Source organism: Peromyscus californicus, unplaced genomic scaffold, assembly GCF_007827085.1.
Source record: "Peromyscus californicus insignis strain IS unplaced genomic scaffold, ASM782708v3 Scaffold_20__1_contigs__length_68692818, whole genome shotgun sequence".
Classification (NCBI taxonomy): Eukaryota; Metazoa; Chordata; class Mammalia; order Rodentia; family Cricetidae; genus Peromyscus; species Peromyscus californicus.
Genome location: NW_026294503.1, coordinates 23710410 through 23953961, shown reverse-complemented (window position 1 = coordinate 23953961; position 243552 = coordinate 23710410). Strand labels below are relative to the sequence as shown.

The window sequence follows — 243552 nt, the reverse complement described above, 5'->3', positions numbered from 1 at the left end:
TTACAATCCCGGTGCTGGAGAGGTAGAGACTGGCAGATCCCCGAGGGGCCCCACAGCCAGTTAGCCTAGCCTACTTCTTGAGTTTGAGAGAAGCTGCCTCAAAATAAAAAAAATTGAAGTGGATGGCTTCTGAGGAAGGACAGCTAATGTTGACCTCTGACCTCCACATGCACACATGTGCACATACCCACACATACAAAGTACACCCACCTAGCTAGTACTCTGTTCCTCTTATGAACCCTCAGCTCCATCCAGACAAAGGTGCCTTTTCACACTTCACATGTCAAAACCACCAAGGAGCCTGGTGGCAGTGGCACACACCTTTAATTTAATCCCAGCACTCAGAGGCAGAGGCAGGCGGATCTCTGTGAGTTCGAGGCGAACCTGGTCTACAGAGCGAGATCCAGGACAGGCACCAAAACTACACAGAGAAACTCTGTCTCCAAAAACCAAAAACAAACAAACAAAAAACCCAAGGACAGCAACAATTGTTACTATTGAGTAAATGGCAGAATGAAGCAGGATTACCGGCCCAAGTCAGAAAGTAGAAGCCTGCAGGCTGCCATTTAATGATGTTCAATCTGACACTGAAAGCAGCTCATGGCAATCCCTGTTTCTAGATGCACTTTGGTCTGCAGTGGAGACGACACTTAATAGAATTTGAGGGTGGGACTGGGGAGATGGCTCAGCTGGCAAACCTTTTGCTATGCAAGGGTGAGGACCTTAGCTTGGATGCCCAAAACCAACAGAAAAGCTGGGCACGGCAGCATGAGTTTCTCCTATGGTGAAGCGGGAAGAGGAGACCAGAGAATACCCAGAAACTCATGGGCTTACTTAGCAGTGAACAAGAAGGAGACCTTGTCCCAAACAAGATAGAAGGCAGAGACTGACTCCTGAGGTCGTCCTCTGACCTACATACACATACTGTGGCACACATATACCCACACTCATACACATGAACAAGAACACACACATATGTGTGCATACATCACACACACACACACATATACACAAAAGTAAAAGTAAAGAGTTCGAGGCTTTGAGATAGGAAAAGGTGGGGGAGGGGAGGAACTGTGGTTCCCAGTTAAGTCCAAAGGGGATAGGGAGTTGGCCCAGGCAGCCACTGAACAGGGACTGTAATCAGGCAACAACCAGATGACATTGATATATTGTTTAGGAAGGCTGACGTTGCAAAATAAACAGTTGTGTTTCATCAGTACAAGGCCTAGGTCCTGCTGCCAGCTGATGCAAACCCAGGCAATGCTTTGCATCCGGTTGATGACTCAGCTATGTGACCTTGGGAGAGGGAGGGAAAAGGCAGAAGCCATTGTAGGTAAACTATGACGTGGGGCATTTCCTCACTTCTTTTATATGAGTCAGAACAGGAGAAAAGAGAAATATACTCCAAGCTGCTTGAATAAATATCCATGCCTAGGTGTTCTCATAAAACATACATGAAGCAAGCAAGGGTGACATTTCATGTAGAATGGGAAGGATTTGGCCCTTACAGCTGAAACAGTCCAATGTCCCAGGAGGGGGCAGAAATGTGACGCTGATCTCCACAGGCAGCAAGTTCATGTTCACACACAATAAAAAAACAATAATTAAAAAAAATCTATGCTGACATAGATTGGGTTTTTTGTGGTTGTTTGTTCTGTTTTCCAGAGCAGGCTTTGTTTCTCTGCACAGCCCTAGCTGTCCTGGAACTTGCCCTGTAGACCAGGCTGGCCATGAACTCAGAGATCTACTTGTCTCTGTCTCCCAAGTGTTGCGATTCAAGGCATGTGCCACCACGTTCAGTTGATTGGGGTTTTTAAAAGGACCCCTGACCAAAAAAAAGGGGGGGGGGGAGGGGAGAAGACCAGAGAGTGAAGCCTCCTAGTCTATGAAAGAATGAGCTGTGCCTGAAGTTTCCAGTCTTCACAGCCTTTCCCAGAGCCAGAGAGAAGGAGTGTCTGGAGTTACTAGCCTCTGTCACATTTAAAGCTGTTCTAAATGCCAGGACAGCCTAGTGACAGGAGCTTTAGCCACACTGCATAATACTCCATCATAAGGGGGCATAATTTTAGGATTCCCCAGTTATTGGCAGGGGGATTTAAAAAGCTGTTTGCAAGTCAGAGGAATGACCCTCTAACTGTGTTACTGCAGGCGTTAGTATGCACCAACCAGCTCAGGAAAATTCTATCGGTCAAACCCAAACCTTCAACATTATATTCTGCAGTAGCAGCCTATTTGAAGACTTCCTCGGGCACGTGGCTATGAAGCCAGGATGCTGGGACTGTTTCCTACAGCACTGAATAATTAGCCTGATTCACAGGCTTCTAAGTGCATCTGTGGGCTCAGAAGGGCAAGCCATCAATCAAGCGTGACAGGACGCTAGTAAACCAGAAGTGGGGCTCCTGTAATTGCTGTGAGGAAGGAAGACGCGCTGATTGAGGGAAACATTTATTACCGAGGAAACTGCTCTGGGGTGGTACAGCATCTTTCCTCTGGTGCCCAAGTCAGAGGACTGTGTGCAGAGGAGCCATCTGCCCACATCAGGATGGCCTAGAAGAAAGCTCGACCCATCACCCCTTCTCAAATGTTGTCACATCTCAACTGCTTTTCGGGATCTCTCATTTTCTATGTGGCCTTCCTCAGTGGTCAAATTCATCTTCCTGAAGGACTGAGGGAAGGTGTCCGTGTGTGTGTGTGTGTGTGTGTGTGTGTGTGTGTGTGTGTGTGTGCGCGCGCGCGTGCATTCATGCTTGCACATGCACGTGGTGGGGGGTAGAGATCAACCTCAAGCGTGTATCACTGTGCTCAGCTTTTCTGCACGGGTCCTGGGGACTGGAAGCAGGTCAACATCCTGGCGAGGCAAGTGCTTTATAGACTGAGCCGCCTCCCTGGTTCTATTTTTCTTTCTTTTTTTCTTATGTACTGCTGAGTGTGGGAAATACTGCAAACACTTTCGAGTGAGGAAAGTGAAAGATAGGCTATACGATGAAGTATTTGATTTAACTGACTGACCTTAGGAGGGTGTGGTCTTTGTCAGCGGAGTCCAATTCCAGCAGCTGAGACCCCCTAACTAACCCTGCAAGAGAATCCTATGCAAAGAAATAGGTATGAGGGCAAGGATGGGCTAATGGAATCTACATTGACAGACATCTGTGCCCGGTGTGGATTTTCTCTTTTTCATTTCCTTAGGGCTTTTTTTTTAAATTAAATCCCATGGAATCTCGTATTTACACCATATGTTAAGTAGAAATCTCTCATTCATTCTCCCCTCTGCCCAGTTCTTCTACCAGTAAACTTACACTGACTAGAGCTTACACCTCAAGCAGATATTTTGAAAATATGGATTAGAAACTGAAAGACATGGGACTCAGGATACCCATATTCTTTGAGTCCACTGTTTATAAGGACTCTAACATTGGGCAAAGAATTTAATGTCTCTGTGTCTTGATTATTTCATCTGTAAAATTAAGATAACAGTATTTAACTTGGAATTGGGAATGATTCAGAACAGTGTCTAGCATATGGGCATTATTAAAGTCCTTCTAAAGAGGGTACCACGCTGAAAATGTTCAGCAGCTGGCTCTCTGGGCTAAAGAAAAAACCCACACTATGGCATCTATAGTTTGGCAATTCTGTGGTGTAAATACTCCTACCTTGACCAGTTAGCGAAATGGTCCCTGACTACAGAGTTGCACTGCAAAAAAGATAATGTCGTACATAAGATAACCTCAAGCTTACAGATAATGAAATGTGGCATACTAATCGAGACATATTTGTTACCTCCAAAACCTACATTTTAATGTAATCTTGTGTCATTTGGTTTTTAATAACAGTTATGTTTAATCACTGACTCGGAGCATCCCTGAGAATATGGTATTAGCTCTCACAAGCTGGTAGGAGCGGTCTCACACACTGCTTTCCTCACTCACTGAGGCATTTGGTCACTTTGTTCAGCTGTTTCCTACTCTATAACAAACCACCTCAAAACTTAGTGCCTCAAAAAACAATAATTTTCTGTTCCTCACCCTTTCGTGTATCTGTGCTTAGCCGAACACTTCTGATCTACATGGTACAGCCATGGTCATTCACGACTGCATTTCATTTGAAGCTCAGCTGGGGCTAGAACATCGGAGATGGTTTTTTTTTTTTTTTTTTTTTAATCCACCCATGCCTCTCTTCATGGGGCCTTTCACCATTCAGCAGTCTACCCTTAGCATTTTTGTGTGGTACTGGCTTCTAAGAAAGGGACGTTACAATAGGTAATGCTGCAGAAGCCCATGGTCAAGGTAACGATGAACTGAGGAAGCGCAAGAATTCAAGGAGATGCTTTCTTTGGGACTGGGTCTTGCTCTGGGTGTTTCTCCTGCCTTAGCCCCTAGGTCCTAGGATTAGAGATGTGAGCCACCAGGCCTGGCCAAGATACACTTGATTAAAGTTTCTTCATACAGCAGTTTTCCACGTGTGGCAGCAGGAAATTCCAGGGGGCACATCTGGAAGGAGTATGCAAAGGAATGAGTCATCTTGTATTGGATGGGGGATGTCTTAGGGGTGTGTGTGTGTGTGTGTGTGTGGGTGTGTGTGTGTGCTGAAATAAATACGCAGCTGCAAAAGGAGGAGAGGAGCGGATAAGCATCAACAGTGTCACATAGAATCCAGGGCTTCTCAGTTGGGGTGATTTTTACCCCATCCACTCACAGGACATTTGACAAAGACCTGCGACACTCCAGTTGTCAGAATTGGGGAAAGGTGTTGTTTGTGGTGGTCTGGGGATGCTGCTAACCAAGTGGAGGCCCCAGTGCATCGGTCAGAGCCTCCCAAAGAACAAGCCAAGCCAAACTGTCAGCAGCGACCCCACTGAGGCACTCTGGGTGCAACCTCACACAGGCACAGCACTGACTGTTGCTTATATACACGTTTTCTTCCCAACACATTTCCCCCTATCGCTTCTGACAGCATGGACCAAACATAAAACCATCTCCGAGCTCTCTAAATGTGCGTTCGGCCTATTTGGATTGCGTTCAAACAAACACGACAGATGTGGCATTCTGAGCTCAGATGCCTTGCCAGTCAGGCATATGCACGTTTGCACATCAACAGCAATAAGATCCTGTGACTAAACGAGTCTGTGCTTGGAGTGTTCACTACAACATCTCCAATTACCTCATTTCCCCTAACCCTGACTTTCTTAGTGCTACGCTTTTCTCTCTTCTCCACTTGAACAAGCTGATTCCTTATGGTACGAAGGTTACCTGTGCTGGGCTTTGACGGAGTGGATATTCATTCATTAGCTAATAGTTGTTCATTGAGCTGCTGCTGTGTACAAGAGCTGCTCACTGGGCTGTAGCAGTGAATGAAACAATGATGCACTTGCATAGAGCTTACTTTCTAGTTAGACTGACAATAAACAAGTGGGGTTTTTTGTTTTGTTTTGAGGCCAACTCCTTATATATCCCTGACTGTCCTGGAACTTTGTGTATGGGCCAGCCTAGTCCCATTTCCTGGTTTGATACTATGTCCATTTAGCGAATGGACATAGTGTATGTGTATGTTCATCCCTTGGGGCTGGGAGCTCCCCAATCATGGATTCTTGGCCTGAATCTAGTACCAGGCTTGTGTTTCTTTTTCTTATTATTATTATTTTATTTTACTTATATTTTTCTTCTCTTTTTTATCCTACAGGTCCTTTGCACACATATTATGTTTTCCAGTTTAGTGTTTTCATGGGATTCCTGAGTATATAAATGGGTGGGTCTCTGTTTCTTGTGCCTTCTCTTGGGCTCTTTTCCTTGTGTTTGTTTTGTCCAATTACAATGTGGTTTTTGTTTTATCTCACTATATTTTATTTTGTTTTATTATTATCCCTTAGAAACTGAGAGTACCGAACAGATGCCATAACAGGCTGCTCAGTCTTCTCTTAGATATAAGGCCTCAATTTTAGTTTCCTGAGACTGAGCAAGCAGTTTCTGAGAGAGCCACAAACAAAGGACAATCAGTCTCCAACACCCCCGACAGCGAGGATAAGGAGGCCTGGTACATGTAGTACCAGGCCTGAGCCACAGCAGCTCAAGGTGATAGGTGATAACCAAATAAGGACAGAGTGTGGGACTTGTTCAGGCCTGCCCCAAAACGAAAAAGCTGTAGCCTTAACTAGACCCTGACTAGCACTATCCAATTAGAATGTACGAATATGATTGCCACTTGCTTAAGCCAATCATATATGAAATGACCTAACTGCCCCTTAGGAACTCCCCTTAGCTGTGCTTAAAAGAAGCCTGCAAGGCCTCTTGGGGTCATCACCGTTTTACCATTGTGTGGGATGGTCAACCCTAGCATACTGGAATAATAAACGATCTTGTCGATTGCATACATAGATGGCGGTCTTTGTGGGACTTTTTCAGGACCCAAACAGAAACCTGTTTGTTTTCTTATTATTTATTTATATTTTTACATGCATTGGTGTTTCGCTTGCATGTATGTCTGTGTAATAGTGTCAGATCACCTGGAACTGGAGTTACAGACAGTTGTGAGCTGCCATGTGGTTGCTGGTAATTGAACCTGGTTCCTTTGGAAGAATATCTAGTACTCTTAACTGCTGAGCCATCTCTCAAGCCCCACGGACTTGTGTTTCTTTCAGTGAAGTGGTCATTGAATCCAACCAGAAAGCATTGGCTACTCCTTTAACAGTCTTGCCACTGTTGTATCCGTGGGTAATATTTTGCTACACTGGTTGTTGCAGGTCACAGAGGTCACAGCTCGGTAAGATTGTTGATGGCTGCTTTCCCTCACCATCCTTGCACAGCACCTTCCAGTACTTTGAAATCTTTGTGCATACTCTTTTTTCTCTATTTCTTTGCATGAAAAGTAAAGTTTATAATTTGAACCTTTTTCTTCTAACTTGCCAGGACTATTGGCAGTCACATGTACTCACAAAAGAAGTCCCCTTCATCTTTGTTTGCAGCTGCATGCTATCCCAAATATTAGTTGATTCAACCAATCATCTTCTACACATGCACGTTTAGTTTCTGTATGTTGCAATTATGAATAATGCAACAATAAATAACTTTGTATCTGATTCCTTGTACAGTATTTATTTGTATACTGTTATGGTTTTGTTTCTAATATCCAGACAGGGTTTCCTTACACAGCTCATGCTATTCTGAACTGTCTATATGGCCCTTCCTGACTCTTATTCCCTCTCCTCATCTGCTCAGCCACTTTGGTCATGTTAATGGCTTTCAAGAAAGACTCCCTTCCTCATGTTCCTGCCAGCCTTTGCTATTCCTCTAACAGATCTGCTTTCCCCCAGATATCCAGGCAGTCTGTTCTTTCACCATCTTGAGGTTTTGCTACAATATCTCCGTGAAGTCTTTTCTTTCTTTTACTTTTTTTTTTTTTTTTTTTTTTTTTGGTTTTTCAAGACAGGGTTTCTCTGAGTAGTTTTGGTGCCTGTCCTGGATCTTGCTCTGTAGACCAGGCTGGCTTCAAACTCACAGAGATCCGCCTGGCTCTGCCTCTCGAGTGCTGGGATTAAAGGTGTGCGCCACCACCACCCAGCCCGTGAAGCCTTTTCTGATGAGTGAAAACCTCCTCCTATTTGTCTTTTTCTCAGCTTCATCCATCACTTCATCTGTTAAACACTTTTATCCCTTTCAATTACCTCTGCCTGTTGTAGAAAGGAAGCTCCGAAGGATAGAAGTAATTGTCAAGTTGGTTAACTACCCAGAGGAGTGCTTTGTACACAGCACACTTTGAAAGAAAATTATTAAATGAATAAATGAATGAATGAGTACCACCATTGGCTTTAATAGATCATGGTTTAAGTATTGTGTATGTTCTCAATAGCACATGGCAGTTTAAATATGTGGGTTGTTTTTTTTTTGAGATAGGGTGATGGATTTGAGCTGTGGGGCCAGGGATTGGGGGTCTGGAGGAGCTGGAAAATGTAAGAATGTATGGAGATGGAGCAGAAGCCTCTCCACTGCATTACTTCCTGCAGAAAAGGGACCCCCTCATCATCTACACATTTATCTCAAGGACATGTTTATACAGAACTAAAATGAGAGTGGCATGTTGCAAAAAATTTTTCTATAACAGAATCCATCACTGTCTAGTCTTGGGATTCCCCAGATATCTGGTGTCAGCCGTTCTGTGCTGACTCATAACCCCTGATGCTCACCATTCCCTCTTGGCATTGCTGAATATCCATATCAGCATCACGTTGTCTAAGCATGAAGTCGTACACTTCCCTGTTCCACACACAGGGCCTCAGTATGTTTGTAGTGTAGGTTGGCCTTGAACTCGCTGTATATCCTACATTAGTTTAACCTCAAACTCCACCTCTTTCATCTCACCCTCTTGACTGTTGTGACCACGGGTGTGCATCACCACACCCAACTGCTGCTTAACTTCTCTGCAACTCCTTCTGCATTTATGAATGAAATTAAAGTACCTGGCTGCTGTGAAGACTCACTGAGACCAGGCCCAGGAGGGGCATAGCTCAGTGCCAATCAAAAGACGCAATGAATTCTAGCTGTTAGTAAAAAGTTATTGGTGTGCAAAAATGTATATAAAGATACTCATTGTAGAGTCATTCATAGTATTGAAAAATAAGTTTCAAAAGTCGAAAAATGGTCACAGATCATACCACATCAGCAGTAGAAAATTAGCCATCAAAATGATAGATATAACTAGTAAGACTTTGTAGAAACAGAAAAAGACTCTATGTAAGTTAAATGAAAATAAAAAACAACACTGTGTGTGTGTGTGTGTGTGTGTGTGTGTGTGTGTGTGTGTGTGTGTGCTACAAGATAATATAATTTTTGTTATTTGTCCCTTCTCGGGAGTCCTCCTCTGCCAGCTCTTCTTCAAATCCACTGTTCCTTCCCAATAAATCTCTCCCCTTACCATCCCTTTTGAGGCAGGGTCTCACAATATAGTCCAGACTGGTCTTGAATTCTTCTATTTCAGCTTCTTCAGTACCGGAATTCTAAATCCACACCGAACATACTCTCTCACCCCTATAGTTTTAAACCACAAAATCTCATAGTCTTATTTCCGTTTTTGTTCATAGCTGGTTCCTGATGGAGATGGGAAGAGGCATCAAATCTTTGCAAGGATCAGAACTTTGTCTAATGTTCCTTTCTTCAAGTGTGTTTCCAACTTCCAACTGAAGGGCTTAAGTCTAAATGAATCTCTATATCACAGTTAATCATTTAAATCCAAGCAAGGCCCATAGAGTCCTCTGCCTTCAAATCCACCTCACATTCTAAGTCTCACAGTAGCTTGAATAGTTTTTGACTTGATAGAGACACTTCAGATACACATAGGACTTCTCCAGTACATACCTGAAGAGTGTTGGTAATTGTTGTTTTAATTAGGAATGCAAACTATGGGTTGATGAGTATCAGTAATTATTGCTTAGATTGGTGTTATTCTGATTCTTTTGACTTGCAGGGATTGTTTAAAAGAAGTCAAATGTTAAGCTTATTTATTTTTGCTTTTTTTTTCTTTGAGACAGGGTCTGACTGTGCAGCCCTAGCTGATCTGGACCCTGGTACTAGACCAGGCTGGCTTCAAACTCACAGAGAGCTCTCTGCCTCTGCCTTTTGAGTGCTGGGATTAAAAGTTTACACCAACATACCCCACTCTTTTTCTTTTCTTTTTCTTTTTTTTCATTTGAGATAGATTTTCACTCTATAGTCCAGGCTGTTCTCACACTTGTGATCCTCCTGCCTCAGCATCCGGAGTACTGGAATTACAGTTGTATCCTGCCAAACTCAGCTTATTTTCTTCCCAATACTTTCTACATACTCTTTGTTCCAGACAGTCCGGCCCATTGATCTGCTAAGCACCGAATGCCTCCTGTATCCAGGTCTTTTGCCTAGCAGAACAAACCTAGGACCTGTCAGATACTTTGTACTTTATTGAGTCTTTCCATTTATCTTGGAGGAAAGGCACAGTAGTGAGAAAATGGGCTGTCTAGTTGGATTTAAGTGGATTTTTAAATTTTTCATTTACATTTAAAATTTTTATGTTTATTTGTGCATATGTCTGTGTGTGCGTGTGCGTAAGCCATGACACACACATGAGGTCAGAAGACAACTGGTAGGTGTCAGTTCTCTCCTTTTACCACATGGGGTTCCAGGGGTCCAACTCAGGCCGTCGACTTGGCAGCAAGTGATTTTAACCCCTGAGCCACCTCGATGGCTCCCTGTTTTGGGCCTTTTGAGATAAGGTTTCAGGGTAGCCTTGAACTCACACAGTTCTTCTGCCTCAGCCTCTCAATGGTTGAGTTTATAAGTGTAAGTTGCTGTGCCTCCCTTTATGGATTTGATGACAACTGAGCTGTATGTGACTTTGAAGAACTTTCACCTGCTTTTCAGTTTGCATAATTATAGTACCCATCTATGGGCTTTAATATGTTAAGTGAGATGCTCTATGCAAAGTGCAAGCACAGAACTTGGTATACAGTAGGCTCTCAGAGCAAACAACCCTAGTGTAGGTGCCGTTAGGATGAGTCAGTTTCGTGAATTGTCCACACCACACAATTAGCAAACAACAGAAGAAAGAATGGAATTCAGGCTGCTTTTTAACAGGTTTTTACAATACATTGCATGCATGCATGCATGCACAAGTTTATGTGCATGCACACAATTCACTGGCATCAAGAATAATAAATACATACTTCATATACTGCTCAGTAGATCCTTTTCCCCCTAGTCCAGAGTGTCAAAGTTTGGAAATTTTCCAAAGCTGTGACTAAAAGACAGGACTGGTTCTGCTGGGAATGGCAGTGATATGTCCCGATTCTTGCCACAGATTCTTCCTTTGCAAGGTGAGGCTAGTCAACCTGTTATTTAACACGGGGGTTAATTCCATGCTGGCAATATGCCGTGAACTTCTTAAAGAAACATGCCATTATGTGTCAGGCATCCTGCTGGGACAGTGTTCCTATATGTGACAGAATCTTTGAGTCACCAGCCCCCTGTCTGCCAGCACCAGAGAGCTGCACAATACAGAACTTCAGTTCTGTCCAGTCTTGTGCTCTTGACTGTTGGCCTCTCCATTTTTTTTTTTTCCTGATTTTTGGTTTTGAGAGAAACAATAGGAAATGGATTTTTATTTTAAAAGTGCTTCTAAAATGACTTTTATGCACATGAGGGTTTTGCCTGCACAGGTGTGTGGGCACCATATGCATGTCCAGTGCCTGGAGAAGGGAGAAAGTGGCAGTAGACCACTGGAGCCAGGGTCATGGGTGGTTCTAAGTCACCGTGTGCGTGCTGGAATAGAACCCAGGTCCTCTGCAGGGGCAACAGTGTTCTTAACTGAGCCATCTCCCCAGCCTCTTCTTCTCTTTTATCCTTCTGAGTTTTTGAGACAGAGTCTTGCTACGCAGCTCAGGGTGGCCTGAAACTCTTGCTCTCAAGCTTCCCGAGTGTTGGGATTGCACACCCATCCCACCACACCTCCCTTGGACTCTCGGGCTTTTATGTGGATGCTGGAGCTTGAGGAGTCTGATGACTGGTGCCATTACAGGTGAGGAAGTCAAAGGCCTGAGAGGCTAAGTGCTTTCCACATGATGATATTGCTAAGAAGTGGTTTTGTCACAGTATAAACTTAGGTGTTTCTAAGTCAGGCGGTGGTGGCGCACGCCTTTGATCCCAGCACTCGGGAGGTACAGGAAGGTGGACCTCTGTGAGTCTGAAGCCAGCCTGGGCTACAGAGTGAGTTCCAGGACAGCCAGAGCTACACAGAGATACCCTGTCTTGAAACAAACAAACAAACAAACAAATAAACAAACAAACATCAACAAAAACCTTCTAGTGTTTCTAAAGCCAGCAGTCAAGTCCAGCTCACTTACTCAGTGAGTCAGGGAACACAGCCTGGATTTTGGCTACATGACATTTTTGTCCTTTTCTCGTGTACATGTATTGATGATTAGTGGAATTTTCCATAGCCATGTTGGATAACCAGTTTTCCTTATTCCTTAATTCCTTATACCTTATTTAAAACGACAGTGCTGGGGATAGGAAGAGGCAGGGACAGTGATTTTTCTTGCAAGGTTGTGCCATTTGAACTCTCCTGACTATGTATGAAGAAGTTTCTCCACAGACTTTTCTTACTTGAGATTCTTTAGAATTCCAAATTTTGTATCCTCTCATTAAACTGTGAAATACTTAGCACCTTTCTGTCTTGTAAAATGTGTTGTTTTTTGGTTTTTCGAGACAGGGCTTCTCTATGTAGCTTTGGAGCCTGTCCTGGAGCTCACTCTGCAGACCAGGTTGGCCTCGAACTCACAGAGATCCGCCTGCCTCTGCCTCCCAAGGGCTGGGACTAAAGGCGTGCGCCACCACCGCCTGGCTAATGCACATTTCTTAACACTCAAAAGAGTAGTGACCAAAACAATTTTAAATAATGTAACAATGGAAACTGTGGAAATGCATCAATGTACATCTTTGTCTGGAGGATGTGAGCCATCTGGGCCACTTGGACCTAAGATTTTCAATTAATTTACAAAGTTAAATAATAATTTTTCACACCCCAAATTCCACATTTATTTTAAGTTTGAGGATTTTTTTCCCCCCCTTACTGAGTCTGCTTCTTATTTTAGGTCCAGGCCTGATGCTAATCAAACATTACACCCAGCTCTGTTCTGAGTTGTTTTGAATCTACAAAGCACTGCTTCTTCTAGTTTTTGCCAACACTCCCCTCTTTTTCTACCATCCAATAATGATGCTTTTGTTTAGTGAGATGGGTCCAGGTTTCTTTGGTGAGCAATCTCTCTTGTTGCAGTAAGTTCAAATATTTTGTTCCCTACAGGTCAGTTTACAGCTGTGTTCTCTATGGAAGGTTTTTACCGACCCTAAAGCTCCAAAACAACAGCAACAAAACAGAATAAAAGTTCCAGTGAAATCGCTATCTTTCCACCGATTGTTTTTTCAAAGCAATCATCTTTATCTGTAGCTAATTTGAAGCCCGTCAACGAACCAGATTAAAAGTCAAGGCCAAACCCCCTTCCAGTTCCCTTTGCACTCCTGTTAAAAGCAGTCTTTTCTCTTTATGAAAAATCCTTTCCCTAGATTTTTGTCCAACCACTCCACTCAGAAGGCCACCTCTTGGATATGCCCATTCTTAAATCGGTCTCAAATCGTCTCAAGATTTTCCAGTCCTCCGCTGCCCTCTACACCAGCATCTTAATATTTTTTTTTTCCATATCCTTCTCTGAAATTCTTTTCATTACTCAACTGTCTACCCTGAGACTGTAACGTCCAGGTACCACGACCGTGTGACAGCCGCACTCTGCAATGTCCAGACACCTGCCTGAAGTTGTGAGCAAATTGCCCACGGTGTGACCAAACGGGAACTCTCCACTTTACCTCCTCCTTTCCCTTTAAATAAACACTCTCCAAGAGACACCCACTCGGATTACAACCAGCGAGAACTAGGTGAAGGGCATGTGACCTCCCCACTGGCTCGAAATTCTTGCCGTTGCTCTGGGCAACCACTGTTTCCCACTGGACACGTCGTCGCCGCCCCGCCTGTCCCAGTTGGCCCCACCCCAGGACGTCGAGCGCTTAAAAAAACGACACTGGCCCTTTAAGCCGCGAGGGCATTTCTGGTCACGTGGTCCGCGGCCACCGGAAGGGGAAGTTTTTCTGGCGAGCGCTGCCTCGCTTGTCCGAATTCGGTGGCGCCACGTCCGTCGGTCTCCGCCTCCTGCACCGCGGCTGCGTCCCTACTTTCCCTGGCCGAGCCGGCCGAGGAGCGCGGGGTGGGCACGGGAGGACGCGCGGCGCTGCGCAGCCGACCACCTGACGGGTGACCATGTCGGACATCGGGGACTGGTTCAGGAGCATCCCGGCCATCACGCGCTACTGGTTTGCTGCCACCGTCGCGGTCCCTTTGATCGGCAAGCTCGGTATTATCAGCCCGGCCTACTTCTTCCTCTGGCCCGAAGCCTTCCTCTATCGCTTCCAGGTAGTTAACTGGCGTCGGGCAGTGGGGACTACAGCCCCCAGGTGTCCCCGCGGCGGCAGGGCTGGTTCGGTGGGCTGCGGGGCGCGCTAGGGCTGGTGGGATCTGTAGTGCGTCCGGCTCCAGGGGTTTAAGGCGGGGTCCTTTGGGTCTCGGGAGGTCCTGAGGTTCTGAGCTAAGGCCTGGATAACTTAAGAGTCGCATTTTGGTGTGCTGGGAAAGTGACTCACGATACCTGTCTGGCAAGATTGTGCTTCCCGCCTTCCGCACTCTGAAGGAAATAGTGAAAAGGTAAGTTAGTGATGTTACCATGCTGTTGGCAGATTGGGCCCACCTGCCTTAATGTCCTCTGCTCTCCCTCCATCCCCAACGTGGTGATGCCATCTTAATCCGTGGTGTCTACTTGACAGACTTCTAGATGGGTGGTTTGCATGTTTACAGCTTTTCTCTCCGCCTTATAGGAGTGGTTTAAGGCCAGAGATTTAAAACAAAAAGTGTGAATTTATCTGTATTTTCTGCGGGTCCTAATCCAGCACCTGGCATAGACTAGTTAAATGTATCAGTGAATGAGGAAACTACTCAGGAGACGGGAGGTGTCAGTTTTCTTAAGCATTCAGGAAAACACTCAAGATTATCATTCTAGGCCAAAGAATATTAATTTCCTAGAGGTTATTTTTATCGTTTCTGTGATATAAATCAGGGGAAGCTCAGATTCCAGGATTAGATAAGAATCTCACCACATTCCTTGGCCTTCTCTTTCTGCTCTTCTCTGGCTGTTATTTTGTAGTCTCCTTTGCTGATTTCTCATTTTCCTGACCTATAGGATCCCTCTGTAGTCACTCCCTAAACATGGGAGTCAGATCTTACCAGTCAAGGGCATAAATACGTGAATGGGAGATTGTCAGATCCACAGGTATCTCTAGTGTAGTGGTGGAAATCACCACTTGGTGACCAGTAGACATCTAATCAAATCTCCTTTTTGTCTTTGCCCAAGAAGTAAATAGCAAATGCGTTGCTAGAGGAGTTTAAACTGACAGTCATAGAGACATCCCTGAGGGTTTTTTGCCTTTACTTTCTTTTCTAGTGCTGGAACTCAAATCCAGGGCATAGCATGTGCTAGGCGCGTGCTCTGCCATTGAGATACATACCTTGTACAGCCCCTTGACAATCTATTAAGAAGGCCCTTTTGATCCTACCTCAACTGTATATCCAGAATACAGACAGGTCTTTCTCTTTCTCCATTGCAAGCTGTTACCATGCCAGCTTTGCTCTTTCTGTTCTCAGTGGGCAGGCTAGAGTGGTCCTGTTAAAACGTGGGTCACGTCCTGTCAGTCTCCCTGGAATCCTCCAGTATCTGAAATTTGATGAGGAAAATCCTTGCCTGCTTGCTGTTGACCCAAGTCTACCCCGGGGCTTTTGTACATGTTCTTCCTCTACTGAGGAAGATAATCATGGCTCACTCATTTACCTCTGTGTCTCCTTCATGACTCTGCCCAAATGCCAGTTTACTTAAGGCCTTCTCTGATTGCTCTCCATCTGATTGAATCTCCATCCTCCTTTGCTCTGTTTCCCTTGCCTTCTCTTCTCCCTGCTCTATGCCATCTGTTGGTAGGGTCTTTACCACCTGCCTTTGATACCTAGACCAGTGCTGGGCCCATTGCAGCTGCTTATATGTTGCTCGAGTTCATGGAAGTAAGTGGAGGCTTGCTATTTTCTGGGCACTTACTACAATAGTGAATTAGACAGAGGTTCTGATCCTATAAAAAAAAACAGAGGGAGGCACGTGGTTAAGGAGAATGATTTAAGGTACCGGTGTTTCTGAAAAGTCTAAGAGGACACTTCGAGAATGTCTTTGGTTGGATCTGGCTTTGGACCTCACCTTCCAGAAAGTAGGAATAATAAACTTGGAAGATGGGGCAAAAACTGGGAATAGAAAGAGCCAACTGAAGTTGTGAAGCCTGGTAGATGAAGACAGGGAGTTAACCAGGGGTGCACACTGGAGAGCAAAGCGGGGAAGGTAGATTAGGGCTGGATCATAGAGGGCCTTGTAGTTCATGGTAAGAGGCTGAAATTTGAATTTTTTGCGCTGCTAAGGATCGATCCAACCTAGGGCCCTAGGGCATTGCACATGCTTGGCAAATGCTCTCTACCTTTGAACTTTTCTTTGAGAGCACCAGTGACACCTGGGAGGATTTGAACCAGACACTGAAAGATGACTGCCTACTCTGAGGAGTGGAGTTGGTTTGTTGGGAAGTGCTGGGTACTGGAATCAGAGAGAGAGAAATTAGGAGGCCAGAAAGATGATGGTTTGGATCGAGGTGGCTGTGATAGGTTTGGCAGTTAGTGTGGACAGGATTGTCACTAAATGGACTCAGAAGGTGAGCTGATAAAGGAAAGTGGACTCAAGGATAGCATTGTTTTGCAGGAGTGACTGACAGAGGCCTTTATGAAAGTGGGAATGTTTAGAGGGGCTTGCCGTATGGTTTGAGGTGTAGATTGTGGTTGTTAAATCTTGAGGTGCTTTTCAGGCATCCTAGTAGAGACAACCTGCAGCAGTTGGTTGTAAGAACATGGTTCTAGAGCACAGCCTGAATTGCATACTGTTTTCAATTACTTGCTTTGATAATTATGTTTTGGCAGAGTGCTGTTGTGCACCTTGTACCTTGTGGCATGTTGGGTAATGTGTGTGCATGAGGAGTGTTGGCTGTAAATCATTTTATGAGAACGCGTTTGAAACAGACTCTTTGAGCCGTCTTGTGAAATCTTGCTCACTTGTAGCCAGATTGGTAGAATAATCAACATCAAAAGCCTTTCTAATAAGCTACAGATACAGCAATATTAAAAGCAGGGAACTGACTAGAGACATCATTTGTGTCACACCTCAAGTATGGATGCCTCAGCCCCCTCGGATGCAGATTTGTGGCAAACCTAGTAGAAACCATGCAGAAAGATGGAAAAGCACAGAAGGTGTGCTCTCACAGTTTCTGCAGGAGCCGCCTCTCCTTAGGCACTCCATCTGTGTCAGCTCAGAGAAATTGTGGGATAATTGATTTAGAATTGTACATTCACAATTTGAAGTAACTAAAGATATATTCCTCCTCCTTTGTAGATCACTTTTGTGTGATGGGATGCTTTAAAACTAGAAACTTTAAAGTGCTGTTTCTCTAGTTTGGATAACAGAACACAGCAAGTGTGCTAAGACTCACTACTTGGCTGTCCATAGTTTCTCCCTATCAGGTACTTCCCAGTGATGGAGTGTCTTCATATTTGCCCCTGATTACAAGAGAGGTGTCTGTTTCCTGATGCCTTAGTATTTGCTGAAATTATATGCCCCTGTGGAGCCTGCATTAAATTTCATTTTTTTTTTTTTTTTTTTTTCGAGACAGGGTTTCTCTGTGTAGCTTTGCGCCTTTCCTGGAACTCACTTGGTAGTCCAAGCTGGGCCTCGAACTCACAGAGATCCGCCTGGCTCTGCCTCCCGAGTGCTGGGATTAAAGGCGTGTACCACCACCGCCCCGGCAAGTTTCATTTTTTAAAAACAAAATAGCATCATTCCCTTTGATCAGTATTGTGCTTTTCTATATGTATGTTATCTCAGCTTCCACACTGTCTTGAGATAGTGCTGGCTCGTTTATGAACACCTACAGCTGGCTTCTGTCTCAGCTAGTTAAGAGTGGTCTAAGTTGTCTTAAATTCCTTGCTAGCCCCTCACTCCCAAGTGTTTAGCAGAACATTTTGAAAAGTGATTTCTTCCAAATTAATTATAGAAAATGATTTTTCCTTTTTCCCTAGAAGGCCATAAGGTGTCGTGTACTTGAGTCATTTAGGATAGGAAGATTGCAGGCTTTCAAGTAGTTGGGTTTTGACATCAACTCAACTACTTACAACTCAGACTCTTACAGGTTGTGTGCCATGAACCAAGTTATTTATCTGTCTGGACCTCCACTATCCTTACTGAAAAGCAGAAATATTATAATGACGTGCAAACTCACCAGTTACAGGACTATTGACTACAGGGCTCTTCAGTTTAATGCTGGTTTTTAATGTAGAAATTACAGTAAATGAATATATTAATTATAAGATAAGTCCTAATTTCAGAAACACAAACAAAAGTGCCTTCAAATCAAGGGAACTATATTAGTTGTTTCATACCTCTCAAGTATAGCACACAAAATATTGTTTGTATAATAACCAACAAATAGTCTTAATAAGTAAACTATTGAAATAGTTTACTATTTTTATTTATTAGTAGTAATAAGAGACTTTAATATTAATTTAAATCAGAAGTATAAACCCCACTGGGGAAGCAGAGGCCAGGCTGGGCTGTACAGCAGGTTTCAGGCTCGCTTTGCTAGAGAGTGAGACCCTATTCCAATAAAGTGAAAAATAAACAACGGCAAAAATAAAGAAGGTCACTGGGGGCTAGGGATGTGGCTCAGTTGGTGTGGTGCCTGCCTAGAATTCCCAAAGCCTTGGGTTTGATCCCTGATACCACATAAACACCACATAGGCATGGTGACATGTAATGTAATCCCAGCACTCCAGGGTGGAGGCAGGAGGATCCAAATTCACAATCATCCTTGCCTATACAATAGCTTCAAGGATAGTCTATCTTAGAAAAAAATAGAAAGAACTAGTAAACAACAACAAAAGGCCCCTAACTTAAAGTGGGAAGACGTGAGCGCTCAGCTTCTCTAACTTGTTTCCCAGAGTCAGAAGTGGCACCAGCCACATCTGTGCTGCAGACAGGTGCTTCCATTTCCCAGCTTCTGCTTATCTTGTCGCATTTAACCCAGTGACTTCAGGTTGATTTAAGTGTATTTAAGAGTATGCTTTATATACAGCTGGGAGGAGAGTAAACTTGGACTGTAAGCTGACATGTAGCAGCAGCAAGAGGGCTAACACCATCATTCAGCACACACATATATGATCATCTTGCTTGGAGACCCATGTGTGTGCGTGTGCGTGCGCGTGTGCGTTCGTGTGTGCGCGAGTGTGTGCGTGCACATGTGCATGCTCAAGTATACAAGTTCTTGAAGGCCAGAGAACCTTGGGTGTCATTCCTCGGGAGCTGTAAGCCTTGTTTTTTGAGACCAGCTTTTTCACTGGGACCTGGGCTCACTGATTAGGCTAGGCTGGTTTCCATCCTCCCAGCACTGGACTGACAGGTATTTACCACTGTGCCTGGCTTTTTACATGCCTTCTAGGTACTGAGCTCATGCCCTCATCCCCTTTCCCTGCCCCCCCCCCCCAATGTTGACATTCTTAACTTCAAAATAACCCTTTTGTTTCAGACAAATCTTATTTTCACTTTACTATTCCGCTTTGATTCTGGATGGCATTTGCAATTATCTCATTAGCAAGTTATTTGAGAAGTTTTAGTTAAATGATGGACACTGTTGGAAGAGTAACTAAAGAATAACAGGTCTTTTTGAAGGGTTTATAAGGCAGTGAACGTGTAGGCTAACGTCATCCTTCTGTGAGGAGCTCTGGTTCCTCAGATTACCTAAGTTCTAGTTAGGGCCTAGCTTTTCTCTTGAAGAACACACACACACACACACACACACACACACACACACACACACACACACACACACATTTGTAGCTGGGCATGGTGACACAGACTGTAATTTGAACACCTGGTAGGTTGAGTACCAGGGCCAGTCAGGATTACATAGCAAGACCCTGTCTCAAAAAAAAAAAAAAAAAAAAAAAAAGAAAGCACAACCTTCCCCCCAAAGAACCTCATCCCCAGCAGGGCCAAGAAAACCCTCTGTATGTTAAGGGTCTGGCCTTGGGATGCTGGTGGTGCACAGTTCCCTCCACCAAGTCCTCCCAGTGGGAGTGAGACGCCCAGCTCTGTCTGCCAGTCTTGGTTCCTGCGCTGTGCCTGGCTGCTCCCTTGGCCTTCCAGAGTTGAGAATGTACCCGTCTACTCGTGGCCTGCAAGTAAAGCCTGTTTCCTTATCCTGTTTACATGTCAGATAGAGGAGAGAAGGGGCTGTTGGGATTGCAGAAGTAAACACTGTAGCCTTCTGAAAAGACCCAGTGCTTAGTGATTTCAAATTATAATTTTAAAGTAATACAAAAATAATAAGTCTCGTAGATGAATGAAAGCAAGAATAACTCAAGGGTAAGCTTAATGAACAGGGAAGAGAAGTGAGGTATTTTGACAGACACTGATTTCTAAAGAACAGGTGCACACAGTGGCTAAAAATAGTGTTGTGTCATCAGCGTTAGAGAAAATGTAGTCAGGGAAAAAACCCAAGGTTTCTGTTCTAAGAGCAGGCGTTGAGTAATTTAAAGGAATATGGCAGTAGGTGAAATGTGAATTTTTAAAAACCAGGTCAGTGGGTGTTTTTTGAAAGGTTGTAATAGTAGCACACCTCCATATATTCTTTACTTTTTTTTTTTTAAACAGCACATTTTCAATCTACTTTCTTGATTCTAACCTTTCCAGCCCTGTGAGATAAAGGATGAGGGCAGGTGTTCCAGGACAAATGTCACTAGGTAAACAACGAAAGCCAGCTCCAAAGTCTAGCCATACAAGACTCCAAGGCTTAGGCACTTGCTTCTGCCCTGTATTGCAGGACTTTTTGAAGGCAGGGCTGGCGGGGGGGGGGGGGGGGGGGGGGGAGGCGTGGACAGGTTTACTCTTAGTTTCTTTCTGGGTCATACAAGGATAGCAGTAGTGGAAATGTTTATTAATTGTATTTGTAATACTGATGTCTCTTCTGAGAGGCATTGTAAAGATGAGGGGTTAGTCTTACAAATTCTAGTCATGCTAGGACAGAATTCTATCTCTACTAGTTATTAGTTATTATGTAACTTTTTATCACGCTGTTTCCTCATCTATAAAACTCACCTTTTGAGTCATTTCATGTAAATATACCAAGTAGCGTACTAATTCATTAATTTTTAAAAAAGCTACTAATCAAGGTCTGAGGATGTATACAGCTTAGTTGATAAAGCATTTGCCCAGCATATTCAGGTCCTGGGTTCCACTTCCAGGACTCCCTAACAAAACACAGTAACCAAAAAGTCATTAAGCAATTGGAGGCTGTATATGATTCTCCCCTTATACTTGGAAATTGAGGCTGAGAAATGCTAACTTTACAGCAGCTTGTGTTCAGGGCCTCCCATGTCTTCTGCAGTGCCATTTTTATGAGACAGTGCTGTTTCTGTTGTCAAGCTGTGAATGGAGATGATTGAACTGGTTGCCTCACTGCTTTAGTACGGGTTCTTGGGAGGTCACATTGACTCCATACAGAGCGTTAAGCTCTGGGGGTTGCATTTCTGTCCATGGAGAATGGACTTGGCAGCTCTGTCTTGCAGGTCTCTGACTCTTACCTTCCATTCTAGCAGCCCTGGCTCGTCAGCAACTCTCTTCTATTTATTGTGTGATTGCAGTTCTTGGGGGCTTTGTGCCAAGAGTGTATTCTCCCTTCCTCGTGCCAGCTCTTGCTCATTTTGACTGTCTTCCCATGATTGATCCAGTCATGCTTTTTGTGCTTGGCACATGATAGTGTGCCTTCAGACACATAGCTTGTAAGCCAAAGGTCAGCGTTATGCTGTTTACCAAAGTCTAGGAGGCCATCACTTCATTATTGTTGTTGTTTAGTAATGTTTTGGAGAAGTGAGCCAGTGAATGGTAAAGTGAAAGAAGATATACAATTTGATTTGTGTATAGGCTTGTGTGCTTGGGAGGGCCAAGAGGTTCAATTTTCAAATGCTACCTGCTTTAATGGTTGATTATGAAAGGAAAAAGAGAAAGTTCTGGAGAAAACTGTAGAAGTTAGGCAAGCCTATGTCAGTGTCACATTGATAAAAAAGATGTTGGGCCAGTGGTGGTAGCACACGTCTTTAATCCCAGCACTCGGGAGGCAGAGCCAGGCGGATCTCTGTGAGTTCGAGGCCAGCCTGGGCTACAGAGCGAGATCCAGGACAGGCACCAAAATTACACAGAGAAACCCTGTCTCAAAAAAACAAACAAAAAGATGTTGAGTCTGCCTGACTTTAGAATAGTAGTGAGCCTAGCCAAGAAAAGAATTTGTGAAAGAAAAGGGGGAAGGAGGTTCTATTTCCTTAGATATGAAAAATAGATTATTAAATCAGAAATTAAAATAACTTAGCATAGGCACGCATTCTAAATGAGCTAATCTAAAAGTAGGCCTTAAAATGAATTAGCCTTTCGTACAATTGGAGAAAGTACAGTTGCTTTAATGGAGACCAGAAAGCTAAATGACCATCTAGAAAAGTAAGTTGTGTCTTTTCCTCATTCTATATGAACTGTGAAGGTGTTGCACTAAAATTGAACATGTTTCTATCCTTAGAAAAAAATCTTAGAAAAAATTTGTAAGCATGGTAGTGATGGGTGCACTTGCCTGTGTATTAAACTTTTATGTTGATCTCACAACAACAGTCCTATAGAAGTCAGGGTATTTAAAGACAAGGATAGATCCTGCTGTGTAAACTATAGCCAAGTACCATAACAGCATGAGTCTACTGACAGAAGAGAAGTGACTGTAACAAGACACTTCCATAATACATAAAGAAATGCCAGTCTATCGGGGAAGTGGATGTTTTGAAAATATAGAAAAGATAGGAAGAAAATAGAGTTAGAAAATATAGAAAGATGCTCAGCTGAGGCAGAGGCAGGCGGATCTCTGAGAGTTCAAAGTTACCCTGGTTTACAGAGTGAGTTTCAGGACAGCTAGGGCGGTTACTTAGAGAAACCCAGTCTTGGAAAAAAAAAAGAAAGAAAGAAAGAAAGATGCTCAGCTTTCTCAAAGCAAATAAAAATTAGTTTTCAGGTTTGTGATTGTAAAATACTCTCTGTGTGAATAAGTGTAGAAAGATGGCACTCATCTACATTTTAGAAGGAGGTATAAATTAATTAAACATTTCTGTAGACATTTGGCAATATCTACCAAAATAAGTGCATATGTCTGTTGATCTAACAGATTGATTCACAGGCATTTACTCTCTCTCTGTAAGAGTGTGTGTGTGTGTGTGTGTGTGTGTGTGTGTGTGTGTGTGTATGTATGTGTGTGTGTGTGTTTGTAGAGGATATATAAAAATATTCATCATGGCATCATAACAGTTTAAACGAAGTTTGGATATCCACATAAAGAAAGACTGTGAAGCCAACAGAAATATTTTGTCAAGGGAATGAAGATATAAAACTGCAATTTAAAGTATGGTGAAGAAAGAAGAATCTGATAGAACATAGAAGGAAATAGGCTGTGCATGGTAGTGTGCTCTTAGAATCTTAGCACTCAGGAGGCTGAGACAGGCAGATTGAGTGTTCCAGCATAGCCTGGGCTTTGTGACCCTGTTTCAAAAGCAAAGCAAAGGCCAGGTATGGTGGCACATGCCTTTGATCCCAGCACTTGAGAAGCAGAGCCAGGCAGATCTCTGAGTTTAAGGTTAGCCTAGTCTACATTATGAGTTCCAGGAGAGCCAGGGCTACACAGAGACACCCTTTCTCAACAAATCAAAAACAGAAGCTGGGCCTTGTGGTGCAGGCAACTCTTGATGCAGAGGCAGGAGGATTGAAAGTTGAAGAACTATCTGCTATAGTCAGAGCCAGCCTAGGCAATGTAGTGAGTCCCTCTCTCAAAATAAAATGTGAAAAGAGGGCTGAGATGTATCTCAGTGATAGAGCACTTAACCCATCATGTATGAGGCCTTGGGTTCAGTTCACAGTATTGCCCCCAAAAGGAAACCGGTCAGTTGTTGCTGGAAATAACATTTGGAGATTGAAATCAGGACTTCCCCCTTCATGTTGATTCGCGTGTGTGTGCGCGTGCGCGCGTGTGTGTCTATATTGCCTATTTAGCACATTGGCCTGCTAACCTCTAGCATTTGAGTGTGATACTTTTACCTTAGGATTATCTGTAAGCCTGATCTCAGGCAAGACTAGCCATACATTTACATAGTTTTGATTTTGTTAACTTGTTTAAAAATGTGTATTGATCATTTTTGATGTCCTTTTATTTCATTGATCTGTGAATTGATGTTATATAAGCTGGCGGGAGCTCTGTTTTCACAAATTGTATTGATGATGTCACTTTAGCTCTCATTGAAAGATAGTTAGATTTTGTTTTGTTAAAAGGAAAAAAATGTTCACTCTAGCTCAGAGAAACTGACAGCTGTTTGTTTCGATCTGTTCAGATATGGAGGCCATTCACTGCCACCTTTTATTTCCCCGTGGGTCCAGGAACTGGATTTCTTTATTTGGTCAATTTATATTTCTTATATCAGTATTCTACACGGCTTGAAGCAGGTAAGTTATCCATTACTGTTTGAAGTATTGTTTCATTCTACGTTTACTTGCATTTGAGGGTCATTAGCATTATATAAAGGAATGGATAATGATGGGTTCTTACGTGCACACTTGGTCAGGACTGTATTAGGCACTTAGGCTGCATTTTGTGTTTTGTTTTGTTTTTCCCCCTTTGGAGATGGGGTCTTACTATTTATCCCTGGCTAGATCCAGATGGCCTCCAACTCAGAGATCTACCTGCTCTGCCTCTTGAGTCCTGGGATTAAAGGTGTGCTCTACCACCCCCGGCCTGGCTGAGTTTTTAGTCGCAGAGTGAGTTGTAAAGTAGCAGTGTTATAGAAGGGAATAACAGCAGATGAGAACTTCACATATCTTCCTCATCTGAAAGCCTGGGCTGTGTTCTCTGCAGGGTGTTTACCCACCAGCTCCACAGTTCTTCAGAATTTTCTTGAGTGAGAGCAGCAGGAAATATTAGATAGAAGGATTTAGATTATGGAGATAAACAGAAAATACAGGATAACTTTGAGAGAGCCTGGAACCTATTCCACCGGCCCTGACTGTCTCTGCCCCAGGGTTTTTATAGAGACGCCAAGGGGTGGAGCAAAAGACCTCCTCCCCCAGCACACCCAAGTGCAGACCATCCCAGACACCTGCACTCAGGCCCGTGGTCCTAATCATCCTCTATGCGGACCTGCTGGGTAAAGCCACAAGGAACCTGAAAATGGGCTCCCACAGTTCTCAAACTTATTCCAGGCATTGTCCTGCTAGAGTAAAGCTGGGCTAGAGTGTAAGCATCTCTTAGACTTAGGGTGAAAGGCCTACTTCAAACAGGTCAGAGCCTAGTCTCGTTCTCAGTGGTTAAAGCACCCAACTAGGGGTTGGAGAGGACGGCTCGGTGCGAGTAAAGTGCAAGACTGAGGATTTGATTTCAGCTCCTTTGAGCTATGGAAATAAGCTGGGTGTGGCTCTGCACCTGCAGTTCAGTGCGAGGAGACTAAGACCCAAGCATCCTGGGGGCTCTCTGGCCACCTAGTGGAGTCAGTTGTTAAGTCCAGTTTCAGTGCCTTGCTTAAAAAATAAGGTGGTGAACAGTAGAGAAGATACTATTGACCTTTGACCTTCACACATGCACCATGAGTACCTGCATGTACACACATGCATATACTACACATACACTTCATGTAGTCAGTATTTGGTACTCTGGTAGTTTTTCAAATATAACTTCTTGTATGATATAACGAGAAACAATACAATGTTTTAAAAGTGTCTTGTTGAATTATATATTTCCTACAATATTTTATATGCTGTTTTGAGTTGCTTATACAAAGAAGCTGAATTGATACTCTTTCAAAATACAAATGTACTTTTGTTGAGTATAAACGATTTGCAAAGGTTGGCTGACTTCGGAGATTTTATAAAACCACTGGCTCTTACTTAGGTCAGGTTTCTGAAGCATCCTTGAATCTCCCCAAGACTTGGAAATTATGGCGGTCTTAACAGCTGCAGGGCAGAGTGGGATGGACATGTGCTGTGAAATACAACTTTTCCTTAAGGTGACATTGCTGGCTTTTAAAAAGAAGTCACGGTTTTAATACACAGCATAGGGTGGAGTCCCGGACTTTCTTTGCAGAAAAACAGAAGACTGAGGTCAGTAAGGTAGCTTGCCTGGTAAAGCTGCTCGCCACCAAGGCTGACGGCCTGAGTTTGATTCCCTGAAGGCCACACAGTAGAAGGATAGAACTGACTCCCAGCAAGTTATCCTCTGACCTCTACTTACATGTATACTGATGTATCTGCACGCCCCACACACACACACACACACACGTACACACACACACACAGTGTGCCAGGCCTCACCCCCATACCAGGGCTCTCCTCCTGTCCCCCCGAACCTATGGTTTTCACTCCCCCTTGTTCAGTTCTTGTAGGAGTACGGCTAGCTTAGCACACTCTTGTGATTCACCTGAGGGTGATGAAGGTGTTGGAGCAGCTCTTATTTTAAATACCAGTATCATAAATTTAAGGTCAAGTGTGGAGGATCGATGACAAGTAAGTGAAGCTTTTATTATGGAAAAAATTCAAACATATACAAAATTAGAGAAAAAGTTCAGTGAACCTTTATCTTCTTATTGAGAAGAATTCATCGCACATCACATTGGTTTTTTTTTTGGTTTTCTTTTTTTTTTTTTGGTTTTTCGAGACAGGCTTTCTCTGTGTAGCTTTGCACCTTTCCTGGAACTCACTTGGTAGCCCAGGCTGGCCTTGAATTCACAGAGATCCACCTGCCTCTGCCTCCCGAGTGCTGGGATTAAAGGTGTGCACCACCACCGCCCGGCCACATTGGTTTTTTGAGACAAGGTTTCACTGTGTAACAGCCGTGGCTGTCCTGGAACTAGCTCTGTAGACCAGGTTGGCCTCAAATTCAGAGATACATCTGCCTGCCTCTGCCTCCCAAGTGCTGGGATTAAGGCATGTGCCACCACTGCCTGGTTCATTCTTAACAATTTAGCCAGGCAGGAAAATATGCAAGTAGTCTATTAACTTAAAGCTGTGTGGAGTGCAGCTGTGTTATCTCAAATAGCTGTGACTTTTGGGATATAGGATCACTGCTCAGGACAACTGTTTTCCCGTCTACAAAACAGAGAGTTAAATAGGACATTATCAAAGATTCCTGTCCACAGTAATGTTCACAGCAGCATTAGTCATAGAGGCCACAGAAGGAACTGAAGTCAAGTGCCCATCAATTTACTGGATGAACAGAATGCAACATTATCTATATAATTGACAGTAATGAGGAATAAACTATAACTACATGCTATTCAGAAGAACCTTCAAAATATGACACTGAGTAGAAGAAAACAGTCACGAAAGACCATACATGATATGATCCCATCACAATCACTACAAGAAACACTAGTACAGGCAAATCTAAAGAGCCAGAAAGGAAACTGCTAGTTTCCTATGGCTTGTATGGAAGGGAAATGGGCAACAGTAACAGGTATACTCAGGGCAAAGAAATGGTATAGACTGATTATGATAATGGCCGTACAATTCTACTACATACTAACTGACTTGTGCACTTGACACTCAAGTGAGGAAGCTGGGAGCCAAGAGCTTCCTTGCATGCTAAAACCTACCAATGTTCACAATCCTTGGATACAATGATAGTATTTGCATAGAAACTACACACTGACATACACTGTAAAGTAGATCAGATTACTTATGGTCCCTTTTACAGTGTAAATTGTATGAAATAGCTGCTACAATATGTTGTTTGGGAAATAATGAGAAGAAAGCTGTACAATTCAGTAGACTCATTTTCAATTTTTCAGGCAGTTGACTCAGGACACAGAACCTATAGATACAGAGAGCAACTTTTCATCTCAAAGAAACTGTTTCAAAAATGACTCTCAGCTTGAGCATTTCAAAAATGCTCTGACTCGAAAGAAAGGGAAGCCACTTCTAAGAATAAAAGCAAACAAAAGCAACCAGTAGTCTAATAACTCACAGGTTTCTCTTACCAGGTACTCATAGACAAAATATTAGAGACCAGTTTGCGTTACCTGACCAGGTTAATAAAGCGGGTAAATGGATGTAAGATCCTAAGGAAACAAGAGCAGAAGGTGGTCACATAACCATCGCAGTTCAGATCTAGCTTCTATTATCAAAGTGAGTCCTTAAGGCTTGACATCAGAGGTTTACTGACAAATGAAATGGGATCACACGTGACGTTCTGCTTCACATAACTGAGGGAAGGGCACCGACACAGACAAAACAAGACACGCTAGGAGAGAACTGTGGTTGGCGGATGACAGTCAACAGAGAGTCACACCAACACACACACAACACGAGTACTGACGATGCTGACACCGAGTGAAGGAAGTCAGTTACAGTCTGACCTAACAAATGGCCTACACAGGCAAGTCCACACACAAAGTAGATGAGTGACAGCCAGAAGCTGGGGTGTGGGGATGGGGGCTTAGGAGTGGAGAGCAACTGCTTTGGGTCCACTAAAGGGTTGGTAATGAAACACTGTGAAATTAAACTACTGGGATGGTTACAAATACACTAAAAACTGCTGAATCACATGCTTACAAAGGGTTAAAAATGAACAAAGGAAAGAAATAAATAAAAGCCCCCCCCCCCAAAAAAAAAAAAAAAAAACAACCCAGAAACAAAATACCTTAGCCAGGCGGGGTGGTGGCAGATGCCTTTAATCCCAGCACTTAGCACTCAGGAGGCAGAGGCAAGTGAATCTCTGTGAGTTCAAGTATAGCCTGGTTCTAGGACAGCCAGGGCTGTTACACAGAGAAACCGTGTCTTAAAAAACAAAAGCAGCCGGGTGTTGGTGGTGCACGCCTTTAATCCCAGCACTCGGGAGGCAGAGGCAGGCGGATCTCTGTGAGTTCGAGGCCAGCCTGGGCTACCAAGTGAGTTCCAGGAAAGGCGCAAAGCTACACAGAGAAACGCTGTCTCGAAAAAACAAAAAACAAAAAACAAAAGCAAAACAAAAGAACAAAAAAGAATGAAGCAGTGTTGGCTTAAGAGGTTTTTGATTTGCACTGAAAGACTACAATTTAAGACCAATTAATTGTCTTAAATTGTACACCAAACAATACAGCACTACAGTTTATGTGATCACAGTATCTTAAGTACTTGATCTAAAGAATCCTTAGAAGTCACAGAGCCAGAACCACACCAGCAAAGCATGGCTCTTCTTCACATTCAGAAGTCTTGTTGGAATCTCAGCTGTACTTCATTACAGTGAGCCTTGAGCGCATAAGCACCCTCAACGCCGTGGTTGAAGCGTGCCTTCGAGGGAGTGAACTGGCCCCTCCTCCTTACCCTTCCCTCCTTTTCCATCTTTTGTCTTGAGAACAGGGCCTTTCTATATATAGCCCAGGCTGGCCCAGGCTGGCCCAGACTGGCTTTGGGCCCTGCAGTCCTCAGCTTCCTGAATACTGGGATTATAGGTGCACACTACAAAACCTGCCATTCTGTTTTCTTTCTCCTTCAGATCCGTCCTGCTGTCTTTCTGATACTTGTTCAGGGGTTTGAAGAATTGACTACAAGTGTCTTGTAATCATAGTGGAGTGTGGAGGGGGAAGATAGCTTGTGAGCTAGAGTGACTTTCTAATCATTTTTCCATCTTCCCTCTGCTGCTCTTAAAATGGCCTGACTAAGGCGTTAGGAATTGTCCCTAGACTATAGCACTGGACTGTTTTTCTTTTCCTCCCTTGGAATGAAGCACTCTTAGCAGTGATGGAATGACAAAACGCTAGCCCTTCCCTCGACTTTGGTCGTGTGACTTGATTTTCTCCCTTTTAAGTGAGGGCTCATAGACCTGTCCCTTGCACCTCACAGACACCTTATGGAGAAAATCACATGTGGAGAGGTCTGGCCATTCCTTTGCCCAGTCCTCTTCACATTGTTTTCCCTTGTTGCAGAATGTAAGGGCCTGTAGTAGAGGCCGAATCCACTCAGAACGTCAGCTCAGGACTGGACAAGTGGTAGTCCATCCGTCTAGTATTGATAGTGACAACAGCAGCAGCTGATGTCCCTGTCATAATAATGGGCTTCTAACAGTCACGCTGCAGGGACAACGGTGGTAGCCAGAATGGACGAGGCTTCTGACAAGCTTTCATCTGTAAGTGAGAGACAGGAATTAACCAAGTCTCAAAAGTGTGCCCATCAGATATGTTAGGACTGTGAAGGAAAAGCCAGCAGGTCATAGGAAAGTGAAAGGGCCTCACTGGTGTCTGAGATGAAGCTTTGTATTTCTGGAATTGACTGTCCCCCTTGGGTCTGTTTTAGCCCATGGCAGCCAGAGTGTGTAGCTTTCTGGAAGTCAGTCAGTAGAGCATAAATTGACGGTAGTCAGGTGCCTGTGGTTCAATTTTATTGCCATGGTATAGACTTCAGAAAAAAATTCACTTTTTAAAGAAGTGATTTTTAAATGTTTTCAGTATAATTTTTCAAAGTATTTTTCTCCGTAGATGCTACTTTCTCCCACAGTTCTGAACTCTGATGTTTGCCTTGTGTTTGTTTCTAGGAGCTTTTGATGGGAGGCCAGCAGACTATTTATTCATGCTTCTCTTTAACTGGATTTGCATCGTGGTATCCTTCAGTGCTATTTTAGGCCAGAAATGAGCTCCTCCGCCCCCTCTTTTAAGGTTTTGGGAAATATAACTTGATAAAAATATTTAAATCAGTTTTTATATAGTTTAAAAAACTGTAGTTAATGAAAAATAACAGATTCTTTTTTAAAGCTAGGTTAAATTGTAGGTTTTGGGGATGCCTCCTCTTAGTCTTGCCTCTGGGATTTTTCCTTATTCAATTGAATTTTATTGCTGTCTCCTTGAGCCTGGTTCTCTGTGTTCTCTGGAATGACAGTTTGTTGCTGAAGTACAGTCCATGCTGCAGACAGCTTTTGAAATCTGTGGTGCTTACCAGAAAATTAATTTATAACCAGCTTTATTTTCTGACTTCATTGCTGTCCATCTTTTGAGTCCTAAATAATAATCTAGTCCCTCCATAAGGTCCCTATTGTGGGCATAGTCCATCTTTCTATGAGGCACAGTCGATAGCAAACGGTTGGACCTGACTGCCATTTATAGTTGGCCAAGAGCCAGAAAAATATAGGGCATGGGATACACCCCCTCCTTAAGAGAATACAAGGGGGAAAAAGGTTATGGACTTATTCATGCTGTAAGTCCCTGTGTGTGAGCAGGATCATCCTTTGTTTCAAATGCACAGCCATCTCATCTCCATCCTGTACTTGAAGGAGAGATGCTAAAACGGTAGCAGGGCACCAGAAGAAGATATCAGGTGGCCAAGTTGTGCCGAGGTTGTTCATTTCTGTGTCTCCTGCTCTGCTGGGTGTACAGGCTAATGGGACATTTATGCAGAGTTACCACAACTTTTGTGTGTTCCCTCATCTTAAGTAATCTGATTGATAGACAAATGTTCTTCTTTGGAACAGTGTAATGAAATTCTACTGGAGGGAAATAATCAGATCAACCTTGATATCTATTGAATACTTTCTGCATATGATCTTTAACTTTACAAACCAAGATTACTGGTTTAGCAATGGATATGCAGGTAAGTCTTTCAACTATTTGCCCTTCTGTATGTTTTGGAAGTTAAGATTACATTGAACATATAAAATGATAACTGCTATTATTTTGAATATACTCTTAGCTAAACCTTTGAGGCTCTTGTAGGCATTATATAAATAAATAAATCATTGACTTTTCTGGTTATTTCTGGCTAATGCTTGAGCACTCAGTATGTTCTGGGCATGTGTGAGGTTATGCACTCCTTGAAAATATTATATGGTTAAGGAAAAACTTTATTTTCAAATAACAGCTTGAACTGATGTTTCTGACTTCATGTAAAAACATAATTATATTGATTATAGATTTTTATAGAACTCATTGTATGATAAATGATGCAATTAGTTCATAATTCTAATCATTAGTTTCATTTGCAGATTTTTGGAGAGTAGGTGATGTAGACAGTTCATATTAAATCCTTGTTGCGTGCTCCTGGAGCAGAGGTTCATATGTTGACTTTTTTTGTAGTTGCTGATGATTCCTCTGATCATGTCAGTACTTTATGTCTGGGCCCAGCTGAACAGAGACCTGATTGTATCATTTTGGTTTGGAACACGATTTAAGGTACTTTACCTAGGTGGAGCAAAAACTTAATTTTTATCTTTGTAGTAATCCCCCCTAAGCTGTAATGTGTACCTATCTGACACTTCCAGAAGGGGTCACTGCAGAGTAGTATAGCATAGGCTGGTACCTTCCTCCCCCTCCTCAGTCCTGTTCTAGCCATCCCAGCATCCCTTGCTGATACTGCTTCCAATCCCTCTGACCTTGAGGCTCCTCAGGATATGTCCTTCAGTGACCTTGTGTGTGTGTGTGTGTGTGTGTGTGTGTGTGTGTGTGTGTGTGTGTGTGTGTGTGTGTGTGTTAGTCAGAGAGATAGAGAGAGAGAACCCAAGAGAAATTGCAAGAGAGACAACATAAGGAATCCTGCTATTTCTAATCTTTTTGTCCTTCTGCACACTCTCTTTTAGGTTCTAAATACTTTACCTAGAATCTCACCCTCAAATGCTACCCGAGCTTACTGTTCTCTGTCTGTAATGTCCTACTCATTACAGAACTGAACATCCTTGTCTCCTACCTAGAGTTAGACTTGTCTGGTCTGTGAGATTTTGTTGTACTTACCTCAGTTAGCCTTACAGCCATTTATGTATAACCTTCTTTTTACTAGTTTGTGAAGTTCCCTTGAAGTTCACTAAGCCTTTGGAATGAGGTCTTAAGTTTGCCCAAGGGCTCAAATGTTAGATCTGGAAAGCTAAAGCCTTGTTAGGAGAGTGTTAGTTCAAGACATCCACACACAATGTTAGATAAAAATTCAAGTTAATTATTTGTGACCATTTGCTGGTTGGAGTCTTAGAATTTGGGGTGGTTTTACTGTGTCATCCGTAGACACTTATTTATTTCTTTGTTAATATTAACTCAGCAGGGTATATACTGTATTTGAAAGGACTCCTTCCATGCAGTTACAAGTATACAGATAAGTATAGTTTTAGATAGGAAGATGTAAGTATGATAGGGATGGTGTTAGATTTGAGAAATTTTGTAGTGACCTAGTGATTTCTTTAAAGCCCTAGTTAGTATTTTATTCCCCATTTTTAGTTCCCATAGTGCCATGGTGTCCTCAGACATGGCTGTTCACATCCATGTCCTCTTTCCTAGGCCTGTTACTTACCTTGGGTTATCCTTGGATTCAACTATATCATTGGAGGCTCGTAAGTATTCTTAGATTTATTTAACTGGAAACCAATCCTTGGGAAACTTAATTCATTTTTATCTTCCTTTCCTAGTTTTTTAAAGACTTTAAAGAATCTCAATGTTGATTATGTTAGAACCTTTGAAAGATATTTGGTTATAATTGGTTGCACAGCAGGACTTTAAGCTCCTTTGACATTGGATAGCTATCATTTTGTTAGCTTGTCACTAGATACATTGTGTTTCTAGACATATTTTTTTTAATACATCTGCCTTTCTGTATTCATATTCATACTGAGCAAATAACAGAACTAATTTGCCATGATTCCTCTTAGGAACCTATCCATAAGATTACTCTGTTGTGTATTTTTAAGGCACTTCCATAATGCCTTGAAAATGGCGTACTGCCATAGAAATGGAGAGTCTCAGATAAGTAGTTTTGTGCACAGTTTGATGGCATAGAACTTTGGCCAGGCAGGGTCACATTTCTACTCTCTTGCTGGAGTTAGCACTGAGAGGTAGGAAAACCTTTCATAGTTCTAGTCCAAGTTCACAGAGAGGCCGTCTGTATGGCACTCACTGTCCTGGGCCGGAGGGACAGCACAGTGGTCAAGAGCAGGTACTGACTGCTCTTGCAGAGGACCCAAGTTTGGTTCCCAGCACCCTTGTCAGGCAGCACACAACTGCCTGTAACGTTAGCTCCATGGGTGTCTGATATTTCTGGCCTGCTTGGGGACTTATATCCATGTGCACACATACATAGGCATGCACATACAATTACAAATAAGTTTTAAAGTTTCTTCTGCCTGGTGTGGTGGTGCATGCCTTTAATGCCAATACTTGGGAGGCAGAGGCAGGCTCTCTGAGTTCAAGGCCAGCCTTGTCCACATAGTGATTTCCAGGAAGCCAGAGGTACAGAGAGAAAAATACCTGTCTTGAAAAAAAACAAAAGAAAAAAGAATGAAAATGTTCTTCTTAAAAACAAAACACAGGCTAGAGATATTTTAAGAGCTCCCATTTCTTACATTACCAAATATTTTCAAAAGATAGTAGATTTTTAAAGTGCTAATCCTTCATATAGCTGATGTATTTGCCCTCTGTGAATGTAACTACTCCTCCTGTGTATTTACAGAGAGAAGTGAATGGACTAGAAAGGACTATGTAGATCATAGCACATTTCAAGACTGCTAAATCCCCTCTCCCCTCCCCAACCCACAAGGGCAGAGTGGAGAAGTTACAGGTTTGCTCAGGCAAGATCTCATTGTGGGTAAAGATGAACAGTGGCGTGTGATAGCAGCAGTGGATCGTGAGGTGACTGAGTCCTGGGAAACCTGGAGATGTCAGTCTTAGTTTAGGATGCAGGGCAAAGCTCAACTGTCCTGGGTGCTCTCTGTGTCTCATCTTACTGTCAGGAATGCAAGAGAAACGTGAATCACGGCTCCAGAAACCAGGGCAGTCATTTGTTGTCCATCTTTCTCTTTTCCCAGGCTCTTCTCTTGGCAGTCTGTTTTTACAAACATTGTGTGGTTCAGGAATTCAGAAACTAACTGGCTTTGCGCCTTCCCCAGCTCCTGAAATAGGCTCGAACAAGTTAATATTTTGAGGATGGGCTGGGGGCTTGGAGGCGATTTCAGAGGTGCTGTTGGTCTTGAAGAGCTGTGGGCCTCATTAGTTCTTCGGGCCTGATTTCCCTCTCCCTCAGAATACATTTGTCACTCACACTGTAAAAGGGCCCATTGTGGAGCTGTCACTGACTCCCAGGGACTCTCATGGAGTACAGTGAAGGCTGGCTCTCTTTCCCATGCTCTTAGTTACAACTTGGTGCAGCTCACTGTCTTGCCTGGATGTCTTTGCACTGACTTGACTCTCTTTGCAGGGTGATCAATGAGCTCATTGGAAACCTTGTTGGACATCTTTATTTCTTCCTGATGTTCAGATACCCAATGGACTTGGGAGGAAGGAATTTTCTGTCTACGCCTCAGTTTTTGTAAGTTTTTTCTCCTCTTATTGAATGTTGTGCTGTTCTGTGGTTTTAAGTATCCTGATTGGAGTTTTGTGAGGAGATACCTTACTTTCCTTCCTAAGGGAGAAGAAATGTGAGCCAATAAAGTTCTTACTGTGGCCACGGTCAGGACACCAGGGATTGCTGCCACATCCCTGTCTTTTTCATGACAGCTTCTAGTTAAGGATCACTGACTAGATTAAACCATTGCAAAGAGAGATCAGCTGTGCTGAGCAGGCTGAGGTCCTTGATTGTACTGTAGAGTGCCACACAGTAGGCTGAGAGGCAGGCATCATAAAGGATGACACCACAATTTCTCTTGGAACATCAGTTTTACCCATGATGATGGTTGAGTAAGTTAGCCCATTATTTGCAGTTTTCTAAAATGTGTTTTTATTTGTTTTTATTTTTGTTTTAGGGATAGGGTTCCTGCTGTATAGTTCAGACTAGCCTCAAACACTCCACCCTCTGCCTCAGTCTCCCAAGGGCTGGAACTACAGGTGTGCCACCACCCTGCCTGGTTTAAACTTTTATCTATAAAATATTATAGACTAGAAATCTTGTAGATTGTTTAGAGTTAAAATGAGAGAGGGACTTCAGATTTGTGTAGCAGTTCCAACTCCTCGGAACTATGTGCTTTGTTGTTTTCTTCTTTTAGAATTAATTAAGAAGAGGCCAAGGACAATAGCTTTTGTGGGTTCGATGCCATTCCCTTTGTGTACTACTTTGATACTGGTCAAGTTACTTATTAAAACCTCCAACCTTTGCTTCTTAAGTCTGAGTTGAGAGGCTGCCCCTGTCTCACAGGACTGGATAAAGCAAGGCTCATTGTTGAAGGCAAAGTGGTGGGTTGTGGATTAATGGCATAGTGCTGGAGTCTGAGTTAACTAAAGCCATGTACCTAATGTCGAGGAATGGTGGCTGGGATGAGATGCTCAAACAGTGTGTAAGTAGCATGACCGTTCTGTCAGTGAAGCAGAAGGCTGTTAAAGAGGGACCAGTTAATCACCATCTGAGTGTCACAGCCTGCCTGACACCTAATTTTGTGCAGGGATAGGAAATAATTACTGGCATTTAAGAGTTAAAAAATTGAACCCCATTGAATCAAGACATTATTTTTATGTATGCAGTTCTGTCTTTTTTCCTTGGTTTTCTTTTTTTTTTTTTTTGGTTTTTCGAGACAGGGTTTCTCTGTGTAGCTTTGCGCCTTTCCTGGAACTCGCTTTGGAGACCAGGCTGGCCTCGAACTCACAGAGATCCGCCTGGCTCTGCCTCCCGAGTGCTGGGATTAAAGGCGTGCGCCACCACCGCCCGGCCTGTCTTTTTTCCAAGTGGTAGGTGAGGGGCAGTAACACCTGAGTGGTCTTCACCACCAGCTCTGTGCAGGTTAGGGTATGTTTGTGGAAGACATTTGATTGCAGACTGTAATAGTCAGAAAAATTCAGTGGCTTGTTTGTTTTTAAAAGAGAATAAGAAGACATTTGTTTCTCTCGTTGCCTTTGGGTTGCCTTCAGGCTGAGAAAACAAATGACCAATCTGTTTCTAATCTCCGAAGGCCACAGCAGGGCCAGGTTTGGATCTCTGAGCTGGGTTATCAAGGAGGTTTGGCAGATGCATAGCTTAAACAGGCTGTGCTCTGGGAGTCACCAGCATGACTTTACCTTCAGTGGCTGCTTTCTGACTGAACAGCTTATAGAGAGTTTTTTTTTTTTTTTTTTTTTTTTTTTGGTTTTTCGAGACAGGGTTTCTCTGTGTAGCTTTGCGCCTTTCCTGGAACTCACTTGGTAGTCCAGGCTGGCCTCGAACTCACAGAGATCCGCCTGGCTCTGCCTCCCGAGTGCTGGGATTAAAGGCGTGCGCCACCACCGCCCGGCTAGCGCCACCACCGCCCGGCTGAGAGTTTTGAGTAGTGGACAAAGTGTAGAAAATCCTAACAGCAAAGTCGGCAGGCAGCACACTGGAGCCTGCCTTCCGCTTGAGCTTTCTCTGTTGGTGGATGCCCTTCTGTTCAATTTTGCATAAAGATCAGATGGCAAAATGTAGCTCCTTGCAAAAGCAGTAACTGCTTTGGAATTACCATAAATTTTTGTTGATTATGTATAATTGGGTGTCTTTTTATTCTAATTACTGGCGTTTAATTTCACTCTCAGCTTAAGCAGTGGAGCCGGCTTCGGTATTGTCTTGAGTACACAGTGGAGTGAGACAGCCTACTGCCTTTCTCAAGGGCTGGTCTAGTGTGGACTTCAGAGGAATAGTGTGCAGGATGTCATAGATGTTGACAATTTGGCACCTGGAAATGACACTTCAATTTAATGATAAAACTGTATTTTCTTTTATTTATTAGTTTTTTAAAGACAGAGTTTTGCTATGGACTTCTTGATAGCTGGAGATTTGTCATCCTGCCTCAGCCTCCCAAGTGCTGGGATTATAGGCGTGTGTAACCGTGTCTGTGTGTTTAAGAGAGAGGAACTGACTTATAGAATTCTAAGATAATCCATATTCTGTACTCCATTTAAAAAAAACAGCTATATCTTTTCTTCTATACAGATTTCTTCCAACAGTTAATTTTCTGTTTAAAAGAGGTCATTCTCTTTTTTTGGGAAGGAGTGTGAAGGTATTAAGAATGTTTCAACAGTAGTACTCACTGTTGTAGCAAAAAGCTTCAGTGCATATGAAGGCGTATATATAGATATTAGCTTAGAGTCAGGGGATCTGAGTTTCAATACTATTATTCCTGAAGAACCTCACTCAGTTTTTGCCTCCTTTTTCTTGATTTAATAAATTTTATAGCTGGGAACTCTGGCACATGCCTGTAATCTCAGATACTTGAGAGGATGAGACCAGAGGTTCTGGAGTTCAAGGCTAGCCTGGGCAACTTAGTAGACCTTGTTACAAACAAACAAACAAACAAAATTTTACAAAAGAGGCCATGAACATAGCACAGTTGTAGAGAGCTTGCCTAGCACTCCTGAGGTTTTAGATTCAACCCCCCAGAACAGCCAAAAAGGAAAAGAAGGGAGGGGGGGGGAGGGAGGGAGGGAGGGAGGGAGGAAGGAAGGAAGGAAGGAAGGAAGGAAGGAAGGAAGTGTGTGTGTGTATGTGTTTAATATCCTTACAGGGTTATTGTGACAGTCCAGTGAATTTCTAAATATGACATAACACAGGAACTCTTTGAACAGTAAGCTGCTTTCCTGTAAGGTGTAAGTAAGCTTGATGAAGTTGGGTGTTGATGTGAATAGTCACTTGTCATGACTTACTCTGGGTGCAGAGGGTTTAAAACCAGGGTATCAGTTTATACTTCCTGCCTTCCAGCAACAGTTTAAGCTTTAGAACCCAATAACTCAAAGAGGTCCAAACACATTGTCAATTTACTAATAACGCAGACAATGAAGAAAAATGCTGGAAAATATTACTGAGAACAGAGACATAGGTTGAAGTTTTGTTAGCTGTCCTGTGATGTCTGGTTTATTAATTTGTAAGGTGAGAGATCATGTGACCTTTTGGGGCCTTGGCGTTGGCACTATCTGAGATGGGAAGGGTACAGTTGATGTACAGATGAGGGGTAAACTAGAAATAAAACCACAGCTTTAAGACAGAAAGCATCATGGCTCAGACATCTCCAGAGCTTTGGAGATGCTGTGCAGGGCCCACACATGCTGCCTGTGGGTTTGTCCTCTGAAAGTGACGTGAGTTCATTTTGAATTCTTTGATCCAGTCTGACCCATATGCTTACACACCAAGAAGCCATCGGTGGTTCTTCTGCCTTTTGGGCTTGTGTGTGTAATCTTTTTGTTTCCATATTGCTCTGCATGAATTACTTTTATAATCGGTGAAAAAAATCTGGAGAGCGTGAATTTAACTGAAAGCTTGATGAAGTTAAGAAACGTGAAAAGCAATTGCCATCTGTGGTCAGGGCATTGCACTGGGTGCTAAAAAGGAAAGCTAAGTAAGACAGTACCCCTGGCCTCTGTCATCATGTGACAGATGTTTTGGAACACCCGGGAGGGAGATGGTCCAAGTGGCCGGAGATGGTGCACAAGTGACTCTGTTCTGTCTGTCTTTTTCCTTCTCTCTACTCCAGGTACCGCTGGCTACCCAGCAGGAGAGGAGGGGTGTCAGGCTTTGGTGTGCCCCCAGCCAGCATGAGGCGAGCTGCTGACCAGAATGGCGGAGGCGGGAGACACAACTGGGGCCAGGGCTTCCGACTTGGAGACCAGTGAGGAGCAGCCCTGGCCTACTCACCAGCCATGCTAAGCAGATGACAGTTTCCTCCCAGTGCTGGGCACGCTTAATGGCCAAGTTCTTGCTGCCGTTCTTGGACCTGACCCACGCTGAATGTAGTCTTTCCGTACAAGACGACATTTTTAAATCCTGAAGGAAAATACAAGTGTTCTTCAAGTTTCATGATGTTCATTCAAGTCCTTACTGCTCTGAAGAACAAATATCAGCTGTGCAGATTTCAAAACCAACTCCTTTTCTGGTGTCTTCTTCCTCCCTTTCCATCTGAATAATGGGCTGGGCAAGTGGGGTTGGTTAGCCAAGCCCTGTGAAAGGATCCCTTCCTCTTTCTCACACACATGTCCCCAGAGTTGCAGCTAGAGTTGTCCACAAAATGGTTTTGCCTTTGACAAACTCTGATTTATTGACTTTTGCCAAAGCTTGGTCACAGAGAGCTTGTTGCCACCTCGTTCTCGGCTGTTACTGGCAGGACTGTGACAGTAGGGAGAAGAGTGGAGCAGCGGCTGAAGGGCTTTCTCAGCTGTGGGGACTGGAGCAGCCTGACAGCAGTGCAGCCACTGGCCGCCGCTGCCACCGCCGCCGCCGCCGCCGCCTCAGTTATTTATATACAGAAGCACCACTGAGTCAGTGAGGGCCCAGACTGGGAGTGGTGACGTTTAGGAGTTGTTGCTAGGCACTTTTCTCTCCCTAAGCCAAGTGATCAAAACCATAGTGGAGTGCTTCTAACATAGAGAATGGGTTTAAACATGCTGTCTGTGTTTCTTCATGGGGTGTACTAGCTTTGTGTACCCTGAGCAGTTGTGCTGTGCTGTGTTGTGTTAGGAGCTTCCAGATCACACTGGCCAGACATGTCCTGGAGGCAAACTTCGGGGCACCGATTCCGTTTCCTCCTCATTGTGGGTGGGCGTTGATTGAGTCAGTGGAGGAGAGAGCTTCAGACTCTTTAAATTTTTCTTTCATTGTTTTCTGTCCCTTAACTTTTTGGTCAAGTGTTTTGGTTCCTGGTGAGGGAAGTACAGCTCTTTGGATGTGTGTCAGTCAGTCTTTAAGGCTAACAGAAGCAGACCTGAGTAAGGCACACATAATTAGAGGTTCCAATAGCTTTAGAATTATTCATCTTTATTATCTTGGGTCATGCATGTATACACTTTGTGAATCAGACCTACTCCCTTTTTATAGGTGGGCTTTTGCCAGCCGAGCTCGGCTCATCACTAAATAAAGTTTTCTGAAGGCTACAGTGCTTTATATAGTTACTTTATGTTTTGATTCTGAAACCAGACTGCTGGGAGCAGTGTGGTGTGGCCGCTGTACTTTGAATGTTGTCACAGGTTTCCAGTACTTTGGTTCCTTTCAGGAAATGTGCCCTAACAGTATGACTTGTCTTTCTCTGCTCAACTGTGATGTGTGTTGTATTAGGAAGTGGGAGTCTGAAAGTTTGTGTACCTCTCCATATTTAATGTATATGATAAACTATTGGGTGGAGAGAGGCTGACCCTAAACTCTGGTTCTCCTGCTGACCTGAGGCTGTGATAAAAGGTGTTTTTGTAAAATTCCAGAGGCCACTCTTCCTATGGCATTGCACATGCGCTCCCTGGGCAAGGTGGAGGCTCGAACGCGAAAAGAACTCTGCCAGGGAGAGAGCAAGAGACTCTATACTCTCCCACCAGGCTGGTTCCTGAGAGCGCTTTTTCTAAGGGTCTGCAAGTATGTAGAACTTCTGTTCAAGGCGCAATGTTCACTAAATTGTTTCTCTTGAACATGGTTAGGAAGCTGATAATTTTATTATCTTGCCTGGATTACCAGTCCTTCCGGGATAGTTTTACCAAAGCAAGCTGTTTCAGTTTTGACTTCACAAGGTAAGACATCACAGTGGGTTCTCTTTATGAATGTGAAAAAACCTTATTTTGTACAGACAGCTTTCCTTTTTGTAACTAATCCTTTTTACTGGTAAATATTGTAAATTAAAATGTGCAACTTGAAGGCTGTCTATGTTAAGTTTCCATACCTCTGCTGTGCTGTGTTATACAATGTAACTTATGTTATTGTCTTCACTGGATCAGTTTTCTGTGATCTCCAGTAGTTTTTGATTAGCAGGACACAGCAAGCCTTTTTGTATATGGTTGTTCATATATTAGAGAATGTTGGAACTCCTGGAAGAATTAGTGCTGAGTTTTCCTTTGTGTGTGTGTGTGTGTGTGTGTGTGTGTGTGTGTATGTGTATGAGAGAGAGAAAGTGAGAGTGTGAGTGTGTATATGAGAGAAAGTGTGTATGTGTGTGCAAGTGTGTATATATGTGTGAGAGTATGAGTATGTGTGAATGTGTAAGAAAGGGTATGTGTGAATTTGTGAGAAAAAGTGAATGTATGTGAGAGTGATTTGTGTGTGTGTGTGTGTGTGTGTTATGTATGTATTGATTGGGTCTTGGTATGTAGCCCAGTCTGTCTGTCTAAACTTGGAATACTCCTGCCTCAGCCTCCCAAGTTCTGGGATTAGGCATATACCACCACCTCTAGCTTGGGTTTTTGTTTAATGAAGCAGGGTGCTTCAAGTTTGAGGCTTTCACCCATGGACGTGAGTGTTGTAGTTCTGGAATTATATAAACCTTCCTTATGGAAGAGCCCCAGACTAGAACACACATGCTTGTTTTTTTATCTTAAAGGTGAACAGTTTGAGTATGGCTTCCTGGCCTTGCAGTGCATTTATTCCAAGATAGCAACATGAAGAAGCCGAGCCATGCACCTCCTTTCTCGCAATAGACAGATATGGAGCAAGAAGAAGAACGGTCCTGTTGATTTGTAACAACAGGACGTTGCCAGTCTCGCGATGTTCTGAGCCCCCTTTGGAATGGACCAATGGCAGGCGATGTTGCAGTTGCCGGCATCTTCCTTGCCGTGGTGTGAGGTCCTTGCCATTGTACATTTGCAGTGGTGGCAATACTGGATAATGAAACTTGCTAACCCGTGGGAAAAGGCACACATCCTTCTGGACTTCTCACTGGCAGTATCTTGGAAGCCTGGCCTGGGCAAGCGTGATTGTTGGCAGTTGATTTGTTTGCTTTCCTGAGTGACTCTGGGTTGGGATTGGGTGATGCTGTGTCCTGTGGTTCCTTGGGTGTGTGGTTTAAGCCCAGGGCTCTTGCCCAGGTGTTTTCCTTCTTCCACATGGTTCTGTTCTCTCCCATCTGTCCTGACATGCTAATGTCTGCATTCAGGTGTATCCATTATGAATATTTTAGGACTCCATGGCTTTTTTTTCTGACATGAAACTCATTTGGGATTGGGGGTAGGGAGTAATTATCTTGTGTCATTCTCTTCCTACATATTTTTAAAGTTCCTGGTGATTCTGATACTCAGTTGGCTTTGGGAACCAATGTTTAAACCAACGTTTTTCTTTCATTAAATGTGTTCTTTTGATAATTTCATACATGTGTCTATATAGTACATTTTAATTACTGTCACACTCATCCTCTCTTATCCCTCTCACATCTATTACCAGCTCTCTACAAGACTCTTCCTCACATTTATAGAGTTGGGTTTCGTGACACAGAGTGTAACCAGGACTGTTTGTGTGTTTATAGGTTTGCTACTATTCACTGGAGCATGGTGAACTCATCAGTAGTTACACAATTGAAGACAATGTCTACTCGCCCCCAGAATGCATCAGTAGCTCATAGTTCAGCAGGGAAAGTAGAGTCTCATGGGCCCCTTTGTGATCTATGATTGACTGTTGACAAGCCCAGTCTAGTGCAGGCCCATTGCTGGCAGCCACTGCTGTTGTGAGATCATGATTGAAATGGCTGTGCCATACCTACACAGTTTCATAGCTCTCCCTTTCTTCCAGCTCTTACATTCTTCCTGTTCCTTCTGCATTGTTCCTGCAACTTTAGAGGGAGTAGTAGAGATGACCTGTTGAGAGCTAAGCCATCAACTGTAACTTAGTATCTTGAACAATTCTTTCTTCATCTGCTACCTTTCTTAGAGGGCAGCTTGATACTGTGTCAGTTTAGCTAAACAATAATAGTAAGTTTCCACTAGGACCTAAGGCTTCAGCCATGAGTTTTTAACTGTTTATAGTGCCAGGCATGGGTTTCTTTTTGTGGAATGGACCTCAAAACCAATCAGAGTGCTTGGTTGCCCCCATAACAGTTGTACCATAATCGCACTAGTGGGAATATCTTGCTTTGCATGTTGGTATTGTAGTTTGTAGGGTTTTTAGCTGGGTAAGGCCACTCTCTCATCACATTACATTGCATCTTTAGGTCCTATGAAAGCTAGCTGTCCAGGAGGAAACATCCAGCTCAAATCCAGTTTGATTTCTCTGTCTCTTATACCCAATGTATATGGTGTCTTCAGCCATAAAGTCTTAACAACTAGTTCTGGAGGGCAGCCAAGGGGAATTTCAAGGACTTATATTGTTCTGAAAACTTCTGGAGCCTCTGATCAATAGCTCATAAGGAGGTATCCCATACTGGGCACTAGGGTTTGAGTTTAATAACGCCTGGCTTGTTAGTTTCAGCATTATTCAGCCTCACAGGCTTATCACCCTCATAACTCTCAGATTTTTTTTTTTTCAAGACAGGGTTTCTTTATGTAGTTTTGGTGCCTATCCTGGAGCTCACCCTGTAGACCAGGCTGGCCTTGAACTCACACCAGATCCACTTGGCTCTGCCCCCCTGAGTGCTGGGGTTAAAGGCGTGCGCCACCACTGCCTGGCATCTCGCAGATTTTTTTACTCAACTAACAAAGTAGTAGGTTTCCATTTGGCTTTTTCCTGCACTCATCATTTTGTAAACCAAATTTTGAAGTTTTTTGTTTTTTTTTTCCAGATAAGGAAAGACTCAAAGTAAGTTATGCAGCTAAGTGCCAAAGACAAGACCCTAACTTCATGCTGTTTTTTATTGAGACCAAAGCGGATGCTTGCAGAACACTGTCTGCCTTCAGTACCTGTGCTTTCTACTGAGGCACTGTACTTGGCCCGCTGTAGGTGATCTCATATTTGTTATGGAAGCAAACACAGTTACAGTTCAGCAAGCCTCCAGAATGGAAATGGTAGGCAAGAGGAGTCTGGTGTTGAGGACCTGAGGAATTGGTAGGCAGTTGTAGGCTAAGCTAGAGAGAAGCCGTTTGTTCTGGGGAGAGGACTAGCCAGAGTAGCAACAAAGGTAAGATAATTCAGAAATCTGACAGCTAGGTGTAGCAGCTTGTGCCTGTAATCCCGTCTCCGCATGGGGATATGGAGTAAGTGCATCCTTGAAGCTCATGGACCTGAATTGTGCTCCAGGTTCCATGAGAAACCCTTTCTCAAAAGACGAAGGTGGAGTGTGATCGAGGAAAGACACCTGATGTCCACCTCTGGCCTCCACACACATGTGCACAGCTGTGTGCACAAGTGCACATATACTAACAAGTATAGTACAACTCACACAAGAGCAATCTTGGAGCTGAGAGGGCTTTTTTATGGCTGGACCTGCAGAAAACAGGTACAGTGCGGCTGGGGAAAGGCTGAGAAGGGAGATGGGGACCAAATTCAGTGGAGGGAGTTAGGAGAGAAGGACAGGGCAAGAAGCAAAAGACAAACTAGCCAGAGTTTTGTGTTGGTGGCTATGGTGCAGTTTATGATAAGGCTTGCTCTGACCCAAGGTACTGGGATGGAGGTGGGGGCGGGGGCAGGGGACCACAATGACTGGGTTGAGAGAAACTACAGAACTGCTAGGACTTAACGAGGAAGAGGATTGCTATGCTAAATGGTTTCTACTGGCACTTGGGCTCAGGGTACTTTACAGGTAGGAAGAGGCCCGGTAGACTGTATTTACAGGCAGTGTTGGTGCTGTACATTGTCAATAACTAGGTGCTGGATGACTGGCACCCATACTCAGTTATCATTTGCACACATCTTTTTCTGTGGAAAAAGGCATCATGAACTCCAAACCCATCAAAATTTAAAAACGAGCATTTTTACAACATAATCTCTTGCTGGCAAGGGGACAGCTCTGTAGGTCCAGGTGAGGGAGAAGCAGTTCTGATTCTGTGTCGTCCATCCTTCAGGGCCCAGCTTAAGCAGTATGTCATCAAGGAGAGACTGAGACCTACAGGAAAATTTAATGCCATCCCATGTGTTCCATTGGAACCCTGGTCTGTGCTTTGTGACCAACATTTTGTCACGTGCTTTTTTTTCCATGGTCGGGAATTGTCATTCCACATTCAAGACTGTTCAGGAACAGTAAAGGCACACCAAATAAAATGGAGGTAGTTTGTGGGATTTTTGTTTGTTTTGTGTTTTAGTTGGTTGGTTTCTGAGACAAGATCTCCTGTAGACTCATATTGGTCCCACTGGGTAGCTGAGGATGGCCTTGAACTTCTGATCCTTCTTTTCTGTCTCCTAAATGCTTGGATTATAGGCATGTACCAACCCGGCCTGGTTTGTGCAATACTAGGGACCAAACGCAGGGTTTTGCGCAAGCCAGGAAAGCACTCTATCCACTGACCTGGATCTCCAGCCTTGTCATTTGTCTTTTGAATTGAGTAGAGATTTTGGCCTGCTTTAGGAGAGAGCTAAGGACCTGGTCTCCCAAGAGCATTAAAAGATTTTGTTGTTCATGTAAAAAGTCATAGTCCTCTGATACAAGGTAAAAGAGATTGGAATAATGGGAGGAATGCACTCAGAATGTATCTTTTCAAAACAACAGAACAGCCCCCTGTCTACAGTGTGTGGTTACAGATTAATGAGCCTCATACTTGGGGTGGTTTGAGTAAAGGCTGGTACAGACTGAAGACAAGCAAGAGCCTCTGGGAGTTAATTGAAGGTGTCAATTTAGTTGCTCTCTGAGAAATTCCCCTGGGGTCAGTGCAGATGTCAGCGTACTAGGGAGAAGAAAGCCTTGCTATGTCATGGGACCACACAGACCTCATGGAGTACAGAATTGAATTTAGGTACAGGACATGAGGATCGCTTTGGCAGAATAGTAGGGCTCCTTGGAAGCCTTCACCTGACCCAGATGAATCTGATTTCTCCTCGGTGTGCTGGCCTTTCCCCAAGGGCTGGCATGGACACAGTGGGTCCTTGTTAATTAAGGACAATCACTATTGGCATAAGGGAGCCTGTGGCTTTGGGCTGTACTTGTCTTGATAAAGAAGTAGTAACCCAGCTCTGAGGATGTAATGCATCCGAGCCAGGGCCTGGTTCTCTCCTGGAGGTGCCTGGACCCATTCCTGGAGAGGAGATTGAGACTTTGTGGTCATATAGGCTCTCTGTTTAAGAAGAACCTTAGCTAAGGTAAGCTCGAAGAGAGTCTTGGAGGGATATGGAAGAACTCGTGACCGGAAGACCTGCTGAGAACTCTTACATTGGCAGGACACCCGGGATCCAGGAGGCAACCACTGGGCTCATTCATTTCACCATTGATTCTATTCTTGTGTTCCTTTTAGGATTCGACTCCCGAGTCTTGTTGGCCCAGATGAGATATTTTGCTCCTAGCTTTCAATTCAGGGGAAAACATTTGACTGTCAGTTCCATTACAACTATCCACAGTAGGAGGAGAGGTCATTGTCTGAAAGCACATCAGAGTACTCTTGCCGGAAGGAGGAAGAAGTGGGTGCTGGGTAGGCAGCACACCCTGACTGGGTATGGATGCCACACATCTGGCCTCCTGGGAGAAGGCTGTGTTTCATTCTAGCCTGGAAATGAGACAGTATCTCTGCCCTTGAGCTTTGCTACCAAGAATTGAGCAGGGAGTGTACAGTTTGCTGATTATTTGGGGGACGGACAGAAATGGTGGAGTTGACATTAACATCAGGGGCTGAGTGGCTGCTGCACTTGAGGGTAGGTACTGTGTCTCTGGCTCTCTATCACATCTCCAACAGAGCTTTCCCTGGGTAGGCTTTTTGGGAGAGTTATCGTCTTAGTTAGGGTTTCTGTTGCTGAGACAAAACACCATGACCAAAAGGCAAGTTGAGGAGGAAAGGGTTTATTTGGCTTACACTTCAGCATTGCTGTTCATCACTGAAGGAAGTCAGGACAGGAAGACAAACAGGGCAGGATCCAGGAGGCAGGAGCTGATGCAGAGGCCGTGGAGGGGAGCTGCTTACTAGCTTGCTTCTCATGGCTTGCTCAGCTTGTTTTCTTACAGAACCCAGGACTAACAGACAGCCCAGGGATGGTACCACCCACCATGGGCTGGGCCCTCCTCCATTGATCACTCAATAAGAAAATGCCTTACAGCTGGGTCTTGAGGAGGTATTTCCTCAGCTGAGGCTCCTTCCTCTGATGACTCTAAGCTTGTGTCAAGTTGACACATAAAACCACCCAGTACAGTTACTGAAAGAATAAATAGATTTCATAACCTAAATTCTTTGTTGGGACTGGCTCTCCTTTTCTCTCTATCCTTGCTTCATGTCTAGGCCCTTCCAAAGTCCTGGTTAATCCAGCTCTTGCTTCAAGCCTCTACCCAACAAAACAAAAGTTTTGTAGACCCATCTATCTCAGAACCGTATAACAAAGCTATTCACCAGGTACAAAGGTAGGTGAGGGAAGCAGATGAATTCTGTTAAAGAAATGAAGGTTATTCCCTATGGACTATTCTGCAAGATTTTACTATACCCTGCGTAGTGGGTTGAACAGGGGTGCCAGAGTTATATGTACACATCCTGGTTTCCAAAAAAAGGAGTGTGACCTCATTTGGAAAAGTAGGTCTTTGCAATTGTAATTAAATGCTGTTGAGATGAGGTCATCTTATATTATCTGGGTGATTCTGAATCCAGTGGCAAGTGTCTTAGGAGACACATGGGAAAAGGTGATATATATAAAAATGGAGGTAGAGATTGGAGTGATCAGGCCACAAACCAAGGGATGCCTTTTAGAAGCTGAAAGGCAACAGACCATATTTTTAGGACTTTGGAAGGAAAGTTGGTCCTGCCAACACCTTGCTCTTAGATTTCTGGCCTCCAGAACTGAGAGAATTATTGTCTTATTTATATCATAAAGTCTGTGATTATTTGTCACAGCAATTCTAAAAAGCTTGAGTGCTGTCTTCTCAGCTCCTTCGATACAAGGAGCCCTCTTCCTTTCATCTCTGGAACTTTCTGTCTCTGGACTCTCAGGAACATTGGTCATCTGATTTTTTTTCTTCAACTGAGTCACATTCCAGGTCCACCCAACACACCAGTGGTTGGTCAGCATTGCCAAAGTTTGTCTGCATGTGTCTGGATCCTAGTGTCGGCCTTCTGTGTTACAGAGCACTGTTCTGGGCAGAGGGTACCTCCATCAGGTTCTCAGACTTTTTATACATAGACTCTGCTCTAATGAAACCTCAGTTCTTACTGTGTGAAAGGCAAGTGGAGCCGATCTAAACTGTTCGAGATGGTCATCAACTGGACTTGCAGGTATGTGCCACTATGCTTTCCTGGGTGAGGGAGATGGCTCAGTAAGGAAAATGCTTACTGTGTATGCATGAGGATCTGTGTTCAGATCCCAGCATTCATGTTAAAAGCCAGGTGTTGGCAGTACATGCCCATAACCCCAACTCCTGAGGGGGAGACACAGATGAATCCCTGGAGGCTACCTGGCTAGGCTGCCTAGCCAATTGGTGAAGCACCAAGTTCAGTGAGAAATCCTGCTCAAATACAGTAGAGACTGGTAGAGACAATTTTTATCCTCCACATGTGTACACACAGGTTAGCACTTGCTGAGGAATACATGTGTACATGTGTGTGAATGCATGCATACACATACATATTCTAATCTGGCTTCATTTCTGGGCCATTGTTGTAGAGGATATCTTCTTAGCCTCAGATTTCTCAGGGAGCTAATAAATAGCTCACCCTTCCCTCCTTAGTTTGGTAGCAAGAATAAGCACTGCTCTTCAATCTACAGCAAATATTAGTATCATTGTAGAGAAGCTGTTGCCTAAGGGTGTGACTGTGTGGAGGTCCTAAAACTGAACCTCAAACTTTGAAAGGCTCCACTGGCCACTGGCATAGCTGGGTAAGGACAGTTGGTCGCCGCCTGCTTACATGGGGGGAAAACAGAGGGCAGTTCCTGGGGGTCCAGCTGTGTCTCAGAGCTACACTCAGTTTCTTACCAATTACTGAATCTTTCAGGGAAGAAAAATTAGAGGTTTCTTATTTACTTTTTCATTTTGGGAAATTACTTTCTCTTCCCTGGAAATCCAGAGGAAGAATACTAAATACATCCTAAGAGGATTCCTTTCGATTCCCTTTCATATGACAGAAAGTGCCTCTTGGGGGACTCAGGGCTTAGGTAATGTTTATGTGCGTTGATAGCTGTGACAGCCCCTAAATTTCCATTTCTTATCACACTAGAGATTTAATTCCTATTCAAATTACAGTCCAGTGTGGGTAAGCAAGCAGGACAGTGGGGGTGAAGAGGCAGGACGGGAGTATGGGGCTCAGCTCACTGCAGGTGTTTGGAAACCTGTGGTCCCTTCCTCTGCTGCAGGGATTTTAGATACTGTTTTGTGCCATGCTAAGAACTCTTAGCCACTCCATCTTCCAAGACCTGAGTCCACCATTGCATTCTTTGCAGGTAAGGGTCCAGGCCAAGGAAGAGAACCTGAGCAGAGAAATGCGCAAGGATATCTTTCATAATGGCCAGGCTGAAAGCAGCACATATCGCTCTGCCCACACACCCACACATCATCTGTTGGCCAGAGCACCTCACAGGGTCCCAGCCAACCACAAGAAAACTCAGAAATGTAATCCGTGGCGCACAGAGGGAAATCAACTGAAGGCTGGAGACAAAAACCAAGCACTGTCTGCCTTGATACAGTGTCACATTCCAGTAACCGTGACCCAGCTAGTAGAACAATGAGACAGACACCGTACTTGAACCTGCTACAGAGTGACTTTTTAAACAAAGCAGGTGCTGTCTGGGTTTTAGGAAGTTTATATACTGCATATTCAGAAAATAGTATGTATAGCTTGATGGATTTTTATAGGCTGAAAGTCTTTGCTACTTCTCTATGCTGTAGCCGAATACCTGACAGAAACAGCTTAGGGGAGTACAGGTTCACTTGGGCTCACGGGTGGAGAGGAAGTCCATCATGGCGGGGAAGGCATGATGCAGGAGTATGAAGCAGCAGGTCACATTGTGTCCACAGTCAGGAATCCCCAGAGGTGACAGCTGGCACTCAGCTGACTTTCTCCTTTCTGTGCATCCAGGGCCTAAGGCCATGGAATGGTGCCATTCATATTTCAGGTGAATCTTTCCACCCCATTGTAGTCTAGAAACTCCTCATAGACACGAACAAGGCCTTGCCTCTGTTGATTCTACATGTTGTCAATCTGACACTCAACCTTAGCCATTGCATTGGTCATGCCTGAGTAAGTAGTAACCCCATTGGAGTAGGCAGACATCACTAGTCCTCCAGGAAGTCCCCTTGAACCTTCTTTCTCCAACAACGCCCAAGGGAGCTATTGTCCTGGCTTGTAACCTCATAGACTGGTGTTGGTCCAGTTTTGAGTACTGTGTAAATGGGATCATGCCATGTGTTCTTTTGTATGTAACTTTATTGATTTAACAGTGTGTTGGTGGGAGTTCCATATTTCTGGTGCTTTCATTTTTGTTACTATGTGATAATCCATGGCATGAATAAAGCATGCTTTGTCCATTCCATTGTGGGTCGCGTCTGGATAGACTTATGATAGTGCATAGTGCCTGCATGAGCAGTCTTTCACATATCTTGGTGAACATGTGGATGCATGTCTCATTGGTCTACACTATATTTAGTTCCTAGGAGTGGGATTGCAGAGTTCAAGGTATGAGCATGTTCAGCCATAGGAGCAACTATCGGAAGCTAACAGGTTCCTCAGACTGGTGAGATAGCTCAGAGGGTAGAAGTACTTGTGCAGGGTGCAAGAGAAAACCAACTCAGGCAAGTTGTCTCTGACTTCCACATATGTACCATGGCATGTGTCTGCATGTGCATGTGTGCTCATGAACACACACACGGCATAAATAAAATTGTTTGAAAAGAGAAACTTGAGTATGGAGAGATGGCTCAGTGTAGCTGAAGTTTTTTCCAGTCCTGCTCAGGCCCGCAGCTGCTAAGACCCAATTAAACACACAGAGACTTATTTACTTATAAACTGTATGGCTGTGGCAGGCTTCTTGCTATCTAGTTCTTATGTCTTAAATTAACCCATTTCTATTAATCTATAAGTTGCCACGTGGCTTGTGGCTTACTGGTACTTTACATCTTGCTTCTTATGGCTGTGGCGGCTGGCAGCATCTCCTGACTCAGCCTTCCACTTCCCAGAATTCTCCTCCTTATCCCGCCTATACTATACTTCCTCCCTGGCTACTGGCCAATCAGTGTTTTATTTATCAACCAGAGCAACACATTCACAGCAGCTCAGCAGTTTAGAGCACTTGTTGCTCTTTCAGAGGACCTGGGTTCAAGTTCCAGCACCCACATGGTGGCTCACAACCATCTGTAAATTTAGTTCCAGCAGATCCAACACCCTCTTCTGACATCTGCAGGCACCAGGCATGTATGTGGTACACATATATTCATGCTGGTGAAACATTCATCACATACAATAAATCAATCTAAAAGTAAAATAAGCAGCTTAACAGGTTTCTAACTGAATAGGCTGATTCTAGTGGTGTGGTGAGAGTGCCATGTGTTGTCCGCCCTCTGCGGCTCCCTAAGGCCATCTCTCTAGCCTGCTTTCTCACCTTGCCTCCTGAGACCCTGCTAGAAGCCTTGACTGCTTCCATCTAAGAAGCACCTACAGCCTAAGCTCTGGAACCCCAACCCCCTCCCTTTTTGTCACTCTTCCTGTCTTCCAGTCTGTTGTCTTTTCCATCATTTCTTCCCTGTACGCAGCCTCCTCCGTGTCGAAGAACAGGCCTCGTGCAAGGAAGAACACGGAGGCCATGAAGGCCCAAAAAGGCAAAGATAAATTCCCTTTAGGGATCATGGTGAGGAGGGAAGCTGAGATCAGTCGTGCATTAATGATTTTTGTATCTGCCACACAGAGAAGGGGAGTTACAGAAAAGCCCTTAAAGACCATTAAGATGAAATACCTGAGGAGAGTAGATTCTTATTAATATTCAACCCCCCAGGGCTGTGATCAGAGGGAGCAGGGCTGACATGAGGAGGCAGAGGGCCCACCAGAGAGGCAGAGAGGGCATTGGGGGAGGAGCCTGCTGCAGGGGTTGTTAGACACCCCGGCAGGGAACCTAGCATGACCCCTGGGCGGGGCCCCGGAGGTTCCTGTGGGTGGGTTAATGGCCAAGGTCCTAACTTCACCGGAGCCTGCCTGGCCTTGATTAATGTGCACCTAGGGAGGTGCGGAGGCTTGAGCGTTCCCATCTCTCACGAGAAATACATAATCATTAATCAACATTACTGGGTCCCACTCAGACTAAGTGGCCTCTTGTGATTAGGAGGGGGCTCTTGAAAAAAAAAAGGCAATCTTTTTAGCATTTTGATATTTTGAGCATGTGCATTTGACAATGGCTTTCTTGATGGGGGGGGTGGGAGGAGCTCTTATCCAGGGTGTGCTCTCTGTGTGTGTGTGTGTGTGTGTGTGTGTGAATACACTCACCTGAGAAACAAAGGCAGAAGGAGGATTGTGGGAGTGTGCTTAGGCAGCAGGCCATGCTCTTCTCTCTAGTGTGCAGGCTGGATTCCCACTGGGCGCCTTTCTCCGAGCAGGAGCTGCAGCCTGCAGGGAGCGAGGGCAGCTGAGGCGGGCCCTTTCTTCTTTCTTAGTTATACATTCTCCAACCCCAGGGTGCCAGAATTAGGCTACAATCCAGCCTTACTTCAAAATGAGAAGGCCAGTGTGAGATTAGATCAGATTTTGTGAATACACCCTTCGACTAGCCTGAGAAACTTCACTCCCCGCTCTTCACCATGTGTCTGTCCACAGTCCTTGCTGGTCACCCTGGAAGAGTCTGTGGCCCTGAGTTGTTGGGGATACCAGACTCAGAGGCAGCCAGTGACCACTCTGTAAGTATTTTCTGACCCGCCCCTTGGAGACCTGCCCAGCGGTCTGACCTAAAATCCCTTTTAAAAAAGAAAACTCTCCCCTCCCCCATCCTCACGAGGTGTTCACCCTCTCCTACTCTCCTCCCCCCCCCATTTCTTTCTATCAAATAAACTCATTTCCACGTGGATACAGTGCCTGGGGTGGGGTGTGAGTGACTGTCCACATGCCGGCCTCATCTGCCTGGCAGTTTCCGTCACCTGTGGGACACCTTGGCCTGGGCAGCCAGGCCAACCCTCCCACCCCACCCACCCATTAACCACATTAACTAGTCAGTTGCGGAGCCCAAGTCCTTGCCTTCTGTCATCATCAGCATGGCTTGGGGTGCCTGGCAGGCTTCCTTAGAGCTGATGCTGCCCTTGGTCAGCTTGATGACTTTGAGCCTGTTGGTAAACCTGAGTCTGAGCTTCTCAGCTTTATAAAGAGAAAGGTCGAGCCCCAGTGCCTCAGCTGATTGCAAGAACTCATCGAGCTAATGTTGGGAAGGAACGCGCTGTCCACAGCAAGCATCTGCCCCTGCCGCCTTCCTATGCTCTTCAGGCCTGACATCAGTTCGATCCTCAGAAGAGCCTATCAGGATGGTGTTGTTACAAGTAGGGAAACATAGGGTCAGAGAATCAGGGAGCCTGCTCATCCTGCCATGATCTGCTGCAGGGAAATAGCAGTGGCCTCACTTAGCTCCAGACTCACATTGATGTCAGCTTGGGGAACATAAGTTAAAAAAAAACAAAAAAACAAAGAACAACAACAAAAACAAAATGAAACAAAACATAAGTTAAAAAAAAAATCACCTCGCTGTCGCTGTAAAAATCTGAGAAGCCTCAAATCTGCTTCTCCTCATATGACTAACTCACACTCCGGTAGTCAAAAAGGACACGTGTAAGAATGCCAACAGCAGCATTCCTGTAATAAAGCCAGACAGAAACAACCCAATGTCTAGCAATACCGGAGTGGCTGAGTTCTTGTTTACCGTACAGTGAAAGCCCGTACTTGGAGGAGTCGGATCAGTGTGCTGCCTTGGGAAGCAACACTGACAGATCTGAGACAAACGAAGTGAAAGAAGCGGTACACAAACCAGTATATGTTGCGTGGGCCCATTGCTGTGAAGTTCCAGGTTACGATGTTAGGAGTTACCCTAGTGACTATACTTAGTGAGGGAATAGTTGCTGGAAAGGCCAATGGGGACCCATATAGGGCTACTGACCTACTTATTGGTATGGGTGGTGATTCAGTTTACGACACTTTATTGAGCTGTATATTCATAATTAGTATACTTTTCTGTGAGGCTATCCTTTGGTTTTGCTTGTTGAAAAGATTGTTGGGTAGCTAAGAGAGTCATTGGGAAAGCTGGGGAATCAGGCTGGAGGCTAATATCAACTCTGCTACAGAACTGATTGAATGAGGGAACTGCCATCACTCCAAGTGTATAAGCTTTATGCTGCCCAGCCCTACCTGCCTAGGGATGGCACCTACACAATGGGATGGGCCCTCCTACGTCAATGAATGATCAAGAAATGTTCCATAGACATGCTCACAGGCCAATCTGATAAAGGCAATTCTTAGGCTGAGGTTCCTCTTTCTTAGGTGTGTCAAGATGACAGCCAAGATTAGCTATCACACCACCCCAGCATCAAGGCTTCCTTCTTCAACAAGAGCTCAGCGAATTTTGCCACCTTCTCAAAACATGGACATTGACTGGTGCCTCTATTCCAATAGTTCCTATGTTGTGGAGTCAGTGTTCATTCTTAGCTGCAAGAGAGGCAGGCAAAGTAAGACCATCTTCTATTTGGATATAGAAGGCAGGAATTCTTCAAATGTAAGAGGGCTGTAAACAGGTACAACAGAGCCATAAAACATGGTAGAGGGCCACACTACTGTATTTATTCCAAAAAGGACCCTTGGGGAGTGACCACTTTATTCTTTCATGGCTCTAATGGTGTAATAGATGTCTGTTGGCATCTAGCTCCATACCTACTCTTTGATATATTTTCCTCTACCACAAAGACTGAGAAACTATATTTCTTTCTGATTCTCCTGTCAGCCGGATTCCTATAGGCTTTTCTTTCTTTTTGTAAAGGGCACCAATGTGATATAAGATCAAAAGGCAGAAAAAAGTAGAAGTCACGTTCCCCCGGCAATAGTGTCACTGGGGCTTAGGTGCATGGACTCTCGCTCATATTTCCATGCACATCTCTAGCTTTCCCAATATGAATGCTCCGTAGTTACCCACTTAATTTTGCTGATGGATAGGTCTGAACACACAGGCATCTCAGAACTGTAGGGTGGAGGTTTTACATATTTGTAAAGGCTAGGAGAATTGAGCTTTCCACTCCATACAGAAGGGAGGATCAAGTCGTTCCTAGGATCATCGGTAGAATGACTCATCTGTCACTGGAGGATTGCAGGCTAGCAACCCTAGAGGCCTGGAGCATGTAGTGGCAGAACAAAAGAGCTATCAGAACGGCCAATTTAGAGAAGGTAGCCCTGGGCTCCCATCCTTTGCCATGCTCCAAGGTACAGTCTAGGCACTCACATGTCTCTGGCCTCAGTTTCCTCACAGCTTCATAGTTAATAGGTTAACACTGGGAGAGCCATGAGGACGTAAGTTAAGAAGGCAGGTGTTTGTGAACACCCTTTGGTTTTCCACGCAGAAGGCATTTTCAGACCCCCTAGAGAAAAGCTCTGAAACCATATCAGTGGCTCACATGAGGGAGGACACTTTTTCATTTGACTGGGCATACTCTTTTAGGCCTGGGATTGTGTTAGGTGCTGGGCATATGGATAAAAGACGTGATTTAGTAGGAGCTGGGGGATGTGCTGAGGTTATTATGATCCTTTATGACAGAGGCATTTATGGAGATGTCGAGGCAGCAATCAATGGCTCCTTGAAGAAGAGAGCTTCTCCAGACCTGGAGGTGGAACACTGGAAATTTCTAGAAGCAGGATTTCTAGGCTGAGGTTTGAGAGAGGAGCAAGAGTTAGGTAGATAAAAGAGCAGGGATGGAAGACTACCTAAGACGGTGTGTGTAAAGGTCAGGAAATGAGAACCATGGGGGATTTGAGGGAGCTATAGGGGAGCACAAAACAGGAAAGGGAGGGAGGGAGGGAGGGAGGGAGGGAGGGAGGGAGGGAGGGAGGGAGAGAGAGAGAGAGAGAGAGAGAGAGAGAGAGAGAGAGAGAGAGAGAGAGAGAGAGAGAAAGAGACTGGGCTGGGCTGCCGGGGAGAGATTTGTCCCTATCAGGGTGGAGGACACATTCTCTGCCCCAGGAGAGAGGTGGCTGGCCTGGAGCCCAGCTCCAGGCTGATTTACAGGCATCTAGTGCCAAGAGTGGCCATGCCACCTGCTATTAAATCCAAGGCACGTAAGGCTCTGTGCCTTTGTCCAATGTTAACAGGAGCCAGGAAGAGAAGCCTCCCCTGGGATGAGTGCTCTCTGCCCCAGCCCTGCGCGCCACGGCACACCCAGAGACGTTGCAGGCATGGAAGCTGTTCTTGCCAGCACCTATCCACCCTCTTCTTGCCTTCGGGTCCTGGCACCTGTCACAATCCGATGTCCTTTCTCTTCTGGGTTTGTCAGGCTAGCAGGTGCCTGCTGTAATTCCCCACCTGCCTTTAGATAGGTGCTCTTTTGAGGAGGCGGAAAGACAATCTATGGGATTCTCAGGAAAGCTGTTTACCCAGGAGAGAGTGAAACCCCTTCTACTGCTCAGGGAGGGGCGGGTTGACGTCAATTAGCAGAGAAAGGCAGAAGAGAAAATGCTAGGCTCCGATCAGCTCACTCGTGTCAGACCCTGTGCCCTTCCACCTTTTCTCCTTCCTTGTTTCTGTCTCTGACTTCTGGCAGGCATCCCCTTCTCTGGGGACATACCTGTGACCACCAGTTTCACGTCTTTTCAGTTCTGTCTTGTGTCCAGCTGCGGTTGTTGATTGGCGTGTCTGCCTCCCCCCATCACATCAAGTCGAAGTTCAACGGCAGTGAATGGAACCAATGTGCTGGTCCCGTGCCAGGTTCTGAATGGGCGGGGAGGGACTGGACAAAGTCCTGGGGTGGCCTACAATTTACTGAGGCACAGACTGACAGAGGTCTCCCTCCCAGCTGGTGGGAGAAAGGGGCCGGCCGGCACTGGTTCAGTTTAGTTTGCCCGGAAATTATAGTGCTTGTCACAAAGGAAGTCCCTCAGTAAGTAAATGTTGACCAAATAGTTTTGCACTGTGGATGTATTTCTCAAGCTTCAAAAAAAAGAAACGCAAGAGCGCTCAGAAAGTGACTCAGCAGTGAGGCTCTGCCAGCTGCACTTGTGTGTGCCCCTCCTGGGAATCTCCCATTCCCCACAGGCGCAGGCACTGCAGAATAGGACAGGGAATTGAACAGTGGGAAAGGGAAAGTGTGGGATAGGAGGCTTCCTCTAGTCTAGGGAGCAGGGATGCCGTTTGGAATAGCAAAGCTTAGCATGGAAGACATGATGTTCCCACCTTGTGGACACTGACCAGATGACAAGTACTCTCCCTATCCTTCATCAGTTGTGACAAAGCACAGTTGTGTACATGGCGCCTTATCCCAATGGCTGCCAGTTTGCAGAGCACTGGCTGCTGCTTTATTGTCTCTTAAAATACAGAGAGCATGGGCAGGGGGCTGGGGGTGGGGTAGAAGGGAGGTGGAGGGGAGGGCATGGGAGGAGAGGAGGGAGGGAAACTGGTCGGTATGTAAAATAAATGTAATTAAAAAAAATGTACAGAGACCATGACCCAGAGAGTCTAGGAATTTGTTTAAGCCACACCCAACTACTAGGTAAAAATGGACATAGAACTGTGGCCTTGGATTCTATATTGGCTACCCCCACGCCCAACACACTATGTAGTTAGAATTGTAGCCTCTTACTTAGTGTGTTATTATCATAAAGGGTAGATAGGATACCTTGAATCTACAGGAAAGGCAGATATCTTTTTAATCATTTAGTCCTCTGTACTAGTTACTTTTCTTGTTGGCTTACAGTTCGAGGGGTTACCATCCACCCATCACAGCAAGGATGGCCTGGCAAGTCAATCTGCATACGTAGTCAGGAAGCAGAGAATAGACCGGAAGTCCTGCCCTCAATGACTCACCTCTTCCAGCAAGGCTCTAGCTCCTAAACATTCCACAGCCTTTCAAAATAGCACCACTAGCTGGGGACCAGGTTTTCAAACACAGAAGCCCAAGGAGGAAATTTCACGTTAAAACCACAACACCATACCTTCATTTTTTTTTGACGACTCATTGCCTACTTGTCCATCAGAACATTCAACTGTCTATTTATCCATCTACTCAACATTCACCTAAACACTCACTCAAATATCACTATCTATTGCTCCACACAAGTATCGATGCATCTTCTCATTTACCTACTGTAGTGGGTGGCTGTTTGAGCCATGCTGTAAAGCACTGCTCCTAGTGAGGTAGCAGGTAGCTGTTACACCTGCATACGACCTTGAGGTACATGCCCCTGGGGCGTGGCCTCTGGGGGACCCTTAAGACCTGGGATTCACGCAAGCACTCTCTCTTGGCTGGAACAGACCAGGGCAGAGCTAGCCAGAGAACAGCATTGGACTGTGCTTCACCCTTTCGAGATCCTGCAACAAATTCCTTTATTCTGTCTTGTGAGTTAACCTCCAAATAAATTCCTTTGCTCATTAAATAGACTCCGTGGATTGCTGGAGATATAATCCCAATAACCTACTTGTCTATCTATTCACTAATCCACTCATATCTTCACAATTTATTCATTCAGTCCATCCATCCATCCATACACCCACCCACCATTCATTCATCCATCCACCCATCCATCCATCCATCCATCCATCCTTCACATAGTTTATTAACATATATTGAATATCTATTACATGCCACACAGTGCATGAGGAACAGGGGCTACAAAGGAGATTGGGCTGTCTTTTTCCCTTGAGGAACTCTATCTGGTATAGCCAGGGCATGAATGCAATAACAGTAATCTGTATAAAGGACCATAGGAAACCTCCCTTCCACGGCCAAGGTAGGGACACACATTTGACTCTACAGATGAAAACTATAAAAGTAGCTGAGTGTGATGTGAACTCATGCCAGTGATCCCATTCTGGGACGAAAGGGTGATTTTTGTCATCAGTTGCAAGATGTATGTGTTTGTTGAGGTGAACGGGAGATGTCTTGGGGTGGGGGGAGGTTAAAGAATAGCGAGATAAAGGCTCAAAGACAATTTTGTATTGTCTTATTTGGCATTCACAGCGTATAAAGCAGTGCTGAATAAATGTTAAGAAACATGACTACCGTCTTCAGCAAGACAAAAATCAAACGAGTAGATCAGTAATGACATCAACAAGTGCCCCGTCCCTTGGCTTGTGATTTGAATGTGGAGGAAGGGCTGTTTCTCATTATTGTCATCCAGTGCCTAGTCTAAGTTCTACCACTGAGTTACACCCCAGCCTTTCATTATTCTTGGAGTTCTGAAGACTGTTTGTCCTCTCTTCTTGCTTGAACTCATAGAAGTGATGATCCCAGTTTCTCAGAGCTGAGGTTGGGCAATCAGTGTTTTGTGGCTTAGCAACTTCAAGGGTCTTTGTATCTACCAAAGACAACTTGGATGAATAGTTGCAAGAAATATTTGTTGAAAACTATCTTGTGTGGGGGTGGGTGAGTGGACTGGAGTGATGGAACTTATTGTGCATGCGGAGGACCCGGGTTCAGTTCTCAGCACCCACATGGTAGTCTACAACTCCACTTCCTGGGATCTGACACCTTTTGACTTTCTCTAGGTTTCTAAGCATGCACATAGTGCACATACATACATGTAGGCCAACACTCACATACACAAAATAAATATAATTTTTTTTTTAAAGATCTTGAGCCTAGAGGAGTGTGCTGGTTGGTTTTTGTCAACTTGACATAAACCTATATGTAACTGTCAAGAGGGACTCTCAGTTGAAGAATTACCTTCATCAAACTGGCATGTGGGTGTGTCTGTGGGACATTTTCTTGACTGCTAATCAATAACAGGAGGGCCTAGTCTACTGTGGGTGGTCCCATCCCTAGAGAGCTGAGCCTGAGCTGTATAAGAAAAGCAGCTAAGCAAGCCATGGGGAACAAACCAGTAAGCAGTTTTCTGTAGTGCGAATTCTAATTGGTCTTAATAATAAAACCCAGAGTCAGATATTGAGGTAAATGCTTAAAGATCAGAAAAGTAAAGGAGTCAACCTCTAGAGAGACTTCTTACCCCTACTGAATCCTCAGACTGAAATGGGGTGAGATCCTGTCTCCTCCCATCTTATGTTCCTGTCTCCACCTCCCTAGTGCTGGGATCAAAGGTGGGTGCCACCACTGCCTGGCCTCTATGGTTAACTAGTGGCTAGCTCCGCACTCTGATCTCCAGGCAAGCTTCATCTGTTAGAGCACAAACAAAATACCACCACAGTTTTCCTCCATGGTTCCTGTCTCTGCTCCCGCTTGAGTTCTTGTCCTGCCGCCCCTCAAGGCTGGACCGTGATGGGGACTCGTGTGCCAAATAAACCCTTTCCTCCCCCAGATTGTTTTTGGTCAGTGTTTTATCCCGGCAGCAGGGCGCAAACTAGAACAGGGAGAGAGCTCAGTGGGGAAGAGCACGTGCTATGTAAACATGAGGATCTGAGTTCGAACCTCCAGACTCCATGTAAAAACTGGGCTAGGTCATGTATGTGTGCAACTCCAGCATTGAGGGGTAGAAACAGGCAGATCCTGGGAGCTCCCTGGCCAGCCAGCCTAGCTAAACCAGCGAGCTTCCTGTTCAGTGAACGACCCTGTCTCAAGGGAAAAGGGCAGGGAGTGACAGAGCAGGACACCCAGTGTCCTCTTCTGACCTCCTCAAGCGCTCACAGGCACGAGAAGCTGCACATTTAAATGCACACACACGTGCACACTACATACCACAGCGCGCACACACACACACACATTTTATTTTGTATTTTAAAGAAAAAGTCACAACAGTTAAAAATAAAAATCTAGTTCTGAAGAAAAAGAATTTGCTCTGGTCCCAAATTAGTAAAATGAGCCTTAAAGTTAATTGCCATGTTGGGTGGCCCTTTTCTCATGCCTCAGAGAAGGGCGGGAGCTGGGTTAGAGGAATCTCAACCCTTTGCATTGGGGTGCTGCTGATTGATAGCTGCTTCATCGGAGTTCTTGTCAAAAACATTACTATTGTATGTTTGTGCATACATATTTAAAAACCACTAATAATTATTGCATGTGTGCATGCATGTGCCACGGTGCGTGTATGGAGGACGCAGGGCAACTATGGAGTTAAGTTCTGTCCGTTTTTATGTCGGTTCCCGGGACTGAACTCAGGTCGCCAGGCATGCAGAGCTAGATCTTTACCCACTGAACCATCTCACCAGCCCTTACCGGGGTTTCCTGCCAATGGCAATCCACTTGAGTTCATGTGAGCGGTTGCCTTCCTGTGGCTGCTTCTTGGATTGGGGACTCTGTTCCCCTGTGGTCTGGCTGGACCAACACTTTCTGCGGTGTGTGTGCTGTTGCGGGTGTTTAGTGTTCTTGATGCTGTGACAATCCAAATGGAAGCATGAGTCTGAGTGGACCCCTGATCACCTGGCCTCTGGTAGGACTCAAATATGGAAAGCACTGATGGAAGATGGGAAGGCAGGGGGAAAAAGTACCCGGCAATATATTATTTTTTTCATTTATTTTTGGGCAATTTCACATTTATATAGTATATTCTGGTTATGATCATCTCCTTATCTCCCTCCTATGCCTGTCAACTCTCCCCACTCCCAACAAGTCTTACCCACAATGTCATATCTTTGTTTTGTGACCAATGATCCAGGGCTACCTGTATGGGCCTGTGTGTGAAGCTGTGCATCGGAGTGTGGGCAACTCACAGCTGGATACACCACTGAAGACAGCGTATGAACTGTCGATAGCTTCCTGGGGTGAGGCTAGGCCCACTGAACCTCTCCCTGATCCACAACTGAACGTTGACTGGTCCCAGTCTTGTATAGGTCCTGTGCGGGCAAACACAGAAGCTGTGAGTCCATGACAGCAACATCCATAGCATGCCCAGAAGACAGCATCTGATGGCCTTATGTCTTACCATTTGGCACTTAAATTCTCTCGTTCCCTCTTCTGTGACATTCCCTGGCCTCAGAGGGGATGTTATGCATGTGCCTTTGGAGAGTGAGCGCTCCACAGTGACTTTGACCGGTCATGAGTCTCTGCACTAACCACTGTTTCTGTAAGAATCTTCAGTAAGTCAGAGGGCAGCAGTGGATGTAAACATCTCTATTTAGAAAGGAATTTGACAGTAAATAGTAAAATACGCAGTAAGTTCATCCCTAGGGCTTGTGACCTTTCTAGCCGTGGATTTTGCCCAGGCCCACAGTATTAGGCATGAAATACTTCCTGTGGACTGAACCTCAGATCCAAGCAGAACATAGCTGGTTATCCTCAGAACAGTAATAATATTGTAGTAGCCTGGTAAGACTTTTTTTTTTTTTCCTGAGACAAGCTTTCTCTGTGTAACAGCTCTGAATATCCTGGAACTCACTTTGTAGACCAGGCTGGCCTTGAACCCACAGAGATCCGCCTGCCTCTGCCTCAGAGTGCTGGAATTAAAGGCATGCGCCACCACTTGACTGAGCCTGGTAAGGCTATTGATGGCTCTTCTCCAGCTGTTTGCAAAGCAGCTTCTGCCCCTATAAAAGCTACCCTGCTCAACTCCATCCCATTTCTATGTCCTGTACCCAAAGTACATGGTGTCTTCAGTAATGAGATCCTCACCTTCCAGTTTTAGTGGGCAGTAATGAGATCCTCACCTTCCAGTTTTAGTGGGCGGTGGAAGCAATGGCAATAACCCGCATTGTTTGGAGGCCTCTGGTGCCTTTCTGGCCAACAACTCCTAGGGAAGCATCTTACCCTTGGCATTTAGATTTTGGCGAATAGCTCACACCTTCCAGATTGTAAAACCCACTCACACAGGGTACCTCCATTTAATAAAAACAAAACTATTTTATTTTTGAAATTATAATATAATTACAACATTTCTGCCTTCCCTTTCTTCCTTCAAAATTCTCCCATATACTCTCTGCTCTCCTTCAAATTCCTGGTCTTTTTTTTTTCTCACTAATTGTTATCAAATGCATATATGTATGTATGTATGTATGTATGTATGTGTGTGTGGAGGGTGGGTGGGTGTGGGTATATGAATGTATACACATATACATTCCTAAACACAACTTTCTCAGTTCATATAATGTTACTTGTATGTGTGTTTTCAGGGCTGATCATTTGGCACTGGACAACTGATTGGTGTGCTCTTCCCTGGGGAGGACCATCTTCTTCAGTCCCAGCATTCTTCAGTTCCCTGTAGCTCTTTGAGGGTTGAGGCCTCATGGTCTTTTCTCTGTCCACTTCGGCATGTTTATTGGTGTTATTCTTGTTCAGCTCATGTTTAGGCAGTCATATTGGCGAGCCTTTATGGATGTAGCCTCTGATATTACAGAGACAGTCTCACAGCAAACTCCTGGGACACCCCTCCACATCCACCCCCTTGTTTTGCAATCTTTCCACCGCCCTCTTCCACAATATTTCCCGAGTCTTAGGTGCAGGAGTGTTTTTTAGATGTATCCATGGGGGCTGGGGTCCATGACTCTGCATTTCGATGGGTCATGGCTTTCTGTAGGGGTCTCTATCTCTTGCAAAGAGAAGTTTCCTCGATGAGGGGCGAAGACTCCACTTGTCTTTGGGTACAAGGACGGGTGTTTAAATAGTTGTTAGGGATGATGCTGGTTTAGTAAATTAGTGGCTGTAGATTCTTCTCCAATAGCCATGACTTCACTAGAGCGGAGTGGTTAGCTAGGTTTCCAGTACCAGGTAGAGTTTCCCCCTTGGTGAGTGGGTGTTAAGTCCAATGAGAGAGCTGTTGGTTACATCCAAGGCATGTGTGCTGCTACTTCACTTTTAGGGTTGTTCAAACCCTTTTTAAAACATTATATTTCTAATTAGCTTGTGAAGGGGTAAATTTCTTTATTGCTTCTTTCTATATTCTTAGTTTTGGAGGCGATACATTCCCCTCCTGTATCCCATCTTCCTCGGGCAATGTGTTTTCAGTTCTTGTCTGCTTTATCACTGGCAGTAGCTACAGCTACGACTCCAGCTGTGTGACCTGGCCATTCTCTGTGGCTCTCTCTTACTAGGCTCTGTTCATTCTATTTGTTCCTTCAGCTTTAATGGTGATAATGGCTCTCCTATGGCTAATCTCTGCATGCCTGACATCCCTTGAGTATTCTTCCAACTCTGCCTGCATCTGTCTCAGAAAGTCCCTTTGATATAGTATCTTCAGTTGAGTAACCTCTGATGATCAGGGTTCTTCTTGGGATTCTTTATTTAAAAACAGGCTCTCAAGTAGCTCAGGCTGGCTTTCAACTTGCTATGTGGCCAAGGCCTGCCTTGACCACCATATCTTCCTGCCTCCACCTTCCAGATGCTGGGATTACAGGCATGCACTACCTACCACACGTAGCTTCTTGAGAATCTTGAAAGCCCAACACGACACCAGTGTCTCATATTGACATCTAAGTCACAATTCCATGATGTAGACATTAGCTCCCTACTCCACACTTATGGAAACCAAGGCCTGGAGAGGCCAAGTGACCTGTCCCTGTCACAGACTGTGAGCCACCCGGCTTCTAGCAGTGTATGAAGTGCCAAACTGCAATTGCTGAGCTACATACTTTTGCAGCATCTCTAGGCCCATGCCCTTTCCTTTGTCTACGCAGAAGTGGCTTCTAAACCTTTCCACTCTTGGACAGGATAGTAGCCTCCATAAGCTCCAATTTTATGTCCATAAAATGTCAGTGTGGCCGGGCGGTGGTGGCGCACGCCTTTAATCCCAGCACTCGGGAGGCAGAGCCAGGCGGATCTCTGTGAGTTCGAGGCCAGCTGGGCTACCAAGTGAGTTCCAGGAGAGGTGCAAAGCTACACAGAGAAACCCTGTCTCGAAAAACCAAAAAAAAAAAAAAAAAAAAATGTCAGTGTGTACCTGGAGTCTCCAATCACCTGCCTTGGTAATAATGGATGTGTTTAGTAGAAACACTGCTTTCCCGCTTGCTAGGGTCAGCTCAGGCAGGCAGGAAGGAGCTGCCTCGGGAGCTTTTTTTCCCTGTTCAGGGAAAGGGTGTGAATAAGGAAGGACTAGAGGCTTCATAACCCAGTCTGTCACTCAGACAGGCCTCAGAGCCTTCTGGTTGGCTTTGATCCCCAAAGCCAAAGCTTTGTCCACATCCATCCTACGGAAATAATCAGATACGGGAGAGATGGAAAATGAGCAAAGATTACGGCAGCAGAGAAATTGGAAAAAACTCATAGGTCTATTAGTAAGGGGTTGGTTGAGTAAATCAAGGCTTGTTGTGTAGTGATGGCCTCCTGAAGGGAGGCAGGAGGTTCATTTACCATTTTGTGTTTTTGAAACATTTTAAGTATTTAAATTATGTGTATGTACATATAATTACATTTCATCCCTTCATTATACAGTGGTAAACAAAGAGTACATTTCCTTATGTAACTCCATTAATAAATAATGATTAATAATAGTTTCCCAATATCATCAATATTCAGATTTCTCCATTTGCCTCCAAAAGTCTCCTACAGTTAATCTGCTCAAGCCAGACAAAGACCATGCATCCCATAATAAAAACCTAAAATGTATCTCCTATTCTTGGTGGGCTAATTTTACATGAGTTGCACAGATCTTTTTTTATCTCCTCATTAATCTTTCAGTCCTTTCCCTCCCCCTCCGTCTCTCCCTCTCTCCTCCCTCTGTCCCCTCCCTCCCTTTCTTCCCTCCTCAATATTTACTAATAACCTTGTGATGTGTTAGGCTGGACATTGGGGATGTAAAGATGAGCAAAGTCAGATCCTTGCCCCAGGGATTGCACAGGCTAGTGAGTGAAAACAGTTCCTCAGATGAATAATTATAAAGCAGTGTGTGAGCACACTGCCAGAGAGGAAGGCTAGACATCCCGTAACTAGGCAGGTTCTTACAAATGATAAGGAAAAGAAAGAAAAAATCAGCTTGAGAACTCAGACAGAGCCACTAGTTACATAAATCAGAGTTTTGTTGGTCATGACGTAGACTTGAAATTCTTGCAATTTCCTCATTCCTTATGAATCAACAGGAATTGACCCTTAAAATCTTCATCCTCTAGTTGTTTGAGGTCTGATTTTAGTCTTCTTCACAGTTCTTTGAAAGGCTCTGTCCCAGCCATATCCCCCATTCCTGTCAGCTTTCCGTGGCCACAGATGTGATTCTCAGAGCCCTCTGAAGGAGCAACCAGCCTGGGGGTGTGTGGGGGGAAAGGGGTTCAGAACACATCCACCACATGTCAGCCCATTCCGAATGTGCATGCGTCCATGGGCCGCCTTCAGTGTGGTAATCGGTTCCCAGCCGTGACAGTCACTCAACTAAGGACCCGGACTGCTGTGGTTAAAGGCCTGGGCTTTGGTTTCAGAGAAACCTGGCTTGAAATCTTGGCTCTGACACCCATTAACTGTGTGGCTTGGGGATAATTCCCGAATCCAATCTTGAAGAATTCTGAAGTCCAGGCTTTCGTCCTCTAATGTGGAAAATTATGCAATTTCCCAAATGTGGAGGATCAAAACTGTAATGCTCTATGGACATCCTTCCTTCCCAGAGCCCTAGCCATTCTTACACAATATGCAGCCATCCCGCCACACAAGGGGGTTGGAGGCACCGTGCAAAACATCCCTCGGAGCACTTGTGGATTGAGAAAAATCCCTCAGGGAGAAAGTCATTCCGCTAAGCCCAGCTCAGCCTTTAGCTTGGTTCTGGCGATGGTACCTGGAGGGTTCATCCACCTCTTCGGGGTGGAGGTTGCATCCAGACATGGACCAGGGGCAGCTGTCTCTCGGGTGCAGCTGGTTAAATGACCTCAAACAAAGGTCCTCTGTTTTATTGAACAGGCGCCACTGTGGCTGTAGCTTGGCAGAGGAGAGATGCCGAATGACATGTTCCGGGTTTAGATAAATATTCTCCACGGTCCGCTTTTCACTTTCCCAGCCCATCGTCTGCCCGTCTTTAATTATACACTGTGGATTCGAGCTTCTCCAGAGTTCTCCAGGGGACCTTGCTGACACTCTTTGCTCATAAGCTTGAGAGCTATTGCCCAGAAGTACACTCAGCTTCCAATTGTCCTGTGAAACTCCTTGTGAAGGCGTTGGTTGGGGGTAGAGAGAGAGTGCTGGGATCTGTAGCCTCTGCTCATCATGCTGGTCCTGGCTCCCAGAACCATCAAATCTCAGAGTTGGAATGGCAGTTAAAAAGTCTAAACCCCAGCTGGGCGGTGGTGGCGCACACCTTTAATCCTAGCACTCGGGAGGCAGAGGCAGGTGGATCTCTGTGAGTTCGAGGTCAGACTGGTCTACAGAGTGAGATCCAGGACAGGCACCAAAACTACATGGAGAAGCCCTGTCTTGAAAAACTAAGGGGAAAAAAAAAAGGAAGGTCCAAACCCCTCGTTTTCAAGAGAGGAGACAGAGGCTGAAGGGGGAAGAGTGACTGACTTTCCCAGGGTCATGACCCCACTAGTGTTAAAGCCAGGGCCAGAGTTCCGGCACCCCTGACTCCTCGAGGCCGGTGGATGAGCGTTGTCCCAGCTAGCCCGTGTGACACACTCATCCTCTTCCATGCTTCAGTCACGTGCCTACTTCTTCTAGGCCTCATAAGGGTTCCCTCAAGGTGGAAGGCCATACGAGCAAATGTGGAGACATGTAGGGTCCGTGGAAATGGGTAACAAGGCCTGTGCTGGAAACAGGGGTGGGGCTCCAGGTGGTTTTCCACTTCATTTCTCATTTGCTGGAGCGTGTTCATGAGAGTTTATTGAAAATGTGACCACGTGGTCCATCCTGGAGGCACAGGCTAAGCAAGCAAAACCAGGCTAGAATTTATTTTTTCTTGTCTTCCTAAGAGACATTAACCAGGCTTCCATGTTTAGCCCATGGTGACTTGTCTTAAACACTTTGCATGTGTACTCTTTGCGGCCTGGTTTCCTCACACCCTGTTCTCTGAAGCCGTCCTCCCTTCAATGTCTATAAACTTTAACAATGGCTGGCCCAGGTTGCGTCATTTGTGTATCTCTTGGACTGTTGACTGAGGTCAGAGATGCGCTGTTATTGACAAGGCCTGAGTCATATGACCATCCATAGACAGAAGGGTCATGTTCTGCGTCGGTACCCCGCTCTGACATTATATGTGGTAGTTAGAACAGGACTGCAGGGGACTTTCTGAATGGGCGTGTGTGTGTGTGTGTGTGTGTGTGTGTGTGTGTGTGTGTGTGTGTGTGTGTGCTGTTATTAAGGGGGAGCAGCAATACTGGGGAGATGGAAGCCTGCAGGAGCCTCACAAGAGAAGAAGAAGCCAGACAGCTCAGATGTGATTAGACGTAAGTACTGGTCCTGATGATTGCCCAGGAGTTCAAAAGAACAGCGCATCCTGAGAGCCAGTTTGGATGGATGTCATCCTTAAATTCAGTTTCCCCATCATCTCAGATTTTCTTTTATTTGGTCTGGTGGAATTTAGGTTGGGTTTCTAGGAATGGGTAAAATTTAGGCAAGAAAAGGGGAAGCCGTGGACATTCCAAGAGGAGCGATTGTATCAGCCTACGGACCATTCACCATCAGCCCCCTGACAGAGGGACAGACTATGTAAGGAGCCAGGGCACTGATTTGGAGAGAGTGACCTAATTCTAGGACTTGTGATGTAAATTCAGGTATTCTGAAGTAACCTCAAGATAAAAGACTTCAAACACACCTTTCTGTTTGTTTCCTATATACTGATTTACTTATATCAGAAAAATCCTAAACAGTGTTTGTTTTTTAGGTTCGTTCTAAATAAATAATCACTTCTGATTTTTTTTTTTTTTTTTTTTTTTTTTTTTCGGGAAACAGGGTCTCCTGGAAGCCAGGCTGTCTTCAGATTTCCTATGCAGCAGAAGGTGACTTGGAATTTTTGATAATCTCGAATCTACCTCCTGAGTCCTAGGATGACAAATGTGCCCCCCCCCCCCCCACCAATGCCTGGTTGCATGTGGTGCCAGGGATCTATCTAGCCCAGGGCTTTGCATGTTAGATGAGCACTCCATCGCTCAGCTGCATTCCCAGCCCCTCGTCTGGCCTTGAGATACGGTGACTTGATTGTCCAAACTGCTTGTTCAAAATTGTCGGTTTCTTTCTTGGTTACAGTTTCCTGCTTGTTGGAGCCTTACTCCTTAGAATCCTAAATAAACCCTTTCATTTCTGCCTCCTGTGTCTTCCTTTGGTTTATTCACGTGGCAAATACCTACTAGTCCTTCAAACACAGATCAAATTTCCTTTGACTAGGAAACAAACTATGTCGAACTCATCTCCCACTGTGGAACTCCATTCCCAATTAGTGCAGGGGTAGAGGAATCGGCACAGGAATGAAGAGATTTCTATGTCGTGCGGGGATGGTATTCGGGTTTTGTGCTGATTATGAGTTGCAAATATCAGAATGCTCCAATGCAAAGTTAATTAAACAAATAAAGCTTTTTCCTTTCTCACATATAGAGAAGTTTGTAGGCAGGCAGCTGGGGCATGGATTCAGTTAGTTGGTAGGAAGAGAGGAGGGTTAACGGCAGCAGCTATACAATGGTCTTCTGGCCACGTCTCGTAGTCACCTTAGCTGCCAGGGAAGTTGGGGAGTCAAGTAAGTTCCTCGCCTGGGGTTGAATAGAGAGTATAAATTTGTTTGATTGGCAGGGGTGGGAAGGGGTAGGGGATGGGGTGGGAAAGGATGGGGAGGTGAGCAACGGGCATGCAGAATCAAGCAGGATTTGGCAGCCTGCTAGGCGGCAGGTCCAGCTGAAATAGTAGTGAGTTCTAGGTTCACTGAGAGACTCTGTCTTGAAAATTAAGGTGAAGCGCGAGAGAGGAAAATCCCTGCTGTAGACCTCTGACCCATACACACGCGCACGCGCACGCGCACACACAGACACACACAGAGGCAAACGCACCGGCACGTACGTGTACACACAAATTCAAAACCAAACAACAAAGAGAGAGGAAGCAACCGTTAGCTAGGCAGCCAATGGCACCCACTACATGTCTCGTCTCACATTCTAAAGTTGGAGCTGTGATTGGGCTCTATCTTAAGTATTATGAAGCCTGGCAGGTGAAGGTTAGGTTGATTCATTATTGCTCGCTCTAAGTGTGGAATGTGGCACAGTGGCAAAGTCTGGTGTGTATTTGCCATCTTGAGTCCATTTCATTGGCTGATCTGTTTCCTGGACCATTGGAAGGATTTGATCAACAGAGATGTTTGTGGTTGGCTTCTCTTGGGGTTGGCTATTTGGGGGCAGTAGCAGAGGAGCAGAGGGTGGTTTTAGAGTGTTTATTACCTTGCCTCTCTTCCCGCTGGCTCACCATGGCTTATATCTCCTTTCAGGTGGCCTACTCAGTACAACTGTCCGCTTCCAGTCCCTTGCCTTTTCTAGTCAAGCTCCCTTCCTCCCTCCGCCGTGGTTTCCCTAAACCCTACCTACACCTCTGTAAACAGTACTTTGAATAAATGACCCAGGTTACCCAGTGTAAGCTCCACCTCTTTCCTGCAAAGATCCAGACAAGAGTCTACTACTCGAGGTATTTGTTATGGGAGGAGGGTTTAGAGTGGTTGATGGAAAACTTATTTTCCCCGTGAGAGTCTAGGTTCTTCAAAGTCGAGAGGAACTCGAGAGTGCTTCTTCCACGCGGTGGGATATCTGACTCAAATGCTTTCTGGAATGTGCTCGAGTACATTTTTCCTCCTTTGTATTGACCCCTCCCACCGTCACTAGAGCCAGGCTGGGGTCAGCCACGGTTCCTAAGTATGTTCCGCTGTGAGGTGTTTTAGATGGGGAGCTTTCCAGTGTCCGCAGAGGGAGGAGCAGACAGCACTCCTGGTTCAGTCCAGATTGTACTGTCAGGGCCTCTGAGAGCTGTTATTCCCCAGGGCTGTGGCTGGAAGTGGTTGTGCAAGTGTGCTGGAGAGAGAAGTGTGCTAGAGAGAGAGGTGTGCTAGAGAGAGAAGTGTGCTAGAGAGAGAAGTGTGCTAGAGAGAGAAGTGTGCTAGAGAGAGAAGTGTGCGAGAGAGAGAGGTGTGCTAGAGAGAGGTGTGCTAGAGAGAGAGGTGTGCTCATGCCTGCTGGGCCACACTCAATGTCCTTTACTTTGGTCGGCTTCTCTTCTCTCCAGGCCATCGTTCTACACTCTGAAGACAGGGTGATATGTGATTGGGTCAGTTGACCGCTCACCCACTTGAGTGCTGGAGGAGGTGGGGCTAGTTTCTTCACCTTTAAGGAACATGCCAATCACCCGGGGGTGCCCTGTCCAATGGCTGCTGCTGCTGGAGAGCCAGGGACCACATTTGAATCTTGACGACATAGCCTTGCTTCATCCAGCTCGGCAGCTGGATGTCTATGTGTCTATGGACACTAGCTCTATGTGTCTCTTTACATGTATTTTATTCCTTGTTTTTTTTTTTTTTATGTTGCGATCTGATCAACCCATTAGAACTTGGATATTTTAGCGACAGACATCCAACTCCGGAGTTTATTTGTTTAGCTCCTGTCAAAGGGGGAAATGTGTTGGTTTTATAAAAAATGGAAGGCCTGGGAGATGGTCTTAGGAACCGCAGACTTCAGAGACGCAAACCATCTACCATCACCTCTACCCCTTCCTGATGATACTCCCTTCTTGACTCTTTGGGCCATGTGTCATTTTTTTACTTGCACACTGGCTTCCTCTCCTGGCAAGACCTCTGACCTCCGGAGGCTTGCATGGCTGTCTCCTCTGGGTTGAAGTGTTCTCTCCTACAGGGAGGAACAGGGCGGGAGGGGACAAAAGAGGAGGGAGGAAAAAGGCTTGTAAGCCTCAGGAAACTTACAAGGCTAAGGAGGTGAGACTCCCCTTGAGGTAGAAAAGGGGAGGCTGGAGGGACAGGAGGAGGGAAGAGGGGGATCTGGGATTGGTATGTAAAATGAATAAACAGTTTCTTAATAATAATAAAAAAAGAAAAAAGCTGTAAGCAGCTGCCACCAGCCAGTGGCGCAGAGCTCCAATGACTCAGCCCTTGTGAATTGTCATCCATGCCAGGTGATGTACATGCCTGAGATACATAACCCCACGCCCGTAAGCAACCTCTGTTAAACTTATCGGTTCCTCAAGCTAAACTTGGGAGGGGCCATTTGTATAGGTCTGTTGTTGATGACCCAGCTTGGGCGCATAGACATTTGTTCATGTCTCCCAGACCAAGCCACAGAACCATTATCGCACATTACCATAGGAAAAAGCAGCCCTTTCTACCAGAACCTGACTGATCCAGATTGAAGTTTGTGTGTGGCCCTGTACCCTGTCTAGATGCACTAGAGTGTAATGGATCTCCCCTTGCTGGGGGAGGTGAGTCCCCATGATGGGCAGCCCCCACCCTCGACAGAAGGTGAAGAGAAAATACCTTGAAGGAAGCGCTAGGGATGCAAAGAGTCCGCGATAGAGATAGATAGATAGATAGATAGATAGATAGATAGATAGATGATAGATAGATAGATAGATAGATAGATAGATAGATAGATAGATAGATAGACGAAGCCCCTGGCCACTCCACCTGCTGCTCTCTCCCACCGCCTCAAGAACCTTGCCTGCCCCACAGACTCTCTCTCCTAGGTCTGCCACTCTTCAGTCATTCCCACCGGAGAAACACAGCTTGACACATTTTGCTGGGTGGTTAAAAGGCCATCTTCCGTGTTTCTCATTCCCGCCCATTATCAGGGCCCTGTCCTTTGGTTTCCACAGACATTAGGCATTTGATGGTCGCTCCCACTGACTTGCTCGAAGGATTCCTTTAAATGGCAGTGGCAAGCCTAACTGCCAGGGTGGTAAATAGCGGGAGAGAAGTGCAGCCACCTGTGGAGATGGGCTGGAGACACTCATTAACGGGAAGGACAGGACAGCATGGGGGTGATGAGGAGCCAGGTGCTGGGAACACAGGAAGAGAGGCAGTGGGGGACCAGAATGAGTCAGCTATGCCCACCAAGCTAAATCAATCTCTCTCTCTCTCTCTCCTTCTCTTTCTTTCTTTCTCTCTCTCTCTCTCTCCCCCCACCTCCCTCCCTCCCTCTCTCTGCCTCTCTCTTCCTCTCCCTCCCTCCCTCTCTATCTCTCTCTGTCCTTCCCTCCCTCCCTCCCTCCCCCTCTCCCTCCCCCATCTCTTAAATGCTATCATAAGTTGCCTTGGTCATGGTGCTTTATCACATCCATAGACAAGCACCTCAGACAGTAGCAGAACAGAGAGTTGACTTCAGGCATTTTGACCTCCAGAGTGTGCCCTTAAGCACCATAACCATCCCCCCTTCACCTCTTTATACCCCTGGAACTCAGGAGGAAGAAAGATGCATATAGGTCAGCCTCACTCACCTGCTCCCTTCCTTATGGCTGGGCATGAGTCTGGAGCTCCTGTTCTAGATTGTCCGTCCTTTTATCTGGTTGGGCAGACACTCCGAGGAACCCTTCCTTGGGTGTGACTCTCAATGCCCTTCCTGTTTCCTTTCTCAAGAGTCTTCCCTCTTATCAGCCCCCAAAGCCTCTGGCCTCACCAAGCTTGACTTGTGACCACCATATGTCCGAGGCATTTGGCAGGCCTGACCCGGCAGCCAGCCTACCTGGCACACTGCACTTCTAAATAAGAAGCTTGGCACACCATGTCTGAAGTCAAAACCATGGGTTCTGAAGTAGTGTGAGAGGCAGAAGCTAGTCTGAGGACAAATCTGCACTGCCCACATCTTCTCTAAGGTGCTTCCTCTGCATAGAGAGGTGGTATGAGCGCTCACTGTCCAATCCGAGGTAATGTGCTAACCAGCCGTAGTAGATAGACTTCCGCTATATAAATGGTTGCTCGTGTACCATAAAGCAGACGCTGTTCCCTGAAACCATCTCTGGAGTGGTTCATCTCTTGTCTGTCTGGAGGATGCCCGGGTGATGACAGCAACCACAAGTGTGTATGTGACAGAAACTGATGGGTTAGGTGATCTTCCAGACACTAGAGACATCTTACACAATGAGTCAGCGTGGGCTCTGACCTCAGAAAGTCTTGAATCAATTCTAAGTCCAGGATTGGTCATGATTCTTGGATTAACCCAGATGCAATGAAAAGTAGCTGCTGGTGGTTCATCTAGCTAGGGAAGGGGGTTGGCCTTGAGGTCAGATGTAGCTAAATCTCCTTGTGGTTGATTGTCTTGACCGTGATGGTCACTCCACTTTCCTCTTAGGGGTGGGACTCCTCCACTGCTGGCTCTGGGCCACTTGGCCAGCCTCCCTTATAGCCAGGTGTTACCATGAATAGAATTTGGGTCAAGGGATATGAACAGAAGGGATAATTTCTGTTTCATGACTTACACACACACACACACACACACACACACACACACACACATACACACACACACAACCTTAAACAAATAAGGCCACAATGAATTGGCAATGGGAGGTGGCCACGTCAGGAAGGGGTGCGGGCTGAGGCCTCAGGAGCCGGATAGCAATGATGAGCAAGGAGCAGAGGAAAGGTTATAAAAATGTTTAGTCTTTGCTTTATTGAGTTACAACAAATGAGCAACAAGTTAGAAAAACTGCTTTTATTCAAACTCCCTAGCATTTTATTTGTGCAGTGTATCGTGGGGACACGGGGCTGGGGAGGGGGAGGGGGACAAGGACAGCAAACAGAATCCACGTCGAGACATTTATACGAGATAGATCTCTTGGCTTTCCTTCTTTCAAAGTTACAGCTAACTAAAAAAAAGTGCACTCAGGTATCTAAAATTGGCCCAAACACACACACACACACACACACACACACACACACACACACACACACACGAACAAAAATAAAATCAATTGATAGTGAGGCTTCGAGCTGAAATCTTGTCAAATGCCACACCAAGAAAAGGCAGTGAGGATGAGCAAAGAAACCCAGAGATGTTCACCTTTGTACGAGCTGGGCCGAAAGAACACTCTTTTAATTTCCTAAGAGTAATGATGGCATCATCAAGGGTGGGAGCCCTTTCTGCTGGTATTTAAAAAAGATTTGTAAAGAGGGCAGACACCCGTTCCCCAATTATCCAAGCAGTCGAGAAGTCAGACCCACCTCTTGGCATCAGGCTGAGGCAAGGTCCCCAAAAGGCAGCCGGGGGAACTGGGAATGGGCTTGATGCGGAAGGCCTGCTATTTGTGAACCCATCCAATGTTGAGCCAGAGGACCAACCTCAGCCAATTGCCAAACTACCTTAAAAAAAGAAAGAAAGAAATTCTTCCTACCTAAAATCCAGTAGATACAGTGGCACTAATACTAATACCCCCCTCCCCCTTGTTAATAAAGTGAAAAGAAAAAAGAGAAAAGCAATGTAATGTGGTTAGCCCTCCTTCCTGGGGGAGAAAAAAAAAAAAGCAAACACCTTACCACGGAAGTGCTGGAAAAGGAAGTTGCCCTCGATTAAAAAGGTAACAAAATTCCCACATTGTATAAATCGGTTCCAGTATAGCAAGAGGTGGGGTTGGGGCAGAGGCAAGAGACTATGTACAGGGACCCATTGAAAACGCAGTAGTAGGACTTTGGCACTATGAACAATTCCCACCCGGCCTCTGGGAGGGCCACTGAGAGCTTCGATGTTCCCGTGGCCTCCAGGCACGCGCCACTAAAGCACTTCCACTCCGAGTCGCTGGTGAGACGGCCCACAGCCGCTGGGGCAGGCTTTCTTCCTTCTTCAAAGACAGAGAGCATCCCCGTTGCCAGTACGGAAGTTCAGACCGAGTGCCCTGGAGGGATGACATAGACCAAAGAGATGTCAGAGAGAGGACTGTCATTTCTTGGGGTGGAAGGCCTCTTCCTAGTCCTCCTGCAGCTTTGGACTCCTTCCAAAGCTTTCCGTGGGTTTGAAGGAGGGACCGATGCCCTTCAAGTTGGGGCTTTGTCTGAATCTGAAACACCCCCCACAGGCCCACCTGTGTTTGAGTCCTTGGTCCCCAGCTGTGGTGCTATTGTGGGAAGCTAAGAACTAGGATGCCAGGAGAGGAGGGTTCTTGGGGGTATATTATCCCTGCCTGCTTCCTGTTCTCTCTGCTTCCCATCAGTCACAGGCTCCCACTGCCATCATGTTTGGCCGCACCCCAGACCCAGTAAGACAGCTCCCAGTCACCATGGCCTGAACTGCTCTGAACTGTGAGCTAAAATAAACATTTCCAGTTCAGTCATTCTTGTCAGGTACTTCAACTATAGTCATGTCAAGTCGGACGTACAGGGACTCAAGAAATACTGCCTTGCTTTGCCTGATTTAAGTGTAAATTTGGAGCTGTGAATGTAGGCTGACAAGGGGTGTGTGTGTGTGTGTGTGTGTGTGTGTGTGTGTGTGTGTGTGTATGAGAGAGAGAGAGAGAGAGAGAGAGAGAGAGAGAGAGAGAGAGAGAGAGAGAGAGAGGTGCACATGTGTAGGTCATAGGATAACTTATGGGAGTGGTTTCTCTTTTTTCTATCCTGTGTGTGTTCCAGGAATCAAACTCAGGCTTGACAATCACCTTTACCAATTAGAACATCTTACCAACCTTCTTCTTCTTCTTCTTTTTTTTTTCCCCCGAGACAGGGTTTCTCTGTGTAGTTTTGGTGCCTGTCCTGGATCTCGCTCTGTAGACCAGGCTGGCCTTGAACTCACAGAGATCCGCCTGCCTCTGCCTCCCAAGTGCTGGGATTAAAGCCATGCGGCACCGCTGCCCGGCCTTACCAACCTTCTTAATATAGTTTTTAAACATGGGTATAAACATGTATGATCCTCCAACCATTTGTAATAACGATGATGATGAGTATGGATAGTCAAGCAAAATGTCAGATCCAAAAGTAGACAAAGCTTATCTCCACCTCCGCCCCCCCCCCCCCCCCCCCCCCGCGCCCATTTTTCTTTTGCAGTTATCCCAGATATACTAGCGTGGCTCCAGGCTTTAGATCTCTTGGACTATAACTCTCCTCTACCCTTCCGGGAGTATGTGGCCATGGTCAAGGTTCAGGCTGTGGGAGCTGGGCAGAACTCTCAAAATGATTCTGGAAATGGGGCCCCTGTCCAGAGGTGTCTGCTCATGGCCCAAACCTAAAGGCCACCCGGTCAGCAAGCACCTCATCCGACTAGTCTAATTTTCTCCCCAGTGCCAGGGTCCTGCTAGGTGTCAAGCGACGGTGGGCGGTGTCTGGATGACGGCCGTGCCTATGTTTCTCACGGTCCTACCGTGTTCAGATTGAAGGGAGCAAGGGCAGACAAAGCAAGCTCTGACCCCTGTTCCCTCTCGCCACCTGCCACAGTCATTTGTCCCTTGGCATATTCTAGTGTCAGGCCCCTGATCAGAGGTCCTGGCACACTGGGCGTGGCCCTGCTCCCATGTCCCAGTGTGACAGTTCTAAGCCACCGTGGTTACTCCGCTCCTTACCTTCCCTAGCTGCCCTGGGAACAAGGCCCAGTCTTCATCATGCCTCAGGCCCTGCAGGAATACGTTCTGACTTAGCTGGGGGATATTTTCTCTGGCCTTTCTCCTCCATGGCACCTGTTCATAGTGCTTCCGGTCCCTGGCCCTGTCACCCACATGGAGTTATCTCTCAATGACGTAGCCAAGACACCGTCTAGCACGGCTGTCACACACTGCCTTCACTTGTGTAGTTCACTGTTTTGTTAGTATGAGGTAGTACCAATGGCCATCGATGGTACCCACGGTGTTCCTTGCTGGCCCTCGCCACCATCTCCCTGTAGTGTCTGGCCCACATGGGATACTCAACAGGCGCTGGTTAGTGAGTGGAAACGGGGAGTGGGTGCAGAGCTGTTAACCGTGGTGGCTGCTGGAAAGGGGAGGGATGAAGTTCGCCTTTGAGTGTTGGTTGCTTTCTTTACACCCTATCACTGTGCTTTGTCAGTGTGGCCCCTTGCTAACTCCCTAGGGAGTCTTATCACTCGGTCAGATAACACGCAGGCCCAGTGGGTCACCTCACCCTAGAGCTTTGGAGGAAGCTGCAAGGCCACTAGGCACATTTTCTTACGGCCTTCATTGAAAAGGCTTTACCTCTAGGATGTCCAACCTCAACAGAAGCACCTTCTAGGGACAGGAAACCTTCCCACCCCCTACATCTGCTTTGAAGACAATTCGCCATGTTGAAAATACTAATTCTGGCAAAAATCTGCTTCCCTAGTACTCTTCATGTTGGTGAAACATGGAAAAAAAAAAACAAAGAGAACCACACAACAGCTTTCTGTTCTGTTTTTTAATTTTCCCATTAGGATTTTCTCTTGGGCACCTGAGGACTTGGGAGAGAGCAACTCTGCACTACATGAGAGAGATGGTGAATATCTTCCCAAAACATATTGTCTTATTCTCTCTGACTTCCTCTCCCATATAACCCTACTTCGTTACGTCAGATAACTGGGTGACACTGTGAGGTTGAAGATAAAGTTCCTTGTTCTCTGTGGTTTCTGCTTTGCAAATGTCCATTTATGGCCCGTCTTTTTCATCGTTATCCAAGGAGGGGCTGAGGAGCTGCTGGAAGAGGGGATGAAAGCTTTCCTGCATCTGGCTCTGTTTCCTCTGAAAGTCCTCTCCATCACTAGGTCCAGCTTCCTCTGAACAGCGCTGAGTTCTACATGAATGCTCTGGGAGGTCCCTGCGGCAGTCCTCATCTGTGGTGGTTTGAATGAAAATGGTCTGCTTAAGCCCATAGGGAGTGGCACTACTAGGAGGTGTGGCCTTGTTGGAGTGGGTGTGGCCTCATTGAGGGCAGTGGGGCTTTGAGTTTTCAGAAACTCAAGCCAGGCCCAGTGACTCACTTGCTCCTCCTATTGCCTGCCAATCCAGATGCAGAACTCTCAGTTACCTCTCCAGCACCATGTCTGCCTTCATACCTCTATGCTTCCCACCACGATGATAGTGAACTAGACCTCTGAACTGTAAGCTAACCCCCAATTAAAATGTTTTCCCTTATAAGAGTTTCCGTGGTCATGGTGTCTCTTCACAGCAATAGAAACCCTAACTAAGACAGAAGTTGGTCTGGGGTGTTGCTGTGATTGGCTGGCCATGTTTTTATTTGGAGGAATGTGGACTTTGGGACTCTGGGTTAGGAAAACAGTCGAACACTTTAAGTGCAGCTTAATGGGCCATTCTAGTAGGAACAAGAAAGACAGTGGTGCTGAGGGTGATTTGAACTGTGGGGGCCTGGCTCAAGAGGTTTCAGGGGGAGAATATTAACATGTGGCCTAGAGACTGTTCTTGTGATATTTTGGCAAAGAACATGGTTGCTTTCTGCCCTTGTTCCAAAAATCTGCCCGGGGCTAAGTTGAAGAGTTATGGATTAACTCTTTTGGCAGAGGACATTTCAAAACAACCCAGCATTGACTGTGCTGCTTGGTTATTAGTGGGCAGTATTCTGCAGATCTATAATGAAAAGAAGTAAGCTGAGCAAGACAAATTACAAAATACACAGTTTGAGGAGAAAAGGACCACCAGGAAAAAGTTTAAAGAAAAGCCAGATGCTAAATGGAATAAAGGGAGTGGGGGGGCCTCAGGGCAAGACCCCACCAACTAAGCTTCTAATTTGTGAAAAGGAATTAAAGAACAAGTTAGGTCCAGGTGTGGTGGTATATGCCTTTAATCCCAGTACTCAGGAACAGAGGCAAGCAAATCTCTGAGTTCAAGGTCAGCCTGGTCTACAGAGTGAGTTCCAGCACATCCCAGCTTAGGCAGTGAAAGAAAACAGCAAGAAAGGAAGCTGGTGAAGGTTTCATTAAACAAGGGGGTCATATTCCAGCTCCAGCAAGCAGCAGAACTTGGCAGCTTTGGCCACGTGGTTCTGGCTTTAGAGTCAAGGATAGTAGAAAGGGGTTGTGGAACCTCCCTCTGCAGCTAAGGAAAACTGCTGTGAGACCAGGCACCTGGCAGAGGTATCCCTGAGTGGAGGCCTAGAGAGGCCATTGTGTGAAGCTGTGACACTGAAGCCTGGATTGCCTTGGAGAACCCAAGATGTTAGAGATGCCAGAGCAGTAGGATACCTGTTGAGGAGAGCTGCTAACTGGGAGTGGAACCAGCCCAAGAGAGAGAAATGTGTTGCAGTCAACAAAGCTGAAAGGAGCTGGAGATCTGAAGAGCACTTTGACATCAGACAGTGAGGTGCAGAGTTTGGAGTCTGCCCAGATGGTTTTTGGACTCACTTTGGTCCAGTGTTTCCTCACTTTCTTCCTTTTGGAACAGTAAGGTATAGCCTGTGCCACGATATGTTGGAAGTACGTGATCTGCCTTTTCATTTTGATTTCCAGGGCATTACAGTTAAGAGATTTCTGTGAGTCTCAGAAGAGACTTTGGACCTAGGGCTTTTAAACAACTTTGAGACTGTTATAGACTATGGAGATTTTGAAGTTAGACTGAATGCATTTTTGAATTATGATATGGCTACAAGCCTATGGGGGCCAGAGAGTGGAATGTGGTGGTTTGAATGAAAATGGCCCCCTTAGGCTCATAGGGAGTGGCACTATTAGCAGGTATGGTCTTGATGGAGGAAGTGTGTCACTGGGGGCAGGCTTTGAGGTTTTAGAAGCTCAAGCCCGACCCAGTGACTCACTTGCTCTTCCTGCTGCCTGCCAATCCAGATGCAGAACTCTCAGCTCCTTCTCCAACACCATGTCTGCCTGTGTGCCTCCTTGCTTCCTACCATACTGATAATGGACTGAACCTCTGAACTGTAAGCCAGCCCCAATTAAATGTTTTCCTTTATAAGAGTTGCTATGGTCATAGTGTCTCTTCACAGTAATAGAAACCCTAATTAAGCATCATCTAACCCAGTGGCAACCCCATGTCAATGCATTTGTTAAGGCAAGATGCTTTCACAGGAGGAGAGAGGGGACATACAGTCACTGTGCTCTTATCTGAGGCTGAGAGTTACATCTCTTAGACTCCAAAAGACCAACATCTTAGGGCCATGCAGCTATGTATGGTGGGACTCTGCTTCACCAATGAGGTAAATTCAACACACCCAAGGTTCATAAAGTGGAAAGTGTGTCAGATTTGTAGTGGGGCATGTTAAAATGCCTGTCGCACAGATGTGCCACACATCCTGATTCCAGCAGCATGGGGCCCTGGAAATTTTTCATATCACTAGGCTAAGCAAGTGTACTGCTTATTCATGGAGGGCTGGTTCTCTGCTAACCATTTGACCCCGGTCTCTGGGACTGTTGGGAAGAAGCCTGCTTTCAGTTTAACTGCAGTTCCTTTGTAGGTAGTGGTTAGGTTTTGGATGGAGTGGGTTCAAGAGAATGCAGAGATAGAGTCCTGGGGAATAAGGGAATATTAGAAGAGTGTTTTTTTTTTCTTTTACACTTTGTTCTTTTTCATTTTATGTACATTGGTGTGAAAGTGTCAGATTCCCTGGAACTGTGGTTACTGACAGTTGTGAGCTGCCATGTGGGTGCTGGGGATTGAACCGGGGTCCTCTGGAAGAGCAACCGGTACTCTTAACCACTGAGCCATCTCTCCAGCTCTCTAGAAGAGTGTTTAATAGCTGTGGACAGGCAAACAGAAAGGCAACAGTCTTATTTGGAATGGAAGGCATGATCTGACTTGAGGTAGAATTGAGAGAGAGAGAGAGAACTTGAGCTGACAGGAAAAGTATCATTCCGAGTTGACTCCAGACAGACCTGGGTCCACTTTGGCTCAGCTGGCCGAAGCTCTCCATCTTTGTGATGGTTTGAGGAGCTTCTGGGGGAGGAGAACTTGCTGAGACCTACAGACTGGGTAAATCCCACACCTAGACTGATGGGGAGCTCAAGCACAGTTGCCGTCTGAGGGCCAAGGGGCTCCTTCTTCTCCCTACAATTGGTAGGCAGTGTCCAGTGGAGTTCAAGAGTATCTACTTACAGTGGAATCCTATCTCAGTCCTACCAGGGGAACTTAAAAAAAAAACACTTTATTTTTGTTTTATGTGCATTGGTGTTTTGCCTGCATGCATGTCTATGTGAGGGTGCCAGATCTTGGAGTTACAGTTGTGAGCTGTCATGTAGGTTCTTGGAATTGAACCCAAACTACTGGAAGAGCAGCCAGTGCCCTTAACTGCTGAGCCATCTCTCCAGCCCCAATCAGGGAGACTTTCTCTGTGTAACAACCCTAGTTGTCCTGGAACTAACTCTGTAGACCAGGCTGGCCTTGAACTCACAGAGATCCACCTGCCTCTGCCTCCTGAGTGCTGGGATTAGAGGCGTGCACCACTGCTGCCTGTCTGGGGAGACTCTTAAATTGGTGTTCCAGCTTTCTTTCTGTTGCTGTGATGAAACTCCCTTAGGCTCCCCTTAGGCTTATTTTAGCTTGCTAGTCTGTGATGAACCATACTAGTCCATCACTGAGGGAAGTCAAGGCAGAGGCTCAAGGCAGGAACTTGAAAGCAGGTCCCCTTGTTGTTCTATACAGCATTGCCTCTGACCAAGGAACTCACTTCACAGCCAAGGAAGTACAAGCAGGAATCATGGAGAATTGTGGCTTCTGGTTCCTAGGCTGGCTTATAGTCAGTCAGCTTTCTAGTACACTTGGGATCACTTACTGAGGGATGCGCCGCCATCGTGGGCTGGGTCCTCCTATGGCAATTATCAATCAAGACATGCCAATTTGATCTACACCATTACCCAATTCAGGTTCTCAGCTGGATGACTGACAATGGGCTGTGTCAAGTGGACAGTTAAAGCTAACGAGGAGAGGACAGGGGTTCCACATCTAGGTTTGGGTTTGAATCCCAGCTTCACTACTTTCTACCTGGATGACCTTGGGTAAGTCATCTTTCTTGTGTCTTTTCTATGGGCCGTCCATGAAGAAACTGATGCTGATTACAGAGTTACTGTGAGGATGAGTGGGCACAGGTGGGTGCTTGAGCAGTTCCTGGCATGGTACACACTCAGCAAATGTGAGCCCATGTTGCTGCCCTAGGCCTCTCTCACACACTCCTTTTGTTACACAGTGAATGAACGGCATGAGCTTGCACAAGCAGAGCCCAACGGAAAACATCAGTTTGGAAAGGCAGGAAGTAATCAGCCAAGTTCACTATACGGAGAGGCAGGAAAAGGTACACAGGCATCTCTAACGGAACAGGTGCCGATCTTAGTGTCAGCACCTAGGGGCTCTCATTTATTATCTCATTTAATTCCAACAACAACAGACAGCTCTTTAAGCGTTCCGCGGCGAACTGTATGTGTATATTGTAGCCCCGCGTTTGCAGACAAGATTGTTAAATAGGCAAGCAAGCAGTTAAGCCCTAATCTAATAGGACTGGGTAAGCAGAGAAAAAGATGCTGGGGTGTGAACACATAGCGCAGAGTCCACGTGAGGATGGAGTGAGAAGATGGCCTTCTGTAAACCAAGGAATACTACTAGCAATGTTGTTTTGTAAGGCTGTGGAAGCTCTGCTAGGTAGAGCTTTGTTGGAGAGGGGAGCAGCTGGGTCTGGGTCTTGATGTTTTATGTCACGGTCCCATTCCAGTCTCTCTTGGCTTCCTGACTGCTCATGCAAGTGACCAGCTGGCGTCTTGCGTCTGCCACCATGCCTTTCCCACCGTGATAAGATGCATCTCCTTGAACTGTAAGCAAGAAGGAGCCCTGTCTCCCTTAAACTGCTTCGAATTAGGTATTTGGTTACAACAAGAAAGGTAACTGTTACAGTATGCAGCAGTGTTACATCTACAGTACAGAAGTTCTTCAGAAACAGCCAAGAAACAAACAAGCAACAAAAACAGCAACAAAAAATCCAGCTCTCCACACCCCCCCAACTAAAACCTCAAACAAAGAAAAAAGCTAAACATAGAAGTACCATCTGATCTGGCTGTATAGCCAAAGGACCCAAAGGGAGTACATACTAGAGATGTCTGCATAGCCACGCTTACTGCAGCAAGATTGACAAGAGCCAAGACACGCAATTAATCTAGATGCCCGTCAAAAGACAAACAGGCAGAATCCAGTAGGGTGTATACAACACAAAAGAAGGGTGTTTCATCATAAAGGAGAACGGGGTCTCGTCACAGATGGGTCTGGAGCTCACTGTGTTAAGAGAAATAAGCCAGACACAGAAAGACAAACATCACATATTTTCTCTTGTATGTAGAAACAAGAGAAAACAGAACAAAACAGTGCAACACTAGACTTGGAGGCAGAAGCGTGACTGTTAGGGAATAAAGAAGGAGGCCTGGGGAAAAGGGAGAGACTGAGGACGGACATAACCAAAGTACATACAGAGATGCCATGAAGAAACCATAAACGTGTACAGATAACACATTTTAATAATTATAATGAAAACAAGATAGTGAGAGAGATCATATCTCACACACACACACACACACACACACACACACACACACACACACACACACTCCATGCTTCCTGTCTCTGAACTGTTTTGGTATTCTACCAGCAAGAAGAACATCACCAGATGGTCATTCAACCATGGACCTCTGAAAGCGTAGCCAAAATCAACCCCCTTTTCTCTCAAAGCCATCTGGCCTGTGTTACTAGCAATAGCAAATGGAGTGAGAAAACCATGACGGAGCATCTCCTCCAACTCGGCCCCGGGAACTCAGAGACTGATGAGGTGGGGTCCCTGACTTCAAAGATCTGGTGGGGAAGAGAGGCATGCAAACTAATGATTACAGTATATTCATTCATTCACTCATTCATTCATTCATTCATTCATTCATTCATTCATTCATTCATCTTCTATCTATAGACAGCTAATCTGAACAGTGTATGAGGGGTGTACATATTCTGGACTTAAGCTGTAGTCAGCATGCAACAATTAATCAGCCTTAAATATTTTAAGCAAGCTGAGCCATGGCAATTTTTTTTTTTTGACATTTCACAAATTTCACACCTTCCCTGAGCCATCACTAATCATCAGAAGTTGGAAACTGTCAGAAATCTGGAGGCCGTGAAGATAGTGGCTGGAGATCGTGAGCCAAATTTAGACACTTAGCTGAGTGAATGCTGGTGAGTTACTTCAGGTTTCTGCATTTCCTTTGTTTGAACGAGAAGAAGGCTTGCACATGTGGGTGGGTGGTGAGGTTTTTTATTATTTATTTATTATTTATTTTTTAATCCAAAAAAGCCACCTTTCTCCCTCTGGGCTCCTCAATTTCTGTGTGTATAACTCGTATAAAACAGTCCAGATGGTGGGGGCTGGAGACATGGCTGTGTGATTAAGAGTACATAATGTTCTTGCAGAGGACCCAAGTTTGGTTCCCAGAATCCAAGATGGGAAGCTCTTAATTGCCTGTAACTCCAGCTCCAATAGATCCTACGCCCTCTTCTGGCCACCTTGGGTACTGCACTCATGTGCACAGCCCTCCCCCTCTGCATACACATAATTTAAAAAAAAAGTCTTTAAAAGGCACAGTCCAGATGGATTTCTGGTTTATGTATATATCTTACCTTTTTAGGCTGACATCCAGAGAGGGGCTGTATGTTGGCTTTTTTGGCAAAGTCACGCACACATGCACAGTGCTTGGCATGAAGGGGGTTCTCTGAGGCTCTTGCTGAGCAATGTGCTACGGTTTGAATTCTGAAAGAGTTCCCACAGACTTGTGGTCTGAGTGCTTAGTCCCCGTCTTAGGGCACTATTTCAAAGGCTTTGGAGTTTTTGAGAGGCGGGAAATGGCTGGCAGTAGTAGGCCACTTAGGGGCAGGCCTCTGAAGAATATATCTGCTCTGGTTCTGGGCAGTTTTTCTCTGCTTCCTGGTCCACACTGTAAGGAAGCCACTTCTGGGGATGGAGGTGGCCCTGTTCCCATGCTTTTCCTGCCACAATGAACTAAGATTTTTTGAAAGCTGTGAACCAATAATGCATTTCCCATTCGTAAGTTGTTAATTGTCCTAGGCTATGGCAGTGGTACCACCATTGAAGAGGATATTGGCCTCAGTGAGTAGACACTGGGCTGGCAGATGAAAGGTGGTTCCAAGCTTACCAGCTTTTGTGCTCTATAAGGTGGAAGGAAAGCTGTGCCTGCCTCATTAGATGGTGGTGAGGTTCAAAGGATTTAATAGATATGTTTCAGAGAATGCCAAGCAGACAGTATATGACAATAAATGGAAGCTCATCATCATCATCATCATCACCATCATCATCATCATCATCATCACCATCATCACCACCACCACCACCATCATCATCACCACCACCATCATCATCATCATCATGATCATCATCAGCAGCAGCTGCAGCAATAAGACAGGTCATTTGACCGCACATCCAGGCATATGCTTGACAATGTCTTGCCTAAGTAGATTGACTAAGTTTTAGGAAAAAAAAAGTTTCTTTTTCAACCTCTCACTAAGCAATGGCTATCAGCGAGATCAATCAAAATTATTCTAATCAAGAGAGCATCACTTCAGGGCTGGGAAAGATTGCTAATCTTTACGCCTAACCTTAAGGCTGTGGTGAACAGGGTGTGGGGCATTCACGGTCATGAGCCTTGCAGAAGTTAATGCTCAGGGCTTTACTGGTAGAGATACTCAGTCCTATAAGGGAAAATCTGATCCTTGAGCCCTTGGCGCTTCTTGCTTCAGGGATCTCTGCCTTTCTACCATCTTGTGTGTCAGATAGTACCTTCACGAGGTTAAAACCATGAATTATTTTGGGATTACGATATATGTTCCCATTGCACATAGCTGCAATTTCATTCATTCATATATATGTATGTATGTATGTATGTATGTATGTATGTATGTATGTATATGAGGTTGACATTGGGTTTCATTAATCATTCTTCACCTTAGTTTTCGAAATAGATCTCCTGATGAATCTGGAGCTTGCCAATTCGGCTGAACTGGTTGACCAGTAAGTTCTGAGCTCCTCCTGTCTCTGCCTCTCCAGTGTTGGGATTGCAGCTATGTACTACTACTGTGCTCAGCTTTTTACAGGGGCGGTCAACAGTTGTTTTAATCAACCGAGCCGTTTCCTCAGTCCCAATACATGTGTTAGGCATACCCATGGATGCCAAGAGATCCACAATTTAGGGAGATTTTTCTGCTCTCTAAGTTGGAAGACTTGTTTGATGGGTGCTTCTGGTTAGGACTTGGGCCAGGTTTCAGATGCTGTTGCCTGTGTGGCCTGCAGGTCCATCCTCTATAACATGGCCCCCTGAACCATCAGGAGGCTATTGTGAATAGGTGGTAGCACTAGGTACTGAAAAGCTCCAGTATCTTGTTCAGGAATATTCTGAAAGCTCACATTTACCGTCATCATAAAATGGGTATACAGGTACTTCCTACATCTCTGAGTGGTCTGGTGTTAATTTAACAGTCCACTTCCAACTCCCGGGCCATTCTCCACATCCTTAGATGGAAGGTGGAGGTCAGTGAAGAAAGAGTGGGAGGAGGGTGACCAAGAGCAATGGGACCTTTCAGATGGCAGCAGTAAGAGTAGGGGCTTTAGAATCCAGCTGAGCTGACAGATGGAGGAATGTGGGTGAGTTCCCTGCTGTCCGAGGCTCACTTTCTGGATCATAAGAATATAGAGAGTTGCCTCTGCCAGAGAACTAGGTAAGACACGGGCATCCTGAGCAGCGGCTAGGCTGCTGCTCCTCGGGAAACCTTCACCCATCTTTCCTTCCCCTTCCCCCAAACTTCTCCTGGTGATCTTAGCATCCCCCATCTCTGTTTTCTTCAGGCCTCAGGGAATCAGGCAGTCATGCACCTACTCAGATGGTGTATACCTTCAGGGAAGGGATGCCAACAGGTGGCCACGTCTCTCTGGGGGACAGCTCCCCTGGGCTACCTCTCACTCAGCTGTGGGCATGAGGAAACACCATCTGAGCCCACACTGGGGTACTGTGTCCTCACGTCCAATTCAGCCAACACAGCTGGTTCAGAATAGCTTCAGCCTCTTAGAGAAAACAGTTAGGTTTGCTTTCAGCTTGCTTCTTTTAATCATTAACAGAACCCAAACCACTTTCTGTCCATGCCAATCCTCTTCCGGTCCTCACATGTACCATCTCTGGACCTTGGCCCATGCTGCCCTTTCTGCTTGAACAACTCCTTTCTTTGTCTGATTTCTTGGCTCTCCTAAAAGCTACCCCAGAGTCAATATCCCTTCTTCCCTTAACCCCCTGTGATGCCTAGTCTGGGTATGCCTCCAATGAGGACCCACATCTCACATGTCATACTGGCTAGTAATGGGAAGTGCAGTCTCTGTCCTCAGCCCAGCTGAGCTCTGTTGGGAATGGGAACTGCACCGTCTGTCTCCCTCCACTGTCTTTTGGTATTGACTATGGCAACCAGTAGGATACAGGATGCTCAACGTATTGTTGAGTGGAACTGAATCTATTGTCGGCTCTAGGGTGGGAAGAAATAGAAAACATGTAAATTCATACCATGGATCAAGATCAAGAAGAGAAGCTCCAGGCAAGCTAGAGCATTCATGAGGACAAAAAAACCAAGACAAAACCAAATCACTGTTTCAACAGGGGAGGCATAGCTAAATGGCAGGGCTTCCTAAGAAGGTGGCCAGAGAGCGGGAAGACACAAGGTAGCCAGAGAGAGGTGGCCCGTTGATACTCCTGTGGATCTCAGGACTCTCGCCTATCACCAGCACCTCCTCTTTGGGCCATATCCTTTCCCGGACTCACAGGAAGTTCCTCAAGAAGATGTGTTGGTACTCTGGGGTTGACTACTCATTAAACTGTTGCCGCAGCTGGCTAGAGAAAGGCTTCCAGAGGGCTTTGCGGCTTTGCCAGGCACCTCATTTTACCATGCAATAAACGAGTTACTAACGAGCAGCCTGGCTGGCCCAAGTCGTCTACGTTCATCAGCGTGGAAGTGCGGAATCTGTAGGGTTTCCCTCTTGACCATACGAAGAGTCTTCCCTTTGTTTCAAAGGGTATCTTGGGAGGCCCCTTCTGTGGCTTTTGCAGTGATCTCTAGAGCAGCTCACCTGGCCAAACCATGGGCCTTGCAGGCTTAGGTTTCAAGCTGCGCCCCCCCACCACCTCCTCTGCGCCGCACACACAGCCAAATCAGCTGCTGCAGTCGGGTTTTGACTTGCGCTGACCTCTTGGGAAGCACGCACGCACCAAGGGCTTCAAGGCCTGTCCCATTATGTGGATGACATGGCCATTAGTAACCATGGTAACCTCCCTTCCCCGGCTTTTGTGGCTCCACAGGTCTAAATCTGCACAGGTCTTGTCCAGATTTGAAGGGGTTATGGGGACTTAAGCAGAAAGCACCTTCCCTGAGCCACCCAAGGCAAGAAAAGGAGTATTTCCAGTCTTCCAGGTGCAAAGAAACAACCTTCAATCTCCAATTCAGTAAACTTGAAATAAAACAAAAAAAGAACGAAGGAGAAGATAGAATACGCTCCCTTCCTTCTTTTTTCTTTTTTCCCCCAACTGTGACCATAATACACACAGAGGGTGTGTTGGTCTAACCGTTTGAAACGACTCAAGTATGAACAGGCCTGAAGGCTGGTGTCCAAACAGGTCCAGGCAGCGGGGCATCCCCTCTGAGAACAGCCTTACAAATAAAGGCACAGGACTATCAGGCCCTGTTTATTTCATCCCCTTGTCAAAGAACCTTGAAAAAGGACTTACTTGCCACACAAAAGAAACTGACAAGTGTGTGTGAGGTAGTGCATAGGCAAATGAGCTCCACTGAACCATTCCATTATGTATATGTATTTCAAACATACTGTACGTGATAAATATACATGATAAACACAGGTTGAACATTCTTAATCTGAAATTCTAAACTACTAAATGCTTCAAAATCTGAAACTTTCCAATGCCAGCATGATGGGCGGAGGAAATACCACACCATGAAATGATGTTTCAAGCATATATAAAATTATGAAAAATATTGCATTGGAGTTACCTTTGGTCTCTGTGTATAACGCCAACGTGAAACATAAATATTTTCAGATTCAGATTAGGGTCCCAGCCCACAGCACCCTACATTTTGTGTGCAAATGTTCCAAATTCTGGGGAAAAAAAATCTGAAATCTGAAATGCTCTAGTTTCTGATAAGAAATATTTGAATATACCATGCCCATGACATATCTGGTTGATCTGGATGATTTGTGTCAACATATATGGACAATTAACACATTAATGGAAAAAGGTATATTGTCAGAGTCAGCATCTTGGAACCCTCCATCTGTATTAACGTGCCAATAAAAAACGGAAATCTGCATTTCCCCATCCTCTGGAGTCAACAGGCAAGATTACCTGTCTAGGCGTGGCCGGCCTCGGCAGGGGCGCTGTCCGAGTCGGAGTCTGCCCGGTCCGCTGTGCCTTCTGCTACTCTCTGACTCCAGCTCCCCCACTTCTCAGAGATGGCATCCTCCTCTCCCACCGTCACTTCCACAAAGTCCACGATGCCTGACTCCTCGTTGTCCTCACTGCCCTGGCCATCTCGGCTGCTGCCCTCTGACCTGTCCGAGGCGGCCTCTGAGGGCTTGCCTGCCAAACAGTCCTTGGCTTGCTCGACACCCGTTTTCACCCTGGGGACCAGCTTGTCGGAGACCTCCTCACAGAGCGCTCTGGGCTCCTTGGCGTACTGCTGAGCCACCTCGCTTCCATTCTTTGGGCTCTCAGCAACTTGTTTCGCCGCTTTTCTTGAGATGACATCACGGCCGTGGTCATCTGACAGGTGATGCTGTTGGTACTGCTCCAGCCAACTCAAGGTTCCAGTTTTTAGTAAGCATCTGTTCTCCTTGAACCAGCGCACAATCTCAGTTCGGACCAGCCCCGTCTTGGCCGCTAACTGGTCGTACTCCTGAGGCGTGGGCCACTGGGTTCTCGCGAAAGTGCTCCTGAGCAGGTGAATCTGTTCTTGATTTTGTATCATTGCTGATGAAGGGCTGGGCAGAGAACCAGCTAACTGTGCCCCGGAGAGCTGGTCCAGTCGAGATAGAGCACCATTGGGGGCCACCACATCTGATCCTTTTTTGCTGGACCCCATGGAATCCAAGACGGCCTGCTCCATGCTGTCGCGAAGCTTGCGCCTCTCTGAGAACCAGGAGTCGATTTCCCTCCTGCTCAGCTTGGTCTCCACCCTCAACCGCTCCACTTCCGCCTGGGTGGGGAAAGAGCTTTTCAGAAAGCTGTCTTCCAGGGTTTTCAACTGTCCCTGGCTTTTCTCTTTGAACTTCTGGGGGGCAAAGTCTGGGTACACGTGATAGGTACGACCGTGTCGGGTGCCTGCAATGGCCATCTGGTCTTTGGCAAGGGATTCGCTGGTGATATGGACAATGCCCCTCTGACACCGGTAGCGATGGTCACTGAACCACTTCTTGATTTCGCTCCTGGCGAGGCCTGTCACCTCAATGAGGCGGTAGACCTCAGCATCGTCAGGGAACTGGCTCTGTAAAAAGCTTGCCTTGAGGTGCGCAATCTGCAACTTGGTCTTCTTGCGATCGCTAGCTGGGGTGAGGGGGGTGTTGGCCACCTTGGGTGGAGGCTCTGGCACCTGGGCGATGTGTGGACGCTTCGGCTCAGGGGTAGCTTGAGGAGTCACCAGAGGTCTCTTCTGGCCATGGTTGGTCACCCCAGCCACCGCAAGTGTGATGGGGGAGCAAGAGACGGTCGTCGACCCACTCGTCACTTGAGTCAGCACCAGGCTGGGCTGGCCGAGGATCTGGCATGGCAGGGCTGTCTGGAGGATGGGCTGTGACATTTTTGTGGGGGCCAGCTGAGCAGGAAGCACAGTGATAGTCGGGGGTACTGACTGAATGGTACCATTAAACATCTTCTTTCGGGCCTCCTCCACCTCTTCCGGGGACCAGCTGATGCCGTGTTTTAAGCGCTGGGTGGCAAACCAGATTCTGATATGCTCCTCTGGGTGTTTAGAGGCAGCTGTTAGCCAAGAGAGCTCAGCCTGGGTCGGGTAAGGGAACTTGTTGAAGGAGTTGATCATGGTGGCATTTGTGTCCAGGGCAGAGTTGTATTTGGTAGTATTCAGGGGGACGGGGACCTTAGGGACAAGGTTGATATTTGGTGGCAGCTGTACAGAAGGCATGACATGTCCCAGTGAATCTTGAAGGAGCTCCACACTTCCAAGTCTGGACAGGATCTCAGCTGTATCCGTCACCAGGCGGGCAGTCCCTTCCATGTGGTTTTCCGGGGCAGCCTCGTCAGGCTTCTTGGGCACTTTCTTGGCATCTGCCTTCGATTTTCCTGTCTTCATCATGGGGATTTTACCCATCGAGACCCCGGGGTCATTGTCACCACTTCCAGGACCACCGGCCGTGATGGACACAACGTGGTTGGTGGTTTCGATGGACTGTTCCAGGACAGTTTGATTATTACGCTTGATCAATTTCAGCTTGAAGTTGGTCTCCCCCGGATGGAACTTGGCGTTGTGGTCGGATAAGGAGTCATACTTTTTGGTTGTGAAGTTACATTCGGCACACACGTAGAGGGGGTTGAGAATCACGTTGGGGTGCTGCATGTCGACGTGTTCTGTGAACTCGTTCAGATTCTGTGTGGAATAAGGGCAATATTTGCACTCATAACCACCCTGGAGTTTTTTGGACTGGTTTTCCCCCATAGATTTCATCTCTACCACTTCATTTTCTTTGGACGAGTTTTCAGGTTCTGCTGCCCAGCTGTCCTTGGCCACATCAGACGGTGGCATGCCCATTCCTTTGTCTTTGGCCCTGTCTGCCTCCTCCAGCACATCCTGTTCGACTACTTGTGATGTCCGGACCATGCACGGAGTCGTAGATTTCCGCTTGCTTGCCATTGCTGCCTGGCCTGTGGGTAATGACTTCTTTTCGGAGTGGGTGGGGCCAGGACAGTGAAATTCTTGGCTTTTGGCTTTAATTCCCTCTCAAATGCCTTTGGCTTGCCTTGAACACCGAAGTCTTCTGTTGGCGTTTTCAGAACAGTTTCAGCACAGAAAATCGTAACTGTACCAATCTCCGGGCACACCGGGCAGCTTCATGTCTGTGGGACAAGCACAAAGCTGGAGTCAGTGACTCCTCACAATGCAAAAGAAACCAGCATTTTTTTTTTTTTCTTTTTCGGGCTTGTTCCCATGACCCACCCCAACTGGCGCCAAATCAAACACACATGTAAGCACTGATGGCGGGTGGGTGAGGATTGGAAACATGAAAGCCGATGTGCTCTTCTTTTCTCCGGGAAGAAAGAGGAACAACACTAAGCAAACAAGGTTGGGGTCTCCGTGTTCAGAGACACTGTTACAGAAAGAGAACAAAGACACCAGGATCTTCAGAAGTGCAGAGTGGGGGGCGCGGGGCAAGCAAGGTGTTACAAGTTGCTTTTTATTTGGGGAACATCAGAAGCAAGACGCCTGACTAGGGCCTGTAAATGGGTTTCCATGGCGTTAGAAAGTGGATAAGAAAGCCCGGTGTGGTGGCACATGCTTGTAGTCCACACACTCAGGAGGCTGAGGCACTGAGCTCAAAGGTTTGAGTTCAAGGCTAGCCTGGGCTATATAGTAAGATTCTGTTTCCAAAAAACAACCCCCCCCAAAAAAAAAACCAAAACCAAAACCTAAACAAAAACAGGGACATACCACTTCGTATCATAAAAACATAAGCGTAGGGAAAGAAGTATAAAGGATTGTAATGTAAGCCACCAATCCAAACACTGTCCTTTGCTTGTTTCTCTTAAGCAGTACCCCATTTCCGTTTCAAGTGGCAGCATGACATTACATTACAGGGATGTGACACTTGTTTTGTATGTATGTTTGTGACAGGGTCTCTCATATAGTCCAGCCTGGCCTTGCCCTCCCTATGTAGCCTAGGATGGCCTTGAAGTCTTGGTTCTCTTGCCTCAGCCTCCTGAGTGCTGGGATTACAGGCATGTGCCATCATAGTTGGCTCAGTTTGGGCTGGAATGAACTGCCTTTGGACACAGGCCTAGAGATGGTTCTCTTGACTCACATGACTGCATTTTTGCCTCAGATGGCCTTTCCTCTGGCAATGCCTGAGAAAGTGTGACTCCCAACTCAGCTTACATGAAGTACCACCACTAAAAGGCTTTGACAGCTAGATAGGAAAACTGTTTCAATATGCTTCTGTGATTTAGAGCAAAGATTTATTTTATTTATATGTATGTGTTTGGGTGTGGATGTATGTATGGGTACCTGCAGAGGTCAGAAGAGGGTGTTGGATCTCCTGAAGCTGGAGTTATAAGTGATTGGAGTTATAATGTGGTTGCTGGAATCCAAACCCTGGTCTTGTAGAATAGCAGTGGGTGCTCTTAACTGGTGAGCCTTCTCTTCAGCCCTTATGCTTAAACAACAACAACAACAACAAAACTCCCTTTCCTCCCTCTGCTGCCGCCCACCCCGTGTGTGTGTGTGTGTGTGTGTGTGTGTGTGTGTGTGTGTGTGTGTGTGTGTGTAGGTGTGCAATTACCACTGCATTTGTATTGCTATCAGAGGACAATCTCAGATGTCAGTTCCCGACTTCTGCTTTGCTTGAGACAGGGTTTCTTGTTGACTGATACGTATGACAGGCAGCTGGCTGAGAGTTTCTGGCGATTCTCCTGTCTCTGTTTTCCATCTCTCCACAGGAGTGATGAGATGGCAGACATGTACTACCATAAGTGGATTTGTGTGGGTTCTGGGGAATCTGAACCCAGCGAGTGGCCTTACCCACTGAACCATCTCCCTGACCTACTTCTGTGGGTTTGATTGCTACTAAAGCTAAACTGTTTCCAAACGCTTCCTGGCCATTTATAGTCTCTCTTTTGTGAATTTCCTGTTTATGTCACTTTCATATTGTGGTGCTCAGTGGTTTTGTTACTAATTTGTAAAAATGCTTTATTACACCTGCTGCAATTTTTAAAAGTCTACCTTTTAGCTATTTGGAGAGTATTTTTATATGTTTAGCATGTAGAAACCTTACATTTTATTTTTATTTATTTATTTTTTTTTTTGGTTTTTCGAGACAGGGTTTCTCTGTGTAGCTTTGCGCCTTTCCTGGAACTCACTTGGTAGCCCAGGCTGGCCTCGAACTCACAGAGATCCGCCTGGCTCTGCCTCCCGAGTGCTGGGATTAAAGGCGTGCGCCACCACCGCCCGGCCGAAACCTTACATTTTAAATAACCAATGTATAAATTTTTCCTCTGTGGCTTTTTTCATATTTGGAAATTCTGGGTTTTTTTTGGTGAGGTATATTAATCCATGTTTTCTCTTTTTGCATGTAGAGCATTTACTTAAATCATATTGAGTCATAATATTGGATTTATGGTGTCTTTAGAGTCTATTGGCTTAATTTTGTTTGCTTTTGCTTTTTAGGACAGGGCCTTGTTATTAGTCACAGCTGGCCTGGTACGTGCTATGGTGCCCGGGCCTGCCTCAAACTTCTAGCAGTCTCTCTTCCCTGGGTTCCTAAGTGATGGCATTACAGGCTTTGCCCCACCATGTCCTGCCAACTTAATGATTTTGTTTTACATTTAAGTCACCTAGTATTGAATTTATCCTGAGTTAAGTATAGTACTCTCGAGTTAAGTACAGCCATTTTTTCCCTGAGTATTTCCCATTACCTCAGCAGCGTGTGTTATATAACCTATTCTCACCAGGGCGTAAGAAACCACCCTCACCACACACTACATTTTACATTTACTATGGCTTGCTCCCAGTTGCCTAGTCTGCACATCTTGTCTAGCTACTGGGGCTTACTGTTAATTTCTTTTTAGATATTTGGAGTACATGTTAATATCCAGCTGAGTGAGTGGTTCCTCCATGTTCCTCTTTTTTCCCCCCTAGAACGCTTCCTTGGTTATTTTGATTATTTCGTAAATCATAATCAATTGTAAAATACAGCCCTATTAGAGTTTTGATTGGAACCACATTAAACAAATATTAATTTGGGCCACAGGCACAATTTGCTTATTAGGACGCAGGGCATGTCACCAGAACTCTAGGGAACTCCTGGGCTGGGTCACTGTTGACATCCCAATGCCTTTTACTTTGTGGCTACTTTCAGTGTGATTTTATATTTAGAACAGAGAAGAGGGTGTTTAGGGACAAGGATATCTGACATCTAGGAGAAGTGAAGAGATGAGATGACACATTGGCCTTTGAGCCCCACTTAGGACAGGGCTCAAGGGCAGAAGGGAAGAACGCAAGTAAAGGGCAACTCTGAGATGCTGAGGCTCGGGGCCCACACTGAGCAGGACTCAGGAGTGGGCCGGTGCCCCAGGACTCAGGAGAGGGCCGGCACCCCAGGACTCAGGAGAGGGCCGGCGCCCCAGGACTCAGGAGAGGGCCAGCGCCCCAGGACTCAGGAGAAAGCCGGTGCCCCAGGACTCAGGAGAGGGCCGGTGCCCCAGGACTCAGGAGACAGTCAGTGCCCCCTGGTGATCCCCAAAGGCCAATCCCTCTGACACTGGGACACTGGTGTTTTCAGGCTGGAGCACTCTATCAACAGTGGGTACAGGTCCCTCAGGAGCGGCAGCAAGGAGAGGCCATGGGAAAAGCAGAACAGAGGGCGACCACGTCCCTCTGCTGACCATCCTTGCAACAGACACCAAGAAGCTGATTTTGCTGAAAAAACACTGACTCCTCCCTCAGGCATGAGAGGTAATTGGAGCAGGAGGAACTCGGGACACCTCTGCCTTCGTTCTGTGTCCATCTGTCTTCCTTTGACTCAGACTCCCATTTGACTCGGCCAGGCACGACTGTCATTAAGACATGCCTGCCTGTCTGAGCTGTCACAGCTTTCTTTTCGATGAAGGCACCAAGAGTCACTGTCCTAGAGCTGCAGGCACCTTGGATTCCAGCAATGGCAAATCCTCTAGGATGGACCATCCTAAGGTGAGAGCCATGATGTATGATGGAGAGACTGCATGCTGGATAGATTATTCTGAAGGAATTCAGACCATAACAGTAATTAAGAGATGCATTTGTTATTACATCACCTTTCAGACAATGATGGGCGGGACCACACTTTGACCAAGGCTACTTAATTACACACCTTTTGCCCCAGTTCTCCCTCTCTTTAAACCTAAAACTCCTATCAGTTCCTAGAAGATGAACTTGTGGTCACTAGACTCCTTTAATTTTGCTCTTCCCAACACACTAATTAAAACTTCTCTCTGCCTTTTGCCATCACTCATCTCTCTAATTGGCATATCGGGATGGGTGGCCAAGGCCAGCTTCTTGGGGCTGCTGGAGCTGATGCTTAAGTAAGGTCCAGTTGTATACCGACACTGGCTTTTTCCAGCCTCCGCCTCCCTTGGAGTTCCAGTCTCTCAAACATGGGCTGTACACATGAGCATTCAAGTCCATCAAGGGTTCTATTATTGCTCACCGGGGCCTAGAATCTATTGGCCTTCTCCGCACAGCCGATTCACCAGCAATCCTGTTGACTCCAGGGTTCAAAGGCACCTTTTTAGCTCTCAGCTAAGCTGCCATGATCTCTAGCCTGGATTCCTGCCACAGCCACCCGCACAAATCTTCTGCTGGAGCAACAGAGGGATGGATGTATGGGTCAGGATCCGAGTTGGTCCTGGGTGGTTTTTTGCGGCTTCTCTGGTTTCGCCTCACAGTGAGCTCCACTCTTCTGGAACAGCCTGCAAGCTTGGGCATGTTGTGACCCATGCCCTCTCGGCTTTGCTGACACACTCCAGCTGTTCCACCAGGAGTGTCACTTTCATCCCGGAGCCTCTGTCAGAACATTCCACACCCAAAGAGGGATTTCCTGACGCTCGCTTCTTTGCAAGTGAACCTTCTCCTCATTACTGTGTCTCCACTCTGCTTTGCTTTCTTCAAAGCCCTTTCCAACAACTGACATGGTATTGGTCTATTGTGTGGTTAAGGGCATAGCTACCCGTTTGCTTATGGATTGCAACATCACTCTGGATCTGTGTTGTTCGATATGGTAGCCACCAGCCACATGTGGCTCTTTGGACTTAAGTGAGGGGGCTCAGGAACCACATGTGGAGTGGTTGCCATGTTTACCACCACAGGGCATTTTCCATTACCGGGGGACAGTCTCGTGGGCCGTGCCACAACCAACTGTCCTGGAAGGAGTGAAATCAGTCTTAAGAGACAGATGGTATCCATCTGTGGCAGGAGACTCGGGAGGAGAGAGAGGCATCAGGACTGACATGAAAGAAAGCAGCTGGCAGAAGACTACAAACCTCTCCCCATGGGGGGGGGAGGGGCTACATATAAAGGATAGAGCAGGTACAAGAAAAGCACAGGACACAGAATGTGGGGGACGGCACAGCCGCAAAGCCTCACCCATCATGGGGCTGGAATCGAGGGCAACTTTGACCTTGTAACCTTCTCCAGCTCACTGGCCCTCCTTCTAGGCTCAGGGATGTTTTCTATTTCTCAATGACCTGTCCCTGTTTCTACAGTATCCGTGTGTCTCTCTTCTTAGTCTTCATTCTGACACATAAAATTCTACTCCAGTTCGTGCCTGTAACACCTCTCTGGCTAGAGACTATTGAGACAATGGACCCGAAGGAACTGGAATTTTCCTCTAGTACCACGTAAAGGAAGGGGAAGGCTGAGGCCTTGGTGTCAGTTAGAGGCAAGGCCTGTCTCCTAGAAAGAGCTTTCACATAGTGCTGACAACCTGAGGGATAGACCGAAGGCAGGAATCGAACTTGCCATGGTGGGTGGGCCCATACCCTGACCAGGACTGATTAGCTGTGCATAGCTCTTGCCCTCTATTTAAACCTGGACCTCACATTAGTGCTCTGAAGGCAGACTTGGGCAGAGTGGGATGTTGACACTGGACCTCTTGATTTGCTCTTCTTCCCGGTATAGCTGCATCCAATAAATCTCCTTTCTCTCCTTTTCACTCTTCTCTCTTGACTGGGCCTGTTGAGGACAGGTGGTCGAGCCTAGCTTGCTAGGGTTGGCAGGGTCAGGCTTTGACCATAATGACTCCGGTAACAGAATGGGAAGAATGGCAAAAACCTTTTGTGAGGACTGTAGTTCACACAGAATGGTGAGATATGGTAAAAGCTCTCAGGAATGTTCGACAGTGTGTGCATGGGTGTGCATGGGTGTGCATGTGTCTGTGTACATGCAGTGTGTGGGTGCTGGGCTGTGTAAGTGGAAGAACACTGGAAGGGGAAGCCTCCAACATCTCCATGGGCACTGTTGATGCAGCAGGATGTAGCTCAGTTCTTACCCACTGGCCAAGGAGCTTGGAGCATCTGAGTTATAATTTTCCAAGGAGAGGGAGCAAAAGGAGACTTCCTTTATGTAGAACAGAGACAACAGTCAGGAGTGGGTGCAGGGAGGGGTGTGGGGGGACAAAGGACTATTTCTATGGAAAGTACCAGAATGATTCTAATCTGCTAAGTGAGCCTGAGAGATAAGGACAATTGTAATGAAATCGGCACTAGGTTTCTCTCTATTCCAAAACTGTGGTTCAGAGCACACTCTAGCTTCCAAATCTCACTCAGCAAGCAAGCATGGAAGCCAGAGTAGATTAAAAGGAAGGATAAAGAATGAAACAGGAGAGGGCTCCTGATGGATGGAGTCCCTGGGGAATCCTCTCTCAGGTCTCACCGGGAGGCTTGGGAGAAACACTGCTTTGGGGAGCATTATTCTTGCACAGTAAAATCAGGGGGTCTGTAGAGCCAAGACTTTGGGGTATGTGTCTGAACATGTGAGCCATGGTCAACGTTGGGATTTTCACCATGTATCTGGTACTCACTGGCATGGAAGCTGAAGTGTTCTGAGTGGAGCCTGAGATGTTGTGGTCAAAGCTGGGCAAAAATAGAAATGAATGGGGAGGCGGGAGGGATGGCTCAGAGGTTAAGAGTGCTTACTGCTGTTCCAGAGGACCCAGGTTCAGTTTCTATCACCTTCATGGTGGCTCACAAACACCTCTAAACTCCAGTTCCAGGGGATACAACATCCTTTTCTGCCCCTGTGGGCTCTTGTCATGTATATGGTACACATTTACTCATATAGGCTCCCATGCTTACACAAAAATAAAAATGAATCTTAAAAAATAGAAATGAATAAATAAATGGGTAAAATACACATTGAGATACAGAGTCCCATCTAGAATAGGTGGCAAGTGAGCTGTGGGTTTTGATTTTCCTAAGGGCCTGAACTGGGCACAGACATACCCCCCAGCACACTAGCACACTGATGATACTTCAATTCAAAACAGCAGTGAGCTGGCCTTGCCTCTGTGTGTATGTGACATACAGAGAGAGACAGAGACAGAGAGAGAGAGAGACAGAGAGATGGAGATAGTGAGACAGACCCAGAAGAATTTAGGACCAGGGAGTGCGAGCATCTTGACTAAGAACCTATAGCCACTTCTCAGCAGAGCCGGGATTTGAACAGATGCTGTCCAGCCCTAGGGCACTTGGCACTGCACCAAGAGCCTCCCCTAGTGAGTAGGCCTTCAAAGATGGGAGGGTACACTTCCCAGGTGCAGGAAAGGAAAGTGTCAGCTGTCCCAATCTGATGACTGTAATCCTCCTAGGCTGATAAGCGCAAGGAAAAAAAGTAAAGGTCCATGGAGGGGGTGGGCATGACAAGGATAAGCCTCGAGGGTGGAAGGAGCCTTGGGGCTAGCCAGTGACACTAAGGAGCTCGGGGTTGATTCTGTAGGCAATGGAGGGGCACAGCCTTTCAGACAGGGTCCAAGAGGTAGAAGGTTCTCAGAGACAGCTTTGGGGCAGGGCTGGCAGGAAGAGAGGCCTGATCCATGAGGGTAAGACCTTTGAGACCCAGCAGGTGGTCAGTCATCTTAACAAAGCCAAAAGAGACAGTCAAGATCCAGGGTGCTGCGAGACACCTTCCTCCACAGCCTCTATGCTTCTTTGAATACGCTGAGTGTGCTTCATTTTTTTTTCCCTCTAGAACTTTCTCCCATTCAGTGTGGTTTTCCTATGCAGGCGTCACTAGATTCTCCCATATTCATTTCCCCAGCAAGGACAGTCGATGTTCATTACAGGACCATGTAGGCCAAAAACCAAGTTTCACTTCTCTAAAACTTTTTGTGGGCACTAAGGCTCAGAGAGATTAGTTCATGGTCAATGTTGAAGAGCATGAAACAGTAGAACACCGGGACACAAACTTTATCTACAAACTCTTGTGAGGATCTTTCCAAAGGCAGATTACGGTCAGTAAACCTGGACCAGACCTTATGAATCTGTATTTTACTAAGGGTTTGCTGTAGATAATGCTGCTGCTAAGTCAAGTCTCATCTCCAGTAGCAAGGCTGTCTACGACTCCCTGGGCTGGTACACTCCCACGGTTATCCCCACTCTCTTGTCTCGAGTCAAGGTGGTGGCATTTCCCGACTTTTCTCTTATTTGTGGCCTGAAGTTTGTAAGGAAGGAAAAGTGATCTCTAAGCCCCAGATCAGCCCTGGAGACTGCTCTCTGGGGCTGACATGAAGCCTGGATGTCAGCTTGAGAGTCACGTCTAGGTTCTTGACTCCAGAGGAAGACACTCGAGGGAGTGAGAAATCCCTGCTGGAGGCTCCTCTCTGCAGGTCTCCAGTATGGGAGACTCAAGCAGTGGCCAGAGGCTCTGAAAAAGCCCAGCCTGGGGCATCGGTGCTCAGAGGCCAGGGAGAACTCGAGGAAATCGTACCTGGGGCCTTCACGGCAGCCACCTCTCATTTCAGGCTTCGCACTGAGGCTGTCAAAGGAAATAACAGGGCTATCTGGGAGCCCTGACTGGAGCATCTCCTCAAGACATCCAAGTCTGGAAGAATGCTTTTAGCTTTGCTGGGTTTTCAGACAGAGCTGTTAGTGGATTGGGCTACAGTTCGTCAAGGGGAGATCATTCCAGAAGGAGCGGACGTTTCTCCTCTGTGTTCTAAAGTTGCAACATGACTACCTATCCCAAGGCTTTCGGACTGGGTGGGGTCTTGGGTGACAGAGTGCTAGCATGGGGAGGGGAGGGATTGGATGCAGACATCAGTGCTCCTGGATCTGTCTCTAAGCTCCAGCTACCACCTCATCCATCTGTTTCTGTCTTTATTACCATTTCTCTCATCTGCATGGTAGGCATTGATTTTAGGAGGCCAACAGTGACCCCGAGTTCACGTCTAATTTTTCTGACTTTTTTTTCCAGTCTGCCTTAAGTCTAAAGTTGAAATGTACAGGTAGGTCAGCAAAATGGCTGTTGTGCCATCACACAGCACTTGGGGTTTTTTGAAACACCATCAGTTCTTGAGACCTAGCCCAAACTTATCAACCCCAAACATTTGGGAGCATGGCTTCGGAAGCTGCGTTCCTAAACACAGGTCATGTTGAAAGCCTTGGCAAGAGGACATTACTTGGCATCTGCTGTTTGAATAGATGCCAACTCTGTCCTGTGAAAAAGTGATGTTCTTTGATGCAGCTGAGCCTTAGAAGAAGCAGGCCAAGCTCCCCGAGATGACACTAGGTTGGAATACGGTACTACTGAGGGGAGTGATGGGCAGTTGGGAGGAGGGCACAGAAACAGGGAAAGAACGCCATAGTGATCTCACAGGTGAACAGGCGGCAGAATGCTGGGCGTTGGATGACAGGACGAAACATCATGGTTGAGCTCAGCTCCTAAAGCTTGTCTTAAAGCAATAACCTGGGACTGTGGAGATGGCTTGGCCGGCAATGTGCTTCCTGTGAAGCACGAGGACCTGAGAGGGGATCCCCAGCACCCACATTTTAGAGCATGCCTGTAATCCCAGCTCTGGGGAGGCAGACACAGAAAGATCTCTGGGGCTCACTGACCAGCCAAACTAGTCAACTGCTGAGTTCCAGATTCTCAAAAATTAAGGTGGAGATAGGTCAAGAAAGATACCCAGCATTGACCCTTGACCTCTACATGTACACACACACACACACACACACACACACACACATACACACACACATACCACACACACCACACACACACACACACACACACACACACACACACACACACACACACCCCCACACACACATACACACACACATACCACACACACCACACACATACACACACACATACACACACACACACACACACACACACACACACACACACACACGTCCCTGGAAAAGAGCTCACAGCTCATTCCTTCCTCTCAGTCCCTTGTTCACTGTTGCATGTACAATGTCAGTGTCTGCTTCAGACATCAGGAATGGGACCCCAGGTTCCTGCCCTAAGGAGGTCTAATGCATGGAAGAGGGAGAGCCATGCTTGAGATGCGCTGAAGTTGTCAGGGATACTGAAGAAACAAATGCAATCTGTTATGTCTGCTGAATGGAATAACAGAGGCAAGGTCAACCCGAATCCCTGGGGAGAGGTCAAGGTGGCCTTTGATGCCGCCGTCAAAGGAAATCGTCTTGTGTGTCTGCTACTCTTCTACATGGAACCCCTTTACTCTCCCATTTTCTCTGAGCAATAATCTTATTAAAAAACACACACACACACAAAGATGAAGGCCTATTTTGAAACAGTCAATTCCTGATCATCGCCCCCCCACCCCCGTCCCAAGGCAAAGCTACTGTGTAGGAAGAATCCTAGCAGTTCCCATTGTGTCCAAGACCCCTCCAACTCCAGGGCTGAGGGAGGAGTGAGGTGTTTCTAAAGCAGAGGAAAAAAAAATCTCTCTGAGACTGAAAGAAGAGGGAATCAATTCTAGTTTTATGTGTCACATCCATAAATAAATAAGGCACTCTCAAATGTTTAAGATGGGCCTGCTCTGATTTACAGCCCATCAAATTCTGCTATCAAAACATTTAGAGAGGCCGAGACGCTCCTGGGATTTGTTATATTGACAATCCCTGTGTAACCTTTTCATTTCCCTCCTTGTGGGGGATCTGCGCACACTCCATCTTCCCGGAGCCCGACGAGCCTTGTGCATTCTCTGCTCCCCAGGCACGTGTCAGGGTGAGACAGGGCTTTTCGGCAGCTGTTGGATTCTGTCTGTCAGATCTCTCTCTCCCTCCCACCCCAGCCCCCTCCAGCTGATCCTCTGCATTCCTAAACCCACAGCTTTCTCCTGAACACTTTCATCCCCCCCTTCATCTCAAAGACTCAGGATCAAGGCTGAGAGTTTACACTTATTCTTGGATTGAATGTCCTCCACAAAGCCATTCACTCAATAGTAACTCGCGTGCACGCACACGCGTACACTCTCTCTCTCTCTCTCTCTCTCTCTCTCTCTCTCTCTCTCTCTCTCTCTTTCTCTCTCTCTCTCTCTCTCTCTCTCTCTCTCTCTCTCACACACACACACACACACACACACAATTACGCAGATTCAAACTGCATTCACAAGCTGTGTTTTCAGATTTCTTTGCCAAGGACCCACAGGGGTAGGAGGCTGAAAAATGGTCCCCAAAGATATATAGGTTCTTAGCTCTGGAACCTGGGAATCTTGCCGTGTATGGAAAAAGGGACTTGGACAATGTGACTAGGGTTCTTGATATGGACCGGCTATTCTGGACCACCTAGGTGGGTCTCGCATGTGGTCACAAGTGTCCTTCTGAGAAGGACAGAGGGAGGTGCAATAATAATGACCGAGGAGGGCGTAGGAAGGGAGTAGAGGAAGGAGAAGTGGCCATGGGAGCTAATTATGTTCCCATGGTTTGAAACTGCTAACCTAAGGAATACAAGATGGTCACTAGTAGCCGGAAGAGGCAGGAAGAGTTCCCTCCTGGCCCTCAGAAGCCTCACCTTGGTGTGAGTCTAGGGAACCTACCTTCAGCACCTGACTCCCGGAAGGGTTTGAACTACTTCATTTACGGGGATTTTTTTGGTGGCCACAGATGTGAATCCAAGGGTATGCTGAGCTTGGCCAACACCTGTGATGTTCTTGCAGCCTTGCCCACCTTCCCCAGCCTCTAGGAAGAGCAGAGCAGAGGCCAGGCTCCCATCAGCCATGCTGACACAGCCATTGCTTCATAGGATTGAGCAAAGAGCTGGCATTCCCAACCCTGCTTGACCAGAGCCACAGAGCCAAGGACTCTCACTTTCAGCCTCTGCGCACTGCCCTAGTAGGGACAGTGGATGCCTCTGCTTCATATTTTAGGAAGACGGTCTTCACAGAGATGCGCCCTAGCTTGTCCTGTTTCCTCAGTCTCCAAGCCAGCCTCATGACTCATTTCCATCTCTTTCCCCATGCCTGCTGCCTTCCAGGACGCCGTCATCTCAGCCATCTTGGGCTCTGACTTACACCCCATCCTCTCCCATTCATTGATTCCCAGGAAGATCTTTGGGGATTGGAAATCACATCTGAGACATACCCCTTTGCTCAGAACACTCTACATCCACCAGCAGAATCTTGGGTTCAGGATTAGATTTTCGTCTTTGAGGTTCTGCAGGAGATGTGTATGGCAGCTGGGATAGGAACCCCTGGAGACTTCCCATGGTTTAACAGGAAATCAGTGTCTGGGGTGTACAGCAGGAGCCCCTGTGTTAGATGTCTGCTCTGTGAGGTGGAGGATCTTGCCTGGAGGCCTTAGAACCAGATCTGCTTCTATGCTGACCCGACAAATGATTCTTTTTTGTCTCAGGACTTTGGAGAGGAACAAATGAGATACTGGGCGCAATGGTGCTGCCCGCCTCCCCCTGCCCACTCCTTCCCTCCCTCCTTCTCTTTAGTCCTTCCTCAACTCCCATTTCTACATTTAAACACCTTTACTTTCACACGTGTGTGGAGGTCAGAGGTCTCACTTTAAGAAATTTTTTTTTTTTTTTAATGAGGCACGGTTGACTTGACTCAGAGGCCATTTTAAATGAGGAGACTAGAGCCTCTCAAAAAGAAGGCAGAAATAGTTGTTTACAAATGTCGACCTGACAGTCCCCCTAGACACGGAGAAGGAGCCAACACAGGGAGAAGAAGGACTTGCCTTTCATCCAGGCCTGAAGGATGTCACCTGAGAAAGGATGTGCCCAGGCTGCACCGTACCCGAGCACCTGCATCTGACTAGGCATGTGCTAAGGAATCAGGGCTGAGAACAGCAAAGGGATGTCACAGCCCACACAACGTTACACAGGCCAAGAGGCTTTTGGCAGGTGGCCTCTGGTATCTCGGGGAAAGATTGAGTTGGGCCGACCCAACCAAAAGCAGCTATCGGGATGGCAAGCAGGGGGCTACCTATGATTGCACCTTGCTTTGGGCTGGGCGGGTGAGGGCGTTAGCGGACTTTGCTGAATGGATGTCTTGGTGAGTGGACCAGGCCTGGAGGTGCAGCGAGGCCTGGAGGGAGTGAGGGTATATGCATGCTTCTCCATTTGAATGCTCCCACATCCTCTCTATTCCCAAACCGAGGAGAGGTTCCAGGGCTTGGATTCAGCAGAAAGGAGGAAGAAAAAGGCCCTTTTCATGATCACCTGTACCAGAACTCTTCCCCTGCCTGACCATAGGGTGGAAGCATTCTAGAAAGGTACGCTTCGCATTTAAACTTGGAGAAGAACCCCCAGGCAGTCCACTCTTGCGTAATTCTCTTTTTGTATCTCTGAGCAGGTCTGAGAGTCGCTGCTCTCCTGTGGACAATCTCCTGTTCCTTTGGGCCCGTGGGCCCCCATTCCTCTGCACTACCAACAATAATGAATGCTGACAGAAGAGGCGTCCCCCAGGCCTCTGCTGTGAATGCCGGTCACAGAACATATTCACACATATCCGTTTGCACACGGCCCAGGACCCTGCTGCACACAGTAGGAAATGCTAGAACCTCTGTTTTTCTCACAAGGCCCCGAAGGGAGGCTGAAGTGGATTTCTATCAGGATTCATCTCAGAGCCTCCTCACACCCGCTTGGGTAAGCAGTGAACAGGAAGGCTGTTTCCATCCTCCTGCACAGGAGATATAGTGCTGAGCCCACCTGCTGAACTGGAGCAGAGACCGAAGCCAGGCCATGCTTGATGGAACAGACCAGGCAAAATGACCAAGGGCATGGGCTGAGGATGGCACACAGACGGAGAGAGAGCTTCTGTCCCTGTGTCAGTCACAGGAGAGAAGTTAGAAGAGCATTGTGACAGCCAGTTTGTTGGAGGAAAAGAGAAGTCTAGGGACAAAAGGATATCCGAGTTTTCTCATCTGCTTCATGAGGGGAACAAGAAATGAACCTCACAAGATTGCTTTGGGAGTCAATGTGGCTAATGGAGACAAAGCATGCGCCATAGCCTGGCGTGAGACAATAAAGAAGTGTCCTATCTTTAGGACAAGCCCTGTATTTGCTCTAAGTAAAATGGTCACCTGACTTCCTTTTCTTGGGGACCCCAAGCTCTATCACTTAGGATGAAAACACAGAGTCACTTGGAACATTCCCTCCTGTGCTCTGTTATTTGTTCATAACCTTCTAGATGTCTCCACGTGAGGTCAAGCCATCCTCACATCTTGCTGGATTACAGGGATTGAATGACATTGCTTCCTTTCATGGTGGATTAGTCTGGCTTTTATTACCATGACAAAATACCCAAGACACAGTGCTTTTTAAAGAAAAGAGATTTTGGGTCACAGTTCTGGGGATCAAAGGTCAAGGGGCCACATTTGGTGTCAGCATTTTCCTTCTCCCACCTTTCCCTCCCTCTCCCTTTCTCTCACCTTTTCTTCCTTCCTCCTCCCCTCCCTTCCTCCTTGCCTCCCTTCTGTTCTCTCTGTGTGGTTTGAGAGAGGGTCTCATATAGCTCAAGCTGGCTTTGAGCTATATGAGCTCACTATGTAGCTAACATTGGCCTTGAACCCCTGACCTTCCTGCCTCCACCTCCCAAGTGCTAGAATTACAAGTATGCACCACCATGCCCAGCTGCAGTGATGACCTTCTTGCTGGCTGAAGCGATGCAGAGTGCCACCTGGAAAGAGACACAGAGTGCATGTATGGTGTGTGGTTTTTTGGGTCTCTCACCCTCTTATAAACCCGCCAGGATCTAATCCTAAGGATCCTGCCCTAATGTCCTTTCCAATCTGAGCACTGTCCATAGCCCACCTCTAAAGGCCACAGTCAGATTAAGTTTCTACTCCCCCAAATAACCCACAAGGGGGATGTAATTCCAACGTATGACCTTGCATCTAAATCATATAACATGCTTTTCTATTCTGGCTGTCTTGTGCCTGTCACCATGCACCTCTTCTCCAAGTCTCCATGCCCCGCCCCCCTTTTTGGGTAATGACTGCTGGTGGCTCCTTTCTCTGAATCCCATTCCTACCCTTCTCTGGGACCCTCGAACTCCCAAGGCACAGTTCCAGGGCTCTTACCAAACCCCACACTGTCTTTCTTTGTTGCCTCTCTGCACCTTCCTCCTCATGGTCGGACACTTTTGATGACTTGCAGCCAGTCTAGAGACGGCAGACAAGGCAGGGAACAAAGCAGAGCTGTTTCCTCTGAGAAGTCCAGGTTCTCAAAGGCAAGGCCATCTGACGTGCAGCCACCATCTCTGAGGAGCCCCCTTCGCACGTATGGGAACTGCCGCCGAATGCCAGCTTTCTCCTGGGAGATGGGGGGAGGGGGAAGGAGGGGGCAGCAGCCAGATTTAGAGCTAGCTAGGCTCTTGGAGCAGTGAAGGAAAAAGAACATTATGGAGGTGCCGACCGCCCAAGGAAAGGGGTTAAAGGAGAGCTGAGAGAGTCAGGGCCTTTGCTGGGTTTCCTTCTGAGCATGATGGAAGCCATTGGATACGAGGGGCAGAAGTGTGTGTGTGTGTGTGTGTGTGTGTGTGTGTGTGTGTGTGTGTGTGTGTGTAGGAACTTGAGTCTATGCATTCTTTACAGTACGAGGCCAATCTGGCTATGGCATCGGTTATCTTATCAATGGCCAGAGTTTAGTGAGAGGGTCTCATTGGCTTGGTAGAAGTTCCCTTCCTCCCACACCACTCCACTGTGTTCCTCCCGAAACTGAGTGCCAGGCCCAAGGGGGTCCACCTTTCTTGAGAACGGAGAGCTGACCTTCAGTCAAGGGTGTAGTGGGTAGCCATTCCAGCTTTGATCTGGAAGTTCCAACCCCCATTGAGGCTTCGGTAATGGTCACGCCTACAAGGCGGGGCCGAGAGAGGACCCTGAAGACCTGAGATCCGGATGCGCCAGCTCTCTTGGTTCCTGGACCCTGGACGCTGGAGGTAGACCGAGCAGAGTTCTCCAGAAAACACCGCCGGACTGCGCTTCACCTTTCCCAGACCCTGTTACCTATCCCTTCATTTGTGAGTTACCCCACAAAATAAACTTCCCTTTTAACTACGTAGAGTTGCCTTAATAATTTCACCAATACAAGAGTGTACAGGTAGCTGTACCCCCTTGCTTGAATCCTCTAACAAGCTCTCAGAGTTAATTTCTGAACCAGCTGGGACTTGCCCCCCTCCCACCTTTCAAGACTTACTCCAGCGGCTGCCTCTGTCTGGAGCGGTCTCCCCTCTGAGTCTTCCTACCAAAGGCTGATCTACCCTGTACCACCTCACTCAAACCTTTCTCCCATGACAATCTGCCTACATTCACTCTGCCTGACTCTTTATATCCTCCCTTACTCTGGAAGAATTCGACTTTAAGTTTTCAGAGGCCTATCAGAGTCACCTGTAACGGTGTTTCTTTCCCAGTGGGCACAGTCGATGCTTTTTTACCCCCATACTTTCCCCAACCCTGAGCGAGCGCAGTGGCTTGCTCAGCAGGAGCCAGGGCAACACTTGATGAGCATTAACCACACATCACCAGTGCAGCCTCTCCCTAGTGTGTGTCTCCTGGGTGTCTAACACAGTTTACAGAGGACAGGGCCCGGTAAGAATTGGTTTGGCAATGCTCAGACATCAAAAGGGATAAAAGCCGAGTGCTTCATTCCTCAACCATCTACCAAGCTCCATCCAACTCTGTCCAACTTACCCTAAAGTCACCTTCGAATGAATGCCTAGAACGCCCGCCAGTGCTGAGAAGCCAGACAGACACAGCAACTGCCTTTACATGGCTAACTTGGAGGCTTTGACAGGGTCCCTTCTTCTTTCCCTAGGAGTTCTTGTGATGGCTGATGGCAGAGTCCATCACATGATCTCCTCTACATTGTTCTCAATAGCAGGAAGTTGTGGACTCCCTTTCAAAGGAGGGGGTGAGGCCTGCTGATCCTCCTGTATCGTCAGCAGCAGAACAAACACAGACTTAACTGAGACTACAACCCAGAGACCTGCCACTATATGGCTACTTCTGCCTGGGCCATAGGTCTGGATGAAAATGGACGCCATAGACTCATAGGGAGTGGCATTATTGGAGGTGTGGTCTTGATGGAGTAGGTTGACTTTGTTGGAGGAAGTGTGTCCCTGGGGTGGACTTTGAGGTTTCAGAAGCTCAAGGCAGGCCTACTGGTTCACGGTCTCTTCCTGCTGCCTGCTGATCTGGATATAAAACCTCTCCAGCATCATGTCTGTCTGTATGCCACCATGCTTCCCACCATGATGATAATGGACTAAACCTCTGAACTGTAAGCCAGCCCCAATGAAATGCTTTCCTTTATAAGAGTTGCGGTGACCATTGGTGTCTCTTTACAGCAATAGAAACCCTAAGACAGGTTATGTTGGAGCTTCTGCTCTGTCTGGTCACTGGCTGTTCATTGACAGGCTAACTGGTGGGTCCATTCACTCAAGAAATATGTAGTAACATCCAAGGTCAAATCTATTTCTGCACTGTTTTAGGCACTGGGGTACCCCCCTGAGGCTTGAGAGGACCTTTGCTTTCACCCAGGCTTGGGACATGACCCTAGAGAGAACTGTGATGGCAGAGGATCAGAATTTGTTCACCACGTTTTAGGGGTTGAACTGTGTCTTCTCAAAAAGAAAAGCAGACAGATGGCCAGAGTTAAAGTAAGTGGGTTCCCAAACAAAACTGAAAAGTCACGAGTCTGGAAAAGGGACGGGTATCGATGAGGGATGGGTTTGGTAGGGATGAGGGGGAAGAGGAGATAGGGTGTCAGGGACAGAGTAACCAAAATACATTACATGCGTGTACGAAATTGTCAAGAACAAAACTAACATTAAAATGGCTACATGACGAAGTCCTAACCCCCAGTTCCTTAGAATTTGGGTATATTTGAAAATAAGGTTTTCAAAATTGTTCAATGAAGTTCATTCAGGGTGTGCTCTAATCTTGTCCTTTTACAAAGGAGAATTTGGATGCGGAGAAAGACACACAGAGAGGATAAAGCAGTGTGGAGACACGAGAAGATGGCCAGCAACAAGCCAAGGCAGGCTGAGGCCACCGGAAGCTGGGATTTTGCCATGGGACTGTCAGAGAGGCTGCAGATCTGCAAACTTCTTGCCTTCAGAATTGGGAAGCCACACACTCCTTCTACACCACCTACTTTGTGGCACTTCGTCTTGGTGGCCCTAGGGAAATCATCTACCTCCTCCGAGCCTCCTTGGTGAGGAGAAACCTGACCACCCGGTGTCCACTAAGCTGCAAGGGAGCCCAAGCTACCTATGTGGAGCAATGGCCTTCTGGAGAGTAGATGAGCCATGGCACCTTGAAGTTTCTCACAGAAGAACCTCAAGACATAACAATACATTTCAATCTGCAGCATCCAACTTAAAATAGTATTATTTCTATAGTAACTATAATTATGTGTGTATGCGTATCTCTGTGTGGGCATGTGCACATGAACACAGATGCTTGTGGAGCCCTGAAGAAGGGACTGGATAACTTGGAACTAGAATTACAGGTGGTTGTGAGCAGCCTGATGTGAGCACTGGGAACAGGCCTCAGGTCCTCTGCCAGAGCAGTGTGTGTTCCTAACCACTGAGCCGTCTCTCCAGCTCCTCAACATTAAGTTTTGGTGTTAGGTTATCGAGCAGCAATAGTTAATGTGAGCAGAGGCAGAGCCAGGAGGCTGCCCGGAGCATCGAGGATGTGCTACATCTGGACTTGGAGACTGTCAAGGCCGGAGAGCTGCTGCATTAGCCACTGTTCCCATCACTGTGACAAGACTACCTTCATGGAGGAAGGGTTGATTTGGCCCTAAAGTTTAGAGGGTCGAGTCCATCATGGCATGGGAGGCATGGTGGCCAGGGCATCTTTTTGTGGCTGCAGAAGCTTGTCGTGCTGATTTCTCATAACCAGAAAACAGAGATGGGAACTGAAACAGGGCCTAAGACCCACTCCTCCTCCCCGAAGTGATCCACCAACAGCAGTCATGTCTCCTACCCCAAAGGTTCCAAACCTCTCAAAACAGTGCTTCAAACACCAGGGACCAACTGTTAAAACACATGGCTCACAGGAAGCATTTCACACGCAACCTCTCACAGATGCTGAGGAATGGCTGAGGCTGAGTCCACATCTGGTGGGGCTACCTGGCTGGCCTTATCTGTGGGGTGAAAGACAGAGTGACCGTCATAGTCACGAAGCACAGCTATGCTCTGTGCTGGCCACTGTGCTACACAGGTCACATGCCATCCCCAAACTCCACAGCCTTTGAAAGTAGGTGATGCCAACTGAAGCTTAGCAACAGCTACTAATTTTCACAGAGGACCAGAGCTGGCCAAGACTGACTGGTATTTGAACCCGGGCTCTAAGCTGTACTTTCTAAATCAACCCAGAGGTGTTGAAGTTGGGTAAACCAATGTGAGAAGTAGGAAAGGGCACAGGAGGAGACAGATCTGGTTATTGGGAGGTACCCCCAGGAGCTGGGGAAGGAGCTTTGTTGGTACAGTACTTGTCCAGCATGCGATAGTCACCGGGTTTGATCCCTAGCACTGCATAAACTGTGGGTGGAGGCATGTGGTTGAAAACCCATCACTCAGGAAGTGCAGGAGAGACAGACGTTCAAATTCACCTTTGGCTACACAGTGAGTTTGAGGGTAGCCTGGGCTCCGTGAGTCCTGTCTTAAAATAAAACAACAACAAAAAACGGAGATGGGGAGCAGGAACCTATTTCTCAAAATGGCCACTGCATGATCCATTTAGCAAACACACACCCTGAAAATCTAACCGTGTCTCAGAATTGTACGGGAGCAATGGGGACCAAAATGCTCCCTGGAGACGGTCCTGCGGGACAGAGACAAGCCCCGACACTGCTGACTTTGGACAGAGGTGTATGTAGTGGGGGATAGCTTTTCATTTTTCTTCCGCTTCAGTAAGACTTAAGAAGAAATCCTGCCTGTCCTATTTTTTTTTCTTCTTTTCCCTTCCCTTCACCTTCCACACCCCCCTCTTTTTTTTTTTTCACCAGCTCCCAAGTGATGTTGCCATTCTTTCCATAGCAACACACTAGGATACCGGCCCTGCTTTATTGGGAGAATTCTGAGACCAGGGAGGCGGGCGAAGACAGTGTTGGGTGGCCGCCGGGGAAGGTCTTCTCCAACTTCAATGCCCTCAATTAATGCAGAAGAGGCCTTGGACAATTTTAAGAGGAACAGCTGCTGTTACCCCAATTCCCCGCGTCTATTACGTTACGTACTGAGCGTATGCCTTTTATATCCATGGGAGAAAGCTCTCAAAGCCTAGCCTATCACGGAGTTGTTTTTTTCCTGAAGTTAGTTCTCCCTCCCTTCCTCCCACTGTCTTTGAACCCTCTTGAGAGGGCAGGGAGGCAGCTCAACTTGTCTCTCTCTCTCTCTCCTCTGCACCCTAGCTTCCTGGAGATGTACGTGACAAATAAATATTGTATGCATTTGCAGTGTATACTGTGATATTTTTGACACAGACGTGATGCCACGAAGACATTTGGCATATCCAGCCCCTCCCATGGTTACTGGTCCCCCCCCCCCTTTTTGTGGTGGAAGTACTTACAATCTGTGGATCTAGACACCAGAAGGTGGTGGTCGGGGGTAGGGGAAGAGGAGAAAGAAAAATGACCCCTGTGTCTGGTCCCGTGGTCAGCTCTCTCAGCTACCTCCTGTCATGCTCACGGGGGTCCGAAGGGGAGGAGGAGCAGCACCCCTCCACCTCCTTAACAAGAATCTGAACCTCGCCCATGAGTCCAGAAGGTGCCCCATGTCAGCCGGGGCTCCAACAACACGACGACGCTGGGACCGGTCGGTGTCACGCTGAGTTCGCTATTGTCCACTCGGCCTCCGTGTTGCTCATCTACCCTGGCTGGAGGCAGAAGAGCCAGGGCCTCCCACCAAAGGTGATGAGCAGTAATCAGATCAAACCTGCCCTTGTTCTTTCCAACATGACCTCCTGCCTCTCATTTCTATTCTCTGAGAGAGACACACGGCTGTGGGGAGCTGGAGGGCATGCAGCGTGGAGAGAGGCAGGCAGTCATTAAAAAGTAATACCTTTGAAGAATATGTAATGACATGGGGACATATGCACATAATGTCAAGCGAGAACTGAAGCGACAGCACACTGTGACCCCCACTTCCCGTGCCCGAGAGAAAGGCACATCGCAGAGACAAGAGTCGGTGGTTTCCGGAGGCCAAGGGTCAGGCCCGACTGCAAAGCGGAACAAGGGGATGTTGGGGATGGAAGGACAGGAGGTCAGTAGCACTGCGTCTTGATTCTGGCAGTGAGTCTTCAGTAACGTGATTTCTTTAAGTTCATAGGATTGTGCGTGAACAAGCATGCATTTTATTGTCTGCAACTCACATTTTAAGGACAAAAAGAAAAAAAAAACCCTGCAACTACATGTCCTAGGTATATACACACACGCACATACAAACACATAGGATTCCAACTTTTATAAAAGGAGTTATTGAAAGGCAACTGGCAAAATGGTTGGTATTTGTGGGTAATTGGTTCTAGAATCCCTGACAGATACCAAGGAGTGTCAATATCTCAGTCCCTTATATAAAACGGTATTTGCATAGAACCAACAATCCCTTCTTTTTACTTTACAATCATATCTACATTACTTATTAAAACCACATGCCCTATAAAGATTATGTAAAATGTTTCATAACGTATGTTTGGGAAGTGACGAGGAAAACAGATCGGCATATGGTCAGTACAAAGGGTGTTTGTGTTTGTATGTTCTTGATCTGTGGTTAGTTGAACCCACAGACGTTGGCCCCAAGGCTGTGGAGGGCTGTATGTATACGTGTGAGCCACACAACCTGACATTCATCACGTTGAAAGACAAACATGTAAAACCATGCCTGCAGTGACTTGAATACTCCTTGCAGGGCTGGGGGAGGCTGTCTCAGCAGGGACCCTGAGAATCAGAAGAACCTGGTGGTGAAGGGCCCTCCCTGCCAGGACCTCTGTGGTGGGGCCTGGGTGCCACAGTCCAGGAGGCTTTTGACTCTTTCGACAAACTCTGATCCTGTCAGCTGAGCACAGGAGTGCTGGGGAGGGAGGGAGGTCCTTCAAACATACAGGCCCAGGAGGAAATGATGGCTTTTTCTTCAGCGTGCTTTTCTCCTTCCCTGTTCATGCATTCCTTCAATCTCCAGTGTAACGCCCCGCTGTTCAGTTAGTTCCATTTTTCCACCTCTCCATGAAAACGGCCTTCAAAACAAATTCTCTCATATTGGCTACCTCAAGCACGGTGCTCGATTCTACTTTCGTTCCCGGGTCCACAGTGGTTGTCAACAAACAGTTGGAGAAGGGCAGCTAATAAAAACGGTCCCTCCTTGACGGAGACAACAAAGGTAGGTAGGACATAGTCTCTAATATAGTCTCAATTTCCTCATTTGTCACATGGGGACAATGATGGTCACATGACTTCAAAGAGTAAGTGAGCTTAATAAGAAACACAGAATAGGTCCTGGGTCAAGCAAGATCAGAGCTTAAATCTTGGCTATCAGTTTATTATTACAAGCTAGATGAGCTCAGGCAGGAGTAACCGAGTCCTGAGAGCCATGAAACAAGAAAAACAAACAAACAAACAAACAAACAAACAAAACTGTCATCACCACCACCAAAAAAAATTAAAGTCATTTCCAATGAGGGGATCTGGAAGGTCTCATAGTGGAGATAAAGCTTAAGTTGTGTGGATTCCTTGGCTTTAGTAGGCAGAACCTGTACTGTGATTGATTATTGATGTCTGCTCTGGGCAAGGAAAGGACAGAGTGGTGTGTGTGTGTGTGTGTGTGTGTGTGTGTGTGTGTGTGTGTGTGTGTGCGTGTGTGCGTGTGTGTGCCTTCTTGGTCTATGCTATGCTTGTTTCAGGATTCAGACACATCAGGACACCTTGGGAATTGTGGCAGGGTAGGCACAACTGTAATTTTGTGACATCGATGGCCCTGAGGGTTTGTCTGGGGGAAGTAACATATCCTAAGGGGAGACAATAATCTGATTTGAGAACACTGGATTTTTAGTCATCAGATGGAAACACAGTTCTGACAATAGCCTGTTGCCTGATCTTTATCAGATCACCCTTTGGCCCAGGTCCCAAGGTTCCACGTCTGCTTCTGTGAAGAGGAGAGAAAGTAAGTTAGGAAGCTGTCTCAACAGGAGTCTCATGGTAGAATGCAACATGGGGTAGAGATGGAATAAGACAGAAACCGTCTCCACACTATAGCAGAGTCTCCTGGGCTGAGGTAGGCCAAGTGTCATGGGCTGTGTCAGAGCATGGTGTAGATGGTGTGTGGCTTCTGGGGCAGGGACAGGAGTCCAAGTGCCCTTATTTTGGACAGATTAGGAGGTGGTTATTTGCTGCTCTGTAGAATAAAGTAGACCTGGAGAGTTCCCCAAGGACTTCCAGAAATAAGGGCTAGGAATGATCAGAGCCTGGAGGTTTCATCCAGTGAGTGGGGACAAGTTCCAGGTACAGTGACCCAACTTGGAGCCTGAGGCTGGACATTCCTAGAAGCATAGTCCCTAAATATACGTGCTCTTAGTGCAGACCCAGGGTCATTTCTGGCCAGTAGGTACAGAGGCAGAGGCTGCATAGAGGTGAGGGGTGAACCATATGAAGTGGTAGATCTTCAAAGGCTGCCTAGGCTGGAGGAGTGCTGGGGCTGAAGCAGAGAGTCATGAAAGCAGCCGCTGGACTGGGGTGCACAGACTGGGGGAGACGGGGCTAAGGGAACAGCGGTGGAGATGGCGCTGGGGTGTGTGTCCAAAAAGTGTCAGGAAGAGGCATGGGTGCCAAGAGCAGAGATTCTGTCTTGTCGCCGTCCCGTTCTGCTTCTGGTTGCTAGAACTGCATGCCAGCAGAGGGACGCTGCACGGGAAACTGCGAGAAGACAGGCCAGACAGGTGGAAGGAGTGAATTGGGACTTCAGAGAGGGCAGAGCTCCCGGTGTTTCATTGAGAGCAGCATAGGAGGGAAACCCCGTTTGTGCCTCTTTGAAGGCAAGCAAGCTTGCAAAGCAAGAGAATGAACAAACACAGCAAAGAACTAAGGCGGTGCGCATTCACGCACTCAGAAAGCAGGAGCCCAAGAGGTACGTTGTGTTCTCAGCCCCGGCCTTAAAAGAGCCCTTCTAGGGAAGGAAGAAAAAGAGAAAGAAAAGGCCCCAAAGCCGCTTTCCACCGGATTGAAGTGGAAGACACAAAGCAAAGGCATGATCAGAGCATTCCCAGGATGCAATGCAACTTCTTCCTGGTGCTAGGGAAAAGACCCCTCTTAACCCTGTCCTCCGCGCTTCTTCCCAGCTTGCTCTGCTCAAAAGCACATGGCTGGAAGATTCACAGGCCAGGTCGCCATGCCCAGCGGGGACTCTGCTATGAATGAGCATCCCCTCCTTGTTCTTGTCTTTGGAGCCTTGCTAGGAAGGAGGAAAACCGGGCCAAAGCCAAGATGAAAGGGCCTGTAATCTCATAAAAGAGTCAGGCGATGCTCTCAAAGGCTGGGAGCCGGTACCCGCCTTTACACTTCAAGGCAGGCAGTGTGAAAGTCACTGCGGCGAGAGGCCTGTCTGCCCTTCCCCAGGTGTCTGGACCTGGTCAGCAATGCTCTGGGCAGCAGTACCAGCATAACCCAGTGGTTGCAGGTGGACAGCAAGAAGAAGGCCAACCAAGAAATCCTCAGGACCTGGACCCTGCTCTAGGGAAGAGTCAGAGACTTCAGGCTCCACCTTCCCTTTTCCTGTCTGTCGTGGTAATATTTATTCTTTATCAGCATCTTTGGTCTTGGAGACGACTGTATGGTGTATAGACTAGCCAGTACGGCCACTCGCCTTTCCCACTGCCCTCACAAAGTGAGACTCCTCCAGAATTGAGAACACGGGTCCATTTCCAATTGGATGGGCATAAAAGCCTCTTCAGCTTTTATTTACCCACCTGAGACATTGTACAACGCTACAGGACCCCCCCCCCCGAGGGGGGTGTGTCTTGCCTGTCACCCTGCACTAGAAGAGAAAATTTGTCCTGTGGTGTGAACCCAAGAAATCAGGGAACAAACAATTGGATTGTTTTCTGAGTACAATGCCCAAATGATCAGAACAGGATTCTAACAGATTCCTTATGATCTATTTACTGCCCCCCCCCCCCCGCCCCTGTGCCCAAATAGTACAGGTAGAGACCCAGGGAGCTCTCCAAGGGCCAAGAGAGCAAGCTGTGCCTTTGGGTGGTGAAACACCAAGATGGTGAGCAAATCCAGGAGACAGAAGGAAGTGGGAAGCAGCAGTCATTCATTTGCATGGCATGGCCCAACCATGCCTGCAGGGTTGCAGGCTTTTGCTTTTCTGTCTTATTTCTGGAAAGGCATCCATACAGGGCGGCATGCCATCAAAAGGAACTAGAAGGCCCCAATACTGCTCCTGGCACCTACTTAGGAACCACACAAGGCAGGCCTGATCTGCTTTGGACCTGAGGTCTAATTAGATGATGTCTTAGTTGATTCTCTGTTGTTAAAACAAAATACCCAAGGCTGGGTACTTTATAAAGAAAGGGGGTTTATTCACCTCACAGGTTTAGAGTCAGAAGATCCAAGATCAGGTTGTCATACCTGTTGGGCCTCTGGCGAGGGTCTCTCTGGCTGCATTACCACATGTCTGAACAGGATGGGGAAAATGGCTGTGTGTAGAAGGGGTCTAGCTGGTGGGGTTGACTTAGCTTTATAAATGCTTTTGTGAGAACTAATGTGCCCTGCAAGGCCTGCGTTAATTCTTTATGAGGGTAGAGACCTATAACCTAGTTACTTTATACTAGAACTCCATTCCTTAAAGATTCTACTGCCTCAAATCACTGTATCGGGGTCTAAGCTAGGATCCTGGGCCTCTGTGAGACACACTTAAATCATAGCGGGTGGGGTGATCACTAAGCTATATAGGATTCTGAGATGCTTAAGGCCATTTAGAGCAATGGTTCTCAACCTCCCTAATGCTACAACGCTTTAATACAGTTCCTCATGTTGTGGTGATACCCCCCACCCCCAGCCATAAAGTTATTTCGTTGCAACTTCAAAACTGTAATTTTGCTACTGTTAGGAATAGTAGTGTAAATATCTGATATGCGGGATATCTGATAGTTGACCCCTGTGAAAAAGTCGTTTGACCCCCCAGATGGGGTCTCAGCCCACAGGTTGAGAACCATTGATTTAGAGGCAGGTGAACATAATCTTCAGAGCCTCTCAGAGCCAGTGGGAAGAGCAGAGAGTTCCTGGATGCCTCCGCATGGCTGTACAGAACCAGACTGGACCGATCCAGTCAAGATTCAGATTTGGAGAAAGCAAAGAAGGAAGGCAGGATAGTCCCGGTTGAGAAAACACTGAATTACTTACTGCAGCAGTAAGTTTTAGAGGGAGATGCACCATCCCAGAGCAGTTTCTCCAGGAATGACTTAATCATAGAGATGAAAAGACCTAGGATGGTAAAGCGATGGAGAAGGCCTCTTCTGGTGGAAACGTCAGCATGAGCTGTAAGATCTACGGCTGGGTAGAAACCCATTGTTTCAGGAAAGGAAGCAGTTGTAAGCTTTAATTAGCTGGAGTTTGGTTACGTGTGAATCTTGGAGGTGGTAATGTGGGGTAAAAGGCTGGAGAGGGACGGATCCAGTAGCCCAGGGCACCCGTGTTTTGCTCCTGCAAATGGCAGCAGCTTGCCTTGAGGCTGAAAGGAGGCCAGAGCTGCACAGGGCTGAAGGCGTGGCTGAGAAATAACTGGCAAGCCCCTGTGCTTTGTGAGCTGGGGACAAATGCCATCTGCTCCAGCTGTCGCTGGCTGCCGGGTTCTCTCCCCGCTTCCCCATTTGCTGCAGTGACCTCGGCTTGCGGGACTCAAGTGCTTTGAGTGCTCTTCTGTCCCCTCTGGCTGAGTGTATGCTGCCATCTCCACCCTGCCAGGCTGGCAGGGAATTCACTGCCAGGACGAGGCAACCAGGTGAAAACAGAGGCTCCCTGTGCTGCTGGCTGCCCACCTGCTTCCCACTACCCCCTTCTCTGGGCACCTCAGTGGTGCCAAGGACCTTACTTGGCATGTAGCAACAGGCAGGCTCTTCTCCCAAATTCAAGTAGAAGGGCGATAAGAACACAGACAAGAGGAGAGGCATCGGTCTGAGTTCTGTGACAGCAGGCAGGAGAAAGTATTATTCAGCTACTCGAGGATGGAGCATCCCATGGGGCTGGTTCCCAGAGCCAGCTGATGCATAGAACTGAGAGCTCACTGGACTGCTGGGCTCTGGGTAGGTATCTAGTTCTCTACCAACAACTGGTGGTGGCACCACACTTTCTTTGTCCCCAGAGAACCAGGAAAGGAGACATCTGTGTCAGAAAAAAGCCATGAGTGACCTGAAGTATAAGCCCTGTAGTCAAGTCTAAGACTGAAGATGGTCATACTTAAGCTCTTATGGCAGATGCTGCCCAGACTTTTATGTGCATCTCAGAAACCACGGGGTTTGGTCTGCTGAGGTCCAAAGACCTGGGCTTTCTCTTTCTGCATGCTCATGCATGAGGAACAGCAGAAGTGCTGGAGACCATCCCCGGCTTACTCACACTCAGGCCTAGAGACAGTTGCCAGGAAGCCTCTAGGGCAGGATACATGCCTATGAACTCTTTCCCTCACATCTTTGCCAGGCAGGCAGGCAGGCTGCCATAGGACTATCATCTGTGGCATGGGAACTGCTAAGAAGTGCCTAGAGTAGGCTTTGGAAGAAATAGGTTCAAATACAAGTCCCTGCTACACAAATCTCTATATACAATGTTCCTGGCTGCACTCTTCTTAAAAGTCAAAAAGCGTCTGTCAGTGTATAGCTAAAACAAGTATGGTCTATACACACACAGAGAGAGATGTCCTCTTTGGCAAAAGGAACAAAGCACCAATGCGTGTAATCAAGCATACAGATCTTCAGAACGCTGCGATAAGTGAAACAGGCCAGTCACGAAAGGTTCCATACAACCTGGTTCCATTTCTGTGACATCCAGGATGGGCAGGCCTACACAGGCAGAGAGCTCATTGGCCTCTGGGAGCTGACTGAAGCAGTGGGTGTGGGGGGAACCAGGTTGTGATGTTGTTAATGAGGACAGAGTTTCTTTCCGGAGTGATACAATCTTCTAAAATTAGGATGGCGGTCACACAACTCTGTGCATATTAAAATGTGCTCACTAGCACATCTTCAATGGATGGACTTTTAGGGTAGGAATGTGTACTATTAATACATTTCGTAAAGGCGTTATCGTTCTGAAAATCTGAGTTTCTACCATTTCTTGGTCCTCTGGTAAGGGTCCCTTCATTTTGCTCACCATTGTGTTCTCATGGTCTTGATGGGTAGCAGGTAACAGAACATTTGCTAGTAACTGAAAATGTTGCTTTTCTCCACCTCCCATATATCCCAAGATCTCATATATCTCAGGATGCCTCGAACTTGATATTAGCCAAGGATAACCTTCTGATTCTTCTGTCTTCACCCCCAGAGTGCCAGAACTACAGGCTTTACCACCATACTTGGTTTAGGCAGTGCTGGGGAGTGAACCAAGGACCTTGTGCATTCTAGGCAAGCACGCCACCAACTGAGTTACATCCCAAGACCTCCAAATGTGGCCATTTAAAGCCTCACTTTTTGCTTCTATAAAATAGTACCCTGTGCGGAGGGCTTATGTGGTCACCTGGCTTTTTCGTCTTTGGGGGCCTTGTGGATCTGTTCCTTTCTTCTGGAAGACTTGCCCTGTTCTTCCACACTACCCAAAGCAACAGCCGAAATATCCCTTTTCATGGAAGACTCTCTCATCTGCTCAAGTTGAGGTGAAGTCCCCAATGTATGGGCTCACAGCCGTCTTTCCTCATAATTATAATGGTGAACTTATGACTTCTTGACAAGTCACCAGTTTCTTCAGGACAGATCCTGGTATTTTCTATTTCCTACTGTGTCCAGGGCTTAGCATGCAGCCTGGCACTTGACTGACCTTTTTTTTTTTTTTTTTTTTTTATTTTGTTTTTAGTTTTTGTCTTTGTTTTCATTGTCCCAGCAGAAGTGGGTAACTTTCTCTTTTATTTTTAAATATTTATCTTGTTTTATTATTTTTCATTATGTATAGGTATGTGCACATGACTGCAGGTGCCTGTGGAAGCCAGAGGGCTGGATCTCCTAAGAGCTGGGGTGACAGGCAGTTGTGAGCCACCAGATGTGGTTGCTGGGAACTGAACTCAGGTCCTGTGGAAGAGCGGTGCATGCTCTTAACCACTGAGTCATCTCTCCAGTCCTCCGATTGACTTTTATTAACTATTTCTTCAGTGGGATGGTCTTCCCTTCTTCATAGTGTCCTACTCTTGCTGGATGATGGCTGCTTCCTCTTTGGTGCTGCGCCACCAAGGAACCAAAGCAGCATGTTGAGAGAGGATTTGGGAATCTCTTCATGGGCCAGACTTCCTTCTGCTGTGGGAAGTGGAGGTGGAGGATGGAAGAGGAAGTATACTTGAGAGTGAGGTGTGTGTGTGTGTGTGTGTGTGTGTGTGTGTGTGTGTACGCAAACCTATGTATAAAACCCAAAGTGAGCAAAATAAAGCTCATCCTCACCCTGTAGCATCTATAGCATGTTCTAATATCTTCTATTAGCTTTATACCATTTTGATTTATGACTAGGAAGCTACAACCAATCTATTGTCCTGGGCCTGCACTCAGAACGGGTCCTGTGTGGGTTGGAAGCTCTGTGGTCACTGGGAAAAGAAGAGGCATCTTCTCTGCCTTCTCCCTTTGCTCTGGATCCTCATACCACAGAGCCGGCCTTACCCGCCAGCAGATTCCACGGCTCACTAAAGATTCTAACTGGCTTTAGAAAACACATCATGAAGGGCTGAGGAGATGGCCAACGAAGTATTTTCTGAGCATCATGAAATCCAGGGTTCAATTTCTGGAACTTGTGTAAAAAGAGGGGTCTGGTGGCACTGGTCAGTAATCCCAGTCCTGGGAAACTAGAGACAGGGGCCTCTCAGGCTTATTGGTCAGGAAGCCTAGCTTACCTGTCAAGATCCAGATTGGTGAGAGATTCTGTGTCACAATACAAGAAGGCTGACTCCTGAGGGCTGAAACCTGAGTTAACCTGTGGCCTCCACATGCATTATGTTTACACTTATGAATAGCACCTGTGGCACCAGCCAGCATTCACACAAACCGTCGGGGAGATTGAATCTTCCATCCCAATTCTACAGTACATCCTTGTGTGTTCTGAGCCAGCTCACCGAACTCTCAACTTCTGGGTCTGCATCTATAGAACCAGGATAACACAAGGACATCCTTTGCTGGGGACTGAAGGTCACATGGAGTGCCCAGGACAGAGCTCGGAATGGTGACCATTACTAGAGCAGTGTGGCTTTCCCTGGGCACCGCATCTCCCTATTGTGATGAGGGAGATCTGGGCTTTGAGGAGCCCAGGAGAGGCTCTCCACACGGCAGAGAGGACAGAGGTATCGGACAACAAAGGGGGCGAGGCTGGTGTGTTGCAGGGGAGGGAAGGCAGATGATTTTAGGGTGTGCAATTGTGGTGGGAGTGGGGTGCTCCAAGGCTAGTGAGGAGAATTGAGGCAAGACAGGACCCATATCTTTAAAGATCAACCTGGTCACAAGAAGAAGATATATGGAAGGTAGAAATGAAAAACTCCTGGCAGATATATCTGATGGCTCGTATTACAGAGTGACAGTGCCGGGGTGTGGGAGGTAAGAATGCATCACACCTGGGTGCCTCCCAGCTTTTGGCCTTGGGTAAGAGAGGGAACCAGGAGGAAAATCGGGTTGGGGTGGGTGGGGCAAGAGAAAGAGGGAGAGACAGAAACAAGAGAAAGCTCCTGGTGATTAAGTACGATGAATATTAGAATTACTTTTTAGAAACTCCCAACTATACAAACCTGTAAACAGTAACGAGTATTCACAAAATTGCCCCCACCCCCTTTTCCTGTTGTTTTCAACTAAATTTAGTCCCTTTGGTTACTGAGCTCAAATTGGATAAGCTTTATTTAAGCCAGCTCGTAGGTAAGGTTCTAAGCCCCCATTGGCTCCGGGCCACTGATTTCTGGAACCCAAGGGAAGAAGTTTTAAATTATAGAACAAGTTAGAACTAAGTGGGCCGTGAAAGGGAGGGAGTCGTGCAGGAAACTTAAGACTGTAATTCATCTTCCAGCTCAGCCAGGCCAGGCAAGTTCCCAGCTGCCCACAGAGTCCATGGGGGGGGGGGGGGGCTGGGAAGTATACTTGGAGTAAAGCCAAATACACTTGGAACAACACCAGGAACCACCTTCAGTTTTGGAAGGTGTGAGCCAGTCTTCTGATCAGAGGATTCTTAAAAATTAATTTGGGAACCTCAATCTCTGATGCCTGGGTGCAGAGAGGGCATGGGAAACATTCCCTACAGCTTCAGGCCCTACCGAAAGGAAGTCAATGACAGCCAGGGCGTCCCTTCTGGACCACCTTCAGGATTACTCGGAAGAGCTTCCCAGGACTCTCCCATCCCCTTGTGTGTGTCCACAGCTGCCAGCTGAGGAGTCCTTTTGTGTCACTATGGTTGGGAAATGTTCCCCAAAGGCTGTGTGTTAAATTAGGCTTAGTGGCTAGTCGGTGGCGCTAACAGGAGGTGGCACAGTCTTTAGGAGGCGGGGCCTTGTTGGAGGAAGTTAGGTCACTGACCCCTTCTTCCTGTTCGCTCTGAGAGGTGACAGACTACTCTCCTCCACCACAGTCCCCAGGACACTCAGCCTCACCATGGGCTCATAAACAATGAAGCCCAGTGACCGTGGCCTGAAACTTCTGAATTTACAACCACAGGCCTAGCAAGGGTATGGGCAGCTCTTGTATCTCTCTCTCTTTTAAAATTCATTTTTTTTTAACTTTATGTACATTGATGTTTTGCCGTGGGCATTCGGTCCCCAGGAACTAGAGTTACAGACAGTTGTGAGCTGCCAGGTGGGTGCTGGGAATTGAACCCAGGTCCTCTGGAAGAGTAGTCAGTGCTCTTAACCACTGAGCCATCTCTCCAGCCCCAGCTCTTGCACCTCTTGCCATCTGTCCTTCAATCCTATTACGACATCCAAGGCAAACGCCTAAACCATCTGGGGATCATACAGAAACGCAGCACAGGGCATTGAAATCAGTTTGGTTGAGATAAACAAATACAAACAATTCTGCCCACGTTTGCAGTACTGTCACCGGCCTGGAGCTGAGCTCTCCACTGCCTATGCGGCCACCACTAGTCCTTCTGATACAGTACTTATGAACCAGACTGTGATCAATCTGTTTTCTAGATGAGAAGGCCGACTCTGAGCAGACTCAAGAGCTCAGGGCATCCGAACAAAGTGATGGGACAGCCCTGATCTCATGCTGGTTGGGCACCTTCCCTGGAGGTTTGCCTGTCTATCTGTTTTAAGGGGTGTCTCAGTTTGAAGAGACGACATTGTATCTGCTACATCCCATTAGTCACTTAGTGGTCATCATCTGAGTAAGCAGACTGATGTCATGGTGTTATGCTGCTGGTACACATGGTTGAGAATTATCCATGATTTCAGGTGCACAAGGGATCTTGGAACTCATCCCAGCAGGGAAGGCGGCTACTGTAGCTCTCTGAGTGGTTTTTCCACTCTATCATCTCTCCTGTCTGCCTGAAATGATGGTGACAGGGCTGTCAATCTGTGACAGCCCCACAGGGCCCCTGAATCTATTTTCTCAGGTTCTAACCTCTCAATTGCTCAACCTCCAAGTGCGTGGTTGTTTCTGTCTGTACCCTCTGTTTGGGTGATGAGCTCATCTGGTGAGGTTTTTTTTTTTCTTAACTATTTGTTTTGTTTTTCAGTTCTAAAATGTCCACAGGGTTCTTTCTATGATATATTTGATGAGATTTTTGTATTTGTTCACTTGTTGGAAGTGTGCTCATAATTTCTCACTAAAGTATTTTTACAATGGCCACTTCATAACCTATGTCAGTTCTTACCCACTATTGTTCTAGGATTGCATCTATTGTCTCTCTCCAACTCCTGGTGAGAGCTTCCTAGTGAATTACATTGAAATCAAAGCCTTGTTATGAAATATGGGATCTTCTTTAAACCTTTGGTTCAGCTGGCTTTCTTTGACACTCTTCTATAAGAAGAAGGCCAACTCATTACTCCCATGTGAGGCTTGGGGTCCTCAGACGGTCTTCATGGACTCTCAGTGGGCAGCCTCCTCGTTACTCGGAAGGGGTGGGTGGTCCTGTGGTTTCCACTGATTGTCCCCCGTCTGGAGCAGTTGTGCCCATCATGCTTTTCTTCTCATTCAGCCTTCATTTGTGCACCCACTCAATGGGTCTAGCCTTCTGAGAGCTATCCAACATCTCCCTCCCTATCTGGCTTTACATTACCTCATTCTCTCTGTTATCACACTGGTAAAGGAAAGAAGGGCAGGTGGTGATGGTGGTGGTGGTGGTGGTGGGGCTTGCTACAGCTCAGTGAAGGTGAAAGACTGGCCTCCTCCTTCATTTAGCCTTTCTTGGTGGAGTAGGGTTTAGACCATGGTTTTCTCTGGGGTATCTGGAACAAAATGGTGCTGTCTGAAAGTCTTCTCTGTTGCTGGGTCCTTTGGTTGAACACAGAAGACTTCTCCCCCTCCCTTTTGCTTACAAAATCTGTGTATGTGTGTGTGTGTGTGTGTGTGTGTGTGTGTGTGTGTGTGCGCATGTGTGCGCATGTGCATGCGTGCACTCCCGTGTCTGTCTGTCTGTCTGTCTGTCTGTGTGAATTGAGGTGTGAACATGCCACAGTGTGCATGTTCACAGTGTGGCAATCAGAGGATAGCTTCCGGTTGGCTTGCCTTTTTGTTAGCCCTTGCTTTTCAGCTTGTTTGAGACAGCATCTCTTGTTGTTCTTTGCTATGTAGGCCAAGAGACCCGGCCTGAGAGCCATGAATAATTTCTAGTGTAGTGTGCTTCTCACCTCTGGCCTGAGTTTCCGGTCAGTTAGCATGAGCAGGCGGTGGGGGGTGGGGGGGATGGGCAGGAACAAATCCCTTTTCATCACCAGGCATGACAGGGAAGCCGTATCCAAGGGGGATAACGTCATCACCGGCCTATGCCAGTGGGTCCTCAGCAGTGGGTAGTTTTCTCCGTTCGGGGAACACGCCACAGTGTCTGGAGACATGTTCGTTGTCACAAGGTGGGGCTGAGAGTGTGCTATAAGCATCTAGTCAGAAAAGGCCAGGGATGCTGCCGTACCCACAATCAATGTGGTGATAATCCGTGCAATAAAGTATCAGCCAGCCCACAAAGTCAGCAGTGCTGAAGGTGAGAGACCTTGGCTAGCCAGATTGCCCCCACTGGGCATGGACCAGTCTTTGTCAGAGTAAGGCTTATTATTTTAGAAGCACATTCTGCAACAGTGATTTGAGAAGGTCTAAGCCTTCTTCCCACATGGCCAGCTGGGGAGCTAATTAAAATAAAGATGCCCAGGCCTCCCCTCAAACTCATGGAAACAGACTTTCCTGGGTGGAGTAAGTGGGAATCTTCAGGTGATTTCCACAACACTGGCATTTTTCCTCAAGTCTTCCAGAGTAGGACGGTAAGCTGGGAGATAACAGTGAGGTCCTCAGGCTATGGTATGGTAGTTTTTAAAACGTACTCTGAAACTCTGCACATAGTTTATCCAACTTTGTTAACAGACACTAACCCTGACACTTTTTAAAGTTTCTCTGCCTTTCTGTCTCTGTCTGTCTGTTTCTCTGTGTGTGTTTTGTATGTGATATGTGTATCTGTGTGTGAGTATGCGCATGCAAGTGTGTACAAGAATGGGTGCACATGGTGAGCCTGTGGCGGTCAGAGGTCAACTTTGAGTTTTGGTCCTCACCTTCCACCTTTGAGATAGGGTTTCACTTGTTTAGCACTGTGTATGCCAGACCAGCTGGCCTGTGAGCTTTCGGGAATTCTTTTCTCTTTAACTTTGAATCTTACCATAGTAGTGCTGGGCTCACAGGCTCACTCTTTATATGGGTCTGGGGATCCAAACTTAGTGCTTTACCCATTGAGCTATCTCTTAGTATTTAAAAGAAAACACCAAATCTAAATGGATGGAACTAGAAGAAAAAAAATCATCCCGAGTAAAGTATCCCAGACCCAGAAAGAGAAATATGGTATGTGTTCGCTTATGTGGATATTAGCTGTTAAGTAAATGATAACAAAGCTACAATCCATAAAACCACAGAAGTTAGGTATAGAGTAGGGGACTAGAGGGTACATATAGATCTCATTAGGAAAGAGAAATAGGATAGTTATGGATAGATGTGGGGGCTGGGTCAGGTGGGGAGGGGAAGGAAAGAGAGGGTCTAGGGAAGGAATATGGAGAGAGACAGCTAAAATTAAGGGCCATATGAGCAGCAGTATGGAAATCTAATACAGTAGAACCTTCTTAAAATATATACATATATGAAGGTGATCTAACTGAAACTGCCAAGTAATGGGGGGACAGAGCCCCGACTGGACATCTCTTGTCACCAAATGAAGCTTCCAATCCTTGGACTGGGTTACCTCTAATTGAGATGTTGGCCAAATGAGTCCCATGGGAATCTCCAAACACCCAGGCTGTTGCCAAGACAATAGGTTGCTCTCCACAAGGACTTCAAGGCCCTATTGCTGAAGACAACACCGACGTAACTCATTGAACATGAAGAAGTCGGGCAGGTGCCTGCCTACATTGGACCATCACTCCTATGTTCTAGTGTCTTTGGTACAGGAATGTGCTGTGTACCTTGCCAAAAGAGAAGCATAAACACCAACCCAGCCACAAGTCCTCAGATTGACAATGATGTCCTGCCTGTGAGATATGCTAGTGCCATGGTGGCACAAAGCTGTTGTGGGACAATTGTTCGCACTGCCAATCTGCTGTGCCAATAAAGCCACCTTGAATCAAGGACAGAGTCAGCGATTGGCTGACTGGGATTAGCCATAGAGATGCTGGAGGACTGATAAAGTCAGATAGAGAGGGACAGGAAGGGAGGAGGGATTAAGGGAGATTTCTGGGGTGTTTAGATTGGAAAATGTGGAGAATAGGGTCAGACAATCACCCCTCCACTGTTCCTTGGATTTACCAGGTTTTTAATCTCAATTTCTGACTCCTGAGTTTTTATTAATGCTAGAATAATTTAGGTCAATATTATATCTGGCATTCAGTGTGTGGTCTTAGATCACGCCTAGGCAGCAAAGCCACCATAGCTGGGCTGGCCCTCAACCCCCAGTGCCAGCCAGCTCTGTCCTTTGGCCTGCCCCATGTCCTAGCATACCATCTCCCCTCAGCCCCTCTGCTGTGTGAGCAGGTGTCTTTGGCTGGCCGTGCACCACTTGTCCTGCAGCTCAGTGATAGCCAGTAGCAGTTTCCTTGCACTCCCTGGCAGCCACCGGCCATCACTACCCAGCAGGTGGCTTGGTCCTCTCTCATGCTGTGTCCCAGCTGCATGAGTTTCTCCTACAGCTTACCCTTCCTTCCCACACTGCACATGAGCAGCCACAGTGGCCCTTGGTGCAGACATGCACCCCCCCATGCCCACCCTCCCTGCTAGAATGGTTGAACATCATCACTGAGCTTACCCCTACACAACTCCACCTACACTGTCAGTGTCAGCAGATCTGATGACATACCTGACAATTCTTAAGGGGGAAATTAGGTTTTTTTAAAAAAGGGAGGTGGATCTTTCCCTTGTTAAGAATCAGAAATATCACAATGGAGGGAGTTAAGACCCTGTTTAGTGCTACTATGGATGGTTTGCAAATGGAAAAAAACAAATGAGGGGATAAACCACTTAGCTGGGATTGACATAGTACTAATTTTAATTACTATCAGTTTGGTAATTCGTGTTTTATCTTTAAAAATGGTTTGATAACTGTGCCAAATATGAAAAACTGACTGATAAGATACAAACCTTGGAAAGACTTACTATTTATAAGATGCAAGCTTTAGAAAGACTTACTACTGATAAGATATAAGCCTGAGAAAGACCTACTAATGAAAATAAGAAAAATATTCAGACACAGACAGAGGAATTTAGAGCAGAACCTACCATACCATTGCATTATGAAATTGAAGAAGAGAAGCCCAAGGTTATTAGAAAATCAACTTTAGTTTATCCAGTTACCATATAAGAATGACCTCCAGATAATAGGTATCCTCAAGGCTATGCAGAAGTTGACTGGAATCCTGTAGAATTTTTAGATTTGAGGAGATTTAAAGAAGCAGTCATTTCATATGGTATGCATTCACTTTTTGTGAAGCAGATGTTAAATTTATGGGCAACTAGGAACATAATTACTCCATAACACTGGAAAGATTTAGCTATAGCAATATTGAAAGCTGGTCCTCAGTTACAATGGAAAACATGGTGGAGAGAGGAAGCTAGAATACAGAACTATGAGGTAGGGCTAGAAGTATGGAAATTTCCTAAGAACAGCTTCCTGATGAAGGCCAGTTTGCTGATTTGCAAAGACAGTCTAGATTTGATGATCACACCTTGGCGCTTTGTTGTATAGCAGCATTGAATGCTTGGGACAGGGTTGAAGAATCAGGAAAGAGGGCTGAGTCATTTACTAAAATTATACAAGGCCCCAAAGAAGCTTTTGCTGATTTGTTTTTTTACAAAGATTGACTTCAGCTGTAAATAGAACGGTATCAGATCCAGAAGTCAGACAACTATTAATTGAATCTTTGGCTTTTGAAAATGGTAATTCAGAATGCAAAAAGGGGATTAGGCCTTTAAAGGCAAGATCAGCACCCATAGATGAATTGATTAGAAATACAGCTGATATTGGATCTCATGCTTATGATGTTGCTTTGATAAGAAAGTAATTTCTAGAAACTTTAAGAAAAAACAAAATGTCAGATGTTTTAATTATGATAAACAAGGTCATTTGAAAAGAGATTGTAGAAAGGTGTTTCTAGAAACAATATTTTTACTAGAGATAATCCAAACAGAAGGCCTCAGCCTTCTGGAGTATGCAGAAAACATGGCAAAGGGCCAGCATTGGACTAATGAATGCAGGTCAACAGGGACAGGCAAGGTAATGCTTTGCCATTGGGAAATGCCCTAGGGGATTCTTGTAGGCCCCAATATTAAATTTGGCTCAATCATACCCAGTCAGCATTGGAGAAACTCATCCATAGAGCAATTAAAAGACTTAATACCTGTTGTTAAAATCCATACTGCTCTGAATGTGACCAAAGACAGAACAACTTCTATAGATACAACAAAAAGAGACCAAAAAACAAGTATTTTGGCAAACTGTTATAAATGATCAGAAGCCAAAGCTAAAAATAGATATAAATGGTATTAAAATTGAGGGTTTAATAAACACAGGTGCAGATGTAACAATAGTTTCACCAAAATCTTGGCATCCAGATTGGCCTCTTCAGGAGGTAAATATTTAGCTTCTAGGGTTTGGAACTTTATCTCAGATAAAACAAAGTAAAAGGTGGATCAAGTGTGTAGAGCCAGAAGGACAGATAGGAAAATTAAAGCCATATGTGGCTAATATAGCCATGAATTTATGGGGACATGATTTGTTGCAGCAATGGAAAACTCAGATTAACATTCCTCCAATTTCAGAAATAAACCATGAAATAAAGAATGCTTCTAAGAGAAATATTAAAAGGTATTATGAAGAACAGTCACTGACCATTCAGGTTGTACATAAATAGGACACAACAATTGGTGGTCTTTCAGGGGTACTAACAGCCCTACTTTTAAAATGATTAACTGACAATCCTGTTGTGGGTGGAACAATGGCTTTTGATATCAGAAAAATTACAGGCACCAGAACAGCTAGTGCAGGAGCAGCCAGATGCTCAACATATTGAAGAACCAATCAGTTCTTAGAATTATCCTATATTTGTCATTAAAAATAAATCTGGATAATGGAGAATGTTAACAGATTTAAGAGCAACAAATAAGATGATTCAGCCAATGGGCTCTTTGCAGCCTGGAACTTCCTTGCCTTCTTTATTACCTAAAGGATGGTCTATTATAGCGATTGATTTAAAAGACTCCATTTTTTTCTACTATACCTTTACAAGAATAGGATAGAGAAGAATTTGCCTTCACAGTGCCTACTTATAATAATCTTCAGCCCGTTAAAAGGTACCAGTGGAAAGTTCTTCCACAAGAGCTGTTAAATAGCCTCACCTTGTGTCAATATTTTGTACAACAGCCATTGGAAATAATTTGTAAACTGTTAACCCAATCTATAATTTATCATTATATGGATGATATCTTACTAGCTAATTCAGACTTGGATACCTTAGAAAAAAATGTTTGAAGAGGTAAAGAAAGTTTTGCCTTTCTGGGGACTACAAATTGCTCCTGAAAAACTACAAAGAGGAGATTATATTAATTATCTAGGTTATAAGATAGGTTTACAAAAAGTTCAACCACAGAAAGTATAAATCAGGAGAGATCAATTACAAGAGATTAATGATTTTCAAAAACTGCTGGAAGATATTAACTGGCTATAGCCACAATTGGATCAACAACTCAAGAACTAAGTAATTTATTTCAAACCTTATGAGGTGATAAGGCCTTAAGTAGTCCAAGAAATTTGTCAGCTGAGGCTGAGAGAGAATTGGCTTTGGTAGCAGAAAATTTACAGGGTGCATATGTAGATTGCTTGGATCCAGAGCTTGGTTGTATCTTGGTCATACCACCTTCTGTGCATTCTCCTATAGGAATTCTTATGCAGAGAGAAGATACTATCTTAGAATGCATCTTTTTTTTAACCACACAGAGTAAAAAATTAAAGACCTATATAGAAAAAGTTTCTGAATTGATTCCAAAAGGGAAGCTGAGACTTGATCAATTAACAGGAATAGGCTCAGCAGAAATTGAGATAAAAAAATTGTGGTACCTTTTACTAATGCTGAAATTGACTCACCATGGGTAGAAAATGAATGTGGCAAAGAGATTTTAGTAATTTTTCTTTGAATACTAATGGACTGGAGATTGTGAATGTATTTCTTTTTTTTAAAGAATTATTTATTTATTATGTGTACAGAAGAGGGTGCCAGATCTCATTACAGATGGTTGTGAGCCACCATGTGGGTGCTGGGAATTGAACTCAGGACCTCTGGACGAGTAGTCAGTGCTCTTAACCTCTGAGCCATCTCTCCAGCCCATGAATGTATTTCTTATTTGACAGTTGCTCTTATCATATATAGTTTTACTATGCTAGAGTTATAAAACCCTTCCATTTTATTTAGACAAAAGGGGAAATGTTGTGGGAGAATTGTTCACACTGCCAGTCTGCTGTGCCTATAAAGCCACCTTGAATCAAGGATAGAGTCAGCGATTGGCTAACCAGGATTAGCCATAGAGATATTGGAGGACTGAAGAAGTTAGATAGAGAGGGATAGGAAAGGAGGAGGAGAGGCTGAGGGAGATTTCAAGGGTGTTTGGATTGGGAAAATGTCAGCCAATTGCCCCTCCACTCTTCCTTGGATTTACCAGGTTTTTATCTCAATTTCTGACTCCTGAGTTTTTATTAATACTAGAACAATTTAGGTAAACATCATACAAACTTGTGAGAATCACTAACCAATATCTGATTTGACTTAAGGCCTACTCCGTGAGATGGAACCTATACCTGATACTGCTTGGGCAGCCGAGAACCTGAGACTAGATAGCCCAGGGATCAAGGGTAAACCCAAAGACTACTATTTTTTTTAAACAAGCACAGGAATAAAGTGACTCCAGATGATACTCTGCTTTACTCATAGATCCATGCCCTGCTGAGCCATTGTCCAATAATCTTCCTCCGGCTGCCAATGGGAGCAAATACAGAAATCCACAACCAGACATTATGCAGAGAGCAACACACCTTGGAACACTCAGACCTAAACAGGATGTCTCTGTCAAATCCCTCCCCTCAGGGTTCAGAGAACCTCATGGAAGAGGAGGTGGAAAGAGTGTAAGAACTAGAGGAGATGGAGGATGCCAGGAGAACAGGATCCTCTAAATTAACATGACCAAAGCTCTTACGTATCCACAGAGACTGAAGCAGCATGCATAGGGCCTTTACAGGTCTGTATTAGGTCCTTTTTGTAGCTCTACTATGGCTTCCAGCTTAGTGTTTGTATGGGGTTCTTGAGTGTATGAACGAGCAGGTCTCTGATTCTTGTGCCTTCTCTTGGTCTCTTTCCCTTCTGTTTGTTTTGTCCCATTCCAATGTGTTAGTTTTTGTATTATTGTATGATATTTTATTATTATCCCTCAGAAGCCTGTTTGCTTTTCTAATGAGAAACAAAAAGGGGGTGGATCTGTATTGGAGGGAAGGTGGAGAGGACCTGGGAGGAGTAGAGGGAGGAAAACTATAATCAGGATATGTGATGATATTGCGTCCCCCAAAATATTGTGCACCCTAATAAACTTACCTGGGGTCAGAGAACAGAACAGCCACTAGATAGACATAGAGGCCAGAAAATGGTGGCACACACACCTTTAATCCTGTCACTTGGGAGGCAGAGATCTGTCTGGATCTCTGTGAGTTTAAAGCCACACTGGAAACAGCCAGGCATGGTGACACATGCCTTTAAACCCAGGAAGTGATGGCAGGAAGCAGAAAGGTATATAAGGTGTGAGGACCAGGAACTAGAGGTTTTTTAAGCTTTTAGGTGTTTGAGCAGCAGTTCAGCTGAGATCCATTCGAATGAGGACACAAAGGCATCCAGTTTGAGGAAACAGGATCAGCTGAGGAATTGTCGAGGTGAGGTTAGCTGTGGCCTGTTCTGTTTCTCTGATCTCTCAGCATTCACCCCAATACCTGGCTCCAGGCTGTTTTTATTAATAAGCCCTTTTAAGATTCGTGCTACAAGGCTATATTATGTGAGAAAGAAATCTATTTTCAATAAAGGGGGAAAAAGTAAACACTAAATCACTTTGGAAATTCTAGTATCTTTCTAAGCAACACTCACGAAGTCACAGGTTTTGATCAACTAGTTTTTTTTTTTTCCTTCACAGTCCTAAATAACACACAGCTATGAAAACAGACAGGATGTGCCATGCCTTAACGTCAACATGCAGCTCCACGGGAAGTAGCGTGTTATGGTAAAGACAACTGCGGTCTGTCAGAGAATGCTGGAAACAATAATTGTACAAGGTACCAAACAGCCAGTCAGGCCTGGCTCTTGCTTTGGAACCTCATAGCCACCACTTGGGGGTGGGTGATGAATCCCTGTTTCCTGGAAGAGGAAGAAGAACCAACAAACTCACAGGTCTTTGTGACAGGTCCAAAGGAAACTCCACTCTCCCAAATTCTGGGGCCTGTCCCCTCCACCAAAGGAGCCACTCCCCATCACTGTCCAAATGGTCAGATGTCTAGAGGTGGTACTTATTAGCATACCAAAGTGCATGCTGTCTTCCAGGCTCTCTCAGTACCTGTGGCTCTCCTCAACCACCCCCTACCCTACATTTCTCTAGCTCATGGGCTTCCTCTCCCCAGTTTTCCATTCCCATATAGCCCTGCCATTTTGGCCATGTGCTCTCTTGGTCCCCTCTCTCTTGCCCCTCTCTCCTGGTCTCCTTTATGGGCACTCTCTTTGTTTTTCTCTCTTGTTCACATCCCCCACTCCCCACCCCATGGCCAAGTCTAATCTGCTGGCCATGAACAATCTACTACTTTCTTTCTCTGTTCTAGACTCTTCCAGATGCCTCTGGCTGTACTCTCCCTATTATCTACAATGAAAACCTTCCCTTCAACTATACCTTGGAGTGTCCATGTCCTCACTTTATACAATCTTGAGATGCAAACCCAAGATTTCTGTGGAGTCAGAATGTAGCTGGGAAAGGTTGGATGGCTAGGGTGTCACCCTTCAGGGAAATTAGTCTAGTCAGGCACTGAAGAAGGTGGTGAAGAGTCAGAAGTGATTAGAATTGGGTCTTTTCCATCTGGGGACTGATATCTATTAGAAGGACTATAGGAAATACCCCCAAAAGACAACATGGCATGGCCATCCTCAGCATCTTAGTGTCAGCTTCCAGCTCCCAGCCTGTGAGAAGAATCCCACTCCTGTCCTCCTAGCACTTGGGAGGTTGAGGCAGGAGGATTGCTGTGACCAGGATAAAATTAAGGACCAGTGCATTTTGAATTCAGAATTCAAGAATCCAACATCAGAATTCAGAAGCCAAGTTTGAGGAGTAAGAGGGACTCTACCTAGACACACGTTCCCTTTTCTTCTCCCTACTCTTAGAATCCCTTTTAGGTAATGGCAGGGTGGGTGACAGAGAAGAAGACATGTACAGTGATGTCTACAATAAGCCTACTGCTTCTTCATAAAGCCACAGTCAACATGTGTAGTGTGTTTTTTATTTACATCCTTTCCCAGTAATGCTAAACCTGACATTCTCTCAGTTTCACTGCATCCACCCTGCTACAAACCCAGAGGTCTGGAGCCTGCACACCACCATCAACAACACTCTCTCTTCATCTTTTCTCTCTGCTTCTGCTGCCTGCATTAATTCCCACCTCAGGTGAAGCCTCTCTGTATCAGTTGACTCTATTTGACATTCATCGATTTGCCACACGAGTCAGGAGACTGGAAGGTGGGGTGGGAGGTGTGACTAAGGTAATGTTCTCAGGGCCAGATAGGGCAAATGCAGAAAGACAAAACAAAACAACACCCCTCAACCCCAAACCCTGTGACAGCATTTCTCTTTGGGGCAGATTTGGGGATTAAGGGGGACACATGTTTTGAGGGGAGGGTGTAAACGGACACACCTTTACCACAGTCTCAAGGGGCTTGCTCTTTCTGAAGTTTCTCTGTGTGCAATGATTAACCACCCCTATTTGGCTGGAATTGAAAAGACAAAATGGAATGTGAGTGTTAACCAAGTATGCATGTGCTGAGCACATAGAGGACAAACAGGTCTGTGTGTTGGGGTCAAAGTACTGAGTGTCATTTAGCAGGGATGAGGAGAAAGGCTCTGTGATGGCTAGTTTTTGTCAGCTTGATACAGGTTGGGGTCATCTGGGAGGAAGGAATCTTAATGGAGAAAATGCCTCCCTTTTCTTGACTAATGATTGATACGGAAGGGCCCATCTCACAAAGGCGTGGTACCACCCCCTTGACCGGTGGTCCTGGGTGCTATAATAAAGCAGGCTGAGCAAGCCACGAGGCGCAAACCAGTAAACAGCACTCCTTAAGGCCTTGGCATTGCTTCTTGCCTTCAGGTTCCTGCCTTGAGTTCCTGCCTCCTTCCTGGATGATGGACTGTAAGCTGACGAAGTAACCCTTTCCTCCTGACTGGATTTTGGTCACGGTGTTCCATTACAACCATATACACTTTAACTAAGACAGAGAGTTAAATGTATGCCTGGGGAGAAAAATGCTCCAGGTACAAGTAAAAAAGAAGTAAAAGAGCTCAGGAGGTTGGTAGGATCTAGGCAGAACTTACAGGGGACTGTAGCTCTGGGGAAGGGGATTTAAACCAATAAATTCAGTCTTTAAAGAAAGGAGCACTGAAGGGCAGGGAAACTTGGAATTCTATGAATATGCAAATGAGGACCCAGATCCAGGAAGGATTTAGCAACCCTGGGGTCCATCCAGAACTCTGGTGACCTTGTAAGAACCTGAAGTGGGTGAGTAGTGGATAAGTCCATGTAAAATGACAGCTGTGAATGACTGGAAGAGCAAGGATCAGATTCATGGCTCCTCTGTCTGGGCATACAGCCCAGTGTGATCACCCCCTAGCTGAGTGACCTGGCCTCAACAGGCCTCAGTTTCTTTACCTGTAAAATGGATGATAACGATCTCTACGTCACAAGATCACTGCGAGGCATTAAGGAGTGAATACAGGCAGACGCTTAGAACACTGCGAGGCACAGGATTGCTCCATGTGTGTTGGCTGCTGTTATTTCTCTGTGAGTGGGACACATTGGGACTGTATCACTTGTTCTCATTTTGACCTAAAACCACATAATAATTGTACAATATGGAGAACATGCTGGATGAAGATGGGCACGGAAAAACACCAGGAGTGGGTAGACTGAGCTTCGTTCTAGCCCCAGTGCTGGGAATTCACGTCTGCAAGCTTCATGCCTTTCTTCCATGTTTTAAAACAGAGTGGTATATGCATCTGTGAAAGGGTTGCTGGTGGTCTTCTGAGTCTGGGCAGCCAGTAGCAACACCACTCTCAGGATGAGCAGTAGAATCCCACTGATGCGTACCATCTGCTCTACCTCCATATTCTACCACTACCCTGGCTTTCCCCAAGGTATTTATTAAATCATTATTATTTTTCTCCTAGTGGTTTACTACAATGACAAGGGCTTTGGCACAAAGAGGACTTCTTCAGTCATGTCATACATCACAGCTGTGTGACTCTGGGCAAGTCACGTCACTTCTACAAGACTAGGTTTCCTCATCTCAAAGATAAATTTCTGGTCAAAACATGAAGGGAACATTCAGGGAAATGTGCCTCATGAACAGAGATCTCAATGAGTGGTGGCTGGTCCACAGTGGACTCCCCAGGCAATGCTCCATCATTTAAAGAATGTCCACCACACTTTCTTCTACAAATTTGAATTTTCAGGTTGAGTGACACTGTTCAAAAGGCTGAAGACAAAATGAGGCCTTCCAGTGTTGTGGGTTACCACATCTAGCAAGAATAAAGCTGTCTGGACACGGAGCGGCACTCTGTCCCTGTGTCTAGATGGGTCATCTTCTTGGCCCACGGCTAGCCATTTGGTTACACTGAGTTGACCTGGTATGAGACAAGGGGCTTTGCCACAGACCATCTTATGGAAAAACAAACTCTCTGTTCTTTGTGTGGGAAACAAAAATCACATCAGATGTGAGGCAACATCCTGGGATCCCAACTTTGTCTTGCCTGTTCCTTGTCCTTTGACAATGTACTTCAGCAAATGGAAATTCAATTGCTCCATTAAATTTCCAAATGCCACATTTGCAAAACAAAAGAGACAGTCAAAACAAAAACTTCTCAGGCTGAAAGGGATAAATCCAAAAACCAAAGAGTGGATTATGATGTTTTCCAGAAACAATGAAACTTGAGTTTTCAGAACAAGAAATGTTATCATCACAGATGTCTCAGAGATGTGCCGCTAAGCTCTTCAGAAGAGAACAAAGCTACGATGCTTGAAGCATGGACACATGGTGGTTACCGTCACCTCCAAAGATAACTTAGATCTCTTGGCCGCATGACAGAGGTGGGGTGATTATTCTTTCTACTTAATGGGTAACAAACTGAGACACAGCAAGATTGGTAACATCCCTGGTAAGAGGGGAGCCAGAACTCCGTGTTTCTTAACTGCCATCTCTTTTGCTTCTAAAGATCTGGTTTCATCTCTGTTGCTGTCATAACAAAATGATCAAAAGAAATTTAGGAGAAGAAATTTATTTCAGCTTCATGAAGGGAAGTCAAGGCAGAAACTCAATCAAGAACTTGAATTGGAAACCATGGAGGAATTCTGCTTGCTTGCTTGCTCACAGGCCCATGCTTACCTAGTTTTCTTACATAACCCAGCATCATCTGCCCAGAGAATGGTGCTGCCCACAGTGGGCTTGGTCCTCCTATGTCAATGAACAATTAAGACAACTCCCCCAGACATGGCCACAGGTCAATCTGATCTGGGCAGTCCCTCAGTTGAGACCTCTTTCTCAGGTGACTCTAGGCTATGTCAAGTTGACAGTTAAAGAAAACTAGGATAAAGGTATTCCAGTGCCTGGTACTGGGAATAGTTCAGGATGCTCTTCAGACAAGTTCCTGTGACATCCCAGCAGTCATCACCACTGACCTATATTCTCAAGTACATTCCCTTTGGTCATCTGGAAATAGATCATAACCTTGACTGTTGTATTCATACTCCATTTCACAATTATGGAAATTAAGACTCAGAGGGGTGAAATCTCCTCTTAGGTCACACACAACTAATGAACCATACAAATAGAGTCTGTATCCAATATTGCCTCGTTCTTGGGCACTGTGTCATTTGGAGGACACATAACCATATCTAAGCACTACCAAGATGGAGTCGTGCAAGTTCTAGACTTTAGCAAAACTCTCGCCATACATCTTTGGTGTTAAGAACCAAAAAATCAGTGAGGGCAGCTGATCAGAGACTGGCTTCAGAGCCAAACGGGTGACCATGTGAGCCTTGACCGAGTCATGTACCATCTCTGGTGTCCTGGATTGTCAAGCGGTGTAACAACAGTTACTAGCACACGAGTTCCTTGTCAGCAGGAAACTTGTCTGGTTTGTCCATGACTGGAGCCTCAACATATTGCACACTATTTGGTATGCAGTAGATGATCAATAAGTGTTCTTGCTTTACTTACTTATCTATTTATTATTCTTGTGTCCATATAAATAATGCATGTGTATGAGCATGGGTACCTGCGTGCCATGGTATGTGAAAGTCAGAGGACCACTTTTAGGAATGGGTTCTTTCCTTCTACCACGTGGGTTCCAGGGGTTGAACTCAGGTTGTCAGGCTTGCAGGAAAAGAGTTTTTACCCACTGAGCCATCTCACTGGCCTGGTCAGTACTTTATAGACAAATAGATGAACAACAGCGGGAAATAATCACCTCACTGTGCTTCTGTAGTGATTCAATAAGCTACTGCATGCACAATGCATAGTGAAGACTCATGCCCCAAATGCCAATTATAGATGGCCCTCAATATCTGTAGATTCTACACCCACAGAACCAACGATTTATGGACAAAAAATATTCAAAGAAACATTGTCCTTGGGGGTTGAGGAGAGGGCTCAGTCAATTACCTTGGAAACATGGGGGCCCAAATTCAATCCCCAGAACTTATGTTAAAAAAATATGGTGTAGTGGCAACCTTTGTCATCCAAACATGGGAGAAGGGGAGCTGGGCAGTCTTTGCTGCTCACTGGCCGCCAACCTAGCCTACTTGGTGAGCTTCATGTCAGTGAGAGACCCTGATTCAAAAAAAACAAGGTGCTCTGTGCCTGAGGAACGACACCTGATTTTGTCTTCTGCCTCTTTATGCATGTTTATACACATGCACACTCACTTGCAAACACGTGTGTGCCCATACATACATGTGTAACTGCATACTTACACATACAAAGATATACTCTACCTGTACAGCATTTTCCCCTAACCAACATGCTACAACTATTTACCTAGTATTTATATTGCATTAAATACTCCAAGTACTGTGAAGATGATTGAAAATGGGGAATGTGCATAGGTTATAAGCAAATGTTATGCTATTTACATAAAGAGTGTCAGCATCCAGGGTTACCTGATGGACCCTTGGAATCAATCCCCTGCAGATTCTGAGACAACTAGACCCTCATTATTGTACCACAGACCTTTACATGTATTATTCAGTTGCACCTTTCCAAGAATTATGAGACAGATCTCGTAATACCCATTTTCTACAAGAGGAAACAAAAAGAAATCTAATAATTGAGGAGAGTATATACCTTTTAATGAATCAAAGCCTTAAAAAAAAGAGCTCAGAAGGCTTGGGAGATGGCTCAGCAGTTAAGAATACACACTGCTTTTGTAGGGGACCCAAAATAAAACAGGCTATTGTCACTGCTCTTGGTTACCCACTTAAACTTGATGGCAAGACCTTATTGCTAAAGTTACCACACACTTTGGTCATAGGACATGGAGAAATCAAGTGGGCAATGACCAAGAATCTTTGCTTTAATAGTACTGGACAGTGCTGTGGAGGCTGCTGGGGGAAAGAGGTCATAAATGGTCTTACCCATGTGTGAACTTTGTGACTATAGTACAAGTCTACTGGTGCAGTCGTGGCACAGATGGTCTTGGGGTAACCAAAAGCTTTCTGGTTGAATTTAAAATCCATTCCACAAGAGGGAACACATATTTGGTACAATAAATCTGGCCAGGAATCCCTGGTTGTAGAGCTCACAAGCCCCAGAGGTGAACCGACTACTATTATTTTGCTAAATGGAGATATCCAACTGCCTTCCAGATTTGTATCTCCATGCCTATAGACTAGTGCAGCCCTTCTCAGAGAAGTTTCTCTGGGCAGTGGATGGTTGTTAATGTGGAAACTCACAACCGATGAAAGTGCGGAGGCTAAGTGTCAGTGAAGTGCTCAGTCACACAAAAAAAGACATCTATGTTACTTCCCCAAACCCTGCAAGGCTCAGGGACCATCATTGAAGAGGGGATGTAGAAAGACTGTAAGAGTCAGAGATCAGGGTGGACTGGATCAAAACAGGGTCTTCTGGTCATGACTGCACCATGAACTCACAGGAGCTATGGTGGCTTGCACAAAATCTGCATGAGATTAAGCCAGTCAACATTCTAGTATGGAGCGGCGGGAGGGGGGGGCGAGGGGGCAGGGGGGGGGGAGGAACTCATGAGCCCCCACTCCAGAGTGGAGAGCTACTGACAGTTGGTGGCTTCGGGAGGAGGAAGAGCCAGTTTTCTTTAAGGGTGTGGCCCCCTGGGAGGTCTAACAAGTTCCATTGGATGGTCCCACAGTATGAGGGACCTTGAGTATCTTGGCAGCGCAAACTGGAATCTGTGGGCTACATCTATAAAAAAAGAGAGTGGATGAAGTTAGGGGCTGATAGGGAGGTCGGGGATGGATCTGGGAGGAATGTGTGTGTGGGTAGATATGATCAAAATGCATTGTATGAAATTCTCAAAGAATTAATAAAAATACTCTGCTAAAATGTTAAGGCAGAAAAAAAAACCATACCTGCTCTCTAATGAATAATAAATAAATAAATCTTAAAAAAAATCATAGCTAGGAGGCATGGCAAGGTTCTAGAGGGACCTGTGGGACTCAGGACATTGGGTCTAGCCTGTCAGGTAGTCTTGCCTTCCTTTCTGAATCTCCTATCTTTGAGGGGCCTCCCAGCTCCAGCAAGGTATACTCCCCACCTCTGACCCCGCCATGGTCTCTCCTGTCAGTAGAGAATGGTCTCCTGTAGACAGAGTACTCAGCTGTGCTATCACCAACAATAATACTAATCCTAATAAATTGCAGGCTGATGAATCACTGATTGCAGAGGAGAAAAAAAATTATGAGTAAGTTGATTGAAAGTCTTAATAAAGCTCATTCTCAGGGAAGGGTCTGGCTTGGCTGTGGATATCAGAATTTAAACGGAGATTATTTTAAAGATGGTTCTGACAGTCAAATTGCAGAACATCCCTTTTATTCTATTCTTATCCCAGCCAGGGCATAATCACACAGTATCAGAACTGCTGGGTTCCTCCATTGTGAGTACCTTGAGGGCAGGGCCAGCAGCTCCCTGGTCTCTTTGCTGCTGTGTCTAAGGCGGCATCCACAGCCAGGGTGAACTGCCAGGTCTATACATGTGACGAGGAGCCTAGGCGTTAGTGAAAAGAACAAGGTGGGCAGAAAGAGAACAGGATGCTGAAGAGCGACAGCGCACAGATTTGTTTATGAATTCCAACTGTCAAAGAGCTTATAGAAATCGATCGCTTAAACTCCAGCTATACGGAGCCAATTATATTGGAAATGATCCCAGCGGTCAACCCTCTTCCTGGGCTATGGAGTCCCAGCTCCCGCAGCCTTTCTGGACAGAAGCCAGCAACCTGCAAGCAGACATCACCCTGCTGGGGTCCCTTCCTCAGAGAGCCTTTCGCCGCCGCAGCCGGTGGAAGTGTCACCTAATTTAATTGCAAATGCCCTTGATGAGCATACACCTCCCCGGCGATAGGATTAGGCCCTTCAGTCAGCTGCCACCTGTGTGCCCCCTTCAAAGAGAGGGAGAGCCAGAGGGAAAATCCACATCAACTGTAATTGCGATTTAATACAGTTCACTGGAGAGGACCCTGGGGGACAGGGTGAGGGGAATCAATCGTGGTGATTGAAAAACAATATGAGAATTAAAAGGGGCTGTAGCTGAAAATTCTGGAATGGACAAGGAAAAAAAATGTCAGCATCCATTTCCTGGCCCCAGGTCAAGGCTATTCCTGATTCTTTGCAGTGCGGGCCAAACTCTCCTGAGAACTTGTCCTGTGTCAGGCATTGTACCAGACACAAGGGAACAGAAGCTACTGTGGCAAGAGCCATGTCCTGGCCCCGGGGCATCTCTGTGAGTAGGTAGAGGGTGGAGACAAGAAGATACTCTGATGGGTAGGAAGGTAAGGCGGGATTGGGAAAGTCCCTAAAGATGGAGGTGGGGTGGGAGTAGGGTGGGGGGATGGCTGCCTCCCCCCCTGCAGGCCATCCATCACTTTATGGACAGTAGGAAAGGTGGGTGAAACAGATGGGAGGTGAGTGTTAGAGCGGGAAGTGGTCCACAGCTGTATATCAGAGGCCCCTAGGAAACACCGGTTCAGGGCAGTGCATTTTAGCATCTTCTAAGGCACAAAGGGCCTTTCTGAACCCTACATGCAATTGGTTTCATGCAAACGCAAAACCAGAGGCTGCACTTCACTCCCCATGTAAGGATGGATGGCCCTGCCTGGTCATCAGAGTGAAAGATACTCGGGAGGGCTGGAATCCTTGAACAACCTCAAGGAGGCAAGTTATGCAGGACCGCTTAAGGGGCCAGGATGCTTCAGATGCAAAGCAGGGCCAGAGGGGAACACTGGTCACCTCAGGCCTCCGTGAACACTGCCCCATGATGAGCCCTGACAGGCATGCAAGGCAAGATGGCAACAGCCCCAGGAAGTGACTCAGACACAGCGGGGTGGCGGGCCAGCTGGGACGTGTCCCTCAGCCCAAGGCCCGAGCTAAGACAGCTCAGTGGTGCCTGTCGCCTGCTTGTTACCTTCTAGAATCTTCCTTTTCTCTGTCTCTTTCATTTATTCTGACACACACACACACACACACACACACACACACACACACACACACACACACTGTCTAAGTATACAGCTCACTTGCATATGCTTTTCAATTTTACTTCATTTTTCCTTCTGTCCACTCACAACCAGCAATCACTACTCCATTTCTCTCTCTGTCATACAGTCACTCATTCACACATTGACTTACTTCATATTCTCTGTGTGTGTGTGTCTCTCTCTCTCTCACATACACACACGCCAGCCTGATGCTTTCTGACTCTGGTCATGTGACTTAACCGCACTGAGTCTCCATTTCCTTGTCTTATAATGGAGACTCTCCCCTCGAGCAGCAGTCAAGACTACCTGCATTAGGCTCCGGAATTTGTCTGCTTGGGCCTGAATAAATGCTATTTAGATGGGGCAGTTACTGCCTCCTTCTAGTATATTCTGCCCGGTAATAAGCACAGAGTCTAAAATGCATTATGTGTTTCCTCCTGTGGAATTATGCAACGACCTCCAATCTTACGATGATCCTAACAATGATCTCAACTGTTTATCATATCACTTAAACCTGTACTTATTTATTTTTAGGCAGGATCTCCGGTAGTCTTGGCTAGCCTAGAACTCCCTATGTGGCTGAGACTGGCCTTGGGTATCCATGATCATGCTGCTTCCACCTCTCAAACACTGGGACTTCAGGTTGCACCAGCACTCCAGGCCCTGAGCAGTTTCAATAGACTGACGCTTGGAGCATTTTTGGGTTTCCAGGGGAGACAGACAGAGGCACAGAAGGAGCTAAGGAGCTCTTCCACTTCTCTTAGTGCAGCCCCTTAACTACAACCCCCGAGGAACCGGTGGTGACAGCCTGCTGCTAGCTCACACCCGTAGCTTATGCCAGAGGTCCTCTTATGCTGATTCTTCTCCTGGGTTTGGGGAAACGCACAGCCACTGTATCCATTACAGCGTCATACAGAATAGTTCCACCACCCCAAAGCCCTGACCACTGCCTTCTATCTCTTCCCTCTGTTTCTGACCTTCTTCTACCTCCATAGATTTGTTTGGACCAGAACATAGTAGGAATTATCCAGTATGAAGACTTTCTAGTTATTTTAGTAAGTGGTTTAAATGACTTCTTTTATTTTTTTTGGAGATTATAATATAATTACATCATTACCCCCTTGTGAAGCCTTTTAAGATTGGCTCCTCCTCCATCAAGCACTGCACACCAAAGGCTACTCCATGTTGTCACATGCCTTGAGAGCTGTGATGATAAATCTTCACTGCCAATGACCGAGCTTGTAGTCACTAGGAAGCTGCACTTCTTGTGTGTCTATGAGGGATGAACCTATTCTGAATGTGGGCGGCACTATCACATGTGCTGGGGTCCCCAGGTGATGCAGTATGCTTATCATGCTTAGAGCCTTTTAAAAAACCTTTTGCGCGCGCGCGCGCGCGCGCGCGCGCGCGCGCGCGCGTGTGTGTGTGTGTGTGTGTGTGTGTTTTCCTCTGTCTGTGTCATTTAATTCACGCATTTAATTCAGAATTTCTTTACCTTAGCAGAGCTGCCATCTAGGGTTAGAAAACTCTTCATTGATGGGGCTGTGCATGTTGGATAGGTTTGGTACAGCTTGCTAATAGCATCCTGTGACAAACCAAAATGTCTCCAGCCATTGACAGCTGGTCCCTGGGGAGGGGGCTGCTCCCTCCTCTTCTAGCTGCCAAGAACCAGTGTTTCAAAGGTTTTATTATTATAGGCATCGTGAGGACTTTCAGTGCCACCCCATTCCTCCTGTCTATGTAGGATAGCCAGGAGGGGCTGGCAGGCAGTTCTCCACATCCCTACACTTCACTCTTGCTGGGTGTGTTCACTTTGATTCCAACCAAATGCTGTCACTGTGTAGTCCGGCCTCTGGCTGATTCTTTCAGAGATGATGGATTTGACATGTTGATGAGTTTAAGTTTTCAGTAGCTTGTCCAAGATCATTCTGAAAATAGGGTCAAGCCAATCCCCTGACCACAGTCCAGGGACTTTCCTTGGAGCTAGAAAGGTCTCAGCAACAGGATCATGACAGGCTACTACCCTTCTAGCTTGCTTCCTGTCCCCTCTCCCTAATATACCCACCAGCAGCGCCTGGTGCCTTTTCCTCCATAGTGACTCCTGCTCTAGTGCATTGACCAGCCCCACTGTTCTGACCCTGGCCCAGTTATCATTGCCTCTTTCCGCGTCTCCTGCTTTGACACAAGCTTACCAACAGTCCAGTTTTTCCAGAGTGATATTAAAAAACAAAAATCAAACAAACAAACAAAAAAAACCAGGCAGGCACTGGGATAAGAGGTCAGTGGGTAAAGAATTTGCTGTGCCAATATGGGAACCTAAGTTTGCATTCCCAGAATGCACGTAAAGCCTGGCAAGGGAGTGTGCATCTGTAACCCCAGCGTTATGTGGGGAGATGGGAGGCAAGCTAAAAGAATCCTCAGAAGCTCATGGACCATCCAGCCTGATGTGTGCAGTGGTGAACAACCAAACTGAGACCCCGTCTCAAACGATGTGGAAAGTAAAGACTGACACCCAAGGTTGCCCTCTGACTTTCTCATGTGTGCCATGGCATGGGTGTGCCTGCATTCACATACGTGTACATGAATGCAACCCACATGTAACAACAAAAAACAAAATAAAAATATATAACAGAGCATGTCTCTTTGGTGCCAGTGGCCTCCCATGTACGTTGTATGCAGGTGAATTTTGCATGTCCCTTCCACTTTGTTCAGGGACATTGCTTCTGCCTTCTGAAGGGGTGTCTATAAGTGTCAACCGAAAGAACCAGAGGCTGGGCATGCAAAGCTCAGGAAAGGTGGGTCAGGACCCAGTGCAGATGTCACCTAGATCCATGTGACCCTCCTATACTCTTTGGTCTCGATGTCACTAGTTTTCTGTAACCCTTCTACTCCCATGAGGACCAGGCTACCGTGGCCGACACGACTCCTGTGACATGGGATTTGCTTCAGCTTTGTTTGGGTCCACTGACCAGAGCCTTGGGCCCCCGGCTTCTCTAGGGCTGCCATTGCAAAGGAGAGGTGTTGCTAGCATGAGGGACTATGACCCATGTAAGATCAGAGAGGGAAGAGCTGATGTATTCCTAACTCTCTCCACTCCCGGTGACAAGTTCTCAGACACAGCACAGTCAGTTCTGCCATGATGCTTGAAAACAAAACATTGCTCCAACTCGAGATGCATTAGACGACAGTTATGCACTATGTGAGTTTGGCTTTTGCCTATGCCAGGCTTCAGCTGTGAGAAACAGTAGGAGAATTCAGAGAAAGCTGACCCTGAGTCCTTAGAATGTCGTCTTCCTTTTTTTTTTTTTTTTAAGTGCACAGGATACTATGATGTCACCACTACTTCCTGAGACTGGTCACATGGGGAAGGTGGTTATCTCAGAGGCCCATTACGATAGTAACAGAATGCATGCATACCGCAGAAATATGCCAGCTTCCTCAGTTTACCCGATGGGTTAACAGTCACATAGTCCATAGCTGGCACTATAACTCTGGTCCCATGTCACTCTCTTTCTGCCACCTCACAGTCATTCATAAGGTGCCACTTCTTTCACTGGTTCAAGGAAGTGGACTTTTCTGCAAAGCAAGGTGCCATGCTCCTTGTCCTATTTGTCTATTTCTAAACCACAGGTGACATGTAGAACCATCCTGGGTTTCCTTTTCACAGCACTATGACCCTAGCCACGTCTTGCCCATAGCTCTGTGACTTTGCATGTGCAGTTTTGTGGCACGGTGCCTTGGGGGACATGTACCCTGCATTATTGTATAATCAACTATGCTCCATGTGGCCACTCCAAAGACTCCATGAGTCCCGGTAACTGGGGGAGTTCCTCATGGGGTGATGGGGTGGCTGAACACTGAATTCATGGGATTTGCATTTTTTCTGACTTCTCTTTTCGTTACTCTTGTTCTTGCCTGGGTCTAGACAGTTTTCCCTCCCATCTCTGTCTTATCCATCATACAAAGTTACGAGCTTTGTCTCAGCCTCTTTTTTTTTTTTTTTTTTTTTTTTTTTTTAGGGAGAACCTAGACTGAGACAGTGGACCCACACAGGGAAAGCAGTAAGTACATAATTCTGCCAAGAACCCAGGCTTGGTGCAGCCAAGGAACAGGAAGAAGCAGTGGGGTTGAAGTCTAGGAGGTGAGAAGGGATGTGGTTGGAAATGAGGTTGGAGAGGAAGGGAGGGTGAGAACTTTCCAGGCTCAGGAAGAAGTTTGGAAGTCAATCCCTGTGTAGTGCAAAGTATAGACGGTTACAGATTCTGGGAAGAATGGGATTTGACTTTATTTGTTATTTGTTTATTGGTGTTGGAGACAGGATTTTACTTTGTGGTTCTGCTGGCCTGGAACTTGCCCAGGTTGGCCTCAAACTCATGGCAGTCCTCCTGCCTCACTCTCTGGAATGCTGAGATGGCAGGTACAATCCATCATAGCTGGCTTTGATTTGTATTTTAAGAATTATCTGCTTGGTTGGGCCTCGTATGGGGAGACCCTTTCTAGTGCTCTGAATGAGAATGTCCCCCATAGGCTCAGATGTTTAACAGGTGATCTCCAGTGGGTGGTGCTGTTTAGGAAGGCTTAGAAGCTGCGGCTTTGTTGAAGGAAGTAGGCCACTAGAGAGGGGCTCGGAGAGTTCAAAGCTCCCAGGCCACTTCCAGTTCACGTCCTCTACTTCCTGCTTGCATTTTAGGGTGTGAGTGTTCACCCACCATGTCTACAGCTTGCTGCCATGCTTTCCATCACAGACTCTAACCCCCTGGAAGTCCCAGTGAACTCTTTCTTTTACACATTGTCTTGGTCATGGTGTATAATTACAGCACCAGAGAAGTAACTAATATATCCCTTATGTCCAGATGGGAGATGGAAGGTACCTTGGACAGAAGCAGTGGTTACAAAATGATGACATAACTGTTAAGCCTGGGGAGGAAGAAGACATTCCAGGGACCTAAGGACACACTTGGTGTGTTTCATTAACATCAATTTCTGAGCGGGTCATTACTCATTATAGAAACAAAGAAAAAACTTTCAAAAGGAATTGAAGATTCGTGGGAGGCAATGGATCATGGACACAAAGGTCACAGTGTTTGCAAATGTATACAGCTTTTGCTCTGTGCATGCACACGCACTTGGGCATGCACATGTAGAATGATGTCAGGAAAGGCTATTGTTTCCAACTCCCCCTTTAAGGGAACAAAGACCACAGTGCAAAGTTTGCATCTGAAACATGGCCAGAGAAAAACAAAATTAATCACATGGGGGAAGAGGCTACCGCAGGGCCAGATAAAGACTGAGCTTTTAATGGAGTGTCTGATTCAAAACCACTAAAATCAGAACTTCTAGTTAAGAGTTAGGGACTCTACTTAAAACAGCTCTCTATTTCAAGTTGGACATGGGAGCTGGGAAGGAGATTGATTTAAGTTAATTAAATCTAGGGCTTAATGAAGTGTTTGTTCTTGGATACACACTCTTGCATGGCTAATGTAGGTCTGGGTGCATAGCATGATTACATTTACAAGCTTAAGGTTGTAAGGAGGTGGGGGTGTCCATTGGACCTGTGAGTGCAAAGACTTTTTAAACAGGGAGAATCATGGAGTGATGGATGAGTGACTTAGGGTGGGAAAGAGGCCCTTCTCAGGGAGCCAGGGTGGGGACAGCTGGTGTCTAGTCTCCATACTGCCTCTCACCAGCAGAGTGACCTTGCACAAGTGACTTTTCATCTTGTCACATGACACACCGAGGGTGCTTCCACCCCGTGCCATGGATGACGTTTGTCAAACTGTTTCTTTTCTCTTTGTGCCTTAACACGCAACACCAGTGCCAGGGGGTGCTGTTTCCGAGGTTTGCTGAGGTGCTGCTGTGAGCGCTTGATGTGGGTTAACTCACTGAATTCTCACAAAGCTCCAGACGCAAACGGACAGGAAGTAAGTGATGGAGTGCTAAGGCCGCATGGACAGTAACTGGCGAGATACAGAAGGACACCCGATTCTGATCAGTTAGTGTCAACCTTCACTTCTGCCTCCTCTAGGGGTGGGGTGGGGGGTGCGGGTGGGTTACCAAAACCTAACTGCTGTGGCCTCGGTTTTCCTTTCTGTCCAATTTGGAAACTCCTCTCTGCCATGCTCTTCCTCTTCAAGAGAGGGAGGCTGCAATGTCAAGGCACTTAAAGAGCTTCATGGATGGGCAAGCTGTGCTGGGGTGGAGGCTGATTACTCTAGTCTAGCACCTTTTGGTCCTTTAACCCGGGGTTCACATGGCAGAAATGTCTTGTCAGCAACATTACTCCTGCATAGAAAGACCTCGGTCAGGTTGGCCACCGGGTGTCAACATCAAGTGTTGGGACTTGGAGGACGCCGCAGCTCTGAGTATATGAGTGACTTAACTTGGCGCTGTGACCCAATTCTTGGCAATAAGCAACTTAAGGAAGGGAGGGTTGATTTTTGCTCTGAGTTTGAGGGATTGTTTGAGGGGACAATGTCTATCATGGTGGGGGAGGCATAGAGAATATGACACTGCTGGTCACAAGGAGTCTGCTTTCCAACTAAAAGCAGAGAGGCATGCCTTCTGGTGCTCAGCCCACATTCTCTGTTTTCTTCAGTCTGGGACCTTAGCCCATGAAGGATGGTGCTACCCACATTCGGGGTGGATCTTCCCTTTACAGTTGAATCTCTCCAGGAATGTCCTCACAGACATGCCCAGCACTGTGTCTCCTAGGTGATTTCATAAGCTGACATTGAAGATGAACCACCACCCTGAGTCACTCAGGTTATGTCTCCTGCCTCAGTAGCTTCCTGAGGCCCACAGGACTTCCACAGTCTGAAGATCAGACTACAGATGGCATAGGGTTAGCATGATCCCAGGCCTGTGGCATGGCTTCTAGGGCATGGCTTCCATAAGTCATGGTCTCTCTTAGGGGCAGCTGGATCTCTAGTTTCAAAGCGACAACAGCAACTCTATTTTAGTCCCTTTTCTGGCCTTCTTCCTACTGAGCAGAAGTGGGAGAGTATACCAGCTTTGGAGCAGCCAGCCGGCTTGTGTCCACAACCCAGCCCTATCACAATGGGACCTCTGGAAGCCACACACTGTCCTGAGCCTTGGGCTCTTCCCTCTGAAAGTACAGTGACCACACCGAGGCTGGGCGATAGCCTAGTCATTACCCCTCCCTGTACCCATGCTCTGTGACATGACCCAGTGGAGCCCTTTCACTGTGACTCTGTTTTGTGATTGGCTTTGGGAGAGTAGATGTTGGTTAGTGACGGTAACTGAGGCACCTTCTCTTCAGACCCTTACTCTACTGTCATAGGTCATGCCCTGTGCAGGGTGAATGACTTACACAGCTTTGTCTTTTGTCATCCCAGTTGAGGTCACCCTAGGTCAAGCAGCACACAGTCAACGTTCAATGACACGGATAGCCAAGACCACACTCCCCTAAACTGACCTCAAATATGGAAGCCATCTCATCCCAGAGAGGCCGTGGATTGTACACTTCAGATTTGGGAGTTGACTAAACATGTCCTCCCATGAAGTTTATGGGGTTGTTTGTTACAAAGCACTACCATGGTAATAAATAACCAAAATGGCCAGAGAAGGGATTTTAAAAACTGGAGCAGGCTATAACTTTATGACTTCAAATTTGTTGCACAATTTGAACTTTGGTCTCCCTGCTTGTCTCTTTGCTCTGGAAAGCAACTGGCAGGAGCTGTTATTTTCACACACACACACACACACACACACACACACACACACACACACACACACCATACAGACATTCTTGTGGTGTTCCACTCAATGAAATCTTGAAGAGGACAGAATAGAAAACTACAAGTTTTATACCCTCCCTTCTGCCTCCCTCTCCCTCTCCCAATCCATTTATTTTAATAAAAATCCAATGAATACTCCAAATAAACAGGTCGTATTTGTTTAAGACAAGCCTCCTGCTGGTGCCAAGAATCTGCCTCTTTAACAGTCGAGCCAGACCACGCTTCCTCTTTAAACTGCAGCCCATATCTGCTGCCGTGGGCTCCCCCTCATATTGCTTCTCCACGCTTGAGTCCCACCCTGTCTGTGGACATGCATGGCTCCCATGGTACCTATGACCACTTACCTAGGCGGTTCTTAAGACCTCATTTAGAGGTCCTGTGACTCCATATCACTCCATTTTCCTCATTTGCAAAGTGAGGGCAATGATGATGATATAGTCTCACAGACTTGCCTGTGAAATTTTAATGAGATTATCGTACGACTCCAGCTCAGCCTTGGGGTTGGAGTAGAGGAAGCATTTGGTACATGTTAGATCCTATAATTGCATACTTGATAACATGGAAAAGGAGGTCCTACTTTGCATTAATTTTCTGCTTGGCATCTCCCACTGTTTTAAATACTCTTTTTTTTCTAGGTCTTCTCATGTGTTTATTGTTTCATGGCAACTCTCAGTGAAGACAGTGCTGCAATCCCACTTTATGGATGAGAAAACTGAGGCACAGAGAATTTAAAGAACTTACCCAAGAACATACAGCAATGAAGCCATTACATTGTTCTCTCCGTTTTAGTTATTCATCCTTCTTTCTCATTGTGAATCTAGACTGTAATAGGAGCTTAGTACAGTGCCTGGCACACAGACTAACATAGTGATGGAGGTGGCCAGAGCCTGGTCTTTTCTCTCTTGACACACCCCTTGGAGGCAGGGGTCTGGATCGCCTAATCTCTGCACCTGCTGCTACTGAATCAACTGGGTCAGACAGATGGTGCTTTGACGAGGAGGCCAAGGCTGATTCTCAACCTGGCGTGCACACTCTGGGCTTTGCACATGCTGTCTTACAATTCAGTTTTGACTTGAGACATGGGAAGCAGAAAGGCTCTCAGCAGCCTCAGATAAGCTAGGGGGTGGGTCAGCAGCTTGGTGTAGAAAGCAGGATTCAATAATGCTATCATGCTACCCTCGTCCTCATGGAGCCGTTGTGACATCCTGCCTTTAAAAACAGTGACAACCTTCAATTGCCATGCATAACCCATGTCTGGCCTCACAGTGGCTTCTGGCCCTAGAACACCCACACTTTCTGGTTGACACACAGCGTACAGGGATCTGGGGACTGATGGCTTTGTGCAAAGATGTCCTTATGGACATCTTATGGACCCCTCTAAGCCCTCTGTAGTGCGGTCGTTCTTACCCGCCTGTCAGAGTGTAATTTTCATTAAATATTAAAGAGCTGTTTGTTAAAATAATGTCGTCATGGTAACAGAGTTGGGTGGGGGTGCTGGAACAGCCTAGTGCTGCCCAAATTGCAGCATATTAATCAAGTGCTTTTGCACTGTGCAGTGAGCGTCCCTTTGAGCTATCTGGTGACAAGGGCTCTGAAGGATCCCTTGAGCGTGCTTGGAGCGTGCAGATGTCGGGGCCAGAGATGTAGGCTCTCATGAGGTCCTGGAGCTGAGCTGTGCTTGTTGGATGGGTGGATGGATGGGTGGATGGACAGATGGACAAAGGAATGAACGGCAGAATCCACACTCTAGCTGTTTAGGTCAGAGCTGTTTCTGACAGATCTTCTGTTTTTCATTTGCCCTTTTACAGTGGAAAGGAGTTTTGCCAGAAAGTTGGCGGGAAAAGAGATAGGAAAGCAAATCGGGGGCCGAGGGCAGGACTTCTCTTGCCCACAGGGAGCTAACGGCGGCCACCATGGGGAGGCAAAGGAAAATAGATCAGAACCAGGCTGCTGGGGTCAATCTCAGCTCTGTGTACTGTGAAGAGTGACCTACTCCCCAAAACCTGTACTCCCACATACGTTGGAGGACCACAGCTGTGCTGGTTTTACGTCCGTGGACGGGTGAGAGATTCAAGACAATGCCCTTCCAATCCTAACCACTCACTTTACCACCACTGCTGGATCGTGGCTGCTATGGGCATCACAGCTCTGGTGGCAAAGGTCATCGAAGTCACCACTGAAGGATGATTTCAAAGGTGCATTCACAGTTGAGAGAACCCGGTGGGCCCTGATCACTGCTCAGGCTCTTTCTTGGAAGGGGCCAGATGGTGGTCATACATCATCGTCTGGTTTGTGAGGGTAGCCACCAAATGGTCATATGCTAGAAGGTTGGCCTCTAGGGTTGGGGTGCTGATGGGTGGGGCTTTTAAGAGACTTGGCCTAATGGAAGGTCATTAGGTCACCGGGAGTGCCACCCTTGGAAGAAATGAATATAATTCTCTCAGGGCCTCTATTAGTTCTAGTGAAAGTAACGTGTCATAATAAGAACAAGCCTGACTTTCTCATCTCTGGCTTCCTGTCCTGCCACATGTCTCTTCCACACATACTCCTGCCATGGTGATACTGTCTACCAAGAGCCCTAGTGGGTTAGGACGCTTGATCTTGGACTTTTAGTCTCTAAAACTGTGAACTAAACAAACCCCTTTTCTTTATACATTATCCAGACTCAGATTTTCTGTTAGAGCAACTGAAAACGGACCAATATACAATTTCTATAGAATAGTAATCTTTTTGTTTTGCAGTGATTTTCTTTTTTTATAAAAACACACGAGCATTTTAAGCTCACATTCCACACATTGCAGGCTGGCCCCTGCCATAGCTCCTTAGGAGGAAATACAGGAAAAAAGAAAGCAAAGCAAAAGTTGTCCCTTCTCTGCCCTAGAGGGTAAGAGGAGGGGGGATTGGACATTGAGTCACACCATGATCCCTGGAGCTTGCAGCTGGCAGCAGTCTTCGGAGCAGGGTCAGAGACAGGAAGGACCATAGGAAGGGCATAGCAGGAAAGGTGCACACCCAGTAGACCACTCACAGCATCTCCGTTTTTGGAGGATGAACTCAGAGCAAACCATTGCATCCTGGTTCCACCCTGCAGCTACGCTGGAGCCTCTGACTACAGCCCCTGCTTCACCTCTAGCCCACATGACACCCTCAATGAGCATAATAGTGACCAGATCCTTGCTGTGTCCTGCCCAGCACAGGGACAGGCAGCTTCATACCAATCACTGGATCTTTATGACCACAGAGTAAGGTTTGTCCCTGCCCTCATTTAGCAGATGGGGAGACTGAAGTACAGAGAGCCCAGCGACTTACCCAAGGCCACGAAGCTAGTGGAGAGCCAGGGCTTGAACCTGGCAGTCTGTACTAGGGTCCCTTCCCTTCAGCACACATCCTTAAATTCCCTCGACATCACTTTATTTGATCGCCACTCCTTGAACACCTACTATGTGCCAGGGCCTGTGCATGCAAGGGCACATTTGTCCTCACAGCTCAGCTTCTGCTTGAAGACTCTTAAGGATGTCATGGGACATGACTCATAGTCACTGTCCAGCTCCCTTCCTCCTCTTTCCCTTTCTTTCTGCTCCCCTTTCTGCCCTCAAATAGTGTCCAGGACTCCGCTGAGTGCATACTCTGCACACAACCACTATCAAACACTGGCTCTTCACCCAGGCCAGTCGTTTCCAAGACAGGAAAAAACACCATCCCCAGGCCCCCACAGTGCTTTGCCCGCCAGGTCAGTGGTTCTCAACCTGTGGGTCTTGACCCCCTTTGGCGGTCAAATGATCCTTTCACAGGGGTTGCCTAAGATCATCAGAAATATCAGATACTTATATTACAATTTATAACGGTAGCAAAATTGCAGTTATGAAGTAGCAACAAAAATAATTTTATAGGTGGAGGTCACCACATCATGAAGGACTGTATAAAAGGGACACACCATTAGGAAGGTTGACAACCACTGCTCTAGGCCTGGGGAATGCTTTCTGCCACTACCCTAAGGGCACCACAGCTGGTCGCTTATATTCTGCCCTGCATCTTGGATCTCACGCCTGCCTAATATCCTGATTTGGGTCTAGAGCCCCATTTTTCTCCTGGCCGGCAGGTAGGGGTTTGGTCACCTGACTTTGTGGGAAAAGTCTGGCCCCTGCCAAAGGACCCAAGCCTCTGAGTAAAGCCATCTTCATATCTCTGGCATCTACATACTTGGGCCTTCCCACCTCTGCCTCCTGTGGGTTTTGGAAACTGGGTGGTCCTTTTTGCATCTTTCCTAGGCCTTTTCTTCTACTCTGTGCAATCAGGGTCTTGGAGCAAATCCTCTGATGGTGTGACTAGCCTGAAATTCTTCAGAAACGTTGTGGGAGGAGGGATGGCTGAAACATCCCCCAGAAAACCTCCCATGATGCTCTGTGTACTGTCTGCCCATCATGCTCACTAGGCGTTCAGGACTACAGGTGTGCATCAGGGCTGCACCACATGAGCCAGTCACATTGGGGCACAGGAGAGACCCAAGTTCATCTCACTCAGTAGCCTCTGCAATGGCCACCTGAAGCAGAGACATTATCCTCCAGTTTTCTCGCCAGTCCTCACCGTCTTCCTACATCCTGCCCCTTGAAGATTCTAGGTCATCGTAGAAGAGAGTGCAAAACACTGCTTTATCAAAACCTCTCAAGTCAGTATTTTCTGTGGACATTTGTCCATCTTCTCCTTGAACTCTGCCACTGATGGGGGACTTATTATTGACCTAAGTTTTTCATTGCATTTGTGCATATCTCTTTTGTCAGGGAGTTTTGCTTAGGTCAAGGCATCGACAGTATCCCCCCAGCCAACCTGCTCCTTCCTACCAGGGCTAATACTTTCACTGTGCAAGGGTGGCTTTGCCTACTGGCTGAGCCAGGTAGTATGCACTCTGTTCTAAGACTATTTTTTTTTCCTTCTGAACATAGCTCTAAAAATATGCCCCTGGCCTGGAAGTCTGAGTTTCTGTCATCTGTGCAGAGAGGGGAGAGCCAGCCACCTGCAGGCTCATGGCTTCTAGGGAAGCCCTGGCAGGAAGCCAGCAGATTTTTGAGAGGTTCGCACCTGGAAGCTTGGCTCTGTGCTGTGTCCAGGTGCCCATGGATGGAAACACAGTTGCAGGGCCGCCTTTCCCATGCAGCTCCTATCTGTTCCTGACATCAACCTGGGCCATGGGTGACCACGGCCAAACACAGTATCACTTACCAGTGTCTGCTCCGTGTTGCTTACATCCTGGGAATCTTGCAGCCGGATTCCCAGAGCAGCCGGTGCGTGGAGACCTGCAAAGAAGAGAAACTTGGTGTGAGAATCAGGGCACAGCAACTGGGTATCCAGCTCTCTCTCCCAGCAGGACTGAGCCATAGGGAAACTGGGATGGAGGTGGGATGATAAAAATGAACCCATAGAAGGACCCAGGTGTTCATCAAAGCAACTTCCCGATCTCTAGGCTTTGTGGCAATTCAGAGCTAGAGAAAGAAGAGTTAAAAAAAGACCCCAACCCTGGATGAGTCAGCAGCCTGTGGCAAAGAAGAATTTTTAGGAGGGTGAAACCAAAGGCAGATTGCTTGGGTGTGGAAGGGGGTTTGGGCTTCTCTGGCCTCACCTAGAGTTGCCTCAAATCATCCTTGCCTGTCACCAGCAGTGGGCTGTCCAGAGCCCCTTTGTGGTACCAGCAAAGGGGGAAGCTCAGTGTTCAGGCCTCAAGCAGAAAAGATACAGCAGTCCTTACAGCAAAAGCCCCCAGAGCGTATTGAGAGATTCCTGCCAAACACACCCTGTGCGCTTTGAAAATTCCTCTGGAGAGCTGTAGCTGGCAGAACAGGGCGTGTGCCGGGTGCTGCTGATGTGTTCCCAAGATGGCGAGTTGAGGCCTGGGCCCGGGGGGCTCTGCAGTCGGCCAGTGGGGGTGCCTTATGAACACGAACACGTGTGGGGATGCTTATGGCTGTGGGACTCTCACCCTTTGCTCCCCATGTCTAGGACCCTCGAAAGCCAGCTTATTTTTCCTTGTTTCCTTTTGAGCTCTCAGGTGAACTGAAGTTTCTCTGTTCTCCTAGGGACACCTTTTGACTGGGGTAAAGGAGAATTATCGGGGTTGTAGTTAGGGTTTATTGCGTCTTGACCACACTTCCCACACTTGCTCTTGACACACCTGAGCAGGATTCTCGCTGTTCTGAAGATGTGTTCCTCTGAATAGCAAAGAGCAAAATCACACCATGTGAGAATTGCGGGGAAGACAGCCTTGGAGCTGCGGATTCAGAATCCGCATTTTAACAAGACCCACCGGCGGCTCCTGGGCACAGGCTGTAAAATGTGCTTTATTATTCTCTCAACCGTGGGAAGAAGTCTGTGACCACTCTCCAGGTGAGGAAATGGTCGAGCGAAGCAACAGTTGGCTGCTATGGCGATTGAGCTGGTGAGGGGTAGATTCAAGCCATTTCCATTTGCTTTTGGAAACTGTGTTCCTTTCTACCACACCATCTGTGGGGCAGGTAAAATCAAAGGGGGAGGGGCAGGTAGGCCATGCTTAGTACAAGTGGCCTAGGGAAGAGCAGTCTGCTGAAGAGTGTGTGTTGGGGATGCATGTGATCTCAGGCCAGGGATGGTATTGCAGAAGGCGGAAGAATATGAACACAGAGGCAGGTGTCCCTTCTCAGTTATGTCAAGAGCTGGCAAAATTCCCAGGTCTTGGACCATTCCCCTCGGGGGAACACAAACTTCTGCACCAAATCACAGTGTCTAATTGATTCTGATTCTAAGGAATTCTGATCTCTTGCCCAATGTCCACAGAATTACCCTGAGAAGAGCTCTCCCCTTCCCAAGGAGACCAGGTAGCCTTAGGGTTCAGGCAGTGGCACTCAGAAAGTGCTATTGCAAGCAGGTGAGGGCTGCTATTCTCTGATTCCAAGTCCAGATATATGACCGGAGGCACCTAGCTAGTCATGATGGGGGAAGGGATGTCACACATAATTTTTTTCCCCTCTTGATTAGTGACATCCTACTCCATATGTTTTTCTTCCAAACTCTCATTATGAAGTGGGTTCTCATGGGACTCGTGGGTAAAGGCAAAGATAGCTCACAACTCACATAGGGGTCATGACTGTTACCTTTCTCAATCTCAAGTGACCGGCTGGCATCCTTGATTTGAAAGTTAGGCATATCACCCACAAGGAATTGATTCAAGACCCTCTCTGGGTGTTAAAGTCTTTGGATGCTCAAGTCACATAAAATGGCATAGCATTAAATAATCTTCCCAGATCCTTCTGTATACTTTCTATCATTCTAGATGACTTATGATGCTCAATAGGATATAATGTTATGTCACTGGTTGGTGTAATGTATTGCATAATGACAAGAAAAGGTCTACACATATTTGGCATAGGTGTGATGTTCTCTCTCTCCCCCAGTATTTTAGATCCATGGCCCATCAAATCTGCAAGTGCAGAACCTAATGCTATAGAAAGCTGACCACATCATTTGTTCTTCTGAACATGCTTCCGAGGTGGAATTGCTCCTCCAAGGCACACAAGGAGCAGTGTCAATAAAACGCAGATGTTTCCTTGGTTCACACAAATATTATGCCCCCCCCAAGAACCAGCGGTGGGATGCAAAGTGCCCCAATAACTGAGCATAGTACCCCACACTGCATGCCCACCTGCCTCTAGCTCGGTGCCTCCTTGACTCCGTTGTGGTCACACGGAGTTTCAGAAGGTTTGCCCGAACCCCAGGCAAAAGCTGTATAAAGCTGTCCACCTGGCTAAGCTTTACAGCTGCTCTGCCATCCGGTCCTGTGACTTGTCCACATTTCTTCAACCTGCCAACCTTGGCCCTTCCCCACCGCCCTCAGTCCTTCTCCAGCTACCTTCCTTCAACTTCCACTGTTGCACAGAAAATTGTTTGAGAATGCCATATATGCATATAATATATTTTGGTCAAATCCATGACTCATTTATTTCCCTTCAATACCCACTTTCTCCATTACCACTCTCTTCTCTCAATTTCATGGGCTTTTTTTTTTTTTTTTTTTTTTTTTTTTTGTAAGTCACCGAATATACTTAGTACTGCCCATATGTGCATGGGCAGAACCATCAACGGAGCATGGGTCACTTCTTAGGTCCTGCATCCCTGAAGAACACTGACTTTCCACCCCCTTCCCCAGAAGCTATCAGTTGCCAATCGTTCCATAGATATGGGTAGAACTTCATGAGCTCTTCCTCCATCCACGCTAGGATTCTAGTTGGCTTGATCTTATGTTGGTCTTGCGCATGTGGTCGTGGCCGCTGCGAGTTCATGTCTGTAACTGCGGTGTCGTGTCTGGCAAATGTTATTTTGCTGCAGACGTCTCCTCCTTCCTGCTCTTGGAATTGTTCTGTCCCCCTTTTCTGAGATGAACCCCGAGCTTTGAGGGGAGGGTATGACATGGCTGTCCCACTTAGGGCAGAGTGTAGTGGCTCATGTTTGCGATCTCCACACATAGAAGGGTGAGCTGGCAAGACCACTGTGAGTTTGAGGCCAGCCTGGGCCATATAATGAGTTCAAAGCCAGCCTGGGCTACAGGATTAGATCCAGTTTCAAAAACCAAGCATACACAAATCCACAGAGGGTGGGGTTATTCCACACACACACCACCCTTTTGGTTTTTAAAACATGATGATTCAGGCTCTGAAGTTACTGTTGTATTTCCTCTTTGTTTTTAATTTTAAAATGTATCACACCGTATTAACTGCTGTTGTTCTTACTGGAACTAAATTATTCTTGCCTGAACCATGCATGTGTTGTGAGTAGTCTGATGTCCCCCAAAGCTCTGAGTTTCTAGTTTTTGAGAATACAGAATGTCTACTAATGACCACATTATTTTCTTAATATATAGAATTACCTGCATTGTGGATGTTATCCTGTAGGCACTAATTGAACATGGGATGTTAAATGCTATTTTACTTGGCCAGTGAACATTTTGATATCTGTCTGTGCCTGATTCTATGCTCAGCACCAGACAGACATCAATAACACCTAGTTACCATTCCTTTTTAACCCTTTAAGAAATAATGTATGTATATGTGTGTGGTGTGTGTGTGTGTGTGTGTGTGTGTGTGTGTGTGTGTGTGTGTGTGTAAATGCACCTGGCATGAGTGCTGGGAACTGAACTCTTCTGTAAGAGCAGCAAGGGTTCTTAACAGTTCAGACACCTTTTCAGCTACCCCTAGTTCCTAATTTTAAGAAAAAATATAAAAGGGGGGAGGACAAATAATCAATTGTGAGTAAGTCCCAGCCCGTTGAGGTGGTGCAAGGTGAGAGCAGCCACTAGACTCCTCCTGGATAAAGGTTACACCCCCACCTTGTGACCTAAGGCCCCCCCTCCTCTCCCCACCCTCCCTTGTCACACTGTGCTCTGGCTCATGATGTCTTCCGGCTCCAGCTCCTGTGCTCTGGGCAGCACTATGGCTGGGCCGGGCTAGGTCACTCTCTCAACCATTCTGCCCTCCTTCTTACACTAATGACCACCATCTCACCCTGACGTCTGGTGGAGGTACGACGTAGACCTGCGTAAACAATGTGTCTGTACCTGCTATTATTCAAAGTTATTATTCGAGTAGGCAGCCACTGGAGCGCAGAGTAGCTCCGGGATTTGGCTGAGGTCCCGCTGGCAGGGACTCTCAAGGCAGGAGAGGCTCACAGAACCAGTGCTCTGGTTTATCCATGACCTCAGCCCCACACCATCCTTCTAGAGAGACAACGGTTCTGACCAGCCTGGCAGACGGTACCGTGTTTGGGGACACAAGGCACTGGCCAGCCCTGCCGCTCTTGCACAGGCCCTCTGCCTTCAATGAGCACTTCTTTCTGTGCACCTTGGAGGGCCATGGACACAGCCCACCTCCTCCTCCAGTGTGGGAGGGATGTTGGGTGGTGGAGGTGATGGTGTATGAATGGCAGACTCATCAGGAGACTATGAATGGGCGAAAGACTCTATGGTGTCCTCAGATCTTCAAATATGCACACTTCCTGCCTGCCTGGCCTCAACTCCTGCCACAATGGCCTTTTGGAGGAAAACGCTGCTGGGAAAAAGAAATCTGTAGACAGAATTTTCCTCACATGGCTCCCCATTTTGCCTTTGGGCCTAGTCAAGCTGCCTGGCACTTTCAAGACAAGGGGTGCTTTAAAGGTTTGCAGAAGAGAGACACCCTCTGCTGGGGTGGCTTCCTCTAATGTAGCTCATTCCACGTATATTAGCAAATATAAACTCCGGCAGGAAGAAACCCTGCTCCGATAAACCTGCTCTTACATCCTGAGCCAAAAGTGCCCTATGGAGAAGTATAGCACAGAGGAGAGAGCTCTGGTCTCTGGCTGGACCCAACATATAGGAAGTTTGGCGTCAAAGAAGGTAGAAGCTACATACTGCTTCTGTGGAGCTCAACTTGGTTATCACTCCACAAGCTGCAAGAGTGGTCATAACCGCCTGTTCCAGATGCTATCCCACCTTACACACAACCCCAGCCTTCAACCCCAAAGAGCATCACTATGGAGAATGCTGCCTGCCAAGCCAGGCCCCATGTTTTCTCTCCTCCCCAGAACTCTGATGAAGAGCTACTCACGTAGCCAAGTCTGAGGGAGATTAGTAAGCTACTCAGAGTTGGAAGTTGAGTTAGAGTTCAGGCCTGACCGAGTAATCCTATCTGTCTTCCCCAGTAACTGTCTCTTTGACCTTGATTCTGTGGCCGAAGTTTCTGGAACACTGTGCCATTCTCCCACCAACCCAAGTGTCTTCTTTAACTAACATCCTCTAGAGGAGAGCTAGGTTGAGAACTGCCCTGAGGTTCAGGGATGCAGCTTGACATCTTGAACATTTTTGAGAACTGAATTATACTCTAGGATTGATTTGCATTTGTTTGAAAACATTTCCTTTGGAGCTTAAGAGATAGATCAGCTGGTAAGATGCCCGCTATGTGAGCATGAGGACCTGAGTTCCATCTACAGCCCCTATGTAGAAAGCCAAGTGTTCAGATGACCCTGTAGTTAAAGTGCTTGTGTCGAAAGCAAGAGGACCAGAGTTGAGATCCCCAGAGCCCATGTACATGTTGGCTGCTCAGGGAGGCTTGCCTGTGATCTGAGTCTTAGAGGGTGGAGACAGGATCCCTGGGGTAAGCAGTGTTCCAGCTCTGGGTTTGACCAAGCGACCCTGCCTCAACGAATAAGGTGGAAAGATTCCAGACATCAACTTCAGGCCTCCACATACACAGGCATGCATCAGTACCTATGCATACATGTGCACCCACATACATGGAATGCATATGTGTCCACACATCGCATACATACACCCATATACCTGAGAAAAAATGGGGGGAGTCATGCATGGTGGTGCACATGCTTGTAATCCTAGCACTGGGGAGATGGAGACAGGAGGATGACTGGGACTCACTGGCCAGCCATCTTAGTTTAACCAGTGAGACCCAAGACCCATTAAAAGCACCTATCTTAAAAACAAAACAAAACAAGGCGGGCAGTGCTGGACAGTCAATAGACTTCTGGCATCCACAGACATGTACATGCACATACATGCACACATGCGTATGTGCACCTGTAAAAACATGAACATACACACATGGCCACAACAAAAGAGGAGAAAATACTTTCCCTTCAGAGTCGTCAAGCGCAGTCAATACTTGATATGTCCCGCACCAGGGAGGGGCAAAACTGCCTTTGTTCCAGCTGTTTCTTAGTTCTCTTTAGCACCCCTTTGCAGGGGCATAGACTACAGGCCAAGCTGCGGATAAGGTGAACCCTGGCTTTACCAGAATGGGGACAAAGACATCAAAGCTGTGATTGTGCTGATCCTAGAGGAACGCCAAGGCTGCAAGGAGAGAGCACATGAGGCCACCAGAGATTGAGGCGCCTTCCGAGAGACATGCAGCCGACGACGGGGCGTGGAGAGGGGAAAAGTTGTGCAAAGGAGGGAGTGGGTGCCTACCGTGGGAGAGACATGAGAGCCCCAGAGCCTGGAGGGCAACCAGAGTGGCTGTGGTGGAGCAGGCTAGAAAAGAGGGTGGGCGCTCCCTGGGACTTGAAAGTCCTTCAGTAAGTGGAATCGTTACTCAGGAGAGAAGGGAGGCCACCAACGACGTGGATTCTGTGTTTGGGTCCAGGCTCAGGGTCTGTCAGAAGTGTCTGTTGAGTGGAAAGCGGCCTCCTCTTTACCTAGGGGCCCCATCATTGGAGAAGCTCTGCCCGGGATTCTGAAATCTCCAGACAGGGAAACCACAGTGCGGTTTGATTTACGTAGAGAAGAATTCTCCTTGTTCAAGCCTTCCTTTTGTCTGGCCTGGAGGTTCTGGCTCCACTGAGGCCATTGGCAGGTGTGCGGTGGGGTGGGGTGGGGTGGGGTGGGGAGGGGAGGGGAGGGGTGGGGGTGAGAAAACACCTCTGATTACAGCTCCCAACACTGCTGGGAGACTGGGAAGCCATGAGAACCTTGAACCCTCACAAGAGACACAAAGGTGAGCTGGAAACCCAAGCTTCCAGGGTGGGCAGTGGTTTCTTTCTTGAAATAAACAACTCCAAGGGAGACAGCATCAACTGGGAAATTTGCCATCATCTTCAAGAAGCAGGGGTCAAATCTGGGTGATGGAGGTTAGATGGAGTGCAGGTCTCCAAGGAAGTCATGACCTGTTAGGACTTGCAGGCGTCACCTCTCAGTGGATATACCTGTCTCCTCCTGGCTGTGGACCCTAATCTCTTTGGCCCACTGAGATGGTATGTTCCTGGCTAGAAACCGACAGATGGTGTCTTTTATTCCAGAGCTTTGTGACTGGATGTTTTATTTTGTCATCTACAAAACGGAACAGGATGGAGATTAAATTGTATTATGATTAGCTTTGTGATTGTAAGTGTCTTGCCCCTCCCCCATCATAACTACCGCTTGAGCTTGGGACTTGAACCCTGGTACACGACAGCACCCAATAAACGCTGATTCCGCTTCCCTTCTTCGGTACATCCTTTATTGTTGGGCCACATTTAACAAAAATCTGGGTTTCCAAGGGATGTAAGATAAACCCGGCAGAAATTCTATTGTCCTCCGCACGGTTGACGCTGGGTAGGAAGAAAGGAAAGGCGGCTATCTGTGGGTTTTCCCCCAACGGCACTTGGTTTCCAGCCCTTTATTAAATATCTTAAGTATTACTTGCCTTCAGGGTCAAAATAAAATTGCCAGAAGTTTTCACTTTGCCCTCGTAAATGATTCTCACTAAATTCACTTAAAAAAAAATGTGTGTGCGAGAGCACAAATATGCTGACTCATAGCTGGCGAAGCTCTCTCTCTCTCTCTCTCTCTCTCTCTCTCTCTCTCTCTCTCCTTAACACAGTCCAAATTTGTCCAGTCACATGAACTGAGTAAAGAGGACTTAATGCAGTGGCTAGCCCCAAACTGCTGAGCACTTAAACTGAAGACTCAAGGCTTCACCTCCCCCCACCCCACTCCCCACCCCACCCCCCGCCGCCCCGTTTCCCTGGCCTTGCTCTGGCCACCGTGTAAGCAGGGGCACACTGCCCAACGGCCAGTGCATACACATAGCAACTGTAGGGGATGCCAGGACCAGAAAAAGGTTTGGCAGCAAATCGATGCCAAACTTGAACTTCAAGGCAATATCGTGTAGCTTTAAAAATGGCAATACAATTCTGTATCAGGGACCACCCAAGCTGAGCAGCCCCGTAGATGTTGTCGAGCTGGCCACCGAGGGAAGCACTTGGCCTGCGTGACTCATTAAAGCCCTCACAGCTGCTCAGGCAGGTGCTATGATTATCCCTCATTTACAAATGAGGACACCGAGGCACCCAAGTGTTAATAACGTGCTCAGGTCCTACAGGGTGCAAGGGGTGGAGCTAAGACTCACAGACCCCCCCCCCCCCCCACCGTTTATTCTAAAAGGCCAGAGGTCTTCCGCAAAGAAGAAAGACTTACTCCATAAATACCTCTCCAACGCTCCACGTACAAACACCGAGTCAGGTGTGGAAGAGGACGCTGGAGGTGGATGTGGGAAGGGCTCGAGGCGGCGGTGGTGGTGGTGGTGTGGGGGCTGCGGGGAGCTTGGTCCTTGCTTTCTGTGAGTGTAACATTGCAGAGAGAAGCTAGAGTCCGTGCAGAAATAAAGGAGGTTAGAGCATGGACAGTGAGGTCGTAACAGGGCACGGCAGGGAGGGCTTGCCAAGGTGACAGCGCTGGCTAGGATGACTACACGTGCTTGGCGGTAGAGGTGCCATTTAGTCCGGATTAAAGGACTCACAGGATTCAAGTGGGAGGAGTTAGAGGAGGCCTTGCTTCCTACTGGCGCTGCCTCATGGGGTTCCCATCTTGGTTCTGAGTTAGGACCCACTCTCCCTTGGGTGGAAACGTCATTCCTGTCATGACTGAACCCCCATGGCTAACAGGAGAGAAGCGCAGGCAGAGAGGAGTGGGGAAGAAGGCATCTCAGGACTAGAGGTTGGGGAGAGGAGGGAGGATATTCAGAATGAAGAGACAGGCCTTGTGTGTGTCTGACTGGCTCTGAGAAAGTCCCTGCAGGGAAGGCTTCACTTTCTCCCTCCTACAAGGAGGGCAATAAAGGAAAGGCATTGATGTCCCCAGGTGGGTGGAACCTTGGAGAGCTCCCAACTTCTCTCTGTAGAAGAGGGAATCAAGGGCCACAGAGGCTTCCTTTGGGGAAGTCCTTGGAGTTGAAAACAGTTGTGGCATGAGGGCCCAAGCAGTTCCTTTCCCCCACTTTTCATGCGCTCTGTGGACATCTGAGTTCAGGAGACTACGGACATGACATGAGAAGAGAAGAGGAGGATGGCGTGCCTCAACTGGTTCAGTGGTAGCAGCTCTCCCTGCCTCAGGGTCTTAGCAAGTGATGGACCCCAAGAGGAGCAGATCAGGTTTCCATTCTGGGACCCACCCCTTCCTGTGTATCTTCTCCAAAGGGACCCCTTGCCCCATACTCAGGAAGTTTCTGGGAACCCATGACTAGTTCTCTGTGGCCACAGCTTTCCCTGACAAGATGTACATCTGGTAGTGACTCATACACTGGATTTCTGCCCAAGGCCGTACATCTTGAGTGGAGGGAACATTCTCTTGAACTGACAACCTGCCCACCCTGCAGGGACAATGGAGGCTGCCTTTGTCAGCCAACGCTGATGTCATCCAAATGGCGCTCGGGCCTCCTTGCCTGGCTTGCCCTAAGATTTCAGTGTCCCTCAGATACCGGATTCTTCCTCCAAATTTCCCTCCCCTGGAAGGCTGGCCCCTTCACCATCACCATCATTTCTGCTCCAACAGCCTCCCGAGTGCCCTCCAGTCCTTGCTGGGCTGCTTGCTTTTGAAATCTCATTCAGCCATGGTTTGCATCTCAATCCTGCTACAGATGGAGGAGCTGGGCAGCAATCCTTCCCCCGAGGGTGGCAGACTCAGAGGAGGAGGTCATTTGTACTAACCATAGCAAACACCATGGATGCCAGCACCTGATACCAAGTGTGCCCACCACCAGCCCTCATACCTACTCTCCCCTTTACCTGGAATTCCCTGCCTGAGGCCCTGTATTGCCATTAACTTATGGTCAAAGTCATGTCCCCAGCAAGGCCTTCCCGGCCTCTCCTTCTGACTTCCTCCCCTGGGCCCGTGCCTTACTATCAGTCTAGTTTTCCTATGTCATGTATATAGTCTTTTCTTAAACTACATCAACTCTGAACAGGAAGCCATCAGGGGAGTGAAGAGACAACCTACAGGCAGAATGGGAGGAAGTCTTTGCCAGCTACACATCCAACAGGGTATTAATATCTAGGATCTATCCAGGGCATTACTATCTCCAGATACTAAACACCAAGGACAATCCAAATCATCCAGTCAATAAATGGGCTTTTGAATTGAATAGGCAGCTCTCAAAAAAAAAAAAAAAAAAAAGAAATACAAATGGCTAATAAACATCTGAGAAAACAAAAACAACCTCCTTAACCATCAGCAAAATGCAAACTGCTTTGAAATTCTATCTCACATCAGTCAGAGTGGTTGGATATATATATATATATATATATATATATATATATATATATATATATATATATATATATATCTCAACTCATTCTGGTGAGGCTGTGGGGAATGTAAACTGGTGAAATTACTATGAAAATCAGTATGGTGTCTCTTCAAAAAAAGCTAAAAACAGAACTACTATATGATCCAGCTATACTACTCCTGGATATACCACTCAAATTATAAATTATACTTACACACTGGTTTTTAAGATTACACTATTGACAATTCAAAATTTGAAACCAGTCTAGATGCTTACCAACAGGAGACTGGATAAAGAAAATGTCACACACACACACACACACACACACACACACACACACACACACACACGAATTTTATCCAGCTACAAAGAATGCAATTATCTCATTTGCTGGGAAATCAATTGTTCTGAAGGTCATCATGCTAAGTGAAATAAGCCAGGCCAAGCAAAGTAAATATTGCACGCTTTCTCTCTCATATGGGGGAATCTAAATTCAAGTGTATATAGTTGCATACGTGTGTGTGTGTGTGTGTGTGTGTGATATGAAAGTAGAGATTATGAGGGGAGAAAGAGGTGTTAAGGGAGAGATGAGCAAGAGAAGGATAATAGAATATGTATGACGAGAAATCAGAGTACAGGATAACTAGCGGGGAGAATTGAGCTAACAAAGAGGTGGCAAGGATTGGGGACAGTATAGCGTGGGTGGGCAAACAAGAACAATGTATAATCATGTATGTATGAAAATGCCTTAATGAAACCCATTGCTTTGGGTGCGAGCTAAAAAAAAAGGAGGAAGAGGAGGAGGAGGAAGGAGGAAGAGGAAGAAAAATGCTGTAGGTTATCACCACTGGATTTACAGAAGTCCCCAGAGGCCCAGGATGGTGCATTTGGTGAAGGCTAGCTCCTTGGCTACACTAAATGGTGTTGCCTGGCATTGTGGGTGTGCACTAAGCTGGCTAAACACATGGACCCTGTGTGAATGGTATCCCTGTCCCCATTTCAATGTGAGGCTCTAAGAACTCAGAACCTCAACAGTTCCCTCTGATCTTTTTGGGAAATAAGCGGCTGAGATGCCCATCAAAGTTGAATTTATCGGACAGGATAGCCCATGATCTGAATTGTTAAGACTTTCTTCATGGACCCAGGGATGAGAAAGCCACTTTCTACCAAGCCAAATTGCCAGGAAAGAGCTTGTCTCCTTTTCCCCATCTAAGCACTGGCAAGGCAGAGAATCACATGAGGCCCCAAGGAGCCTCTAGGAGTCCCAAGCTAGTTGCTCATGGTTCAAATTTCAGTGACAAATATGTTTTGCTGGTCTGGTACCACGTGTCAGAAAGCAAAAAGGGGTCAGAAGGCTCTGGGGAAGGGCCATGTTTTCTGTCATTTTGCCGTTAGCTGCCCTCCCCCATGCTGCTGTCCCACATCTCTCAGACATATAAGATGTGTTAAGGTGCCTGTGGCACTGTTTGACAGCCACAGAGGGTGCCCTGGGCACAGTGAGAGGCCAGAAATATAAAGGTTATGGGAGAAGTTGGGCAGAAGAAGCGATGTAGAGAGGGTGGGGTTCACCTGGGACACGGAAGATGAGTGGACCCAAGTGTCAGCAAAGCAGAGAGAGCCAGGAATCCAAGAAAGCAGGGCCAGAGGGAGGATGTGGCTGAGCAGGCTCAGCAAGGTTGACAGAGGGTGGGGAAGGAGGGGAGCCAGGGCATTCAGCACAGCAGAAGCAGTGGGTACACAGGGTATGAGTGCCACACCAAGGAATCTGGACATTCTCCGACGACAGTACCCAGAACTCCAGACAGCATCCCTCAGGGGCTGGTCTTGCTACTTCTTAGCTGTGTGATTTTTGTGTAGGTGGGGATTTGGGGCCTCAAGTATCTGCTGCCTAAAGTGGGCATCAGGATGCTATGCATTGCAAAGGGGTATGTATTGTGAGGGTGACAAGGAGATCAAGAGGGAGAGGAGTCCCCAGCACAGTAACCAGCACACACCAGTGCCCAGTGAAGGGCAGTCATAGTATCTTTATACCCATGGGGGTGTGGCAGTGATGGGGGGTGGGAAAGAGACTAGAAGGCTGAGATGAATGCAGTGACATAGAAAAAGGTCTTGGAGATGGACCCAGGAAGTAATCTCAGAGGTAGGGAGAGGTGTGACCTTAGAATACCTTTTCCAAACCAGGTCTCTGTTTCCTTGTCTCTGTTTCCATACCAGTGCTAACAACCCTGGCTGTGCACACACAGTTGTTGTGAATGAACCGAGGAAAGAAGTGAGGCAGAAGTCAAGGCACTTCGAGTTTCCTTCTCCTATAGAGCCTCGTTCAGAGGGGAAGCGGGTGCCGGGGCTCTTATTTCAACAAACCGTGGAGAGAAGGAAAAGTAAGGAACAGTGGCACAGTAAGACCCCAGCGAGAACTTGATCAAAGGGAGCCACAGCTCAGACCTTTCCACCCAGCATCCTCAGCTGCACCTGGCTCACCCCGTTCCACTTTCTTTTCATTCACACCAATGACTCAAAACTCCTACCACATTCTCAGTCTCCCGAAGCATAGACGTTTCAGGCTGGGAAGTATGAACAAGTACATCCCCCCCAAATTCAGCAAGCTAAGACTCACAATTAGAGCCGGCGACAATGTGTCCTCAGGAGACAGCCTGACTTCTCCCTCCAGCTCAATCTGACTGTCGCTGTGTGGCTTGGCAAAGTTTTCGAATGTCTCTGTGCCTAGTATTAACTGGGGCTCCTGACTGTGCTTTTTCCCAGGAGTGGCTTGGGGAATTAAATCAGTTACAGGTAGAGTGTGCTGGAAACATTCCAGATGGCTGATAAGATTAAGGAAATAAGAGTTACTGCCATTATTTGCAGACACAAGTTATTTTGGTGACCGAGTGAAGAGAAAGCGACTCTGTCTCGTCCAGTGCTCTTTATGTCACGTGACGTTGAAGTATTTGATTTCAATCAACATGCCAATGCAGGCGCATAAGTGGGCTGATCTGTCCTGGGAATAAAAGACACATTCACGTCGCTTCCTAACCCATTTTTGGAGTAGCCTGGACCACCAAGGTCTGCTGGTTACTGCTCTAGGAACTGCTGCCTCCCGACTTTCTCACCACCTCAAGTGGCATCCTCCAGAAAGGAAACAAAAACATCATTTTCAAGGTTCTACAATCTAAGCAGGAAGGAGACAGAGGTGAGGGAGGGAGATGTGCTTGGAGCCCTGGGCACAACTGCCCTCCACCTGGGACTTGCATGTGGTGTGTTTCCCTCTCCAAATCTTTCATGCACACGCCTTTATTTGTGCCTCCTGACAGTCCAGTCCAGAACCGGTTCTAGAAGAATACTAGTTGGTTCGGGACCTGCTGCTGCTAACATTTGGTAGTTGGGTAGTCAGAGGAGACGTATTTTCTCTCTGAGCTCTTGATAGATGAGACCCTCACATCATCATCATCAGACTATTGGGAAATATGAGGTAATTCATGCAAAGCCAGAGCCTGGCCCTTAATAATTCCTGCGGCGATAAAATATTTACTGTGATCCCAATATGTGCCAGGGGCTTCCAAGCCATCAACACAAACTCCTTCCCCCAGTAGAGTCTTAGAGACACGAAACAAACAAACAAACCAACCAACCAACCAACCAGGTAATTCAACAAGCAAATAAGCATCAAACATCACTTATGATGGGTGCTTGGAAGGAAAGTCAAGACAAATTGAAGAGGTTCATGGGAGCTTCAGTAGCTCTGACCCTCCAGCGGTCAGGAAGGGCTGCTTTTCTATTACATACTTCATTTTTATTAGCCTATACTAATTACATGCAATAACATATAATTATAACACTTTATACATCTATATAATATGCTTTGATTCCATCCATTCATCTTTTATTTTCCTCTTAGTCCACCCCCCCCATGATCTCCTACCTGTTTCCAAATAGTTTCTGTTTCTATTTTCATGTTTTTGTTCCTGTGCCCCACTGAGATTCTTTTTTTTTTGGTTTTTCGAGACAGGGTTTCTCTGTGTAGCTTTGCGCCTTTCCTGGAACTCACTTGGTAGTCCAGGCTGGCCTCGAACTCACAGAGATCCGCCTGGCTCTGCCTCCCGAGTGCTGGGATTAAAGGCGTGCGCCACCACCGCCCGGCTGTGCACCACCACCGCCCGGCTTCCACTGAGATTCTTTAGAGTGGCTTGTAGAGCACAGTTGGGGGTTACGTCCAGGAACATGAGCACCTCACCAGTGTCTACGCCACTGAAGAAAATGTCTCTCCATCCCCAGCAACCTAGAGACTGGAGAGGCCCTGTGAGGTCCTCTCCCTTAGCAACCAGTGACTGCCTATAAACTATGAAGGACATCTTTTAAGCGGAACCCGAGTTCAGGGGGCAGAAGCCCACAGAGATAGCTAGGAGAAGAAGGTTTCAGGTTGATGGAGTGCCAGATAAAGGCAAGGGCATGTGTGCTGCACTCCAGAACCAGTTACAGGCCAGGGGGATGCCACAGAGTGATGGTTGCAGTTGATTGTGGTAGCCTTGGGTGGGTGGGTGGGGTAACAGGACTTCAACTTTTACTCTGAACGACACACAAAACTAATGTAGGGTTTCGGACTGGTGGTGACTGAATTTGACTTATTATCTCCCCCTCCATAGGCAAACACACCATTTATTAACAGTAAAGACCTACAGACTCATTTCTTCTTGGACATGCCCACGGTATGGGCAAGGGTCTTGGTGTGCTGACCTTGGGTGTGAGGTCCCAGAAGAGGTTCAGCCTTCTGTAGGCTCTAATCTGCTTCCCTCCAAGCCTTTAGCTCACTGCATTTTAGTTTTGTTTTGAGACGTCGTCTTACTACGTAACCCTAGCTAACCTGGAACTTGTTATGTAGAACAAGCTGGCCTCAAATTTGCCAGGGATCCTCCTGCCTCTGCCTCCTGAGTGCTGGGATTAGAGGTGTGTGCCACCATGTCTGGCCCCTCCAGGTCTGCACAGAGCTTGTTGTCCAGACCATTGCTCAGAACCTGGCTGCATTTTCTATCTTTATATCTTTCTGTCTATTCGAGAAACAGCTTGGGATCTTGTCCTGGTGTGGATGCTAAATGATGATCATGGTGCGACCTCATCCTTCGTGAGTTCTTCAGACCTCTTGGTGAGGTCGATGCTTGCTCCTCAACGCCACATAAGCATATATTCATCCCAGACTTCCCATTGCCCATCCATACTGGCTTTGAATACTTGCAAAACATTTCCTAACTTCTTACCAACTGCTAGAGGTGTGTTGGTAGCTGCAGTCGCAGTGGCTTGTAGAGTTCCTATAGAATTGCTAATCTATGAGCATGCAGGAATTGGAGAGTGGGCGTGAGCAAGCAAGTGGTGAAGGCTGAGAGGGCAGGATGGCTCATGGCTGCTACCATGTGACCGTGAAAGAGGGTGGGGTTGAGCAGGGATGCAACCGGAATCGATGTCACCACCCTGGCGGCTGCTCAAGTTCCTGCTCTTTAATTCCAGAGGTACCACCCACACCTATCAGAACATAAAGGGCACCCCACTAAAGGGTCAATGGAGCAGGACTTGGAGGCTGTGGTTAAGTTGGTGGCAGTCTGAGACTGATGACGGAACAACCAGAGTCAGAACTGATACGTGCAACGGAGCGTGCAAGGTGATGAAGAGATGCGAACTGCTGGCTGAACACGTGTTAACAGAGGTCTCCTTTTTTTTTTTTTTTTTTTGCCCTGATACATTGCAACCTGGGGAAATGCTTCTTTTAGATGTGTGAAGTTTGGGAAATCTCAATGAGAGTTAGCAATAATGAAGACAACTATGAATGAATGATGGCCCCGTGAGGACCAGGGAAGGAACAAACGCTGAATATTTGCTGCTTGCTGAACACCAGCCCTGCTCACTTGTTTCATCTCATAAGATACTCAGTTCATGACGGTTTGTGAGAACAGCGCCAGGCAACCAATACAAGCAGGCAGAGGTAAAATACCGCCCGACAAGGGGGCAGCATTGCTGGGAACATCTGTGTCCATTCGCTACAGATACTGTCAATCCTGTGTCGTCAGTGAGGAAGCAGGTACTCAGGCTCACAAGACTGAAGGAGAAGCTTGTGGGCGGCAGTCAGGCTCCCCCAAACCCTCCCACCTCCCCACCTTGAAGAACCTCAGAAAAGCCCTGTCTGTCTGGCCACCCCGATGCTCTCTGGCAGCTACCACCTTGTCTAGGGTTTTTCTGTGCCGCTGTCACCACACATGCGGCCAACGAGGAACCCCTGGTGGCCAGAGCAGCTCTGGGAAACAGATTCTAATGTGCCCCAGGACTCCTGACAGTCATTTAGGAACCATGTGGGGTCTGGATTTCAAAGCTGTCTCCTCTTCACATGATACCCATTGTGAAAAATCTCTTGGCTTCCTGCCCACCCTGGCCATGAAGCCAAGAACAGAGTTGAGGAAGGGTGGGCTAGCCACCGCGGGCCCACGGCCAGACAGTTAGAGTGGTCTCTGAAGGAACACCGATTGCCCATTTCTTTCCCTCAGATGCTCACTAAAATGGTTTACTGGACTGAAGCCTCAGTATCGGGAATCCTGGGGAAAACGGGCCTTGCTTACCCTGCCTTGTCAAATCTCCAGTATTTTAGTAGAGATGGGCAGTGGGTCTGCAGATAAACAATGCTGAGACTAAGACCTAATTGTCTTTCCACACACAGCCATGTCCTTAGAGTCCTAATGAGGACAACGCAGTTAATTTGGGGTTGAGGGTAAGACTATGGGATGGGGGCTGTGTTCCATTTATAAAGAACAAAATAATTAAATTCGATTCAGTGGAAGGAGTCACTGAACTGGAAGAAATTTGGAGACCAACGGAGAAGGCCAGAAGCACAGGAGTAAGGGGTTGATCACGGCCACCTTGTCCAGTGACAGCTTAGGGGTGTGGCTTCCTTCTAGAGGATGTTTCATAAATGGGGATTATCTCTGTAAGGAGGGGCTAGCTCAGCAGACTGCTTCTCCCCTACAGGGACACACAAGCACACACACACACACACACACACACACACACATACACACACGTGCATGCACGTGCACACTCACATGTATGCACACCCATAATACACATACACACATGTATACACACACATACATACACAATATCCACAGACACACATATGTGGTTTCACTGGTTATTCATTCATCAAAAAATGAGGAGGACAAGTTTTAAGCATGCTCATAGAGAAGCTTTGTCCCAAAGGGCTGTCTGTGGCAGAGTGTTCAGTTTTCCTCATTGAGGTGACCACAGAGACTGGCCTTCAAAGTTGTCTTCAGGGAACAAAGCTAGCATTAAGAGGCAAAGAGAAAATCCAAGCGCAATGTTGAGTAATTTGTTCCATGTTTTGAACCCATCCCCCAACACATAACTACTTCTAGTGGGGACACCCCACTTCATGTCCTTAGATGTGGCAAGTGGAATCGCCCCCTAAGGGCAGAGATTGGCTAGTACCAGAGTGAATACTGTCTTGGTGTGTAAATATTCTGAACCTTTAGCACAGAAAGTGGGTCCTCTAAAGACAAGGACGTGGGCCATTTCCTGAGGTGGGTACTGGTCCTGGTCATTCTGTTTCAGACGGCAGACGTGTCTGACGTGAGGCACATAGCCATGGAGAGTGAGGAGCTATAAGACAAGGCTTCGAACACTGACAACCAACAGGGAGGCCCCATTAAGAGTAACCTGGGACCCATGACATCATGCACTTGCCTACAGGGCCCGCCCCTGAACTACAGAAAGCCACTAGAGGAAGGTAACTGTAGCTGGAGTTTTTTCCAGTCCTGCCCAGCTCCACGGACCCCGCAACCGCTTATAAAATAATCACTCAGAAGCTCATATTAATTAAACTGCTCGGCCATTAGCTCAGGCCTACCACTGTCTAGCTCTTACACTTAAACTTAGCCCATTTCTATTAATCTCTACCTTGCCACATGGCTCGTGGCTTACCGGTACTTTACATCCTGCTCCTCATCGCGGCGGCTGGGTGGCGCCTGGCAGCGTCTCTCTGCCTCAGCCTTCCACTTCCCAGACTTCTCCTCTCCTTTGTCCCGCCTATACTTCCTGCCTGGCTACTGGCCAATCAACATTTTATTTATCAGTCAATCATCCACAGCAGGTAACAAAGGGTGGGCTCAGAGAGGAAAGCATGGAATAGGGCCTGAAATCCACCTCAAAGAACAAAGAGGCATGTAAGATGGTGGGTCCAGGGGGTGTCTGGGGCAGGAGGCAGGTAGGCTAGAGGGGGCTCAGAGAGATGACAGTGGTAAGTTCATCTGCAGGGCAGGCAGATACACAAGGCAAAAGGGTGTCCATTTTGGAGGTGGAGCAGAGCACAGAAGTACCTAGACCTGTCCAGTTGAGCATCATTTCGGACCATAGATTCCTTTTACAAATGGCATCTGAGAATGCTGTGGAGTGTACACAGTTTGGAAAGGACCCCATGACTGGGTATGATTGCAGCCTTAGCGTACCTCAGCTCTTCTCTAGAACTACTCACATAGACGGTGGCATCTGAACCCACATGCTAGGTGTTGCTCATGTGCCCTATCTAGAGCAGTTCTTCTGATGTACTATGTTGCTTTTTCTAAATTACCGATTGCATGGCCTATGGCAGGCTTCTTGCTAGCTAGCTCTTACAACTTGACCCATTTCTATTTATCTATAAGTTGCCACGTGGCCGTGGCTTACCGGTACTTTCACGTTTTGCTTCTCCTGGCCCTGCTGGCATCTTTTTAGATTCCGCCTTTCTCTTTCCAAGAGAAATTCTTCTTGGATTTCCCTCCTGCCTCTAAGCTGCCTTGCCATAGGTCAAAGCAGCTTATTTATTAACCAATGGGAACAACAGATATTCACATGCTTTTGCTTTTTTAAAAAAAAATCACGCATATCCATTTTCTTGGCTACTACAGCCTTTGCCTTTCAGATGCCACTGACTTTCCCTCACCTCTGAGATTTTCTTAAAACCAAGTGATGTCTACCAGTAGGGCCTTTGGGGGGAATGGCACTCTGAACCCTTATGCTTCGTGTTGACATTACTGTAATTTTACTAGGTTCCATCTATTCAGAAGTCACCAGAGGGTAAAGGTTATTTGAGGTCTAAGTACAATATTAAACAAAAATGGTTTTCAAGCATCAGCAGTGGAAATATCCCTTAAGATTGGCACAAGAAACAAGTTACCCAAAGGCTGAAACATTAGAAGGTAGGACATCGGGGCTTTTGTTTGTTTTTGGTTCCAGGCCCAGCATTCTGAGAAGGGTTATTAATTACTCCCTGGCGACAGAAGGAACACAGGGCTTCTCAAAGCCGATGGAAGAAATCCTCACAGACAGGGTGTGGGGGGGGATGGGCTTGAGCTCCTCACAGAAAGCATTGATTCCATGCCACCAGCAAGCCGGTGACCTGCATGCTTCAGAGAAGGCCAGGGGACAAAGCTCAGTGCTTACACGGCTGCATCCTACAGAACTCCCAGGAATGTCTGACTCCCCTAGAAGGCTGCTCTCCTCAAGATGCCCACCACCTACCCACTTGGCACCCAGAAGCCTCTGGGGCTCTTCTCTCTGCTAACGGTATTCAGCCAGCCCACTGGAAGGGCTGCTCCTCACCTTCCACCCAAATTCACCCGGGGCTCTCTTCTTCAATAATGCTGTCACCTCTGGCATGCATGTAGCCTCCTGCAGTGTCCTCCCTGGTAACATATCTGAAGTCCTCTTTGGCTAACAGTCATCTCAAAATGGAGCTCAGGAGCAACACTCTCCTGATACAACCTGTGAAGGCTCTCAAAGAAATCAGAACCATTCCACAGTCCATCTAGTTCCATAAGGTCCAGCATGGGCTCCCGCTGCCTTTTCCAGCTCAGAATCTGTCTCTTTCCTGGATGGGCAGAAAAACACTTCCCCTAGACTGGCTACTGAGAGCTGGAGTGGAAGGAGAAATTGGTCTTTTGTTGTTGCTGCTGTTTGTTTGGTCGGTGCTGGGGACTGAGACCTGAGAGTCAGACAAGCACCGTACCATTGAATCTATCTGCTCCTGCTTAAAATTGTGCTTTTGTCTTCTCCGCCTTTCAGTCACGCCGGAGTTATGGTTTTGTGTTGCAGTTTTCTCTGCTTTCTTGCTACCAGGATACTGTTGATGATCTCCATGACAGCATCAATGTTTTCAAATGGCCGAGCTTGAGTTGCTTGGAACCAAGGCAATGTTTGTTCTTCCTGGAGTAGAAGTGAAAGCCGTTCTAGAACACAGTCCACGTAGATTACTGGAGGCCTCATGAGATCGCCTTTAAATTATCAGCCAGCTCGTTCCCTTAGGGAAATGACAAAAGGATGATCTCCAGCATTTTCAACAGCATCTGATAACTTACCAAGTCCTTGCAAGCTCTTGCGGGTCCTTGTATTAAAGCACTTTCTCATAGCATAGTGAAGAGGCATTGTTACTGTGCAGACTAGAAAGCCAGAGCTCAGAGAGACGAAGTGACTCACCCAAGGTCACACCGCTAGTGAGAAACTGTATTCCAAGTCTCTTTGTCTGGTGCATTTGCTTGTTTTTGAGACAGGGTTTCACTGTATAGCCCAGGCTAGCCCTAAACTCATTATGTGACAGAGCTTCAGGCTGTCCTGCCTCGGCCTCCTGAGTGCTGAGATGACAAACATGTACTGTCATGGCTGGCTGCAGGAATGACTTTTTTTCTGCATCCCTTTGCATGCAGAGGCGTTCAGAGAAGGTGATATAACAAGAGGCAGACCCTGGGTTGGAGTCGATGACTTTCAATGCCAATTTCAATGCCAAAAATTCTATCCAGCTGCCTTCAAGAGCCCGGGCACAACCCATCTAGGACCTATGCATGTCTATGTTTAAGACCAGAAGGCTAATGAACACCCAGAAGCTGTTGTGCACAGGGCTCTGGCTCCCTCAGAAGCTCAGTGCTGATGGGGCAAGTCCTCTTTCCTTCCTACCGATTCCTTGCAGACAACAAACCATAGGTAGTGAGGGAGCGCTGTAAAAGGTACCCGCACTGTGGATAACTGCCTGGAGTTCCAGCCAGATGTGAACTGAACTGAAGAAAGCTGTATGCAGGGAGAGATAGATAGATAGATAGATAGATAGATAGATAGATAGACATACAGACAGATAGATAGATAGATAGTGGTGGATACAGCATTGGATACAGATACAGGTGGATACACCTCTATTTTTCTCTCCAATTATTTTGTACCTTTTACTTCTTTACAAACCAGTGAGGTTCCTGTCAATAACAGATGAAGTCTCACAATTCAGGGGATGAGAAACTCCCCCTTAAGAGGCACGCCACTAGATCATGACTCCAACTCTTCCACATCAACTGGGCAAGTGTTTCTAGGTGCCAAGAATTCTTTCCCAAGTCCCCCGTAGGTAAAGAGACCACCAGTTAGGCTGGATGGAACCTCACTAGGCCAGGGATGTCCCTTGTTGGTTCCCATGGCCATTTTCACTCAAGATGGAGCATCCACCCTTCCAACATTCCCTGCTTAGACCAGGGGACCATTCCCAGTGGGTCACATAGTGAGTTCTCAAGCATGCTATCCTACCTTGTGGGTCAAAGGCTGTTGCCAGAGCATACTGATTTATGGAGAGCTAATGAAAGGCTCCTCCAACCAGAAAAACCATCTCACCCTGAGGACTCCTTTCTGGATCCAATTTACAGTTCTTATGATAGACTATTCCTGGCTGAGGCAAAGAGAGGTCTGGGTAGATTATGGAAAACAGCCCAGACTTTGTTCTAGGAGCTTCTTCCTGCACTTGTGATATGTCTAATCTTGCATGACTACTTATTCTCATTGACCTTTGATCTATGAATCTCCAAGCCCCAAGTACCAATGAGAACTACTGATGGTACACCCGGCAGGATCTTGTGATCATCTTTGCAATTATCTCAGCATTTTTATTTTGTGTGTGCATGTCGGTGTGTGCTGTGTATGTGTGTCCACATGTATGTGTGCATATGTGCTCATCCATGTGTGTGCACATGGATGCCAGCATTCAACAGTTGGTATCTTCTGCTGCTCTCCACCTTTGTCTGTGTGCATGTGTGCACGTGTGTGTGTGTGTGTGTGTGTGTGTTTGCGTGTGTGTGTGTGTGTGTGTGTGTGTGTATGTGTTTCCACAATGTCAGAATTTTTTGAATTGTAGTAAATTCACAAAGATTAGAGGTGTCAATAAGAGCAGTTATCATTAAATCCACCCATCTTGGTACATTGACCAAGATGATAGCAAGTTCTTTATTCTAACATTAATTAATAACATTAACTCTCATACAGGACTTCACACAGCACACAGTAAACATATCTCGGTCTATACGGGTTATGGAATGAATACAAGTTAAAGGAGCCCCAGCAGGACTGGAAAAGGTCTTACAAGTGGGCTGAAGAGCCTGTGTTGATAAGGAACCAGGCCAGTGCCAGGACGGGGCTGCAGCTGAAGCTGCTGGAGTCAGGATTGAAGTGAAGCTGCAGAATGCAGCTGTGAGGTGCAAGCATGAACAGTTCCAGAGCAGGGAAACCAGCACAGAACCCGGACAGGGTCTACCGAGGAGACAGCTGCCACTCGCTTTGTCTAATTGAGTTTTGTTTTAAAATGGCGGGAAATAGTCACAAGATCACAAAGCGGAAAAGGCACAAGAATCTACATGTAGAAAAGACTGATTTCCATCCCTTCCATTTTGTCCCCCCCCAGATATTGCTTTTTAATTAAAAAGAAAAATATGAAGCCCAGGAGGGGGGGTGTAGCTCAGTTGGAAGAGTGCTTGGGTCGTCTGCAGAAAGAGCTGGGTCTCATTCCCAGTGCCGCGTAACTGGACTTTCTACCTTATTGTTGGAGATAAGGTCTCTCACTCAACCTAGACCTTGCCATCTCAGCTGGACTGGCGGACCAGTGAGCCCTTGGTCAGCGCCTGATCTGCCCCTAGCCCCTGCACCGTGATTATAGGCATGTGCCCTCATGCCCACATTTGATGTGGGCGCTGAGGATCTCTTGTTTGCACAACAAATACTTCACCAACTGAGCCGTCTCCGCAGCCCTATCTCAATAATTTAAAAGGTCTGCTTGAAAGTTCACGCATTGCCGATTGCCTGTGAGTCCAAATTCCATTGCTGGCTTGCCACTCGGGTTTGCAGGGAATGAGCTGAGACATTGACTCTCAAAGAGTGACCCCACTGTATTTGAGGACTTGGTAGAAATGTTAAGATTGGTGGACCCACCCCTGACCTCCTGAAGCAGAAATTCTGAGGGTAGGCTCTGTCCTCTGACGAGGCCTCGGGTGAGGGAGACGCTCGCTGGAACCTGAGCACCACTGGACTTTGGCTTCAACATCCAAGCCCTCTGGTCATCGGGATTCCCTTGGTGTAGGTGAGGAGAAGGCCAGGGACTGGGTCCCACTTTCCAGGGATTCAGAGTCAGTAAATTCTGGGGTAGAGCCCAGGACCGAGCTTTTTAACAAGCTCCCTAGATAACTCTACCGAGCACATGTTCAGTTTCCTGGGAAAAGAACGTTAGGTGATAGGAGAGACCAGAGGTGGGGGATGGGGCTGGAGGGCAGGGCTGCAGACCTAAGACAACAGTACTGAAGCCAGGTGTTCCCAACCCCAGCTCTAAAGATTTGTGACACGTGATCTCCTCCAAAGTTTTCATTTGCCAGCCAGGGAAACGGAGTCCCTAAGAAAAATGGCTTTTCTAAGTCTGGGTGACTATACCTGGCAGAGGTAGGACGGGAGCCAGGGATGTGGCTTCTAATTCAGTTCCCTTCTCTCTGAGTCTAGAGTCCTGTTCACTGTTTGCCTCCTGTTTGGTGTCTCCAGCTTCTGGCTTTGCAACCAGGTAATTCAAGGGAAGTTTACTATGCCTTTGCTCTAAGTCTGGATGTTGACTGTCCCCCACAAAGTTCAGTATATATGCATTGTACCACATGTGTTGAGACTGGTCCTGGGGTTGAGCTGTAGAGAGGAGCTGAGAACAGTTTAGAAGGAAGAGCCTATAGGGAGGACCTATAGGTCACTGAGAACATCCCTCCGAAGAGGATTGTGCAGCTCCAATTTCTTTCTCTTTTCCTCCACTTCCTGACAAACGCTTCCCACCATTACCACCTGGCATACTCATCAGAGGCCCAAAGCCATAGGACCACCCAGTTCTTAGACCAGGTGCCCCCAAACTGTGAGCTACCATTTTCTTCATAAGTTAATTATCTCCAGTGTTTTACTATAGTGACAGAGCCGACTGGTACACCCCTGATGGGCTATGTGGCTTTGGTTCTCTGTGCTTTGCTTTGAAATGTACTGGGAGAATGGGGATGGATGACTCTCTGTTCTTCATTAAAGACAAAGCCAACAGCACAGGCAGGAGATAGTCACCACAGGTCCAGCAAAGCAAAGTGCATCTGAAGCTGATACTGTATCCTGGTCATTGACTTTCCATGAAAATCACTAGCAGCATCAAAGACGACGGGGACTATCACTGCTCACATTTATTATGCTTTCCACAGCCCTCTTCATTCATGGAGTTAATCAGTCCTCTCAAAGGCCCTTTAAGGAAAATGCTATCATTACTCCCATTTGCAACTGGGATAAGTGATGCTCAGGGAAGTTAATCCTGGCATCGTGAGAGGCAGGATTTGAACCTAGTCCATCAGGTTCGAAGCCTACCTTTTCTCATTGAGCTTTGCTGAGCATACTGGTCTGTTTCTAGTTAGGGAAGATGAAAGGAAGAAAGACAATTGAAGGAATATATGTATCCCTTGCCAGGCTGAAGGCAGTTGGGAAAGAAAGACCACAGCTTAAGCATGCATGAATTCAACATTTACTAGATTGTTCCCAGTACAGGAAGCACAGTCCAGAAGGCAAAGGAAGTGCCCTACAGAAACTAGCCTTTAGCATTGGACAACCTAGTTCTAGTCCAATGGCCCCATGGAACAGCCTCTTCAGAGGGAGCAGACAGCTACTCTGAGTCCATTTTATCATCTGCTCAGGCAGGTCTAGAACATTCCCGCCTTCTTCCCGACCCAAGCATGGTCCAGATAAGCATGATCCTATCAAAGGCCACCTTCTGTACAATCCACATTTTAAAAGATGGTGTCTCTCATCAATAAATTAACTTCTCCATCGACAAAATAACCAAACACATGTACAGCAAGGGCTAGAGTTTGTAAACTGAACAAGCTAACTGTTGATATCTTATTGTAGCCCGGAACAAAACCAAAACAGCCCTTCTGTCTGCCGGGACCCTGTGACATTTTAAATAGGCAGAGCCACATAACCCTGAGTGTTGAAAAGTTGTCACTGATTTCTGAACAGCATCATGGGAACTTTTAGGAAAACATCAGTCTAAACAGTTTCTCAGGTCTCTCTGGCACCAAGTTCTACCATTCTACAAGATCCGAGAGTGTGCGTTGATCATGGGAGCAGGCCATGGTGTGACTTATTTTCCGTCCCTCTGTGCAGTGAGCAGGGAGGACCCCTTGGAGGCCAAAGGAGGCCACACGAGGACACGAGCTGGGCAGGTCCCTGCCACTTCGCACTGAGTGTGGAAAACACATGGAACTCATTGGGCCCGAGAGGCCGTACCAGCTAAAAATATAAACAAGCTCAAGAAAGTTTAGATAGACTCATGGATGAGTGAGCGGTGGGTGGGGGAATTAGTGATGCCCAGGCCTCTGCAGCTTGCTCAGTGATGCTCAGGACCCTGTTAGCTGGGGAACTCCGGAATGAATGAAGTGCCTATGCTCTCACTAAATGTGCCTGTGCCTGGACAAAAAGAAGAAGCAGAGAGAAAGCAGAGGGTATATGATAATGTTCAGTTTCAGCATATATCTTCTATTTTAACACACACACACACACACACACACACACACACACACACACATACACACACACACACACACACACATACACACACACACACACACACCCCTCTTCATAAGAAACTTTTAGAATTAGGAATAAGAGAATCATTATTGATGTTGTGTGCAAGGATTTAGAGTATTTCCACATTTTGCTATAATTTTGTGCATACCTTTTTTTAAAAAATTTATTCAGTATGTATTCTGAATATTTCCTTAGCATTTAACTCCCCAACTTCATGCTAAACAAGCTCTCTGGATAACTTAAAGGGTTCTACCACTTTCTTAATCACTGGTGTATGTAATTGTCAGACTGTCTTACAGTTCACCTCTTATTTGACATTGTTCTTCTTTCCCCAGTTTTCGGCTGCATACATATTGCTGGGGTAGATTTGCCTTGTGCTGCTTCCTCAGGGTTCCAAGAAGTACAGGTTGGCCTTGAGCTTGACAGGTAGCCAAAGAGGACCTTGGACTTCTGATCCTCCTGCCTCCACCTCTCTGGGGCTGAGATCACAAGCATGAACCACCAGACCTGGTTTTACGGTGCTGGGAATTGAACCTGGGTCTCTGTGCATGCCAGGAAGGCACTCTACACTGAGCCACATTGCCAGCCCACCTTGTTCCTTCTTTTTGGAGACATAATGATGAGTTGCAGAATTGCACAGTGGAACATTAAAAAGTTTTCTCCCGCATGAGAGGAAGCTACGCCAGTGTGCCCTGGCTTGTTGCATTTCTTTCATAAATGTTCCCAGGAAGTTCCTGATGCCCCAGCCAGAGCTTCCTCTCTCTTCTCCCAGCTAGTTGTTGATGCAGCCCCGGGGCTCTTTCCTGGCTCCTTCCGTCTGGGCACTTGGAGTGCTGCAGTGGTGTGGTGCGCTGCCAGCCAGTGGCTGAGGCTCACTCAGACACGGTCCTTGTTAGGAATGCAAATCTGTCCACTCTCCCACTGTGCCCCTAACTTGGACTGGCCTCTGTCTTCTATTACCTGCACCAGCTGAAAGATAGGGCTGTGGCTTAGTAATGTGAGAAGGACCGGCTCTGTCTGAAGCGGGACTGTCTCTCCCCTGTTTCTATTTTGTCCGATAGAAGTAAGACTGCTTTCTTCTCCTAGGGCCAACTCTACTAAAGGCCATTATGCACCAAGAGAGAGGGAGACATTTATCTACTGGTAAGTATGAGAGCTACATTCTGTACCTCCAGTATGGGTGGAAATTAAGCTGTTTACTCAGCGGCCGCCCCAAGGGACTGAAATGAAGTCTAATTTGCTAGCATTTCTGGAACACATTGTCTGAAACCCCCCTCCCTCACCCCCCCCCCCACCCCAGTTCTCATTTTCTACACCTGTGAAACTGACCAGGAACCTGGAAAATTAACTTGGTTGATTTCTACCCCGATAGGCTCTGATAACCAAATATAAACGGAGTGAGCAGGAGGGGACCACAGCAAAGCTGGTTCCCGCTTTGGATATGAGTTTGAAAGGGGCTGAGATTGCAACAGACTAGCCTGTTAAACAACTTTGCCCTCACCAGGGATTTCTGGGATGGCGCTAAAGATCAGAGGGGTTATTGTAGGTGCTTAGACATGGTTTCCCTCGGATGCTCTATGACACAGGACCCACACAAGCTAAAGGCCTCATGTAGTATGATCAGATTCTCTCCATCCTGTGACAAACCCTCTTCTTTATCACCAGGTAGGTTATTCTTCACACTATGTTCCTGTTTTTCCCTCTACCAGTGTATGGCCGTCGCTACTTCAAATGTCACTTGGAATTAAACTTTTATACCACTGAGTCCGTCAAGATGAATTCTACCCGGGGCTATTTATTTCACATCTTTCTGGTATTTCAAAGTCGGAGTGCTCCCTGAGGGTGGAGGCACACAACTGCAATCCTAACCCTCACAGTCGGGAGAGATGGCTGAAGCAGGAGGATTTAGAGTTTGAAGTCATCCTGGGCTACACTGGGAGGCCCATTCTCCAGCAAACAAACCCCCAGAGGTCTCAGAGCCGGGCTCCTGCTTCGCAGCCTGTCACAGGGATTTGCTTGTGTGTCAGGTCTCCACCCTGTCATGAGGCAGACCATGAACTTTCTCCCCCATCTCTTCCCATGAGGTGGGGGGAGTTCTGTGCGGCTCTTACTCTCCCTGGTAATTAATACAGGTGTAGACATGTATGTATCCCTATAAAAGGAACACTAAATGTGAAAAGCAAAGAAGAAAAATGATCATTTTCTTTCCACCCAACATTAACCATTATTGTAATTTCTTGAATGTCTTTAAATTTTACCTTTGAAGGTGACAGGTTTGTTCATGAGAACACTGGGGGACACAAGTCAACCATTTTAGATTTCTGGATGTGGAGATGAACTTACAGGGTAGAGACAAGATCTACAAACTACTTCCTGTGACAGCACAGGAACTCTCGACTTGAGGAAACTCACTCTGTGGATTAGAATAGCCATCACAAAAGGGGACTGCTCCGCAAGAGGGAACCCGGCTCAGTCACTCACTAGTGGCAGCTTCACTCCTGTGACTTTGGACATGTTCAGATGGCTTAAAGCGATGTTACGACACATACAAGTTATATATCATCTCCCTTTGAGGGGATGGGTCTTCTACTACCCTTGAACCTAGGATCCTCCTCGTCTGTCTGCGTGCTGGTATTACAGGTGTGTACCACCCCACCAGGCTATGTATTCCTTGTTTTGCCTAAAACCCACGAGATCATCTGTCCTTATATCCCTTATGAACATAGTCATATAAAATTCTATTTAATCTGTGATTCAGAGTCAAGTAGATGGTTTCTTCAAACAATATTTTTGGTGAAATATGGTGTTTTAACGACTTTTCAGAAAGATCAACACCCTCCAGTCGAATTGTAGATGATGAATTATAATCTGCCAGATTCTGGACACTTTGCATGAAGTGAATTCTGGCTCACAAGGCTCAGACACAGCCCAAGCCAATGAATCTTGCTACTGTCTCGGCAAGCACAACCCACAGCAAGCACAACCCTCACAGGCTCCATGCAGGGAGGGGAGCCCCCAGGTGAGGATGCAGCCCAGAAGCCCAGTATCAGTGTCACCTGGAGCTCACCTGGCCTGAAGTAAGTGCCTTGAGACTCCAGTCCAAGAAGGCAGACTAAACCTTCTACCATTCCTTCAGCCATGGAACCAGCCATGTGTCGCGGCTTCTGGTCCCCTCCCGGTAGACTCTCTTCTCATGAAGGCCCTTCCTCCTATTCACATGACACCACATGTGTGAGGAGCTGTCACCCCACACCTCTCCTGGGCATCTGTGCCCCCTGTACCCTCCTGTTATGGGTATCTTTCTCTGTCTAGTTTCTCAAAACAACCGACCAACCAACCAACCGACCAACCAATCGCCCCAGGAATTTAGTTCGTGCCTCTCCTGAGCTCAGGTCAGTACTTCCCCGCTTTTGGCAAAGCTGCTTTCCCACAGTTGGGAGTGTCCACTTTCTTAGAGGGTCTTTTGACTCTGCACTCCATGCTCGTCCACTCTCCAGGCCCCAGACACTCGCCTGCTCATCTTACACCTGTTTTCTTCCCTCTCTTTTGCGGACATCCTTTTCCAGGGACCACTGGCCTGGAAAAACCACATTTCTTAGCCATCTCCCTACGATTCTGCTCCTTCTTTCTCATGGAAGATTCTGATTCTAAGGTCGGCCAGATCTGGGTAATCATGTATGAAACAGGACTATGTTAGCATAGCCTGAGTGTCACTTATGCTTGGGATCCAAAGCGTTTTGGATTTTGAAATGTTTTCACACATATAAAAAGGGATCTTAATTTGGGGCCTTAAGTCTTTAGATGAAATTCATCATTGTTTTATATATACACCTCATACATGTAGCCTAAAGACAATTTATATAACATTTTAAACAGTTTTATGCATGGAACAACATTTTGTGGTATGGGATTTTTCCGCTTGTGGAGTCATGTCAGGGCTCAGAAGAGTTCGGACTTTGAAGCATTTCTGATTTTAGGTGTTCAGACGGGGATGTGCAACCTGTTCCACCTTGCCGTGCAGAGTTGTAAAAAGGAAATGATCTAATCCATATACTGCACTTGACACCGAGAAAGCTAACAGACATGAGCAGTCAGCGTCACTGTTCCTGGACTTGCTAATTGTGTCAGTAAGAACCCCCTATTTTTCTCCGAAGCACAGCTTGCCAGTTTCGAAGTTTCTCCACTTCAGACTTCTGACCTCTATTCATCCCAGGCCCCTTAATTTCTGGCTGAATGTTCTTCGGAGACTTGTAAAATAAATCTATATTGAGAATGGGGGGAATCAAAATTCTGCCTTCTCAAAAGAGCAAAATGTCAACGACCCCGCATGATTTCTGGGCTCTGTTTCCTTACCTATAAAGGAAAAGCTGGACCCAGACAGCATTTCGGCAAGCTCGTTCCAAAAACTTCCTTTTCAAAGATGCTAACACTCTATAACAAAGCCCCTCTGGCCAGAACAGAGCCACACTCTGTGAACAAACATAAAACCCGGCACCTGTTCCCCACACACCACCTCGTTCGGCTGAGTCATTATTCCAACCCTATCTACACTGCCTGGCACCTCGGCAGAGTCTAGAAGGGCTGATCAGTCTCTCTCCTAAGAAGGGGCTAATTTTTCCATTTACTGTACAAAATAATGGGTTTCATGCACGACTACTAAATACTTTGATCATACTCATCCCCTCTATTACCCTCTCTGGTCTCTTCTACTACTCCTGCCGGTCCCCTTCTGCTCCCCAAATAACCCCCCAAGTAGAGACTTTGATTGGCACAAATCTCAGCTGTGTAAGGAAGGAGAGCAAACTGCAAGCTTTGCTGAAAAAGTGGGACAAGGTTCTCTTTAGTGAGCCTCCAGGTACTGTGAAGGCTACCGCTGGGTATCGGGGGCCTGGAAATGCGCGCCTGCCTGCTACAGGGTCCCCTGATTAAGCTGGCTGCCAGGCACAGGGCATTTCAGGCAGGAGTGGTGAATTTGAAAACCACACAATTACTAGTAGTTTGGAAAGTCCTTTTGAAACACCATGCCAATCATTGAATTCATTTTTCAAGCCCCCTTTTAAATGCAAAATATGCTAATATGTTGTTGGAGTGTCCAGCAGGGAACCTGCTAGGAACTGGGGCCTCTCTCCACTGGAGGTTAAATGCGAGGCTGGTGGGAATTGGGTACCGCGAGAATAATGGTCCATTTTCCCTCCAGGGAAGAAAAATAGGGCCGGTGCCACCAGCCTCAAGTGTTCCTTTGTCCTCCCCTCAGCTGCAGAAGGTGCGACCGCCCTTAGAAAGTTGTCGACTCAGAAATAATGGACTTCTCTCCTACCCTGGCCCCAGTTCGGCCCCTGGTAAGTGAGATATGTCCTTGAGTCAGTATTAACTCCTCCCTCCCAGCAAGGAAGAGACAATGCGAGAGGGAACAGACAGAACGGGGAAGGAGAAATTTATAGCTTAGAGGAATAAATTAATTTAGGCCGAAAGGGCTGGTGTGGCCCAGCCTTTGACAAACGGCACAGTCCTGTTCTTTGCAAAGCTCCATTTCTCTTACCTGTGTTAAGAGGAAGATACATTACAGACCCAGGGAGACTCTCTCGGAGGTTCTGGGATAGCAGTTATTACCAAATATTACACCTATTTGCCCCAAACCCTGGGCCTTTTATACTCACTTAGTAGCAAATTCCAAAATGTCATTAAAAGTTGCATCTCGGGGGTTACAGAATACGTACACATCGCTGGGTACTATACTGTATATCCAGGGCCTCAGGACTAGCACTGGGAGGGTGCAGTGAGGGTAACTCAGAAATGTGACATTTAGATGTGTGGGTATAGTCATTTATAATCATTAATCAAGCAACTACTATCTTCTGAGGACTGCTGGGAGCTTAGCATTAATACATGCCTCACTGGCAGGGGGAGAGGTACAATCTGGGCCCAAGTGTAAGGTTCAACATGGCAGCACATTTGCCTCACAGAGGAGGAAAGCCCTATACGTTCTATGGGGTCTCAGGCCCTGTGAATTGTTTATTTGAGGCTGGTTTTTGCTTCAGATGTATTTTCTTCGACCCATATCATGTTTTAAATATTTTGGATCTGTTTCTGAGAAGTCAAGACTTTCACTCTTCCTTGAAGACTGAAAAGGGAAGAGCAGCATCTCAGCATTCATCCTTTAGCGGAATGAGCAGGATTGGCTGGAACTCAGAGGCAAGTGGACCTTTAGACTGGGATTCTCACTGCCAAAGCCACCCGCCTCTTTCTCTTACTTGATCTCTGTCTTCCTTAGTCCAGGCACCTGCCTGGCCCTGATCTGCAAGCCTGGCCTCATGACTCTTTCTTTGTAAATTAAAGGTGTGAGGCTGAGAGTAAGACCTTCATTGAGTTCATGCTTGAATTTGGATCTCTGACAGACACCTGGGCCTGTGCTCTTGGCTATATCCCATTGTGTGTTACCAAGGCAATGCAGGGATACAGGATACCCTAAGTATAGTAGAACTATCATAATCACCTGATTGGTGGGTGAGCCAATGAAAAAAAATGTACAAATGGACTAGCCCTGGCTTCAGATGTTGGAAGGCCAAAGGGGGTATGGTGAGCAAGAGATTTTAGAAGAAGCAAGGAATGGACCAAGAGCATCCTGGAAAAACTTAGGGAAGAGATGCAGGGCTCTTAGCTTGGGACCTGGTACTTGGTTCACCCAGTTTTGTTTGTGACTTTCAAAATGTATTTTTATTATAAAATAGAATGCAGAGACAGAATTTCACATTGACACATCAACATAGAGACTGTCTGCAACTATTTATTTTTATTTATTTATTTTGGTTTCTATTTTCTTTCCTAAAGCCACCAGAACTTTCTAAAGTTGGCATTCACTATAGAGTAAGAAACCAAAATTCTTCTGTCTGGGGTGGAATGGTGGTGATATTAGGGGGCAGTTGGAAAATCCGGGGCCCAAGCTCCAACCTGATAGGCAGGAAAGGCAGTTTGCCTTCTGTGGACCTCAGAGGGAGCCATTGCTTTTGGATCTTGTGAAGGATGGGGAGGGTGGGAGGAACCTGCCAGGGTGGCTGTCACCAAAGAGACATTGATGTAATCCGGAGCTTAGGCTGGAAGTGAAACGGTTGCTCTGGCTACAGAAGAATGGTGCCTACCAGAAACCAGATGGCAGAATTGTCACAGATCTGTTTGGGGTTGATTCTTGTTCAAACAGTGAAGTCCCACTTCCCATGTGGAAGAAGGCGGGGGGTGGGGGGTGCTTTGGGACATTACTAGGTTTATACAAGGTCATGAGGGTGGGGCCATCTTGATGGGATGAGAGCCCTGAGGAAGGGAAGGGAGAACAGAGTCTGTCCCCACACGTGAATGGGAGCCATCTGCAAGCCAAGAGGGGGCCCTCTCCAGGAACTGACTCTGCCAGCACCTTGATCTTGCACTTTAAGTCACCAGGAGGGTGAGAGACAGATGTCTGGAGCATTCTGTATGGCGATGTCAACTCAGACAAGCTGCTCGTGAAAGGGGAACTCAGGAGCCAAGGACCGGAAGCCCCTAGTAGACTGGTGGCTCACAGCTCAAGGGTGGGATGTGACCTGTCCAAGGTCTAATCTAGACGGCACATGCTGCAAGAGTTTCTCTTTCTCTCCCTCTCTCTCTTTAGCGACAGGGTCTTGTTGTATTTCGGGGGGGGGGCTCCAGTTCATTCACTATAGAGCCAAGAATGATTTGGGACTTCCAGATTCTCCTGCCTCCACCTCCCAGGTGCCAGAATTGCCGGCAGGTGCCATCATGCCTGGGTTTCTTCTGTAGATTTCTTCTTTAGTCTTTGTTCCAAGCAGAGTCTCTCACAGGGGCCAGAGGTCTGGGGACAGGGTGGTGGTATTGAACATGACAGATCCTTTCCCCAAGCTTCCTATTCATGAAAAGGTCTAAATTTAAACTCTTGACATAGTCTGCGTACAGCCAGCTTTATGTGGCAGTTTGAAGATGGGACTATACCGCTTATGCAGTACCCTGAATAACAGATTTGAAATATCAACCTGTGATGGGCTAGCACATAGCACCAAGCTGTTGCAGAGCGTTTTAAACATAAAACTATCAGTTTGTTGGGTTTGGGGGAGGGGATGTAGCTCAGTTGGTATAGTGCCTGTCTACTTCTACTCCCAGTACTATATAAACGGAGCGTGGTGGTGCCTGCCTGCCATCTCAGGACTCAGGAAGTGGAGGCAGGGGGATCAAGAGTTCAAGGTCACCCTCATGTTCATGGTAACCTCATGAAGCCTAGAAGAAAGAGCAGTCTGCGCAGCATATAGTAAATGTGAGGCTAGCCTGGGCTACACGAGAGGCTGTCTCAAAGACCAAAAACTGATAGTTCTGTCACACCGACAGCCCTGGTTAGACTAAATGGGTTTCCCCCTCTGCCCCCCACCACAAGGTCATGAATCTGGGGAAGGGACTGGTAGGGAGGAGGGAGAGAAGTGAGGGTGTGTGGGGGTGAAGAGTGAGTAATCGGAATACATTGCATAATTTTCAAATAAGAAAACTAATGAATAAAAGGAAAACATTTGACCTAAATATTTTATAGATCCACAACTTTTATATTCCAATTTTTAAATATTTAATTATATCTTAACATGCCAGCAGATGGAAATATGGAAGTGGTTGGGGGTTTTTCCTCCATAAGGCCTGAGTAGTGAAGGGGAGGCAGAGCCTGTCTGTCTTAGCAACATGAGCAGCACAATGACCTGCAAGTCGCTGAATGCCCGAGATGTGCTCATGGATAGACCAAAGATGGCCAGCCCTGTTCAGGAGGAAATTGCGGCTTATTTAGGCTAGATGCTAAACTGACTGTTAAGTTACCCAATAAATACCATGGCAGCAAGGTGCAACAGGTGTCGGGCTACAGAGGACCTGCGTGTTTACCCGAAGATGTACCCAATGGCAGATGGTATGGATGGGATGTAGCCCCCCCCCCCCCCCCCACCAATTTTCTAGTCCTGGACCCTGCTCTCTTATGGAGCAGGAAGAACTGAGCTGATATAAATAAGAGATCTTGAGTTGGTGGGGGGGGGGGGAGGGGGTTGACGCTGTCTTGTCTGGCAGGCTCCATGTCATCACAGAGGTCCAAACTCATGTGAGAAAGAGGTAAGAGAGTTGGTCAGAACATCAACCTGGACGAAGACCCAGCAGCTCTTCCTGGGTTTTAAACCAGGAAGAAGTTGTAGTCGCAGAAAATGAGTAGATTCTAGAAGCCGGAAATGACAAGGCATTAGGCTGTTCCTTCAAGCCTCCAGAAGGAACAGCCCTACCTACACTCTGGTTTGGGTTAATCGAGACCCATTTCAGATTTCTAAGCCCCCCAGACTATGACATAATGAAGTTGTGTTGAGTCACATCCCCCAGTGTGTGGTGTTCTGTTGCAGCAGCCCTAGGGAACTCATACAGTGAGGCCAGGCAGATGGGAGACGTGGAGAAGTGGTCCTGCCCTGGTGCCAATCCCCTCCTCAGAGTCCGAAAAACACGAGCCTTGGGCTAGGGGGTCTCCACAGTCCCTTCTGGTTTTGATGGACAAAGGCATGTCTGGTGGAATTGAAACTCTCTGGGCTGTGATGAAGGTTAGATGAAAGAGCATTGTGTGCAGCAGGCCATGAGAGTCCACACTGACTGGGCAGACTAGGCCCCTGAGCTCATGGAGTGCAGATCTGGGAAGGGAGCCAGGGCACATTCGGCGTAGTGTGATGGTGCCCTTCAGAAGTTAAGCCCTGAACGCCTATGTTAATAGTATTTGGAAGTGGGGTCCTGGGAGGTAGTTAGCATTAGATGAAGACAAATAATGGGGCTCCATGACAGTGTTAGTGGCCTAAAAGAAGTACCAGAGCAGTGGTTGTCAACCTTTCTACCGCTGCGACCCTCTAATATGGTTCCTCCTGTTGTGGTGACCCCCAACCATAAAATGATTTCATTGCTACTTCATAACTATAATTTTACTATTGTTATGAATCGTAATGTAAATATCTGATATGTGGGATAGCTGATACGTGACACCCAAAGGGGTCATGACCCACCAGTTGAGAACCACTGAATGAGACAGATACAAGCTCACAGTATTAGCATGTGATATCCCCTGCCAGGTTACGACCCGCAAGAAGCCCCTCACCAGATGTTTAGCATGCTCTTGAATGCCCCAGCCTCCAGAACCTCTATTCTTCATGAATTACCCATTCTGAGGTATTCAGTCACAGTGTTAGAAAACGGACCGAGACAACTGGTGAACAGCCCAACTCTGCATATTAGTGTTAGAAGGGAAGTGACGCCTGGTGACAGGAGAAAGGGGGTGTCCTCAGGGTGACCAAGATTGGCATCTCAGTGTGAGAGTGTGCCTAGGACCAGGTGATGAGATGCAGGAAACAAAGAGAAAAAGAAACTGAAAAGAACCCAAAACCAAAAACTACCCTTAGCTAAACAAAGTTAGACAGAATTAGAGATGGAGGAGTCCTGAGGGACTGTATCTATGAACTGATTCATGTGTTCATTTGGCACAGTGTTTTATTAAACTGGACAGTGTTCCCGGCAGCAGAGACATGGTACCGAACAAAAGAGACAAGGTCCCTAAGGCAGCATGGAATATTGGTATTGTGTGTGTGTGTGTGTGTGTGTGTGTGTGTGAGGGGCAATACGAAAATAAAGAACTGAACATCATCTTATGATGTAAAGACAGTGTCAAGAGCTGGCTACGAGAACAGAAAGACAGTCCACCTCCCACAGCTGTTGACAGCTGGCAGAGACTACCATGCAGGGTCCATCAGCACCCCAACACTGCCCATTTCCTAAACCAAAGGGATCAGGGAACCCCTCCCTGTCACAGAAGTGACAGGACCCTGCTACTGATTTCACTTAGAAAGGCTCATGTGGAGAGAGCTGGAGAAGGAAATAGGTGTTTTTAGGATCGCTCTGTGGCCTGTGTGCCTGGGCTGGGCTGGAGACATGGTGACTGACAAATGCCAGGGAAGATGTCTCAAGCAAGAGTCACCTCTCCAGATATACATCAGAAAAGGGGTTGTTGGGGGGTGTCTTTTGGATCAGCTTTGCGATTGATAAAGCACTGTGCACACTCTCCCTAGTGGCCCTGGATTGGCTCAGTTTCTGTGGGGTTCATGAAGCTGGAAAAGACACTGCCTGGTTAGATAAGGTGAGCCTGAGTAGATGTTAGCTTTCACATGTGTGACAGTGAGGTGTAAGGCCAGGGATCTGACTAGCACATTGGAGAGAGAGAGAGAGAGAGAGAGAGAGAGAGAGAGAGAGAGAGAGAGAGAGAGAGAGAGAGAGAGAGAGAGAGAGTGTGTGTGTGTGTGTGTCAGACAGACGAAGATCAAGGTCTGTATTTCTGGGGATCTCTATCCATCCAGAGCTTCCTTCAGTTTTGTGGATTATATACTGTACCACAGACCAGGAAACAAAAACCTGGAATCACAGTTGAGCACACCCCGTATTCAAGGACAGTATGCTTTAGGAGTTTAGGAAGTTGTTAGTGTTCTCCCTAAGGAATACACGGGGGGGGGGGGGGGGGGGGGGGGCAGTTGTAGAAAGCAAACCACCTGTCCCTGCCACGTCCTTTCCTGTCTAGAGAAGGCTGTCTGGATTTCCTCCCAGCTCAGACTGGATGAGGCACATTATGCATTCAGGTCCTGCAGCAGGAGCCTTCCAGCTGCCCTCCTGAAGGCTTTACCCAGGCACAACAGAAACTCCTGTGCTGAGCAGCCTCGAAGATGCTGGACTGTGTCTTGCCAGAAGACCTCTCCAGAAGCCTGCGACCTGGCCTTACCTGGCAGGTGGTGAGGCCACTCAGTTGTATCATACATCCCTTCAGTGAGAAGCTGTTGTGGAACTAGATGGGGACAGGCTGCCTCACGAGAGCTTCTGTCTTTCCTGGGCCTCTACCTCTCAGGAGCAAGAGAGAAATGAGCATCGGTTTCCTCTGCTTCAAAGCTCTCCCTGCCCCTTGCAGCATTTCATCACCCACCATCTCCTCGGCTCAGCTCATGCCTCTTCCTCTGCCGCACAGCTCCATGGGACAAATCCTGCCATTTGGAGTCCTTATGGCATCTCACCACTCTGACTGAATACTTGCTATAGCTTCAAGTCCTAGGCTGGCAATGTCTGGCTGGCAATGTCTAGTACTTGAACAAATCCCACTGCTTCTCTGATCTCACTTACTGATGGATGGGGATGGATAGGCTGTTCCTAGGACCCTTCCTGTTCCCCACCTTCCAGGATCACCCTTTACCAAACAAAAAACCCAGGCATGGCAGCCGACTCATCAGAGGTCTTGACCTGTTATGGGCTCCTCCTTCTCTGGGCTTTCATTGACTTAGCAGGAGCATGAGAGCACTCAGTACAATATTGGTTTGGCTATACCCCTTTAAAGCATGAAATTCACTTTTAAACATGTATATATAATCTAGTACTTAATCTAGATAAGAGTAAAGTTGCTTGTTTGGGCATAGGAGTGAAGGCCTGGAAGACCCCTTTCTGCTGTGGCCTCTGAGCCACACCCTCTTGTAGCCCAGATCCTTGAGGGACATTGCCATTGCCACAAACGCTCATTCCACATATGGCCTTGAGTCTAGCTACACTGGCTACCTGTTCATAACTCACTGCTCCTCGCTGGCTGCTCTGTACGCACTTGCGTAATCTTTGAGACGTGTTTACAGAAGATATGACGATCTGCCTGCACCTCCCTGATTTTCTGGTGTTTATTTGTTTGACAGGTTTTCTCTATGGACTCCTGGCTGGTCAGGTGCTAGCTGTGGGGATCAGCTGGGCCTCACACTCCCGGAGATTTACCTGCCTCTGCCTCCAGAATGCTGGGATCAAAGGTGGGCACCATAATGCCTGGCTCTCTCTAGTGTTTAAAATGTTTGGTTTGAAACATGGCTCTCAAGGATGCAGGCAGTGAACACTGCCGAAGGCAAGAATGGAGGAGAGAGCACATTAACCCAGTCCCAAAGCGTGGCCACAAAACAGACCTTCCCTGCTGAGACAAAGGACACAAGCAACTCTCTGAGCCACACTTGTCTGTACTCAGGGGAGGCACAGGTGGTACATACAACCTGGCCCTCAGCGTCTCCGGGCCAACATCTCCTTTCTCTTTCTCCTGCCCCTGGTCCTGCTCAGTTCCCTTGAATTTAACCATCAACACTCCGGTGACAGACACGGCAAGTTGGAAGGGGAGGGAGGTGGGTGCTATTTATAATTCGGCTGTGTTCACCCTCAGAACACGGCCATTTATTCCAGGCCACCTGCCAGAGGCCTACATTCCCCTGGCTCTATATATGGGCCTTTCCACAGGCCTCTGTGCCACATCCTCGCCTCTGAGGGCCCCCAGGAAGCCTGGCAAACCAGGAGGTAAAGCCAGATCTGTAACTCTGGAACAGTTCCACCAGGATGGCTCTGCAGAGGTCTCCAAGGCAGCAGGCTGGGGGACCCTTGGGCGTTGGTCTGGTAGGGCTCAGAGGGCAGTTGCTTTGTCTGCAGGGTTTGAATAAAAGGGGTGAGGAAAAAGAAAAAACACATCCTGCTCTGAAACATTAGGTCACCCCCTTTCTTTTTGCCAAGTGGTTTTCGATTGTTTCCATCGTGATGTGACTGAGGTCTGTGGCGGCCGTGCCAACCCCTGAGGGCTGTGAAAGCTGGATTTATAGATGCCCTGGACAGGAGGGAGGTGCAGGCCAGCCAAAGCAGGGGTGTGGGGCTTTGGAGAAATCGATGCTTTCTGCAGGCTAACCCAGCTTGGATTAGCATGTATTTAAGGACACCAGAAGAAAAGGTAGCTGGCCTTCTGGGAGGTTGGGATGTAGATACATCAATGACATCTGGAAGCCCCGTCTGCAAGCAAACAAGGCCCAATCTAGTGCAGTGCTCACCCTGCTCACTGCTGTGTGCTCTGGACACAGGCGTGCCCTAGCCTGCGTGCTCAGATGCCGACACTCTTTGGTGGGTCTCTGATCACATTTCTTCTTATTCCAACTCAAACTCGAGTCTTTACTTCTTATTTTTTTGACAGTTTTTTTCAGTCCAGACTGGTTGAACTCTATGTAGCCAAGGATGACCTTGAACCTCCTTTGTCTCCGTCTCTGAGGGGTAGGTGTGTGCTACCACACCTGGTTTACGCAGTACTGGGGAATCAAACCTGGACTTTGTGCACGCTAGACAAGCATTCTACCAATAGAGTTACATCCTCAACGCTAGTATAAGTCCTTCCGTTAGAAAGTTTTCTGTGGTCATTTGGCTAACTCTTCCTTGGGATGGGGAGGTCCTAGCATTGTGAATACTGAGACTATGCTTGGACCAGTTCGGTGCTTACTCTGTGCCAACCATATAACAGCATCGCGCGTGATGCTTCCTGTTCCCTTACAATATGGATATTAGCTTGTACGAGAAGAAAGGGAAATAAGAGGCAGGTCCCAAGTGTGTCCAGCCCTCTCAGACCAACCTTCCTGGGGTCCATGGGTCTGGGTCTCATCATTCACACATGTGGTCTTTGTTATTTGCATGTAGTCATTGCATCTTGTCAGGTACTGGCACCTCGGCTGTCCAGAGGGCCCTTAAGGTCCTTGCACATAGAGACCATGTCTTCAGTGCCTTGCCTGTTCCTCTTCTTCACCCCCCTCCTGCAAGACCTGGAACCAACTAGACCAACAGAAGAAATCTCCCATCATGCAATGGTACTTGGGTTGTGAATACTTTCTTTGAGGGGAGCTCCATTTGCCACATGTGTTCTCCTTATGTTCACACTGAAACCTTGCAGCCACCAGCAACTAGCCACAATCACATCCCTGGCAGACAAGGAAACAGGCAGAGAGAAAGAGCGACCTGTCTAGCATTCACTACCAGGTCAATGGCAATGAGATAGTGTGGCAAGGCCTGATGGAGGTTGGGGTGATTTCGACACAGACACAGGTATCCAATGTGACGACAGTGACCTTACAGAGATGAGGGGTGAGACTGAACTATTTCAGATAACTGGAAGCAAGACCTTCCCCCTTTCTTCCTTCCCTTGCTGTGCCTTTTCTATCTCCAAATGAAGGGTGGGTACCAAATGGCTGGTACCTGGGTGTCAGTTTTTCTTCTTACAACCAGCTGAGTTCTGGGTGTGAATCTGGGTGGACTAAATTGACATTAGTTAGTATAGAGTCTTGACAGGATGCTTGGAAAGCCACTGGCTCATGTAGCTATAAGCGTGGTCCTGGATTTGTACCACCAAGCCAGCAAATAAAAAGGGAGTGATGAAATCTTACAAGGTGAAGCAGGACCTTTAGATGGGATGGCAACAAGTTCTCTGAGCTCTGGAGAGGTGGGGACCACTGAGGGCCGAGTCATCAGTGAGGGCCCTTCCTGTTTATTTGAGGTTCTCTGAACACACAGCTTTGACATGATCTAGTGGAGTTAAGGGTCCTTAATGTAAAGCTGTTGCTAAGGTCACCGTTCCTGCCCAGCACTTACAGGGAGGAAGGAGTCCATCCATAGGGTAACTAACCTACAGTTGGATGTGGCAGCTTTATCTTTCAGAGTGCTCAGTTGAATCATTCGCTGCAGGGAAAAGCATGAGCCACCATAGTTCATGTCTGGCCAAGGGCTAGAATACCATGGCTGCAGAGCTTTTGTGATGGAGGACCATCAGTATCCCCTGCTTCCTGCTGCTGCTGCCTATTGATACTGTAGGTCCAGCCAAGACGATATCTCTAGCTTGATTCTCTCAGTCATCCGAAACCCCCTGTACAGTCATGCTTTCCATACTGAAGAGGCCACCACCATCTTCTGCATCCATCTAGCAGTGCTGCTGTGGGGCCCGGGGTCCGGGGTCACACAAAACATGACACCGGCTTCTTGAGCCATCAGAGAAACTCCCCAAATGCAGTTGTCTTCCTAGTGTCTCATATGGAAACTATGCCACATGGGAGAAGCTCTGGTGCTGAGAACAGTGAGTGAGTATGCAAGACTGTGGGCAGGTGAGAGCTAAGGGTGAGAACATCGGCTAAGTAAAGTGGAAAGAGCATGGATGCTGTGTGTGAGGCCTAGCTGGGAATCCAGCATCCCGTGTATCCGGCACTTGCTTGTACCACTCAGCATCTGAACTTTCCTGACTACATTTCCCAGCCTTCCTTGCAGCTAGACTGTTTTCTGGCCAGTGGAACCCAGATAGAGTGATGTGGGTCAGTTCTAGGCATGTCTAATAAAAAGTCTCCCACCTGTAGTTGTCATAGATTCCCCATCCATCAATCAAAGGATGAGAGTTTTCAGATCCAGAGGGAGACAGAGGTAGAAGGATGGCGCTTGGGTCCCTGAAGGACTGTGGAAGGTTGAATGCTAAATACATACCAGAATGGTGGTGTAAACAAGACACAAAGTCTTAATATGTTGAGTCATTTTGATTTTTGGATGGTCACAGTTAGAGCCAGTGCAATATTATCTCTAAGTAGCCGAGTAGTTTTAGATAAGTTTCTTAGCCTCCCAATTTTGGTTTTTCTCATCTGGAAATCTAGAATTAGAAGACCTTCCTAAGAATGATTGAATCAGTATTTACAAAGCTCTCACAACCAAGGCTTCATGGTGACTTCAGGGAGCCCTGGTCAGTTTTTCCTTTCATGGTCCCCTCCTCCACATATAAATAATATTAAAAATATTTTTTCATTGATAAAATAAAATAAGTAATAAATATTAAATTAGGTTTTATGGCTGCATTGATATATAGATAGATACAACCCAGGTTGACTTCATTATGATGTCTATTCCTACTTACTAATTTTTGTACTTGATTTTACATTCATTCTTGTATTATTTTTTTCCTTGTGGTTCTAAAAGAAATAAAATTAAATATTCTTTGGGTGCTTAAAAGTATAATGGGCAATAGGCATGGTGCTACAGTACCCAACAGAGAAGCTAGGCATCTTCTAGAATGCCCAGCCCAGAGTGCGTATAATGCATGCAATGAATATGGGCATTAATAAATATAGTACTAGGAGCTATGAGGCATGAAACAGCACCGGGTGGTTGTGAAGCCTCTTTTGCATTCTGCATTTTCTCCAACCCTCATGCATGACGTGAGGGAGGTGTGCCTGTATTTTATGATAAGGAAGTGGAGGATGAAAGAAGCGACTGGTGTGTGTTCCAAGAGCCAGGAGGTCTAACCCTCAGTGTCTTTCATACCCAGCACATTGCCGGACACTTTCCTTCCTTTGTTACACTTAATTTCTCAGGCCTATGATGAGGTAGGGGCTCTTTTTTTTTTTTTTTTTTTTTGGTTTTTCGAGACAGGGTTTCTCTGTGTAGCTTTGCGCCTTTCCTGGGACTCACTTGGTAGCCCAGGCTGGCCTCGAACTCACAGAGATCCGCCTGGCTCTGCCTCCCGAGTGCTGGGATTAAAGGCGTGCGCCACCACCGCCCGGCGGGGCTCTTTTTTTTTAAACCCTTGCTTTAATGAGTGAAAAAAATAAAGTGTTGCTAAGGACAAGTGGCCAAACCAAGAACCAAAGCCACTTCTCCGGGTGCATCAGATGCTTGATTTGCCACCTGGCTTTTCTATCTATCAGGAGCTGTGGCATAAAACCGATAGATGGTGATCTCCAAGAGAGTGCCAGACCACCCCAACACGCCCTTTCACAGAACAGAGAAGAGCCTGCTTAGGGCTGAAATCAAACACCTCGTGCCAGATTAAATGTATGCCTTCTCTCTACCCAAATGTACTCTTTAGAAGGTCTAATTATAGTGACTTTTATTTTCTTGTAAATAATCACGTCTGTCATAACTGATTTAACCGATCCAAGGCTCCAAGTTGGCAGTCTTGGCGGCCTGAGCCAACGTGTCAATTACGCCAACGAGGCTGTAAGCAAAAGTTGCTTGAAATGGAAGAGGAAGAGGGAAAAAAATCATTTACAGTCATATAGACGGTGGGGACCAATATGTGCTTTTTCACAGCCCTAGTATCAACACAAACTCCCAAACCTGGCCAACACACGTCAATCCCTTGACAATCCGACTTAGTACAACAGATGCAGCCAGCCAGTTCCCAGAAAACGAAAACAATCTTTTTAGTAGAGAGTCGGTCCTAAAGACTGGCTTCTTGGATATCTTTTTAGTCTAAGTAGATACTGCAAGGAATTCGCAATGGCTCTCCACCATTCTTTTCAGGAAGACGGAAGGGCTTTTGTGATTTCTTGCCTCTCGGGCCTTTTGGGTTGCATTTGGACTATAGCTGCTCAGTCAGCAGAGATTGGTGGCTACGTCTGGTCCGGGATCCACGTTTTCTCTCTTGATGCAGCTCATCAGTATGATGTGGTGGTTAAGCGAATCTGTCAGCCTTCCTGAATTCATCTCAGCTTCTCATTATTTCTAGATGGTAGTGAGAAGCCTACCTGTCGGACTCTGTGGGACTATGTGATGCAAGACCTGGACACGGTAGCCTGGTGTAGTGAGTAAGCCTTACAGAAATGCTATAGTCATCCTTAGCAGGTTATTAAATGCTGAGTCTGTTGTCAATCATTGAGGATGGCTTCTTTCTACAGTCAGATTTCCCTAAGTGCTTAATCCAGTTACAGTATACATTGGAGAAGGGAAAGGACATATACCCAGAGATCTCTTCCAAGAGGGCCCTTACGTCTTCTTGTCAGTCAAAATCTACAGGTCTTTGAACTGGATGGGCAGCAGTAAGAGGACCATCTTCCAGGAAAGAATGCAAGAAAATGAAAGTGTCCAATCCCCAGTGCAGACCCCACAGGAAATGGATGCATGTTCTAGGTTACCCAAGCCTGGCCATTGTTTCAGTCTTCCTTGGGTCTGGCCACTCTCTGTGATCAGAGGTGTCAAGAAGGCAGATGCTTAAGCCTGCCGTCCAGCTGGCACAACTACTGATTTGTGGTGTGCTCTTGGAGCAGTTACATCAGCGTTCTCAGCTCGGTTCCCTCCTCTCCAAAATGAGGGAAATGACAGTGCTTGTTTCTTAAGGTGGTGGTCAAGAGGAAGTGATTGTCAGGTGCACACCAGGACTTCCCAGTGTTGTTGTGGTCATACTGCAAGCCAATGGTCTTCCTTCCCTCACCCTGTATTTGCTAGTGCACCATTGAACACATTAGCAGTGATCTCCTGCATCACATCCCTCACTAGGATGGAAGTTCTATTGTTGTTAATGTAGAGGTCTGACAAGCCATAAAAGCATGGTGCTAAGTGTTCCATGATCTACTTCTGGAGCTTCCAGAGAGGCTAGGGCACCGTCTTCAATGGAAGTTCACATCCAGAGCACAACCAGACTTGGAAGAAGAGAGCTCTGGGCTGAGAAACAAGGGACCGATATCCCACTCCAGTGATCCTATTTTTTTGGTCTTTGGCCAGTTGCTTTTCTCTGGTATTAATATTCTCAGTTGTAAAACCAAGGGGGGTTTTGGCTACCAATCTCAGTTCGTTCATATCTACGAAGGTCAAATAACTACAGCTACCATGCTATGGATGAAGGCTTCGGCTCCTGGGTCACTGTGTCCCCCGGCCTTAATGTCCTCCAGAACTCATGGACATTCTCCTGCGTTCACTGCTGTCTTGGTTTTCATTGTCCCCTCAGGCACACACAAGCCATAGGGCCTTGGTCCCAACTGCCCCTCTGCCTGGACTTCTCTTTCCCCAAATAGCGCCATGTCACACTCAACTCTCAGGTCATTATTTTCACTGCTCCCCTTAACAACCGCCACCACTTTCTAGCATAGTATATCATTTACCACTTACTACGACTGTTGCTTTTTCTCTGTTTCTCCCCAGGTCAAAAACGTAAATTATTATTATTATTATTATTATTATTATTATTATTATTATTTTGGTTTTTTTTTCATGACAATGTTTCTCTGTGTAGCCCTGGATGTCCTGGAACTCATTCTGTAGACCAGGCTGGCTTTGAACTCAGAGATCCACCTGCCTCTGCCTCCTGAGTGCTAGGATTAAAGGCATGTACCACCCCCACCCAGCAAAAAAAAAAAATGTAACTTCTAAGAGAAGAAATCTCTATTTTCTTTCCCCTCAGAACCTAAGAATAGCACCTGGCACAGAACAGGTGATGAATAAATATTTGAGGACTCATTGAATGAATTAACAATAAGTTTCATATACACAGAATACATGGTCGCTAAGTTCTTGGCTGCCTTCCTAAAAGTTAGAGGGGGATTGCTACTCTCACCTCCTTTCTACCCTGAAGCATCGGGACCTGTCCTGTTGCCATGCACCCTACTTTTCCTCTAGAGGATGTGGCCCAGAATGAGTGAGCAGCTAACAACCCTCTCCCTCTGTTGACTTGGTGGGGCTAGTCTCCTGGAGACATTGTAGCAGAGACAATCTATTTTCTTGGTTTGTCTGTCTTCCAGCATCAGAGAACAGCAACGGCTTGTGTAAGACTCTGCCTTGAAGATTCAGAGTTCCTTGCTGGGCTCTTGCACGGAGGTCATGAAGGCAGGGAGTATCATGAAGGCAGGGAGTATCATGAAGGCAGGGAGTATCAGAGTAGCCAGCTGGCGAGTGGACTAGGGCCATGTTCTCAAGTCTGCCTTGATCAGCAACACGCTGTGTATTTTGATCGCCTGCTGTCTGGCTCACCCCTCTGTCTACATGGCTCTGAAGCTTCTCAGGTAGTGGAGGTGTGCCACTTGCTGACCTTCAAACTCCAACACCAAATACTCCCAGCTTTAAGAAGTAAAACTTGGGGTTGGGGATTTAGCTCAGTGGTAGAGCGCTTGCCTAGCAAGCGCAGGGCCCTGGGTTCAGTCCTCAGCTCCAAAAAAAAAAAAAAAAAAAAAAGAAAAGTAAAACTTAATGCTAACTTGTTCCAGACTGTCTGCCATCCTGACGACTCTCTTCTGACCCATGATTTCTGTGGCGGTTCCACTTTATCCACAATAATTGAAAGTGGGCAAAAGTCTGCCTTGGGTCTGTCACCCCAGGGGAGGGGAGTAGCCTCTGCTTCACTCTGCTATCCATAGTTCATCTTCGTGGTCAATGGCCTGGATTTAGATACCCCGAGGAGATAGACCTCTGGGCACATTTGTGAGGGACTAGATTTTGTCAGCTGAAGCGGGAAGACCCATATTAAACACGGGTAGCGCTTTCCTGTGGACGGGGCTCCAGGCTGAGTAAAAAGGAGAAAGTGAGCTGAGCACCAGCCTTCCTGTCTCTTCGCTTCCTGACTGCGAACGCGGCGTGACCAGCTGCCTCACCCGCCTGCTGTCACAGCTGACAGCTGCCTCTGTGCTGTGCCTTCTCTACTCCAAAGAAGCCCTTGGCCCCTTCGTCCATGACGGTACTTCCTCTGGGTATGTTATTACAGCAACCAGTAAAGTAACGAATAGAATGTTGTTAAGGGATTTGTTTGGTTTACAGGCCTCGCCCACCGAGGCCCTTCCCGCACCTGTGTCCACAGAGCCCCTACCACCAGGATCTGTCACGTCTACTCATGTGGGACTTGATGCTGTTCTCTGAGTCACTAGATTTGGTCCATCTCTCCTGTCTGCTGAGACCTTCCAGAGGGTGGTCGCCATCACTTTATACTCCACTCCACTACCATCACTTTCAACTTCAGGTCATCCCTGGCCGCAGAGGCTTATAAGGACAGGCACTGGGCCAAGCATTTTCTCTGTGTTGCCACATGTAATCATCCAAACAAGCCAATGAGGCAGAGTTACTTTCCTACGGTTTTCCAATGAGGACATTGGGGGATTGTAAAGAGACTTCATCTGTCACCGTAGGTCATAGGTGGCAGCAAAAGTTCTGAGACTGACAAGCTGGACAACTTCAGGAGATACCATTAGGGACATAGAAGCTCCAAATGAAAACATGGACAGAACGGGAGGAAGTCTAGAGACCCCCAGGTTCCTAAACAGGTGCTTCAGTCCTGCTGATTTCACTGGGAATCTATCTAGATGTGATTTAGGTGTGACCACTTTGCCCAAGGGGCAGATGACAAGCCTTCTCAAGCACCTTGATGCAAAGCAGGGATACATGACTTGTTGCTATCCTTCTCATGCACCGGCTCGGAAAAGAGTTTAAAAAATGAAGTAAATCCAGCTCTGCCTGATTTTGACAAGTCAGTACTGGATTCCCACAACCCCTTCTTGGCTCATTCAGCTCCCCAACACAGCCTTAGAAACAGGCTGGAGGGCCAGGAGACAGGCTCCAGAGCTGTCAGTGGCAAAGGTGTCCAACTAGGTCAGAACTGTGGGGTGTGCCCACCGACCCTCTTTAGGAGGGGAACTGGGGGTGGTGAGGGGATGGCCCTGGAGCAGGTGGGAAGGAATCAGAGACCCGGATTAACAAAAGGGACTTGGTTCAGGCCCACATGTTCCCCTCCCCATGCTGCAGTGCTGGAACTTTAGGGTTGCAAGCAGTTGAAATATAGAATTCTAGGTTCCTTTCCGAACCATTCGGAAAACTGAAGGCCAGTCGCCCTGCTCCATGGAAAGGTGTGGCCTCTGTTTACTAATCACTTACCACTTGTTAAGCACTGTGCATAGTATTAGACCCACATAATCTCTCAAAATGACTAAAACACCTGTTAGCAAAGACATACAAGCCTGAGGTTTATAATGAAACCCACCACTTTATAACCTACCCCTCTCCATCACATTCTCCCAAAGGTCACCTTTCCTAACCCCCTTTGCTACTAATTTTTAGTGTACGACCTCTTTAAGAACAGAGTATCTTTACTCTTCAGCTAGAATAGATAACAACCATGTAATCATACCCTTCACTTAGAGATGATAAAGTGGCTGCACAGAGTAGTCAAGGTCACCCGGCTGGCGAGGGATTGGGGGCAGGAATCAGACTCACATCTGCCTCCCTCCACAAACTTTGGGTCACATCTTTGCCTGCCAGAAGGTACAGGGCCTCTGGGTCATCTGTTGTCTGAAAGCCCTCAGGGTGGATGTAAATAAATAACACCCTGAGGAGACATGCAGGGGGAGCTTCCTTTTCTCTGCGAGAACTTTCTGTAGAGAGTGCAGGTTCATCCCCCTCCAAGCATGGCAAAATTGGTCTCTTTCAGTACCAATGTGGCATGACTTCAGGGCCTCCAAGCATCCTGTCTCTCGTTTGAGAAGATGGAACTAAAAACATCTATTACTATCTCAGTTAGGAAGACACTAAATAGCCTAGTCCCTTCTAGATCCAGCCTTGATAGGACATGGCTTCCCTTTGCTCTGTGGTCACTGTGACTGCTTGAGAAGATGGGTATGCCTTGCAAGCTTTTGTTAGAAGGGTCAACCCAAGGAAGCCAGGTGCAGACCTTTGGAGGGCATTTACTCACTGGCTTGGAAACTGGCACACCATTCCCTTCTCTGTGACTGAATCCTCAGCTGTCATCCTGAGTCATGAATTAGGAATTACATGAGTTAGCAGATATTATGGGATGGCTCCTGAATGGAGGCAGCACTCTCTTAGAACCCAGCTTCTTAACCTAGAGGTCACCACCCCATGGGGGGGTCACATAACTGATGAAAAAAAATCAGCAACAGTAAAAGGTTTCTGAACATGGGTGATGACTAAATGTGAATTCAAATCAGGTGTGTAGTAAATATGAGGTGTTTATGGTTGCACTCACCCACGTGTCGTCTCATAATGTCACTGCAACTTTGGTTCTAAACACACAACGTACATGCTTTGCGTCATAGGTGTGGCATACTGAACACTGCTTGAAACACCCAGCTTTACTTGTGACTGTTGTATATTATGATTCCTGTATGTTGTGAATTTCAGTGTCTTTTATCGTCCATGTGAATTTTCTGCTCTCACAGAAACAAAATGTTTTGTTTACAGAAAACAGATTTTATTATTTTATTATTGCCAGCGTTGCTTAGTATATAAGCATCCAATCACTACACCTTTGAATTGTGTCATGTTAGGAAATTTGATTTAAAAATTTGCTGTGTGAGTGGATGACTTGGGTTTCATAAACAATTATTAACTGAATTTTGGTTTGGGATTAAGACAGGATTCCCAGCAATTTCTGAAATGGCCTAAACATCTGCCTGTCGCTTAGTCTGATGTATTTATGATATCTGAAAATTTTGAAGATGTTGTATTACTACAAAATCAAACTCACGGACAAGGTTTACGTCCTCGTGTTTATGTAAGAATAAAAAATAAATAAAAATAAAATTATGTAATAATAAGACACTCCTGTCTCATTAGTATGCGGTTTGTTTTTATATAATATATGAAACGTAAATGTATATATTAAAGAATTGTAGTAAGAGACATTTCTTCATGATTTATTCAGCAGCTTCAATTTGTGTATCTACTTTAAATACATGTGCATTGGGCAGCAGATGAAGAACTCTTGGTAGAAAAGCTTAGAAACCCTACTCTAGAGTACTGTTAATACTCTAGGTCCTGTTGTCTCTCACCCTGACATTTCCTGAAGTCTTCGGACATAGCTGTGTGACCCTCACACAGCAGAGGAGTCTGGCAGAAGAGATCATTAGTGCCTTGCAAGTATTTAAAGGTGGAATTACAAGCTCCATTATATGACGAGTAAATAAACTGAAAAAAGGTAAGTGACCTGTCCCAAGGGACAGTGTGGCTCATGTGAGAAGCAAGTGTGCCCTCCCATTAACATTAAGTCCTAGGCACCACTGTCATTGCTGTGATCTTGCCCCCGACTGTGGGCATCCCATGTAGTTTCCATGCATCCCTGTCTGACTGGTCTTAAGCAGGAGCCTTAAGCTGCCCCCTACTTAAAGTACAAAGTCACCACCAAATGCCTCACACATCAATTTGAATGCAAAACACTATTTTGCTATTTCTACCTACAACTCTGAGTGTAGTGCTATTTTTTTGCTTTTCTTTGCCTGCAGTATAGAATTCTGAATGAATGTAAAAAAGGAATTCCCTGAATTAACAAACATATAACATTATCAAAACTCTCAGGAACAAACCATTTTCTCCATTAGCAGAAACTTAGAGGGATAATACTTTCAATTGTATCATTCAGTAACGGTCATGACGCTATCTGGGGCCTGAGTGATGCCCTGATTTGTAGTTAATGGGTCAGTGGCTCACTCACTGGAAAATATCTGAGGCTGCCTGTGAAGAGCCAGGCATTGTCCCAGCCTTGATCTAACAGCGACAGCAGCTCTGTTGCCCAGCAGCTCTGGGTCAGACCCATTGCCTGCCTGCTTTCCCCTCTGTACTGTTGCTGAAGCAGCCTTACCCTCCACCCCCTGGCTGAACTCTGCCAGTGGGAAGAAGTGAGATGGGAGGGTCAAAGGTCCAAGACATCTGGGTGCAGATCCCTGCTCTCTGCTCCCACTGTGAGACCAAAAGAGAATGACCGTCCTTCCAAGCCTCAGGCTTCCAACCTGCCAAATGGGGCAAGGGTAACCCCCACCCTGAAAGTAGCTTGCATGTCTCAATGTATCTAGCACAGTGCCTGACCTCAGTAGACATGGGTCAGTGGTGACCTATACCCACGTTCAAATGGGACAGCCTCTCTCCTGAGTCCCAGGCCCACTCTTCTCTGGCTCCTTCAGGTAGAACTTCCAGTCTTGTAGCCTAGTTCTTCTTTTCTACCCTGTCTGTTAAGCAGCTCATAAACTCTCTTCATATTCTGAGTACAGCATTCCTTTCTTGTTGGGTATCTAACTCTGCTGCCTCTATACTTACGGCGTAGGCAGTGTTTATGAGTTTTCTCTACTGCATACTTATATTGAAGCTTGATTGTGTTCATTTCCAAGATGGGAAGACTGAAGCACAAAGGTCAAAGGGAGCACCATGATTAGGTATCACACCCACCCCTATACTCTCTTGCGGTGCCCAGCGCTGCCATAGGACTTAGCTCCAGTAGTCCGGCAAAGTGACCTACTTGCTTACAGCGCCCCACATCTGGCAGACCTCTCTTATCCGACTCACTCCATGTTCCATACCAGTGTTTCCTTCCTTTCTCAGAGAACTGTTTCAGATCAATCTTTGACCTGGGATTTGCTCCCAAATTTAGACAGTCTTGGTATCAGAGCACAGAAGTTACTCTTGGGGGTAACTTTCTACAGTGAATCCGTGGTTGGGGCAGGATTTATCCTTCGAGCATCCACCCTATACTTGGGGACCCAAGAACCCCTGGTCCGATCTCACCTCTACATGTGGCATTGAGTGCTGCAAAGAATGAATCTGGTTTGCATCCCGACTGGCTATAGATACTCAGGTGACTCTGAGGGCATTAAGTAACTCCATGGAGCCTTGTTTCCTCCCTTGGGAAATGGCAGCCACGTCTACTGTGAAGAGCTGTGAAGATTTGCAAGTGTGGAAATGTGCGTGAAACACCTCACACAGGGGTGTGGGGTGTCTAGTGCCTGCTGGGGCCCAGCTTGTTCTGCATTCTAACTGCCATCTGCATCGGGCACCTAGGCACCAGAGGCTTCTAAAGGGGTCACACTTTCTACTTCTTTATACTCCAGCATCTGCTACCACTCCCGGCACAGCAGCAAACACTCAATGTCTGTGGGATGAGCAACAAAAACGAAAGAGTCCCTAAAGACAACCCACCCAGGAGTGATGATGGAGCTTTTGGAACATTCCTTCATTCACTCAGTTTTAGCCTGGAGTCCCGTCAAGGCCCTAAGTGTTATTCTAAGTGATGACAACACAGTGGTGACCCAAACCCACCATGGTGTCCTTCTCTGGAATGGCTTATCACCCTAGAGAGATCAGAGAGCCTGCCACGTGGTCTCCAGACTGACTTGGGGCACTTTTCAAAGAGTTCCCACACCCCAGAGTGTCAGGTTTAATTTTTAAGGCAGGGCCAGGAATGTATGAGGTTTCTAGAAACTTCTCAAGTGTGTGTAATGTACTGCCAGGCAGAGAAGGACTAGGGTCAAGGGAAGAATAAGGACCATTCCTGAGAGTGAGAGGGGCTGGGAAGAAAACAGAACAGGGAGTGATTTGGCCTAAGGGTCTTAGTGGGACATTTTCACACTTTCAGGGTACTTTTGACATACCTGGAGACTTTTTTGGTTGTCATAACTGGGGAAAAGGTGCCTTTAGCACCCAGGATTCAGGGGCTAGGACATTGCTCTTAAACACCATCTTGTGCCTAGGACAGCTCAAGAACAAAGACCCACCCAAACCAAGCAGTCCTGGGTTTGGCTATGGGATATGGGCTAAAGGGACATGGGATAGGGATACTTGAGAGAGCGCCCTATTTATGGGGGAGGTGAAACCTGAATGTCACACAGAGAAAGCTCCAGCCAAAGCCTGTGAAGGAGGAAGATCCCTAAATCTTAAGTGGGAACCTTCAGAAAAAAAAAAAAAAAGGCAGCTGAATACACTGCCAATCCCCTGCCACGTCCCCGCCCCAGCTGTTAGCCTAGGAGAAGGGCTGGGCTTCTGCAGGAGGTAGGCCTGTGGGACTGTTTGTTGTGGGTAGGGAAGGGAGAAGGTCGCTGAGCTGCTTCTATCCTTCCTTCCTCCCCAGTCTCACAGCAGAAAGAGGGGGCGATGGCAAGGTCAGTCCAGGGGGATCACTTATATATATATATCCTCAAGACCACCTACTGCCTCATCTCCCCGGCTTTTCCAAAGCCCTCTTTAGCCACTACCCCTTGATCCCCAAGAGTTCTAACTGGGGGAATGGAGGAGTTCTCAGGAGAGATGGCCGGCGAGTCTCCTCTAGCCCTGGAAAAAATGACTTCCTGAGAGGAACTGGGATCCACAGGGCAGTAAATACACATTGCATTCCAGAAGAGGAGGAGGAGGAGGAGGGAGGGAGGGCAGTGTGGCCAGCTCGCCAGTGCGCATGCACCCTCCCCTTACCATGACCCATTCACTTTTCCATCCAGGCCCTGGGACTGAACCTGCCAGCCCTTTCCTGCCCCACCCCCAGCCACCCTTTTTTCCCTTTCTAGCAGCTTCTCTGTAAATCAGTTGCAGACATTACTTTGGAACACACTGGCTTGGACCAGCAGAAGCTATGCGAGGCAGCTTGCTTGCTCAGCACTATGTGGGCTTTCCAAGGAGACGTCAGGACAGCTTCAGCTCCATGGGGGCAATTTAGGTGGAAAATCAAGTCCTCCTATAAGAATGCCAGAAAGGCTTAAGTCAACTGGCTGTTCCCAGGAACCCAGGAGCCAATGGGCTTCTGATAGGCTAATCCCACCTGTCAGACGCCTGCCAACATGGAAAGGGCAGAGCCAGCCCAACCGGTAACTTGCTGAGGAACATGACTCAGAGCCTGGAGGGCAGGTGGGGAAACTGAGGCCACAGAGGGGCGAATGACTAGCTCAAAGTCAGCAGCAGGAGAATGGCTGAGTCAGGTAACTTCCGGTCTCCTAGCTTCTGCCTGTGCATGAATTTCTCTCAGACTTTATGCTCCAGAGTAGTAGAAAGTTCCATGATAGAACATCCAAACAGAGAAAGGATGGGGGATTGGCTACATCCTACTTCAAAGATACATTTGGGGGTGAGGGGACTTAGCAAATATTTGTGTATCCTCAGGTTCTAAATTCACTTTCTGGAATGAAAACACCCATCGTGTCCCCAGACTCCCCCAAATATAATAAGCCCCATATCAAAATCCTGCTCATCAGGAAAGCTGTCAAGCCCAACCTATAAAACTCATTACATCTCACAGAAGGAATCATCCTGGGGGAGGTGCAGGAGCATGTTTACTTAAGTAATTATTCTATTAAAAATGATAATTTGCCCAATATGTCCTGAGACGTTTATTACAGATATCCAGAATGAAGTAGATAATTAGCTATAAAGAACCACAGGCTGAAAACCTAGGATTAGGGGTGTTTCAGGGGTTGCTATTGAACAAGCTGCCAAACGCCACACCAATGTACAGCATCTTCATTCACTGAAAGCTGTGACTGACAGAGTGGAGTGTCTGCAGATGGGAACTCCCGAAACAGACCATTCCATGCGTTTGCTGGAGTCGAAGTTGTGCGGAGATTCCTAAGCGGTGTCCTAGCGGTGTGTGCACCTGTTTTACACGTGCAGAGTGACTCCAGATGTGGGCTCCGGTTTGTTTCCACAACTTTCAGGAAAGCCCCCAACGCGCATCTGAAGTGAGCAAGATAGTCTCTGCTCTTGCCTGGCTCCTCTGCTCTCCCCTTTCCTCCTCTCCCTCCTCCCTCTCTGTCTTCTCTCGGGAAAATACTTGGCTTCTAAGTGACCACTAGCTCTTCTCATGATTAACTCCAGCACTGCCTTTGGGGGTTACCAACAGCGTGTGGTATAAAGATGTCTCATCGGCTGCCAGGACAAATCACCAGTGTGCCAAGTCTCCAACCACCTATATCTCAGATGAGGGTCAGCGTGGGTCCACCAGCACCGAGAAATTCCACAAATACGCATTGAACACCCACCCTGCCAAAGGGGTGGCCGCTGCAGCCTGGGGGCTTCAGTGTGCTGTCTGGGACTTAAATACTCCTGCTAGTCTTTGAAGAGGCCAAGGGTTACAGGCAGGTCACCAGCTGCCTTAGGGATGACTAACCAAGTAGAAAAGCTAGGGGCCACCAGGATTCTGGCTATGGCTGTTATATAGACTCAGGACAGAGGAAGAGAGCAGGATGGGACAGTGGTTGAGATAGGAGGTACACAATGGAGATCAATGTCTTTGGTCCTCAAGGCCACACATGGCAGGACAGACTGTTTCTATCTGTACCACTTGGACTAAGAGAGGAGGCAAAGGCATTCTCTGTTCTCAAAAGTTGCTTCAGAGTGAAAGTATGGGGGTGGGGGGAGCAGGTGGACAGGACTCTCATAGAATCTCAGGAAAGAGGCCACTTCCCACATCTGAGGGTGGAGTCAAACTGTGTAAGCTTGCCAGCCAGAGAGGCCTAGACAAGAGGTTCCTTGCCTGACTACCCAGGGGGCTGATGATGCCCAAGGCCTTTGTTCTGCTGGGTAATTAAACCAGTCCCACTAGCTGGGAAGTGAATCATAGAACTTAAAACGTATCATGGAAAAAGATGGACTTCAGGCTGGGGAGATGGCTCAGTTGGCAGAGTGTCTGCTGTGCAAGCACAAGGACCTTCGTTTGGATCTCCAGAACCCATGTAAAAAGCCAAGGGTGATGGAGCGTGTCTATAACCCCGTCAGTGGGTGGGGCAGAGCATTGGCTAGCCAGATCAGCCAAATCGATGAGCTCCAGGATACATTGGGAATTTCTTGTCTCAAAAAATAATGGGGTGATCAAGGAAAGACTCCTGATATTGACCTTGTTTCCATAGTGTGTGCACCTGCACACACTCATACTAACAAGTACATGCCACGTGCACATTTATTATGCAGTCTACATCAGCCTAAAATTCATTATGTAGCCCAGGCTGTCCCCAAATTATTTACACACACACACACACATACACACACACACACACACACACACACACACACACACACACACACACACATTTGAGACAGAGTTTCTCTGTGTAACCCTGGCTGTCCTGGAACTCATCCTGTAGACCAGGCTGGCCTCGAACTCACAGAGATCTACCTGCCTCTGCCTCCTGAGTGCTGGGATTAAAGGTGTGTGCCATCACCACTCAGCTCCAAATAATACTTAATAACACATTTCATTTAGATCTTTTTCTTCCCCAGTCCCATTCCCATCCATATTTTTAAATGACTCTCTTTAGCAGAGAACATGGTCAGAAATTATAACACTAAAAACCAAACAAGAAAACAAATCACAAAGTTCTAGCCCAAGTTCCCCTGGAAAACATTTGAGACTGTGCACAGTTTGCTCCTCTGAGACAGATGTTACAGCTGTGCTCCTTTACTTGGTCCCTTGAGTCTTGCCACCACATGGGGAGACAGTCTGTCCTGGGTCACTCTCCATCCTGGACACTATAGGTAGTGATGAGGAGCAAATGAAAAAAAAAAAAAAAAAAAAGTCTAAAGCAGCAGTTCTCAACCTGTGGGTCTCGACCCCATTGGGGTTCAACAACCCCTACACAGGGGTTGCCTAAGACCACTGAAAAGCACAGATATTTACATTATGATTCATAACAGTAGCAAAATGACAGTTCTGAAGTAGCAACGAAAATAATGTTACGTTTGGGGTCACCACAACATGAGGAACTGTATTAGAGGGTCATAGCATTCGGCAGGTTGAGGACCACTGGTCTAAAGTGTCATAAAGGGCAAAGGATGATTTACTGGGCATCCTTTAGTGCCCCACAGAAGGAAGCATCACTGACAGTGCCGTCTCCACAGAGTACTGCTCTGAAGACAGCTCAAAACATTCCACACCAGCTGTGGGACCCCGGGCAATTCAGACATTAGAGAGAGTCCAGATTTCCCCTCTTATAAAATCCCAGAATGGCTGGGTGGTGGCAGTGCACGCCTTTAATCTCAGCACTCGGGAGCAGAGGCAAGCAGATCTTTGAGTTCTGAGTTTGAGGCTTGCCTGGTCTATGGAGTGAGTTCCAGGACAGCCAGGGCTACACAGAGAAACCCTGTCTTGAAAAATCAAAAACCAATCAACCAACCAACCAACCAACCAGCCAAATAAATCAATAAATAAACAAACAAACCCCCAGACGGTTGGACCAGATGAATTTGAAAGAGGTCAGCTGACACTTGAAGGTGGTCATCTGACTGGTCATCACAGAAACGAGTGTAAAATTGGTCAAAACAAATGCCTGCTGGTTAGTCCTGGGATTGCCTGGTCGAAGAAGGCTTGCTGCCCACGTGGAGCCCATCTGCCAGGCAAGGTTTCAGAGCCAAATTTGAACATACAACCATTCCTGACCAGGGTGCTGGGCTCCAGGTTCCTAAGTGGTCCTTTGAAGAAATTCCACGGAGAAATAAACAAACATGGCTGGAGAGAAGTATCTCACTTGCCATAGCCGTGGGCCTAACGTTTAGTGTGGCACGGGCCACGTAGCAAACGTGTGCTTGTTTCCTATAGAAATATGCAGAACTAAGTCGAGGACCCAGGATCTCAACCACTTCTGACAGAGCCCAGAATGGCTGGGTGGAGTGGACTGTGCAAACAGCTTGTGAGTGCTGTGGGTTAAGCCCCGGTCTTTTCTGTACCACCTCCCAGTCTCGCAAAGAGCGCTGGGTTTAGCATCAGCCAGGCCTCCCCACAGTGAGGTCCGGCTGTACCCCTTCCTAGCTATACTTTTTTATGCTGTTCTCGGTCTCGGCTTGCTCAGTTGTTCCATGGAGCTTCCCCAGGCCTCTTTCAGGAGGAGAGCGATGTAATGACCTCACAAGGGTGTGGTGTACAAGTTACAGCAGCAGCAGTGCTGTGGAGGAGCTGCCCACTGAGGGCTGGGGTGAACTGGGGCCATTAGCATTACTATCATGACGCTCAACTTCCTTGGTGTCCGGCAATAAATTAGGAGCACATGAAATGTTAACCTTGGTGCCACGCTGACTGCTCAGTGCCAAACTAAACTGTAATGGTATGCTCCAGAGTATATGCAAAAGGCAAATAGGTAATACATTACAATAAAAAAAATGCTTGGTGGCTTTTCACTTTGCTAGGATGGCTACTCTACTTAACACTGCAAGGGAAATTGGGTGCTGTCCTTAGAGCTAAAGATGGCCTCAGACTAAGTGGCTGGGAACTTCTACGTAGGCCTGGGCCTTGCTGCTAATGGTCTTTGCAGTCCTGACTCCCAATTCAAGGGTCATGTCTTAATTCTAGAGGAGCAGGACCTGTCAGAGGCGGAAGGGACCTTCTGGTATTTTTACCACCGAGAGAAGAAAGCAAAGCAGATGCAGATGATGCCTGCTGGAACAGCACAGACATGCCCTGGGCTCTGGTGGGCAGAGACCCTGTACTATGCACCAGAGAGTCAGGCCCATCAAACATTGCCCAGGCTCCCTGTGTGAGCAGATGTGGCAAGTCTGAAAGCGGGTATGTGTCCCTTTTCTTCTCCTCCACTCCAGCAGCCAGAAAGCCAGTGGCTTTCAAATGTCACAACCATAAAATCTTGGCAGCCCGAATCCCCAAGTCACAGCTTGAAATAAAGCTATCTGGAGAGCTGTGGTTCCTTGGGGGGACTGACTTCCTGAGAGGGAGACCTTGGTTTCCTAAGCCCCTGGGATAGTGGGGTTCATCTGTCACTGGATCACATGTTTCATTCATCAGCTAGTCTAGGGGTCTGCTCAAGTTTTATTTCTGTGGGTGTGATAAGCACCCTGACTGGAATCAACTTAGGGTTTGTTTCAGCTTACAGTTCCAGGTCACAGTTCATCAGAGCAGGGAAATCAAGGTGGGAGTGACAGGAGACAGCTGGTCACACCATGTTCAGTCAAGAGCAGAGAGAAATGAATGCGTGCATGCTTCCTGATCAGCTCGATTTCTTCCACTCTGATACAGTCCTGGGCTCAGGCCATGACACAGTACTGCCCATACACAGGGTGGGTTTTCCCACCCAGTTAACCCTCACAGGCAGGACGACAGGCTAATATGACCTACATAATCCTTCCTTGAGACTCTTTTCTGCATTGTGCCAAGCTGACAATTAAAAATGACCATCAGAGGGTTTCATGCACCTGCCTTGAAAAATGGTCTATTAGTCACTATTACACACACACACACACACACACACACACACACACACACACACACACAATCTTAACAATTTTTCTTGCTGTACAGGTTGGTCCAGTAAGACTATTGGCCCTCTAGCTCTTTTGACAGGTGACAAAACCACAGGAGTATCTGGAGGACAAGGAGCTGTGTTAATGTTCCAAAGTCCTTTCTCTGAGAATGAAATGATGTTCCTGCTGTTGACTCCATTCTGACACAGGGCCGGTCCCTGAGTTCTATTGCTAAGGGTGTGACACTGAATCTTAGCAGTCTTTATAGAGCAACAGGAAAGAACTTTGTCTCTGATGTCACTCAGATCTGCTATTGCCAGTGTAATTCATCAACTTCATGTCCTGTAGCCTCAGCTTTCTCCTATGCAGAATGGGTGTAAATTTTTAACCAAGTTAGGTAGTTTTAAATGACATTAAATAAGGTTTAGTGGCTGGCATCCAGCAAGTTTATTTCCTTATTGGATACCTTTAGAATTGATTTTGTTTTGGATTGTTTGGGGACAGGGTAGCCTCAGATGAACTCATGATCCTCCTGCCTTAGCCTCCTGACTGCTGGGATTATACCTTTCTGTACCCTCACCTACCAGTCTATGCTTTATCCCATGCCTAATTTAGAGTTAGGCTTCGGGTTCAGGCTCTGCGAGTTTTATTTAATATTGGAAGTAGCAGAAAGGCCCTGCAGGGACAGTGGTAACGCACTCACTCCATTTGTTATTCAGGAGGGTAGGCCTGGTGCTTCTGTGGAAAGAGAGGGTAACACCAGCCAAAAGCAGGAAGCTGACCCAGGAAGTGCCTAGGCTAGATGTCCAGATGAGGCAGCATGCTGGGACCAGGCATGCATGCCTGCATGCAGGCAGGGAGGCAGGCAGGCAGGCAGGCAGACAGACAGGCAGAGGTTGCCAAAAGCCCCTGAATTTAGGACAAAGCTCTCCTCTGGTAGAAGCTGCCTTGACTGCCTCCTGGTAGGAAACTGTCCAGGAAGTCCTTCAAGCCTCTGGCAAAGACCTGCCACCAGGGGCAGCAGCGAGCAGCAGGTCCTTGTGCACCTGCACCAGGCCAGCTCAGTCCTCCTCGGGAGGTCTCTCTCTCTCTCAGGAAAGCCAGCCTTTTGCTCACTCAGACAGCCATTCATGCACTCCACAGACATTCATTCTAACCCACAGAGTGAGCCAGCCCTGCACTGGTGGTGTTGGGAGCATGCAGACAAACAGGAAGTTCTCCCTGCTGGTGGAAAGTGACTCATTCTGTTTTGTTTTGTTTTTTCTTTTCTTCCCCCGACCCCCAGGGAGACAGATACATAAACAGATAAAAATCCATAAAGTGACAATAATTCTCTTTTCAGGGCACACTGGTCTCTCAGAATCGCCACAGAAGGAAAAGGTAACATTGCGAGTTTAGGGGATCGGGGCGGGAGGCCCACGTGCAAAGCAATAAAAGGGGGAGGTGACCCTGTACTTAGGGTTCAGGGGTTAATCTGGTGCAGCCGGAATAGGGCATACACACAAGAGGTAAAGTAGTTAGAGGAAAATATGCCTGCTAGGAAGAAACCAGCTCCAAGACAGCCGGTGTACCAGGGTCAGGAATTTGGACTTGACCCCATGGGTCAGAGGTTACTTTCATTCGCAGGAGGATTGGAGAGTTCAGCGGAAGAACTGGGCTTATGCTAAGGACCAAGGCAGGAGCCTCCCCTCCCCTCCACCCCGGGTACCTCTCTGCATCACATCCCACCCGTCTATACTTTACCTCTTCAGCCTTTTCTACTACTTGCTAAGCCCCTGGGAGCATTTGGGTTTTGACTTTTGGATAACCAGTGACCAGGGAAGGTTTAAGAGAACCCGTGAAAGACCATGGGTTTGGGAGTTTCAAGTCACACCTAGGTGGAGTGATTGGTGATAGACGACAGATTGGTGGTCCCTCCAGGGTGACTTTCTCTTTTCTTCTTCTTTTATTATTGTTTTAAAAGATTCATTTACTCTTATTTTATGTGCATTGGTGTTTTGTCTGCATGTATGTCTGTGTGAAGGTGCCAGATTCCCTGGAATTGGAGTTATAGTTTCCAGCTGCCATGTAGTTGCTGGGAATTGAACCCAAGTCCTCTGGAAGAGCAGCCAGTGCTCTTAACCACTGAGCCATCTCTCCAGCCCCTCCTCTTTTCTTCTTATTTGAAAACAAAACACAGATGAAAAGAAAAAAAAGCACTCTGGAAGTTTCTATTCACCTTCATGTAGTTAGAACCAGCATTATGTCGCTCTCCCATTCCAACGCACGCAGCATGCATGCAGAACTCTCATGGATTCAATTCCACTTATCAGTTTAATAACTATCTATTGAGCAACTACTCGGTCAAGGCTAGGTGCTCTGGTGGCAGGGCTGGGGGAGGGGAGAGAATCAAAGGAGAAAGACCTGGAGTTCTTCAAGCTTGAAGTCTCTCCAGGGCTCCACCATTGGTGGACAGTATAAGGCAGAGATGACCCTCCACATGGATAGCCCCTGCTCACTAGTGTCTAGGTGTTAGTCATGTTATGTGCTCAAGGCTAGGAGGAGTAGCAGGAGGGCTGAGCAGGATCCCTGAGCTTCTGTTATTAAGAGTGAGTCTAAGCCACACACAGGACCTATGTAGCATTGGACTAAACTGAGCAACAAGGCCCCCATCAGTCCAAATTATTTGCATAGCTGATCCATCTCTCCTTTATTTAGACACCTCAAAGATTCTCCAACTCCTCTCCTATAGACTATGTATCCCCTCCATACTCCAACTGTGAAAGACCAGGAGGTAGAGAAGGAAACAAATAAGGTCACCAACAGGGCCTATTCCACAAGAAGAATCCATAGCATCCCATATCTGGCTTACCTTGACCTCAAAGACACTATCTATCAGTGTTTTCTCCATTTGGGAAGCACAAAAGCATCATTCTGGCTTTGGAGATGACAGAGCTAGATACAGAACATATGTAGCCCAGCAGGGAAAGGTATGAGTTAAAGCAGAGCCAGAGCTGGTACTGCAGCCAGGACTTACATCTCCTGGGATAGGCCTAACAGGTTAGAAGAGAATCTGGATTCGTCCATCCAGAAAACTGCGTGATCACTGGGGGGTGGCTCATCCTTTCACGCTGTGGGCATGGGGCTTCAGGTCACTAAAGAAAGGTATCAGGATGTCCCTTAAGCTACAGTGAGTGACTAATAGGCAGCTTCACGGTACATAAGGTCAGAGGTATGTCAGCCACCACCACAACGGTGCCAGCTTAGTACCTCTAGGGCTGTGCCTCGGTGCCAGGCACTAGGCTACATGCGGTAAAGGTAAAATCCTCCCGATTCTCACAACCACTTCTGAGCAGCCATAAGACCCCTGCAAGTGCAGTCCGGCGGGAACAAGGAATGCATGGTCATCGTTTTGCTTTCCCACCTTCCCCAGCACTGAGTACTTCGGGACGAAGATAAGGTGAATGGCAAACTAGGAACTTAGGGGGCAAAATTTAAGGCGGCAGTGCCTTTCTAATGCTAACTATATGCTTCTTGGAGTCAAGACTGAGTGCGTCCTTAAATTTTTACACCCAGGACACCTTATTTACTCTGCTACAGTTCTGGTCCTGGGTAGTCATGGGGCAGATTGAAAGTTGAGTCCTGCTCCTCTACATTCAGGCAGTGTGACCCTCCCTTCCCTGTTCCTTTGTTGCCTCATCTGTGAAATGGACCAAATGACAGTATCAAGGCTTGGCAAATACGTAGCATTTTCTCTTCTAAGTATTCCTGTACTTAAGTGCCCAAAAAGAAATGGAAACATCGACAGCTAAGAGGCATAGAGGTGCACGTCTATAAACCCAGCCCTAGGCAGGCAGAGGCAGGACAATCAAGGGTTCCAGACCAGTGTGAGCTACATTGTGAATTCAATGCCAGCCTGGGCTACTCTGTCTCAAAACCAAACAAATAGAAGTGAAAACACGTGTGCGCAAATGTTCACAGAGACCTTCTCAAATCCCGCGGAGAGAAAACAACACAAATGTCAATCAGCTGGTGAAATGGGTAACAAAATATGGCATAGCCACACAGGGAAGGACTGTTTGGGGATACAAAGGGATGAAACACCAATACACGCTATGTGGTGGGTGACCCTCAAATGCTCTAAGCCACGTGAAAAGAAGCCAGACATAAAAAGGTTACAGAGTATACGACTGAAAAGACATAGATCGAAGAGTCTAGAATGGTTGATCAGGTTTGGGGTGAAGCTGGGGAGGTAAGATGGAGGGCAGCTGCTTATGGGTGCATGGGATCCACTTTTGGGGGTGATGGAAATGTCCTAAAGCTGCTTAGTGGTGATGGCTACATAAAGTAGGTAAATATACCGAAGAGCACTATTGTATGCTTCAGGTTGGTGAATTTAACACGTTACATACCTCAACAGAGCTAATTTAAAGGTTAACTTCACATTCTCTATTCCAGCAGGAAGACTGTGTATTCTAGGCCAACCTGGGTTACATATTGCCACTCTATCTCAGAAAAAGAAAACAAGGAATGGTTGGACAGAAGGAAAGAGGAAGGAGGGGAAGAAAAGAAGGAAGAGAGGCCATACTTAGCAACGCCAGACACAGGCGCTTGTATTCATCAAACTTTATGTTTTTTATGCCAAGGAGTACCTGTTACTTAGCTTCCTAAAGGTTCCTTCATTTTTAGGAGACTTTGAGGGACTAACCTGGAAGTCTCTTGTGATTCTGTGCCCCTGGGTGATGTGAACCTTTCCATGCTGGCTTCTGAGCAAGAACCACCGAATGCATCCTGCCCGAAGTAGACAAAACTCTTTGGGTCCTGGATCCTAAAAGGTTGTGTTTGAGTTCTGGGTCCACCCTTTGTGTTAACCATGTAGTAAGGCCACAAGGTCCACATGGGGGGGGGGGAGATGCAGAGAGTGCCTGGGACCTTACAAGTCCCAGGGGTAGGTGGTGTTAGACTGCCTGCCAGGCTTCTGAAACCCTTGGACAAACGTCTTCCTAGCTTGTGCTTGCTTGCTTGTCAAATGCACAAGACAGAATGCTAATATTTTTAGGGGTGTCAGAAGAAAGGCGTTCGGAACTGTACTCATGATGTCAGCAGGCTGAGCCTTGTGGACTGTAGTAGAGGCCGTGGTTCAGCACCATTGAGGGTGGACTTCCTGAGAGTAGGGACATTGATCTGTCACTCTGGCAGGTGCTCAGCCAGTGCCAGGAAAGAGGAACGGAAGTGGGGAGGAAAGGCACCAAGATGAGTCTGCTGAACAAGGAAGCAGAAAGGCCTGAAATGACTGCACCAGAGAACAAAGCAACTACCCAAGGATTGTGGGATCTGGTGCCCATTTGCATAGCTTCCTGGACCTCAGTTACTCTGAGCTATACCCTCCAGGTTCCTTCCTTTCTTTCTGCCTCCTTTCCTGAGACAGGACCTTGCCATGCCACTGTGTTGTCCTGGGGAGCCTGGAACTCACTCTTCAACCAAGGCTGGCCTTGAACTTGCAGTCATTCTCCTGTGTCTGCCCCTCAGTACTGGGACTGCAGGCGTGTGCCACTGCATAAGGTTTGGCTTCTAAAGTTTCTCTTATCTGGAACATTCCTGGGTCCTGGTAATAAACTCATTTCCTCAAATATCCTTTCAATTGGTTGTAGGGTACGTACACTGGAGACCCAGTGTTTCAAAAAGTTCAAAAAGTGCCAAGGCTAGACCCTGTCCAACTGCACATTGTTAGATGCAATATCAGTTGTTGGGATGTCCATCATTCACCCTTGAAGGGATAGTGCCCATTCCCCTTTACAGCAACCTGGCTCTTCAAAATACCCAGAAACCTTCCTGCTTCCCTAGTCTACTTGTTTCTGGCAGCGGCACCCGGCCTGCTCAGAATCAATTTTGTAACACAAAGTTCCCCAGCAGATAGTAGACGGCAGTTCCCGAGCATCAGGAGAAGCAGAGGTCTCAGCTGGAGAGATTAGAGGAGAGTCCATTCTTGCCCGAAACTAACTCACTCCTTCTCTGAAATGTCTTGGCTGGAGGATAGCCTCCTTTCCAGCTTTCAGTTTTCAGTTCCTATGTTCCCACTATTACTCTAACACACACACACACACACACACACACACACACACACACACACACACACACACAGAGAGAGAGAGAGAGAGAGAGAGAGAGAGAGAGAGAGAGAGAGAGAGAGAGAGAGAAGAAAGGACCAAAGTTAAAAAAAAAACCTACGACAAAAGCCAAGGCACACCCCAGCCCTACAAATGGTACTAATGCACTCTCTCTCTCTCTCTCTCTCTCTCTCTCTCTCTCTCTCTCTCTCTCTCTCTCTCTCTCTCTCTCTCTCCCGACAGGCCAGCCTCTGCCATCACTTGACCATCACTACACCAGGCACTGGCCTGGCAGTGTGCAGATACCCTCAAGGATCTGTTTCTAGGAAGGCAGAGGTGAAGCGCAAACGAAAATAATTTCAACGTGTCATCCTCCACAGGCCACAGAGATTCCCTCGGGGACCCTGGGCAGGCCCAGGGGCTTGGGGGGGGGGAGCCTGAGACGGCTTTGTTGCCAGAGCGATTCAGCCTCGTCTCGTATTTTAAGACCAGCGGGGATGTAATATCAGCTGAAAGGGGTTTTCTGTGTGCTATTTAACTAAACGGCTCTGCAGCTGGAGAGAGCCATGGGCAGACGTGTTATGATTCAAAGGTTCCCAATTACAATGATCCTCTTTTTATTGTATAAAAACAGCAACACAGCCATTCTCCACCCCACCCCCCCTGCCCGTCCCCTCCACCCCTGCTCCTCATTGGCTAGCAAGGCTGTGCTGTATCCTGGGGGTGGGGGGGGGCAGTTCCTCTTCAGGTCCCAACTCTGCAGCTTTTGGCTCATTGGGATTTTTTGTGTCCAGGTCAAGGAGAGAGCACAGTACCCCCAGGGGAGCATCTGACACAGAGGGATGCCACGAGGGCGGCGGGACTCTAAAGATTATGGGTGAAGATTACAATCCCAGTTCTGACCATACTCTTCTATGTACCCATTGCAATGTACACACACAGGTACACATGCTGGCCCATTCCCTAAACCCCTGGAAAGCAACCGGATAGAGAGGCCCGAAGTGTGTCAAAACCAAACCTTCTCTCCACACTCCCTTACAGGCTGGCCAGGAGCGTGTCTGTCCACATGCTCGAAAACCCTGCACACAAACGGATCTGAGGAAGTGACCTGACTCTCCTACCTTCCCTGTGCATTCTTGAGTCAGGGCTTCAGCTCTTTGAGCTGCACTTTCCTGTCTCTGCAGTGGACCATACATAGCTCTCCATTCACCCCTCCTGCTTGGATGAAGGGGCAGAATAAAGGGGAAGCATTCAGTCTGGCACACAGTAGCCACTGCTATTCTTCAGATGAACTGATTTGTGGGCTTGTGGTGTGCCTGAGTGAGCGGGGCACCAGCTCTGCATTTGTTCAGTTTCACCAGCCAGAGCTGACAAAGCGGTGGGAGTGGAGCTGGCCCACTGAGGAGTGCTTTTCTCCTATCTTTCTCTAATACCAGTTTGAAACTGTCACCTGTGTGCAGCTGACGCATGCATGCATGCATGCCTGCTGCCTGCTCTTTAACTTAGACTTCTTAGGCCCCTTCCATGTTCTGCAGATGTTTTAGAGCCCAGCAGCTGCAGCTGCAGCTGCAGGCATTCAAGCAGACCAAAGAGAAGCCGTCCCCAGGACCTTCTGCTCACAACACCCCAGCCAGGCCAGGCCAGGCTGTCAACAGCTTCTGTCATTCACGAGTGGGTCCCGAGACCCCAACAGGAAGGACTGCTCACCAAAGAAAGGGCCGACTCTATTTGACCACACCAGTGCCCCCAGGATACAAAAATCAGTTCCCCATACCGTTTGAATGTCAAACAGTTCCCTGGGGTTTTTCCTGGTTCCCTCTACGAGATAAATACAACGCAGGCCTGTAACGCTTCCATCCTACACCAAGCCTGAGCACCCCAAAGGCAGACCACAAACCTCTTTCTTCAAAGTTATCACTGGGGCCACACTCCTTACTATCGAACTTCCTGTAGATCAATATTGCACAGATTTCATTCACTGTCGATTGCATTCTGTGTTAAATGCTACTGCTGTGTGAAACACTGTTGTGACTAGATTTAATCTCCAGGAACATTCTCGTATTAGGAAGTAGGGTGTGTGGCGGGACAAAAAGGGGTGCAAGTTGAGGCTTTTAAACTGTCCTCACTGGAGCACAGGGTGGCTGGCTCTGGCCCTTTCCTCTATTTCTTGGGGGAAATTTGGGTAAATACGGATGTAATGTTGTTAGGATAGCTTTGCTCCTTGGGGGTCTCTCTCATACACACCATTGCCAATTAACCTCTCTTAAATGCACGAGTACCAGCACAGTACAGGAAACAGCTTGTAGGAGAATTTTCTTAATATCACAACCTGTTCAACGTAGGGTGGGGGCTTTACAGAAGGGCTGGGGAGGGGAGGCGGGACCACATTTCCTCGTCTTATTCTCTCTCTCTCTCTCTCTCTCTCTCTCTCTCTCTCTCTTCCCAATTCAGAAGAAAATTGCCTTATCAATGTCACACACAACATCCATCTAAGTGTCTACCTACGGGGCATGTGAACAGCCGTGTGGCCCTCAGCACTGCCCTGCTTGGGTGTGGACCGTGATTCCACGGAGGATGTGCCCACGACTGGCACCAGACTCATCAGGATTTTCACGGCTGTGGCCACTCAGATTGGCCACAGAATAAGTGCCGGTGTTCAGGTAAGAGGAGAGCACCATGAGGTGGGGACAGGCAGGGTCCCTGGTGGGATAATTAACACTGAGCGTGTTAATTACGAGGACACAAGGAAGTCATTTCCTAGAGGTGGTTGCAGTGACCATGATGATGGTGATGATGGTTTGCTGAGTACAGGATGTGTCAGGTGCAGTGCTATTATACACATTATATAATAGACATTATATATTACAGACATTATATATTATTATTATATACATTATATACAATATATTCTCTTTTATAAACGTTTAAAGCTCCATAATAATTCATACGGCAGCTATGAGTGGGTCTGCTTTAAAGCAGACACCAAGGTTCAGAGACTCAAGTAACTCCCCAAAGGCATAAGGCTAATGGTGTTTGAGCAAAAGGAATCAGAGAGCTTGGTTCTTGCTGGGGGAGTCCTGCACGTGGGAGCTGATACAGCTCCGAGGCCCACTCCTGTTACCTTCTTGATTTAAAGCAATGCGGGGGCGGGCCAAGGCCAAGGCGGTTCTGCCGGTGAGAGGAGCTGCAGCTAGGACCCAGGCATCCCAGAGGCCAGGAAGAAGTAGCTGGCAAAGAGGTCCAGCTGCTTCTGCTCCGTGACCTGAACCACTGGGAAAAGAGGGCTGCTCACCTCCCGGGACAGCTGAACCACCTCAAAAGAACTTCTGATGACTGGTTTGTGCAGTGTGTGTGTGTGTGTGTGTGTGTGTGTGTGTGTGTGTGTGTAGGCCGGAGGGCAAAGTTGGGCATCTACCTCAGTCGCTCTTCAATTTATTTTTTGAGACACAATCTCTCACGGAATCCAGACTCACTGATTGAGCTAGACTGTCTGGCCAGGGAGTTCCGTGAACTCTTCTGACTTTCTCTTCAGTCCAGGGGCTTAATTTTAGATTTTTATTGTCAGGATCTAAAGACTATCTCTCCTTCCCCCTTACCTCTTCATTGTATTCTGTCATCTTTTTTCCCAGAGACAACACTGGCCCCTGTCTGAAAATGTCCTTGATCTCATGCGATGTCAAGTGAGAACCAAGCAAGGTTGTCTGTACCAGGCACACTGATAGCCTTTGTCTAACTTTCCTTAAGAACACGACAGTCCCTACTCAGAGGGCAGCCATAGCGCCTACAGAGTAAAGGTCAACCACCTGTCCAGTGAGTGAAATCTGACGTCATTTCCTGCATGACTTTCCCTGGACCCCTCTCTCCACTTCCTAGGCTGCAGACAGCTTCCAGGACTACCCAAATACCTTTCTTCCACTTCCTATCTGAGAAATCGCTCTACTTGCTCATGCAACAGCGACTGCCGTCTACCCCCTTACAAGCAGAACTCCATCATGTTCATGGCAGTAGTGTGCCTGACTAAAAATACTGGATCATCTCTCTCTCTGGCACGTTTGGGTCACCACATAGCCAAGCTCTGATTGGGGCCTGGAGATGAAAGAGTCTCCTTAAACCTCAGGCCTAAGACCCACATGCTAAGGATGGCAAAATGAAAAGACACGGTTCGGGTTCCCAACGATACAGCTGAGGCACCATCCCATCCCCACAAAAATGTCCCAGCTGGATAAATCCCATGGCCTTCAGAGTTTCTGTTGCCAGCAGTTGAATCAATGCTATCCTATGCATCCTCACCCAGGCTTTGTTTCTCCTCATTCATGGGTCACTTTAGAAGCCATCCCCTTCCAGGAGATTCCCCACGAGCCCCTCACAATCACACCCTCCCTTGTGCGTCCACAATAGTCGCTTTCCTCAATTATAGCACTTACTTAATTCTGCTTGATTGGGCCTAATGAGCACTCCTACTGTCTGTTCAAACTCCTGGAGGGTAGGGGGTCTTTATCCCACCAGCATCTCCATTAGCGTGGAGCAAAGCTTTGTGCTGAGCCCAGGGGCTCTGGCCCCCCAGCATGGGCATAGTGCACTGCACTGTAGCAGTGGGAATACCCGCGGTGTGGGTGCTGACACTCTCGCCTCACGATCTGTCTGGTCTAAGAGTTGGTCAACAAGCGAACTGACCTCTCTAGGCCTGCGCTTCTTCATCTATAGAGAATGAGAGCCTCGGTATCTCCTGGCTGTCATGAAGACAAAATAGTCTCATCCTAAGCACTTAGGAGAGTGCCTGGCATATACAAATGTTTAAAGACTGTGGGCTCTTACTAGTAGCCGGGAACATGATAGTTGTTGAACGAATAAATACATCAACACTCAGTCGCCAAATAAATGAAGAAACAAATGAAATCCAGATGAGTCCCCGAGTGGAGGGAGACCCGGGGGCAGTAAGTAGTTCTTGCTCAGTCTTGCCTGCCCTTGACCCTTTGATTTATCCTCATGATGACCTCCTGCATCAGAGATGAATGCTGTGAAATCAGCCAGGCCTCCAATACAGACTCTGCATTGCACCCTGTGGGCTGGCTAAGCATTCTCCACCTCTGGGAGCCCTCAACCAGTATCTGAAGACAATAGTAACTGTTGGCTTGCCGGTTAATGGCAAGGATTACATGATAAAGCATGACCATTCAGCAGGCCTAGATACTGTCACAGCAAGTACTTGCAACACTTACAAGAAAACACCAACATGATTTTTTTTTTTCATTGTTGTTAAAGGCACAGTGTCCCAGTAACCACCAAGGCCTGATGGACTGGGATGCGGTCACCACTGGGCAAGCCAAGATCCTCTGTTTTCAACTTGGGAATCCAATACTGTCAGTGTATGTGATTCCCTCCCCCACCTCTGTAAATGATAAGTCACTGGTTTACCCTAAAACTTTGGCCTTCTGAATTTTCCCCTTAAGTGCCATTATCTGCAGGTGGATCCTTAGCTTACATCAAAACCCTTCCAGAAAGCGAGGTACAAATTCACAGACCAGTGATGGAGCTGAATATTTGCACAGTAACAATATTTCCACACACCGCAGGCCTGATTACTGTCAGGGACACATTTTAATCTTATTCTTAGATTTCCCCCGGCCTTAAAAGAACACGTGTAAACAAACAGCTTTATGTAACTTTCACTTTAAACTTAAACCTTTATGTTGGTCCCACGGAACCACTTGACGGCTCCATTAGTCTATTTTTACTATCAAACAGGCCATTTAACACGATATTTATTCCACTTGGCCGTCATCCAAATGCTTTTTGACATTACTGCCCTGGACCTGAACTGCTTAGACTCGAGGCCCTTATAAACAGAAAATCACCTTTTGACTTAAGTCTCGGAGCGCTCAGACTCTCACCCTCTTCACTTCCGTGGCGTTAATTTCTGCTCTACTCTAGAGAAAGCCAGCACTAGAGAGAGTGTTTTAAGAGGCTTGTTGTGGGAAGTCCAAGCCGCTTAGGGGTCACATGGAAGCATTCTTGTCTCCCAAGTCCTGCTTCAACACAGGACTGGCCTCAGATCTAAGGAGCTGCTCACTTCCAGAAAGAGATCTTCAGAGAGCAGCAAATGGAGAACTCGGGGGTGGGGGAGTGGGGGGGGGGCTCTAAAGGACAGCGATGCCTGGGGCCCCAGCTGAGCAGTGACTCTGAACAGGGAGGGGTGCTCTCTCCTCCTCCCCGCCCCCAACAAAAGGCCATCGCGGAACACTGGAACCCACTGGCTTTGAAGCCAATCAGTCAGGTGGAAGCCTGGGCAAATCACGACTTGGCTACCGAGACAGGTCTCCCCCACCCACCCTGTTTGATAAGCCCTCCTCATCTTCCTCCACCGCCTCCCGAGCTCAGCACAGCTAGGAGGCCAAAGGGACGTTCCTGTGATGCTCCTGCTTTCCAACTTTCCGAGAGCTTCTCGGTCTTCGAAGCCTCCTGCAAAGCTGCTAGGGAAAGGGCAAGTTTGCAAAGCCCTGGATCCTAAGTCCTGGGGAAGCCACAAAGACGCTCCAACGCCAGCAATGATTAACCTCTTGTGGGACGGACTGGAAAACGCCACGGCCACTCAGGCGGGAGACGCGGGCTCGGGCTGGTCCGGGCGGGCCGGGGAACAGCAGGGCCCCCCGGTGACCGCGCGCCCCACGCATCCCCCTCCCCGCGCACCTGAGCCGGGCGTGGGCACAGCGCCGCGCTCAGGCCCTGCCCGCAGGTCGCTCGTCCGCCGCCCGCGCCGCGCCGCGCCGCGCGCCGGCCGCCTGCAGCCACCGGGAGCGACGCGAGGAGAGGCAGCCTCAACACGGCGTCATGCTTCCTGCCACCACATTACGGCGAATCGTCACCGGGAGAGGAGAGAAGAGGGGAGAGCGGGGGAGGGAGGGGAGCAGCTCCACGCAGCCCCCCCCCCAGGCTGCCAAAAAGCGCCGAGACGGGTCCACGTCCCGGTGGAGTCCCCGCGGGACCGGCCCCGTTCGCACAATGCGCCGCAGTTTGGCCAAGAAGGCAGGGAGCCGGCCACAAAATAAATAAATAAAAAACAGAGTCGGGTCTACGTAACGCCCTGTCGAAAGCGGACGCCATATTTTTTTGTGGCTTATGTCGACATAGGGAAACGTAGACATGTTTTCCTCCTCCTCCTCGGTCTGGCTTCCATTTATCCAAACTTATAATCAAAACTATTTCATAAAAAAAAAAAATCTCCGTTCTCCCCCCCCCACCCCTCGCCCCGTCTCCGCGGATTTCCTCCCACCCGCAAAAAAAAAAAAAAAGCCTGCACACCCCCCTCCCGCGCACCCCCATCCCTAAGCCGGCCAAGTCCCATTAACAGCACATTTTCGGGAGCCGCGGCGGCGGTGGGAAAGTTGGGTTGGAGTAGCGGGCGCCCGGCGTGTCGGGCTCCGGGCTGGCGGTGCCCGCTGCGGGTGCTCCGCGCCGGGCGAAGTTTCTTACCTGCGCCGGGGTTGGGAACGCGGGGACCCGGGCTGGGAACGCGGAGACGAGGCACGGGCGTTCCAAAATGGAACTCTGCTGGCTCCCCCCACCCACTCCCCACTCCCCACCCGGCGCCCGACTCGGGCTCCGTGGGAAAGAGGTGGTGGTGGTGGGGAAAGCCAGCCTGGCAGACAGACAGACAGACAGAAAAGGCCCCCGTACGGAGAGCGGTTGGCCGAAATTTTTAAAAGGGGGGGGGGGAAAGAAAAAGAAAAGAAAAAAAAAGAAAAAAGAAAAAAAAGGGGGAAAAATGCCTCGATCAGTGGGGAATCTACGCCAAAACCCACATGATCTGTAACGTCAGCATGCGTATTTGCATACGATACCACCACCGGAGCTGCCACCCCGGCTCGGGTTCCGCAGAAAGTTACAAAGTGAAATTCAGGCCCCTCGGCAGACACCGGCAAAATGTCATTTTTCGGAGGGAGCTGCGGGTGGGGGGAGGCTGGCCCTAAAGGCTCTGATGAGTGGCCAAACGGGAGGGGGGGGTGCAGTAAATGAACTTAAAAGTCCGAGTCCAGTAACGGACTCGATGGAATTTTTGCGGGAAGAGGTGGGGGGAGGCGCAAGCGAGATCACTGAATATTGAGCACAACCCGGCGGCCGCGCGGCCGCGGCCAAACCCTCCCGGTGCAATACCCATTTTCTTTATGAAAAGTTCAAGGTGTCACTGATGAGCTCAACAAACTGTTGATCCTCACCACGTGGAGTGGCGGATCGTGGGACCGCAGGGCGCTAGGGCTTGCCCGGCGCCAGCAACACCCGGGACTCCGCGTCCTCCTGCAATGCGTGGGGGCAGAATGCGGGTGGGGACCTCACGCGTCCTGGACTCTGCCTGCTCTTTCGCCCGACTTCCGGCTCCAGAAAATAATAACATACTTAAAAACTTTTTTTTTTTTAAAAAAAAAAGCAAGATGCATTTTCCTCCCGGAATAGTAATGAGAGGGCTTGGGAGTAGGGCGGGGAAGAAGACGCCCCCACTTATATAACCACTCGAAGTCAGATCACTTTTGTTGGGGATTTCCGCTCGCGCCTGGGCTCAGGCTGGTTAAAGACCTTCAAACTTTTTCCCTCCAAACCCATAAACAAACAGACTCCGGGGGAGCTGACTTAAACTTGTCTAGCCCAAGTTCGCAGGGGTTCTCAGACTCAGAGAAATGCACACGCCTGCAGCGCGCACTCTGGAGTCCTTCGGAAGTGAGACGGGTCACTTTCCGAGCTGGGACAGCCCCGTTCCCGGAGGGAGGGGTCTCCAAACGTGGCCTCCTCTTGCGCTTCAGAGCACCCTCGGGTGGTGTGTGTGTGTGTGTGTGTGTGTGTGTGTGTGTGTGTGTGTGTGTGTGTGTGTGTATGTGTGTGTGTGTGCCCTTTCTCTGCAGCCTTGGGAACCGTGAACTTGCGACCCGGTTGCTGGGCTGCGGCGACAGTGCAGCGTTAAAACGCTTTAAGGGAGCATCTGAGGGACCTCCCGCAGCAACCTGCCTGCGCTGCGCATTCCTGCCCTCAAGGACCCTGTGTCCCTTTCGCAGGCTCGGGGGCGCTCGGGAATTTCTTGGGCGTGGGCGCTCTGGAGCCCACCGTGGGCGAGGGGGCCGAGCTCTGGGAACCCAGATTTGACACTAAGAGTTATTCGAGGAAAAAGAGGGCCTGGGGCTTGGAGTCTGCGGAGTCGCCTCCCACCCTGCGGATTAGCAGGCGCGTCGCGTCGGGGTTTCCCAGCCAGCTCTGCTCCCGGGAATTAGAACGAACTCTAGCGGCCGCTTGCGACTCCGCTCGGGGCGCCAGGACTGCAACAGGTGGCGGTGTGCTGCGGGGTAGCCAAGGCGACGACCCAGTCTAGAGTGAAAGACTGGCTTTGGGGGCTGATGGGTGGCCACGACTCTGGGGAACCTCTTTTGGCATTTTACTTTCGTAGACTGCAAAGAAGGAAGTAGTTAAAAAAAAATTAAGGTCGCCCCCAGGGCTCCCATTTCTCTGGTAACCTTTGTTTCTTCGGGAGTTTGTCCTATTTAAGATTAAATTAGCGCACATGCAAACATTTCTTACTGGCTTGTCAGCTTTGGTTGGGTTATTGCTGACTGGGGCGGAGGGAGGGGGCGTTGCCCCCCCCCCCCCGGGCTAAGTAAAAAGCTCCCAAACCGGGATCCTGGCTGCGGACTGGTTTTCCTGCTCCCTCTCCCACTAGGGAGACAAAATCCTCTTGGTTCTTAACAGGATTCCGTTCGGAGCTTTGTTGGTAACTATAATCCGGATCATGCCCTGTCTTTCCTAGACTCATCTGATACCTGTGATCTGAGTCCTGTCAATTTGCACCCAACACCAGAATTTGGGGATGTTGTCTGAGCTGGGTCGTTTTTTCGTCCACTTGGCACTAGGATCCCCTAAGAAGACAGAATTTCAATCGAAGAATTACCAGATTGGCCTGTGGGCACACCTGTGGGGCATTATCTTGATGGACATGGGAGGGCCCAGGCCACTGTGTAAGGGGCGACTCCTGGTCTGGTGCTCCTGGGCTCCTCAGGAAAGCAAGCTGAGCAAGCCATCGGGAGCAAGCCCGCAAGTAGCTTCCTTGATGGTGTCGGCTTCAGTTTCTGTTTCCAGTGTCATACCTTGAGTTTCCGCCTTGCCTCCCCTTGATGATGGACTGAATGTAACCTATAAGCCTAACAGACCCCAGACCCTTTAATCCCTCACATTGCTTTTGGTCATGGCACTTACCATCACCACAAGAACAGTAACTAGGACACTGGCTTTTCTCCCTAAATTAGGGTGTGCCAGAATAGTGAAAGGACAGACAAACAGACAAACACTGAAACTGTCACCAGCTCAACAGTTTTTTACATCACTTATCTTGTTATGCTGCCCTTCCAGGTCATTTTTACCAACACCCCCCAGTCCTTTAAAATTAGGTATACTTTGCAGGCTGTTTCCATGGAAATTGCCTAAACCTTAAGGAAGCAATTCCTATTTTGAGGCTCCACTTCCTCTTGATGAGCAATTACTTAGGAAGCTCCTCTATAAGCCTGGCTTCCGTTGCCACCCGCTCCCGGCTGGGTAACAGGTTGTAGATAGCATGGGAAGAGCCAGAGTGAGGGAGCCAGTGACCCTGGAAGGATCTGTATCTTCAGGGTGCAAATCTCAAAGACACGAGAAGGCGAGGGCTTCTGTGCTGCACTGTCTTTAGATGGCTCAAAATTTAACATGCAGTGACTCCCGCTAGTAAAAAAAACCAAAACTAACAGCAAAAGGAGGTTGGGATGATGGGTCAGTGGTTCAGAGTACACAGAGGATGGAACTGAGTTCCTGGCACCCACACTGGGCGGTTGGCAACTGCCTGAAAGTACTGCAGGAGATGTGTTCTCCTCATTTGGCCTCCCTGATGTGTGAGCACCACACACACACACACACACACACACACACACACACACACACACACCCCAAAGAATAAATAAAAGAAGGGTGACTTGTGTTAAATGCTACAATCCTATTTTGTTTCTATGTGGATGGGTAGACTTCAGGACTGTTGAAACCAATACTATAAGGGTGATGTTTACTAGGTGCTTTGCATGTGTATGCTAATCATGACTTAATCCTTACAATAACCCTGTGCTCAAAATGTTTTGTCTCAGGCTTCCTCTAGACTTTTAAAAAAAGTTCACTGAGGACCCCCCCTCCCACAACTTGTATTTATGTGGGTTATACATATATATTGACAGTTAACATATTTGAAATTAACTATAAAAATGTCTTATTGCTTCACATTAATTGCACAAAATAATAGGTTGCATAGTGACGTCACACACACACACACACACACACACACACACACACACACACACACACTTCATACTGTCTGCTATACACCTGTGAGAGAAAAAGAGTCGAAAGGGAAAGCCAAATTTCAGTCTATTATAAAAATAATTTTGACTTTGAAGACTTCATGGAAGGATCCTGGGGGACCTCCAGGATCTCTGACCCCATTTTATAAGCCCTGTTGATAAGTTATGTGCTCTATCCCCACCTCACAGATGAAGAAGCTCAGGGATCCGTGACAACTTGCACAGGCAAGTGGAAGAAATTAGGTTTCATAAAGTCCAGAGCCAGAGTTCTTAATCCTGCTCAACCCCACCTCAGTAGGAGCAGCCTCAGTACTTTTCAGGACTATTTTCCTTAACATCAAACAGAACTTACCAGGCGCTAGGCATTGCATCTGGCTCTCGTATGCATTATCTTATCAAATCCTTAGACCTCCCATTGCTTACAAGAATGATTACCCCAGTATATACATGACAATAGTTATGGTTCAGGGAGGTTAAGAAGTGTCTCCAGAGGCCTGGAGAGGTGGCTCAGCGGTTAAGAACACTGGCTGCTCTCCCAGAGGATCCAGGTTCGATTTCTAGCACCCACATGGTAGCTCACAACCCTCTGTGACTCCAGTTCCGGGGATTTCATTGCCCTCTTCTGGCCTCGGCAGGCACTGGGCACACATGGTGCACAGACACACAGGTAGAAAAAAGCACACATAACACATAAAATAAAAAGAAATCAATCTTTAGAAGGAAAGGAACTTCTCCAAAGTCACATAGCAATTCCAGCCACGATTAGACCCTGAATTCCAACCTTTGTCTGGTGGCTTCAGAGCTAAGAATGAGGGACCACCATCCTTTTTTAGATGCCTAAGTGAGAAAGAATGACTTCCACTCTCTAATTTGTTGAGAGGAATCCCATGGTGTTGCTGTGCAGGTGTAGGAGCTGGGACTGTTTTTAACTTGACAGCATGAGTCTGACTTACTTGAACTTGCATAGAGCGCACAACCAGAAGTTTACAAAGTGGAGAAAATCAGAGACCATTATGTATTTGGCTTCCCTGGCTGCCTTGGTCCCTGTATCAACTGTACAAGGCAGGCAGAGCTGCTGTGGTCATTTTCCACACTACAGAGGAGCCTGTTGAAGGATTGCAAAAATAATGATAGCAGTTAGTCCAAACTCACAGACTAACTCGAGAATGGTGATTAAAATCCAATCTTTTATTTAAGAATTATTACGATTTTTTATGGTCATTATTAATGTGTACTTGCGTGTGTGTGTGTGTGTGTGTGTGTGTGTGTGTGTGTGTGTGTGTGTGTGTGTGTGTAGTGCAAGCACACACCTTCCACCGTGCTTTTTGAGGCAGGGCCTCTTTGTTTCTTCTGCTGTTGTACAATACTCCGAACTAGCTGACCTGTGAGTTTCTGGCCTGTTGTTCTGACTTTACCTCCCATTTCACAGGGGCATGCCACCACATTCAGCTTTTTCTGTGGGTTCTGGGGACTGAGCTCAGGTCATCAGTCTTGTGCAGCAAGTGTTTTTACTCTGAGTCATCTCGCTGGCCCAACCCCAAGTCTCGAAGTAATTGAAAGTCAAATGCCCTTTTCTCATGTGTGTGTGTGTCCGGGCGGGGGGGGGGGGGGGGGGGGGTGAATCTCACCACATAGCTGAGGCTGGCCTTGAACTTTCCATCCTCTTGTCTCTGCTTTTTCTGAGAATTTGGATTAGTCATGGGCCACCATACCCAGCTGGTCATTTGTTTCTTTCCCTAAATATAGTTTTAATGAGACATTGTACTCTTTTTACTGTAGAAGTGTGCATACAATAGCCACCAGGAACAGTGGCTTCCTGTCATATACTATGTCATGTGTACTCATTCATTCTTTTGTTCATTTACATTCCTATTAGAATCTAAGGTTCACACAGGCGGGAACTCGGTTTAGTGCAGTGTGAGTAACCAGAGTTCAACTTACTTGGCATGCCATAGATGCACAAGTAACTGCTGAATGAATGAATGAGTGAATGCACTAAATGAATGAATGAAGTGCACCTTTTGTCAGGTCTCAACCAGTAACAGAGAACCAGTGCTATTCAGGAGCATTCAGCTTCTGGGGCTGCAGATATAGCTCAGTGGCAGAGTTCTTGCCTCACATGGTGAGGCTCTGGCTTTGATTCTCAGAACATAAACAAATACATCAACTATGCATCTCCTGCCTTTTCTGGAATGGTCACAAGGGGCTTTGCTTCCCAGGGAAAGGCTGCTGCTTCTACACTGTGGGGGCTTCGTGTCTGGTGAGGGATGAGAACAACAGCTTTGTACTGGTCCTTTGGTGCCCATTTCTGTCTCACTAACAAGCTCATTTTCTAGGCTCAGAGATTGAGGTTCCTGGTAATGACGCCTAGTCTAGACCCCAAGCCTCCCAACTTCTGCCTGGTGTTCACACCCCTACAGATTTGCTTGCAAACAGAACCTGCAGCTTACCATACAGAAACAGAACTATATTTTCAGTAGATATGCAAAGGAGCTAAGATAGATCAGCATGGCTGAATGCTGTGGGGGGGGGGGGGGGGGGGGGGGGGGGGGGGGGGGGGGGGGGGGGGCGGGGGAAGGCTTATGGAAGCAAGAAGCACCTGCTCCAAGCCGCGATGGAGGCAGATGGGTTTGCGATTCTGCCTTACAGTGGGGAAGGATGCCTGCTGGCTTTTTCGGAGGATGTTCATGAGCCTTCCACATGACACCACATAGGACTGTACCTCTTTATTCTTGAAAGAACTGAAGGATGCATCATGATATACGGATGTACCATTGTCCAGTTAGTTACATTGAGGCTGTGACATAGGGGCTCTGGGCTTGGAGTCTTAGCTCCATTGTTCACATCTCTGAACTTCAGAATCCTTAGCTATGAATACTAAGTGGGGGCAATGATAAACACTCAGCTCCCAGGAATTGAGATAATTAATGTAAATTATTGAGTCTTCATGCTCCACCTACTGTGAGGGATCAGAAAATATAACCTATTATTCTCACTTCTCATATAAAAATTAATATATGTTCATTGCTGAAATTTAGAAAAATTTCATCCAGTTTTTGTTGAAGGAATAATACATTACATAAATACGTAATATAAAGGCAACAACTGAGTAAAATGTATTTATGGCATTTAAATTATTAATAGCACAATATACTATCATATAGTATATCATACATATAATATATAAGCAAAAGCAAATAAATTAGATAAATAATAGATAGAAATAAAGCAATTGCACCACCCAGCAGAAGGCATTGTAAACATTTCCCACATATGCCAGTTTAGATTAAACTTTTTAAAAAGTGATTTATTTATTTTCATTATTATTATTCTTTATGTGCATTGGTGTTTTGCCTGCATGTATGTCTTTGTGAGGGTGTTAAATCACCTGGAATTGGAGTTACAGACAGTTATGAGCTGCCATGTGAGTGCTGGGAATTTAACTTGGGTCCTCTGGAAGAGGTTAAATGCCATCTCTTCAGCGCCCCCCCCCCCCCCCCCCCCCCCGTGTGTGTGTGTGTGTGTGTGTGTGTGTGTGTGTGTGTGTGTATACTTTGTTTCCCACATTGCTTTCCAGGTTGGGGATGCAGAGTTTAAACTATTTGATCAAGATAATGTGTCAATATATAATATAGTAGCTCTCCCTTTATTCATGGGATGTAAATCTCAAGATGACCTCTGGATGCCTGGAACAAATTCAATACACAGTTCGGTTTCCCACACACACTCACCATCACCCCTCCACTCACGCACACAAGGTTGGCCAAGTTGGGAAAAAGGATAGGAAGAAATACAACCTTGAGCTGGTAATTGAATGAGTGATGAAGAGAATGTGTAGAAGCTGGAAGAATATTTCAAGTGGCTGTGAGGTTACAAAATTATCCATGATGAAATTATCCCCCACATAATGACTGGGTTTTGTCATTAAAAATTTTTATTCTGTCTTTTCAGAGAAAGCATTCTGTTATGTTGGGGTAGAGGGTAGCCTCAAATTCACTATGTTACTCACTCAGGATGGTCTTGAACTCACAGTCCTCCACCACAACTGTCCAACTGCTGGGTTTGCAGCTGGCTTATATCACTTTTATATGCTGTTTTTAGGAGTGTCATAACAATAACAACAGCATCGCCTCAGTCACAACAGGCTGGTTTATGCTGCAGTAACAAATAGCCCTTAGATCTCAGCAACTTACGATCACAGGGACCTACTTTTTGCCCTTCCAGCAGTATGCTCATGAGGGATCAGCAAGGAGACGGACCATCTTAGGCCCTGAAGGACTCAGGCTGACGAAGCAATTCCAGAGTTCCTAAACCTTTGCCAATTGCTGTGCAACAGGGAAGAGATCTTTTATAGACAAATGTTTGGCCAGGAAGTGACATACGCCATTTTCACTTACAACTCATTGGTCAGAACTAATAGAAAAGTTACCCACATGGGTTCATGGAAGTGGTACCTGCATGGGAATGTGGACAACCAGAAATATTTGCACCAATACAATGGCACTATCAATGACATCAGTTCACTGTTGATTTTGCGTGCATTGTTTCATTGAATCAGCACAGAAATCCATATTTTTTCTAACCCCTTCATTTTGTAGATACAGAAGCTGAGATTTCACTAGCTTAAGTATGTTGCTTAATATCATCTAGCTATTAAGTGATGGAGAAGTATTTACATTTAATACTATGTGGTTCCTGGGCATAGGCTCCTAAAATACTATCCTCAACCATGTGGGCATTAGGTAACTAGACTTATTTACAATGGAAAATATTGTGCTATTTTTTTTTAAATCATTACAGTTTATTTTCATAGGATACATTCCTAGATAACTATTTGTTTGGTTGAAATACGCATATGAATTCAAGAGTTAAAATTCTTTACTAGCTAAAAAGGGAAAGCTGGCTGGCGAGATGGTCAGCAAGTCAAGGCAGCTATTGCCTCACCTGCTCGCCTAAGTTCGATTCCTGGGACACCGGGGGGACTATTTCAACTTGTCGCCTGACCTTCACATGCACACCACGTCATGCCTGAACTTCACATGCACACCATGTCATGCCTGACCTTCACATGCACACCGTATCATGCCTGTACGTATGCATAGTGAGCATGTGCACATAAATAAATGAGTACATACATACATACATATATACATAAACAAATTTAAAATATTTTAAAAGAGAAAACCTTGGTAAGTATGATAGTTTCGCAAGATGCCTTTTGTCAGCTGGGCAGTGGTGGCACACGCCTTTAATCCCAGCACTCAGGAGGCCAAGTCAGGCGAATCTCTGTGAGTTCGAGGCCAGCCTGGTCTACAAATGAGTTCCAGAACAGTCTCCAAAGCTACACAGAGAAACCCTGTCTCAAAACAAACAAATAAACAAACAAACAAACAACAAAAAAGAGGTCTTCTGTCAATCTTTCCTTCCCTGTATGGCCTCCTACCCCACCTACATGATCATGAGATGCTAGGATGGTAGCTACTTAACACTACCAAGTCTTTGGGTAGCTCATTTTGCAGCAATAGACCTGTGAAGTGGGAGGTATTATCCCTGCATTTTTGCCTACACACATGTATCTGGATACTATTAATCTCCTTGCCAAACTCCGCAGAATGTTCTGTTCAGAGATCACAGATAAATCCAGCCCAAGAGATAAAGGGCCTCCTGCTCAATGCTGCTTGGGCTGGTTACTCTCCTGAGTTAAGCCCTTCCTTGTGTCAGTTTGTTTCTTAACAAACAGATAAACTTGGGTTGAGGAGTCACATACAGGTCTGGATCCTTAGCAGAGGAATGCTCTTAGATAATATTTATCAAGTATAGATAAACACTGGAGTTAAGCTCCACAGAGCTGCCTGCGAGTTGGCCTGTGAATTCCAGGGACACAGAGCATCTGTGGGTCCTCACTCACCCTGGGCTTGGGCTTTTCAGTAATACAACTATTTTGGGGTCAGTTATGCTTATCTTTTTTCCCAGTTTTTGAAATTAAAATGTAATTATATCATTTTCTTCTTTCCTTTTTTCTCCCTCCAGCCGTTCCTGTGTACCCCATCTTGCTCTCTCTCAAATTCATGGCCTCTATTTCTTTAATTGTTGTTTCAAAATTTGTTATTCAGTACCAGTGATTAGTCCTTAACTCATACACATGAAAGGAACACAGGCTGAGCAGGCTGTATTTACATATTTAGGAGTATGTGTGTTTAACAATAGTTATGCGTTTTAGCTAACCCCTCACTATGCTCCTATAAATAACTCCAATAAACTCATGGGTTCATCCAACTAGACTTGGGTGGAATGGTTTCTTTGGCTTGTCTTTGGTGCCTTATCAAGGGCAAATAGGTTTCTGGTCACATTTCCCCAGAGAAAGCCACACAATACTCACATTCCTGCTGTCTGGATGATCATAAAGATATGTGATCAGACACCAGAGGGCCTGGTGCCATCCTTGAGTAGAGTTCTGAGGACGGGTCATATAAAGCTCCAGAGAAAAATGGCTGCTGAGCATGACAGACAGTTAGAACCCATGCCTATCCCATGGCCTATTCTGTAAAATGATCTCACTCCTTCCTATTTCTCCTGTTCTGGACCTGGAGGAGTTTACAAGCACTTTGACCAATGGTGTGTGGCATTTTAGGACTAATTATGTGAGTTTCAAGACAAAAAAAAAAAAAAAGAAAAAGAAAAAAAAAATGTCAGTTTGTCTACTGAGACAGCTGGGGTCTGGAGTCCACAGGCACTGTATAAGGAGTCTGACTCCCTGGAGGCTGCCATGCTGCGAGGTCACCTCTGCAAGCAGGGAGTGCTTCCAAGCAGGTGCAAGAGTCGGCATCCCCAGCCGTGGTCCCATCCTAGAACTGTCATCAACTCTTGGACTTGGAAGTGATGATGGATCCAGCTGATTCCAGAGTTCTTCAGTTGCTAAGTGTCGCGTCCGCCTCGACCAGCAAGGAAGATGCGATGCCAGGCTCTTCTCCAAGCAGTTTATTCAGGAACCTTGAACAATCTTCTGACCCCAGGGAAAGCCATCTTCTTCTTCTCTCTCACTCTCACTCTCACTCTCACTCACTCTCACTCTGTCTTTCTCTCTCTCTCTCTCTCTCTCTCTCTCTCTCTCTCTCTCTCTCTCTCTCTCTCACTCACCCACTCGCGCGCCCTCTCAAAAGCCAGCCCACGCCCTTATAGCCACTGGGCAATCAACCCTGTGGTGCCACGTGGACAATGCCGCTAGGGTCAGACATACGCAAGCAAGCCAGATTAGGTCCAGGTGTGCAGAAGCAAGCCAGAGCCTAGCCTTAGCCAAATAAGGAGCATCTGCCATCGGGAAGGCAGAAGCCAGACGCCGCGCCATCTTTGAGGCACGGCCATGCACGGCTCTCTACAGCTGAGCACTTCTGGGTACTGGGTTTTAATAACGGATGGAGAAGGTTTGTAGAGCAGAGCCAAGTCATCCCCACTGTGTCCTATCCCTACCCCCAGTTCCTG

At 46.8% G+C, this 243552-nt stretch overlaps 2 protein-coding genes across 5 annotated transcripts; one reads left to right on the top strand and one right to left on the bottom strand.

The window, feature by feature from the left end:
• The first annotated feature begins 13638 nt into the window (after positions 1-13638).
• Derl1 (derlin 1) lies at positions 13639-42722 on the top strand. 2 transcript variants are annotated; one of them, XM_052747836.1, is made up of 8 exons: positions 13712-13974; positions 24148-24259; positions 30312-30376; positions 31334-31360; positions 31843-31938; positions 33028-33080; positions 34937-35047; positions 39144-42722. In XM_052747836.1, the coding sequence occupies exons 1-8, from the start codon at positions 13822-13824 to the stop codon at positions 39280-39282; spliced, it is 756 nt and encodes a 251-aa protein (XP_052603796.1). In that variant the 5' UTR covers positions 13712-13821; the 3' UTR covers positions 39283-42722. The 2 variants fall into 2 exon arrangements, with proteins under 2 accessions (XP_052603797.1, XP_052603796.1); XM_052747837.1 differs by lacking the exon at positions 24148-24259 and having other exon boundaries at positions 13639-13974.
• Positions 42723-74950: 32228 nt separating this feature from the next.
• Zhx2 (zinc fingers and homeoboxes 2) lies at positions 74951-232441 on the bottom strand. 3 transcript variants are annotated; one of them, XM_052747833.1, is made up of 4 exons: positions 232193-232441; positions 158338-158411; positions 90641-93361; positions 74951-76199 (listed from the first exon to the last, which is right to left on the bottom strand). In XM_052747833.1, the coding sequence occupies exon 3, from the start codon at positions 93156-93158 to the stop codon at positions 90645-90647; it is 2514 nt and encodes an 837-aa protein (XP_052603793.1). In that variant the 5' UTR covers positions 93159-93361; positions 158338-158411; positions 232193-232441; the 3' UTR covers positions 74951-76199; positions 90641-90644. The 3 variants fall into 3 exon arrangements, with proteins under 3 accessions (XP_052603793.1, XP_052603794.1, XP_052603795.1); XM_052747834.1 differs by lacking the exon at positions 232193-232441 and adding an exon at positions 231410-231491; XM_052747835.1 differs by lacking the exon at positions 232193-232441 and adding an exon at positions 158735-158852.
• Between the last annotated feature and the right edge of the window lie 11111 nt (positions 232442-243552).

Bases quoted from the DNA above. Each gene is read 5' to 3' on its own strand.
- Derl1 (XM_052747836.1), top strand. From the start codon at position 13,822: ATGTCGGACATCGGGGACTGGTTCAGGAGCATCCCGGCCATCACGCGC. The intron at 31,939-33,027 runs GTACTTTACCTA...CCTCTTTCCTAG, and splicing joins GGTTTGGAACACGATTTAAG to GCCTGTTACTTACCTTGGGT. The intron at 33,081-34,936 runs GTAAGTATTCTT...CTCTCTTTGCAG, and splicing joins AACTATATCATTGGAGGCTC to GGTGATCAATGAGCTCATTG.
- Zhx2 (XM_052747833.1), bottom strand. From the start codon at position 93,158: ATGGCAAGCAAGCGGAAATCTACGACTCCGTGCATGGTCCGGACATCA.